General features: G+C 37.3%; 7 protein-coding genes across 13 annotated transcripts; 2 read left to right on the forward strand and 5 right to left on the reverse strand.

Moving 5' to 3' along the window:
* Positions 1-6,446: 6,446 nt before the first annotated feature.
* Positions 6,447-63,727, reverse strand: KDM5B (lysine demethylase 5B). 6 transcript variants are annotated; one of them, XM_060689701.2, is made up of 28 exons: positions 63,107-63,727; positions 51,859-51,936; positions 50,450-50,572; positions 49,585-49,755; positions 46,470-46,526; positions 38,509-38,643; positions 36,950-37,046; positions 36,507-36,616; positions 33,853-34,011; positions 32,250-32,369; positions 30,944-31,102; positions 29,368-29,549; positions 29,011-29,173; positions 27,540-27,659; positions 26,095-26,289; positions 23,496-23,677; positions 22,357-22,481; positions 21,529-21,679; positions 20,390-20,504; positions 19,435-19,790; positions 18,078-18,216; positions 17,445-17,624; positions 15,391-15,549; positions 14,500-14,985; positions 10,687-10,798; positions 9,317-9,444; positions 8,031-8,129; positions 6,447-7,284 (listed from the first exon to the last, which is right to left on the reverse strand). In XM_060689701.2, the coding sequence occupies exons 1-28, from the start codon at positions 63,242-63,244 to the stop codon at positions 7,147-7,149; spliced, it is 4,377 nt and encodes a 1,458-aa protein (XP_060545684.2). In that variant the 5' UTR covers positions 63,245-63,727; the 3' UTR covers positions 6,447-7,146. The 6 variants fall into 6 exon arrangements, with proteins under 6 accessions (XP_060545684.2, XP_034270037.2, XP_087745404.1 ...); XM_034414146.3 differs by having other exon boundaries at positions 7,821-8,129; XM_087889278.1 differs by lacking the exon at positions 63,107-63,727 and adding an exon at positions 62,023-62,827 and having other exon boundaries at positions 7,821-8,129.
* A 13,998-nt stretch (positions 63,728-77,725) lies between these two features.
* Positions 77,726-84,971, reverse strand: LOC117663731 (tubulin alpha-1C chain). The gene is made up of 5 exons (XM_034414149.2): positions 84,410-84,971; positions 81,360-81,582; positions 80,338-80,486; positions 78,753-79,433; positions 77,726-78,224 (listed from the first exon to the last, which is right to left on the reverse strand). The coding sequence occupies exons 1-5, from the start codon at positions 84,410-84,412 to the stop codon at positions 77,931-77,933; spliced, it is 1,350 nt and encodes a 449-aa protein (XP_034270040.1). The 5' UTR covers positions 84,413-84,971; the 3' UTR covers positions 77,726-77,930.
* Positions 84,972-97,234: 12,263 nt separating this feature from the next.
* On the reverse strand, positions 97,235-100,376 carry RABIF (RAB interacting factor). The gene is made up of 2 exons (XM_034414150.3): positions 100,040-100,376; positions 97,235-99,455 (listed from the first exon to the last, which is right to left on the reverse strand). Exons 1-2 carry the CDS (start codon positions 100,187-100,189, stop codon positions 99,210-99,212), a joined length of 396 nt encoding a protein of 131 aa, XP_034270041.1. The 5' UTR covers positions 100,190-100,376; the 3' UTR covers positions 97,235-99,209.
* A 1,280-nt stretch (positions 100,377-101,656) lies between these two features.
* On the reverse strand, positions 101,657-121,018 carry KLHL12 (kelch like family member 12). 2 transcript variants are annotated; one of them, XM_034414151.3, is made up of 12 exons: positions 120,505-121,018; positions 119,413-119,650; positions 117,633-117,786; positions 116,721-116,938; positions 115,732-115,881; positions 113,552-113,666; positions 112,346-112,452; positions 111,059-111,254; positions 108,987-109,145; positions 107,408-107,506; positions 106,497-106,683; positions 101,657-103,332 (listed from the first exon to the last, which is right to left on the reverse strand). In XM_034414151.3, the coding sequence occupies exons 2-12, from the start codon at positions 119,593-119,595 to the stop codon at positions 103,206-103,208; spliced, it is 1,695 nt and encodes a 564-aa protein (XP_034270042.1). In that variant the 5' UTR covers positions 119,596-119,650; positions 120,505-121,018; the 3' UTR covers positions 101,657-103,205. The 2 variants fall into 2 exon arrangements, with proteins under 2 accessions (XP_034270042.1, XP_034270043.1); XM_034414152.3 differs by having other exon boundaries at positions 120,492-121,018.
* A 12,835-nt stretch (positions 121,019-133,853) lies between these two features.
* On the forward strand, positions 133,854-143,935 carry LOC117663978 (uncharacterized). Its single transcript, XM_034414642.2, has 7 exons — positions 133,854-134,103; positions 135,176-135,292; positions 136,080-136,191; positions 136,912-137,040; positions 138,906-139,027; positions 139,939-140,073; positions 142,074-143,935. The coding sequence occupies exons 1-7, from the start codon at positions 134,040-134,042 to the stop codon at positions 142,490-142,492; spliced, it is 1,098 nt and encodes a 365-aa protein (XP_034270533.2). The 5' UTR covers positions 133,854-134,039; the 3' UTR covers positions 142,493-143,935.
* Positions 143,936-145,109: 1,174 nt separating this feature from the next.
* SHISA4 (shisa family member 4) lies at positions 145,110-164,850 on the forward strand. Its single transcript, XM_034414153.3, has 5 exons — positions 145,110-146,923; positions 157,796-157,973; positions 160,182-160,315; positions 161,022-161,195; positions 162,106-164,850. Exons 1-5 carry the CDS (start codon positions 146,866-146,868, stop codon positions 162,150-162,152), a joined length of 591 nt encoding a protein of 196 aa, XP_034270044.1. The 5' UTR covers positions 145,110-146,865; the 3' UTR covers positions 162,153-164,850.
* Positions 164,851-174,988: 10,138 nt separating this feature from the next.
* LMOD1 (leiomodin 1) lies at positions 174,989-205,360 on the reverse strand. Its single transcript, XM_034414154.3, has 3 exons — positions 204,414-205,360; positions 178,990-180,516; positions 174,989-177,975 (listed from the first exon to the last, which is right to left on the reverse strand). Exons 1-3 carry the CDS (start codon positions 204,672-204,674, stop codon positions 177,949-177,951), a joined length of 1,815 nt encoding a protein of 604 aa, XP_034270045.2. The 5' UTR covers positions 204,675-205,360; the 3' UTR covers positions 174,989-177,948.
* Positions 205,361-206,178: the final 818 nt, after the last annotated feature.

Here is a 206,178-nt window from a genome sequence, read left to right on the forward strand (position 1 = left end):
AATTAAGATGCTTGGCACCTGGTTCCATATTTATGATGGGTGCAGTGTCCTGGCATCATGCGATTGTCTTTTGTGACTTTCTGACAAGCAAAGTCAATAGGGAAGCCAGATTCGCTTAACAACCAACTGCAGTGATTCACTTAACAACTGTGGCAAGAAAGGTCATAAAATGAGGCAAAACTCACTTACCAAATGTTTCACTTAGCACCATAATTTTTGATCCCAATGGTGGTCATAAGTCAAGGACTACCTGGAAAAGACATTGCTTATAGTGAAGCTGCTCTTAAGGATCTGTTTGTGAAGTTGCAGACCCATTTAGCCAACCTTTTTTGATTGATCTCGTAGGCTAAGCAGAACTTCCTCTGTGGTTAGAAGTGATCACCTGGGAATGCTGGGCTTGTTGTTGGCAGTAGGCAGAGATTTAAAAGTAATCTTATTCCGAGGACTCCTACTTGATGTCAGGCTAACAATTCCTTAAATCAATTGTCTGAAACTGAAATCTAAGAAGCTTTGTGGGATCCAACTACTTTGGTCTGTAATGAAACTTAAGGCAGCCCACTGAAAATTTTAACCATTTGTTTACAGAAGAATTCTATAACATGAGGTCCTCTCCTGAGATTGATTGTAACTCCCATTGTCCCAATTAACAAGTATTACACTGATTTGATGGAACTATATTTCAACCATGAACAGAGTAGAGTTTAATTGTGTTTTAAATACAGGGAATGTCCTGCTTTGCTTACAAACTGGCCTGAAAACAAACAAAAAACAGGCATGTAACTTTTCAGACAGGTTGGCACCTCAAATGCCCGTTCCAAAGCAGTTATATAAAGTTATACAAAATTGCAGTGCTAATTCCCAAATCCTGTTTTAAAAGCCCATTTCAAAACTTTGTAGTCCGCTGACTAGCAGTAAAACATAGACTCTGGATTGCACATTGCTACAAACCATGGTGTAATTTGTTGGCTTGGGTATTATGTATTCCTACTAATATGATTTCTAAATAATGGTTATGGCTTACAGTACAGGGTAAACTTAAGTTTTTGTATGATAAAGAGGTGTCTGTTTCTTTTTAACCTCTAGTCATTTTGCCACTAAAATCATCATTAGTGATGCTCTTGCTGGTTAGGTCTGACAAAGTAAAAAAAACCCAAGACATTACTACCTGTGGAAATCTTAATATTTTTCCAGAAAGGAAAGCATGAGTTACCAATTTGAATACTGGTCAGTCCTGCCTAAATTGATTATTGTGATTCCCTTTCCTTATGCTATTTGCAGCCTGAGGAATTGCATACATATAAAATCACTCTTCATAAGCAATGAAACTATTTCAGCCCAAATTATCTGCTACTTTTTAAAAAATGCCTTTTCCAGTTTTACCTTTGCCGATCCTAATTAGCGCTTAGCTGTGATAGAACAGATAGGACTACAGTTGAGTTGAAGATAGAAAGATGATGCTGTGTGTTGGGCTGCAGGTTGGCACCTGCCTGTTGCCTATTTCACAAAGTAATGTGGCATATGGAAGATGATGGTGGGAAAATGAATGGGTCTACTCTTACATGCTGTGTGCTTGAAAAATAAAAATAAAAGAGCTACACCTTGTATTCCTTGAGCATCACAGCTTGCTTTCCTTATATAGATGGAGTGTCCCAATGAAACAAACCAAATGTTAAAAAGTTATATTTATGTAGTTACTTACCAAGCACATCTACATTATATCAAAGTAACCAAAATACCTTTACAATCCCCAAGGCATGTCACAACTTTTGAGCATCCTAATGTTTGGAAATTAAAACTTGAAATTTTGACACACCATAGGTCCCAAACATTTTTAGTACCAAAAAGAAGGCTGTAGCCCAGGGCTGTCAAACTCCCGGCCCATGGGCCGGATACCTCACGTGCTGGCCACACCCATGCCCGCTTTAGCGAAGGGGAAAAAACTGATACATGATGTGACACCATCATGACATGACTTTACCACCCCTGCTGTAGCCAAATGCCTGATGACTGACATGGTATAGAAGAAATATTATATAGCAAGAACCATGATGGCGCAGTGGTTAGAATACTGTACCACAGGCTACTTCTGCTGACTGACAGCTGCCAGAAGTTCTGCAGTGCGAGTCTTACCAGTTCAAGGTTGACCCAGCTTTCCATCCTTCTGAGGTTAGTAAAATGAGGACCCAGATTGTTGAGGGCAATATGATGACACTATAAACCCCTTAGAGAGGGCTGTAAAGTACTGTTAAGCAGTATATAAGTCTAAGTCAGTAGATGTATAGATGGCAAATAATTCTCATCAATGAGTAGATTCATTTCAGTTTATTATCTAGCTGCATTTTAAGTAAGCCTCTTGATTTGTCCTGATTTTTTTAAAGTGAAAAATGAGAGCACACCATAAAGGAATGTAAAGTGTATTTGGTGTATGGATACTTAACATTTACCGTGTTTTTCAGACTATAAGACGCACCAGACTATAAGGCACCTGGATTTACAGGAGGGGAAAAAAAGTTTTTGGCCTCCACACATCGCGTTTTCACCTTCCCCGGCCCCCCAGAAGCACTCTGCAGTGCTCCGCATGTCCCATTTTTGCCAAAAATGGGCCTGTTTTTGGCCTGCTTCTGGGGGCCGGGCAAAAACGTGACATGGAGGTTTGGGAGGCCAAAACCAGGCCCATATTCGGTCGATAAGATGCACTGAAATTTTCAGCCACTTTTGGGGGGGAGGGAGTGCATCTTATACTCCGAAAAATATGGTAATTTTTTTGCTGATTTTTTTGAGAATGTAGCAGTCCAGGTCTTTCCTGAAGAAAATAAGATTTCATACACAGAAAAGTAAAAATAGCAATGTCCCTCTCCCTCTCCTCATTCTTCCTTCCAGAAAGGTTTTTTAACAACTCTTTTCCATATTTCAGGAGGATATGATTAAGCACTGAAAGGATTTTATAGTAAAACTAAAATTCTGTTGGGTGATACTTTCAGTTATCTAATTCCATGGGCAAAATGTGCATTTCATTCAAATTCAACCTGTGCCAATGAACAGACAATTACGTACATAATTTATTTTATAACAAGGTTAAAAATATTAAGTATTAGCAAAGACGTTGAATATGGCCTTTAATCAATATTTGCACTGATTCGAGTTTATCAACAGTGGTTGATATTATTAGCATTTCCTTTCCTCTACCTAATCAGCAGTGAGCTATGATAAGAAGAGCTGATAGCACCACAGCTGAGTCAAAGGCAGGATAGAAAACCTTTTACAGCCTAATACAGGGGTGTCAAACTCGCATCGTCATGTTGTCACGTGACGTTATCGCGACTTCCCTTCACTAAAATGGGCGGGCCGCAAGTTTGATACCCCTTGCCTAATACGACAAAACAGTTCCTTTAAATGTATTTCCTCAGAAGAGAGCAGTTTTGTTTTATCAGCATCCTTATAGTCAAAAAAACCTCAAGCAGTTCCTTCAGAATTCTGCAATATTATAGTGTCTCTTTACATATAAACAATTTTTCTCCAGGGAATCAGGGAGACCATTACTCTGTATTATCCTGCCTCAAGTAAGCAAGCATTTCTTTGTAGCAATCACAAAATTAATGTTTTCCTTTATATTGCTGTTCTGGAGGAGCTTGGGAGTATCAAATACTTGGTAAAATGAAATTTTCTAATGTTGATTGTACATTTTGATACTTGTCTTCCTTTGCCAGGACACTTCACCCCCAGGACTAGAAGCAATTTCGTTCCCCTGAGAAAATTAAGCTGTCTTGACATCACACCTTAAAAATAGTATTGCTTGAGAACTAAGGTATTTATAGAATTGAAGAGTGACTACTTTGATTTTCAAAGTGCTGATTCCTCTAAAACAGTGTTTCTCAACCTTAGCAATTCTATGACATGTGGACTTCAAGTCTGGATAGGGAATTCTGGGAGTTGAAGTCTGCACATCTTAGATTTGGCAAGGTTGAGAAACACTGCTCTAAAATATCTAACAGCCACTTTCATAAATACTATCACTTCAAGGTGCATAGAATTTGTGGAAGGAGCAAATCTCAAAATTAGAAATTACAATGTTTTTTTCAAAAATGTCCATGTGGACATGACTGAGATCAGTATTCCTTTGTGGCAATAATCGTAGAGGGATTTTAACCCTTTGTCTTTTCCATTGTTTGATTTTTTTTTAGTATATTCACATATTTATTTTGTCATGTTTATGTAGTGTATATTGGAAGTGGTGTCCCTTTGATAGCGGTATGCAATAAAATTTCATTTTAATGTATGCCGATTAGTGTACATTTAAAGTGAGAATAAAGTTATTCTAAGTCTATATTTCTTGTATTGTTGGAAAGTTCCTGCTCTCAGCAATCTTGTAGCTCGGATTTCTTAAGTGGCAATTATATGCCTGCTTTTTTCCTGAGATGAATGGATCACAGGTGCTACTTGAATACTTTCTATCCCAATTAGGTAGAAGCTGCTTACTTATGGGTCAGTATTGTGATTGTGAAGACACCAGATAATAAGAGGAAGAAAGCAAGCATATTACATGCACAGGGATGTAGAAAAGAACATAATCCAATATAAGAAGGAGAACTTGAGCTCTAAAATGCTGCAAAAGAAGTACAAAGCCCTTAATATAATTAGGAATGACATTTGAGATTTCGTTTCTTAGAAAAGTGCATTCATCTTAGGTTTTGGATTTAACATTTATCATAAATTTGATCCTGTTGTATATATATTTTCTTATATGTTGTTTTAAGAGTTCAAAAATTTGAATCTTGCTTTTTCAAAAAGAAACACTTTTCAACTCGATTATATTGATAACAAATGCACTCATCTACTAGTAAAAATATTTTCTCCCAAATTATAGTCCAATGCTTTCAAAGGATAAACGAATTTAAAATGGGATTTATTTTCACAAGTCGAAATCATGTGAGCCCTTTGTTGTTTCAAAGATCAAAGCTTTTTAGTTATGTGCAAGTATCCATTTTATCTTTGCTCCTTGGTTTTTGCTTAGACATTTTTCTTTTACTTAGTTTTTATATGACCCAACTTCCAATGACTCCTGGAGGGTCACAAAAACATGTATAAAACAATAAAACACAGAAATAAAGGAAATAGATGACAAAAGTAGAAACAAATGCACCTACTCCTTAAAAGTAGCTACACCTATCTTAGCCAAGTGCCTGGGTGAGGAATCAAGTCTTCAAAGCTCTCCATAAAATATCAGTGTGAAAAGTAATGTGAAAAGTCACCCTGCTCTTGGGAAGGAATCCTCATTCCAAAGGACAGATGATGTGACAAAGAAGGCAGGCTTCCAGGTCTGATAGGTGGAATTGTTTAAAAGGAACCTGGAGAACATCAACACTGCTGACTGACACTGTATCCAGACAGATATTAGAAGAGATAGGTGGTCTCACAAGTAATCAGATCATATGCCATATAGCTCTTTATAGGTAGCAAACAGCATCTTCAGTTGCACCCAGAAGCAATGATGTTACAAAGGCATATTGAAGTATGCTTATTATTGCCTGTGCTGCTGCATTCTGGACCAAGTGAAGCTTCTGGATGGTCTTCAAAGACAGCCCCATGTAGAATGCATTATAATAATCAAGTCACAGGATAACCAGGGCACAAGTGGTCATCTGAACAGCATCCTAATTTGAATACAATAAAATTAGTTCACCAGGTGCAAAAGCTTCCCTGGTCACAGCTATAACTTACTAATTAAGTGATATGAGTCCAGGAAGGTCCCCAGATTGTGCATCCAAGATTAAAGATGGAACTTGCTAATATTTAGGTAGCCCAAATCCAACAGCCTTCAAGCACTGAAACAATCTTGAAAGTTTTTTTTCTTCTTCCATTGCATTTATATCCCACCTTTCCTTTGAAAGTTCCCAACCATATATTTAGCAATATCATTTCATGTTATTATCCCTAAAAAAGCCAAAACGTAGATTGGGCTGAGAGTGAATGAATGGCCTAAAGGCACCAAGTAATATAAACATGTAAGGTTTTGAACCTGTGTCATATAACTCTACAATACCTGAATTCTTTATCTTGTTCCTTACATCTCAAATGTTTTTCTTAATGACCAATGCAGCAATTTTTCTTCTTCCACATTATATTCAGATAGAACTACTGATCTAACACAGCCTGTTTCTAAGAATCATTTACCTGATTTTAGGCATATTTGTGTCTACTATAGGTAAGAACCATCATACAATTGTACAAGATTGACCACATATTTGTCACAAGATAACAAACTACCAAGTTTGTCCCATAGGTGACCTACAAGGAGTCTTTTGTCTGATTTTTTAAAAAAATAAGGCTTGCCAGGATGAAAAAGAGTAATTAATCTGAATATGAAGTAGCATAGATCCTTTTAAAAATATTGTGTGAAAAAGTGCCATAAAAGTGGCTGCAATTCAACTTCTGTAAAGACTCGAGTGTTGAATTTTGTAACATAACCATTTGTTTATTCCACAATATAAACTGCAACATTTGATACAAGCTACCAAAAAAGAAAAAGCCAAAATACAGCTGTGGCCATTACTTTACAGAGCTTTCCTGTCTCCTACATCGCTAGTGTCATCAGTGATACTAGAACCTAAACATTTGCTTTCTGTACATTAACCAATGCTAAAAGCACCAACACGCTGTTTGGAATTATAATTCCAGTCACTGAAAGCAGACACAGAAGTTATTGCTCAGATAAATAAATCTAGTCTACAAAATCAAAATGAAGGAAATCTAACATTTTTAAAAATGTTCAAGAGTAAACAGGGATTTCTTCAAAAAGAGAATTATGGGGATGCTTAGTGCACTGCTTTGCACCTAAACAGAGCTGATTTAAGTGTGCTGGTAAATTCCAAAGAGGTAATTGAATGCTATACATGAAAAGGTGCACATCTTGATGCCTTCCAAACTGGCGAAAACCCCCAGACCAAAAGAGTCAGCATTTCAAACCTTAATAACCACAAACAGTTTAAAGAATAAAAATACAAAAGTGTCAAATTGTTTTAAGTCTGAAAAAATGATCCCATGAGGACAGAAGTAGCACCATTTGCAGTGTGGCTCTAAAACCAGCCCAGTGGCTTTATGGAGAAAAATCTCTTTCTCTTCTACAGTCCTGAATGATCATCAAATGATTTACTTTCGATATGGAGAATCCTTTCTGGTACAGCTTGTACAAATATAGTCTTCTTTTTCTGCCATCTCTGGAGAAACACCCACACACACTTGATGAAACCACTGGTTGCAGCAGCCATCACACTGGACCCAGTCCACCTAGACAGAAAAAATCCAGAAAAGTCCTCAATATATAGCATTATTATTATATATGTCTGTTTATACTGTCAAAATTTCAACAATGCAATATATGTCATGCTACCCACTAGGCCTAGTTCTGAATACTATGCCTTATGAAAGAGATAGATAACTAAGATCCTCCAACAGTATAGAAAACGAAATGCTAATTTTCTATAGATATAAAATGAACCACGTGGAAGTATTATTATTTAAGAGACTAAAATCATTTTAATGGTCTTAAAATGTGAGATATAGATTACAGGTGAATGCGAGAAGAAATTTGTTGATGATAAAAGCAGCTTAACAATGAACTAGCTATCAGGATAGCAGGTTTTGCCCTTCAACGAAAATTTGTGAACAGATGGGGCAGTTATTAAAAAATAACTTAACTCTGAATTCCCTTAATTAAGTAGGGCAATGGAATAGATAACCTACAAGAGCCTGTTAATATTATCCTTCTATTATGTCCTGTATTTTTTATTCCATTTACTCCACAAGTTTTTGTTTCAATTTACCTCATCACCTTCAGGCTGTAGACAGTTGTCAGCTGGACAAATGGCATTCTCATCTTCAGAGTCTTCCTGTTCAGAGAATGACATTTCTGAAAAAAGCAACTGACTTTCGCCAGTATGCTGAATGTCAAACAGCCCCTCTCTTTCTAACTTGCTCAGCTCCCTCAAATGAGTCAATTTCATTTTTTTCTTGTTTGGAGCTATTTTTCTTACTCTTGCTCTCATCTCACTGCAGAATTTCTCTCTTTCAAAGCGTCTCTTCAGCTTCTTTTCCATAGAACAAATTCCATCTCTCTTCCCTTGACAATCATTCTACAAGAAACATATTTTAGATTAAGTACTACATAACCATTTCTTATAATTATTTTTTCATGCAGCAATTCTCTGTGTACTATATAAAAAGCATATTTGTAGCAATGTACTTAACTTTGGATAATTATAGAAATAATCTGTACACTGTCTTGTGTAGCTATGCAATGTCTTTTTCTTAGTGCTTATGTAGGCTTGAATAAAAACTAATAAAATTTTAAAAATTTGGAAAAGGGAAAAGGGATAGCATGGATTCTCCTTCTAACCAGTATTTCCACTCTTGCATTGGTATCAAAACCTACAATCTTCTTTCTTTTGGCAAGAAATATACCTTCACTATAGGCAAAGTTTATGTCTCATGGAAAGCCCTGGGGGCCACAAGTGGTGTTTAATTTTTTCCAGTATCGCCTAATAGTGGTCTATCTTGTTCATATCACCAGCCACCCCTTCCGATTTCCCCTCTACCTTCATAGGGCTTGCTGCCGCAGGTATTAGAGAATAGAATATGAAAGGCCAAGTAAGCAATCAAAAACTATTCTCTAACATTGAAGAGGCCAAAATGTGGAACAACGGATTTAAGTCATACGTGAAAGCAGAGTCCACTAAATGTTAGAATAAATTTCCTAACAGAAGTAGAATTTCAGAAATAGAATTGATTTTCCAGAGAAGCTGTAGGTTCCCTTCATTGGATATATTCCAAGAAAGGATAGATAGCCATCTATGAAAGCTCCTTTAATTTTAATCCCTCACTGAACAGGAAAAGACTGGATGGCATCTTCTAAATTCTACAGGAAAACTTGATGGCCCCTTTTCATTATAGCATCTCCACAGAAGGTCAGGAAGCACAATGGTGCTGTTTAGGGGGGATATACAAGAAGAGTGAGATGAATGTCTGGTGGAGTCTTCCTGGTACTTGGTAAGCATGATAAAAAGACAAAAGTCAGAACAGTGTCTGCATTAATTTAGTTAAATCCTCATAAAAATGTTCAGGAACCCATTGCACTCATAATGTCATGCTGAGGAATGAGCTGAGAAATGTACGACTGGTACAGCAGGAAAATCATCATGGACACATTGATGTGTATACACTGATTAGCCCATCTACAATGCTTGTGTCAATTTTTAACATTCTGAAAATGCCCTTGATTACTCCTTTGTAGCAATTAAAATGTTTTTTTCCCAGTACTTACTTTTTCACTTGTTGGTCCTACTGACTTTTCCTTTGTAAATAATATCTCATATAGTTCTTGTATTTCAGGTAGTGATACTTGTAGTAATTGGGCTTCCATCATTAGCTCATTCAATTCTGTACTTATGGCTACAACAAATCCAATATGGATTTTTTTTAATTCTCCAGAGGTGACAAAGGAAATTCATTTTACAAACATTCACCATATATTTGTATAATGATGTACATACACACATACACATACATACATACATTTATATCTTATCCATAAATAAATATTTGATTTATAACCACAAAATGAGAAAGATTCAAACCAATCTGAATTAAAGATTGAATAGAAAAACACAATACAAAAGATGCAAAAATTAAACAATGCTAAGAAACAGTTCCAGACATCCTTCATCAATTATCACTCAGCAGGATCACAAAACAGGCCGTGGCCTATCCAAAAAGAGTCTCGGAGAACTCGTTATGAACAACTCACCACAGCCATCTTGTTTAGGCCAACTTGCCACAGGATAACTTTCCATAGCCAATTCCTCAAGGGAAAACTCACCAGGGGACAAATGGAATGTGATAAATATTATCTGTCACCGTTTCTTCAACATTATTTTCATTTTTGTCCATTTCTGCAAAAGTGGAAGTAATATCAAAGAAACAGTGGCGGATAACATCACATTGAGTTATCCTACAGGGAATTGTCCTGATGCGAGTTGTCTCATGGTAAATTGGCTGTGGCGAGTTGTTCCATGGAGAGTTGGTCATGGCAAGATGGCCACAGTGAGTTGGCCATGGTGAATTATCCCATTCCGGTCCAAAAAGCTAGATTTTCAATGCTTTTCTAAGATAGAGCAGCAAGGCAGCCAAATGGACCTCTGGAGAAACAGTATTCTAGAAGGCGGGAGTGGCAACAGAAAAGGCCTGCCTCTTGAGATCCCACAAGATGTATTGATTGGTTGATTTTAGAACTGAATAAGATTGTCCTGCTCTAAACAACTTTGGACAGTGTACAATACAATTTATCATACAATGCATTTTTAAAACCCATGTGCCATAAAAAAATCCCAACAATTAAAATACAGGCAAATATGAAAGACCCACCAGCTTCTTTAACTGGGGATGCAGCCAGGTTTTCTGACTATTTTTAACACAACCAGGGTGGGGACCAGACATATCTTGGGAGGAATAGTTTTCCAATGGCAGATGCTGTGACAAAGTGTATACTTCCTAGTCTCCATTAGATGGGTTATTTAACTGAGAGGGCCTAGGGCACACCCACCCTATCAGATCTCATAGGATGGTAAGAGACATGAGAGATCCCATATGTATTTAGGATTTTATACTTCAACACCAGGAAGTAAAAATACTTACTATGAAGGGGGATGCAATTTTGTCCTGTAGAAAAAGGTGAATGTAAATGTATTGATCTGTTATTCCACCCATGAGGCAATGAGAAAGATGTGGCACCAATTGTCTGTGAAACCTGATTTTAAAAAAAATAAACACATTTTTCTTGTAATAATCTATAAACATGAATGGCTAATACATTGATATGTATTACTGATTAAATAAGAATTGTCTACTTCATACTTATTACATTACAAAATTACATTTTGTGGGAAAACGTGCAATACAATTTTAAAAGAAAATAATGTATTTACAAGGAAATCAGTAATAGCACATTTCATTAAGAAGCCAGGAATTTAACCAATTTAATTACTGTTTCTAAGTAGTTTGATGTAAAGCATAAAACTAGAATTATTAAATTGGGAAAAGAACAAATCATTGTAAAAATAAGCAATGGGGGGGGAGAGGGAGGAAGGGAGAGAGACTAGATTAACTATATTGTTTAATGCTTGTGTGTGTGTGTGTGACAGAGAGAGAGAGAAAGAGAGAGAGAGGGAGGGAGGGAGGGAGGGAGGGAGGGAGAGAGAAGGGGGGTATTTATTCATATGTGACAAATGTTTTTAAGCTGCTTCAGTTCCAGACTCTAATCAGTAGATAGATATATCTACTTTCATACTATCTGAATTTTTCACTAAATAAGATTAAGCTTCTAAAACAAAGAAACGTAAGAAGGATTATGACTGGTGTAGGTATGAAGAAAATGTCTTCTACACTAAAGTTTGCCCCATCAAAAGATATAGTCCAGAGAAAGCTATAGTAAACAACAATCAAATCCTCAATTAGCAGAACTGAACCATATTCCCCATTATATTGAAAAGTTTGGGCCCAGCCTAAACAGGGATGCAATACAGGTTTATAATTATATGAATGGTGTGGAAAGAGGAGTATCAATTTTTTACACGAATATCAAAACTTGAAATTATTTAATAACTCTATTAATTTTACATTTAGGACAGACCTGAAAAGATTACTTTAGACCAAGCCTGCAGCACAACATATAGCTTATCAAGCAAACTTTTGTAGCCCTCCAGCATTTTTTTTTACAAAGAAATAAATTCACCACCACTGAGATATGCTACTGAGCACCTCCAGGCCTCATTGCTGCCACCAGATCTAATGTTGCTCATCTCCTAATCAGTACAGCTGACTGGCACACCAGTTATTCTTTTGCAGCCTGCAATGATTTTTAATTTATCAATGTGGCCGTTTCCTCTCTAAACAGGAAATAATTAATGAAAACCAGTTACTCAAGGAAGGGAGCAGCATAAATTGCTTCTGCATCTTATGCACAGATAACACCATAGATCACCAGGAAAAACACTAGATAGACTTTGCTCTGGATAAGTCTTTTTCTTATATTATTATTCTTTTCCTTCTTTTTCCAAATTCCCATTCCCTCCCACTCTAAAACAGTCAGCAGATTTGGTCCAAGATTGACTGAGTTTGAGATTGACTGTCTCAAGTAACATCAGAATAACTGACTGAAGAGTACTCTGAAAGTCCAAAGCAAAGGGATTGTTATTATACACAGCTTCATTATAACAACCAAGCAGATCGGAAAGAAAAAAGATCCAAGGAAAAATTACCTATTCACTTCTACATGGGAAGTTTTTTTACAGTGACATCAAGTAGCTGAAATCTGTAGGTAAAACAGATTTTGGCTGTTTTACCTACATATTGTCCAATAATCATGGACAATATGAACTAACTACTTAGTTAATAAATATACTGTATATATGAATCAAGACTGAAATACCTGAAATAGCTTGAAAGCATTGATAGCATTTTATCTGACTAGCAATTGCTCAAAATTTAATACTGTGCAACTAGAATGTTTATTATTGGATCAGGCATGTTCATTCATTTATATGCACACTATATTCCTCCACACACTGTATACTGCACTGTTGAGTTAATGAGGCCTTTATCAATCATCCCAGAAACATCCCAACAAATCATTGGCCACTGTCCATTCTGAAGAAAAGACAGAATCCTCACAGATGTCAGTTCAGCTACTTGTGTTCAGGACCGACACTTCTGGTTAAGGCCTCCAGAAGGTGACATGCAATTGAGTCCAAGCTATGGTTAGACCTCATTGCAAGACAGAGTGAAGCCATATATCCTGAAAGACATTGTTGTGCATCCCATTCTCAAGAGGTCCTTTTTGAACCTTTAAGCAACTATCATCCAGTCTCCAATGTTACCTATCTAGGGAAGGCTGCATTGATAATACGAACTCAGCTTCAGAGGACTCTAGATGAAATGAATAATCTGTCCCATTTTGAGTTTGTTTTCAGGCTGAGTTATGGTAATGAAAAAGCACTGGTCCCTCTTATGGATGACCACTAGAGGACTCAGGATGTGCCCTCCTGGATCTCAAAAGTTTTCAAGGCCATCAACCATATTTCCTTCTGTCCTGGCTTCAGGGATTGTGGGAAGCATCATTTTCCAGTGGTTCTCTTCCTTCCTCCATAGCCAGTTCCACTCAGAATTGGTGGAGGAGAGAGGTCCAAGACCTTGCTTAGTGGGGTGCCTCAGAGTTCTTATCTGTTCCTATTTAAAATCTATATGCAACTGCTACGTGATCTCATCCATTGGTAAGAAGCTAAATATCATCAGTTATGCTGATGATATTCAATTATATATCATAGTCCTAGGCAGGCAGGCAGGCAATGCCATTTAGGTGCTGACCCAGTATCTAGAGGCTGTAAGAGTCTACATGGGGAGAAAATGGATCCAATATAACCCTGTTAAGACAGAATGATTTGGAGTTTTTGCCTTTGTGGATTTGAAGAAATATATTTGAATTCTTGATGGGGTAGCACTCCTATGGACAGAGCTGGTCTACAATTGTGGATTCTCCGAGACTCATGGCTCCTGCTTGAGGGACAAATGAGAGTTGTGAATAGGAAGATTTTGCAAAGATCCATTTTATGCAGCAATTGTCCTCATTGATGAATTGAGCAGCTTTGCTCTAAGTCACTCATGTCTTGATCATTTCTCAGTTCAATTACTGCACTACATTCTGCATGGGGCTGCCCTTGAAAGCCAACTAGAAATTACAACTAGTCTAGAACTCAGTAGTGTTTGCAGCTGCCCCTCACTTTGCCCATTATCATACCACTGTTTGAACTGCACCGACTTCCATTTTCTTTCCAGGTACAATTCAAGGTGCTGCTTATCACAGTTAAAAATCTACGCTGGCATAGTTTCAAGTGAAAATTATCTGCCTGCTCCACTAGACAGGGTGCACACGCTCCAGGTTTCTTCTCTCAAATAGTGTCTTCTAGTGAGACCTAGAAAGCAGATTGTCTTAATAGTAGCTCTTGCCCTTTGGAAAATTCTCCCACATGAAATCTGGCAAGCCCCCTCTCTTTAGCTGTCCAGAAAGCATTATAAAGATGATTTTCCTCCCTGGTGTTGAGATAGGGTGAGGTTGGAGCCTAGCAATTGTGGTTTCTCATGTATTTAAGAATGTTGGTTTAAGAGTGGTGGCAGTTGGCTTTTTTCCAGGATATTCTTAACTATTATTCTTTATGTTCTTATCACTGGTGCTATGAGCTGCCATGAGTTATTAGTTTGGCGGAAGGGAGGGAGGGAGGGAACTGTTATCACTTTTTCCCCTTCAAATCCACATCCCTGCAGGACTCTATACCTAGCTGATCAACTAACAATTTGTAAAATCACTATAAATGTTTATACTCTAAAAAGTAAAATGTAGAAGCATTCATGCTGGTGTTCATATAGCACTTTGCTAGGATATAACTAGAATCTTACCTTATTGGTCTCCTGCAACTGGCCTGCCATGGTTTGCCATTTGCTGTACAATATCCCTGAGTCCACTTTGTCTGCTAAAAGTTTTATATTCCCTGAGGATAACATTTGTTGTGCTCTATGTTGCCAGTTCACGGTTCTCTCTATCATATACCGTAAGGCATCTCCCTCAGGCAGTCTCACCCGAATTCGCTGTAAAGAAGCCAGTAAAGGTAGAATCTTTTCTAAAGGTGGCTTTTCGGATCTATGGCAGTGAGGGCAAAGCCATACCCAAGGTCCCTTCAAATTGCTGGACACTGAAACACAGCTGGTATGGAACATTCCTCTGCACAGCTCACACTGTATCATTGGTGCTGCCGGCTCTCTCTGACAGAGGCAAACTTTGATCTCTACATTCTGTTCATCAGAAAAGATTTTTTCTTCATTTATTGCTCTCAGAGAATGCAGTGCTTCCATTTCTTTTAAACGGGCTTCACCAAGCATGGCCATCTGATAACAAATTACACAAAAATTATTTAGAGACATTTAAAAAATGTCCCTAAAATGTTCAGTTACAATTTGCTAGAACTGTTGAAAAAAAATTATAAGAAAAATGAATTCTGTTGATTTCTCAAATCTTTTTGAAATACAGTTCACTATCCGCCATTTGGATAACTGTTAATGTAATCTTATATGCCGAATGCAAAGCTTTACTTTTCTTCACAGGCTACATTCAAATTAAATGCATAGAAAATCTGATTTTACTTTAGTAACATGAAGAATATACATTAGTATTTGAAGCAAAAAAAGTACTAATGTACTCTGTCTCTGAAAGAATGGAAAAAGAAGCTTCATAAAATAACAAACTTTCTAAGCACATAAATTCATTAAATATATTTCAGAATGTATACATACCGCAGCTGCAGTTTCCTTACACTCAGATAATGCTCTTTCTAAATCACATAAGCTCTCAAGTTTGGTGCTCTTTTTTTTCCCATTTGGAACCGATTCTTTTGTTTTCTTTGTTTTTCTTTTAAATCCTGATGTCCCAATATCACATCTTGGACATAACACCTGGTAAAAATTAAAATTGTCATGTTTTCTTCTTGCGTATCACAGAGCAATGTGTTTTACTAAGCCTACTCTGGCGGAATGAGAGACCATTCAATAATTATATATAATACATACCGTATTTTCCGGCGTATAAGACGACTTTTTAACACATGAAAATCTTCTCAAAAGTCGGGGGTCGTCTTATACGCCGGGTGTAGTTCTCCTGTAACCAGGCAGACCAGCCCGAAAGGCTCTGACGAGCCTTAAATGGCTCTGGCGATCCCAGCTCTGGCGATCCCAGCTGAGTTCCCTGCAACTCAGCTGGGATCGCCAGAAACCACGTGAAAGGAAAAAAGTTTTTTCCCTTTTACTGTGAGGATCCCAGCTCTGACGATCCCAGCTGAGTTCCCTGCAACTCAGCTGGGATTGCCAGAGCCATGTAAAAGGGAAAAAGTTTTCCCCCTCCAGCTTGCTTACCTCAGCTGCTAGTCGCAACGCTTGCCTTGCTTTGCTTGCCTGAATCTATTCAGGCAAGCAAGCAACTCCCTGCCTGCAATCAAGCAAGGAGTTAGTTGTGGACTTCAACTCCCAGAATTCCTCAGCCAGCAAAGCAAAGCTGGCTGAGGAATTCTGGGAGTTGAAGTCTACAAGTCTTAAAGTTGCCAAAGTTGGAGACCCCTGTTCTATTGGGTAAGTTTTTTTCCTCTTTGGGAGCTTTAAAAAAAATAGTCAATTGGGGTTTTTTTAGTTGTTCTTTTTTAGACCTAGCCATTTAAAGTTTAGGAAGTTTTAAATTTAGCTTTCATATAAAAATAAAAATAAAATAAAATAAAATAATATTTGTGCAGCTTTCTGAGATTTAGTGTGTTTCTGTAGTGTTTCACTCCAACTACACAAACACACAAAATCTCACAAAGCTGTATGTGGAATTTTGTGTGTGTAAAGTGTGAAAGTTGGTTTTTTGGACTTTTTGTGGCTGTGTGAGGTTCCTGCTTGTTGCAGGGGCCATTTTGGGTCTAGCACAGCTGCTTTTACATTGTGGGTGAGCCAGTTGATGTTTTTTAATTTTTATTTGGTGTGCATTGGAAGAGGGGCAGTCTTATATGGCGAGTATAGCCCAAACCCTATATTTTAACAGGAAAAGTTGGGGGTCGTCTTATACGCCCAGTCGTCTTATACGCCGGAAAATACGGTATATTATCTATTTCTAAAAGCCTTCATGCAAATTTGAACAAACCCAGATTAAAATGCCAACATGCAATTTAAAGATTGGCAGGTACTTCCAAATTTTACAAAATAATTAATAGAACTAAGCCAGGAAGGGGGGAATGCTTGCCTACAATGCCAGTAACTGAAACCTGGATTGTAGCATGTTTTTTTCCCTTTCTCATATACATCTATGAGCCTTGACAATTGAAAGAGAAATATTCCACAGCATAATCCTTCTCAATCATCAACTAAAGTGCTTTCTTTAGGTTCACCTACATGATCTGCCAGCACAAACACACACAAAAATAAGATGATCTGTTAAAATAACACTCTAATCATGATAAGCACCCTGCCCAAAGTGTGAGACTAAACTCCCTGTACTGCATGGGCAGATAAAAATAGAACAAAACCCGGACCTTGCTTCTACTTTAAATAAGGCTTGAATTTTAAACTGAGAAGTTGCTGGCTTTCTTCTTTGATGACATTTCTAATTCATGTTTAAAAAAAGAGAAAAAGTCCAAGAAGCTATTACATTACAACCTGCAAGGCTTCTAGTTCCATTTTTGGCCAGGGCAAGCCTGAGATCTCAGAAAGAGTGTTCATCTTGTAAATCCCAATCAAGCATTTGACCAAACCTTAATTCTTAATTATCATTTGTTTAATTTCTATGATAGGCCTATATAAATTATCTACTCGGAGTAAATTACCTCCAGAAGAGAATAGGAAGAGTCCTCAGTCAAGAAAGTATTGCTTGCACACTCTTTCCAAACTTGAACTTCAGCTACTAAAGACTCCAGCCTTGGCAGATAGTCCAGATGAACAGGAATAGAGCGGCTTCTTGTGACAAGTTCTACAAGCATATCCAATACAGGCACACGTCCACCAGCCTAATAATGCAGAAATGTTACAAATATTCAGTGAAGATTATAATGAAATTGAAGATACACAAAATGAAACCAGACATTAGATAACAGCAGTCACTTTTGCTTTTATAATGTTTTATATTACTTATCATTGTAAGTAATAATCAACTATATTACTGCTTTTCTAATTTGTTATAGCTATAAAAACAGCCAATTAGAAATATGGATTTTTTAAAATAAAAAATGTGTATCGATATTGCTGCAGAAGCTTTATATTATACATTTTATAACATACATGAAAAGTCTTCTACTTTGTTGTTTTTTTTAGAGGAGTCATTACTCTTTTTAAGGAAACATCATTTACAGTACATATTACTGCAACTGCTTACAATCAAACATCACACAGATCTCAGAAATAAAAGTAAAGTGAAATTAAAGCATGAACATCATTTGTAATTATTAGATTTTTCTTCCTACCTGGAGGCTCTCTACTTCCTGTAGCCAGTCTTTGGCCTTCTTTACAGCATCTTTCAGAGCTATTCCATTTGGAAGATAAGCAGGGATAACATCTATTTCCTTCACTGCTGCTTCAAGACTGCTTAATGACTGTCGTGGCCTTAAAGAAAACACGAAGTTTTGTCATGTATACTGTTATCACTTAAAAACTAGTAAGTCAAAAAATCTCTCCTATAAAGAAGCAACATTCCCCCCAAAATGCCTCAGTATAATAAAAGAACAGGTTCTTGCTAAGATTCAGAAAAGAGTAATTCTAGATACAGATAGAGTCCCAACATGTCATGTTTTTGTTGATATATATAAGAACGTGAATTGTGAGAGTCCTTAGCTACAAACTAATGAAGCACAAGTTTCTCCCTGTAGAATTCGAAGGTTGCTAAAAAGGTTCACTATGATACCATACATTAAAATTTGAATTATACATTTATAGGTTAAAAAAGAGTTAAAACTTGATTGCATTCCTCAGCGTGGCATATTATAGTGTGAACTTCTTATGAAACCATAAAACTATACATATGACTTGCTTTAGTCCCCAAATTCAAACTTTGTGCTATTGTTGGATTGCAGCTCCAATCACTGATTACTGGACATGCTTGTTAGCAATTCAGTTCTGGACATAGTTGGCCTATGGAAGAGCATAGGCAATCTAATATATCAGGTTGTCTTCAACTCTCATCAGCATGGCCAGAGGATACTATTGGAGCTGCTATCCAAAACACCTTAAACTACCAAGTTGACACTATCACAGGGCAATGCATGTGTCTGGCATGATGTGAATGCCTGATGAGCACTTCAACTTTGGCATTCTGGGTAGTTAGCAGGTAAAGAGCAAATGGCGATCAAATAATCACAAGGCACTGCAACCAGTCTTAAATGTGAGCCAGTTGGCAAGCAGATTGCAATCATATGATTGCAGGGTGCTGGGACAGCCAGAGCTGGAAGAACCAGTAGTAACCACCATTGGCTCATCATCATAACTTCAAACTGCCTCTGAATGAATGGTTATGTTGAGGACTATCTGTCCTGTACTATGTAAGACTATTTCCTTTCCTTTATTTTAAACATTATTAACTTACCTACATTCTCAAGGTAATGTTTAAAATAATCAGCAATGAAATTGCTAATGAAATATGAATTATTGGTTACCAAAGAAATATAACTTTTTTGTATTAAAAATACAATTTCATTGTTGCTTTTTTTAAACATTAGCAAAACACATTTTTGTTCATTTTTAGTACAGGCTGAGGAAAAATAATAACTTAATTATTAAAGCAATATGAATTTTAAGAGTTCTGAAACAATAAGATTCATTTTCTACCTGATTTTTATCAGAGTTCTAGCCTTGTCATCCCAGTGTTCGGACACTGTTAAGAGTTCTTGAAGCCTGGCCATTGCCTTCTCAACTGCAGGATGAGGTGCTAGTCCAACACCAGAGTCTATGAGTCTTCTCATATCATCAAGAGTAAGAGAAGTGTGGTCCAAGCAAACATTTTGCACATCTTCCAACCAACGTGCTTGTTCTAAGCGTATTCTTAATTCACCAAGCTGAGGGAGGTCAACATCAAAGTCAAAACTGACTTCTAAAAGTTCTTGTAGTTTTGAAGCACTGGGAATTTCTTCAGAGAGGAGTTTTTCACTGTATTTCTGAAAGTCTTCTACACGATTAAGAAGATCCTAAAATATGAAGCAGTGAGAACAAGTAAAAAAACAAAATTCTCAAACAAGAACTTTTTATAATTATTTTAACAGCATTTTGCATTTGATGACAAATAGATTATTTCTGCAACTAAGTGACAAAAAATCAGAATGCAAGGTATGTTTCTCTCTAAATTGTTTACACTACTAATAGTGTTTAAGAATTTAACAATTCTTCATTAGATTTGCAGTGGAGCACCCTGGCCTGCAGTGGAATGGATTAAACAGGATAAGTCAAGAGAAAATAAAATGCTAAAACATATTTTAAAGAGGTTGTGTAAACACTCTGGCTTCATCATAGATCTCATGTTGGCTGTGGATAGGATCTCACTGAACCTGATGCAATTATCTGTCACTTGGGATTCTCCTAAATGATTCTGATCAATCAGCAAAAAAACCCAACAATGCATGGAATCCCTGTTAGTTCATACAGTTTATGAACTGGTTTATACCAACCAGATCTATAATGATATTTATTTATTTAAATTCCTGAATCTTTGAAAATATAAGAAGGTATATTTATATTTATTATTTGGAGAAAAAGATTCTAGTTTATTCTGCTGATAATTCCAAGTTACCTTCAGTAGTGTTGTTTGGTTAAGGACACATGGTAAAGCATGCAGTTGTCTAACAAATAAGCGGAGTTCATTTACGGTCAACTGATTTTGAGATTTTCCTCCTCCAGACCGGTATCTGCAATTACACAGAAATGTTTTATACCACTAAATGGTACATAAAATGCATTCATCTTATTTCATCTTTATTCAACTAACTTATTAAAAGAATATTTGTTAATATGTAAATATTTTTGTCAAACCAGACAGCCATTAGAATCATCATCGTGTAAATAGATTTTTATGGACCATACTCTCTGTGCTAGCAATCCAATTCTGCTGTCACATCATCATTGATTAGAACAGGAATGCACAATATGTGACACCTGAAAACTTTGCATACAACTCATCATGGTTTGCTTTGAGGACAACACTTAGTTATTTCCACCAAGCTCTCTGCACCAGTTCAGCTAGACCCTGGTGTCCACTAGCCTGAGATCCTAAACCCAAGATTGTGATATAAACCATGCAAATTTAATGTGTAGTTAACATAAATGGCAGATAGAGATGTATAAATTGCATAACTACCCTAATTTTAAGATGGGAATCTGAGAGAAGACTTAGAGCTATATGAGATATGTAAGAAGTAATTCTGAACAGCCTAATTACAGTTGGATAAAAACTAGTAGAAAAACTTTTTTGCCTATTTGAGACATTTTATTCATCTTCTAATGCTAACAAAGTGGCAATGCAAGAAAGAACAATGAATGGGTAGAAAGGAATAAGAAACTGAAAATGTTGTGGATGAATGAAATCCTCAAAAAGAAGGTGAGAAAATTAAAAACAAAAGGTTAATATATGAAGCTATGTATGCATTTAGTGGAAACAAGGATATTTGGAAACACAGAATACTATAGGAAGATATAATGAATGTTGTCAGCAAAATTTATATTAAACAATATTTCCTTTTCTTTTTCTTATACTATGTCTTGATTTCTTTGGTTCACTTACTCCTTTGTGTATTGCATAATGTTACTAACTTTGAAAGGAAACTACACAATAGGTATGCACATAGGCAAGTTTCAGTACCAACAGTAACTGTGACACATATAGTGTTTCCAAACAAACACCACAGGAATATAAAACTACCCACAAAAACATACCTTGTTTGTCTCTTGCCATTGAGAAGTTGCTGTGCAACTGAGGCACATTTCTCTGCATCCTGAGTAACTAACCGGAGATGTCGCAATAAATCGTTGTCTGGAAACTTTCTTATTTCTGATTGTTCAATTAAAGCTTTGAAATTCATGAGACCTTTAGGAGGATAAGATGTCAACTTTTATTATTACATTATTGCACATTATTGCACAGGGCTATATCAGGCATCATCTTTGTACAGTCAATTCTATCCATCCATTTTGAATATTTTGAGAAGGCCTGCTGAGTCTCTCTTCTTGAAAGTTGAAGCAGCAGGCTTTCTCCCTAGTGGAGCCTGGTTTATGGAATGTTATCGCTAGAGGCTCAGAAATGTCTTCACTTCTTACGTTCTTGCAAGGATTTTTAGAAGATTTTAAGCTGGGATTTTAACCAGGATTTTAAATATTTTAACCAACTTATTTACAATGACGCGGGAAAACACCCGAGATTGTAATTTTTTGCATATATATATCTGTGTGTGTGTGTGTGTGTGTGTGTGTGTGTGTGTGTGTATTTTTCGTGCATCTTTATTATTTTATTATTTACATGATTTGTTTTTACTCCATTCTTATACATCATCCAGTTGAAAGTTAACAGATATAGTTAAATTAAAATAAATTTTAAAAAATTAAATTTATGATTGCTTAGTTATTTAGCTATAATCTGATATATGATGCACATTTTCTTGACTAATTTGCTTTAGTTCAACAGGACTCTGGAATAAACATGAATATGATTGGATAAGCAATCTCATAATGTTTAACTACAGTGCAAAAAATACAAAAGATACATACTTTTTTTATTATTAACTTTTGCCTCTAAAGCTTCACTGACATTAGAAGCCCATTCATTGTAAGATTCTGCCCGCAACTTAAGTGCATTCATCATTGGATACAGTTCATCCACTGTATGACGATACCTGGAGGTATTATAGAGTTCAAACAGTTATTTATAAATTCTAAATATTCTGGCTTTAATAAAAAATATGCTGCTGCAATGCATACAACAGCATGAAATACATTGCTATGGTACAGTAATAATTATGTAGCTGTTGCAAAGGGCAGCAAATCTGTTATTCCTTCACCTAGATTTGTTCTACAATGGCATGTTTGCTTGCCTCAGCTATTATAAGCCTATAGGGTTATTAAGGGTCACTAAATTTCTAATGTTATGTCAAATTTACATATTTTAATTTATAAAACTTTCTGATTGGGAAATCATGTGACAAGGTACACAATTCCTGCTTTTGACCTCAGTATCAATTTTGATCCATTTCAGATAAAGTAACAAGTCTTCTGGTGGTCAAAGCTATATTAGGACAGAAACAAGACATATCTGCTGCAGACATACAATGTGTTGAGGGAGTGAATCCTATCGAGTATTTGCCTGTACTGTACTTCCTCTGCCTTTACTCTGTGCCCCCCAATAGCTCCAAGTAAGAAGATCACAGCTGTTTTTACAACAAGAGAAAATTGTAGAGAAACAATCCCTGGGAGAATGGTAAAGGAAAGATTTGTTGTTTCCTTCCACTGATTCTGAAATTTTTTAAGATATTCTTAAAATAAATTACAGCAGTGAATTGGTGGTTCTTCCATTATCATATGTAATTTATAGTAGATTGTACTGTTAAAAAGAGAGGACTTCATGAAACAGAAGAGACAAAACACAGAAAAAATTATGAAAAAAATCACAATACTGTAAATATAACAGTACATTTTTTTCTACTTTTCTACTAACATCAGGTAGTTATTTATTAACTAGGTGGTTAATAAATCTTCCTTTTTCTTTTTAAATTATTACGGTAATTAAGACTGCTATCCAAAGATGCATGTGAGATTTATGTAAGATGCATGTGGGATTTATGCGCATAACATTAAAAAAAAATAAGATATTTAAAATATACTTAGTTGTCATAATGAAGCAATACACTTACCCCATTTTATATTGATATATGGGACATGTACAGAGTTCTTCTACATGATACAAGCATGCCAATAAGTCAGGGTTACAATTACAGTAGACTGCAGACATGTAACAAGTGGTTTTACATTTTATGCACTGTCGTTCATCATCCGGCAACACTTCTAAATTCATTCTTTCTGATTCAGTAACACCCTGCAACAGACAATTCACAGAATAGCCATTATGTCAATAAGGAATGATGTAATCAGAGTTGGAACAGACATTCTCAATCAAATCCACATCTGCATCTACATCACTGCAGAACTTTCATTACAAGATACTCTTTATTATCGCCAACATTAGCAAACACATTAAAAAGGTGTTTTGTTCTGTGGCCCAATAAGTAACATATTGTTTAATAGTTAGCAAAATTGGTTTCCTTAAGTTTTTTTTGATTGTTCAACTCTTGCCTTCTAAATCAATAGTTCTTAATATGAACCATGCCATACTTCTAATTTCTAGTTACCATTTTTCAGTCCACAGTGACTATAAGGAAGGTCATATAAATATATGAGACTCAGAAGCGGGCCATGAGCAAAAATAGGTTTAAAACCCTACTGCAGGTTGTCCTTCACTTACAACCATTTATTGTAAGTGAAGGAAAGACAGGCAAATACAATCATGCTGCATTAGAAGAAAGAAGCCATGATGTACAGTACTTAAGAACTGTTAGGTGTATCCACAGATTCCAATCAGAGACCAACATGAGGAACATGAGGCAAAGTCAAAATTATGGCAGAAAGCAGAGCAGCCACTGATATTCAGTTGGAACTCCAAAACAGAAGGAAGTGTAAAAAATATTGTTGTCAAGGTGACCAGCTAAATAAACCAAAGAGGTCAGGAGGTGGTGTTTGGTAGCCAAGGCTGACTAAGATTTAAACTGACATAGTTAAGACATGAGAATGTGGAAATGAAAACTATCTGATAGGGACTGGTTCAGACTTGTGGTGCCCAAACAACTGCAATTCAAAGCACTGGTGTGGTAAGCAGGAAAAGATAAAGATCTGGAAAAGAAGGGAACTTCAAGCTCAAGTTTAGTTGTTGGGAGACAGTGAAGAAGGGGAAACCTTTTCCCATTGTAAGAGACGGTTGGGCGATCTTGCTTTCAAACCTGAGTGAAGGGACAGAAGAAAGGATTTATGGGAGTGCCTTAGGATGGAGGTGCTGGTGAAAGTGTAAGGCATTGTTATAGGTAATGTAAACCAGTTTGTCATCTGTAGAACAAAGGCACTGTCCTTCTACTGAGTGGAAGGTGCCTGGTGTTGAAGGTGTTATAGTTGGAAGTGATGTCTTAGCATGCTACCCTGGGAACCTATTGAGCCTCTGAATCTTGGTGAAATGGACAAGTCTTGTTAAGGCAAGCTCTCTCTCATCCCAATCCACCTTACAGGGTTTGTTGTAGGAAAGTAGAAGGCAGGAGGGCATGTTTGCCGACTTGAGTTGAACCAAAAAATAAAATATAGGATAAAAATTTAACAACTGCAGTAATAATACTGCCCCATCTCCAATCTCCCATTTTTGAGGAAGATTACTAAGAATAAGATGGGGCGTCAAGTAGAATGGTCTGTAGATAAAGCAGATTTTTAAACCCTTGGCAATCAGAAGTCAGAAGTACGCATGGGATGGAAAGCACAATGGTCACTCTTATGAATGATCTAGGGCAGGATTTAGATGAAGAGTATATGACTATTCATATGCTACTGGATCTTTCAATGGTCTTCCATATCATTAATCACAATGTTCTTCTGTGAGGAAAAAGAATGATGTTGCAAAGGTTCTACAGTTTCTAAATAGACAGTCTGAGGTTGTGGGAAGGAAAGGTCACATTACATCTTTGTTGTAGGATTCTTACTGGTTCCCAGTTTGCTGATTATTTATGAAGCTCTAAAATGAAGTGGGACTTGATTTTCTTCAAGGTTGCTAATTCCAAGTAGAATTAGCCTTTCTAATGCATGAGAATTTAGTTGATAACTTTATACCCAAATTAGTAAATAAATAAATAACTTAAAATAATGCTATCTAAATGGCCAGGCATTGTAAAGTTCTATCAAATAGTTCATACTGCATTTATTTTTATTGATTTATTCAATTTAGATTTTGCCTCTTATTTGTAAAAACAATAAAGGCAGGATTTAAACAAACAAATAAATATAAACACATAAACAACTGAGCAGCTCAGAGTATTAAAAAAACCAAAATGCCACAAAAAGTTAAAACATGTAACAGTAAACAATATGGTGAATTCAGTCAACAACAAACATATCATGCACCAAACAAGGAGCTCCAACCATCTTAGCACAAAGCCTGGGGAGAAGAGCCTGATCTTTAAGGCTCTCTGGAACCCCACCAGGGTCCAAGTATCTGGATCTCTAGGAGAATCTGATTCCAAAGGTTGTCTCTGTCCTCTCACTAGCTGGGATATATTAAATGAATATAATATCCACGGCCTTGGATTGTTTGTCAAAATAATAAAGGCAGAATACAAATAAATAAATAATAAATAAAGCTGCCAGTTTGTTTAGCTTAAAATTATTTCACAATTTAACATGTATATATCCCCCAAAATTTACCAGCTTATGCACAGCCTCCCGTAAAGTCTTTTCATCTTCAATCATAATAGCCATATCTTTTTCAACTGTAGAAGCTACCACGACATCAAGAGTTTCTGCTTTGGCTGCCATTCGACATATCATCTCATCATGAGAAAACACACAATAGCGGTTTAATAAGCGGTAGTGCTCCACACACTGACGACCCAAAGGCAACTAAACAAAAAATGAGAGCAAATATAGTTTCTCTATGTTCTAAGGTAAACAACATGATATCCATTGTTGAAAGTTCTTGACTGAAGAAAATGTTAATTTAATGCAGTTCCATAGACTAAGAATAAAAAGACTAATATTAAACTCTTCTAAGATCATATACGAATAAACAAAATATATTTATTATACAAAGAATGTATTAAAGCTTCAATTTTGAAAATGCAAATGTAAATCAAAACAAACTACAATCGTCCCCAACTATTAAAAAGCTTTATATCTATAGAGTTGCTACTTTAGTGGATCAAGACAATTTCCCTCAGAGTAAGTTTTATATGCACAATAAAGACTGCCTGTAGAATTGCCAGATCATTTTTAAAGTTACCTATGAACAGAACAGAATAGAATAACAGAGTTGAAAGGGACCTTGGAGGTGTTCTAGTCCAAGCCACTGCTTAGGGCAGGAAATCATGTATCAGTGATGGTTAACCTTTTCGGCATGAGTGCCAAAACTGGAGCGCACGCACATGTGCACCAGATCACCATAACTCGGAAGAGAGCAGCTGGCTGGTGCGCATGCACGTGGTGGCCAGCTGCTCTTCTGGGTTCCATCACATGCATGCATGTCGGCCAGCTGCTTTCTTCCAGGTTCCAGCGCACATGCACATGCCAGAACCCTGAAGAGAGCAGCTGGCCGGTACCCATGCCCAGAAAGAGGGCTCCGTGTGCCACCTCTGGCACATGTGCCATAGGTTCGCCATCACGGCCCTATACCATTTCAGACAAATGGTTGTCCAGTTCTTAAAAACCTCCAGTGCTTTGGAGAATAGCTTGACTCCCACTTCTTTGTGGCAACCCCTTAGGTATGGGAACACTGCTATGTCACCCCTAGTCCTTCTTTTCATTAAATTAGACATACCCAATTCCAGCAACCATTCTTTATGTGTTTTAGTCTCTAGTCCCCTAATCATCTTTGTTGCTTTGTTGTTACTTGAGAAAGTGTTCAGTATAAAAACTGATTTCATTAAAAAGAAAATTCTGAATTTACTGAATATTTTTTCTCTGAACTGATTTTTCCAGTAAACTTCATTTTGTATAGTTATTAAATTACCTGTACATTGATTTTACATACACGTAGTCAGCATATTTTTATTTTAAACAAAATTCATATCAGATAAGTATATCCATATCAGAAAAGCTAGCCACAAGCCATTTATATTTTTCTAAATAAACAATTCATTATCTTCACAACATACCCAGTCAACAGTGCAGAAATTAACCGCTTCAGCAAAGTTAAAACCTTGATTAAAGCCACTATGATAGGCTCTTGGAAACGTAATCACAAATTCACCAGCACACTGATTGGTTCGGTAAATCTAGAACAAAATAAATAAAGCCAACACAGGACAAAATATAGTTATCACTTAATAAGTTGTTTTTACTTTTAAGAACACATTAAGAGCTCTTTTTCATAAAAAAGAATATTCAGTTTATCCCAGATGCTGGTGTCAACAGTTGTCAATGAGAATCATCCAACAAACCAAAAGACAGAAAATTCTAATGATTCCAGTTATTCAAAAATACAGGTAGTCCTTGATTTACAACAGTTCATGTGCTGACTGTTCAAATTACATCACTGAAAAAGTGATTTATGACCATTTTTCATACCTACGACCATTGAAGCATCCCCATGGTCAAGTGATCAGAATTCAGATGTTTGGCAACTGACTCATATTTTGACGGTTGCAGTGTCCTGGGATCATGTGATCATCTTTTGTGACCTTCTAACAAGCAAAGTCAATGGGGAAGCCAGACTCACTTAACAACCGTGTTACTAACTTATTAATTGCAATGATTCACTTAAAGGTCGTAAAATGGGGGCAAAATTCACTTAACTGTCTCACTTAGCAACAGAAATTTTAGGCTCAATTGTGGTCGTAAGTCTAGGACTACCTGTAAAGAGTTTATGTGCAATTAGTTATAAGAAATAACAGGAGCTGAATATCTAATCTTTTCTGTACATTGAATAAGAAATTTATTTTCCAAGATAAAAACCAAGAATAAATTATGGATTTGGGATGGCTTGTCAGTTCAGAACATGAGAACAATATGATACAGCATATTACACTATAGTCAGAATAGAGAAATATGTTGCTAATATTTATTAGTTTTCTTATGCTACATGCAGGTTTTAATAGGCATTTATTAATACATAGGAAAACTGTTACATTGGATAGGCTACTGTGTGATACACAATGTGAACTAATTGGGCATAACTTTGATATAAATTAGATCATTTTTTAAATCTTTTCCTTTTTTATATTGTGCACTTAAATCTTTTCTTTTTTATATTGTGCACTTTTCTCTGTTTTTCCTTTCTTTTAAATTCCATTTCCTGCATTTTCTTTTGTTTATCTGTTTAAAAATCTTTAGTACAAATTTATTAAAAGAGAAAAAATAACAGAAGAACTGGCCCTCCAAACCATGCATAATAGTAAGGATCTGCAATTCCTCCATATAGCATTTAACTCATTTGTTCTTTGGGAAATGCTCAGCAAATAAGTCAGTAAAAGTAGTTACATTCCCTGTTCTATCACACCCATTTATAGAAACACCTCAATGCAGGTATGTAAAAATAGGTAAAACATTCCCAAGCGATAAAAAATGCATTAAGATATGTATCCTACATTAGAAGCAGAAGGAAAAAACAAAAGCTCAGTAACATACAGGCACACCATGAGACATTAGTGTGTTGGGATTCATAATTGTAACCAGCTGATGCAAAAGGTCTGGTTGAGATTCAAACAGCTCAGGAGCCAGCTTCTTCATGACATCTTCCAGTTGTTCAGCTGCATATCCTGGGGCTCCATACCATGTTTTAGGTTCCCCCCTACAAATAATGAAAAAAAAAGTTATAGAGCAGTTTTAAATTTAGAATTATATTTACGTATTATAATTAGGAAGACAAACAAGATGTATACCCAAATGAAAGATTAATAGTGCACATTAATGTTAAAAGGGAATACTTAGTCTAACGATCTATATAAGTCAGGGATCTTTAAGTATCATTCTTTACAAGCTCACCAGTGCAAATAGTTAATGGAGTAACTCCAGTGATCTTCAATATGCCAGCAAAATGACGAAAAGCACATTCCCACATACAGCCAGGGCAACTTCATTCCACATATATCTGCAGTTATGTGAGCAAGTACAGACTGTTCCATCACGGGCATATTATTCAAATTCCATCCACTATCAAGATACTCCTAGAAGTAAAGCAAAAAGTAGAATCCAACCAACCACAAACCACAAGCCAACCAAGAGGCAGCAAACTTTTTAATCTGATTGTATTTTTCTAACTTGACAATAAAGAATCACTGATTTATGCTTAAAATTTTATAAAATAACACAGATAACATCCATCAAGATTCAATATGTGAGCAAAACAATGGATAAAGTGATGGATGTCCAAGGATATCAAGGAAAAGGGGATACAGATGAAGGGAATAATCATTTACTTTGACATGCTGAAAAAAATAAAAATCTTGAAATATCTCTGTTTGTTTTCCTCCTTCCCCTAATTTCAAAGCTTTATCAAGCCTGGAAAGAGAAATTTTCTTTTCCTGTGTACTGTGTTGGAGCTCTGTGCTAGATAAAACTTGAAAGTCAGAAGCACCTCAGAGAACTTTGTAGAACACTGAGTTATTTCACTTCTTTTTGAACTACCTGGGGTAGTGAAACCTCACTCTACTTTACTTGCACTGTAATGATGACAATAATATTTTCAGGTCAGCACAGTAAGCAGAGTTGGTTGGATGGGGGAGAAATCGAGAACTACCAGTATTCTTTAGTTTTGGTCTTTAACTAATTTTTTATTTGGAGCTACCTAGCATTTGTTATAAATGGGCAACAATATAAATATTTTAAGTGAAGATGAAATAAGTAGTTGAATGGTTTTAACTTTAATGATTTTTATAGTTTTATTTGTTTTAATAAATACTGCTTTAGTATTTCAAAAGTAATATGAAAATATTGTAAAGTATAAATAAAATAAAGCTGAATTTAAAAATGGTTCAAAAACTTAATATAGTCCAGAACTGGATAACAAAATTGTTATCAATATTGTCCCAACTTTCAATTCTGTTTCCAATCCTGACTGAAAGTGGTATTAACCCTTACAATCCTAAATTCTTTGGATTATTGAAAAGTTTTTAAAGCCTCTCATATGCATTATTTACCTGTATTCTAAAATTGTATTTAGAATGATATTTTTGACTATTTAGACCAAATGAAGTGAAGCAGATGGCTACTAAAAGATCTAGAGGTATGTAGCATTTGGATTCAACCAGGCAAAATTGATTTGGCTTCACTGTTAGCAGCAACTTTTCTGGGCTTGAATAGAAACCCACATGGGTGCAGGAAAATGCTCATCTGAGTTAAAGAAGCAGTAAAAATATGCTCCACATTTTAAGAGGTTTACTTAACATTTTTTCTCTTGTAATATTTTAGTACCAAGATAACTTTTACTTTCTTCCAAGCTTTTCTGGTAGTAAAATAGTAAAAAGATTCAGCCCTAAATCCTAATTTCTTGTTCTCTTTTAAATGTTACACATCTTTCTAGGCAACCTACATTCTGAATTAGTCAAGAAACAAATCTTACCTCTTCTTCTGGTCGGAGTTTAATTTTCCCATCTCTTACAGGAAACCCACTGCCAAATTCTTTTGAGGCAATATCAGCACCATATTCCACTGTCACATCCTCTTCAATTGTACTTACAAGGCGCCAAAATTCTTTCTCCACTAATTCTGTGGGGACCATCTGAATAGAAAGCAGTCAAACATTACCAACAAATAAAATAAAAATGAATGAGAATACACTGGGAGCATAAAAGGAGTCAAATGATATAATATGGAAGTAAGGAAAAAAATATTTAATTTGTAAGGGGTATATTCAGCAGATATTTGTACTTAAAAGTTTAATGATTTGGACAAATCACAAGGAAACAGAACAAATAAAGGAGCCAAATAAATCCTTTCAGTGATTTCATGTTTAATATTGAAATCATACAAGTATATCTCGACTTATAACAGTTCATTTAGTGACTGTTCAAAGTTACAAAGGCACTGGAAAAAGTGACATACAACTACTTTTCATACTTATAACCATTGCAGCAACCCAATGGTCATGTAATTTACCTTCGGATGCTTAACAACTGGTTCATTTTTATGATGGTTGCAGTGTCCCAGGGTCATGTGATCCCCTTTTGCAACTTTGTCCTTCAATAGGTAAGCCAGATTCACTTAACAACCATGTTACTAATTTAATAACTGTAGTGATTCACTTGGCAACTGCAGCAAGAAAAGTTATAAATTGGGGCAAAACTCGTTTAACAAATTTCTCACTTAGCAACATAAGTTTTGGGGGTCAATTGTGATCGTAAATCGAGGACTACCTTTAGTCCTCACCTTAATCACCATTTATTCAGCAATCTTCAAATGTATGAGGCTGCTAAACAAATAGTAGTTGCAGCCAACATTTGAAGTTATGTTCACTGTGGCTCACCAGTCACTTAATAAAAATTTAGGCTTTTCAGCCTGTTGCATTTATGACTACTATGGCAGGTCAAGTGGGGGTCACAGAGTGACATGGGTAAGTAGCAGTAACAGAGTGCAGAGTAATCAAAAGGAAAGACATAGGGGAAAGATAGACAGATGATGGAAGCTGAAGCGGGGTGTGTGTGTGTGTGTGTTCCCCCCAATTACTTGTATAAGGATTATTCTCTATACTATTCATGTTGTCTTGTATTTTTTTTTGTTATGGATTGCACCAATAGAGGCTAAACCAATTTTGTTGTATATATGATGTACAATGACAATAAAGGCTATTGATAAAGTAATATGCCCTACATTCCACGAATATCCCCTATAATGCAATCTAAGTAAACTAAATAAAAATATAAACATACATGCACTGGCATATTAAAATAATCTGATTTGAAGGCATCTGCCATTTCTCCAAACGTACGAAGCGTATAGTCTCGTGCTGCCTGTTCAAAGCCAAATGCTTCTTGTGGTTTATTGCATTCCTGTTGAACATAACAATGAATTAATATTGTATGCACAGTACTGAACAAAATGCAACATATTACTATGAATTACTTGCGGAGAGATGGGCAACAAATAAATTTAATAAATACATAAATAAATTTGCAAACTCCAAAGTTTATAATATGGTCATAGAAGTCAGAGATTGCAATGCTCAAATTAAAAGAAAGGAGTAAAATTATGCATGATATTATGGGGACTATTTTTATTCTCTCCTAGAAGCAATATAACATTCATACATTTATTTAAATAATTAATATGGCAATCCATCTCACTACTGTGACTTGGGGAGGTTAAAAAGAAATTAAAACCACCTCAAAAAATTCAATTAATTAAAAAAAACATTCAGCTACAATAAATCAATATATCATGTCGTAGATGCCTAAGTAGATAATTCCATCTTACAATCAGTAAGAAACAACAACCAATTACTAGTGCATCTATAACACTCTGACCCAAACATACAAGGAAACAATCAAGTCTTACAAAGGCCAAAAGTGTCAGGACCATCAAGATTTCCAGGGAATGCTATTCCATAGAATAGGTGCTATGATAGGCATATTTCTTAGATCCCACTTGAAGGCATAGCTTAATAGAAAGGACCTGGTACATGCCCAAGTTGACACTTCTGGTAAAATAAGCAGAAACAATAGGTGATTCTACAGCATAGAACCAAAAGGCCTGGTTCTATGCTGTACAGGGCTTTGTAGATGACAATCAGCACCTTGAATTGCACCAGCTCACTGGAAGCCAATGGAGTTCACGGAGTAATAATATTATGAGAATACTGTGAAATACTCAAAACTGTCTGTATTGCCACATTCTAAACCAGTTGCAGCTCCTAAATGATCTTCAAGGAAAATTCCCATGTTGCCCACATTACAGTACTCCAAATGGGTAGTGACAAAGGACATGAATAACCATGAATAGGGACTCCCATTCCAGAAACAGACACGATTGGCACAGAAGATGAATCTGTGCAAACTTAACTACACCTGCCATCTGCTACTTGAATAAGAACCATGAGTATAAGAAAAATGCAAATTGCTCACCGACACTGCCTAGGGAGGACTATCCCATTCTAGTTAAGGATGGAAAATCTCCAAATTCAGGAGGTTTTAGGACCTACGGTGATTTGGTCTCACCAGGGTTCAGTCAAAACCTATTCTTCTCCATCGAGGTCACCACAGTCTCTCACACTGGTAAAAGTAGCCTAAAGGCATCATTTGGTCAACCCAGGCAGAGATACCTCACCCAGCAACTTCATGTACCTGCTAACTCAACCTATAGAGCAGGTGCATTCAACTCAATCCCCTTCCCCCAATTGGAATCAATTAAAGTAAAAAGTGAGATACATTATCCAACATAAGGGGCAAATCAAAGAAAAACATATTTTTGTTTCATACAATTGTTTTTTAATAATGATAATTTATCTTTTAGAAAAAAAGCTATAAGCTATATTACCTGAGCTAGACACTGGGGACATCTCCAATCTCCCTTGGGGACATCATGAAGAGGTGGTATCAAGCAAAAAGTATGATAACTATCATCACAGCCATCACATAGGAGCAGACGATCTTCATCGTTTCCACTGCCACATAATAGGCATACATACAAATCCACCTATTAAAATAAATATTTAATATTTATTCTACTGCTCACAATATGAAAACCAGACCAAAATAAATATATAATCATCTCATATTTATATTAGAACATAGCTGTTTTTACTGAACAATATATAGCGGATATAGAAAATCTACACACCCATTACAATGTGTTTCTGGTGATGTAAAAAAATCAGACCAAAATAAATCACTTCAGAATTTTTTTCACTTTTAATATGACATAAAAGCTGTATAATTCAATTGAAAAACAGATTGAAATCTTTTAGGGGGGAAAATAAAAATCTAGAATAATGTGGCTGCATAATTGTGTATACCCTATAAATAGAGATATGGTTGTGTTCAGAATTAACAATCACATTCAAATTGACTGTCGATATTACTCAATATCAATCTGCCATCAATTAAAGTGTCTGATCAAACCCATATAAAGTCCAGCTATTCTAGAAGGATTTTTCTGACATTTACTCAGTTGCCTCTTACAGCAAAAGCCATGGTTTGCAAACAGCTTGCAAAGCATCAAAGGGAACTCATAGTTAGAATGTATCACTCAGAAAAATTTATAAGGCTTTGGATATACCATATAACAGAGTAAAGACAGTCATCAATAAGCAGAGAAGATATGGCATAACAATGACATTACCAAGAACTGGATGTCCCTCCAAAATTGATGAAAAAACAAGAAAACTGGTCTGATAGGCTGCCAAGAGGCCTACAGCAATATTAAAGGAGCTGCAAGTACTGGCTGTGTACTTACATGTGACAACAATCTCCTGTATTCTTCATAAGTCTGGAATGTGGAATAGTGTGGCAAGATGGAAGCCTTTTCTAACAAAGAAAAACATCCAAGCCCGGCTACATTTTGCAAAAACTTAAAAGAAGTCTGACAAAAGCATGTGGGAAAATGTGTTATGAGCTGATGAAGCCAAGTTTGAAATGTTTGGCCATAATTTCAAAAAGTAAGTTTTGTTCAAAAACAACACTGCACATCACCAAAAGTACACTATACCCACAGTGAAGCATGGTGGTGGCAGCATGATGCTTTGGGGATGTTTTTCTTCAGCTGGAACTGAGGCTTTACTCAAGGTGAAGGGAATTATGAACAGTTCCAAATATCAGTCAATTTTGTTAGAAAACTTTCAGGCCACTAAAATGCTAATGATGAAGAGGATTTTCACCTTTCAACACAATTATGACCCAAAGCATACCTCCAAATCAACAAAAGAATGGCTTTAACAGAAGATGATCAAAGTTTTGGAATGGCCCTGCCAGAGCCCAAGCCTAAACCAATTGAAAATCTGTGGGGTGACATGAAGAGAGCTGTGCCTAGAAGATGTCCTCACAATCTGACAGATTTGGAACACTTTTTCAAGGAAGAGTAGAAAAAAATTCCCAAGGCAAGATATGCCATGCTGATAGCTCCTATCCCAAAAGAGAGAATGTGGTCATAAAACCAAAAGATGCTTCAATGAAGTATTAGTTTAAGGGTGTGCATCTTTATGCAACCGCATTATTGTACATTTTTATTATTTTCCCCCAGATCAGGGGTGTCAAACTAGCAGCCGGCGGGCTGGATGCATCACATATAGGCCATGCCCATCCCGGCTTCATGAATCAGAAAAACGTCGCAAAACATCATGTGATGACATGATACCACGAGTTTGACACCCGTGCCCTAGATTTTAGTTTGGTTTTCAATTGAATTGTACAGATTATACAGTATGTTATATTAAAGGTGGAAAAATTCTGAAGTGATGTGAGATTAGACATGGAATATTATAGGGTCCCCTACTTAAGCAAGAGATTAGACTAGGTGATGACCTCCAAGATCCCTTCCAACCCTATTATTCTTTTTTCTACCTTGATCTGGTTTTTTACATCTCAAAAACATGACATTTTAACAGGGCTTTGTAGACATTCTATACCCATTGTATAATATGCAACTGAATAAAAAGAATAGATGGTCCTGTTGCACAGAGAAATGTAAACACACATGAATTAAAAGCCAGAAATGAAGTCTAACAAGCCATAAAAAAATGATATTTTAGTTATTTTATATATCCTATCACTTTAGAAATATAAGCAGCAAAATCTGATTGTAACTACTTGTTTGTTTTTTTATTTCTACCAGTTTTTCTTTTTTAAGAGAACTGAACAGTGATATTAAGGGCTATTTTTCCTTGTTAAATCAAATGTACTTTGAGTATCAAAATACAGCTTCTGAAGTAGATCTCAAAAAATCTGAAAGAATCTGAAAAATATTTTGAGTAACTAAATATCAAATTAAACTAAAAATTTCATTCTAAATAAATGAAGTGGATCAACAGTGGATCAACTTTCTAGAAAAATATGTAACAGATTAGTTTAACAACAAGCTATTAGTGTTGGCACTTTGTTTTTGTATAACTTGAGGAATTATCTTTCAATTATCTACACTAAATGTACACAGTATTTTTATAATTAGCATGAAAAACCCCAAATAAACATACTCACAGAATTAAAATTTTTCTTAGAACGTCCCTTTGATTTTTCTCTATCTGCTTCCCAAAGCCACTGTTTTTTCTCAACACCTTCTCGTTTCGCTAAAGCTTGAGGTTCTTTATCTGATTAAGGTAAAACATTAACACTAGTCTAAGCATTTGGAATAAAAGTAAATCCATTGAAGAAAATTTAGTTGGAAAAACTTATTTTTATTTAATCTATACAAACATACACATTAAAGAAAGGTGATTTTAAAAAGTAAATTGGAGTATAACAAATTCTTTTTATAACAAAGAAGGTCTTCCAATTTTGTAAACAAGAAAATATTCATAAACTTTTAAATGTTATTTAAGTGAAAGACCACACAGGACTTTGGGCAATATACACTGCTAGACCTACTAAAACCCTAAGGGGAAACTATGTAACAACAATGTAATTTTCACTTGTAAGCTTACCATTGTCAGGCTTTATTGGAGTGCTCCCCATTCTGCGCCTTAAATTATGAGTTTTGGTATCTGCAGTTTCTTCAATCTCAGCTTTAATATTAGTAGCCTTGTAAGAAAAAAAATAAGTTTAACATTTTTTCGTTTACTCTTAAATTAACCTTCTGTAAGCTGATTTCATACCAAAAACAGATCTTTCCTATCTACACTTAACGTGTCATTCTTGTGTGAGTTCAGCTTTCATCGTGAATAAGAATTACACTATAATTAAACTACTAAAGACAAGTAAAATTAATGTGAAGAGAAAGGAAGATGGGGAGTCTGGCTTTTTTTCTCAGCTGCTAGCAATTAATGCTTTCTTATGGTAGTAATGTAATAACAATGTTGAAGAATGTTTGCATGGAGCATCCCATGTTCTGATTTAGCATTTAATTTCTAAGTCTAAAACATAAGAAATTACTTAGACAAGGACCTTTATAATAGCCAAGAATTCCATATACTGACACTGCCCATGCATAGGATTTTGAGTACTCTTAAATCAAAATGTTTTAAAACATTTATAATGAAGTGTTCTAAAATCATCTGCATATTGTTAAAATTACAAAATAACAATTCACACAAGTGATAAATCAGGGCTCTAAATACCCAGAATTTTTAGTATAGCTAATTTGGTCATAGATCAAAGCTTTAACTCAAAGCACTACTGAATACCGTAGTAGAAGTCAAATTAAATTGCTTCTAGATTTCAAGGATTTATAAATTTGTTCAACTTCTACTCTGACATAAACATTTCTCAATTAGTTTGCTTTCTTTAAAGCAGACTATAAAAACTAGATCTGCTCTAACAAATTTCTATAAAAACCTTGACTTAATGATAGAGAATTTGGGAGATTCTGACATCTCCCCCAGTAGTCATCCCACTGTAATATACACTGTCTGTTATGAATTTTTTGAATCCTGTTATTTTTCTGTGTACACCACTTTGATTGGAAATAATGACTTAGAAATATTAGTAATAATACTGAATTACCATATGTGATTGTTATAAAACATCTTTTACACAATGGAAAAATTGGATCCACACATTATGCTAAGTCATAATTCTTAAAATATTTTATGTTAAATAACCTATAGTTTACACATTATAAGCCAATATGATGCGCTCACCGAAGCACTGTAAAAACAGCATTCCGTGCTATGAACACAGGCAAAATACTCCAAATCTGGTCTCAGATGGCCACTGATCTGAATCATTATATTCACACTAAGCATTACTGCTAATAGTTTATGGTAAAAGTTAAAAGTACCTGTTTCCACAAAGAAATACTGTACTGTGGGAAGAATATGCTATCTCTAAGAGATGCACTGGAGTTGAGCCATCAATACATTTAATTAAATAACAATAATCTTCTCAAATGTGGTTGAATTAGACCACAACAGCAGCTGTATTTATAACAACTGCAGACATAATTTGGAAACCTAAGACATCATGCTCTTTAATTTCTGGCAATGGATGAAACTTCTATATTATGACCTTCTTATAATGATCACACATACAAAATCAATCTTACCTCTGATCTCATGCGTTTTGCACGACGTGCAGGAGGGCAAGTTTCAGATGGTTGAACGGATTGTCTCTGAGGAATATCATGTGGTTTATATTCTTTTTCCTTTGTACCACTGGTAATATCTGGCTTCTGAAAACACTAAAAAAGCAAGCAAAAGTGAATTATTTATTTGCATTTCATATAAAATTCCCATTGGTATTAAAATTATGTTAAGTTGTTAAAAAAAAACCTATTATTACATGATTATATCAATTGAATTGGGATGCCCCAGTCCTGTGGCTGTAAAACAAACCCAAATAATCATCCCTCCATGATTGTGCAGATATGCTGTGTTTTGTTAAACATAGCCAAACATGACCAAACATCTGCACTTTGGTCTTGTCTGTGCAAAGGACAATGTTCCAGAAGTCTTGTGATTTATTCAGATGCAAATCTGCAAACCTAAACTATCCTGCCATATTCTATTTAGAGATAAAAGACTTTTCTCCTGGCAACTATTCCAAACCAACCATGCTAACTGAGGCCTGTAGAGTCTGGGATTTTTTTCAATTTCTCTGAGAACTGAACTGTCTGACTTTGGAGTAAATTTGCTGGGACATCCATTCCTGGGAAGATTGGCAACTATCCTGAATGTTTTCTGTTTGAGAATAATCTTCCTCACTGTAGAATGATGGACTTTAAATTGTTTGGGAATAGCCTTATAACTCTTCCCAGATTGATGGGCAGGAACAATTGCTTCTCTAAGATCATTGCTGATGTCTTTACTCTTTAGCATTTTATTAACACACACCTCAATGCTGGAGACCAGCAAACTCCAGTCATACTTGCTAATGATCAATTGATTAGCAGTAGCTGGTCTGCTACTTAGTCTCTTCAAATCTATGGAAGCAGTAAGGGTGTAGTTAGTTCTTCACATATTCTCCATTTTGGCTTTCTTTTTGTAAAATAAATGACGACATGATGTCATGTATAGCTGTTCATCTGAGGTTGTATTTACCTACTTTTAAGAACTGCTAAGGACCAGATGATTTTTACTAAGTCCTAGCTAAGAGATAAATAAGTGTGCCCCAAATGTACTCTGAACCCCAGTCAGGGTATCACTGACTTAGCCATTTTTACTCATGGGATATGTTGAGCTTGTCTGACTAAGAAGTTATCCAAAATAGTATAATGAAAAATTTCTGTGTGTATGTGTGTGTGTTTGGCTGCAGTATTGTTTCAAGCAGTAGGGTCATAGAGCATTGTTAGAGAAGACCATTTTTCAAGTATGATAGCACATAAATAGTAATAATCATATTAATGCTTTTTTATTCAATCACATTTTATTACTATATCAATATCCAACCTTTTCTCTAATGAGCTCAAGAAAACATGTTTTCCTTTCTAGTACTTCAATTACCCTGAACTTTAATAAATTGTAAATAATGACTGGCCCAAGATCACCAAATAGCATTTCATAGTTGAATGGAGAATTGAACCAGTTGAACCAGATGTTAAGGTAAACAAGATGTATTGCCAACATTTAGAAAAATGTGAGTAAAATTTAAGGACCAAAAAAAAACCTACATTCTTTACATAACAGAAAGTATATAGTATATCCAATTGTTGACAATTAACAAACATAAAAGCTGATTTTTGAAGTCTCGTGCAAGGCTTCAAACTTTATATAACAATTACATGATCAGATTTTTTATTTGGAATTTTCAACTATGAATTAATTTCAAGCCCCTCTTCCTCCAATACATTTTATTCACAATTGAATGACTGAATCTCAATTATTCTCATTTCAATAACATTGCAGAGTTTCACTCACTCTAAACTAGAAGATACAGAAAGTATTGTTTGGTCAAGACTTTGGTCACAGCTTGGAATGAGCATGCAACCTGGACAGGATCATATCTATGCAAACTGTGTTTGTGGTTCCTGCAGACTTCCTTGGTTTATTGAGGAGCTGCAGAAAGTGAAGTTACACAAGGGACATCTAGATAAACCCAACTACCTCAAGGTAAGAGCCTTTGTGAGGACTTACTTTGTGATGGTAAGAGCATGGTTACTTCTCTGCACTTATTGTGTCTGCAGATAGTCGCCAGCAGCCCTGTATGATGTGACCAGGTTCCTTCTGGACAAACAAGAACTAAAGGAACTCTTGCAGGGCCAATGTGAGGAATGTTTTCAGTATATCTATCAGATAACGTCACCTAACTTCATTTGGAGGTAAATTCCAGTTGGAAAAATCCTTTGGAAATGTCAGGAACACACCAGAGCTTAGTTATCTAGGAAGAGTTTGAGCCAGTTACCCTTAAGAAAATGGGCAAGGTTCTTGAGTCTATGGGGTCTGACCACATGTTTCAGACCTGTGTGCCTCCAAATTAAGGCCTCCAGGAAGGTGGCTGTGATGGAATGGCTTTTGATAAAACATCTTTGGGACATAATTGTGCATTAGATTTTTGCCCACAACAGCCAATGAATCTGGTCAAACAGATGGGGTGAAGGAGGACTCTAGCCAGTATTAACATTTGTTTGAAGGGATAGGGCAATTTCAGTTTCCTGAAACAGGCACTGATGTACCCTACTCATAAGAGTTCCCCACTGTGTCCAACAGTTTTGGGGTAGTGTCTAGTGGGCAGTATCCTCATTGAGACATGATTAGATTGTAAAATGGGTACTAGGTAACTTCAAATGAAAATGATTAAAATCTCACTTAAGGCCAGGGGTGGGTTCCACTTACCTTTACTACCGGTTCACAGTGGGAGCGTGCACGCTTCTATGCATGCACAGAATCTTCTGCGCATGCACAGATCACCCATGATGATGATGTGGCGGGTGGATGGAGCCTCCCACCAGTTTTATTACTGGTTCTATAGAACCGGACTGAACCGGGAGCAACCCACCACTGCTTAAGGCTTTGTTTTAGCACCAACACTAAATTGGGGTTGATTAGTATTGGGAAAGAGACCAGAGGAATATAACGATACTGATTTACCCTAGATGTCCCAACCACTTCTAATAGAGTTGACCTATTATAACTTGCTGGAGTGGTTATTGATGGAAGTCATATATAATGATATTACAATACTGCTCTTCCCGAAAGATCTATTTCTGGAAAGTTACATACAATATGCTGTTTGCACTATAATGGCCTGTCCCATACAGTTCTTAATTGCTATAATTTAAAAATAATAATAAAACTATAAAATTATTGAACTATTGAAACAAGAATTATTGTTCAATTCTTATTATTGAACAATAAGAATTATCTGCAGATGCAGGGCAGTATGTCATTAGTCAACAAATTAGTGTGATCAATCTGAAACAGGTAAGACACTACAGAGTCTAAATCAGTGTCTAGAGACAATAAAAGATTGTATGAGAAACAACATCTTAGTACACTGAAAGGCTCATGTTCTCATTGTATTGGAAGTTTCATGTTCTTATTGCATTTTCAAGCATTGGAAAAAAACATAGCCTGGGCAGAGTGTAACTCCTCCCTGAAAGAATAGATACATAGTTTTATATCAATTCTCTTAACAACAATAAAGACTAAAGACGAATAGAAAAAAAATATTATTGTTGAGTTCAAAGCAATAAGATTAGTGAAAAAATTAAAGTCAAAATTTCAGCCAGTGACTTTGCTTTCAAATATGGAATCTATACATAGGGAATTTGATGTTTAGATTCTGGCTTTCTTTTTCTGCAATTTCAGTGTTAACAGAGAGGATAGCATTCTTCTTCTGAAAAGTTGGACCACTTTGCTCATCTATTATTGTTTACTTAACAGTTACAAGGCACATTGTTGTTGTTAGACTCTCTCTTACACCTTGGAGTGCAGGATATGGATCTAGTCTTTCACTGAAAAGCCCAAAAAATCCACATTGGCAGCTTTTTCTGGATCAAAATAGGCAACAGTTGCTCATATTTCAATAAATTTTAAGTAAATTATGGTGTTTTATGCATAGACCATTAAAATAATTAACCGATATAAAGTACTGCCATTCAGTTACCGAGCAGCACACAAATCAAAACTATTAGTCCTTTATGTCCTCACAGACTGCATATTTATTCCCAACCTTATTTTAAAGCAGTGCTGTTAATGTGAAGAGATGCTAAGTGGACACAAGTGCAGGTTAGAATATATTTTGGTATGTAGCAGCTCCACCTTTACGATCCCATGAATAGGCAATACCTGGACGATGGGATCACATGGTTGTGGCAGCCTTTGCCGTATGACTTCCTGACAATGCAGATGCATCACAAATTGTGTTAGTTCAACTTCATCTACTATTATAGTATGTATCTAGTTTCCTAAACTGTGAAATTTATAACCTGGAAATATACTGACGTTCCATCATAGTAACAAGCATTTTGTTCAAGATGCTTTTATACTATGAAGGTAAGGAATGTCAAATTCTGTTTTTACCAGTGTCAAAGGTATAAATACTGTTCCAAAACAAAGACAAATATATATTTTTAACCCGTTATGTTTCCTTAAAGTCTCTTTCTGTGTACACATCCATGTAAATTTCTGGACAATAAGTAGTAGTAGTAGTATGATATTGCTTTTACTCTGGAGCTTAATGTCAATTAATTCAGGAGTGGGCAACCCCCAGTCTGTGGATTGGCAGTAGTTCACGGCATGCCAGAAACCAGGCCATGGAAACAAGCGAAGCCCCATCTGAAGGATGTAGGCAGCACATGAATCCATGCCCCCTCAGTCCACAGCAAAACTTCTCTCCATGGAATCGGTTCCTGGTGCCCAAAAGGTCTGGAGCCACTGGCTTAATCTAAATCCCCAATACTACCTGGAAATATCTTATCCACACATCAATCAAACCAACCTCCTTAAGTCTTTAGCCCCAGAACAGATGCTGCTATCTGCTGAGACAATATACTATTCCCACAGTATATGCATTATAATGACAGATGCAAAATATCTGCCAAACTAGATTCTTAAAAATGAAGCAAAAACCCTCATTTTTAATGCCTTATTTACAACATTTTTATTTGCTTATAAACATCTTTCTAGTTTCTGACTCTTATGAAAGAAAATTTCTTATTACTATTGACAAACAGCTCTCTCCATAGGCCAGTTAACCACTTTTACTTCATGAATGGGATGATGATACTAATGCTGTTAAAAAAATTTACAGTATTTCACATGGAAGAGGACCCAGAAATTGCGTTTGAGGTACCTTAAAAAGGTACATTACATTCTCTAATATTGTTCCTCTGTCCTGGTCCTATTAGATCTCTCAGCGGCTTTTGATACCATCGACTATGGTATCATGCTGCACCGGTTGGAAGAGTTGGGGATGGGAGGCACCGTACTACAGTGGTTCTCCTCCTTTCTCTCCGACCGGTCGCAGTCTGTGTTGACAGGGGGGCAGAGGTCAACCCCGAGGCCCCTTATATGTGGGGTGCCACAAGGATCGGTCCTCTCGCCCCTTTTGTTCAACATTTATGTAAAGCCGCTGGGCGAGATCATCCATGGTTTCGGGGTGGAGTACCATCAGTAAGCTGACGACACACAGCTGTACATCTCCACCCCAGACCACCCCAACAATGCCCTTGAAGTGATGTCCCGGTGCCTGGAGGCCGTACAGATCTGGATGGGGAGAAACAGGCTCAGGCTCAACCCATCCAAGACCGAGTGGCTGTGGTTCTGACGTCCCGATATAGTCAGCTGGTGCCATCGCTGACTATTGGGAGCGAATCATTGGCCCCCACGGAAGGGGCTCGCAACTTGGGTGTCTTCCTGGATTCATGGCTGTCTTTAGAAGAGCACTTGACGGCCGTGACCGGGAGGATTTTTCATCAGGTTCGCCTGATTCGCAGGTTGAGTCCCTTTCTGGATCGGGACTCGTTACGCACGGTCACTCATGCCCTCGTCACCTCCCGTCTGGACTATTGTAATGCTCTCTACATGGGGCTCCCCTTGAGGAGCACTCGGAGCTCCAACTGGCGCAGTGTGCGGCCGCACGGGTGATGATGGGAGCGATGTGGCGCTCCCATGTAACGCCTCTCCTGTGCGAGCTGCACTGGCTCCCAGTGGTCTTCCGAGTGCGCTTCAAGGTTTTGGTTATCACCTTCAGAGCGCTCCATGGCTTAGGACCTGGTTATTTGTGGGACCGCCTGCTACCACCAATAGCCTCCCACCGACCAGTACGCTCCCATAGAGAGGGGCTCCTCCGGGTGCCGTCGGCCAAACAATGTCGACTGGCGGCCCCCAGGGGGAGAGCCTTCTCTGTGGGGGCACCTACTATCTGGAACGAGCTCCCCCCGGAGATACGGAGGATCCCGGATCTGCGTACCTTCCGTCGCGCGCTTAAGACGTTCCTATTTCATCAAGGTGGCCTGACCTAAATTTTCCTCTTTTAAATGGGAATTTTAAATTTGGTTTTAAATTATTGGTATTTTAAAATGGTTCAGCCAAATTTATTTAATTTGTTTTATCTCTATTTTAAATTTTGTATCTATATGTTTTATTTTATGGCTGTTCACCGCCCTGAGTCCTTCAGGAGTAGAGCAGTATACAAATTTAATTAATAAATAATAAATAATAATAGCACAGACATTTTTATCCATGATATTTTTGCAAATCATTACATTCTAAGAGTATCAGAACAAATGAAATCATGTCTGTCTGTCTATTCTGAGGGAAAAAATATTATAGCAAAGTTCTACAAAATGCAAATGCTCATTTTGCGGAGTTTTAAAAATTTAGTATTAAAGAGAATGAAATGGGAAAACTATTGCCAAGTTAAAAAGGGAAGAAAGATGAGGCAAAGATAGGCACATATATCAACAATGGAAAGTCAGGAACTAGTTAAGAGTACAAATTGGAGTAAAAACTCCATATAGCTCTTCTGACATAAAACAATTAAAATACGAACATGCAACTTCTGATAAACATTTATCACAAGTCAGAACTTGTTCATCTCTTTACATTTCAAGAAAAAAAATATAAATGAACAATCAAACTAAATATAAGCTTCAGCTGAGCAACCTATTCTATCAAGAAAAGGAATTCCCTGAACATCTTTAAAACTACCTTGTTTATAATCTTTCTATTTAAAAAAAATCAGAAATGCTGACAGTTTAACTCAAAAGCATACTTTAAAATTGAGAATATTTGGTGCATTTCATTTTAAACCGCATATTTATTTATTTATTTATTTATTTATTTATTAAATTTATATACCGCCCTATTCCTAAGGGACTCATATAACCTTTCATACTGTTTAAAATCAGTTTTTTTTCTAATATATTTTCAACATTGAGGAAAAAAGAGTCAGAAATGTTTTAATTTGGATATGTGAAAAGTATGACTCAATCTATCCTTTTCTCATTTTAGAATTTAATGTGAGAAAACTAGAGGAAATGCTTAGAATTTTTCAGAGAAAATATCAGAATCCAAGATATGGATGTAATTAGTAAGAGCCATAAGCATTCTTCTATTATAATAGCTGAACATAATTCCTACTGAAATAAGGAAATATATGTTTTAACACCATAAATGTTCTTCTGTATCAAGTAACTTTAGCAGATATGTTTCTTTTCACCAATTCTTCTGTACCAAAGTTTTTTATGTGTATGTATTAAAACGTCATTATACTAGCATTTGCCTATATTATATTGATCAGCAGAATTTGATCTTTTATTTAAGTAGAAATATTTCACCAATATGTGTACATAGACAAAATAAAATAGATTTTATAGATCCAAATCCTTGGATTATATACCATATATATAAACATAAACATTTAAAAAATGTTTTATGATCAAAAGTAGAATTGAACCAAGAACAAGTAAGATTAAAAAAAAACAGTAAGATTCATTTAAATAATGATTTATTTAACAGAATATGCAATTTAAATATTTTGCATAGGAGACGATTCAAAGAGCATCCTAATAGTTTAGAACAAAGATGGGAAGGGATGTCATTCAAAAAGTCATGTCAAACATACCTTTTCCAGAACTGCATCATCCACTAAACACATCAGTTTGGAACAAATGTCTGGTGCCTATTGCAAGAGAGAGCTTGGAGAGTTACAACTTAAAGGAACTGTGACCTTGTAAATGGAGGCCACAAGTAGTCATTTGAAAATCATTCACTTTTAGAATGGCCCTTTAAAAAAATCCTTCAGGTTTTATTTTCAAACACATCTGCAAAAAGTAGAATTTGAGTAACACAGTAACCTGTGTTTAGGCTCTACAGTTTAGGATGAAAATGGAAAATTGTTTATATGTTCCCGTCCCAGTAACTATGACTACAAGAGGTAATGAAGAAAATGTGCACAAGATATCCCTCCCAATTCTATTAGTCTCGATAGCAATAGCTACACACACACACAATGATTACATGAACTGCAGCATTTGCCTAATTAGTCTAATCAGTAGAAATATAGGGAAATGATTAAGACAGAATAATGAAGATCATTTTTCTGGTCCAAAACCAGACATTTTTACTGAGAGAGTCTTTCAATATTAACATTTCTATACTAACCAAAACGTTCACTTTTTTTTTTCCAAAAGACACATATTGCTTAACTGAGAAAGAGTAAATACTGTATGCATGTTTAAATACCTAACTGTAAAACAATGTAAGAAAGATATGAGCTGCTACAGACCTCAACTGGTTAGGATTTACAACTGTGTTTTCCCACAGTGAGACAATGTAATGCAAATTGACTAAATTCAGTCCACTTACAATTTTACCATCACAACAACCAGTTTGATTGGATTCATCTACTGGTAATATGCAAGCACTACTTCTTTTCAATTTAAAACTGCCTTCCATTGGGATGAGAAAGTTGCAATGAAATTGGACTTCAGTTTCCTTGTATAAACAACATGGAAACTGAATGAATCTCATGTCTTATCGCCAATATCATTTTGCAGAGTCCAACCGATATTCTCTTCCCCACTCCCCACCATCTCACTTTTTATTTGGGCTCATAACACAATATCCTTTGGTCTTAAAAGTTCGTCACAACAGTTTAAAAAAACATTAAAATATTTTGCATAATCTTTAATGCAATATATTAATATTTGATTTAGCCCCTAATAATGCAAAGAACAAAGCACAGTTATATTGCCACTAGTTATTACTTTATATCCAAAGTCTTATCTATATGCTCATAAACTATAAAATATAGTGCTATAGAGACCCAGAAAAACTAGTCCTTAGTTCAGAACTATAACACTATGACCATTAGAAAATATTTTGACACACTTATTCATTATGGAAAATGTATTCACATTATACTGTACTCAAATGTGTAATAATGCAAACACAGTATAGGGTTTACTAAGTGACAATTTATTTTGATAAATGTAGGTTTCCATTAAGAAACACCCATTTGTAGTTAAATCAATGATACTGTCTAATTGTAAAAGGGAAGCTAATTATTTCTCTTGCTTTTCTTTCCTTCTTTTATTGAAGAAATATCAGCATATAATTAAAAAAATGATTAAGAAAAAAGGTAAGGAGAAAAAGGCAGGTTCAGCAGAGATGCACTTTACCTCAGTTTTCTAACATTGTATTCATCGTAAGAAATTAGTTATTAAAAGCCCATGCATCTATATAAACCATAATTAAATGAGCGGATTGTGTGTGTATATGCATCTGAAGAGAGACTAACATTAGTCAGGGTTTGTATTCTTTCCATGCATTTTATTAACTATATCAATCTTTTACCGTGTTTCCCCGAAAATAAGACCCTGTTTTGTATTTTTTTGAATCCTGAAATAAGCGCTTTGCCTTATTGCCATGTGCTCAAAAGCCCGATTGGGCTTATTATCAGGGGATGTCTTATTTTGGAGAAAACAGGGTAGGATAAGATCTCAAAATGGTCTCTACGTAAGATAACTTATTCAATTAAAAAATTAAAACAAAATAGGCTACTAATTGTTTAAAGAGCAGATAAAACCAGGCCAGCCATAAATGAAAAAGAAAAGCTTAGCAAAATAAAATGTATTCAAGGTTCTTTCAAAGATTACCAGTAAGAGAGAATCGTAAATGTTTAAATGTTTCTGAAAAATGGGATTACATTAATAAGATGCTATTTTAATACTTTCTAATTTCATCAACTGTAGTTAAGATTTGATATCAGAGTTTAAGGACAACCTTAAGCCCTTGGAAAGGTTATTAAGAAACTAGGTATCTTTCAAATAGACTGATCCCAAACAACTCAGGACTTTGAAGATCAATACTAGCACTTTTAATTCATTCCAGAAATGGATCATAAATAAAACCAATGCTAAATTGGAATGATGTGATCACAATGCTTATCAAATACTCTTGAAAGATGAATTTCATTAATATGAAGTTTCCAAGACAGCCATAGAAAAGGACCATTGTGCTAATATGGTACAGACATAACCAAGCTGGCCATAAAGATTTAGTCTAAAAAAAGTTATCTTGGTTTTGATAGAGAATTTTATGCTTCAACAATTTTATCAGACAACCAAAATCTGGGTCTGAATATGATTATTTCAGAGAAAATCAGACTACTCAATATTCACTTTGTATCTCAGAAGATTGCTTTTACATTTAGCTCTCAGATTTGAGAACAGGAAAAAGGTTTTATGCCTATATAATGAAAATGAAAATACCTAAAACAAGTTAAAAATAATAAGTAAATAGAAAAGTAGCATACTGAAAAAATAGAAATAGAAAAGAAAAGAAATAGAAAAGAAAAGTAGCATACTGAAACACGTGTACTATAGAATACAGGGCAAAGAGTTCTAAAGACAAGCAGCTCCAAGAACACTCTTCCTCCCAACTGTGAGGAAGCAATCAATTCATTCAGTTCTTCTTTTCACAGGATAAAAATACCCTCTATAAAAATCAGTTTCTTGATAAATAATGGTTGTGTTTTGGGATCATGGAAATCTTCAAAGTTTTATAAAAACTTCCCAAACCACACTGAATTATGTATCACTTTGAGAATCCAACAGCCAGCACCAAAATTTCTAAATTAAGGACAAATGTTTTATACTTTAAAGTGCTGTTAGAATGTTTTAGAGCAGAATGGGAAAAAGTTGATTAAAAATCTGGACTAAAAAAGCAGAACTTACCAGAAGGCTAGCTCCAGATTGGAATAAGTTGTAAGGGTAAAGAATGCGTTCATAGTGAGCACGTATATGTGATCCCACTGCTTTGCCAGGAGCAAATCCCATCTTGGTAGCTATTTTAGTCCATTTTCTGTCCTTGCAAACCAAGTCAAATCCACCTTCCTCTGCAACTAGCTATAAAGTAAAAATGTATCATGAAAACAATGATAAAAATACAGCTAATAAATGGCACTTTGTCTAAGTATGTAGTTTTGTGCTTTATCAGAAACCTATAAGTTATCAATAACAAAATAGTAATTTGATGTACTGGAGAAAAACTAAGTTTTAAGTAATCAACATGTTCCACTTAATTCTGGCAAAGGTACAATTCCTTATCATTTTCTAATAGAGAACAAAAACCTGTTCTATAATCCCTAGAAGAGTGATCCCAATCTTCCCAGTTCCATGAACCGGCAGCAGAAACGGCAACAATGGTGTGGGGGAGGGATGATTTTACACACACAACCTAATCCTGTGCAATAGAGCTTTGCACGCTTGCCTGCAATTTTAGCAGGCCAGTTTCCAACAGGCTGCGGACCAGTAGTGGTCCACGGACCTGGGTTGGGGACCCCCTGCCTTAGAATATGTCGATTTTTAAAAAACAAAAAATCAGTAGTCATAAAACCAATTGAAAACTGAAACTGAAAATCCCATATACAGTATAAAATAAAGCCTTGTGTGCACCTTGTCCATGGCAAAAAAAACTGTATGCCCCCAGTCATCCTAAGGTTGACATTATAATCTGAATTTTATTTCTAGAAAATGCATCCTTTCAGTGGCTTTAAGAACCATTTCTAAATTTTGTCAAAAAGTCTAATACATAACTTACCCGGTTAAGCTGGAACAAATCTAGAATTTTTCTTTCTACATGTGGAATTTTCAATGCGCATCCCTGGAGTTCCCAGAATTTTGCTATCTGGTCCAGAAAATTCAGCTTCACCCTAGTCTGAGCCTATTAAAATATAAAGTGGATATATTATACAGAAATCAGCTTTCATTTTGATTGTTTCAATCAATTCTTCAAGTCATTTTGTACTTTGAACAAAAGAAACTGTAAATAAAAGATGGCCTTTGGCTTTTCAAATGGAGAAGTCTTTGTTGCCCACTCTCTAGAATATCATTCTTCAGAGATCATATTCATCCCAACCCTGCTAGCTTTTCAGAAAGCCTTGAAAAAAGATCTGGCTTTGCAACTGAGCCTGGAGCCCTGCTACTGTGGCTGAGCTTGTTTCTTGGGTATACTAAGAGTGAATGTTTGCCACATGTTATTCCCTGGCTGCTATTTTATGTTATTTATTGTTTACCATATTGTTTGTATTGTGTTTTTAATTATTAGCTGCCCAAAATCATGTAATTGAGATGGGCGGCCACACAAATTTAATAAATAAATATTTATTCTCCTATCCATATTTCAGTGCTTAACATAGCAGTAAGAGAAATATTAGATATATTTCTAAACAATCATATGTGATACTTGGACAATCACTTTCTGTTTAAATACAGCTAGTATTCTAATGAAGTACAAAAATATTTATTTTAAAAATCTGTCTCACTGAAATTATCAAAAATAAAATTAGAATCTGATATACTGGGTATACAGTTACAGTCAAATTCAATTTGAAAACCAGGAGGTATGTAAACACTGGATTTTCCAGCCCTTGTACTCAAGCTCATATATTTCTAACTTATTCATTAATGATCTAGGTCAGTGATGACTAACCTTTTTGCCATTGCGGGCCAGGAGCGGGGGGGAGGGGGTCACATGCATGCATGCCCACACCCATAATTCTATGCGCCCCGCCCCCACGACCCCCCCTCCCTCCGCTTCTGGCATGGTGGGCCCGTTTGGCCCGTTTTTCTCTCTCCCCAGGCTTGGGCCATTTCCCGCCTCCAGAGGGCCTCCGGGGGGGAGGCCATTTTCACCCTCCCCAAGCTCCTAGAAAGGCTCTGGAGCCTGGGGAGAGAGAAAAATGGGCCTTCCCCACCACCACCCCGAGTCCCTCTGGAGACAGAAAACAGCTTGTTTCCCTACTTCCGGTGGTCCCACAAGGCCCGAAAATCAGCTGGCCAGCACGCACATGTGCGTCGGAACTGAGCTCGCATGCCCACTGATATGGCTATGCGTGCCACCTGTGGCACGCGTGTCATAGGTTTGCCATCACAGATCTAGGTTCTCTATCTGTATAGTATGATGTATAAATTCATTATTAATGTAATTTATATTTCTGGGGTCATTACCTCCAATTCATTCAGCCTTTGGATTCTTGGAGTAAAATGAAGTTTATCAACATCACATGCAAATGGAGGCTGCCAGTCCTAAAAAAAAAAAAAGAAAAATAGTAAGTTTGATCTGAAACATTTCTTACTGCATTTTCAGATATTTAGAAATTTAACTGAAAAAAGTATAATAGTGGATTACATCTTACAAGCGCTATGGTTGACAAGGGCAATTTGGAAATCACAGCAATGACGATCAAACAAATATATTAGTGCTCACTGCCCTATCTTTGACGCCTTTTATCTACTGGGAACAGGTGAAGTACTAAGAACATTTGTTTTATATTTTAATATTGCCTACAATCGGATAATTAAATGACTTCGTGTTAAAAATTAGTCTATCAGATTAGTTTTAAATATAGTACAAGTAATTTTCCTTGGTTTTTTGGAAAATATGGTATTTCTTCACTTGTTTTAAATCTCAGTTTAAATGCAGCACCAGAAAGTGAACTTGTATAATTAAACCCAAATCGTCTTCAGTGTTTTTGAACACTACCACTATATGAGCTGCAAGCTCCCAGTAGATTTCTGGGTTTCAATGTATTTTAAAGCCCCATACAGCATGGGACCAGGTTACTTGCAAAATTATCTTTCTCTGATGGTTTTGGTCTGTCCTTCCAGATCTAGCAATTGTTGCTAAAACAATCATTATTGCTAAAACAAACTGATGAGTCACTGAAAGCATGCCTTCTTTGTATGGCACCTATCTGAAGAGTTTGAAATATGGACAGTTCCCAGTTTATTGATCTTTCAAAAGGCCATGAAAACCCAGCTCTTCCTCCAGACAATGGAGTTGGGATGTTAGTATGGGGAGCCTGGTAGAAATTTATGTGACTAGTGACTTTCTAGTTTTACAGGTAGTCCTCGACTTATAACTGTCATGGAGCCTTGCCAATTATGGTAGTAAACTGCAATGGTTATAAAGCAGGTCATCATGTGACAAACACAATTTTATGACTTTTTTCTGCAGTGATCAGTCAGCAAATGCTGTGGTCGTTAAATAAGAGTCAGTTTGGTTTAGTGTTAAGGCATCAAGCTAGAAACCAGGAGACTGAGTTCTAGTTCGGTCTTAGGCATGCCTAAGGCTGGGTGACTTTCGGCCAGTCATTCTCTCTTAGTCCAACTCACCCCACACGGTTGTTATTGTGGGAAAAATAGAGGAGGGAGGAATATTTGATATGTTCACCACTTTTAAGTTATTCATAGAAATAGCAAAGGTAGGATAAAAAAAAATCTCTCCCCTTTATTCGCTCACTATCAGTATTTTTTGTCAAAAGCTGAAGTAAATGCCAGTTTTCAGCAAAATTTCATAAATCAGTCATGTGACCACACTGCAAATACCATAAAAAGTCAAGGACTACCTGTATTGAGCCTTGATATAGCTTTATTTGATTTCTTTGTTTTACTGTAATACCTTGTTTTTATTTTGTTACTTGACCAATATTTCTTACACAGATGGATGACAATATTTTTTATTAAAGCAGTATTCCATCCAACTTACAATCAAATTACAATAAAATCAATAAAATATAAAATATAGCAAGCATGATGGAGGGGTCTCATTCTTCCTTGCCAAAGACCTGGGTGAAGAGCCAGTCCTTCACAGCTCTTCTAAATAGCAACAGAGTGGAGACCCTCTGGATCTTGTGGGAGACCTTTTTCCAGGGAGCAGGGCTCAACTGGACTAATAAATAAATAATGAACTTCTTTATATGGCCAAAAAAAAAAAATCACCTATGCACTACTGAAATTTATTCCACATGAATTTTCAAAAGACTGTATTCTCTCAATACAGGTCAATTGTATACAATTAAATAGTTATATTTCAATCCTTATCCCATCAGCATAGTTAAGTGACTGAGAATGAGAGAAAATGATAGGCATATTTTTATGTATTAAGATTCATTGCTGGCAGGGGGTTAGAAACTGAGTCATTCAGATTTTAATCCATACATATTGCTATTTTGATTTTTTTTCATGACAGTTTGCTATTTATACTTATTTAGCATACAACAATTAGCGGAACAACAGAATATGGAATATGCTCCATCACAGTCACAATAACTTTGGATCCCTGCCTTGCTACCACTAGCTAAACTACAAGGCACAGAATACATTGTTACCTCCATATGAGGCTTTACCTTTACAAAGTTGTCTATACAGCACAGGTAATGAGACACTCCTTCTTGAGACCAAAACATAATGCAATTTTTATTTTTTATTTTTTTTATTTTTTTTAATTTGATTTATATGCCGCCCTTCTCCGAAGACTCAGGGCGGCTTACAATGTGCTCAGCAATAGCCTTCATCCTTTTTGTATATTTATACAAAGTCAGCTTATTGCCCCCACAAACTGGGTCCTCATTTCACCTACCTTAGAAAGGATGGAAGGCTGAGTCAACCTTGAGCCTTGGCGAGATTCGAACCCTGCAGTAATTGCAGGCAGCTGGTCTTAAGCAGCTTAATAACAGGGTGCCTTAAACCCTAGTACTACCAAGGCTCTTTTTGCTATTGGTTAGTTGTTTCATAGCTTCTTAAAATTTTAATCATAATTTCAATGACTGAAGGATGCTTTTAGTAGCTTTCTTGTAACAATGGAAAGGCTTCTACACATGTGCAGAAGAGTCTTCCAGTTACTACAGGGATCCCCAATCTCTGATCCGTAGCCTGATGCCAGGCCGCAGCCCATTTGGAACCGGGCTGTGCAAGTGGGCGGTGGGTGTGAGTGCAAAACTATCCCCCCTTGCTGCCACCTCTGCCAGTCCAACGAACAGAAAGCTTGGGGAACACCGAGTTACTAGAACTTCTGGAAAATTCTCAAAGCAAAACAAAGCAACATAGCTATTTTGGTGTTAAAAATGAGAGGGTCACCTTGCTTTACAAAATAGCTTCAAGCCTTCATTGAAGCCAAACACCCCCTTGAAAACCTGCATCGCTCTACAGACAATGTACAGTATAAATATCTATCAAAGCAGATTAAAAAATGCCTCATAGCATAGAATAAGCAATCCAACATCTGCCAGTTATATGATATATGAATATTCTTCAAATCTGTTTCCAGCAAAAATGTGGTCCCAATCTTATAGATTTGGGGAAGAACAAAATGCCAAAAATAAGACTGGAGCTGTACAAAATCAGCATACAAAAAGGAAGAAAAATTAAAATATTGTGTGCCTGCCCATTTTTCCTAGTAATGCCTCCCACAAGACCATTTCCTTCCTTCCCATTTGGATTCATTTTTGGTTTCAGAAGTTGATCTGAAAAGAAAAACACTCAGAAAATATATCAGCAAGGAAGAATTTATGCAATGAATCCTAGTTTTCTCTACCAAGTTCATCTTTCTATTATTGTTATATTAAAAAAAAAAAACCTCCAATGATTGAAAAGCCTATTGTTCCTCCACCATGTTATATGTCCCTTTGAAATATTATTCTCATCTTTTTTCTCTAAGAATATAACCATAAATATGATCTTAGCAAAATAGGATTTTGTAATCTGTTAAGAAAATGTTCCCTGATACAGTATATGGTCAATCTATTATCTACTTCTATGTTTATATCCTATTAATATCTTATTTCTGAAACTTGCACAAAGTAAGGTCTTCAATTTTACAGTCCAACTGCAAACAGTACACATATAGTCCTTGACTTATGACCAGTTGTTATCAATCATTCAAAGTATGACAGATTCCCCCACAAGATACTAATGACCTGGTTCCAAAGTTTTGATGACTGCCTCCCATCACCTAACCACATTTTGAGTGCTCTGCAGCCAGCTGAAATTTATGGCCTTTGCAGCATCCCAAGGTCATATGACTGCATTTTTTGTTTTTGCCAAAAACTGGAGTTTATTTATGTATTTCAGCAAAACCGTTCAACGCAATCAATGGATTTGCTTAGGGACTGGGGGTTTTATGGCAAATAATGCCATAAAATTAGGTCAGTCATATGATGCCCTGCTTTATAACCATTACAACTTATAACCTTAATGGGCAGACTCCATTATGGTTATAAGTCAATAACTCCCTGTACATCTAATGCATTACTTACGTAGGTTACTTTGCTAAAGATTTAAAAACCTTCTGATCAGTTCTTTTCCTGGAAAAACATTTTGCCAACTTTTTAAAATAGTTATTTGTTCTGTATTTATTTCTTTTATTGATCATTCATACAGATCATTAGAGATTGATATAATCAGGATATAGCAGTAACCTTTTTCTGAAAAAAATAGCTTGCTTCACTACTGGTAAATCATTATAAACATTCACTAACTTAAGTATTAAATTATTTGTTGCTTTGCATACAAAAAAACTAACATGGTTCATTATGTAATAATGCTAAATCCAATACAGTACAATATCACAGGTTGTACTGTATTTATTGATTAATATTTATTTTTCTATCCTTGGATTTTAAGGTTTATATGTATACCAAGTTTCTTAATGTATGCAACGCATGACTCCAGGCTGTCCTCACAGCTCTAGATGCCTTCACTAGATGCTCTCTACTTCATAAAATAGGCATGCCTCCACATGTCTTAATTCACAAAAAGCATCAGGTTGGTTTATATCTGTTAAAGGCAATAGTAGAACATGTAATCTTATATTATGAAAGACAATAATATATTTTCCTTCAGGAAATACTGGACTTCCAAACTTTAATATGATGTAGATGAAGCAATACATAAAAACTATGAAGTCTTCTCAGTACTGTAATGGAAAGGCAAGCTAAGAGCATTAATATAATCAGAGATAAAACTTTCAAGAATTGTCAGTCTGCAAAATTATCTTCTACATTGCTGAAAAGAAGGAAAAATACTACCTCTGAATAAATTGTACAGAAAAGTTTACAGATCAGATCCAAACCATCATACAGTCTATATATGGCTTCACCAGAACTGCAAATAGGATATTTGTTTAAAGGACTTTGAATAAATGAGAGACATAATGGTGTAACAATCTCTTTAGCAGGAATTACAGATTTTCTTGAGGAATCAAACAATCAAATCCAGGTCACTGAGAGAAATGGTAGTTAGGAAGGGGATCTGGAATAGAAATGAGAATGGATTTTTAATCAAGTAATAATGGAATGACTGGATCCATAGCCATCCACTGGGAATGAAGGAGAGCAGATTGATGAAAGCAGCATTGTATTGTAAACCCTGCTCCAGGAATAATGGAAACTACAATGCAGATCACCATAGAATCAGATGCTTGCACATATGTGCTAGTCGTTCCTGACTCTAGGGGCCAGTGCTCATCTCCATTTCAAAGCTGAAGACCCAGCGCTGTCCAAAGATGTCTCCATGATCATGTGGCCAGCATGACTAAACGCCACAGGCGCACGGAACACTGATACCTTCCCACCAAAGGTGGTCCCTATTTTTCTACTTGCATTTTTTTCCTGCTTTCGATCTGCTAGGTTGGCAGAAGCTGGAACAAGTAACAGGAGCTCACCCTGTTACGCAGCACTAGGGATTCGAACCGCTGAATTGCTGATCTTTTGATCGACAAGCTCAGCGTCTTAGCCACTGTGCCACCGCGTCCAATCAGATGCTTACCCTGCTTTTAATGATAACACTAGACTATCTTTTACAAGTGTTTTGGTCAGTTTATCTAGATTTATCTAGATTTCATTTCCTTAAAAAGATGGTAAGCAACGTGTTGTCATATCAAGAAACAAAGATTATTCTTTTAAGAATTTTAATATTATAAAGATTAAAATGTTTTAATATTTTAAGACTAATAAAATACAGTGAGGCAAATGATATTGAGACTGATTCAGCTATGAAGCAAGATTCATGTACTTGTCAGCAGATGGGATAGAACCAGGGCAATTCAGATTGCCCTGGTTCAGATCCATTATAGATTATTACATGAATTAGGTGGCATATGCCTGGGTTTATGCACTTCCCTTTTCTTCACACCAAAGAGAAATTTAAAGCTTTAATTACCCTATCAGCAACTATGGTTTCTTGATATTTTTTTCAACCATAATCTAAGAATAATATTTTGTCACTTCATGATTTATAATCTGGACCTGGTGTTTTCAGTGACAACTTCTGGACTTAACTTGCAATAGGAAATTTGCCATCTCTTTCATAGTGAAGAAAATAGATGTAATGATAAATGAAATAAGCTATCACTTCTGAAATTAGGTGTCATGTAAATTCAATGAGAAATAATTGGTTTTTTTAATATTAGGAAATACAAATCTTGACAGTGAGCAATTACGGTAATTCACATTTCATGAGCTATAAAACTGTTCAACAATGTATAGAAAACTATAGCAAAAATGAGCTTGAAGGTGAACTGAGGTAAACAATAATACAATTATGAGAGAAGTAACTCTCAAAACATCAGAGAAAAACATCTGGGTCAGCACATACTAAAATTCACCACCATATTTTCTAAATATTAAGAGGATAAAGGGTAACACATCTAAAGCAACATTTAACACATTAAGTGGTTCACAAAGTGTTTCCCAATTTAATTTATTTCATAAGAATTGTAAAACGTTTCAAGATTGGAAGTGAAGATTCATTTACCACCTGGGCAGAATTCTATAGAAACCATCATCCCTCCCATTTAACTAACTGCTCTTTAATTAGCTGGCATTTATGATGCAGAAGCCAGCAAAAAGCAGTTCTTTAGATGGAGTTCTGGATTAGTAATATAAAGTATGATAGATTTTCCACTTTTGGAAATGGATTTTATGTTAATTATGACTAGACTGTTTAAATTTGATCTATTCATACTCAGAAAAAAACTCTAACTTTTCTATCAATTCTGCTTAAATCAGAAGATCAAATACGGTGCAAATAACTCCACTAAACAGCCTTTACTATTTTTTTTTTTGCCATGTCATCAGAACATAATTGGTTACAGCTAACTAGAATTACTTGATTCCCAAGCTTGCTACAGCTGCTTTAATTCAAGATTTAGATCTTGATTAATCACAATTTGACTAACTGAATAGTACAATGTAGATGAGGAAGTATTCTATTTAAACACAAAAAATAATGTAATAATTTAAATTTCTAATTCTCAGAATATTCACCAAAGACTATGTTAGGAAATTCCGGGAATTGAAAGCCACATATCTAAAAGGCAACATATGGAAACCTGTCCTAAGTAGAAATATGGGAGACAGATATCATGAAAAATCAAGAAACATAGGAAAATAATTTAACAAAGGACTCAATAAAATAGGGTTTGTAATCAATTGTTATAACTGAAAATCTCGTTTCAGGAATATAATTTAGTGCTCTAGTGCACAGACACACAGTTTATGAAGTGCAACATATTTGTTTTGAGATTTTTATTTTGAAAACTTTGTTGTCTAGCATTTTGAAAAATGAATTGCAGTTCTAATAAATATAAATATTAAAATAAAATAGCTCCAAGTATGTCTAAATGTATAATGTTCAATATTTTAATCGCTAAAATAACCTCTAAGTGAACATGAATGATAAAGGTCTAATACTACAAATGAGAACTTCGTTAATTTTAAAAGCAGAAGGTAGAAAAGAATTCCCAGTTTTGAATGATATCTACTTCTTAGCCAGAAAGGGGTATTTTCTGCCAATGAATGTATATACTGTTCATGATAATAAAGGGACCATTTTCCCTGAACATTTTAGATGAGATATTTCTCTAAAAACTTGCATTCTGCAGCAGGTTCAGTGCTTTACATAAGTCCATACTAGTACATAAATATTTATTAAATGTACATATGCTATCCAATATATAAACATTTACTTAAATCAATGTACTTACAATTATTTCAACAAATCTAAAGTTTGTATAATCATACAAATCCTGTGAGAGTTAGGAGCAGCTAACTTTACTGATATCATTAAATAATGTGGCATTTGGGGTTATAGCCTCTAACATCAAGAATTTAAATTGTTACAAAAATTGTTTTCAATAACAAGGTGAGAAACAGAAACTAGATTATTTTAAACAACAAATGGACCAGATTGAAATACTGAGTCATTATCTGGATTCACAAAAATCCATGGGCACATTTTCCACATCATAGGAACATACGCCACCTTGCTGGATAGGTTTTCTTCTTAGTCTGCAGGAAAATTACATTTAATTTATGTCAGCATACTTTACATTTTTCCATTAGCTTATATTATTTAAAAATAACAGTCAAGAAGAGAGATCCACACAAACATTCAGGCCAGATAAACATAATTTTAGACTTTTCCACGCATTATGGAAAATGAAAGCTATTTATGCACATATGGGTAGTGTGCCTCTTCAAAATGATATACTCACTTTCTAGAACAATTGACTGCCAAGTCCAGAAAAAATATGGAGTTTGTTTATTTTAAGTATCAGCAATAAATGCATCAAAGCAGACATGGCTGTGTAATCATGGTACACCTTATATTCCATATACTGATCTATAAATCAGATGTGTTGTCCAATATGACCTCTATTATACACAACTAGGCTTTATTATAAAAGTGGTATTACTTACAAAAAGAGTTTCAATGTGGAACACATGTTCTCTGACAGTGTGAGATAACAAATTCAGAGACCAGGCATGGAAAATAGTATTTTTCTTGAAAAATACCTTAACAAAACAAATTAGTTTTTTCCCCCACAATATGCACCAATTAAATGAAACAATAAGCATCTCACTTATTTTCAGTTCTTTTTCTAAAATAGACTAGATTTTATTTTAAAAACCTGGCCTTAATTGACAAAACTCCCAGGTAACAGTAATTCAACAGCCATTTGGTCATCCCAGTTTTTGAACTGTATCTCACAAACATGTACAAAGCTGCCCCCAAACACCAGAATTTAAAGTGATTGTAAAATATAATAAAGGCTTGCATGACAATCTTAAATATAGAAATTTTGTCTGATTTAATAACAAATTTAAATATGGAAAAAAATAATTTAGAGAATCTACAAAATATATATTTCATATATTTTTTTAAATCAGAAACTGTATAACATGTAAGTGCTATCCCACTGAGTACTACTTCTAAATAAACTATTGAAATAAGTGGATCACTGACTGGAACAAAGATGAGTATTTTTTAATTAGCAGAAGTCCTACATACCACTTTCTCCAGTTATGTTGACAACAGTAATTAAAACTAAAAGTTATTTTCAAATGTATCCAAAACAGAACATAGATAAATTTTAATAGAACTTCTAACAATCAAACGTCTTAGTTTCCAAATTAAATGCTGTTAAGGACCCCTCACTATAATGAATGCTGCCTGAGGCCATTTGGTCTTGTAAATGAAGATATTTTTGGTGGAAGGAATAGGTAACTCTCCTTTTAAGAACCAAACATGTGATTTTTCAGATACTTCCTTCTGATCCATATTTAATCTTTTTCACCAAATTAAAGTAACTATAGTAATAAAGTCACAGCCAGTAACAATAAAAAAATAATTAACAGCTGTTTTACTCAAAACTACCCTCTTGCAGCCTGCTGTAGTGCCTGATAATATTTTTAATGATGGAGACTTATCACCCTTCCCACTATGTATTGCATTCTAAAATGGTGGCCATGTCTGCCTAGGATTCTAAAAGAAAAGATTTCTCCAAACTCCAATGCAATATATTTATTTTCAACTTTAAATTGTGGATACTTTTATTAAAATCAAGCCAGATGGGTCCTGAATGTCCACAGAATTATTTTTATAGGTACAGAAAAGAGGGAAATAAGGAAATCTTCAGCTTTAGCTCAACCACAATGCCAACATGGAGGGCAACACCCAAGCAGCTGTCTCATTTAGGTCTTTACACAATGATTGCTCTAAGTATTTATATTGAAAGCAGTAGTGTAACTCTAAGAATTTGACACAGCTTAAACTTTGTTTGACAAAGTACCTGACTAGGCACAAAACTACTTTCAAAATATCCAACTTTATGAACTGGCTGTCTCTTTATAGCTATACAATTTCTTCTGAGGCTACTGCCTTGTAGAACTCCACATTTGTTTCAAACAAAAAAAAAAAAACCATCTAGCATACATGTTCCATTACTTGCCTGCAAGAAGAAAACATAAATCTAGTCATGCAGGGAAGTTTTTAAAAACCCTTTATGAAGTTGAAAACATGTCTGAAAGCTGCTGCACCCATGATGCCTACCGTTGCTAGTTCTTCTTGGGTAGAAACAAAAGCTTCAACTGCTCTTTAAAAGGCACGGCCCACTAGCGACCCTCGGAGAAGTCATCCAGAGGAGGCCCTTCAAAAACAACCCCGAGATAACTTCTTCCTTTTCATCTAAAAACGCAGCAGCTTAAGAATTGTTTCGTGCGTGAGAACGGGGGGGTGGGGGGCCCAGTGAGAAAGAGAGAGAAGAAACGCTACAAAAGTAAGCTTTGTGTGTGTGTGTGTGTGTGTTGTGTGTGTTGTGCTTCCAAGATCGTCGGTTGGACCTCGCAAAGGAACTTTATTCGGACGGCAGAGGATTGCGAGTGAGCAGAGTTTCTCGAGTGGAGTCGGGGACCGAAGCCAGAGCGATGGGGGAGCTCGCCGGCAGCCATATTTATGGGTCTCCCACGGGGAACCGAGCCTCGAAACCCGCTTTGCTTACAAGGTCGGCCAAGCGACACCCCCCTCTCTCTCTCCTCTCTCAGCCGGGTGGGGTAGGATGGGGGGAGCTGTTCCGGGCTACAAAAACAAGCCCACCTGAAGCACACAAAGCTTTTTAGGACACCGGACCTCCTAGGATGGCCAAGGCGAGGAAGTGGCTCCCCCCCCTCCCGCTCCGTTGTTTCCCTCCTCCCCTCCTCGCTAGCCTCCCCACGCAGGAAAGCCTCGAGCCCCACCGACCCTGAACAGATGGATAGCCGGGAATCCCTCTTAGGGAAGGAAGGGCGCACTTCCACCCCCCCACCCCCCCACGTAGCGACGCGGGCGTGGGACGACGGCAGGAGTGGAAGCTTCGTGCGAGGAGGGAGGAAGGAAGGGGAGTTGGGGGAAAGTTTCGGAGTAGGCACGGAGGGGGACGCCCGGCAAGCGAGTTCAGCGAAAGCCTAGGAGGACGAGAACTACTTGGAGTCCCGGGAGGAGCGCGTCGAAAGGGGTCGAGTGGTCCGGGGGACGAGTTCCCCCCCCCAGCCTATTTTCACGTACGGCTTCCACACACACACACACACACACACACCCCTTTCAATGCCTGGTTGGGATGGGGAGGCAAGAGATCGACCCTCTCCCGCGGTTTACTCACCGGTGGTGGCCGCACCTTGCAGATCCCGGTCCGCTCGGCGATGGGCCGGATCTTGTGGATAAAGCCGAAAGGGTCCGCGAATTCTTCCCAGGTGGGCTCGAAAACAGGGCACTCTGGCGGCGGCAGGAACTCGGCCATGGCCAGCTAGATGGCCGGCAGGACAAGCACCTCCGACTCGGGCAACCGTTCCGAACAATCCCCCAACAGCCAAAGCGTCGCTGAACACCTCTAGAATGGACGATGTGCCTCCGCGCAAAAGGGAGGGAGGAGGAAAAAGAGTCCGCGGATGAGGACGCTCTATGAAAAGTAACACCCCCCCACACACACACACACGCCGCTTTTTTCTTAGGGGCTGGCGTTCGTTCTCGCCACATGGGGTGCCAAGCCCTCCTTCTCCTTCTCACCCCTTTGTTTGTGGGTCGGGATTACGGGCTGCGAGACTCTTCCAAAGCAGTTAACAGAAAATGGGGCTGTACTATGCTCCCACTTGCAGAAGGTCTCTTCCCCCTCCGGCTACTTGGGCTGGAGTTTAGGGCCTATTGGGCCCGAAGGATCGCAGATTGAGGCGAAGAAAAGCTCTCGGCTTCGGTACCGTGGCTTCCACGGCGACGAATTGGAATCGAGGGCCGGGTTTAAAGGCCCAATGACGAGCGGCCCCCCATTGTTCGAACTGGTTCAGTCAAGCCAGTTTCTACTAAATAAATGTAGTTAACTTTAGTTGGTATAAATATATACACCACCAGTCGAGGATGCATGGGACTGTGAAGATTAGGCCCTTGGCTTAAATTGCTGTGACTGAAATTGCTTAAGAAAACGGGTGTGTCTTGCTTGGCCTGGGTGCACAAACTCTTGCAGCCATGTGCACAACGGATTCAGTCCATACTTTACCTGCAGCTTTAATTTATGCCTGTCCTGTTACCTCTTCTCCCCCCCCCCCCAGTAGTTATAAAATTAATCTGAGTAGTTATTTTGGTCTGAATAAGGCCATTTTGTATCTTTGAGCTACTGAGGTTCTCTAGATATAAGAAAACATGACACATGAAAACAAGCCTGCCAAAATCTCATAGTTTTCACTTTAAAAGCAAATTTCTGGTGCACACACCCCTCTGATCATTCAGTCCAAATACAATAATTCATCTGCCTCCTCTCCACCAGCCCTGAGATGAGGAAATGCCATAGACAGCTACATTTGTTTTATTATGCTATTGTTGAACTGATAAGCAATTTTTATCAAGTTTTAAGCTTCAGATGGTCATAAGTAGGACTTTAGTGAAATCTTTTTTGTAAATAAAACTTTTAGTAAAAAGATACATGTCTGATGCAACAGAATGCACACAAAGAGGGATGGGATTGATGTATTTGTAACTCTTTAAAGAAAATTTGGCATTATGAAAAAAGTATTCCAAAAAGGTAGAGTACATGCAACTATCAAGTCTTTTCAAAACTGCTTTCTTTACATTCATACTTTGAACAGTATCACAGTAAGGAACTTAATTTCTTTGTATAGTCTATAGTTGTGTTTCAGAATGGAGATTGAAGTGAGGCCAAAAAAGGTAAACCATATTTTCTTACAATAATTGTAGTTTTTAATCTATCTTTTTATTAATTCACTATAACAACTTGCTTCTGCTTGTATGGCAATGAGGTCTACTGAATTCAGTGATATTTATTTTCAAATAAGATTTGAAAATACTGCATAATGCATGTTCAGTGATTCTGGTAATTGTTTTACTTTGCAGATTTTCTTAATGCCTTACTTGTTGGCCCATGAAATCTACTATAATAAACCAATTTTGTCTTAACCTTGGCTTCTTAAACAATGTACAAAGCAAAATAACATAGATTTAGATTGAAGATTCTAGATTGAAAAGAACGCTGAGATTCTAATATTGAAGGAGAGGCAAATGTGCACATAAAAAAGCTTCAATATTATTTTAAAGGGGAGGAGAGAAAATGTCCTTAGAAAAATGGAACTTTATCACAAAGCAGAACCATTTATTAGTTTTTTTCAGAAGTAAATTGAATACAGCAATTTTATAAAAAGATACTAAAGCTGTGTGTGACTTCTAAAAGAAGGGCAATTTTATTACAGATATATTAAGATTATTTTATTCTGAACAAAAATATCTAAACTTAAGCTTCTTATAAACTTAAGTAATTTCCTCATATAGGCCTACTTGCCATATAAAACTTTGGGATTTGTCTTTGTTCCAGAAACCTATTATGGGATTGTTGCCATGCTCGAGTTCCTCCAACGGAAGATCACTCGAGACCCCTAAGCTAATGAGTTGCACGCAGAGAACGCAAGCACATAGGTCTCTACTCTCTAATCCACCTTCGCCTTTATGATCTATGTTTACATGTGCGGAGCGATCTTTCACAGCTGACAGCCATCTCAATGCCGGCACTTCTTTTTTTAAAGAGCCTCTCTATTCTCTCGGATAGGCCAAAAGCTTGAGGGACGTCATAAGGGGAGGGAGGCTGAGCTGTTTCATTGTCTGCGCCTGGTGCTGTGCAGTGGGGAAGCCTTTTCCAGTGTAAATCACTGCATGGAGGGGGTGTAAACTGGAGCGCTGCTCTTATGTGTGGCTTTCAAGCCCGCATAGAAGAATCGAAGCTCTTCAGTACGGGCCATAGGCAGATCACTGGAGTCTCCAGGACAATGGAAACTAGTGATTGGAGAGGACGATCCGAGTAATTATTAAAAACCGATGCTGCGACTCCAATTTAAAAGGGGTTTACTTTGATCCTCTACTAAGGTGAAAGATATATTTATTTCCTAGTAAATGTGCAAATGTATGTGGAGGATTATAGCTTTAGCATCGGGGACTGTAAACATCCACTTACCTGGAAACAAGGCAACCCCAATTAAATCTCAATCTAATTAATTTATGAGAAGCGATTAATAGGACACACTGTGAAATCTACCCCGTTCCTAGACGGAAAAATTAACCGGAGAGCTGGCGCTTTTTAACATACTTTTCCTTCTGGCGAGGCTTCTCACAATATCAATACAGCTTTGAACACTCCATATTATGCAGGGTGCGCTTAAACCCCGACTAAACTCTCTTTAACCAAGTTTTAGCTCTCCAAAAATGGTTCATGTTTTCACCGTGTCAAGAATTGTCTCTTTCTCCCTACTTCATTCCATCGATGTTTAAGCCTCACTCATTAGCAGAATTCTTCAAGAAGGGTTGGAATTTTGGAATTTTTCCAAAAAGTTTTATAGAAACAGGTTTCTTCCTGTGTTCTCTTCCCCGCCGCTGTTAAATTATATGAAGACTTCTGGCGTTAATGATCGTTAATCGTTTTGCACTTCGGGGGGGGGGGTAAGGGGATGTTTTCTTTATAAACAAAAGTCCAAACCATCTCCCTCAATATCACCCAGCAATCCTTCGAAACTTGACATGCAATCATTTTTAATCCTTACTCTCTGCCCTCCCTAACGACTATGCCTCTGGTTCAGTTTCACACAAAGCTCAGGGATCCCGTACTATTCTACATTGTGCGGGATACTTAAATACAAGATTCCCGACCCTATAACTCAGGAGCCTGGGGCTTTGTCCAAATCACTTTACTAACTAGCGTGGTACGTGGCGTCTAAGCTCTTTTGCTGCTATAATCCCACCCCACCCCACTCTTCTGTTACTGGCAAAATATGGTGAAGGCGGGATGGATGGCGATGGAGGTGATGTCATTTGGGTCCACTCGAAGACGATTAGTAGAACAAAAGGACAATCCTCTCTGATGTCAGATTATCAAAGGGAAGTACAACCTACATAGGATAGAACCAGACCCGTGAACGAAGTCCAAACCCCTCCTTCATCAGCATCTACCAGTGGTCTCCTGTTGTACGAAGGCGGGGATAAAACAGGAGCGCCATAAATATAGGCCATGTATTACCAAGGTGCTGTGACTGATACCGACCCTATCCTCAGGTACTGACCCAACCAAAAAAGGATGGGCCAAAGCACCTTTCATAGAATATAGACCCACCTGTAGGGAAAGAGGGAAAGAGGAGCCTTGCCCTCTAGGACCCGGGGGAGCAGCAGGCGCTGCACGTAGCGCACGTGTATTCGCTCCTGTATTTCTGGCCCAATCTGCTCCTCCCCCGTACGAAGGGAGAAGTCGTCAGTCTTTCGACACAGCCTGGTACCGCCCCCCTTTTTATCCGAAGTTTTTTTTGGGGGGGTGGGTTATTCCAGCCAGTCCCTTTCTGCACCTCAGCTCCTAGCTATGCAATAGTAGGTTTGCCAAAGTAGCAACAGCTGGGGAACCCAGGCCTTTACGGTACTGCGCCCGTCGGAATTCAGGATTGATAATTTGCACATTTTAAGCGCTTGAGGTTTATGCCAATGCTCAGGGCATGGTAGGGTTCCTCCTTTTTGCCCTCTTGCCATACTCGAGAGTTAATGAGTTATGAAAGATGACAGTATACTCCCTTTTAGTGCGTGCTAAAGCCATGCAGCTGATCATCCGGAATAACGACTATAAGGGTTGAAGCAGGGAGTGGTTTTATTCTAGACTGATTAAAAACAGAAAAGGCCCAAGGGTCTAACTGGTAGTGTACAAAAGTGTGGGCACAATCCAATGCACAAATGACAAGTGAATCTCATGGTGTCTTAAAGCTGTGATACAGCCTGAGGAAGTCCGAGTCTCACTTCCAGAGAAGCTATGGAATTCTTTTTTATTTAAAACAACAGCAATCTTCTATCTAGCTGCAACAAATTATCATTTTATATTAGCCCTTTCTAGTACAAAAAGTAATGTATAGACATGACAAGACTCACTAATATAATCATAAGTTGCTAAAATATAAAAATACTCAAAGGTTGGCCACAATTTTTATATTAATATGTGAGCAATTAAAAGTTGCAGAAAATAGCAATAGGAAACTTTCTAATTGTTTTATATTTCAAATAGTTCTCACCATATTCTAAAGGGGGCATAAGAAGAAATAAGCAGGAAATATTACACTCAGACCCTAAAATCTGCAACACCACATTTTACAATACAATATGTGTAATATAATGAGGCTAATATTTGCACATTTATTTAATGGCCTTTGCCCTCTCTGGATTAAGTAAAAAACTATATACCAAGCAGTGTAGATAACAAAACTTTAAAAGACCTGGTAGTTAAAAGATACCGGTAGTTGAATTTTCCGCACATTTTCTATTCCATAGAAAAAAAACGAGTTAATAGTCTTTATTTAAGCCTATCTGGGCGGGCGGAGCTACAAAAGGAGTCCCATTAAGGACAGAAATTCAGATATATTAAAGTAGGCCTAATACCAATGTGGATAAACTATTCTTTGTTTAGAGAACAAAGTGGTGCTTAATGTATTTTTTTAAATAGTCTTCCTAAGCCTGGTACCCTTAAGTTTATATGAAACTGTAGCTGCCATCATTAATGTTCATTGGCAAACGTCTGGGAAAGTTGGTTGACTGAGGTTGGGGAACAGCTCTCACTTTGCAACTTCAATAAACCAAAAGAAAAAGAAAGGTCAATGTCAAAAATTGTTCCTCAAAGAAGCATAATGGCAAAGTATTAAACCAACACAAAACCTTATAATTAAAAACACACTGCCAATACAGGTAGTCCCAGTTTAATGATGGTAATTCTGCAACTTTGTTGCTAAGTGAAGCAGTCTTAAAGTGTGATGTCATGTGACCATGCTGTTTTATGACAGCAGCAATCCCAGTTGCTGTCATTGGGTGAATCACACACAGTCACAGCGCCCTATGGTCACATGATCCACCTTTGTGACCTGCCAGCTTCCCCACTGACTTTGTTGATCAGAAGCCGTATTTGTGTAACATATCAAACCTCAAACTAGTCAAGCACATTGGAATATGTGTTGCTTGAACCCAGGCTGTGTGATTAATTTATGGTTCTGTGTATCATATGACTTCAAAACCTGATTAGCAGAGGTTAAGTTAACAATGGTAAATACTGAAATACAAATTTATTTTTAACAAACCATAGTCTGAATTTGGTATTTCCAAAATTATTCATAAATTGAAATATTCAAGTTGTTTGGGATATAGTTTAAGATAACTTTAACATATTTAACCCTTAATTGCCTTTCAAAAACCTAATTCAGTATAGTAATAATATCTAATCAATAAAGAATTTCAAGTGGACATATTATTGTCTAGTAGACCCTAAACAGAATTTTTTGCTTAGGATATTTCTGGATGGTGTTTTTAGCTGTATGTGCTTCTATGCTTGGAGAATGAATCCTGTTTTATATGCTTTCCAAAACCAACAAAAAATTAATTAATTTAATTTCCAGGATTCTTCTGCAAATGAGAGTCGAAACTGTTCTGTATGTCAGTAAGAAAAAACAATTTGCAGGAGTATGGTTAAACTATAATTATTTTACATTTTGTGGTAATATTTATTATTGTCGTTATTATGGTTGTTGCTGCTGTTGTTATTTTAATTCCTATAGCTACCCATTCAGTCAAGGACTCTGGGCAACTTAAAATTCCAAAAAGTATAAAACAATTAAAATGAAGCATTTAATAAACAATTTAAAAAAACATCCAAAATAAATATGCACAGCAACTGAGATGTGGCCAGTTAACAGTAAAGCCAAGAAATGGGGTCCTTATCATATTCAGGCTTGGGAATGCAACCAGAATTTTAAGACCTCAGGAAAGGCTGACAGGGTTTGGGCCATTCTAATCTCCGAAGGGAGGATATTCCACAGAGCAGGGGCTATTGCAGAAAAGGGCCATCTTTTAATTCCTGCCAGCTGATGCTCATTGGCTGACAGAATCTGCAGCATGGCCAATCTGCTAGATCAGAATGGGTAGAGACTCTTAGAAAAAGGCGGTCCCTCAGGTAACCTGGTTCCAAGCCATATAAGACTTTATATGGTGAACATGTAGCACTTTGAATTGGAATTACATATCAGTAACCAATATAATTCACACCACAGGGCACGGAGACCATCATTCGCCTACTCCAGTCCAGTCCCCTTGAACTACTTCTGCAGTGCAGAGCTTTGAGGGTCCCACTAGATGGTGCTGTACAAGGACATTGTTTCATTACCCAGTTAAAAGTTAGAACATGAAATAGAAAAGCCAGAATAACATAAAACTAATTCCCATTATTCACTTAGAGCATCTTACAGGGTTAGCCGATCAGTGTGTCAATAGAGCAGTAAAGAGGACAAGGTTTGTATTTCTTCAATAATGGCACATGACATTAAAATAAGATAAAAGTCTTACTGGGATTATTGTTTTTATTGTTGTATAATTGGGTTTTTATTCTTTATAAGCCACCCAGATTGACTAAATTTTCAAAATAAAATAAAAGTATGTCACTAATATGGAAATGATAAAAGTAAGTTTAGAGACAGGATGAACTTTACACTTCAAGAATTTATTCATACATTCATTTACTAATACACATACAAACTGCTGCAGCAACTATTTGGGCAACTATTTCTATTACCGTGTTTCCCCAAAAATAAGAACCTGTCTTATATTTTTTTGAACCCTGAAATAAGTGCTGGGCCTTATTGCCATGCGCTCAAAAGTCCGATTGGGCTTATTATCAGGGGATGTCTTATTTTGGGGGAAACAGAGTAGCTATCAATAATATATTTACCCTTGAAAAATGTAACATGGGTTTTCAATGTCTACACATATGCAGCCATAAATTATCTGTATTTTTGTTCTATTCTCTGCTCTAATCATTTTTTCCTTTAATGTAACCTTCATTCCTTTTTAGGGTTAATATGTTACTTTTTTGGAAGATTTTAAAAGTGTGAACTGATTTTTCTGGTCATATGACCCAAATAATTTTCTGTTATCTTTCTAATTTTCACAAAATGCTTATTCTGCTTTGGCAATAAAATGTAAATATATTAAATATTCTTGACATCTTCTATACGTTATACTTCTATAGAAAGCTGTATTAGTTCCTCATATAAATTACCTGCTGTTGGTTTGATAATGATGTGGGAGGGCTGCTTTGTTTTTAGGGGGTTTTGGCCATCAATCTGTTACATAGATTAAGTTTTGTGATATTATCAATAACGTTACCATCTGCTCTAATGCCTTGAAATGCAGTTTTATCTCCTAAAATTGGCAATGGAAGGTAATGATTGTCACCTGCTAATATTTATCAGAAGTCAGAAGTATAGGACCTAGTTGAGAACTTGATAGCTTTAATATTATATACAATTTCACTTGAACTTGAGGAATTAATTTACTTCCTAAACCATTTAAATAGAGAAAAAATATGAGGTAAATATTTAATAGCCTGAAGCCACATTGTAATGTTTTCTATTCACTTTTGTTGAATATAAACCACATTTGGTGGACAAAATCAGCATTGAGATATAGAGTCTCTGGAGAATTGATGCTCATCTATATCAGATGTATAAAGTGGCAGGGAATCAGAGGAGAGTAATACACTCTAGACACCGACTGATTTCGCAGTACACACCAAACTACAAACTATCTAACCATAATTGAGCCTGGTGGATTATGTGAATTCAGTGTAGGTCAGTGGTTCATTGTTAAGTATCATACAAACGCAGTAAAATTAACTAAGTAAACTATCAGTAAACATACTGTGGAAATAGTATGTCCAGGAACTTAGTCAATTTTGCTGTGCTATTATAATATGTGGCAATACCTGTATCAAATGAAAAGGTGGAAGTAATGAACACAGACAAGCCTATTTATAAAACGTATAACTTTCGAAGTATTGATATGATTAACACAAGCCATGACAAAACATAACTCTAAACGAAGGGAAAGATTAAACTCTTAACAAAAGAAGGAATACAGGGATGCAAAATTATTTTGTTAAGGCTTTCTCTTCTGCTTCTTTAAAAATGTCTTTTAATCCCATGAAGACTAACATAAAATAAGTCTCTAAACAACTAATGTCTAGTAAATAAATTCAAACAAAATCCAGAACACAATAAAATCAAGCCAGATATATCTCATTTACTGTACTTTAGTGGTTTGTTATGAGCATATCACAGTCCTCTGAATATTTTGGCCTTACTTTTTGTTGTTGTTACGTCTGCCAGCTCTAGCAAAGAGAACTATATCCTCTATATTCCACTATATCCTCTTTTCTATGTAGCCTGTAGCTGGCTATATTTCTATAGCCTGGATTGTATTTAGAAGCCAAGAAAACATGTCCTTTCCCAAGGTGAATTTTCTTTTATCAGGTCAGTAGTGAATCATACTTATTTAGTTGTTTATATGTGTTTATTGTCTTCCTCTTTGTAGCAGTTTATCGCTTTAATGAAATATTTAAATATTTAAATGCATGAATTTGCAAATAAGAGTGAGCTAAATAAAACAATTGCACTTGAACTGGTATAATTGTATTATGGAGTTTTAAATAATAGCATTGACTGCTGAGTTCTCAGCATTGTCTGCTGAGTTCTCAGGTTTAAGGTTGCCATTGGACAGGAAGATCTTGTGGCATAGGGTAGGGAACAGTAAGATGTTGAATAAGCATTGTAGTCTTCCATTCATTTTCTAACCCTTTATCTTGCAGTGGAGGAAACCATTTCTCTACTATTGGGAAAGTAAAGTTCACCTATTTCTGGAATTTGCTTCCATATGTGGAATGGGAGAAATGCAATCTTATCCTTTAAGCAGCAAATATTTATTTTTACAAATAAGTCAGGTTGGTGAACATACCTAATATTCCTTTATCCTCCTATTTTCCCTATAATAACAATCCTGTGAAGTAGGTTGGGCTGAGAGAGAGAGTTTGGCCCAAAGTCACCCAGTCACATTTCAGGCCTGTATTCAATAAAGGATGGAATTTTAACATTTCTGGCAATATTTTCTCAAAGAGAATACAGTACTTGGGCTTATATGGAAAGTTAATTTCAACTCTCTTTCTGGCCTAAGGGCTATACAAAGGAATGTTCTCTTTAATGCTTGATCAGTATCCTATTTCATGAAAGCAAATATTAGTAGTCCTGTACCAAAAAGCTTCAAATATGCTGTGGTGAGCAGAACTGTTTTTGTGCCCCAAACTTTCCCATAAACTCCAAAGTTGTCTTTAGAAGGATCTGACTGTGGTAATAACTGCTGCAGTACTGTACCACCTTAATGTACTGTATAAGCCAGCTGGATAGAAATCTGCTCATGCAGCAAATACCTTCCAGAAGTATTTAGTGGCTCAGAAATGTAAAGAAGAAGCATATTCAGTTCAAGATTAAAGGAGAATTATCCAGAGCCGCATATATGAAACTTATGCAAGACCTTAAAAGCGTTTGAAATGTTTTTTATGTCTTCTGATCTTAACAGAGCAGCATATACTTAAAATGGGTGGCTTCATGGATTGTAATTATATTTTAAAAATTAATAGTATGTACAGTATATAAAAGTAAAAATATAAACTTCTTTTAAGAACAGTGTGCTCCAAGAGAAGTGATGTTAATGGTAGATGTTTAATCAAAGATTAAACTTGGACTTGCCACAAATGTCAAAGACAGGATCATAATTTCATCGGTAGGTATTCTCCATTGCTACTTTACTTATTTAAAATAAAATTACACAGTGAAAGAATACAGTTCATCTATTTTGGAAAAGTAGCAGAAGAATTAGTGCAAAATTAATTGACTAGATCAAGTCTTAGTCAAGTCTGGAATTTATCTAATAAAATCCATAGGGAAAACAATGTTAATTGCGAGTATTTTTTTTTTCATAGCTGAATTAACATGTATCAGCAAACAATTGTGTGTTTGTTTTGATTTTAACATGATGTACCAATCCAGTCATTCTGGTTTGTAATAATGCATGATATAAATCTGATACTTATATATTATGACATTTCTCAAACCAGCATTGAATAATACTAACACTGAACTGTAGTGTTATTCTCCCATGAGAAGGTGAAATACCATATTTTTCGGAGTATAAGACACACTTTTTTCCCCCATAAAAGAGGGTAAAAATTTGGGTGCATCTTATACACCAAATGTAGCCCCGTTCACCCACTGGCCCCCCCAGAAAATGGGGTGTGCGGAGGCAGCAATAGGCTAAGGCAATCCCTGCAGCCTGAAACAACTGATCTTCGGGAGGCCGATCCAACCGACAATCAGCTGCTTGTGCTAGTCAGGTTGTGCTGAAGCTGAAATTGAAACGGGCTGTTTGCTGCAAAGAGGCAAATTGCTGGGAGGCAGAGGCAGATTTTTTTTTCTTGTTTTCCTCCCAAAAAGATAGGTGCGTTTTATAGTCCGTAGCGTCTTATACTCCAAAAAATACGGTAAACTTCAACCTAGTACGTCTAGATGATTTAGTTCAAGTTGCTTGATAGTGAGATGGGCGACATACAAATTTAACAAACAAACCCAACAACTTCAAGATGTGTGGACTTCAACTCCCAGAATTCCCCAGCCACATCTTGTGTCAAACTCACGGCCCGCGGCCCAGATGCTGGCCATGCCCACCCCCGTTTTAGCAAAGGGGGGGAAAAGTCACAATATGTCACGTGACAAAAACGTGACACGAGTTTGACACCCCTGATTTAGATCATCGGTCCAAGTCAAATTAACCAAAGGCAGTGTTGACTAGAACATGGGGAAATAGATCTCCAACACATAATGAACCAGATTGGAGACAACTGTTAATTGAATCCATTCTGTTCAGTGATTCCCCTGAAACCTTTGTAAATAAGAAGTTGACCTATTTTCAGAAATATTATAAGTGTTTTAGTTGGTTTGTTTTTGCCAAGAACAACTTGTGACTGGAAAGTGACATATTTAAAAAAGATATATCTGCTCTGGGCAATGACAAAGAAAATTGTTAATGCAGATGGCATTTTTTCTCCACACTATCAATCATTGCTAGGTGAAATGTAGGACAAATGTGCACCAATCATCATGAGTATTTTCCTGAATGCAAAAGTGAAATTAAATTTGGGTTACCTCTAATCCTGTTTATTACTTTATGCTATTTTTTTTTTTTAAATGACAAGACTAGCTCAATAAAACAATAATGGCCAGAGTCACGAGACACATCACATGAAATAGCTACCAGTGACAGGAACTTGCAGTTTGTCTAACCAGATTCTCTTTTACAGGCAACTTCCCTTCCCCCAACTGCACTTCAAAGGAAGAGCCATCCATTAATAACAGTGCACAACTTAAACCCAAAGGGCTAATCCCTTTTAAGCACCCCTTTGCAAAATATACTCATTTACAGTTGACATTCATCAGACCTCAGCAGGAAATTAGATGGAGAACAGCATGAAAATATCACATACAAAAAGAATAATAATCAGGTTTAACAGGTTTCTGCAGGACTTTATTTAAATGTGGGTGGAGGAGTGAGAATTTGCTATAATATACCAGTAATGTCTAAAGACAAGATTTCATAGTTCAGTATGGTTAACACGCTATAATAAGCATATTGCTGTAAATCCATTAAGATGAAGGTAATATAAATGCCAGTAAATGCAAAATAAAAAAATATTTTCACCCATTGTAAATTTGTCTCTTTCACAAAAATTCTATTTCATAATGTAGGCAAGACTTTTATTCTTGAAGTCTTCCGAAGCTGAGCATATCTCCTGGTGACTAAATTATCCAACTACAGTATTTATTTTCTTTATAAGAATACAGAAGTTTTTGCTACAGGTAGTCCTTAACCTATGACAATTGTGCCCAAAATTTCTGTTGTTAAGCAAGACAGTGAGTTGTTCCATGTTATGACCCTTCTTGCCATAGTTGTTAAGTGAATCCCATTGACTTTGCTAGTCAGAAGTTGCAAAAGGTGATTGACTCCTGCACACAGCAACTGTCATAAATGACAGAATGTTGATCATGTGACCATGAGGAGGCTGCACTGGTTGTGTGAAAAGGATTACCCGTACTGTCTCCTTCCAGAGTTTTTTAAAAGCTTCTATATTCTATAGTTTTATGTGTTTTATAGTTTAAAGATTTCTTGGTGCATTCCCATCCAAGTACTAACCCTGTTCATTTTTTTTAAGAACAGTCAAGACCGACTAGTAACAGCGACCAGGCTAATAAAGAGGGTGTTAAATGAGTTTGGGGATTACATTCATTCTAAATTATTTGAATGCAGATCCTCATGATGTGGATACCTGCTACATTTTAAAACATTAAGTGATACAGAATCCTCAATCCATTAAATCACCCTTTGGTTGGATCCCTTTTAGACTTTGTAATGTAGTATAGAAATAACGTGAATTGCTAATATAACCTAGGTTGATAGGATATTTCCTGGGGTTTAAGAGATTGGCAAGATAGCTGTCACCCATTTGCCTTACGTAACTGATAACGTAACTGACCTTGTGCTTTATGGCAGACATGTTGTGAATAGATACTTCTCCCAGCAACCATTTGCTGAGAGCATCCAGTTGAAAGCTCTCCAAATTTCTTGTGCACCCATTAGTTGAAAATATTTCTGCCTGCCTAAACTGGCAATATCTGACTGACATCATGGACATCCAACAAACCTATCCATAGACAGATTCTGTCCCCTTGTTAACTAAAGTTATTCAAGGAAAACATGCATGCAAGTTGTATGTTTTGCATAATTTATATAAAAATTGAATTGATTTTTGTTACTGTTGGGTCACTCCAGTGTTTATTCCCAAGAGCAGCCTTTCCACAAACCGGCTGCTTTCCCCCCCCTATCTGGTTCCTAATAGACTGTAGGCAGTGATTTAGGATACTTCACTGCATCTCTGCCTGGCTGTGAAGGTGGAAATATGTAACTGGGTGTCATCTGCATATTAATACCTTAACCTAGAGGTGGAGTGTGTATTTAATAGACATGTAACAAGCAGGAATAGAAAGCTATGAACTATCATTTCTGTGCTTACCATTTAGTATTCAGTCTGAAAGACTGAAAATTAGTTTTGCTTACAACAAATGGAAAACATACAAATAAAACATGATTTACTAGATCATTACTTCTTTCTCTTTAACTCCTGCAATTCAGAAAAGGATTGATATTTCCAGGCCTTGCTTAATACCTGTTACTTTATATCTTCCAATTCTGGAACAAGAAATCTAAGTGGGCTCATCCCAGGAGATGATTGGTATTATCACCATGATCAATTTTTCTATCATTCCAGCTCATTAAGATTAAATATCTTAATTTTAAAAAAACGCACCATGATTCAAAGGTTGCAACTACACCCAAATTATCTTCTTAGAGAATGGCATGAGACTGGATGGGACATAAAATATGTGAAATGGAGCTTATATGTCGGGCAGGAGTGCAGGCAAGGTTTTTGCTGCTGCAGGCTATTGATATATGTAAAAAAAAATGTGCATTTTTGGATTAGAGAAAGTCTGGAAATATATGTTTGAATTATATAACTTTTGATGTAAGTAGTTGTTGACTAAGTTAACAGCACTGTATGATAAAAAAATTGAGAATGTTTAAATTGAACAGATATTAAATGCATGAGAATAAAGATATTTATGTATAAAGATGTATAAAGATTACTTGTGATATTAAGAACATGTTTTTTATGTAAGCAATATTTTATAAAATTTTTATAAAAAAATAGAAAAATTTTACTATATGCAAATACTGAGTGGAAATGTCTGTGTTTAAGAATTTGCTGTAACGAAACCACTCCATATTGATATGCAAGATCATTTTATTTGTATCCCAGCTAAACGTTTAATGCTTGAACCAACAACTGAAAATTTCTTTGGTTATAAGAATTTATTCCAAGCACTTTATCATGGAATGCTAAATGTTTACATTTGAGATGTAAAAATGCATTTTCTTGGTAATACAGGCAAAGTAGCAAATGGCAACAGCCTCACAATATTTAAAGAGTTTTAATACTCTTCACCTTCATCTTCACCATCCAAGGAGTCAGTGCCCACTTCTTCATAATCCTTTTCAAGGGCAGCCAAATCTTCTCGGGCCTCAGAAAATTCTCCTTCCTCCATTCCTTCTCCTACATACCAGTGGACAAAAGCACGCTTGGCATACATCAAATCAAACTTGTGATCCAGGCGGGCCCAAGCCTCTGCAATGGCTGTGGTATTGCTGAGCATGCAGACTGCACGTTGGACTTTGGCCAAGTCACCACCAGGAACTACTGTTGGGGGCTGATAATTAATGCCCACCTATAAAGTTACAGAAATAGACATTGTCAGGCTTTCCTACATCCAAGTAGTATGTGACATTTCTACACTGCAAATCAGAATGTGCTGCATTTACATAGAGAACAGAAATCCTATAAAGGTTGTTCTGTGCTTAAGCACCAGAACTGGATCTGTATAATCTGCCTTTTTCATAGAAAAATTGAAATAATTTTTGCTTTAATAAGCAAATTTCAATTATTGCAAATAATTTTTATTTGCATTTGTCAGAAAATATCCCAACATTATCCCCAAAAGCAATTCTGCCGTTAAAGAAATGGAGTTCAATTTGCATAATCCAGCATGTAGTTTCTATATATCTACGGTAGCATCTTAACTATCAGAACTAGGAGCAAAACCCTTCAGCTATTTGCTCTTAAATATAATCTTAATTGCATTGTAAATCATGATGCTGTTTATATTATTTCAAAGTTTCATGTTTCTACTACATTTATTCAGAAATCTACACATTTAGACAAGATATCATTTTCAATACACATCAGCAATACTTACCTTAAAACCAGTAGGACACCAATCAACAAATTGAATGGTACGCTTTGTCTTGATAGCAGCAATGGCAGCATTGACATCCTTGGGGACAACATCTCCACGGTACAACATACAACAGGCCATGTACTTGCCATGGCGAGGATCACACTTCACCATCTGATTGGATGGCTCAAAACAAGCATTGGTGATCTCAGAGACAGAGAGTTGCTCGTGATAGGCTTTCTCTGCTGAAATAATAGGGGAATATGTGACTAGGGGAAAATGAATTCTGGGATAAGGCACCAGGTTTGTCTGGAATTCTGTCAGATCCACATTTAAGGCACCATCAAATCTGAGAGAGGCAGTGATGGATGAAACAATCTGACCAATGAGGCGGTTGAGATTGGTGTATGTTGGGCGCTCAATGTCTAGATTCCTTCGACAAATATCATAGATGGCTTCATTGTCAACCATGAAGGCACAATCAGAATGTTCAAGAGTAGTGTGCGTAGTTAATATGGAATTGTATGGCTCAACAACAGCAGTTGAAACTTGAGGAGCTGGGTATATGGCAAATTCGAGTTTTGATTTCTTTCCATAGTCAACTGAAAGGCGTTCCATCAGCAGAGAAGTAAAACCTGAACCAGTGCCTCCTCCAAAACTGTGGAAGATCAGGAACCCTTGCAAACCGGTGCACTGGTCTGCCTGAAAGAAGAATATGCATATTACACATTCCAACAGTACACACAAGATTTATGTCCTTTAAGTTTGCCCTTTTCTTTTTTATATCCTATAAAGTAGCAAGAATTTCCTTGCCAAGAAATAAGTTATTGTGATCTGTAAGGAAAGAGGCTTGGCTTAATATCAAAAAGTTATTTAAAATTGTCAGTTTAGACCACTGGCAACATTGGTTTGACCCTTGTCCCCAGGAAGGAGAGGAGAGAAGATAGTATCAGAAGAGAATGAAAGGGAAGTCAAAAAGAAAAAATGAACAGACAAATGAGTAGTTCCAACAACTTTTGGCTCTAGGATTGCTCTGATTTGTATTGAAAGAATATGTTAGCAGTAGAAAAAGTGTTATCCACGGGTACCCCAAATCACAAAAAGGGCCCTTGTTCTCCGAGCTCTCATTTCTCCACCTGGGTCCTATACTGTCTGTTGACTGGATAATGGTGCCCCCAAACAGGCTCAGAGGTCATTGCCATCTTCACCTGATAAGTTCCCCTTGATTGTCATGGTCACATTATAATATATTGTTATATTGATATGACAACAACTGCATCCTGGAGCCCAGCCTTTCTCCCTCCCAGAAGAGAGGAGCTGGGGAAGGGACAGCAGCTTTGTCACCCAATCAATCACTGCTTGCCTAGCCATGTAGGTGTAACTATTACTACAAGTGGGCAGAGAAGCCTCCAAGAATGCCTGTGATAAGCGCCTTTCCATATCACGTGTTATCTTCTTCATTTCAGCCAATGACATTTTTCTTAATATATTGCAGCCCCCAGGCCAATAAAATAATCTGCCTATGGCACAATTTGTGTTTAGATCCAATTTATGCTCAAGGTAAATTTCAGTGTATGTTTGACAGGTTTAAAACATTAGGACATACCAGTTTCCTAATCCGCTCCAATACAAGGTCAATTATTTCTTTCCCCACAGTGTAGTGACCTCTTGCATAATTGTTAGCAGCATCTTCCTTGCCAGAAATCAATTGTTCAGGATGGAAGAGTTGCTTATATATCCCATTCCGCACTTCATCTGCAATAGAATACATACATTATTTACAGTGAAAATCTAGAAGAATTTATTGTTCATATTCTACTTCCTCATTGGTTCCGAGTATCACTGTTTACACCATAACCTGTCAATACCTAAGATAATTCATAAAATTATAAATATAAGAACTAATAAGGTATTAGAAATAATATCCTGCAGAGGTTTGAAGACTGAAAAAAATATTTTTAAAATGGTTTTATTTACCTTTCCAAGCAATTTCCAGTCTTCTGTAAGTAATCCATTTTGTAGTCAATACAGGTTTTAGGTTTGATAAGGAAATACAGATTGTATATTCCAACCATTTATATTTTTATTTTTCCCTTCATATAAATATTGGTTTCTGGTTTCAAAAGTATACATTTTAAACTTAAAAAACTCTCATTTAATTTTAAGACTCTCTTGAATATGATTGGTTTGCTACTTGACATTTCCTGTCTGGGAAATAGATGGGAGATAAGCTTATTGAAAGAGCATATAAATATTCTTATTTCTTAGTTGCAGATTTTAATCTATATCTTAACTGGACACTTAATAGGAACATGATTCATTGTGCCAAGTACTCCAAAAGCTACAAACTAATCATGAGAATACATAGTAGCAGAGGGCAAAGAGAAACACTATCTGATTTTTCAAGTTATGAAATATCAAAGTCTAAATAAAATAAAGCAGATTATAATTTGGAAATAAATACTGTCCTTTCATCCAAATGTATATTAGGGGTAACACACTTCTATAAATTTCCTTTATAAAGTCCAGAAGGTAACATAGAAAACAGGAGGTTTTTACATCTTAGCCTTTCTGTTAAACCACTTCCACATTTCTCCCTTTTACTGCAGACATGTAAGCCATATTTACCTATGACTGCTGGTTCCAAATCCACAAATACAGCACGAGGAACATGCTTTCCTGCCCCCGTCTCGCTGAAGAAGGTGTTGAATGAGTCATCTCCACCACCAATTGTTTTGTCGCTTGGCATTGTGCCATTAGGCTGAATGCCATGTTCCAAGCAGTACAACTCCCAACATGCATTGCCAATTTGCACACCGGCTTGGCCAACATGGATTGAGATGCATTCACGCTATGGAGAGAGAGACAGACAGGAAATTAGTAAGGTTTCCTCTTTCTTCTTTACCATGAACTAAAAGGTAAAGTGCCAGCTAATTCACCAAATGGAAAATAGGTACTGTCAGCTTCTTTTGAATTTAAGGGATAGTCATCTTTTAAGGAGTTATCAATTCCTTGAAACTTTGCATCAATGCTAGAATAAGACTCCACAATTTACTTCATATTCTATGAAAACATATTTAACTTTCACTCTATAAAATAGCCCTTAATTGTTTTGAAACAGTTGGTTATAAATATAGGAATTCACATCCCAGAATTTCTGGCCAGCGTTGCGAAAGCTTCAGGGTGGGAAAAGCTATAATACAGGTAGTCCTTGACTTATGACCCTAATTGAGGCTGGAATTACAGTTGTGGCAGTCAACAAAGCCAGTGACCAATTTTACAACCTTGTTTTCAATCATTGTTAAGTGAACACCAGGATCATTAAGTTAAAGTTTTCTGGTCTTCACCAGAAACTAGCAAAAAAACCCTACAAATATCATGGTCCTGTGACCATGGGATGTGGCAGATGGTCATGAATGTGAGCCAATTGCAAGGACCCCAAAATGTGATCATGTGACCATGCAGGGGTTTTGGGTGTGTGTATGTCAGCCATCAGAATTTTAAAAATGGGTTATAAATAGCTCTGATGAAGTCCATCATAACTTCAAATTAAACAAGGTCTACCTGTAAGTGTAGATACATTTTATGACCTGGACATCACAAATAATCTGGCCAGAAGTATCTGTAGGATCTTAAGTTTTTAGCAAAATGATGAAAGCAGCAATATGCTGCAAGTTTCACCCCCTTTATGTATGTCAGGACAACCTATGTTCTTTTTATCATTTCCTACACCCAGTGCCTCTGGTCAAAGAAAATATATACTTTGTAAAAATAAAAATGTAAAGCCATTTACTTACTCCCTCAAGTCATGGGGAAAAACTATTTCCACCATGTGTAGAGGCCTTGAACAGATACTTAGAGGAGTGCCAGGTGAGTCCAAAGATACCTCTTTATGCCTACTATATCCACCCACCCCTCTTCTTATAGTCATACAGTATTTGTGCAGGAAAAAGAAAGCAGATAGTTTGAATGCTGTAAATGAAACTTACTCATTTGATTTTCTGGTAAAGGGATGCAATTGTTGGGACCAAACATTTGGTGAAAAAATAGGTGGTCTCTATTATTGACAGTTGTTTGGCTGAGGGTTTTCAAAATTCCAATGGAATTTTGTGGAATTTCACTTCCACTTCCAAAAAGTGGAATAGAGCAGTGAAAGTTGCACCCATGTATCTAGCAGTGCACTAGTATTACAGTTAAGCATCTCATGGTCATCAGTTCTTGACTGCATCAAGTCTAGAGGATTATAAATCTGGAATAATTTGTGGCTGTGCACAGGACCCTTTAGTCATCAGTTCATTCTTTGCATAATTGTCATTAAAGGCCATAGCTTAAATACTGTAGATATAAATCCATTTTAATTATGTTCAAAAATGTCTGATAAGAGAAGAATTTTTATTTTAGTTGATTGTTCTAAAGGGTTTAGGATTCTAATTTAAGATTTGTCTTATTTTTTTCACCAGACTTGCAATATGAAGTTATTTTTGGTGAAATCAATGTAACAAAAATAATGGTTACAATCTAACAGAAATATCTTGGAACAATTGTAAGAATTAAGAATCTGAACCTCAATTTAGGAATAAACAAAACAATTAGAATAAAAGGATAAATAACTTAAACAACATGAACTCTGAGCCAGATTGCATTGTGAAAAACAGTTTTACCAGATTTTGTCATAAGAGTGTTGAAATATCAGGAGAGAAAAAACAGAGGCAGCCATCTTATTTAGAACTTTTCCACCATTTTATGTCAATGCACAAAGTTGCATTGTACAAAGTTGAAGGACGAAACTCAAAACGGCCAGAAATGTTCCAGTCGGTTACAACTTTAGAGAGAGAGAGGCCCAAACTCCTACAGAAAAAAACCTGGCTGGTTGAACAGCCATTAAAACTGGCGGGACTTAAAAGAGCCGGGCATGAGGGTGGCTGATCAAAGTTTCTTTCGCATCCCTTCCGGCCCCCCCCCTTTTCTTTTTCAAACAAAGAGAAGTTTTTCTCCAGAGATCAGGTGGGATTAAATCCGCCCGGGTCTCGGCTTCCCCAACTCTTCATTTCTTCTCGATTTCTGGAGATACACGCAGCCCTTGAACACGTAACATCTCAAAAGCTTAATGCAAGAACCTCACCCGAGGAAACTCTTGAGTAAAGCGTAACTCGACCCCACCGCAATCACTACACTCCGAAGCGGCGGCGGCGGCGGCTCTACTGTCGTTCGCTGCCTTCTCACGGAACAGCTGGGCCATTGATATCGGGAAAGGCGCATTCGCGGAAGACGAGCGCGCTTCTTGGGAGGAAAAGGCCCCATCTTTGGGGGAAAGACGTAGGCTCCCCGGCAGGCGACCTCTGCTTCCGGAAAGCCTGAGCCTTCATTCGGACCTCTTCGTTACCCAGCCCCTTTTTTCGAAGCAAAGGCTGCCCAGGCTATCAAGAGGGACCCAAGTTCAGGTCGTGCCCTGCTCTCGCTAGGGATTTGGACGCGGCAATTACGAGGCCTGGAAAGTGGAGCACTCGGGGTTTTCTTTTTTAAAGAAAAGCTTTTGGTAAAGGGGCCCTTTACCCATTACATAACGCCCCACCTGTGGCCGTACGGAGGCTTTACTAACCAAGTCCCTGGAAAAAGGACAAAACGGTCCCAGAGCAAATAAATAAATAAATGAATAAATAAAGCCAAGCGGCCCTTACCATTTCTCCGGCAGGTTACGGCTCTCCGAAGTTATCGGTGCTCTGGCGACAGCAGACGCGCTACGGGTCTGAGCGGCACCGCGAAAACAGCTGCTTCGCTCTCTGGGCAGCCTTTATATAGAGACCCCCAAACGAGCGCTTTTCTCCTTGCAGCGCATTGGGTAGCTCGGCCGTCTCCTCACGCCTCCCCTGGCGCGCTATTGAGTGGGAAGCGAAAGTAGGGAAGCGGCCTTCTCCTCGTCATTGGGTAAGAACTACGAATGTATGCATTCGCGGGCGGCCATAGGGCAATTCGTAATGGGGCAAAGTTAAAATAAAAAATAAAAAAAGTTCCCGCCAAATGCAAGCGGCCGAGGTCGTCTCGCTTCCTTCCCGCGTCTGATCAGCTCGCGTTCCTGCGGGCCAAGTTCGGATCTGCCTGCACTTGTCTGGAAAAGCCAGACGCAGATGCGCCCTGTTGCCGGGGTTAAGTGATTTGCTTCTTTCGGGACTCCCCGTTGATGGCTGCCTGTTTATGTCTCGCAGAGAGAAGGCGGCCTTTCGAGGAGGGTTTTCCTGAATCTGTTGAGTTGGATGAAAAATACAGAGAGCCGAAGTGAAAAACAAAACAAAACCGAAGCCTCAATGAAACTCAATTCTCCATTATTTGGGGGCCGGGGGAGGTGAGCATGGAAGGAGATAGGGGCCTCCTGGTGGGATTAGGGACTAGAAAGAGCCAGAATCCTGATTCTGACTGTCAACGTGGCAACGTCGGAAAGTTTAAACCCAGATCGTAAGAAAACTGCAGTGTTTTCAGGCAGACTGTCTCATTGCCTCTTTTGGGATCTGATCACTGACTCCTTGGGATCTGATGAACATATAACTTGTAACAGAATGCTTTAAAATAGTATATGTCACATTTCCGTGTCTTTGCTTGATGCTAAATTTAAATAAGGTAGCTTGTATTTAAACAGGAACTTTATTAAATTTATGGGGGTTTCTAAAAACAAATCTAGTGACATATTTTCCAATTAGGATATTATGAAAGTATGCATTTATGAGCAGTGGCATAAATGTTGTAAAGTACTATTAGATTCCTGATTTTTTTTGTCATCTTAGATTAACTATCTGGACTTCTGAAGATACTTCTATGCTGGCTTGATAATTAACTATAAAAAGCTGCTCTGTTCAGTGTGCCACACTTCTATTACCTTGGCTGATTTCAAAAAATTAAGCAGGACCAAGGCCAGTTAGGGACCAGTTGGTCGATCAAGAAATCCCAGGTCTAGATTGGGAAATTGAAACATTCTGGGAGAAGACAATGGCAAACCATTTCTGTAGGTTCCCAAGAAAACTGGGAATGTATGTATTACATGAATGTATACATTAAGTCTCCAAAAATAAAGCCCAACTTGAAAGTGACTAGTCTTTTTAGGGTGAAACAATAAAAACAGATGTTTGATGGGACTTTGTATAATCAGTCTCTAATTTTAGTCACCAGTTCTCTGTTCCTCATAAAATTAAACACTTAATTCTACCTGAGTTCAGATGGAATAGTGTTTGGTAATATTTAACTGCCTGAGACTGTTTCTCTTGTTAATAACATTTGTAAAATAGCCTTTCCTGCCTGATTCCCTCCTCATTCTTAGAACTGTAATTGCCAACAAACATAGCTCTACTAGTAAGGGATTGTTAATGTATTAGTCCAATCATATTGTAACAACATCTACATTAGCTTTACAGCATTGATTGTATTTTTCCATTTTCTTTTGAGTTTAGCATTAGCATTAGATGCTCTCATGCTATGTAGCCAGAGGTGGGTTTCAGCAGGTTCTGACCAGTTCTGGAGAACCGGTAGCAGAAATTTTGAGTAGTTTGGAGAACCGGTAGTAAAAATTCTGACTGGCCGCTCCCCCATCTATTCTCTGCCTCCCAAGTCCCAGCTGATTGGGAGGAAATGGGGATTTTTCAGTAACCTTCCCCTGGATTGGGGAGTGAATGGAGATTTTATAGTATCCTTCCCCTGGAGTAGGGTGGGAATGGAGATTTTACAGTATCCTTCCCCTGCCACGCGCACCACGCCACGCCCACAGAACTGGTAGTAAAAATTTTTGAAACCCACCACTGTATGTAGCATATTGGGCAGCAAGGGATCTCCAGTATTTTCAGTTTTGGGTGAGTACTTCAGTATCTTCCCATGTGATATTTGAAGTCTTTAAGTCATCAATTGACATTTTTGGCCATGTATTTTGAGGGAGTCCTCTTGGTCATTTGGCATCAGGAGGGTGGGGATGGGGGGTTCAACTCATTGCCATTTGGGAATTTGATTGTTATCCATACAGAGTATATGATATGCAACTGTCAAGCCCTGGCGAAATCAATTCAGGCAGTTCAAAATATTGCAAGTTTAAGATCTCTACAAGAATTTACTAACTAATGGTCAAGGGCCTTGGTAGTACAGTGGTCTAAAGTACCCTGTTATTAAGACCAGCTGCCTGCAATTACTGCAGGTTTGAATCTCGCCAGGCTCAAGGTTGACTCAGCCTTCCATCCTTTCTAAGGTAGGTAAATTGAGGACCCAGTTGTGGGGGCAATAAGCTGACTTTGTATAAATATAAAAAAGGATGAAGGCTATTGCTTAGCACATTGTAAGCCACCCTGAGTCTCTGGAGAAGGGCGGCATATAAATCAAATTAAAAAAAAAAAAAGGAAATGAGCAGGAAATAAGAAAGGCATTCAAGGTGGGCTGGACTTAGATCTCTTGCAGACATGCATGGGCTTGTGACTTACGAAGTATTTGACCCCTCCCTCGGGCTCAGCTTGGTCATCTACAGCACGGGTGTCAAACTCGCAGCGTCACATTGCTGTCACGTGATGTTTTGTGACTTTTCCCCCCCTTCATGCAGCTGGGGTGGGCGTGGCCTATGTGTGACACATCCAGCCCGTGGGCTGCCAGTTTGACATCCCTGTCCTAGAGCAAGTTGGAGTCTTCTGCCTGCAACAATGTTATGCAATTTGCAGGAGAAACTCTTTGTTACTTCTTTGTTTCAAAGCACTTCTTTGTTAATAATATGGTCAAAATAGTGAATCTTTAGGATTCAGCAAAGCATTTTTGTTGGAAGACATGGAGTGTCTTGTTAATACTTGCTGATACCTTCTAGGTCCCACTGGCTGTTGGGATCACTATAGAACTGAGCAAATGGAATTTAAATTGTAGTTATATAGATGATGACTAAATTTTATTCATCCTCTGGAAAACACCTGTTGCTTTTCCAATGTGGCACTTGACATCCATCTGCATATTCATTTCGTGTGATTACACTACCCAAATAAGCAAACCTTTCTACATTCTCAAGTTGCTGTGATCCAAATATGATTCCTCGTATCTGTGCAGTGGAGTTCACATACATGATCTTTGATTTCTCGGCACTTATCCTGAGGCCAATTCTGATTGCTTCTTCATCTAAGGCAGCTGTCACTCGTCATTTCATCTTGTCTTCTTCAAGTATGGCAATATCATCTATTAAGTTGCTGCAAGTATATATAGATTATATTTTTAAAAATTTTTTAGTAGATATAAAAAAAGGGCCCTGTGTGCTTTGGGAAAAAAAAAGATGTGGCAACTTGAAGAAATGCATTAACATTAATGAAGTGACAATCGCAGCAGCATTTTTCAGCTCGGGCAGAAGCTGGAAAAAATGCAGGCTGTGCTAAATGAATAGCATTAGCATCCTCTAAGGACCTCATGACAGAGCCAGCTCCACAAGCTTCTGTCTTGAGTACGGACCCATAAGATTCCCCTCACTTTGAGTTTATGTAAAAAAAAGAAACAAAATGCTGTAATCAGTGAGATATTTTAGATCACTTTCCACAATTTGGAAGTTTTCAGATGTGTTGGCATGAAAATTCCATTTAACATTGTCAAGGAATTTTGGGAGATATATTGTAGTTCCAACACACATGGAGACTGCTAGGTTAGGAAAAGCTGCATTAAGTTTGGGGTATTTCCAAATCTCTCGGAGCCACATTTTCATTTGAAGTACTGTAGTCCATCAGATTTATACTGGGGCATCAGTCTGTATGAGCTTATTCTCGTGAAGAATTCTGTTCATCTTCTGTCAATACTTTGCAAAAGAACTGAACTGGGTTGGGTATGAACATGACCGATGAGGAAGATTGGAGGGAGGTTTACTCCCTACCTGCTGTAATTACAGTACATGATTTGTTTAGTAACTGGTAAAACAGGCTAATCGAGAGAGATTAGGGATCATTTCACATTCTTGAATAAGTTAGGTAAGGATGAGGAACTTTAAGCACCCACATATTGTATCTGGTCAGTAACATTCTGGGAAAATTATTGTACACAATTTAATATTGGTGTTGGTCATCAAATCCCTAAAAGATTTGAGATCTGACTGTCCAAGGGACAGCCTCTCTCATAAATACAGGCATTAAGTTCTGGTGAGAGATATTTTGAAGATTCCCCACTGTTCGAAGCTTGTCATCCTGTGCATAGGAGAGTGGCTATACCTGTGTTGCTCACAAACTATGGAATATGCTTCCTTGGAAGTTGGGTTTGGCTGCAAATCTCTCAAGTTTTAAATAGCTGTAAAATTGTAGCTCTTTAATTAAACAATCAGTTGTTATATTGTATTTAGTACCGTACACTTATCAGCTCACAGTCAAACACTGAATGAACAATTGGATTTGAGCTGCAAAAATCCAGATGGCCGGTACATATGACTATATGGAGTTTTGCAATCCAGATATAACAGCTCTGATTTTAGTATCAGTATTATTTAGTTTTTACATTTTTATTTTTAAAAAAAAACTAAACACCTTTATGCTTCTTTGAGCAAAAAGCAGGGATATAAATAAATCTCAGTGATAGGCTTTGTGACAATATCTCTCTCATGAATGGCTTTGGGGGCAATTGAATGAAAGACAAAAATGAATTTCAAATGGTAACTTTATATGCTCACTTTTTGTAGGAAGCTGTTGGGTTCTGCTTGATTTTGGGTGTGATATTTGATTTATGTGTAGATTTATCATGGGTAGATAATTACAGGTCTTGTTTTTGGCTATCTAGTTTATTTCATATGCATTAGTGCAAATTGTATTTGCCACACTATGCACATATTAATATATGGTCTGACTTTTGCTCTAGCAATCATGAAGATTCTAAGTGATGCTAGGATAACTTCTAACATGCTGCAATGTGAATTTTATACTTTCATTGGGTTGTATCCAGCTCAGACACAATGACCCTGGGGCAATCTGAATTTGGCTTCTATCAAAATCAGTACTGAATGATTCATTAGGTTTTTTTCATTAAATCTCAGAATAAATAGTATAAAAATCAAATAGGCATATGTGTCAGAATAGTTGGTAGGATTGTGGATGTTTTGATAATTTCTAACAATATATGTTTTGTAATGTGATTGTGAAAGCTAACAATGCTCACTAAATTATTAAAATTTTACATGTAGCGTTCTGGTTTTTATTTCTCAAATAGAAGAATAATATCAAGAAATCGTTTTGGGGTGTTTTCTACAGTCTTACAGGGAAAGAATGGGTGTGTTCACATTTAATTTGTATTTTCAGATTTCTCATATGGGATGTATATTTTGCCATATTTATATAGAGATAGATTTGGAAGGGAGAGGGCTGGTGCCAGAATAATTCTCAATGATCTGTGAAATTACCTGAAAATCGTTAAAGGATGAAGATTGAACATTTGACTCAATTATTCACAAAAATGTTTTTCAGTTCAGGTCTTGATGAGAACCTGACACTTTTAAGGAAAGTATTTGGGTTTTGGAATGAATGCAAGGTTGCAATTCATGTAGAGACCTTGTATGCTACATACTCATTAAGGAGGTGTTCCAACATGTGAAAAGGAGTTCATTTATGAGAAGAGTATTAGAGCTACAATTAGTAACACATATGGTTGGGGCTTTTAAACTCAGAACAGCTGTCTTCCCTGAGGAACTGTTTCATCAGTAGAGAGTTGCAATATTCACTTCCAATAATTGGACTGCTCTGTTTGTGATAAACATTTTAAGAGTTTGTGACAACAAAATAGGAGGCCCAATCTAAGCTACTGAAAAAGTGCAAATATTTATATTAGGAATAATAGTTCTATAATGCATTATCAAGTTGTTTTATGAAGTTTTTTTTAATCCTCTGAAAAAAGAGGATTTAAAGAGAAGTTCCTTTCCCTAACCTAGTAGTTACCTGAAAAAAATTCCTGTTGAAAATCCATAGTAGCAACATATGAGGAAGAAAATGCAAACTGAAGATGGTTCACTAAAAGTAGAGCCAACGACCACAACAGAATCAAGAGCCAGTAAGTAGCTCTTCATAATGCCTCTCCAGACAGGAAATGATAGGAGAGTGTTCCATACAGTTGTTCCTGGTGAGGAGACCTCAAGTTGGACTGGAGCAGCCTCTGATGGGTTTGGAACTCTGGGAGACAAGGGAATTATTATCTTGTTCAAACCACAGTAAGTGACTTCATAAGAACCCTGGCTTTGTACACTTCCTTTTAAAATCAGTTTTGAAAATGGCTTGCTATCTGCCTTTCAACTATTAAGAACCTTTGGATCAATAAATCTGAAAACACCAGGTGGGCTTCCTTCAATCCTTAGCGAAAGAAGTTCCAAATACAAGTTTAAGGATTTAAATGTTTATGGTGTAAAAAAACAAAAGATTAATTAGAGTTTTGAGTTTGAAAAGCTGCAAACGAACTAAGGGTCTAAATTCAGAGGTCTTCAAACTTGGCAGCTTTAAGACTTGTGGACAAGTCTTAAAGCTGCCAAGTTTGAAGACCTCTGGTCTAGATGGATTTGAAATAAGAATTTGCAATTAATTGTAAGAATCCTTCCTGTGTGAAACTGCTTTTGTTTTGAATCCTTAAAAATGGTATGATGGCTCTTTGAAGGTTGGACACTAGAGGGAACTAGAAGGAAGTTAAGATTTTAACTAAAAGAGAAGAACACTTAAATTTGATTTATACTGAATACGAAAAGGAGCAAAATATTTTAACAGTAGACATATTAGATATTTTTGAACAAATGGACCCAGAAGTTAATTTTAAAGTATCTACCTGTATAAATACTGTGTTTAATATATGTTATGAAAGAGGAACACATTTTACTGGACAAGACAAACTGATCTGAAAATGGATTTTAAAATGACAGGCAACAAGAATGATATGGAAAATGTGGCATATTTCACACACAGAAGAAACTGGCAATGTCTTCATAATTAAGAAGTATATACACATAACAAACCAAAAGAATGACCTGGATCGTTTTCCTATTTGGACTTATAAAGAAGTTTGTTAAAGCTTTAACAAGTATTTTGAGGAAAAATGAAATCAAGATTTAGGACATTATTTGAAGAGGCTAAAGATCAAACTTGTTAAAAGTAAAAGGAAAGAAAATATAAATGTGATTTGCTGTATTTGATTACGGTTAAAATAGATATGTTGTTAGGTAAAGGTATCATGCAGAGGTTCAAAACCCATTTCCTTTGTTGTACTGGAGTACAAGTCACAGAATAATAATCTTAAATTGTAGGAAGATAAATTTCAATTTAATGTAAGAATAATACTAACAGCAATTTGACAGTTAACTAATCACTAAAGAAGATAGAGGGTTCCCCTTCACTGAGCATATTTGAAAAGAGACTGGACAGCCACCTATCAAGAACCATTTTCATTTGGATATATCAGCAGGAGATTGCATAGTTTGAATGGGCCCTTCCAATAATGCTGTGATTCTAGGCTGAGCTGAGAGATGGATTCAATACAATACCACCCTTTGATGGCAGATCATATCTCTAGGAAGGTAATTAGCGCTTTAAAATGCTTATCATGCCCAATCTGGTGTCATAGCCATTTGTCTTTCTTTAATCTGTCTAACTCAAAAACTGCAGGCTTTGACTGGGCGATTCAACTTCATGAATAGTAAAAAAAACCTTTAAACCCACTGGGCTGTTCTTGAGAGAGAGACTTAAAGGGATCTGAGCCTAAGTATTTGTTTTCAGATATTCTCAAAGTGTAACTAGCATTCGCACATACTTTTCTTTCTAGAGCAAATTTAGAATGAAGACCAAATAACAACTGTTTATTTTAAAGTATAAAACGGCAGTATTTCTCTTGAATCTAAGTGATTTTCATGTTTCTCCTAAGAGGTTTTATCTTTATTGTAAATTTATAATATATTTTGTTATACATTATGTCAGTAGAAAAGAATGAATCCAATTCCGCTATCCCAAAGGTGCTTTTTCCAAAAGGCAACTGGACTTTGCTGGTTTTTTTCTTTGAAAACATTTCACTTCTCATCCAATAACTTCTTGAATTCTGAATTGAAGAAGCTTCTTGGATGAGAAGTGAAATGTTTCCAAAGAATCCCCCCCCCCCCCCAAAAAAACCAAAAACCTCCAATTGCCTTTTGGAGAAAGCAACTTTGGGACAACCATGACCTGGATGATTGAGAATCTCCATAGATATAATTCCACCATCATATTATTGACTTAGATACAAGCATCTTTTTAACACCTTTCATCCAAGCAAATAAAATTATTCTAATTGTAAAGTACATTTAAAAAAAAAATCTTTTAATTTGTTCAAATTAATTTCTAATTTGTTCATTAGAAAATAACTTTGAGATTTAGGATCTTGCAAGATGACTGTTTTGTTGCAGGAGGAAAGTTCATTTGTTATTCATTATACAATATTTGATTTAATCTGATTGTGCAAGATTCAAATATTTCTACTCCGAAGTATTGTAGAAAAGAACTACATTCACAGGTTAAAGTTCACAATATTTTCCACAATAAAAAAAAATAGGACTGATGTCATTTAATGCTCTCATTTGTAATTGAATTGCTATAGAATATACTGCAAAGATTATGGTCATTAGATGGCAGCATTTTTAGCACTTTTAAAGGAGGATTTTTAAAATTTTTCAGACATTTATTTCTAAAAAAGCTATTATCACAATAGGAAGCTCAGCATGCAGCCCTTTAAAAATGTGAAAATAACAAAAATGAACATAAAAATCATTATCCCTTTTCAAAAGCACTGCACTATCATTTTGTGAATTGTTTTCTTTATAAGAGTGTTTTCTTTTCCCAGAATTTTATTTTTTATTAAAAAAACCTGCAAAGTGTTGAAATACGTCTATTTCTTCCTATAGCCAGTTACAATATCACCCCCATACATTACATAAGAGGTTAATATGTTTGAAGTGTTTACAGGATTTAAGTTTTTTTAAAAACAAAACCACGAATTCTCCAGTTGCCTTGCACTTCCTGATACTGTATCTATCATGGTGCTAGCAAGCAATGTACCTCTCATTTGCATCTGACATATATGACAAAATTCCTCTTACTGCTTCATGTATGCTGCAATTTAGTTTATTCTGTAAATTTGGTTTGCCATGTGGACTGAGATGGTGTATCAGATTAATTCCTCTTCTTTTAAAGTATTAAAATCTATTGCAAAAATCTGAAACCTGTTTTTGTCAAGCAGAAAAATGTGATGTATAGTTGATTTCTGTTTCAAAATTCGGCCCAAGAATCATTTTATAAATAATGGATTTATGTAACATGTTAAAACTTATTTATTCTACTTCTGGTTTAGCATGTTTGGTGAACCTAGTTACTGAGACAACAAAACATGAAAAATATTCCGGAGAAACCGGAAGCATCACGGCGAGACTGGCTGGAAATTAGCAGGCTCCAATGAGCCCGGCGAAAATCCAACCAGACAAACCGCTGTTGGGAGGTCTTTGGACCAGAACCGTCTTGTAGGGACGGTGAAGAAGGAGAGGCGCCTCGGACGACTAAAAGGAACAGGCAAGTTCCTCAGAAGGTCGGAGGCAGCTCTTCGATCTGGTGGCGGCCATTAAATACGACTGCTTTGAAGCTGGGGCAACTAGAATAAGAGTTTGTGTAGGAGCGGTGTTTGGACGGAGTACTGGTACTGGGTGAGTGATTGGCCAACTCACACATAAAAAAGGAAATTTCTTTAAAAAAATATTTTTTTAAAAAAAGATCCCAGCAAGGAAATAAGCGGCTAATTGGCACTTGGGAATTTTAATGGAGGGAAAAGAACAGAGGAAGTATTATCAAAGTATTAAAGCCCAGAAAAGATAATTTTATATTTGGATTTAAAATTGGACTTGGAGAAATTAAATCCAATATAAGAAAAGGAAACCCGAGGGAAAGTATTTTTTAATTTTTGAAAGAATCTTGACAGTTCTGAAGTATGAAGAAAGAACAAAGAGGAGGTTAACATATTAAAGCCCAAGAAAGGAAACTTTACAACTGGATTTAAAACTGAATTTGGAGAAATTAAAAACAAAGGAAAAGCAATTTGAGAGAAAGTATTTTCTATGTGGATTTAAAATACTTTTGTAAACTGGATACTTTGTTGTTCTGAGAAGTGTGGATTGGAGAGAGACATCTGCTGGTGGAAAGAAAGCACAACCACGATTGACCTGAAAATTCAAGGAAATTACAACAGTGACCTTGATCACTCCAGGAGCTGTGAGAAATTTTAAGGAGTATTTGTTTTGTTTTAAGCTGCTTGGTCTCGACTTCTAAAGGAGGTGGATAATAATAAAGCTTTAAGTTGGAGTGGATTGGACAAACATTTGTACTGGATATTATCTAGAAATAAAAAAGAGATTATATGGACTAAAATTTTAATTAAATATAAGTGGAAATACTAATAATCTTTTAAACTAATAATATAGAGTCTTGGATGTGTGAGGAATTAATTGAGATGCTTAAAAACGTGTGTGACTCAATAAAGGGCAATAAAAAGTCAGAAACTTTATTAGAGCACACAAAACAGGAAAAAGAATATAAATGAGAAACAAGAAAATGATATTGAAATAAAAAGAATTGAAGGCAAAATGTTAGATGATTACACTGGGATTTACAGTGGCAAAAAAAGAATGGACGGAATATTTTCCAAGAAAAAAGCAATCTAAGGGAAGAGAAGGAAATGGGGAAAGATTAGATAACAGCAGGGGACGAATTATGTGAGTGAAGTTTGAGAAAGGATTCAGGAGAAAAGATATAATAAATATATATATATAAAAGAAGAAGATAAGAAAAGGGGATGAAAGGAGAAAATCATTAAGAAGTGGAATTTTGGTGAGACCAGGAGAAAATGGCTAAAAGGGGAAGAACGGTGGAAAGGAGGAAGGGAATTAAGATATATATTAGTAGATCTAAGGGAACTGTATTAATAGTAATTGTGAATGTAAAAAGTAAATATGATGAAGTTTATTGTGTATTGTAAAATGGAATAGCAGATGAAATATGAAGTGGTACCCTGTTTCCCCTAAAATAAGACATCCCCTGAAAATAAGCCCAATCGGGCTTTTGAGTGCATGCACTAAAATAAGCCCTCCCTGAAAATAAGCCCTCCCCGAAAATATTTGACTGCATGCGCAGCTGGTCCCCGCCATTTCCTCTGGTTTCCTCCATGTGCCCCAAAATAATAAGACCTCCCTGAAAATAAGGTCAAGCGCTTATTTTGGGGTTCAAAAAATATAAGACAGGGTCTTATTTTTGGGGAAACACGGTAATTAGGTTTAATTATGAAAATAATTGAAATTAAGATACAAAATTGAAATGTAAAAAAAAGTGTGATGAGGATTTTGAAATATTTTGTAAATGAGGAAATAAAATAATTAATTGATGCTATAATAGAGTCAGGAATTAAGGGCGGAGAGTGATATTGCTTATTATGTATTAAGAAGAGATAAGATGTGGAAGATCAATTAAGTTAAAGGGTTTCAATGTAAGAATTGAATAAGATGAAGTTTATTGTTTATAACCAAAAAATATGATGGGGATTATAAGAAATATATTTTATAAAATGGAAAAATAAGATAATTGAAGCAATGCTAAGAAATTAGGATTTGAAGGGCGAATAGTGATACTGTTTATATATTAAGTATTAAGAAGAGATTAAGATAAAATAATAGAGAAAAAAGAATATTATGGCAGAAAACAAAATATGTAAATTGTATCTGGAAAAAACAAAAAAGTTTGGAATAGATTATAAAAATCAATATAGATTATAAAAATCAATATATAATTATGTTGTAAAAGATGTGACCCAGTCAATACTCTGTTCATAAAATATGTACGTAAAAGAAAAATTTAATAAAACTTGTCTAAAAAAACCATGAAAAATATTCCTTGAGGATGCTCTATGTATTAATTTAACTGTAGCAATATTTCAGATAACAGACATGACAAAAATGTTGCTACTGTAGCATTAGGGATTCAACAAAGCCCTTTTTCATTTTTGCAGCGCTAGTATAAGATCTCCCAGCAAGTATCTTCCCATTCGTAGAATACTGGTGCCACCATGTGGTAGATATTTAACATGGAAATGTCACCAGACTCTATGCAGCAAGAAGAAACATTTCATTCTGTCAAATTGTTTCCCAGGGAAACAATGTACTCAAGGGAACAGACTTGGTTAATAGGAGGAGACATTTTTTTGGAAGAGAGCAATGACAGCTGAATTATCCAGCAGAACACAGAAAGTCATCTTTTGAGATCTCTAGCCCCAAATTTTCTTCACTGAATTAGGCTTGCTCTCCAGCTAGCTAATAAAATGACATGCAAGTGTAAAATTAGACACAATACTAGTCTCTTATAGTCATTCACCTATGGAAGCTGTGCACTCCTACTCTGTACATATTTGCTACCTACAGCATTTAGAAATTATGAATGTAGTCTGAAGAATGGGTTATGCAACAAAGCTACTTCTGCAGTGAAACTGAAGTCACTGAAGTTTTGTCAATGTTGTGTACTACTGATCTTTATTTCTGAATGTCCAAACTTTTACACAGATATCCAGAGATGAAAAACCTATACATGTACAATTCACAAACATGAATTGATGTTTGGTTGGAGTGGGAACATTATGGGCAGTAGGATATTTAACAGGAAAAATAAATATGTTTGCTTATACAGCCAGATACTAACAACCTTCAGGCACTGAGATAAAAGTTCATGGCACCTGGAGTAACAATGGATAACTGAGCACCATACTGATTAAACCTTACTGAACACTTCCAAATGAACTCCAGAGGTTTCATGTATTTTTAAAAATAGTGATGGAAACAACTGACCCATGTGGCACCAGCCAGTAGTCTGTTTTTCTCCATCACTAATAAGAAAGCAGTAAGATATTAACTTTCCATAAATAAATACTTGTAACAGAATGACTAACCTGTCTATTCCACAATAATGCAACCTTACTTGCATTACATTTCAGATTGCTCTTACATATGCTTTTTTTAAAATACTAAGACATGCACTTAAAAATTCTACAAATTCCAGAATTCAGTGCAATACATAACGTATAACAACAAAATTCAAGTGATTTCCCCTGGAACTTTAAGAATACTGGGGAGAAGACTGAATCCCGAGAAATTTAAATCAAAGAAAAAACAAACCTCACCTAACAATACTTTCTTTTAAATTGATACAGGGAAACCAAAATCACTGTAGCATTTTAACAGCATTCATGTCATACTTAGCTTGGTTAAGGTTAAGCTACAAACATGCCCTTTCCCTGGGAGTTGTCCATCCTATGAAGGGCATGTAGCTAATAAGCTGACCATCTTTCACACAGCTTATTTTTATTTATTGAAATTCAGAGGCAGCCCAAGTCCAAACAACCCTGGATATTTTACAATTAAAATTAAAAGGAATCATAAAACTGAACAGAAAAGCAGGCATATTGCCAAAAAGTACAATATAACAAAAGGCAACTGATTGGTTCAATATCCACCCTACTCCCAAGCCTGGGAGAACATTCTAAACTTGACATCTAAATGAGCGGTTTGGTACATTATAGAAACCAGAGAACAAAACATGGCCTATTCTCTATTTTCTCCTAGACAGATGAAAAATAAAGGGCCCACATTCAGATAGCATTCTTAACTAGACTAAATGATTCTGCGTGATTGATTGACCATATTATCCCAAGCGACATCAGTAATGAGTTGTGTTACAGTAGCTTTAGAAAAAAGATTAATAATGGAGGTTCTATACAGAAAATGTAAGATTACACCTATTAGAATGAGCCCTTTTTCATTAGCTATTGGTAATTCCAATACATATAATATATAAATTAAAATGCATGATTTCAATTCAATTTAAAAATTCAGTTTCCATTTTCCATTATTACTTCCTGCACTTTGACTATTTTTGTAATTAAGATGACCTGTACCTAACGACTGGCTTTTAATTAACAATGATCATGAAGTGAAAATTCAGATATTTGTAAACATTAGATATCAGTAAACATCAAAATCACAAATGTTTACTCTTTTATCCAGAACAGAGTAGAAAGCCATACATCACAATATGGTACGCTTCCTTCTCTCCCAATAAATCAGAAGCCTTATTCCCTGTTGTATTACACTATTATTTTACAGAGGACAAAATTCAGGATTATCTTTCCTTTTTCACTAAGGAAACTGAATTGCCAATTTGCATGGAATTGTGTGTTTCAAAGTATATGCACATACCAGTAATTGCACATTATTAAATATCAGTCCAAATTTGGTCAGGTTCAAATGGGTTGCAACTCAACAAGCAATATAAGCACTTCCATTGATGCATTTGAAAAGGGTATTTCATTTGTGCCAGTTTGAAGCCTACATATTGAGGCCATGTTTCAAGCCTACAAATTGAGAAACTTGGAAAGTTATTTAGAATGTGGTGTAATCAGGTGCGTAGAAGCCACTTTTGGTCACCTATGAGCATTTCATTCATGAGAAACACGGTCCAAGGCCACATAAAAACTCTTTTTATCATCCAAGCAGTGCCAGCCAATAGGGCCAATTTCACAGTCTGCACAGATCAGGAACTTTACATTTCCAACATCCTTGGTGAAACCAACATTTTCAAAAGAAAACATGTCCTCGACTAGCCAGTGGTCCTGCAAAACATCCCCTTCTAGGTCACCGTTTGTCACCAAAGCGGTCTTCTTCTTCATAGCAGGAAGAAACAGCTGTCAAACAACAAAAGACATTTGTTATTACTGAGCCAATGTAGGGAATTGGTGAGGATATTGGAGATGGATGGGTAGCCTTGGTTCAAGTTTCTACTTAATCACATTTACAGTGTGTCTTTGGGCCAAACTAACCCACGCTACTGCATTACTGAGAGTGAGAAATGAGGAGACCCCAAAGCCAGCTACTTTGGGATACAATTATGAAAGCAGCCATATAACTGGCATAATGGAGAGGGGAGCTCCAGGACGGCATCAAATACAAAGCTGGCAAGCAAAGGTATTCAAGTTGCTGCTAGATTCTAGGTCCTTGATTTAATTTCAGGTATATTTCATTTCCATGACTGCATCCCACTCAGCCATAGACTGGAAGGCCTAGGAGGAAAGGGATCCCTTTCCATTAGGGACCTAATCAAAACAATTTTCCATCCTCAGAAAGGTTAGCTTTGCTTAAATCCACCTGTCCATCAAGGAAGTGGCACCTCCGATTTCACCCGGGGCGGAAAGTTACACGGGGGAGGAGAGCCCTTTGGCTAGCTACTACCACGGACTACAGCACAGGCGGCGGGCCGAATACGCCCTACCTCTCTGCGTGTGAAGGTTGCAGCTCCGGGCAAAAGGACGCGGGAGCCGCAGCGCTGGCAAAGCACGGTTTTACGGTTTCGCCCACTCGCGCACACAAGCTCCTCCGGTCCCAGCGCAGCCGCTTCCATCGCCGAACTGGGCGCCGCCATAGTTACGCAAGCGCAATAGAGCAAGGGAGGGGAGCCTTCACGGCGGCGTTTCTCGACTTCAGCAACTTTAAACTGGGGACTTCAACTCTCCACCCGACTAGGGAATTCTGGGAGTTGAAGTCCACAAGCTTAACGAAGCTGAAGTCAGGAAATCCTGCTCTACCGGATAGGCGGGACCGGGTTACCCTCCCACCCACCACATTTGTGTAAGTGGGTGTGGCTACTGAAACCTGGAGAGGGGAGGAGCGGGGACTGAGCTTTACAGGTGCCTCTGCTGTGCTTGCCGCTGGAGTCCTACCTCAGATTTCAAGTAAACCATCAACGTAACAATCTAGTAATAACATAACAGTGTTGGAAGGGACCTTGGAGGTAATCTAGTCCAACATCGGACGCCGGAAGAAATTAAAAAGTAAAACTAGTGATACCGGCCAGTTTGATTCAATTCCGACAATTGCAGGGCTTCGACTTGAGGTCCCTACTTTACATGTGGCTACAGCTATACGTAGGTTTTAGTACCTATTAGGTGACTTGGGCAGCTCATAGACATAATAAAAAGCGGTCGGTTATTTATTAGAAGTTCACTTTAGCATAGACGCCAATTTCCCATAATTTCCTATGAAAATGCCACCTTCGCTTCGGAAGGAGCAAGCTGCAAATATTGATCCTGAAGTCCGGGTTATCGTAGAAAACGGTTCATTATGCCAATTCAATACGGTTTTACATACTGTAGATGCTAAACATCTTCAAAAAACAAGTGGTTTTAATTCTTAGTATTTTTATCAATGTGTGAATGAACTCATTGCATGACTATTATGGTGTAACCTCCTCTTTTGCTCTTTCAATATGTCATCATATGTCTCATAAAAGTCTCCAAAATTTTATTGTAATTACCAAAAGCAAATTAACAAACTATGCACCCAATTTGAGAGCTCCTATAATATAAACATGAAGTTATGCAGATAACTAATAAAATCCAGGAATTCTATAGATGTAGCTTAGTAGCGGTCTTAAATCTTTTCATGATGCTTAGTCCGAAAACTATTATGAAATTACTTATTTTCTAGTTGTAAAAAGTGTACTTCAATATTAACATTGTTGACTTTTAAGTAATAGCCATAGCAATATTAGTTTAGAGTTAATTTTCACAATAAAATCCCTTCTATATTAATGACGGTGATGAAGGTTTCAGTTATCTTTTTTTAAAAATGGAAATATGATTTAAAGAATGGTATTGTCTCTTAACGAAATAAAATATAAATTCAAAACCCAGAGGCCAGGAAAATTTAAAATCCCTATTATATAATCATAGCTGCATTTGGAAATCTAGGTAAGCCTTCAAAGAGTTATAAATGATACGCTCTTGGGCAACATTACATTTGGCCTTTTTTAAATCAGTGACATCTAGAAACTAACACAGTATTTAGTAAATAGTGCAAGTATAACCAACCTATATGGATATATCAAATATTTGAACCAGCCATCCTTTTATTAAAAAATACATATGAAAGGAATCAAACACTACTGTGATAGGTCAGGGTTTTTAAATCAATGTTATTTGAAAGTGCATAATTAGTCTATTGTATCCTCATCCCCAAAGCAAGGAGTCACCCACACCCAAGAAAATAAATACATTCATCCCTTGATTTCTGATTGGATAACACACACACAAAGCCTCAGTAGTTTCATGAGAGAAAATGCCAAGGTCACACTGAAAGCCACAGCACACAATTGAGGGATGGAGGAGCATTATCCACAGGGTTATGTTTCCACCAGGAAAGTGACTTGTCTTCACATATCTAATACAAGCTGCATTATATATCAGAGGCATATTAAGGAGATAGGGAGCTGGGAATCTTAGGTGCCACCACAGAGGAATGGCTTGAGCAAGTCAACAGTTCCGGCTCACTTTGGAGATGATTATTCAGAAATCCTTAGTGGATATGAAGGAGGTTAGCATTTCTGGCTGAAAGCATAAGAAATACAGAATAACAAAATTGAAATGCAAAAAATGTGTACTGACATTCATTCTGGACATATACACTGCAATCCCTTTATAGGTATCACATTTCAACCTTATTTGCAGTGCAACTTGAAGGTGACCACTGTAACTTTGGGAATCTCTTATGATTTGAAGTAATAACTCGTAGTGCGTGGGCACATCCGGTCCCTAAAAAGTACCTTGGATAGAGGTTTTCTTCAAAAGCATATTTATAAATAACTGCTGCACTCAAGATGCCACAGACATCTTTCATTGTTCTGCTACTGGCCAGAGTTTGTAGTTTAGAAGGCAAATGTAAACATAAACCTGGTTGTTGCTTAAGCACTAGCACATAATTTTTTTCTCTAGTGCATATTGATTCTAGTCTCTGGTATTTTTAAAAAATATTTAAAGATCTAGTGCTGCCTGCTTGCTTGCCTGTTGTTCTTCCCAATAGACATAACTGCATCTCCCAGCAGGTAATTTTCCTCTATGTCTGCCCCTTGCCCCACCTTATGTATTGCATATGTCAAGTTCATATACCGACATACATAATCTTTCATTTTCATAGATCAATTGCTTTCCAGAAGAACATGGACAATCTGGTGCAGAATCTGAAAAAATATCCAAAAAAAGTTTGGTCTGCTCATATGATGTTCATCAGCATATTTGGTATATGAAAATATTCAGGAACAAACTGAACTTTGGATGTGGTCAAAGCTCAATGACTATATGCTGATGATTAGAGACAACTCAGATTTTAGATATTCAGCAGGCAAACATTCTTGCAGCTCTGATGATTCATTTTTTACAGAGTTAGTCTACACAAGCATGCAGTTCATCCATTGTCAAGTCAAAGTGCGTTGGGTTTAGGTTTTTCTTCAAACCAGAATCAGTAGATTTGTTGATAATTTGCAGCATAGTCCAGATATTAAAAGTGACTTAATTCACAGCTACAGAATCAATAATTCCAAGTCAGGCAATGCTTTTTCTGGTAATTGTTCCATGGAAGTGCTCTTTCCCAAGCCTTTCCTAAAGTCACTTCTCCCGTAGCACACAAACACCAGCATCACAACGTTGGGTTCCTAGTGATGTCACCACTTCCCAGTTGTCAATGATAGGATCATAGCATTCAATACTGCTCAGGAGTGAGTTTCCATCATACCTGTATACAATAGAGATTTACAGATGAAACTTTGCTGAGGTCCAGATTCTTGGAGTCAGAATACCTTTGTCAAGAGGAAAATAAAGCTCTTCTAAGAGCTTTTTAAAGGTATTCAGAAATTAGCATAAGGCAAAGCTTGCTATACAGGTAGTCCTCAACCTACAACAGTTCCTTTAGTGACCATTCAAAGTTACAACATCACTGAAAAAAGTGACTTATGACCGTTTTTCATATTTACAACTGTTACAGCATCCCCAAGGTCACGTAATCAAAATTTGGATGCTTGGCGACTGGTTCATATTTATGACAGTTGCAAGGTCCTGGGGTCACGTGACCCCCTTTTGCGACCTTCTGACAAACAAAGTCAATGGGGAAGTCAGATTCACTTAACAACCGTATTACTAACTTAACAACTGCAGTGATTCACTTAACTGTGGCAAGAAAGGTCGTAAAATGAGGCAAAACTCACTTAACAAATGTTTCAGTTAGCAACATAAATTTTGGGCTAAAATTTAAAATCGTGATCATAAGTCGAGGTCTCTTATCTACTTTTACTCATACTATTACTATACAATAGACCAATTTTCATTTTTATAAGAAATTTAGGATAAGGACAAGTGCATTTAAAAAAAAAATTAAAAAATTTAAAAATGTTTTTTTAAAAAACAAACTATTAAACATATAAAAGCAAAATACTACACCATGTGTACACAAAACACATCTATATCAATATAAACAACACTACATAAAAAGAAAAAATGACTTTAGCCACATATCCGTTATCTTATTGACAGTGCATTTTTTTTTAAAGCAAGTATAATGGTAAATGGAGACTTTACTAAATTCTTTGAAATAAAAAAAGGAGTACGGCAGGGATGTCCACTCTCACCCTTACTTTTTATCTTGACATTGGAAAATCTATTGATAAAAATCAGAGTAAACAAAAAGATAAAAGGATTAAAAGTAAAACGAGAGGAATATAAGGCCCAAGCATTTGCGGATGACCTTGTATTCTTCATAGAAGAACCATTAAAAACAGGACCAATATTGATAAAAGAAATAGAGGAATTTGGGAAGGTAGCTGGTTTAAAAATTAATAAATATAAGACCAAAATGTTAACGAAAAATATAACAGGAAAACAAATAGAGGAATTAATTAAAGAATTAGGATTACAGATAGTAAAAAAGGTGAAATGTTTAGGTATATGTTTGATAGCCAGATGTGCAACCATAAAGGAGAATAATAATGTAATTTTAGTTCAACAAATAAAAGAGGATTTAGAAAAATGGGGGAAACTGAAATTATCATTATTAGGGAGAATAGCAGTGATAAAAATGAACGTCCTGCCGAGGCTGCTTTATTTATCTCAGACAATTCCAGTAAAATTGGACAATTTTTTTTTTGTAAATCTGAATAAAATAACCACAAAATTTGTATGGGAAGGAAAAAAGGCAACAATTAAATTAAGTATATTGCAGGACGACAGAGCCAGAGGTGGATTTGGATTACCAGCATGGGAAACATTATAAAGCAACGAGTTTGACATGGATTAGGGAATGGGTGAATTTGAAAAATCAAAGATTGCTAACCTTGGAGGGACACGATTTGATGATGGGGTGGCACGCCTTCTTATGGAACACCAGGAACAAAACACATAGGTATTTTTGCAATCATATATTAAGAGATTTATTAATTCATACATGGCAAGAAATTAAAAGTAAACACTATATGAAAGTTCCTGGATGGCTATCCACAATGGAGGCGATGATACACCCCAATACCCTGGCAATTCAAAAAATGGTAAGATATTATGAAATATTAGATCCCCAGGGAATGCTAAAAACACAAGAGGAACTAGGAGAGCAAGGAATACAGATAGACTGGTGGCCCTACTTACAGATAAAAACAAGATATAAAAAAGATCAAGAGGAAGGTGGAATTGAACTAAAACCAATCAATTGGATAAACTTTTAGAAGCCACAGAGGAAAAATTGATTTCAAAAATTTATAAATATTTATTGGAATTTGATTTAGCAGAAGAATTAGTAAAGGGACAAATGATAGCATGGGCAAGAAACATAGGACATAACATAGAATTGGAGGACTGGGAAAGAGTGTGGGAAAATAATTATATTATAACAAAATCAGTGGTTTATAAAGAGAACCAGTATAAAATGTGGTATAGATGGTATCTGGCCCCTTCGAGATTAGCAAAAATGTATTCGAATTTAAGTCCAACTTGCTGGAAATGCAAACAGGCATAGGGCACCTTTTTCCATGTCTGGCGGCTTTGCCCAAAAATTAGGAAATATTGGGAAAAAATAAGGATTTGGCTAATAGAAATAACATCGGAAAAAATAGAACTCAAACCAGAAATTTTTCTACTAGGGACGATTAAAGAAAATTATAAGAAATAAATAAAGTATTTAATACTATATATAGTCACTGCAGCCAGATTGGCGCTAGCTCAATTTTGGAAAACTGATCTACTGCCAACAGACCAACTGATAATTCAAAAAATCTATAATTGTGTGGAAATGGATAAATTAACATTCGAATTGAAAGATAAGGCAGACTCAAAATATTATATAGCATGGAATAGATGGTATGATTGGATAACTCAGAGAAATGAGGGCAAATGTAAAATTCTGAATGAAGACAAGTGCATTTTATTAATATATAATCTGGCAATGGACCCAGAATGCACTGACATCTTATATACTTCAGTAAGCTGTTGGTTCTGTCGACATGATATAGACATAAAATAGTCTTATTTTTTAATATCTTTGGTTTCAAACCTACATTAGAATTCCCCCAAAGTGGTCCCCTCCAAGGGTTTCACTTCAGGTGAAACCCTGTGATCTAAGTAACTTGGAGCAAGACATACATAAGCAAAGATACAAAGCAGTTCAGCAGTGTGATTGGCCTGTGATATATACCATATTTCAAAGGCACAGCAACCATCAAAGCAGAAATAACTTTAAAGGATTTGAATAGGATGACAGATCATGTATGCACACAGAATCTAATTATACCAAAATAAATGGTATCTGGAGAGGTATAGAATATGTAGCCTATAATTCCATAAAACAAAGCAAGTGTCAGGGGTACCTAAAACATTTAAGGATCATAAATGTTAGTTCCATAGGCACCATCTGCTTACCCAGCTATGGCATAAAGCCTTCCACGGAGTACTGTTGCCCCCACGTAACAGCGGGGTGTTGTCATGCTTGTTACTGTTGTCCAAGAGTCTGTACGAATGTTATAAGCTTCCACAGAGGAGAGATGAGACGTTCCATCAAACCCCCCAACCACATAGATGTGGTCGTTCAGCAAGGCTACTCCAGCTCCTGCAAAGAGAAGTAATGAAATATGATAGCAAAGTAGATGAATGTCTTCTATTAGACATGAGGGGATTATAGGAGACTGCATAGTCTGCTTTCCGTAAGACATGCTAACTTCTATCGTTGTGCATAAAAGTCATTAGCCCAACCCACCTCACAGGATTGTTGTTGTGAAAAAAATAGGAGGCATGAGTATGAAGTTTTGTTTGCTGCCCTGAGCTATATAATAAAAAGCAAAATAAAAATCTAATAACTGCATACGCCTTTATTTTTAACAACTATTTCTTTATTATTCATAATTACTACCGAAAGTTTAAATTAATAGTAAATTAATTTGTGAGGTTATATTGTTTCAGGGTATCAAGGAAGCTCACTTTTAAAATGTCTATTAAACATAATACAGTGAGAAACAATAATTGGTTTATGATGTACAGATTGCTCTAATATGATTTAGAAGAGATTTTGGAAAGAGATGATCAGCTTAGGGAATTCTACTTCCATAGTTGAATGTATTTTTTAAATATTTTCAGGAAGGCTGCTTGAGGAAAATATTTTTGCTTAACAGATACTGTCAACTAAATGTGTCTGACAGGATTTCAGTAAAGTACTGTATATATTTTACAGAAAGATGTAGATTTTTATTTTATCTCTTTCTCTTATTTAGATTTATTCTATCTAGAAAGCATTGAGTTTTTATTCCATAATTCCCTAACCCAATCAGAAACCTCACCTGAGCGTTTAGTAGCCATTGGAGTCACATTTGTCCAATGGCCTGTATGGGGATCATATCGCTCCACAGAATTTAAGATGTTTAGACCATCATACCCACCTAAATGCATACACAAGAAAAAGTAAAATAAATATTTCTGTTTTATATTCAGACTCAGAATGAAGAAAACCCATAAAAAGCAAAAAAAATAAAAACAAAAAACCACACAGATTTGTAACCATATTGATTAGAGGTCCTAATTTACCCACCTATAGTATTTGGATGCTGCAAAAAGAAATTCTACAAATATCAGCCCTAAACACAAAAGGGCCTTCACTCTGGTACGATATCATGCTGTCCTTGAAGGTTGATATAGGAAGATTCCTTGCCTGGAGAGACAATGCCTCTTGACGCTGGAGGCACAGAACTGCAGAGCATATGTCTCCCCAGTGCTTGTACTACAAAGGCTACTTGCAATAGCCTCATCTTACTACTATTAAATAAATATCCAAGGCACACAAGACAATTTTATACCATCCTGTTGTTTTTAGATACCAACCCTGTTACAACATACGTTTTTGGTTCTGTGCGGCAGCATTCAAAATTCCTTGGATGATTACCTGCACTATAAACTAGATTTAACAAACACAAAAAATAACAAAATATTTTGTAATTTGATAATAGTTTTCCACCTATTAACCTTTTATGCTCCTATACCCATTTAATGTTTCAATTCCTTATTTTACAGTCTTGCTCTTTATATATACTTTTAGTTTTTAATTACATATCTTTTATATCTTATAGCTAACAATCATACTCCCCTTCTTTATACTAGTCTGTGACCATAATAAAGATTTGATTTGATTTACAAATGCCAGGCTTGGACAAATACTGTATAGTGAATAGTGTTATATTTTGTTACATAACTATTCTAATTGCCTGGATGTTCTGACAGCTATAGTGCCAATTTACAGTATCTAGGCATACTTGTGGAAGAAAGGTTACTCTAGCTTTAATGGTTTTTTTCATACATAAGGTATCAGAATATATTAGATTTAATGTTCCAAGAAAGATGATGGAGATTCATTTTAATTTCATAAAACCCAATTCAAATAGACTTTAATTTGTTACAAAAAAAATCTTAGAAACATCTCCTTTTCTAGCTGAAATTATGTTACAATGCTGATAAATTTTTAACTATCCAATAGTTTAGAACAGTTTTTTCTTATACAGTGCCTTAGTACTCAACTGCTTTGAAACTCATAACGTTTGGTAGTCAAATGATGTGAAAATGTTGATGTGAAAATTTTTGTCTCGGTACTTTTGTCCTGGAACCAATTAACAACAAGTATCAAAGTACCACTGTATCTCTTAAATGCACAAATATTAAAGAACTGATGCAATCTGACCATTCCTATCTTGCAGTACTCCATTTACAGTTACAATTTTGAGATACAGAAAACTTGTATTAAGGGCTTTCTAGGTAAAAATATTTTCATACTTGATACATTACATACAACAGAAAATCTGTGGATGCTGGAATATGTCTGATTAACATTTTTAATACTAGGACATCCAAATGGGAAGAGGGTTTACATACCAAGGCAATAGATAATATTATTGGCCACAACCAGTCCTGCACCTTCACGAGCTGTCTGCATATCTCCTAACATACTCCACTGATCAATATTTGGATCATATCTTTCCATACTGGTGTGGCGTCTGCTTCCATCAAAGCCTCCAGAAACATAGATCATATCTATAACATAACAAACTGGAGTCAGTTATTTCAAGAGAAAGGTTTTTCTTTATCACAATTTTTCTTAAAAAGTCTTATTAAATTATGTGTATTACTGTTTTACTTTATTTCTAAAGCACCCCACAGTGTATCAAATGAAATATAGAAATTTATAAATAAATACAAGTACAAATGATAAAAGCAAGGGTGAACTACCAAGGGAGTAAATATTATATCAAGAATCTGCATTTTCCATTGGTTTAGAAATCAAGCTAAGAAATTTAGAAATTTCCCTGCCATGTTGAGGATCACATGCAAAAGTAGATGGGGCTGGGATACTTTTTAGAGTTTATGAAATTAGTAATGGGTTACACTGTTCAAACCTCTGTATTAAACCCCCTAAAATTAACCCCCTAAATCAGGAAGACAAAATACTGTACACACAAATGATTGGTTCTATAACTTCAAAAATTTTGTCCTAATATCTTCAGGGTACACAAACTGAAAATTGCGGCAAAAGGCAAAAGGTGTATTTACGACACTTAGATAAACAGACAAAGGTGTATGCATTTTGAAAATGATTTGAAAGAAAATGGTAAAAAAGGCTCAACGTTGATAAAAATACTGAACATGATTTTGAAGTCAAACTATCATTTGTTTCAATTTCTCATTCAAAATGAAATTAGACTTGATCTTTGCATGTGTAACTGAATCATGTAAAAAAATTATGCACAAGTCAAATATAGTATATGCTCCTCCCAACATATGGCAATCAGAGGAATTTATGCAGACATTTTTCCATCCCCCATTTCTGCCATGTATTCATTCTCTTGTGGGAGGTTGGGTTATTACTTTGGTTAATTATTATTGTTGGTCATATTTATTTCCAACTCCTCCAAGAGAAGCTGTATAATAACTCTAGAGAAGCACAAGCATACTGCAGCAACTCTGAACAGCAGAAAAAGGAAATAGATCATCTATACAACATCTTCCACAAAATGAATATTCATGCACCTTCATCACAAAGTGCCTGATCACTCAATCCAATATAGCACAACCAACTCAAGCTGTAAAAAGGATAATGCTGCCATACATCAAAAACATTTCAGAAAGCACCAACATACTATTACAACCACATGGAATCAACATAGCACACAAGCCAACTAAAGCCCTCCAAAACATCCCAAGTAAAGCAAAAGTCCCAGCAGCCTCAGAAGAAAAACAGGAGTCATCTACAACATACAATATAAAGACTGCAGTAGCCAATATGTAGGACAAACAGGCAGAAGACTAGCTAATTAGGGTTCATTGTGAACCCAATGAACCCTAATTAGCAGACAGAAGACATGATGAAAACTCTTTAATTTCACAAGATATGGGCAGACTTAACCATAGTTTCAACTGGGAAACTGTGACAATCCTAGATGAAGCTACGTTAAAAAATGCTAGAGAATTTCTGCAAACCTGGCTTTCAGACAAATTGGCCATCAATAGATACATAGACATAAACATCTAGTACTGTGCAAAAGAAACAATCAACAAGCCAAAGGAAGAAAAAGATCAAAACTCCACACCTGTAAACAACAACCGGATGAACATAGATTAACACCAGGATTAACATCAGACTAACAATCAAGAAGTAAACAATACTCCAATCAAGGAACTTCCAAACAAGCTAACAGTGAATAGCCCAATCAAAGAACTACCAAGACCATTCCCATCAACACTGACAAGGCAAGCCACCAGAACATAAACTGAGAGCAAACCCCAACTCCTTACTAGCATTGATGATGTTACCTAGTTTGGATAACGAAGAATCTGCAAGAAAACCACCAAGCTCAGAGAGCACTAAAGATCCCTTCATTAATACTTATTTCCCACATGTAGATTTTTTTCCAAGAATAATCATTAGTTGGTTGTTTTTCAATACATACCTCCTAGAGTTGTGGCTCCTGCTAGACCCCGTCGAACATTCATTGGAGCCACAGAGTACCAAATGCTATCTTCATCAGAAGTATAATCTAAGCATTCCACAGAGCTCAAACGTGAACGACCATCATAGCCACCTATTACATATATCCGGTCATGCAAGGAAACTGTAGCAACATAGCGTCTTTTGCGGCTGATGCTCTATGTAAGTTAAAAGAAAGAAAACAGAATCAAATTTTTGTATCTAAAAAAGAAATTGGCACTAACTTTCTAGTGCTAGAATACAGGATCAGGGAGAAAGAATGTAAACTGTATCAACATGGACTAATGCAGAAGTCTTCAAACACAGCTTGCTGGAGAATTCTGGGAGTTGAAGTCCACAAGTCTTAAAGCTGCCACGTTTGAAGACCTCTGGACTAATGTGACAGGGTTTATTTATAGGTGTCCAGTTAATCTGCAACAATAATACTCAATTTCCCATGCTTGCCTCTTCAAAATGCAGCACAGTTGTGTTTTTCTCAGCATACGATAAACCTGATCCCTATGGACCATAATGAATTCTGGAGAATTTTAATTCAGAGAGAAAAATGTCTTACAAAAAACAGGAAAATGTCTTCTATGTACTTTGAAAATATAAGAAAGTGATATTTCGTTTTGGAATATTCTTAAATCTTAATTTAGCAATCTTACATACAATATGGTTTTCTCAGTAATCCTTAAATCGTTCTGGAAGCAAATTTTAGAAATGTGAGAAAGTGGTTTGCTTAACACTGTCATTCCATTAACAAATACTGAGATGACAGCTAACAACGGTCTGACCTTGAATCTGTTCCTGTCTGCATCCATCTGTATTACAATCCATTCATGTAGTAGACTACTACTGTGTTACTTCCCTGAGGAGTATAGACAGGAAGAGACAGTTATCTTCTACTATTCACAAATAGGATGTTCCAGTTTTATATCCATTCTTACATGGAGATTTCTAAAAAAAACATATAAAGTTCTCCCTCTGACAGATTTTACCTATTCAAACACTACTGGCGGAAAGCAACTAGAGAAAAAACATTGTGAAATCAGAAGCATTGGGCAAGGAAAACCTAATGCTTCTTTGCAGTAAACTTCTTCATGCCAAATTTTTTTTGCTTTTTTTTAAAAAGGAAAAATGCTCTAGGAATCTTAGATTCCTTACTGAATTATATGCAAATTGCCCCACAATGGACACCTAATATTTTATATATGTAAATAGCATGTTGTTGTTTTAAACATATATGATGAAGCAGATAATTACATACTGGTAGGAAGCTCCATTCTTGTGTTTTGGGGTCATATTTCTCCACCACATCAATAGGAGACTGTTGACTTCCAAAACCCCCAATTACTAAGAGAACTTCATTGGCACCTAAATGAAAGAGACCACCATAATGTTACACATCAGTAAGCTTTACAACTAAAAATGGGATAAAAAATTTAAATAACTTTTAAATAAACTGAAAGACAGTCTGGTATACTACCACAGGAACTGGACTAGAAGTGGGAAGATTTAGGATTTAGCACTTCCCTTAGGCACGAAACCAGATGGATAAATTTGCACTAGTCACTTATCTGTAATCGAGGCCAGGGAAAAGCAAGCTGAAAACCACTCTCACTGCTGCATTATGCCCTGAAAGCTTTGTATGCAAGCTATGTTACAGCAGTATGAAACAAGTGAAGACTGCAACCAAGCAGGATAAATGCAAAGAAAATAACACTCTAAATAAAGAAGAACAAATTCTCTACCATATTCAAATACTTTTTCCTGAAGGAAATACGATGCATTGAAACCAGGAAACTGAGAGTTCTAGTCCCACCTTAGGCATGAAAACTAGCTGGGTGACCTTAGACTAGTCCCCTATTTGTGGTTGTTATTGTGGAGAAAACAGGAGGAGGAAGTAATATTATATATATTTATAAAAATAATAAAGGTGTGACAAAACATCTAAAATTAAAAAAAAGCATAAAGTTCTCAGAGTATTTTATACTAGGGCTGTGCAGCACTTTAGCTGAGTACATAATCATATAATAACTATCTGCAACTGCTTAAAGGAACAGCATCTTTTTCTAGGATATATACCAGTGATGGCGAACCTTTTAGGCACCGAGTGCCCAAACTGTGTGGGCGCGCATGCCCAAACTGAAAGGTCAGCACGCGTGCAATTGCACGCATGCACGGACATGCACAAACATGCACATGCACAAATGTGCGCATGCACGGACATGCACGCAGACATGCATGCATGCGTAGCAGAGACCCAAAGACCAGCTGGCCGGTGGGGCATCCCAACACCGGCAGCGCAGCAATCTTTAATTTATCAAGCCCAGTATCTTTTGCAGCAGTATTAACATAATACTATGAATCTATTAAGCCCTAAACCTGGCAACTGACAAAAAGCAATAAACATAAGAATGGAACATGACATTTCCTTCTTCTTAAATGTTAATTTGAATCTTTTGCCACTTACCTAGACGTGCTCGGGTTCTGGGACCTTGCATTTGGCTCCGGAGTTCAGGTCTTAAATGAAACTTTTTAGCTTCATCTACAAGATCTCTGCACTGTAAACTGCATCGAATAAAAGGCTGGGGAAATATAACAAGACTATATAATTTTTACAATATATACAAGTTTGCAGTACCACAGAGGTTTATTATTCCTACACTTCCTTATGAAAATAATAAAAAGAACATTTGTATTTATATTAAAACAGTATTTTTAAAAGGAATAATTAGACATGTACAGACATATACAAACTTGTGTTGCATTAGCAGAAGGAACCCATTCTAAAGCTAAACAATTACACTACTATAAAATTGCTGAGTTTTAGACTATTTCTTTTACACTAATGAATCATCTGTACCACAAGTATTAATCCTGATGAAACCACTTGGGCGAAAGACATCTTTGAAGGACAGATGCAGTACCAAAAACATAAGAAAAAGTCACTTTTACTCTCAGTGTATTTAAGAGAACCCCTGATTTGTTTTATTTGGTCTGCTTTCAGTTCACTTGAAAAATGATATTGCAAAACTGGGAAAAAAGCAATCAAAATAACTTTCCCAAAGAAATTGTACCTGTGGTTTCTTCAATATGGAGCAAAGGGAAGTAATGCCTGACTAATATAAATTGCACATGGTATGAAAAACATGGAGAGAAAGCTTCCCTCCCCCTCACCCCCACCCCACATGTTAGAACATAGTAGCATTCATTGAAACCTGAACTGATATAAATGTGCTAAATTCAGGAATCCATGGGGGAGGGGATGCTTAACAAAATACGCACTCTGATGTGATTTTAATTCTTTTTGTATTTACATGCTATGCTGTAATATAAATACAAAACCCATAAAATGCTAGGGAATTCCTGGAAGCTTGGTATTCAAATGAGCCATCAACAGACACAGAGATAAACATTTACACACCATTCAGAAAAAGACAACAAAAAAGCTAAGAAGTACCAGAACAAAATACCAGAACAGCTAGTTAGCAGGGGTTTACACCACTTTCTAGCATTGATGATGTCACTTAAATTGGGTAATGAAATGTCTGCAAACAACTAAGCTCAGATAGCACCAAGAACTCCCCAGGTACAAAAAGATAGTTTGCAGTTTGACAAACATTTCTCTATTTTGGCATGTGATTAGGAACGAATGCTTATTAATTGCAGGATTTGCTGGAAACAGATATGCTGATGATTATTGAGATAAACAATTTTAAAAGGGACTGGAAAAGTGATCCTCACTTTTGTCGGATACAATTCCATAAATGTATTGCAGAGAAGCATGGAAGCACAAATGCAGAACCTGCCTGCGATTCATTAAAACAGAAGAGTCTTTTTCCAGGCAGCCACCTGATCTGAAAAGGCATGTAGCTGCTTTAGTAAGTTGCAGGTCAGATGTACATGTGCTCTGAAGCATCTTTTTGGAATGAAATCTGAAGCACTGCACAGCCTTAGATTCTACTGCTCCAATTAGCTCTTCTTATTTTAAGAATCATAGACAACATACTTTAAATACCAGCTGCTACGAAGCAACAGTGGAAGAAGAGTATTACCCTTCTCTCCATGACTTTGAGCACCCTAAATATATCAAATTGATTGGTATTCATTATATTAGATGAACTACTGGCCTGATCCTACATGGTTCATCTTATATTCTTATATTGTGTTTAACTGGCTTCAGATTTTTTAATGGACGCACACCCATAAAGAGACTGAATTTTTATTAGTCTGAAGAGGCCTTTGCAAATGTATTGATCTGTATTCACTGCAGGTGAATTTAAAATCATGAATATTTCTTTCAGTGCTGAAACAAATGCCCTTATATCTGCTACGTTGACATTGACATTTCTCAATGAAGGAAGTACAATGGATTGCAAGCATTTCATGAAAAGCAGAAAATATCCCAAAGTGAATAAATGCTGTAGTGCAATAGTGATACTACTAATAATGAATACTCTCAGATGTAGTATTACTATAAATGGACAAGGTCCTCCCTAACTATGATCATATTATTAAACTGACGCTCTTCTGACAAGTTTAATAGTTGGACATAGTTTGCACTGTAATAACATTTGGAAAAACACAGCTTGCCTACCCTAACTGTATTAAACATTTCTAAAAGATGAGTAATACAGAACCTGGACCAACCTCAGTATCTATGACATCAGTGATATAGCGTGGAGTTAGAAGTGGCATGCGCACATATTGCAAAAGCTCTGGTAAAGAGGCTTCCCGTTCCTTTTTTGAGTGCTTCACCCAATTAATAACTGCTTCAAAGACAGGCTCTTCAGACGCTACCTGTAAGAAAAGAAGCAAAACTCCTCAGACTTCTGCAAAAAGAGTTGGCTATGATTCAAGATAGCTTCCTGGCAGCCCAAACACAGGTTGTACCTCTACTGTGGGAAAATTGCTTAGCAAATTATGATTGCTCAAAAAACCCCAATCATATATTACAAGTATCTGTCTTCCAATGAAAATCTTTAGTTTTGTCTTATGACTGTCACAAATATAAAGTGTGAACATGTGACATGTAGAGATGTCATATGATTAAAGGCAAAGGACTTTAGGGCTTTTTCTGTTTATTTTTTTTAATCCTATCTAAAGGCTGTGGGGCAGTTCTCATTGGCAGCCCCAGAAGAAATAATAATAATAATTTCACAAATTTTCATTTTTTAAATTTTGAAGCATTCAAATAGGACTTTTAGCCAGTTTGCTCTGTTGATTAAGGCATCAAGCTAGAAACCAGGAGATTGTAAATTCTAATCCCCCCTTAGGCATGAAAGTTGGTTGGGTGAGTTTGGGTTGGGGAAAATAGGAGAAGGAAGGAATATGTTCACCACTTTGAGTTATATATAAAAATAATGAAGGTGAGATAAAAATAAATAATAAAAAACAAGATCCTCCCATATTTCCCATTAGAAAAATATATTAACATGAAAAGGAAAGAATGACTAGTGTGCAAACAATCTATCACACTTCATTGAAAAAGCTGCTTTAAATGTATACATTATGTGATTCTCAAAAGAATACAAAAATCCTGTTTATACAGCTTGACAAATATATGATCGGTTTGCATTCATCACATGTCACAATTAAATATTATTTGCTTTAAACTGCAGTAACGGATGACTTCTTACCTGAATTTCATCGCACTTGATGAGTTTTTCCACTTCTTCTTGACTGAGGAGGATAAACTCTTCATGTTGTACTACATCTGGAAAATGCTTCTGACTAAAAACCTCTGCTGCCAGCATTAAATCAACACAATTATGCGTTTCAGCAAAATCTCGAATACCCAAACAGTTAGAAGGATCCAACTGGCTTTCCAGGAATTCACAGCAAGCCTGCTTTACTCCTACAAGAAAATAAAATAATGGTTGGCACTTTGAGTGGTCAAATCATAATTCTGAAAAATTACCTGGGAATCAAATTTAAATTAAAAGTGAAAAGGAGCAATATTTATTTCTATTGAACAGCAACACAAACAAATGTAATGTTATATTGGGTTTCAAGTGTGGTCAAGAAAATTCATATATTTACAAGTTGATGTTGCCATTATGAGTCATAAACACTTCTTTTTATAAGTTCAATAAGCTGTATTTGACATAAACACCACTTCTTAATTCCATCTTACAAAACTACTGATATAAATCTGGTTATGATCAATATTTATAGCTGTGATATTTTTTGACATTTTAAACACTTCTAAAATGAAAAATCACATACTGATTGTACTAGGAGAAGATCATCAATTATTTGAAAACTATTAAATGGCCATTCAAAATATTCAGCATTCAGAACTAAGCAAATGGAAAAAAGCTGGAACTTTGAGAATCAGTCGTAAGTACCACTCATTCAGTGTTATCGCAACTTTGAGAAGTTGCTGAATAAATGGTTGGTAAGCAAGGACTATATATTATTTTAATACATCTTTAATTTACTAACTTTAGTATGTTTGTAAAGTTCTATTCATTTTTGTACTCTGAAGGTGTCTGGACAATGCATCGGATCCTCAATTCCTGCTTTATACAATTTGTTTCTGGCATTACCTTTCAGCTGAAGTAGACAGGCTGCAGGGAGTAACTCCTGAACATTTTCTACTGTCACATGGACAGTTTCTGTATATACAAAATCCAGCAGTATTTCCATAGTTGAGGCTGTTAGCCCTTGGATATCCACATAGGGTTTATCTTTCTCTGAAAGCTTCACATTACAAGTAAAGTAAGTTTAATTACAAGGATTTATATTAATGATCTTTACTGGGTTATGAAAACTAATTTGGAAAACATAAGTATGGGTAAGAGGAAATAAGCACTTATTCAAACTTTTCATGTACTATAAAAATGATTATCATTAAAAGTGCACCCTTGAAAGACTACAACAAAGACATAAATATCTTAGTGCTTTTCCCCAGGAGTTTAAGATATTTCATTCACCATACCAATTAAGAGGAACTTTTCTTTTATATATAAATTACAACAAAATCTTCCTTCTGTAAAAAATAGTTACTAGTCTACAAAATATAATTTATTTAAATAAAATATATTTATTGTTAATATATGTACTATTTCTGGCCTAGGTCACCTATAGACACATTTGGCAAAAGTAATTCGCTAAGTATTAATTTATTACAAGCATGAAATTACAACAAATAAAATTTCAAGAAGTGTAACTGGAGAAATAAGATATAGCATCAAACGAACATTTTGATTCTTTTTAGAAAACAATTTAACTTTCATTCATTTCAATCTTTTTTTAATAGTACTTCAACAGACTTTTGTCTTATAAGTTTAGAATTCATAACCATAGTATAACATAAATACTTTTTTAAATTATTTGCTTATAGATTTCAAATACATGTTAGAATTGTAGTTACCAAAGCATCACATAAGAGTGTAAGTTAAGGATCCTCTAATTCAAATGTATTGCCATCAAATAAATACTAATGTATTATTTGATTATATATGTTATACCATGTTTCCCTGAAAATAAGACACTTATATTTTTTTGAACCCTGAAATAAGCGCTTGGCCTTATTGCCATGCACTCAAAAGCCCGATTGGGCTTATTATCAGGCGATGTCTTATTTTGGGGGAAACAGGGTAGTATACATACAAAAAAGTATATAAAATGTGAAAGAGGGAAAATATTATGCAAAAACAAGATACAAACGAATTAAATTCTCAAATACCCCCAAAAGACCTATTCTCTATAACCCTATAGGAGAAAAGCCAATAAGAAGATATATCATTGTGCAAAATGATGTGGCCTTCCAATCTTTGCTCAAATGAAAGGGCCCAAGTTATGAAAGGGCCCAAGGTTTAATATTGAACTTCATATTAACTTTTATACAAGTTGAAATATGCCCAAATATATATACTGGAAATTAAATTGTAGGGAGAAGAAACATTGTTACCTATCCATTATTGTTCTGTTGTCAATTGTTATGATTATTACACTGTAACAATTTAAAGTTACTGGGCAACATGGAACTTCAGAAAAACATGACTTTAGATAATGTTTGACTTATATATTTTTGCTACCGATTTTAACCTCTGTATAAGAATACCCACACCCAGAGCCCAAACACATACACATTTGTTTAGAAACAAATCCCATTGCCTTACTTCCAGATTACACATAGAACTGCAGCTGTACAATATAATTTTATGCACATGTACTGGGTAAATCTCAAATAATGCAATGAGTCTTATTTCCAGGAAGGTTTATACTTAGATTGCAGTGATATTTTTAACTGTTAAGTCTCTGGCACATGTTACTCGCATGAAAAAAAAAAACCAAAATATATTTGATGTCTATCTTACCTACCTCACTTGTGAACATAGCACAGAAGTAGTCACTGCAAGCAGCTAATACAATACGATGAGCTGGAAAGTCTTTTTGTTCCACACGCAGGGTCACATCACATAGCGTATTACTCTTTCGCAAAGAGTTCATTGCATTAAGAATAGACTTGGCATGTGAATTAGTCATTATATCTTTAGGAGCCATAGTCTTAGCCCAGCCAACAAGAGTGTTGAGAAGGCAGGTTCAGAGTATGAATAACCTGTGAAGAAAAGGGGTTTTTTTTAGGGTGTACGGCTACAACCTATAGTTACACAGCTATAACAAAGTGCTATACACGTGAGTAGTATACTGAGTTTGATCTGTTTTAACTCAAAAAAAAAAAAAAGGTTGGGGATTTTGCACAATTCAAATTTAGTAATGAAAAATATTACTTCAAATTCAAATTTGAAATTTGAAAATATTCATTCAAATTCAAATTTTCAAATTCAAAATGAAAAATAGGCTACTTCAACACACACTTGAAAGTACTTCCGCAAACATGCCCTCTTATAGAATAGGCTTGACTGGAAGTTTTGCAAATGAAAAACAAGGCCATATCCACATTACAAATATAAACTTTTCCGGCTAATTCAACAGGAAATGCATTCACAATTAAAGCTTCCAAATGAACAAGAGCCTGTAGTACAGTGGACTAAAGCACTGTTATTAACATCTGCTGCTTGCAATTACTGCAAGTTCAAATCTCACCAGGCTCAAGGTTGACTCAGCCTTCCATCCTTTCAAAGGTAGGTGAAATGAGGACCCAGATTGTGGGGGCAATTAACTGACTTTGTATAAATATACTAAAGTATGAAGGCTATTGCTTAACGCATTGTAAGCCGCCCTGAGTCTCCGGAGAAGGGCGGCATATAAATTAAAGCAAAAAAACCAAAACCAAAACAAACCTCTGGAAGAACACCAGGGACAGCATGCCCGATTGGGATACAAAGACCCAAATTAACGAAAGGATGCTTCTGTCCCAGCCCAACCATCTCTACGTCAACGAACAGATTTAGTCACCCGCGCAAATAATTTTTGCCAATACTGATCTCACTACCCACCGGAAGACAATACCTTTATTCTCCAACCTGGAACGCTGCGATACAATTGTATATTCATATATAACCGCGGAGAGGGAAGAACGCCTTCCGCAAACCCTAATTGGCACCAATTTTTTGTCGAAAGAGCCCCGCAAACCGGGGCAGAGGATTCACCTGCTCCGTTTCTTACGCTTTGACTTTATCTGCAGAGCCCTGCCGGATACCGGCGAGCTCTTTTAAGCCATGCAGTCAAAGCAGGGTCCCTCTTCTACCGAGCCGAGCAGGGAAAAGAACCGCCGGCGAAACATCTCTCTCCTCCACCATAACAATTTCACGAGGGGAGAAACTCCCACTTCCTCAGCCCCAACACGTCTCCTTCCTCTTTCAACATTAGGCGCGTGCCGATTGCGTCACCGTTCGCGCCGGGGCAGAGACCAAAAAAAAAAAAGAGGCTGATTTCTATTTGAATTCAAGAGCAAAGAACTGCGGCCCGAAGAAGGGAGGGAACAGAGGGAATCTGTTTCGCCTTGGTTGCTAAGCAACGAAACAGCTTCCATTGTCGTCCCACGCCGCCTCCGTTCCGTTCAGTTCAGGGCCTTCCCCGGGGTGGGGGGGGTGGAGGATGGAAGGTGGCTGCTCTTTTTTTCTCTCTTCCTCGGCTTTGAATGTTTTGCTTTGCTTTATCACACTGCTTAAATAGCTCCGGGGGACACAGCAAAGGCGCGCTAAAGAAATGATTGGAATAAAGATTTGGGGTGGGGGGTATATTCGATTCAGTTATTGATTCCCGGTGACTGCCTGGACTAGTAAAAACTATTCTAGTCATATTAGGGCAGGGGTCTCCAACCTTGGCAACTTTGAGACTTGTGGACCTCAACTCCCATAAGTCCTCAGCCAGCTGGCTGAGGACTTATGGGAGTTGAGGTCCACAAGTCTCAAAGTTGCCAAGGTTAGAGACCCCTAGTATAGGACGTATAATATTTTGACATAAACCCATTACGTTTTTCCCTTTGGGGATAAACATTGGGAAGTACAGAAGAACAATCACAAATAACAAACTAAATGCACCGAAAGTGGATGATAACAGAAAAGGACATCTAAGGATCATGCAACTAAATGTCGGGGGTCAGATTTTGTACAGGCTGTAAGCACTTTGCACTGGCACCCTTGCTGAGGCCTCTTCTGTGAAAGCTGGCACACGATGCTTTCTTACTGCTTTAATGCTACACAAATTAAAGCCATTGGGGCCCAGGAACCTTTTTGCTTTGCTTCCCTTTCACTGAGGATTAACTGTGAAGCATCAGGTGCTGCCTGGAAAAGCGTCACTAACTGCTCAGGTGCAGGGAGGCTGAGAGAATATAGGCAGGTGCAGGGCATGTTGGAACTCAGGTGTGGAGCTTAATCATTGTCTTATCTTCTGTGCCTGCAATCTGTCCCTTGGGCTAAGGTCAGATAAGGCTTTAGGGCTCAAAGAGACAGAGGAGCCCGGAGAAGGAATGATGAGAAATATTGTCTGCCTATCTCTCATCCATCTGTGCTTGTGATCCCTCAGTTGGGCTAACAGTAGCAACTGGGCTACATTTTTAACAAAATATTTGTGTGTGGAAGAAGAGATTAAATATTCCCCCTGATGTGAATAAAGTAGGAATTATAGCAAATAAGAAATAATGTGAATAAAATAGGAATCATACAGAGTCAGATATATGGGCTCTGGGGGACCCTCTCTATTCACATTATTATAAGGGGAAGACGTGCTTAGATACATGAACTCTGAGAGAACCTCTCTATTCACATTATTATAAGAGAAGAAAGTGCTTGTTGGAAATTACATTAACAAACAGTTAAACCCCATTAAGTGGTAATATATCTTCTGAGACTTAGATGTCACAAAAGGACCACCATAGGGAAAACATCTGAGTGACCTCACTATGAATGACACAAAGACCTATATGTTACAAAGAGTTACTTAATCCAATAAATTTACCCAAGGACAGTAGTAACTCTCCCATTAGCAACTCCGAGCACTTAAGGAAAAGTTGTGTGGCTAAGATAATTTTATAAACTAAGATTAATGCTTTAAGTAATTAGATGAACTTATTATCCAATGTATGTAACCATATAGGGAAAATCGGATGTATGATCTCATGATTAACCATATATGGAAAATGTATGATCTCACTGAATCCTTTGTCTTAGAAATGTATAAAACCATTGTATCAGAGTTCTCTCCTTGTTCAAAGCTTCATGTACAAAACTGGCTCTGAACCTTGCGCAATAAAACTGTCTCTGGCTGACCTAGGAATGTTGCTTGGTCCTTCCATTCCACAACACCCCAGCCTTATGATCAGGAATAGAGGAATTCCTTGAGTTGCTTCTTTTAAGAAAAATGCATGCTCTATTCTATGTTTGCTTTTGTTGTCCTTGGTAGGAGATGAAAGTGTTTTTTTTCCTGTATGAGTTCTGCCCTTGTGGGGAAGCAGAAGTTTTATAGCAGAATATTCATGTACAAAAAAATGTATTCATTTTATTTATTCAATTCATGCTTATGCTAATATATATTATCTAATACGTACTCAACAAAATAAATAAAAATAAATAAAATACATTATAAGGGATAGCCAAATCCTAGAATCTAGTTATATGCTTTCTACCAGTAAAAGAGTAAAAGATTGAAGTTAGTTAGGTGCTAGGCTTTATTTCTCTCTTTAATATATTTATTTTATACATTAATCTCAACCCTATTTTTTCACTGTCCTCCTTCACTTTCATTGTCTGAGCTTCTGGATCATTACAGTAGTATCGTGAACATAGTGCAGGTTATTTATTTTTTCCCATACAATTTTAAAACATCATTTTGTTCCATTACATTTTCCCTCAATATATATTCATAAATCTATGAGAATGGAATTCTCAGAATCATATATTAGTTACTGATAATATATACTGATAATTTAGTTCTGAGGTCAAAAATGTCAAATATAGAAATGCATATGCTAATTGCATTGCTAGCTTAGTTCTTCCATTGAATCTATGCTATTTGCTCTGGATAAACAATACATTTTTAAACTGAGGGTTTTCTTTTTTTGATAAGGCCTAATAAAACTGGTACACTGTTCTGAATGTTTTTCCCAGCAGATGGCAGAATGGTCTCCTGACTAATATTTGTATGTTTCATTTGGGAGAGACACAGAATTCATAGAAAAGCAACAACATGATCTAACATACACTTTTTGTCTAACATGAAAACAGAAAGAACAAAATAATACATTCAATTGGATTTCCTCTCTCTTTCAGAACATTTCTCTGGAATATTTTCATCTGTTAACTTCTACATAAGCAAATAGTATTAATATTAAAGGGCTAAATGGTTGCAAGCTCTTTAAATATAAACAGATGAGTCTGATGAAGAATCTTATCCATCTAAACTAAATTTAAAAATTGTTTTTCTTTAAAAAAAAGTATCCAAAAAGTTTTGGATTACATTATCTCTTTCCCACCAATAAATTTACAGGTAAGCTATAACCTTCTCTCATTTTCCCTTTTTTATATAGCTGTCAAATTGAGTTCGTTGAAAGATTTATTCATAAATTTCTTTTGCAATAGTTTTTTTTTAATGTTTATGAATACAAAGATGAAAAACTAAAACAAACTAAGGAAGTATAAAAAGTAAAGGAAAAAAAAACAGAAAAATGGAAGGGGTAGAAAAAAACAGAAATAAAATATATAAAAGGTGATTTCCCCCTCCCTCCAGATAAGTAGAAACAATTTGACAAGTATAACTTAATGCCTTCTGTAGTACTTCAATTTTAAAAAAATTCTTCTTCCCATATTTCGTCCCACAAATTTATTTCAAAAAAGCATGGTCTTTGTAAACAATCTCCTTTAATAGAATGTATTATTTAATGTTAGCTTTATGTCTAAATACATATAGATTTTCTCTAATATACTTTTTATTATTATTGATAAATTGCATTGTGAAATAAAGAGAACTATGAATTTTGAATTTTAAAAAAGCGTCTAGTCAAAAGCTTCCAGTGACTATATTTAAATAAGAATTAAACACCACAACTACCCTGTTTTCCCCAAAATAAGACATCACCTGATAATAAGCCTAATCGAGCGCATGGCAATAAGGCCAAGCGCTTATTTGTGGGTTCAAAAAAAATATAAGACAGGGTCTTATTTTCGGGGAAACATGGTAGCAAAATGCTTAGAGAGTGATATAGAGATGGAGAATTAAATTAAGGGGGACATCCAAATACGAAAATGTAGCAATAATTTAAGATTTAGACTGGTTGTATACATGTTCAAATCATGATAGTTGAAAAAAATGTATCCTTGGAAAATTGGGAGTCATAGACTAGCTAAAGTTTGAGAGCCAGTTTGTTGTAGTGGTTAAGGGACCAGACTAGAAACTAGGAGATCCTGAGTTCTAGGCCCACTTTAGGCACAAAAACAGCTGGATAACCTTGAGCCAATCACTCTCTCTCAGTTCTAAGTAGTTGGAAATAGCAAACCACTTCTCAATAGCAAATTTTGCCAAGAAAATTGCAGGGACTTGTCCAGGTAATTGCCAGGAATCAATACTGACTTGAAGGCATGCCAGCGCATACATGAGTGTGACACACATACTAGACAAAGTTGAGGTCACCTTGGAGTTAAATAATGCTGAGGACTGTTCTAATTTGGAAGAAAGAATTTGAAAACCCAGTTCTAGCAAGTTATTGGCCTCAGTTTTTTTTTAAAAATATTGAATATGTATAGACATATAGACGTAACATGGTATGAACTGATGATACATTTCTTTTTGGTATCTACTGAATTTTTCAAAGAATGTTAAAAAGAATTGGCTATCTATTAATCTATGCTGGAGATACAAACATTTAAAGATATGTTAATACATGAGATTTAGTCATATCCTCTGGTTTTTCCATATCCTTAGTACCCTATGAGCTCTTCATCAGAGAAATTAGATTTAAAGACATTAAGGTTAAATATATATCTCCAAAATTTGTAATGTATTAATTATGAAAAAATTTAGACCTATCATGCTTGGAGAGGAAAAAATGTTACATATTCTTAGGATGGTAATTGTGCAACATAAACCAAAGGTTGGCTTGATGAAATGTGTGCACTGTCAACCTTTGAACTGGCTCTTTATGCACAAAATGGATGCATTACTTTTTAATCATAGACAATATTAGTGCTTTTTTCCCTTCTCTTTTGCATACTTTGTATTATGTTTGTTGTTGTATTGAAGCAATCCTTTTTGTTATGAAAATTAATTTGGTGAAACTGTTTAATTTGACCATAATTCTATTAAATATAATTTAAATTTAAATATATGTGTTAGATTGGGCGAATGAAGAGACGGGAAGCCAGGCTCATACAATGAAATAGGTATATTGCTTCACTGTTAGTATCTAACAATATGTTTTCTAAGCTGCTCAGAATAGTACAGTAATGCAGTATTTGAGATCCAACTGAGGAGATTTGAAAAGAGACAATCGTGAGGTAAAATTTATTTAGAAAAACTGGAGGTAATTCAGATTCACAATGAAAGAAGGTCAGTTAAAATATGTAGAGTAAATATATATATATATATCCAAAATGAGAAGAAAAGCTTACCAACTAAAATAACATGATCAAGAAGAACAATGTTAAAGAAGCTGGTAGAACCTAGAAAGCATTTTTCAATTTCAAATTAGCCTAATTTCATTTTTTTTCACTTGTATTTATTCTTGGAGCATTCTTGTTCATCTTTGTTTTAGCCTACATACTTTCCTCCTTAAAAGCCACATTAAAATTTCTATTTAAAAACATTGCATACAGCAATATTTTCAAATGATGGTCCAAAGGCTTCATTTATACAGCCTTCTTTATTTTATAAGAAATAAAAAATCTAAGACTCTAAAAATCCTGGTTGTCATTGCAACTATAATACAATTCCGCAAAGCACCTGAAGGCAGGACAAGAAGCAGTGGATGGAAACTAATCAAGGAGAGAAGCAACCTAGAAATAAGGAAAAATTTCCTTGCAGTTAGAACAATTAATCTGTTATGGCTGACTCACAAAACACCTTTCTGCTTGTAGCGTGACAGTGAAGCAAAGGAGTGGTATGATTTGAATGTGTGGGAAGCTGGGAGGGAGAGAAAGGATTTATGTGAGCCATTTGCAACTTGAGAAAATCTTACAACCCTAAGGTCATGAGCTGAAGACTTTCGAAAGAAGAAGACTATTTTCCCAAAATAAAATGCTTAACCTGGATTGGTGGACAATGAACACTGGCGGCCTGGGGAAAGGAAAAGGGAGTTTCATTATACTGTACTTCGTGCCAAAACCTTAGAATTGGCTTTGCTTCTTCTGTTCCTGTATGGATCTATCAGTAAAGTTTTACTCTTGGTAATAAAAATGTCCCAGGAGTTTCTTTTGCTGTGCATGCCAATAGGATGGTTGACATAATCAGTGGAACAGCTTGCCTTTAGAAGTTGTAGGTGGAAATTTTAAAGAAGAGGTTAGACAACCACTTGTCTGAAATGGTATAGGTCCCCCTCATGAGCAGAGGGACTACAAGATCTCCAAGGCCCCTTGCAACTTGGTTATTTTGTTGTTCTGTTACTTGTTAATTGAACCTCATACAGTATAGAAATACATGGTGGCTCTTTCTTTTATTTGTTTAGCTACTAAAGTAAAAGTATGCCGCCAATCTTTTCAGATCAGGAGAACATAGAAAGCATAGAAAATCAAAATCCACCATATGTCTCTCTCTCTACACGATAAAAACTTATAAGATACAGACATGTATATATTGAGAAACACATATAACATGTGCACTATAAGCAACTGAACATAATATTAATTTTCTTTGTTTAATATAATAATATTAATGTTACAGGCAATTAAATTTTTACAACAAATCTGTCAGCCTTAGACATTTTCAATGAAATCAAATCATATTGATTTTAGTAGAGCTTACTCCCAGTTACAGTAAATGGAAATAAGAGTATCACTGTATTTCTGCTTAAAAGTAAATCCAGTGAATTCAATGAATTTTACTTCCAAGTTATATATACAGAATTGTAATTAAAAACTTATTTATTGTATGATTTTCCTGATTTTTTTCTCAGAAGAAAATCATAATTTCAGGGTTTTTTAAAATCATAATATTGATAGGCAGGATTCCATCTTGAAATATATTGGCATTTATTCAGCTGGTTTCCTGAATCAGCTGGATTTATTTATTTTACTTTTTTGGGGGGGTTGCCTAAAGACCTTTTTTCCTCCGTGTGGTTTGAGTTACATTGCAAAATATAGAGCATCAGAACACTGTGACCCTGACTGCAAGATAATGACACAAACAACCGATCAAGGGGTGGCAGAATCCCAGTTCCTGGAACCCCATGACCTGTTTGAATTCAGAAATTTTGAAAAAAATCTCGATATCTGAAAAAGCCAAGTTGGTTAAAATATTTAGATTGAACATAAAATCATAATAAAAAGTACAGATAGTTCTTGCTTAACGACCATTTATTCAGAGACTGTTCAAAGTTATGATTCCACTGCTGCCTACCTGTTGCCCCAGCTGACCTTCAGCATTTTCTTCTTCCTACTGCTGACAAGGCCTCTTGGTCAAGGCAGCTGCTGACCCTTAGTGAGATTGTGGGAGACCTCCACAAGCCTTGCAAAGCCTATGTGCAGCCTACATAATGGGCTTGTGGGGGTAGCAAGAATAGGTGGGGATAGAGTGCAGGGCAGCCAAAAGGGTAGAGATGGGGGGAGACAGGCAGATGGGAGGAATTAAATCAGAGGCAAATAAGGCAGAGCAAAAGAAGCATGAGGTCCTCACCTAACAGTTTGGTCCTCACCTAACAATTGCTAGTGGGACTACTGGAACTGCTGTTGCTAAGTGGTGTGGTCATGTCATGTTTCACCTGATAGCCACCCCACTTAGTAATGGAAATTCCAGTCTTAATTAGAGTTGTTAACCAAGAACTGTAGTCTAATCTTATATTAGAGGTGCACAATCTGCAGCTGACCCTCTCTCCAGTGCATTCTCTCAATCTCCTCTTTAAAGTTGCCATTAAAATGTAGTTTTAATATGATAGAAGGGGGCAATTATTGAATGTTTGAGGAATAATACTGGTAAATCTAATTAAATAAACAAGAGATTTGGACACTGTCAATAGAAATAGCAATGTTTACTGTATAACAGTACTCGCCTTCATCTTGTCACATCTATGAATGAGGAAGCTTTAAGATATCACCAAGTACACTGTTATAAAGGTAATATTTCCTTCATTATTCTGACACCATCCAAGCACAGCCTCACATTATGTAAATGTATTATGTTTCATCATCATCTGCCTTGAAGGCACAGTGAGGTGGCTAATAATTGGTGTGATCAAGGTGTGTTTGGGAGTTTGGAGAGGACACGGGTATGCCACTTCTCTTCTTGCCACATAGGCTTCAAATCTAACTAAAGCATGTATTCTGTTTGTTTTGTTTAGCAAATGCTTATCTTTCAAGTGAACAAGTTATTCTGATACTCAAAAGAGATAATAACACTGTACAAGATATTCATCTGATTAATCAATAAAAATTATTGTTATTCGTTACACAATAGCCATGTCCATATATCTCACATCCAAATCAGGGGTGAAATGCTACCGGTTCGCTCTGGTTTGGGCAAACCGGTAGTGATAAAAACTACCGGTTTGGGCAAACTGGTATTTAGTCTAAAAAGCTACCGGTTCAGGCGAACCGGTAGTTAAAAAAGCTATAGGTTCCTCTGAACTGGTATTTCTGACGATCAGCTGTGCAGTGGGATTTAGCTTTGCTAGAAAGCAGGAAGTCCTGTTTTCTAGCAAAGCTAAACTGTGCTGCACAGCTGATTCCTCCCCCTCCTGTTCTACTTACCTTCCCAAGCCTCCCTTTGGTGTGTACTAAGCATTCTAAAGCCCACTGCACAGCTGATTGTCAGAAATACCAGTTCAGAGGAACTGGTAGTTTTTTTAAATCCTGCTTTCTAGTGAAGCTAAATCGCGTGCCACAGCTGATCCCCCCCTCACTTCTACTTACCTTCCCAAGCCTCCTTTTGGCATGTACTGCACATGCGTGCATGCGTGCAGCACGCAGGTTTGGTGTGCACTGTGCATGCGCACACAGTGTGCATTTGTCACGCAGCACGCATGCACAGCCAGAGAACCAGTAGCAAACTGGTTCGGATTTCACCACTGATCCATATATCCCAGTAAGTCAGAAGTGGGAAGAATTCTGATTTAATATGAATTTCCCAGATGTAGTGAAACAAAATCCCTTTCCATTATTTGTTTACCATGATGTGTGAATCCAGAATATCAGGCAAGGCTCTCTAACTTAAGTTAAATGCTAAAGAAATTTAGAACTATTACAAAGAAATAATTCATTACATTATATTACAATACATTGGCCTTTTTCACATATAGGGGAATATGCTCATTTCATACAGGCATTGAGTTACGTACAGACGTACGTAGGAATTTGCATGACCGCCGCGGATTGGATGGAATTCGCGGCGGGAAAAAGGCGAGCCACGGCTGCCGCACCAGCAGTTCCTTACGGTGACCAGCTAAATAAATTTACAGGAAAAGTTCTGGAGTCCCGTCTCTTCTTTCCCACGCTTCGAACTTAACACATTGTCTCCTTGTACCCTCTTATCATAGTAAGCTTTGAAAGTAATGCAGAAACCTGACTCAACTCAGCTCCCACTCCAGAAGGAATGCTATGAAGGCCCTTTCACAGCATTTTCTCTAGAGCTGCATGGTTTCTCAATGATGGAAACTCTTGCCTTGTCCAAGCATCCCTATCTGAATCTTTCCTCCTCTCCTTTATTCAAAAGGTGTGGGGTTACAGACAGCTCCCCCAATGAATGGAGCCCAGTTTCCCTACTTATATTTTTTTGGAGGCTAGGACTCTGAAGAAGCTTAAGGTTCTGTGAGTCTCAAGGCACCATTTTCTCCCTTAGAATTCTTGAACACCTTCCAAAGCAGCCCATTTTCCTACTTATTTTTGACAACCGGCTACCACCCAAATAATCTTAAAATGATATAATTTGTGCACCCCTAATTCAATGTGTGCATGGACATAAAAGAACATAAGAAAACATGAAGGAAGAATGTCTGCACATGTTCATATATATTTCAGTCCATTTCTCTATTTCCTCCTAAAACTGGTATCTATAATAAAAAATAATACAAAACTTCTAAGTTTTTAATTTTAATAATCTCTTTCAATTTTTAATGTAGCAGGATCGTGGAAGAGTGCAGCTTTTGTCCATTTTTCAATGTATTATTATGTACCATATTTTTTGCACTATAAGACGCTCCAGACAATAAGACACACCTAGCTTTGGGAGAGGAAAACAAGAAAAAAAAAATCTCCCTCTGCCTCTCAGCAATTTACCTCCTTGCAGCAAACAGCAAACAGCCTGGTCAGCTTCAGCACAGCCTGATTTAGCACGAGCAGCTGATTGGTGGTTGGATCGGTGTCACAGAATACGACCCATCAACTATTCCAGGCTGTGGAGATTGCCGCCGCCCATCGTTAATGGCACCGCCAATTGTCACCGCCACCTATCGCCACCTCTGTGCTCCCCATTTTTTGCCTCCATGCGCCCCGCTTTCAGCCTCCGCACGTCCCGTTTTTGGCTCATTCCAGGCGGCCTATTGCTGCCTAACGCTGCCTATTGCTGCCTAACACCACCTATTGCCACCTAACGGTGCCAATCACTGCCTAACACTGCCAATCACTGCCTCTGCTGATCACCACCACCGTTCAGTGGCTATAGACGGCGGCAGCAATCCCTGATACCTGGAATGGGCCAAAAACAGGATGCGTGGAGGCTGAAAATGGGGCATGCAGAGGCTGAAAATGGGATGCCCAATGGCTGAAAATTGGGCACGCAGAGGCCAAAAATGAGGTGGCAATAAGCAGCGGCGCTGGGTGGTGATGGCGATGAGCGGTGGCAATCCCCGCAGCCTGGAATAACTGATCAACAGTATTGATCCAACCGCCAATCAGCTGCTCGTGCTAAATCAAGCTGTGCTGAAGCTGACTAGGCTGTTTGCTGTTTGCTGCAAGGAGGCAAATTGCTGGGAGGCAGAGGCCGAAGGGTGGAGGCCGGTGGGTGGTTGAGGCTTCGGCAATATTTGCTCTATAAGATGCACAGACATTTCCACCCACTTTTTTGGAGGAGGAAAAGTGTGTCTTATAGTGTAAAAAATACAGTAATCTTCTACTGTTGCGTGCTTTGGAGTTTTGAAAGCCAAGGTGACCCAAGATTTCATGGTCAGCCAAAGAAATCTGTCTGTCAGTCAGTTTATATAACATTACAGAGAATTTGTAGACATTGTGTATGGCTGAGGCCAGAACTCTTCTTGAAATATGATTTTGGCGGGTGTCAGAGTTCTACCACTTCAAAAAATGTGTCAACGCAGCCCTGCCAGTTCCCACTGGAAATACCTTTTTTTAATTTTTGCATTTATACCTTTCCTTTTTTGCCTGCCATTTTACCTGCACATGGATTAGAGAACAAACAAAAGTATATGTTATCATCAAGAGAGTAAAAGAAGTGAAATGGAAATGGGCTGGTCACATAGCAAAAATAACTGATGGAAAGTGGACCAAGGCAATCATAGAATGGATCCCACTTGATAAAAAGCATCCACAAAAGAGACCTAAAACAAGATGGATCGACGACATCAGCAAGTATTGAGGACCCAACTGGCAAAAGAAATCTCAGGACTACATTGGTTGAAACATGTGCAAGGGACCTTCATCCTGCAGTGGATAGACAATGGTTAAAATGATGATGATGACCTTGCCTTTTTATGGAAGTCAAGGTGGTACAGAGATCTCAGAACAACAACTCTGAAGCTCAGTCTGAGAGAGAATGACTGGTTCATAGCCATTCTGAAAACTTTTTGATTCAGTAGAGACCTGTATCTAGCTTTCCTTGTCCAAATTCAGCACTTCGGCCACAACAATATACCTGGTGAAATACCAATGTGAATGTGGAATTGTAGTTCACACCTACTCTACTAAAAGATATTTGTGAAAGTTGATCATCCATGCTCAACAGAAGGACTATGCTTCCTTCTGAATTATCTTCAAATTTATGACATTTAGCAGGAGAACAGAAAAAAGAGGTCACTGAGCCATTCTAGAATTGTGCAAAATGTAAATATACAGTAGATATTTAAACTCTATGTTCAGCCAATATAAATATACAGTTTGCTCTTTTACAGTTTATTTTAGATTATAAAAGCGAACAGTCACTTGATTCATTAAACATTACTCTGAAAAGAACTCAACAATCTTGAGACACTTCCCAAATTTTCCCCCTCCCCTCTTTTTTTTCATAATCCAATCACAGTCAATGTTGTTTTCCCGACAACATGTATTTAGGGAGTTTTTTGGCATTGGCCTTTCTTCATTCTAGTTACCCGTAGATGAGCTGCCCAGGAAGGAAATAGTGGTGAGTATATAGATATTAGAGATGCCGTTACAAAAAAAGCAGACAAAAGAGTACCATTTCCCAAAAATATACTAGGGGAGAAATAGAAATTTTAATGAAAATAGGCAAGAAAACAGAAAAGATAATATGTGAATGATAGACTCTTCAAGAGTTATCTGAATTTTATTTTAGAATACATAACAGGCACTGCCAAGCAGTGAAAAGTTTCTTGGATTGAACAAGTTCAGGAGTAATGCTTGGGTAACAGTAACTATATATGTGGTTATTCAGCTGTTACATGCAAACCACATCGCAAAGCAACTTCCATCACAACAAAGAGTAGCATGTCAGAGATGAAATGGAAGCTTTTCATTGTTTAGAATATTAACTTTCCAGAATAGAGGGTTAGAGTGCCGGAATAAAGTATTTGGCATTGTGCTAAATAGAACTCTGACTGCTGCCAAGAAAATTCTTCCAGATGACATTCAACTGTAATTTGAAGCCAGTATAGATATACTGTTTGACTAATATCAGCAGGCAAAAAAGCCCAGTGAAATGTTTCCTCTGGAGATTATAAAGGATAACATCTCAACTCCCAAAATAAGAATGAATTCAGGATCATCCTTGTGGCTAATGGACCTGTGTTGGGCTAAACCAACACCGTTTTCTCCCAACTTCAGCACAAATTGTCTAATGATGCCTACAGGATTTATCATTCATAACAACAGTTAAATGTTCTCCCAGTAACAGCAAGCCAGCTCTTTATAGCTGAAAATCAATACCTCTTTTCTCCTTTTAGTAAAGCCTGTCAAACAGTGATTCCATTCATGCCATATTATGATGCTAAATAATTTCCATCCTCCATTTATTTAACTCCTATATTTAACTTAACTGACACAAAACTTTTAGTGGATGAAGACATTTCTCAATTCTGTCTGTCAGTAATAATGTGAGACCATATAATTTAAGGGTTACTCTCTAGCAAAACTAATGTTAATACGTTTGATTTGACAAAGTTCTAATTATTTTGTTCGTTTTCTTTGCAGAATCTAACCAAGACTGCAGTTTCAGCAGGGATGGGGAACTTCTCAAATGGGCCTTTTGTTGTGCTTTGTTTACTGATTGCAGGATCTGCTACAAGTAACAAACATAAATTATTATCTTATTGTAATATTATTAAATGTACTTATTAATGTGATACATTACAAATTAATTCTTACATTTATAAAATAGTTGCACTTACTCTTGTTGTTCCACTAATTAAAACTTACTGGAATTCAGGGTTTACTTGGCTTCTTAGATCAGGATAAGACTTGGTTTGCTTAACCATGGTTTGTTAAGTAAGCCACAATTGGCTAAATTCACACATCCTGCAATAACCAGTGCTGGCTAGGGAATTCCACACATCTTAAAGTTGTCAAGGTTGAGAAACAATGATGTATAAGTAGTCCTTTTTAGAATTTTAATGCCCATCAACATCATAAGTCATGATGGTCATAAAATAGGTTAGTCTTCCCAGACTCTGATTTTACAACCTTTTTTTACAGCATTCGTTATGTGAATATAGCCATGAATATAAAGTGGCTGCCATAGTCGTTAAGTGAACATGTGGTTGTTAAACAAACCAATGGTTTACTGTGGATGCAATTTTGCCAAACACTGGAAGTGTGGGGCTCTGCAAATGGCTGTAAATATGGCCATGTTGCCACGCATCTGAAACCCAGTCATGTGACCATGCGATAGGGAGACTGACTGTTGAGATTTCAATTCCGGGTCATAAGTAATTAATATAGCCTTTATTGTCATTGTACATTATGTATACAACTAAATTGGTTTTAGCCTCACTGGTGCAATCCATGTCAAAAAATACAAACAACATAAATAGTATAAAGAATAATCACTGTACAAGTAATTAGGGGGAAAAAAGAAAAAGAAAAACTAGTCATACGTTTCCGCGTGTACGTGGAGTGATTGTGGTTGTGTTTAAGAGTCTGACAGCCCAAGGACAGAAACTATTTTTAAACCTATTTGTTCGGCTGGCTATGCTTCGATGTCTTCTGCCCGATGATAGAAGTAGCCCTAAGGTAGTTCCATTGTAACTTTGAGTGGTCGCTAAGAAACCAGTCATATGTGGAGTCAATACAGAGCATAGGTGGGTTATTGTTCTAACTTAGTATAAAATAATTTCATATGTATTTTATCTTTCCTGCAGAATATTCAACTGAAGAAAAATTGAAGTATAAATTTTGCAAACGTTATGCGGAGATTGTATACCTTACAGGACCGCTGAAGCCTACAACATTCTGGCATGTGGACTGTCATGATCAAGGTTAATAGTTTCTATAGAATTATTCCTGTAGGTCCTCTGGAAAAGATATGGGTAGCTGTTCACTTAAAAAAGGAAATGTTAATTAAATTAATTTCATAATTTAAATAAAAATGCAACACATTTGTAGTGAGGAAAACTATAATGCATGTCAGTGGTGGGTTTCAAAATTTTTTACTACTGGTTCTGTGGGTATGGCTTGGTGGGCATGGCGGGGAAAGGATACTGTAAAATCTTCATTCCCACCCCACTCCAGGGGAAGGATACTGTAAAATCTCCATTCTCTCCCCACTCCAGGGGAAGGTTACTGCAAAATCCTCATTTCCTCCTGATCAACTGGGACTCAGGAGGCAGAGAATAGATGGGGCTGGGGCCAGTCAGAGGTGGTATTTACCGGTTCTCTGAACTACTCAAAATTTCTGCTACCAGTTCTCCAGAACTGGTCAGAACCTGCTGAAACTCACCTCTGATGCATGTGTTCCCTCAAGTCATTGTTTAGATGTTAACAGTCTATTGTAAAGAAGGAAATGTTAACTCCCAAGAAAGATAAAACACATTCATTAGCTATATGTTCTTTTAATTATATCTAGAATATGAATATGTTAAAGTTCTTTGAAAAGGGAAGGATTTTCTAGGGAGCACAAAATCTTCCTGGCTCAAATATTTTAAAAGCCTTGGATTATGTGTCAATTCCAAGAGTTAATTAAACCCAGATGAGATTAGCAAGCCTGCAATACAGAGGATAGTGGATAGTGGGATTGTGATGACAATCTTTATTTTTTCCCCCCAGATTATTTTTCTCTTGGAGACATAGTTGTACAAGGTAAACGTAAACCTCATAATAGGGCTGTAATAGTGAAGGATGAGAATAATGGTCTTCTTGGACATCCCAAAGGTTTGAGGTATTTAGAAGATATAAAATATTGAACATTAGTATTTTGTTTACTAATCCTAAAAATACAATAATACAATAATTTGCCTGCCTGAAAAAGATAGGCCAAAAAGCTTTGGCAAAGAGGCTATAGATATTGCCTGAAAACCTTCTCTGAGGATTCAGAGACATAAAGAATACTGTTGGATATGGTGCCCAATGAAGTCTCTCCAGTCTTCTTTTTCCAGGCTAAACGTGGCTATATTCTGCATAAGATTTCATTTGGAGACCTTCTACTGCCCAAACTAAAAAACTCACAGGATTAATTGGAAATATTATTCTATTCTATTCTATTCTATTCTATTCTATTCTATTCTATTCTATTCTATTCTATTCTATTCTATTCTATTCTATTCTATTCTATTCTATTCTATTCTATTCTCTCTAACCTACTCTACTCTACTCTACTCTACTCTTCTATTCTATTCTTTATATTAAATAATTACATTATTTCTTTTGTCAATGCAGATAACTGCATTTCTAAAGCAACAGCATGGCCCAGAAACAATACACATATAAATAAATATGACTTGTACCACGGTTATATTGCACTTTTTATTTCTTGTATGTAAATATTGGATTTGCATCCTATTCATTACAGTGAACAATTACAGTTAACAATTCTAAAAAAAAAAAGTATGCAACCTTGACTTTTCATTTTAATAATGGATTTCGTATCTCGAATTTTCAGAGAAATATGGAGAAATTCAGGCAATAACAATTTTACCGTTTTTGAGATGGATTGTGAACATGGGTTCAAAGCCTTAGGAAATGTAGTTGTTAAAGGCTCTAGCCTGTCTCCTGATCTGCCTAGCTACAGGTAAGCCTGGTTGTCAAATTTCCTTTTTTTAGTGGTTCTTTTTTTTAATTAAAACATTTTAATGATGATGTGGATGTTATCCATTCGGTTGTGTCTGACTCTTGGTGATTCTATGAGCTATGTCTCTCCACATCTTCTTCCTGTCTTGCTTTTTTAAGATCCAATTTTCACAACCATAGATAGCTAAGGTGAACCCAATAAAGTGGACTAACCTATATTTGGTTTTAATGATACCATTAAAATAATATAACAAGACTTCAATAAAAGATTGGAAAATATAATAAAGTTGCTTCAGAAATTAAAACTCAAAGCCAAACCATAATGATAGCAAACACTATGGAAAATGTATGAGTTGACTCTAGTCTCCAAACTAGATTAGAAAAATAATGTGTAGATATAAAAAAAATAATAACATAAAATATTGGGGTAAAAGTAAAAAATAAATGGCTAACATTTTGAAAAAGAAGTTGGAAATCTATTATTATTGTTTTTATTATTCTTACATCTAATTTTTCCTCCAAGGAATTCAAAGTGGCTGCACAATTCCCTATTTTACCCATATTTATTTTGCCTACTCCTGTAAAATAGATTATGCTGAGAGATAACTCATGAAAATTAAATTCACATATGTTGCTAACCTATTATTTATTTCGCTGTAGTTTCAGAGGTGGGTTTCAGCAGGTTCTGACCAGTTCTGGAGAACCGGTAGTGGAAATTTTGAGTAGTTTGGAGAACCGGTAGTAAAAATTCTGACTGGCCCTGCCCCCATCTATTCTCTGCCTCCCGAGTCCACCAAGCCATGCCACGCCCACCAAGCCACACCCACAGAACCGGTAGTAAAAAAATTTGAAACCCACCCCTGCGTAGTTTGTAAAGTAAACCACAACTGGCTGGGTGTGCATAATACAGTAGGCTGAGTCAAGCTACTATAGTTCATAACACGAACTATAGTAGTTTGAGTCATACAGCACATTTTGCTCCTAAGGCCGGGGACACTTGCAGGGAGAGGTTAACTCAACATTCTGTAGGCAAATCTTATTTCCTACACATATTTCCTACACATCTAATGAAGTCAAAGAACATCCTTGCTGCAGCAGTCACTACCAGGTATCATCTTTAGGAAGGAATGGGCAGGCTCCTAAGTTAGTGTTATCATGAGTCATTTGATATGCGTTCTGTTTCAAAACATGAGTATCTCAGCTTTGTTCAAGATTCTAGCTTTCTTGGTAGTAGAAAGGTTCCTAGTGAAAATGTAGCTATTCTACATCGATCAATCAGTTCCAGAAACTGGTCTCACAATAAGAGATTTGTGGAATGAAAAACAGTAGCACTCTGCACCTTCCTGAATTTAGGCTGGAATTCTAGGGTCAACTTGGATGGAAATCTTTTCAGAATAAGTTTGAGATAGTAGGCTTCTCCGTTTTCATATCTGCAGTACAGCCTTGTCTGTTAGGTAGTGCTAAGCTTACCTTTTCTATCCAAATGCTTTTTGGTACAGCAAAGATACAAAAACATAATCCATGCCTGGTTGCTAAAAGCCTGAAATTAGGCACAAAGTAGCTTCACATATTCTGAAACATTATTTTCTGGTATAGTTTCCGTATACCCAGAAGCCACTCATCTGTAGGCTAAATGTTATGATTCTAATTTATGCCCTTATATTTTAGTGTTTGTGGCTATAATCCATAATTCAGAACCATTATCTGTTTCTTAACTTAATAAACTAGAAAAATAATTTAGCTTAAACTAATAGAAACTACAAGTTAGAATGAATTCTGAATTCTTATTTAAGAAGCAGAACAGATATATTACAATTATGAATAAAATGATCTTAAAAAGTGCATTGTAAACTGATCAATTTCTAGATGCGTCAATGAAACTATATTAGTAAGAGGAAAACTTCGTCCAATCTGGGAAGAGATTGGTCATGTAAAACATACAAATATTGGAGTTTGGGGAGTTGCAAGAGATCCTTATGTAGCACCAGGTAAATCTATTCAGTACTTCTACTTAAATTAAGAATAGGAAGATTATGGAGAAGTGGATCCTTTATTTTGATCAACAAAGATGTTATATACATCAGCTGCTTAAATCCTGTTTGATTGATGTCAGGTAACTGTGTTTTATACCCTGAAAAAATCATTGAACTGGGAAGGTGTAATGTTTCTGTAGTATTTAAAATATTTTTTCTACTTTATTTTGTGTGTAAAGAGATCTATCTACCTTTTTTTGCTTTAGTTAGTTTAACTATAATCTCTTCTCTCTCATTATGTATATAAGCATATAGCATTTATATCAATAATGAGTGGCATATAAATTGAATAAATAAACAAACAATAAACTATTCTAATCTATACATAAACAGATACATTTATAATTACCCATAAAAACAAACAAATACACACACATATGGATGCTGGGAAGACATTGATAGTACACAAAGTGAATATATTTGGCTAATTTGGAACTTGTACTACATATAGCCATTGAAGAGCTATAAAAGAGCTAGTAAATTATGACAAAGAAACAGAATTTACTTTTATAAAATATTTTCAATAATGGAAACAGAAATTTAAAAAGTGACAAAATGCTTTTATGGAGAAACACCCATCTTTCACTTCACTTTAGAAAATCAGTCTAGAATGTTCAGGTGTCAGTCTATGTTCAAATTTGAGAGCTTGGTGGTAATTACTATGCCTGTTTTTATTAGCTAAGCTTCTTTGTTCCAAGATTCTAAGCAATACTTCACATTATTACAAGAGAAATATGCAGATTTTTTAAAAAAATATTATCTCTGCTTTTAGTGAAACATATTAAGTCCTTTTTAGATAAATTATAAATGTAATTCTTGTGCTACAGTCCTAAAAAGATGTAATTAACTAATTACTGTGTGTTTAGATAGCATACCTGTGTGGACTTTTGTATTTGGGAAAAACCGCAATATTCATGCTAAAACGGTCTATGCTTTGAATCAGAATAAAGTGATGAATGAAAAATATGCATCTATCCTGTTGATGAAAAAGAATCACAGTGGTAAGTTTGCGAAGGAGAGCGCTGTGCTCTGCAACCACATTTAAATTGTGTGTTGATTCTTTCAGGCATAATCCTAAATAAAATATGTTACCCAGAAGAATTTAGCCTAAGCATATTTTATTTCTGCTCAGAGCACTTTCTGCCAGCTAACATTAAGATGAGAGAAACATTAGCATTGCTGAAGTTACCTAGTTTGGGTAATGAAACATCTGCAAGAAAACAATGAAGCTCAGAGAGCACCAAGGACCCTTCATTTCAACCCCAAGTTACAAATATTCTTCTTTAAAGATAAAAAAACCAACCAAGTGATATGATGTCCAGGACCACGCCAGATATTTATAACTGACATTACTCTTAAATGAGCAGCAGTTTAGGGTAATTGGTGTTATCAATGGGAAAAATGGATAAGAATTAATATAATTAACAGAATTATGACAATATTACAAGACAAAAAGTTCTAGATATTGTACAGTGTTATAATGGAATCGTACTAAATTCTGTGAATATTTAATTTGTATATAAGATACTGAATATTAGAATAATAGCATTAGTTGATTAATGCCATTAGAAAATATTTTTATACTACTCTACTACTATCAAAAGATAATTTGATAATTTATACTCCTAGTAAATAGGAAAGATTTGGATCTGCCACCTAAAATCTACATAAAGCAAAATTAAGAATGAAAGGGACACTGAATCTGTAATTGCTACCATCAAATGCAGTATTTAATAATAAAAGAAGTACAAGATAGATCTATCATTTTATTCTAGGTGTTTTCAAGAAATAGGGATTTTAACTCCCAAAATTTTCAGAAATGGCCATGCTGTCTGGGAATTCTGGGAGTTTGCCCATACTTTTAGAGGGCAGAGAAGTTTGAGAATCTTGAGTTATAATTGTGGAAATTATTGGAATAAAATAATATTTGGATCTTAATCTGGGTACTAGGGCACTACATATTAATTATAAGAATATTTATTAAGTAATTCAACATTTGAAATATTAAGGAAAATTTTAAACAAAATTTATACAATAGCAAAATTAAAACACATTTTGAATCAAGATAATTTGATTAAATATTTGGGAAGAAAGATCTCTGATGAAATCTGGAGGTAGAGACGAGAAAGAGTCACCTTATAGACAACCTGAAATAGAATGTACAGTCAAATGGTATTAAACCAGCAAAAGTTAGAATCTGTACCATTCAAAACACTGGGGAAAGGATGTGAATTCATTTCTGGAAGTAGACTTATGGAGAATTAAATGCCCTTCCCAAGACATGCACTCTGTGTCTTGGGAGTGAGCCAGGAGTTCCTTTCCTCTCTATCAGATAATTGAAACTCTGAAAGTAGAATTACATTTAAGAGTGGGGACTAATCTGATAGTGCTTGAAGTCTAATCCAGTATAGGGCACATCCTCTTTGTATGAGTTTTGAATTTTTATTAATTTTTTCTATAAAATATTTTATCAAAACGTATCAAGATGTCCATATCAAAAGGTACGGCATATATCTCTCCTCATTAAACGAACTTTCTATCTGTTTCTAATTGAATGCCAAAGCTTTATCCTGGAAGCCTCAGCATTACTCTGATTTAAACAGTACAGACTCTTTATATAATAGTCACAGTTCTAAAAAACATTAATATAAGATTATTAGATTTTATCCCTAGTCATGCAGAACTCATCTAGCATCTAGCATAAATGCTTTCCATTAGTATTTTCTTTTAATAATGCCAGTTCATAATGGATTTTCTGGGTTGGAATCAGAAGCATCTATAGAAAAGGGAAGCAAGAAGTCAAGAAGGTGGGTGTGACTGTTCAAAACCCACTCTTATCTGCATATGGTGCATAGTAAAAAGGGTGTGGGGGTGGGAGTGATTGCATGGTTTCAGGGACAGTCCTGCCTTTTGATCAGTGCTTGGTAGATACTTCTGATTGTAATAAGGCTATTGAATTGTTACAAGAATCTAAAGATCTGACTTCAAATATTTCTTTCAGTATGTGCTGCCTTGGAATCTACGGAACCAACAGGAAGCCCTTTTATCACACTTATTCCTGCATCCACTTTGAATCCTAGACTCCACATCTCTGATCCAAGTACATTTTGTAATGACAAACCTGATGGTAACTATGCTTATCCAGCAAATCCACATAAATATTACAGATGCTCTAATGGGCAGACAGTAGTCATGAACTGTCCAGGAGGCTTGGTCTACAATGCCATCAAGGATTGGCCAAGTGATTTGATTGTGGATGAGTTTTGTAAAGACAAACTTAATGGCAATTACAGTTACCCACCAGATCCACACAAGTACTATGTTTGCTGCGATGGGAACACTGAGCTCAAGGATTGTCCACCAGACCAGATTTTTATTAACTTTGAATGGCAATGCAGTTGGCCACGCAGATTTTTGTAAAAAGAAATATATGGTGGCAATCGTTCCTAGTTACAATTAACCTAAAAATTGTATTTGCTTAATGGATTCATGATTTGTTCAAAAACTCTTTATAATGTGATCACTGACAACTGCATACAGCCAAGAGATATTCCTTTTAATATCTGTAATAAAGTAGCAACTAATTATGCTTATTTAGATATATGCAATATAAATACTACAGATGTGTTAGAAAAGGCATCTAAAGTCTTGCATTAGTAGCTGAAGTGATAACATTGCACTAAATCATTATTAAACTACAGAAAAGCAGACTGATTTGTGGATTTTGTACCAATATCACTACTATTACTACTACAGCATGTATGTTTGCCAAGCAGCTTTATGAACATTCTTTAGAAATATACTGAAACATCCAATGAACATTATGGATTTTCCAAAGGAGAATATATTTAAGTAGGGTCCACATTTTGTAAATCCACCAAAAATATTTGAAAGGGATAAAGATTTTAGGCAGACCAATATATGAAACTATTTATCCATGTAAGTGCTACAAATACATTGGAGCAGAAGTGGGCAATTAACTTTCCCAAGGGCCACATTAAAAACTGGGACTGTTGTGGAGGGCTGCCATCACAATCACTGCCCCTGCCTCCACCCTGTTCCTCTCCCGCTGCCACTACTGCCCTACCCCTGCCCTGACACCTCTGACACTGCAGGCTGGACAGGGACAACAAAAGGGCCAGATGAGGCATGTGAATCATAAAATGCCCAAGTCTGCATTGGAGGGACACACATGTAACAGTAACAAGAGTTGGAAGGGACCTTGGAGGTCACTATTTCTGATAAAATGGCTGTCCAGTCTCTTCTTAAAAGCCTCCAGTCATGGAGCATGTATAGAGTGGCAAGATTTTGAAAGACTTCATTAACTTTGCAAGGCTTTCTATACTTGTTGCTAGTACTGATGAATCTTCAAAGTAAATGGAAAAGCATAATTAACTCTCATGTCTGTTGATCACTCCATCTTCTTTAAATGCAGCAATGACAGCTATTTTTTAATATTGGTACTGTACCATGATACTGTTCTTAGTTTGGAAGTAAGGGAAAGCAATCACTGTTTGGCTTTATACCAGATATGATGCCTAGACTGTCTTTTCTCTTCATATTCCAAAGCAATCTCATGAATGTTATATAGATAAATTTACTGCAGAAAATTAAGATGCCATACGCAGAAGAAATTCTCTAACAAGACCTTGAATTCTGACTCTCTCTTCCCATCTTTTCAACTCAATAATCATGTGGCTACTGATTTCTTGCTCCTGAAAATTCCTGCATCTTCCCCTTATTTATAAAACAGCTTTCTTTGACATGAGAGTATGCACTTCTTCAACTTCCAACTTTATAATGAATTGTAAAATTTATCCTTACAATTGTAATTTTTTAAATAAAAGTGGCAATTGCAACAAAGTTTCCAAAGTTTGTGTGTGCGTTTACCAATCTGTTTGGACTCCAAACTTTCTTGTCCATGCAGCCCCATTTCTGTGGTACATCAGACTGAATGCGGCTGCAAACTTTGCAATCTGCTTGACGGGCAAGGATTTGAATGCAACTCAAAAAAATCTTTTTAGTCTGTAAAAAAACTGACATCCCACCTCACTGCTTCCCAGCAAGATACCCTCAAACATTAAGAAATTTGGCCTTTAAAAAAAAAGTTGCAGGGCGGTGAGGTTGCAGAGCGGTGACACCCCAACCCCCTGCCTTTGCCTTTGTGCAGTTGCCTCCAACTCCACTCTCTGCTTATCACCGCCCCCCTGACAACCCATTCACTCACTTGCCTGCCCACCTGGCTTTCCATCCAGCACACACAGTGAATTATCCCCACAGCAAATTTCCAGTGTTGAGATGTCCTGCAAAGAGGTGGTGGCAGCGAGTTGGCAGAGGGGACTTGGCAGTGGTGAGAAGGCTGCTCCCAGCTGGCTGCATCAAGCTAGCAGTGTTGAATTGTCCCATTCCGTTGACACAAGCACCAGATATTAAGCCAATCATTTTCAAGCAACATTAATGAGCTGAACTTTACAGATAAATAGCATAAGCTTTGGTGCATTAGGTATTCTTTTCAAACGTCTTTCGGATGGGATGCTCCAAGATCAAGACTCAGTTTGCTTTTAGCTCTCCCAAAATCAAATCCTTTCATTCTGCGAAGAAGGATCTGATATTTTTCCACCTGACATGAATTATAAATCATCTCACATCATGTATCTCTCCACCTTTGGCTACTGGTCTTCTTAATGATGCCCTAATCAAAAACTTTGCTTCTGTATGGTGACACAGTGCTTCAGTCATAGCTGAGATATCTATGGAAAATATATATTTTATCCCAGATTTTGCTTTACCATCCCAAGGTACTATACTTTGTAAGTACAGTACAAAAACATTGTAGCATTTATTTTCTGGACCATACTTCAACATATAGTACTCATTTATAAAATACAGGAATATGATACAATGTGATCTCAAAAATCCAAGTAACAAAGTTTTGAAATTTAAACTATAACATCTACAGTCCCCCGCGCATTATTCATTATCTCGCCCAGTAATAACAAGAAGTATTGAAAACAATTTTAACTCTTAAAAGCCTGGTGAAAGAGATGTCTTTAATGATTCTGTAAATAGAGAGAAAGTGCAGGCCATCCACAACTCAGGGAGATATTCCACAGTCTGACAGCAACACAGGTTGTCTCCCACATGTCATCAAAGCAGGTCTCTGCCATGTGCCTCTCTTCACATCTTAATAATCACATGGGTTTGTTATATTTTAAAGACGAAATAGAATAAAAGATAAAAAGAAAAGAGGGCCAAAGTCCATAAAACAAAATGTTTCAGACATGTGGGCCAACATGCAAGAAATGGAGAGGAGGGAAGAATCATAAAGCAAAACCCTTTTTGGTGCCTCAGAAATCATATGTTCTTAAACTTGGAACAGCAAAAGTGAGATTTGGGGAACAGAGGAAGTGCAAAAGAGTCACAAAACAAACGATGCCCAGAGAGGGAGAGGAAAAGCTAATGGAGGGGGGGTGGGGGAATCAAAAGCTAAAAAGTGAAATCTGTGTTCATGCTAAGGGGTGGAAAGAGCGATGATTCAGGGAGAGGGCAAGACAGGTACTAGCGGTTTAGGAACACACTGGCATCCACAATGGCAGGAGAGAAGGTATGCTATTATAGTGCAATTATAAACCTGCAACAATGAAGTGGGATTACAAGTCAGAAAATAAGGCATATGGAGACATGCCCGAACAATTGTGGATGATGAACACATGCTCTGGATACTTGGCTGCTTGGCTTAATTTTGCACTTTGACCTGGCTGGCTGGGCCAGAGCATCACTGACGGCTCCACCCGAAGCATCAAAGGATTTTGAAGCAGCCTTGTGCTCCAGACTTTCAGGGGGAAAAAATCCCACCTTATGTTCACTGACTTGTATAAAAAGTAAGCTTTGGTCTGGATGCAATTATGATAAAATAAGAGTTTTTCTAGTGATAAGAGTGTAAATTTCATGGTTTTTCAATGATTATTTAGGGGTTCAAATGTCCTTCATTCAGAGGCACCAGCTTTTAAGGAACATGGAGATCTTGATTAAGAAAGATTTGGCTCCAATAATGATTTTAAGGCAACCCTGAATGGAGCAAACAACTAGAAAAAGTAGAGACACTTTACTGTGCAAACCCAAGATTGTGATGGCTGAGCTGTCAAATTCTGTCCTTGGAGCTTTCCTTGAAGGGGGTCCTTAAGACACATTTTTCAGTTGTTGAAAGTTTGAAACATTTTTATGTTTTCCCATTTAAAATCGGTTTTCAAAATAGCTGTTACTTCTTGCCGCGTTCCTATTATGAGTTAATGCCATTTAGTGTCCCCGTCCCTCTTGCATACCATTAAGTTTTTGTTATGATCCTTTAGTTTTTAATTGTGACAAAACGTTGTTCAGAGAACTTGGAAGGCAGAGAAACGAAGAGTTAAAGACACTTCCCTCAAATTGTATAGTGAGGAACTGTTGCCTTGCTTTTCCCTTCATTCCACCCCCTCCCCACGCCATGCATCAGTTTGAGACTCTCGGAGAACACAAATACCCATAGTTCATTCCCGCCCCCGCCCCCCGCCTGCCGACTAAACCGGTTTGCGACGAAAATTACGCTCTTCGCTAATCCCGTAACAGGCCCCTCAGCTCCGACAGCCCGGCCCGGCACGCAAGAAGACAGCTCGGTCTAGCCTCCCACCGCGGTTCGCGCTTCCCATCTTGGGAGAAGAGGAGGCGTCCCCTCCCCACCTCGGATCCGGTTTCTCCGCGCCCGCCCCTTCCCGCAGCGTCGGCCGGGCATCTGGAAGCCTTTCAGAAGGACGGCGATGGGGAGCTGGGCCCTGGCGTGGACGGTGCTTTGCAGCCTGGTCGCTGCAACCCTGGGTAAGGCCGGGGGGAGGCCTCCCCGGCGTGGGTCCGAGGCTAGGCTCTCGGCAGGAGGGGAATAGGAGTGAGGCGCAGACCCGCTGCGTGAAGCAAACGCCGGGTCTGCGCCTGGTTAGGGGAGGGTGGGGGTGAGTGATGGTGCTTCTCTGGGCTTTTTCTGGTTGAACCTGCTTTCTGCTTTGGAAAGTATTTTTGTATTCCCTCTTGAAAGTAAAGGAACAAGGGCGCTCCTGAGCATGTGTGAAATGCCCCATCACAGCTAGAAGAATTAGAAGAGGGGAAAAAAAAAACCCCTCATGATTCATCCTTCTCTATATCTGTGATTCAAGAGTGGGACATGCTGTGTTATTTTGCTGCCTTGATGTCCGGTTGATGTTTCATCTAAAGCTACATTGATCTCTCTTGAGCTGGTCTGTATTTTTTTCTGTAGAGGATAAGAGAGCCAGAAGGGGTAGCTGTCTGTGTCCTTTGGATTGAAACCCTCAATTGGAATATCACCCCAAATGGAAACTGGAGGACCAGAAAAATAATCATTAATAAAAAAAAAGGTCATACAAATAAGGGGAAACTTTGGAGTGTATTCCATTGAACATACACAGGAGCTGTGCAAAAGTGTCCACACCATGGACTTTGGGATGGGGAGAAACAGCACTTGACAATTACACACCAGAACTTTGTGACAGTTGGCCCCACTCCTTTGAGCAATGCAGGCTCTTGGAAAGACTTACAAACAGAAATGCCTGCATCTAATCATAGTTGGGTCTATTTCTTTTTCCTGAAATGTTTATGGATGATGATTCCGTGAGAATTATTTTTGTCTGTGGTTAAAGAAGGATGCTAACCCGATAATTATAGCAACCTGTGGGAGTTAAATAACCTGAATTATATGAGATTTAAAAATAAAGAAGCTATTTGTAGAAAGGTGAAATTGTGTCTGGACTGAAGAGCTTGCGGTGACTTAATGTTTAGTGACTGAACATGTTGCTGTCTGCTACTCCCAATACTGCATTGCTGATCCCTGGAAAAGCGGAGTCACCTAACCAGATATAAAGTTGCTCTGATACAACAATTGTACCAATGGTCTTTTTGCTGATATTAGTGTTAACAGTATTATTTTTGCAATGTACAACTTTTGTACTATGGGATTCCAAGTGTTCGGAAAAGACATGTGCGTTTGAAATTATAATCTACCAACATTTATGAAAAGTTAACAAATCAGGGAGATACCATAGAATAGTCTCCAAGTTAATGCTTTCAAAAATATGGATTTGTAGATCTGCATAAAATATCTAAAAGAAATCAGACTAAGTTGTTCTGTGAAAGACCATGAAGTGAAATGCTAGTAATTCTAATCATTTATAAACTGAGTATGTTGATCATCCTTATGTTCATGAACATAACAGGATGGTTTGTTTTCAGGAAGACCAACTCACTAGTTTCTAAGGCACTTTTCTGAATCTAGTGCAGGGGTGTCAAACTCACGGCCCACGGGCCGGATGGATCAAGTGCTAGCCCCACCCCCACCCGGTTTAGCGAAGGGGAAAAAAGTCCCGAAACGTCATGTGACGCTGCCATGATGACACGAGTTTGACACCCCTGATCTAGTGTATTCAAGTGGTGGACTGCAATTTCTTTCATCCTCAGCCAGAATGAACAGAGACGGACCATGTCCTAATCCTAGTATATCATATATCCTGCAAAAAAAAGAAAAAAGAAAAAAAAGAAATTGTGCACAAAACTTCATGAAACACATTTCACGATGAGAAATGTGTTCTCAAGTATTGGTGGTATGGAACATATCTAGTCCTGAAAGTGGTCTGTTCTCAGAGTATTGCTCCATACCTACTTGAGAACATTTAATATAAACCAGTTATCCCCTAATTTTGCTAATTACGCTACTGTGGCTGAAGTTGAATAAATTACTGAAAACAGATTTCTTATTGGTTTAAACAGTTACAACAGACAAAGGCTTATTTTTTTTTCTTATCATAAGAGAAAAATTGTGTTGTGAGAAGAATACTTCATTATTCAAGATATAAGGATAATTCAGATTAAAAAAAAAAGTTCTGGCAACCAGATAGTATAATTGACTTTTATGCAATGTGTCTAGTGATCCCATAGTTTCTTTGTTTTTACCTGATTGGCGAATTCTGACCATTCTGGCGGTTTATGACTTAAGGTATTATGTGGAAATCTAGGTATTGCAACATACTGTGGTTAAAAATTCTGGCTCCTGAGGAATTTGTTTCAGACAATTTTGATTATGATGTAGATTCAGGCTAACATTTTCAACTGTAGAAAGATTTTTAAAAGATACTTTAGACAAAAAAAAATCTTTTAAAAACCCCAGCTGACTTCCGTCCAAGTCTCAGTTAAACCACCATAATAGATTTTTCCCATTTGTTTATAACAGATATTGTACTTCTGTTAACTCTAATAACATTTTATTAGATGATGAATATTTTTTCCTCCCAAATAACTACCTCTGAGTTGTGGTATCATTTTACCTTCCCTAATGAGTAGAATAATGTATTGAAAACAATACATAAGCAAGAGGTCCAAAAAGAGGTCCACACCCCTCATCTTACAAAGCTTTAATACTAAGCTGAATATTGATACTGGGTAGAAGAATTTTTGTGCAATACCCTTCTTTCTCCTTGCTTTTCTTCTTAGTCCAGCTATCTTGTTCATGTGCCTCACACACATCCAGTTTGCATCTCCGTGTAGTTACCTTTCTCTCACTTAATATTCATCCAGTTTCTCCTCTTGCTGAAAGGGCATGCATGTGTGCATACTAAGTGGAAGTTGTTTGTTAAGTGAAAGTTGTTTATATGTGTGAGTTCATGTGGGGAATCATTTAATATTATAAGTTATATAATAAAGTTATAAAGCTGTTTTATAATAAGTTATAAATAAGCCTTCATGGAGGGGAATGTTGCTTCTGACAGCCAAAGATACACACTTTTGTGTGACATACGGAGTAATTTACTGGGTGGGAGAGAGAAATTTCAAGGTTTGGTTTTAGCTGGTGTTCGTAACCCTAAACAATGTAGAAGAGTTTTGTCTTTTCTTTGGAATTTTCCCTTCCTATGGTTCCTTTGAGGATAGGGTTTTTTAAATTTGAGCTTTTGTGTACAAAATGTGTTTAGAACCCTTTTCTTTTTAAATATTTTGATAGTTGGGAATTACACTGATCTTTGTGCAGTAAAGTGCTACTTGCTTGGGTCTTGTTTTATTTTACACCATTTGTAATCATAATAAAAATAGATACAATTAAAATGAAATCTTGACATATTAAAAAAAACTGTAATATCCCTTTTGGCTGTAGAACAGCATCCGAAAGGACAGACTTCTAATCATTAAATGAGGTTTCCATTACTAGAGCCAAAGTGCTTCTTGTCAGCTTCACAGAAAGTTAGAAAATATTAATTCTGTTTTTACCATGGGGGATGGAGGGATGGAGCTGTTGGCCCAAGATTGCTAGCGTTAATTGAGAAGACACATTCAAGGCAGTTCCAAGGTGAATACCATAGTGGAACTTTGGATTCTTTGAATCTGGGATAAATAAGAATTTGCTGTGGATCTTTGAAGGAAAGGAAGTTCCAAAATACTTGAAGATCAGGACATTCCAATAACAAGGAGGAAAAAATTAAGCTATCCATTGAGAAGCTAAAATTAGATAGGAAGGAATGGATTGTAGAATGAAATCGAAATTATGGCTGATGACTGAAGTCCCACTGACTCAGTAATTACTTGATGAAAGGATCTAGCTGGCTTTATTTTTAATGCCTAAAACAATTTATTCAGTTTGAAAGTATTTCGTATCCCATTGTCCAGCAGTTGGATGTACAGCAGTTCTCAATATCCCTTGTTCGTTTTTGGACTCATTATTGGGACAAAAGAAACCTGCTTGTATCTGGAACCTGGTCATTCATTTGTGTGGTGCTGTCCATGGTGCTGACATCTGCAGCTGATCTCTGCATTCTTTCACACAACCTGAGGGTGTTTCTCCAATGAGGCCCTGCTTGTGATGGGATTGCTATATCTGCAAACTATGTTAATGATATTTTATTGGTAGCTAGTTTCTTGGCCTCTTGATAGTGGCTTTATATGCTGAAAAATTGTTGAGAAGAACAGGATATGCAATGTTTCATCACTGTGTCTTGTATAATTCAATTTTAATTCCCAGATAGTGTGTCCAACTAATACAATAGCTAATGGATGTTCTGGCTAGGGATCATAAGAGTTGAGGGTTACAAACTTAGAGAAGTGGAGCTAAAGGGATCTAATCTTATTGTGAGTCTACAAATAGTACTTAACAGTACTTTGACTCCTGTAGTCAAAGCAATAATTGAACTATTTAGCCCAACCTTTCCTAGCTTCATGCATTCTAAATGACTTTAATTTTCTCACGATTTCTAGCAGATATAGGCTTTGGTCATGCTAGAAAAAGTCCTGGACATTTTATTTATTATTGTTGCATTTCTTAACATACTATTATGTTTATAACTTGCCTTTTTTGAGAGTTTAAGGTTTTTGGAAACAATCCTGTGTGTTATGGTTGTCTGAGTTTGTTTCATTGGCTCAAGATCCCCTGTTGAGCTCCATGATTAATTGAGGAATCTGGGTCTCTATAATCAAGTTTTAACATCTTAACAACGTTGGGCATGCTGGCTCAAAATAATTTTACTTGCCAAAGATTGCACATTTGTCAAACTGTTTATTGAGGGTGAATACATCTCTGAAGATTTGAAATGAAAAAGGGAAGTTAAGAAAACTGGACTAGAGATAACCCTTTCCCATCACAAAGAGGGAGGATATAACTCAGTCAGGAATCCAGACCTCTTGCAAATGCCCATTTTCCTCCAGAATAATTGATGAGGAAGAAAAGTTTTTCCCAGTTCTACATACAATAAGGGGCAGTTGCTTTTACCAGAAATTTTAATTATTCAAACTCTGTTATGGGAAAGCCTTTCCCATACTTGGCAATATCCTTGAATAAAATATAAAAAAGTAATTAAATTCAACAATAAATAATTTAAGAAAAACCAATTATGTTTCATGAGTTCATCATCTAAGGTTCAAATGGATATGGATGTATGTGTTATGGTGGCTGAAAGACAAGCAGTTGCCATATAGCACCCTGGGCTTAACAATTGTTGATAAAAAAGATGAAGAAGTCTGGATAGACAGCACAGTGGGAGAAAAAAAAACTGAAGAAAATCAGAAAATACAAATATAATCCTGATGAATATGCATTAACATCTTTCTGCTCCCAGATAGTTGACATTTCAGGAGATTTGGTTTACGTTGCCTTGCCGTTTCATCTCTTCATTGTGTCAGTGGAGGGGAATTCCAGCTGCCTTCTTCCATCTTTTAAAATGACAAAAACACTAATAAGACCACGTTAAAGGACTTGTTTGTTAATTGTTTCTTATAGTCATCCGGTGCCAGGGAAAAAAGAAGGCTGCAGCTTTTCTCTACAGAAAAAGAGAAATGCAACTGTTTCTCTTACAGAAACAGAGAATCAAAGAAAGGAAAGGTAACATAAAACGAAACATCAGTCCTGCTTGTCCTTGTTCAGTGACTGAATGGGGCAATTTTGTGTTTCCTGAGTCTCACTTCTGAATACCAGTCTTTTCATAAACATGATTCATTCCAACAGATCCAGTTTGCAGAACTCTTCTGTATATTCCCGTTAATCCAGTTAATAATCAAGAACCTTACATGGATTAGAGCAGAGGTCTTCAAACTTGGTAGCTTTAAGACTTGTGGACTTCAACTCCCAGAATTCTCCAGCAGCAAAGTCCACAAGTCTTAAAGCTGACAAGACCTCTGGATTAGAGGAAGGGTGTGGTGGGAGGTAGCACCGAATGTGCATATTTGAAAAAAGACACTATGTTTCATATAAACAAGCAAAGAATAGAGGTATTCTTCTTATTTTTAATAAGTGGTGTATAGTAGTGAGTAGTTATCTTACCGTATAAAAGAAATATCTTCATATGTAAGGAAATTGGTTTTAAGATTACGAATCCTGTGCAAGGAGTTTAGAATCATTGTACTAAAATACAGCATATTATATAATGGGTTAAAGTACTGTATTGTCTCAGATTTGCAATATCCAAATTAAAATATCCACTTGATTATGATACTCTCTTGCAACAAATCTATTTACTTAATGGGGTTGTCTGAACAGTAAATTTGGGACAAATGATAAATAATACCAGGCAGTTGAATAAGAGAAAGGGACATTGGGACAATATATGAAGGACACTGAAGAGGATGCACTGAAGTTGGGATCCAGTGAAGGCTTACTGAGTAGTGGAGAGACCAAACTGGCCTACCCAATGAAGAACAGAAAAGAGATAAGGAAAGGCAAAATATTATATACCAATATTTTTCAAAAAAATAGCAGGCAAAGCAGATAACAAGGCAGACCTGGCAATGATTAAGAGCAGGAAACTTGAAGAAAGAGATAGACGGGCAAATTCTGTCCACACAAGACCAAGCCAAATGCATGTAAAGCCAGCATTGAGAAGAAAGCAACAGACAACAAATGCTGCCTCTGCAAAGATGCTGAAGAAACAGTGGACTACCTGTTAGTGGCTACAAGAAGATCACACAGACTGACTACAAACCACAGCATGACAAATCAGTGGTGCATTGGGATATTGGTGCAAGAAATACCATTTGCCTTCAAGCAAGAACTGATGGGACAACAAAGTAGACTAAGTAATAGAAAATGAAGAAGCTAAAGTCCTCAAGCAGACTGACATCTGCCACATAACATACCAGATTTAACAACTGTGATTGTTAAAAAAAACCCAAAAAGGTCTGTATAGTGGACAGCAAAACAGTAGAGAAAGACTGTGAGAAATCACAAAATATAAGAATCTGCAAATAAAAGTAGAATGACTGTGGCAAAAGCAGCTTTACTTGAAACAACTTAGTATTTTTTGGTCCATAAGATGCACCTCCTCCCCAAAAGTGGGTGGAAATGTTTGTGCGTCTTATAGAGTGAATGTTGCCAAAGCCCCACCCACCTCCCACTCCCCACCCTTTGGCCATTTTTGGCCTCCGCACGCCCCATTTTCGGCCTCCGCACGCCCTATTTTCGGCCTCCGCACGCCCTATTTTCGGCCTCCATGCATCTCATTTTTGGCCCATTCCAGGTAGCAGGGATCGCCGCCGCTGCCACCACCACCTATTGCTGCCAATTGCTGCCGCCACCAGCAATCAGTGGTACCAGCAATCGCCAGCGATAGGCGGCAGCAATCCCCGCCACCTGGAACGGGCTGAAAACGGGATTCATGGAGGCCGAAAACAGGGCATGCAGAGGCCAAAAATGGGTTGTGCAGAGGCCAAAAATGGGATGCGTGGAGGCGGCGATAGGCAGCAGAGATCCCAGCAGCCTGGAATAGCTGATTGGTGGTATTCTGGGAGGCCGATCCAACCGCCAGTCAGCTGCTCGTGCTAAATCGGGCTGCGATAACATGCTGAACCTGACCAGGCTGTTTGCTGTATGCTGCAAGGACGCTAGCCAGATGAATACCAATGGATGCTGGGAGGCAGAGGCAGATTTTTTTATTTCTTGTTTTCCTCCCCAAAAGCTAGGAGCATCTTATAGTGCAAAAAATACAGTACATTTTGCAATAACTTTAAAATCATCAATTAATAACGTCTACCTGTCCCAGATTCTTGGGAAGGGTGAAAATGCCAAATCCAGTCTAAACAGCTGGCTGACTGTGTGGGCAACCATAGCAATAATAATAACATATTAATCTTCTATGCTACCCAACCCTCAATAACTCTGGGCAGCTCACAACAATGAAAGATACTATAATTTTATCAATAACAAGTAAAATATGACAAGCATAATAAAGCAGTGGGCCTCACTCTCTTGTCAAAGACATGGGTGAAGGGTCAGAATTGTATACATCCCTTGAGCTTTTGGAAAAGAGGCATAATGTAACTGTAATTAGTAAAATGGTTGCAATGTTTAGAGTGCAGGGTAAGCACTTCCAGTCATCTGAAGACAGCTGGTCATGTTCTATATGTGGAGGTCACATGTTTAAATGAAGGGGATTGAATCATAGGAATGAACTCATCTGATATTCTGGGTGGTAATAAAAAACCATAGCCGTGACCAAACCTAAGCATGCCAGAGAGTACAAGAGTTTCAGTTTTATCTTCCTCTGCTTGGCTAAATTTGACATAACATGATCAACATATGTATATTTTTTATTGACAGCATTTATAAATGCATAGTCAACAGTATTTCTAAGAAATACAGCAAGCTGAGTATGTATCCCTCTTTATTTTAATGATACAAGGTTTCATGTAATTCATTTTGTCTGTAAAGTTTTTTTTAAAGTAACAAATACTACAACTTTAGATAACGATGACAATTTACATATTCACTTACCTGTTACAACAATGATCAAGAACATGTATCTTATATTTGAATATGCCATATGTTGCATGTAGTTCACAATCTGTTTTAATTTTATTAAAAGAAACAATGCATTGGGGCAATAATCTACAAATTTAAGCAGCGTTTTTGTTTCTGTTTATACTGTAATTTTTATAGAACATAGTTGCTGTGATGATCATAACCAATAACCAGTGGTGAAATGTAAAATTTGTTACTACCGGTTCTGTGAGCATGGCTTGGTAGTGGGGGTAATATGACTTTTTTTTTTTTAACTTTTAAAACCATTTTTTCTACAACCTCTTCGGCTTTTTTTTTTAAAGCCTCTGACGATCCCAGCTGACTTGCCTAATCGGCAGAGGCTTTCTTTCTTTCTTTTTAAAGCCTCTGAGATCCCATTTGACTTGCCTGATCAGCAGAGGCTTTCTTTTTTTTTAAAAAAAGCCTCTGACGATCCCAGCTGATTTGCCTGATCGGCAGAGGCTTTTTTTCCTTTTAAAAACATTTTTTCTATAACCTCTTCAGCTGAAGAGGTTATAGAAAAAATGCTTTTAAAAGCCTCTGATAATCCCAGCTGAGCTGCATGATCATCAGAGGCTTTTTTTTTTTTTTACTTTTAAAAGCATTTTTTCGGCCAAAGAGATTATAGAAAAAATGCTTTTAAAAATAAAAAAAAAGCCTCTGATGATTGCGCGGCTCAGCTGGGCAATGGGGTGGGCAGGGATTTTTGCTACCGGGTCTCTGAACCACCCGCCTCCATCGCTACTAGATCAGGCGATCCGGTCCGAACCGGGAGCATTTCACCCCTGCCAATAACCCTTTTCCTTGAAGACAAAATGATGTGGATCAGCCCCCAGAAGATATTGTCTCTTATACTAGCTTTTAATTTCCTTTTGTTTTGTAGAAGGCAAATTCCCAGAAAATAATGAACTATAGGTAACCCTCCACTTACAACTGTTCATTTAGTGACAGTTCAAAGTTACGACAGCACTGAAAAATACAACTTATGACTGTTTTTCAGTTACAACCTTTGCAGCATCCCCATAATTATGTGATCAAATTCAAATACTTGACAACTGGTTCTTATTCATGGCTGTTGCTGTGTCTAAAAGGTTATGTGATCACCTTTTGCAATCTTCTTGCAAGCAAAGTCAATGAGGAAGCCAGATTCACTTAACAACTGGGTTACTAACATCAACTGCAATGATTCACTTAACAACTGTGGCAAGTTAAATTCTAAAATGGGGCAAAATTCACTTAACAAATGTCTCACTTAACAACAGAAATTTGGGGCTCAATTGTGGTCGTAAGTTAAGGACTACCTGTATGTCCTTCTAGTATATTTAAATTGTATAAATATATGTTATAATTTCTGTTATTCTGAGTCATTCTGGTATTTCTAGAAGCTGGCACTTTGTTATATAGCAGCTTCCTACTAAACTTTTTTTATTTTTAAAAAGATCTGAAAAATATTAAGTCTTAGAGTCTTAGAACTTCCAAAGAAAATAACCATTTTCATTATGTTGCTTCTACATTATTGCTTTTATATTTAAAAAGAGAGAGATAGAATGATGTTTATAGCCAGTGGCAGCAATGTGGGATTGTGAATGGTATAACTTATGAGAAAGCCATAAATAGTATAATTAAATTAATTGAATATTTTTTTAAAAAAAATTGGAAAAACATACAGTTCAGTACGCAAATTGTGTGAGATTTCAAGAAAACCAAAATCTTACAAGTTAAGGAGATTTTGGCATTCTTACCTAATATCAGAGAACATCTTACATGATTTTGTAAGATCTAATGATCTCACAAACATTTTTCAAATTTAATTTTAAATGTTGGGATGCCCCTGCTATTGTGAAAGGCCATGTAATGATAGCTTGCAAAATTCTGGAAGGCCTTTGACTATGGGTCCCTGAGGTATTCCTAGAGGCTGATGTGTAGGAAATTTCAGGGTGTTCCCTGTACAATGTTCTTAGAGCAGGGGTGTCAAACTCAAGGCCAGGGGTCTGGATTCAGCCCACGGGGTACTTAGATCTGGCCCGCGGGGCCGCCCTGGAAACAGCAAAGGACCAGCGCACGGTGCTTCTGCCAACAAAAACAGGCTCCCAAGCTCTGTTTTCAGCTGCCGTGGCGTCCTGCAACCCTCTGCCAGTGAAAACTAGGCTCGGGAGGGCCCGCGGCAGCCAAAAACTGAGCTCGGGAGCCTGTTTTCACTGGCAGAGCAGTCAGGACACCGCAGGTGCCCCCGACAGGGGTGACATCGAGCTGGCCATGCCCACCCTGGCCAGACCCATCCCAGTCCCCTGAGGTCAAACACAACCCTGATGTGGCCTTCCATGAAATTGAGTTTGACACCCGTGTCTTAGAGGATTTCTCACTGCTTTCTATTTTCTATGGAATTGATAAAGGGAGTGTCTTCTTTCTCCTTTCAGTCTCAGTCTCAGCTGATGAAGACTGCAAGTGGTACATAGACAGAAATGGCTCCTGGCACCGTGGCATAGACTGCAACTTCCCTTCTTTCTGCTGTGGTGACTGCTACCATCGCTTCTGCTGTTTTGATATCAGGAACCTTCTCACTGAACGGCAGCAGAAGCACTGCATGGCCTTTGGGTAAAAATATGTAATAGCCACAGTAGGTGGTTGAAAGCATCAAGATTGTGATTGAAGACTTGAGTTACCTCTTAAGTGCCAAAAGAAACAGAGCAGAGGGATATAAGCAACCCCTCAGATAGATAGATAGATATACTTGTTCTTATGACTGAGATATACTGTAGCTAGGGGTTCAGTTTGATCAGAGTAGAATGGAGTGGGGAAGACATGCTTCATCCTTTCTCAGGAGGGTGTCCAGTTTTCTGAAGTCAAAATACTTCCTAAATAGCTGTAGTAATAGCAATAGCACTTAGACTTATATACCGCTTCACAGTGCTTTACATTCCTCTCTAAGCGGTTTAGAGTCAGCATATTGCCCCCAACAATTTGGGTCATCATTTTACCCACGTTGGAAGGATGGAAGGATGAGTCAACCTTGAACTGGTGAGATTTGAACTGCCAAATTGCAGTCAGCTGGCAGTCAGCAGAAGTAGTTTGCAGTACTGCACTCTAATCACTGTGCCACTGCAGTAATGGTAATTATGGTTGGAAAGAAAGGCCATGGGGGAAGGGATGAGCTCTCCTTTCTTCCTTGTCCTGATCAAATCCAATTTCCCTTGCAGTTAAATCTGAATGATGGAGTCAGCAACCAAAGTTTTCATGACTCACACGTGGTAGTTGAGCCTTGATTATGAAGCCATGGTTTATAAGCCATGAAGCTTGGTTCACATAACTTGCTAAGCCAGAACCGATATGCTATATGGATTAAGTTGAGAACTGAGACACTAGTTGCACACTTTATAAGAGTTGAAGGTGGAGAGGTTGAAATCGCTAATTGTCATTATCAGAGAACAGCAAAAACTTCCAAAGGCAAGTAAGTAATCATGTGGCGTCTACGTTTCAACTGTTTTTAAAGCAACATGAGACCAATTAAACTGTAGACAAATGTATATAAAGGTCATTGGGTGTTGTTAAGAGAACTTCTAACAGATAATTTTTGATACGTAGATCTACTTGCCTAAACTTTTCAAGCCTTTTTAGGAATGCTGAGTAGGAAGTTTCTAACACATACCTGATATACCTTCACACATTTCCTATAACTAGATCCAAAGTACAGCTAGAAAAGTCTTGTTCAAGAATAAATGGTGGATATTGGATATCATTCCCAAATGAGACCAGGCCTTACAGAGCTCCATAATCCTGAAACGATTTTTTTTTAAAGTTTAATTAGAGCGTCCTTTTTCAAATGCTGAAGCAAGATATTTTCTTCTGCTATCAAGAATTTTCTACTTAGATTGGCCAACTCTCTTGTTGATATCCTTTTGAATGAAGTTGTGATTTTTATTTTCATTTTCAACCATAATGATGATAGCAAGAGTATTGAAAACTATTGAATTTAAGTATAGTAAGTACAGCATTGAAATATTGAAATAATTTGATCTATTCCTTCAATGGTTTCTGAAGCATAAAGTGGAGATTCTTATATTTGTAACTGTGGGACAGTTTAAAACTATTTTAAATAGTTTTTTAAAATTATTTTTAAGATAAGCCCATTTGTTTGTATCTTAATTAAATCTAATCTTCAGTAGGAATGCACAAATGTGTTTAGGAATTCCTCTAAGTGAATTTTGAAGGGGGGTATTGTTTGAGGAATTCATGGTCAAATAAATACTACCAACAAGATTCTCATCTTTCCTCTTCTTCCATCCCTGTATTGGCCCAAACAGGTCACAGAAGGGCTGGGGAAATGGTGCATTTCTTAAAGCAGCTTTGTTAAAGTCCATCTTTGCTTTAAAAGTCCACCTTGATCACAACAATGTGAGAATCAGCCCAGGCACTGGTTCTTTTGTGCATCATTTCCTGGACTGTCCATTTGACAGTGCATGACACCCCGATCCATCCAAGGTCTCAAGAAAGGAAGAAGCCTTCTTCAAATAATATCTGAGTGCTATTGCTACTACATATTTATTTTAAAATATTACATAAATCGGGAGGAGATTCCTTGGTCATCTGCTGTGTTTTTAAAATATATTTGCTATATTTGACAGGTTTTTTTTTTCATTGTTTTTTAACTGGACCCAAGGATGGTGGGCAGTAGAAGGTGGGCAGTAGAAGTGACTGGATTTTTTAGAATTCATCCATCCCTGTCTTGTAGAGGAGTCATTAGTATCTGTTTCAGTAGCAGATTCTGTAGCATGAACATAATTTATCTTTGTCTGTGCTCTGCAGTCCGAGGACCATTGCTGGCATCGCTTCAGCTGTGATTCTCTTTGTGGCCATTGTTGCCACCATTGTCTGCTGCTTCCTGTGCTCCTGCTGCTACTTGTACCAGCGACGGCATCACATGCAGACTCCTTATCAAGGTAGAAAATGCCCTTCTGTTATGACCTACTGGGAGAGATTGGGAGGAAACTGGGAATGCTGGAGAGGGAGTCAGTTGACTGATAATGTCATAAATAGCAACTCAACTCAAGATGGGGAGACATCTGTTTTAATTAATTCTCGCTACAAAGGAAGTTGGGAATTTCCTAGTACAATTCCAGAGCTCCATATTTTACTTCAAAGTAGCATTATCTTATTGAAATCTATGTCATTCTTGTTTTCTTGATTTTGCCAGCTACATTGGGCTTTATACCAAAATCTTCTTTCTCATAGATATAAGACCATACTTCAATTAGTCTTATGCTGCTTAGAGGAACATTCTGATAGGAGAATCTTTTCCAGAGTCAGGCTGCCAGAGAAATGATTGCAGCTGCAATCCAACATATCTCTATTACAAACTAGCAAATTGGGAGGAGAATTATCAATAATGTTTGTGGTGACCTGGATTCAAAGGAGGAAAGGTGATGCACCCCAGAGAAGAGATTATAACTACTGGTATCTCCTGAAATCAAACATGTCTTTTCCTGGAATTGTGTTATAAGGCTGGGAAAAGATGCGGCTTCCAACAGATGTGATGCCCGGTGTCCATGCATGCTCCAAGCCACCTCTTCTCCTTCAAATCCAGATTGCTCCACAGATTTATTATCAACACAGACCATGCACTTAACAAAAGTTTGTCAAATCCAGGTCAAGAGATTCCACTTTCTGGTTATCCTGATCAGCCGCCAGACCCTTATCCCATGGATCCAAAAGCAGGGCCAGCATTTCATCCTGGATATGCCCCTGTGTTTCCCTACCCACCTACAGTTCCAGCACAGTATCCTCTATATCCACCTGGGCCACCATACTACAATCCTTCAGGTAAGAAAAAAGTATAAAGTAATGATAAGCTGGACTTACTTCCTGTGCAGGTATTGTGCAGACATATTCGGTATGAACTCTCAAAATGTCATTCAAGCATGGGCAAGGAATTATAAGAGCTGCAATTCTCCAGAGACATTGTTAAGAAAATGTCACACACAAATGATCCACAATATTCATTGAGTCATAGGCCCAGAACAAATCTTGGTAAGTGTAGTTAGAAGAAATTCTATTAATGCTTGTTTCTGATTAGACAAGGGTGAGCTTTAATTGAGTTTCTTGTGAGAGATTTAATCTCTTCAGCATCTCTTAATTGGTAGGACAAAGATTGATTAAAACTGAGGATGTATTGAAATAACATGAAACATCAGGAAAGGAAAATTAAGGTTAGAGGAACAAGAACAAAGAAAAACATGGAGATAGGTTTGTCCTATAAAACCCAAATGGATATGAGTAAAGCAAGGCAAAATAAGAGGCTTCTCCCCCTAAATACTACAGTAACCTGAAATGTAGCAATGTAACAGAATAAAATATATCGAAATATGACATTTCCACAGGACTTCTATATCAGGGCTGCAAAGGTGATGATCACTAGATGACAACAAAGAGTTCCCTTTGCTATCACCTAGCAGTTATCTGGATTTTTGCAGGCCAAAGTATGGTAACTTTATAATCCTCATATATATATGGAGAACAGCTAACCTTGAATTAGACCCAGTTTCACATTTGGCATTTCTGTAAAAATCTGCTTCAAGTTCAACTTTTTGTATGGCAATTTACTGACTTAAGCCTTCCTACTAGTTTCCTATCCAAGTACTAAAGTCTAACCTTGCTTTATTTTTTCAAGACCAGTAAAGATTGGCAAGGTGCTGCTAAGCTTATTCTAATGGTCAGTTTCTTTCTTCTGCAGCTCCCCCACCATACATCCCACCGCAACCAACCCAGCCTAGCACTTGAGAAGAATCTTGGAGGACTAATTGAAAGAAGACTTTCTCTATGGGCCTGCTAACTCCCTTTTTACAGAACTTGTAAAAGTAGGGGAACTCCTACTGTCCTGAAACTCCAGCCTGTGTTAGTATTTGCCAGTGTTTTTTCTAAACTAGTTACTCTGCATGGTAGGAAGCATTGTGACTTTTAATTCTTTTCTCCACTCAATCCAGATATTGAGAGAAGCACCTTGTCCTCCTCACTTCCTATGTGGTTCAGGAAGTAGCTGATGATTACAAATGCAAGTGCACAAAGCTGGTGCAAGCACCATTTGTGTAATTTGACAGATTTCCCCTCTCTGAAACCAACCTTTTCAGAGGGAGTGGTAGGCAGATTGCCTCCAGGGTTTTGCAAAGACTAAGTGAAACTCTCTTTCCCTAAACTGCCAGGAGCTCAATTTTAGTTCCATTCTTCATAACTTCCAGGTGATGCTTTGTGTCTTAAGGAAGCCCTAAGGCCTAAGATCGATATACATATTGAAAGTCTGAAGATATTTGGTGCTGCTAAAGATCCTTACACTAAGTAGATCTTGATCAGAATCTGGAGGAGAAGCTGTTTGAAAGCCCATAAAGATTCCCAAATAAAGCTGTAAGTGCAATTAATACATAGGAAAAGCAGATGAGCCTAGATAGACTCTTTTAAAGATGAGATGAGGAATAGACAAGAGAAGGCACGTTGTCTTTGGTGCTCCACAGCACAGAATGATAAGAAGTCCAATATCTGAAGATATAGAGATCAAACTGTGGGCATTTCATATACAAGTGAAAGTACAGATTTTCTATGTTTTTCTAGGGAAAAAAAGGGTGATAAAAGTAATTCTTCTCAATTGAGCATAATTCTGATTTTCAAAGGGATTTTTTTAATGATTTCTCTATTGGATTGAAATTTCTCTTGTGCATTCCACACCATTCTAATGAGAGTTAACCTTTCACCATCATATTATAACTTTCAGTATAAACTGCCCTCATAGTAATATGAAATCTCGATATTTGAAAAGATAAAGTAAGCATTTAAATCAGATTATTTTTTTTCTAATGGCAGAGGTTGATTTCACATGTTAACTCCGTTACCCTACTGTAAAGAAATCATACTGCCCATTTCCCAAGGAACAAAAACAACCTGCCAAGACCTGGCATTTCAGATGAGCAGGGGCAGAATTTAAACAGGCTTGAAAATGGTTCTGCAATGCCATTAGGGAGATGCCTTGGTTAAACTACAGATATGGTAGTTGGGTAGCCATTTGGAGGAGTATTGAAATCTTAGTCCATTCTTTCCTGGTTAGTTCCATTTCTATACAAGTCCTTTCCCCCTAACATCCAAATGGGTTGATCTAGAGTTTCCAGCATTCCTGGCTAACACAGCTTTCCCCAATCTGGGCATTCTTCATGGTTTCTTTTTCAAATCCCAGAACTCATCAGCCAACATCCTTCACTTTTGTTTTTATGCAAATGTGAAGACAGGACAATATCATTTAGAATACTTGCTCCTTTTGTTTTTAATCACTGCCCAACAGTAACTGTAAGAATTTCTTTCAAAGTGTTTTCTCACATGGTGAGACCCCTTTCATGTACATAAATACATGTTCTTTCATAATATTCTAACTCAGTTTAGATTCCTTTCTTTTCACTAAGAAAGATTAGTTAAGATTAGCTAGCCCCTTTACTTGTCCTGAATCCAAACTCTCAGATTTGCCTCTGATCAATTAATTGTACTCCTGAGGCATGGGAAATTAAGAAATTAATTAAGAAATGGGTGCCTATTATTTATGCAGTATAGCCTATTTCTCCTGAAAATCCTTGTTTATTGTGGCTCTATCTGCATCTTATTGTGTGCAAAATCTAATATTCTGCCACTGGAATGTTGCCGAGAACACTGGAGTTCTCTGTTTTCTTCCTGACTATGGTCAGTCTGGCCATTCTAGGGCAGTCTCAGAGATTTCCAGAACAGAAAGTCATTTGTGGTGTAGTTTAGAAGCTGTTGCAGAATAGTAGAGTTTTGCACATTCCTGCTGCATTCTTGCTGCATGGCCCAATTTATCAATCTGCCACTACATCTCATTGTTCTTTCCAAACATCAGCAAGATTTAATGTGATAAGGTTGGACAGTCCCACCTATTCCTCCCCACCTGCTAAAGGGATATTAACTTTGTACCTTCCAGTATTGCAAAGGCTGTATTTAAATTATTTGGAGCACACAGAGAAGGGCTAGGAAGCAAAACAAATGCATGATGCTTCAACCAGAGTATAAAGACAATTCCTGTGCAAGAAAATGAAAACGCCACCATGTGCTATGATGCCCACTAACTTCATGGCTTCCAGTAACTGGGAAAACGTGTTAGCCCAGTTGAAGAAGCCATGCATTGGGCATATGCCTTTTGATGTTGCACAGAGCTCTGCAAAACCAAAGTGTTTAGCAATGCTGAAGCAACACAATGTAGACATCTTCTCCATGCGTTTGACCATTTCTGAGTCCTGCAAGAAAATTTTGGAGGAAGGAGTTAATTGAGTCAGTCCTTTTGCTCAAACCACATTCCCACTGTGTGGGAATGGCATGCTGAATTGCGGCAACAGTTGCACCGCTGTCTCTTATTCTAACCAGAATGGCAAACGTTTGCTTTGCAAAATGTTCGTTACAATGTGAATTAAAGTTGTAAATACTGATTAAGTTACTGCTATGTGTGTTTGTGTGTCTTTCTTCTACTTCTGCTGTATAGTTAGCTGATAGGTAGTCCTAGAATAATTTCTTAACAGGAGAAATAAACTTTCCTTTGTCAACAATTAAGAACTTGATAAAGGAAAATGTTAATATTTGATACAGAAAAGAGAAAGCAAGTTCTTTCGTTGCTTCCAATGCATTGAGGAAGGTGTCCACAGGGAAAGGAACAAAGAGCCTTAATGTTTCAAATGAGTATGTTTTACTGATTTTTAAATTTAAAATTTCTCCTTACTTAATTTATATGCCAGATCATCCCATCTGGTATGTCTTAAATACTGAACAATGGTCTGGTTGCCGTAGAAACATGGGTTTCTGTTTGGATCAAGACTGTTGGTGTTCAGAAAAAGTTTTGGCCCAGTCCAAGGTTTTAATGGTTGTTCACTTGCAGAATTTCCAAATATTATTTTCTCTTTCACTCTGGAACAGCCTTCCAAACCCTGGCTTTCTCCAAATGCATTAGACTTCAACTCTCATAATCTGTAGTTGACACTGCAAATGGCCAGAGATGATGGGCTTTGAAGTTAACTAGACTGGTCTTTCTGAAACAAAGCCATCTTCCTTGATGTAACCTATAGTGACCATTGCATTGGAGGCAGGATTGTTTGCCACTTTGAGATATGCAGTATATAAAAAGACAGGATAATTAATAAGAATAACCACAGACAGCAATTGTCATCTCTGCAAGAAACCAATGAAACAGTAGATCACCTAGTTAGCAGACAGACTACAAACAATAGTATGACAAAGTACAAACAATAGGGGCACTGAACAGCTGCAAGAAATACTGTTTGCCTGAAAGCAAGAACTGGTGGGACCACAAAATAGACAAAGTAACAGGAAATGAAGAAGCTAAAGTCCTCTAGGACCGTGATGGCGAACCTATGGCACTCGTGCCCAAAGTGGCACATGGAGCTATGTTGCCTGGCACGTGCAGCATCACCTGTTCCTTTTCTGGGTTTCTAGCGCACATGTGCATGTTACGATCAGCTGGCCTATCCGGCAGTGCCAGAAACCGGAAGAGCTGGTCTTCCGTTTTCCGGCGTGAGCATGCACTCTGGGCAGCTGATCGGCATGTGTGCATGTGCGGCAGTAACTGGAAGACTTGCTGGAAAACCGAAAGTATCTTATCTGGCACATGCATGCCCCCTGGGCAGCTCCTCTTCCTGGTCGCGGCCCTGACAAGTGCGCACAAAGTGCTCCGCCATCACTGCTCTAGGACTTTAGAATTTAAGCTTACAGGTATCTGCCACATAACACCCAGATTTAAGAATTTTGATTTTTAAAAACCCAACAAAGTCTGGACAGTGAAAGTTATAGTACCTGAGAGAGCAGAAACCAATAGAAGAGAGAGCAATAGAAGTAAAAAAAAACCTGGAGAAAATCACAAAATACAAAGACTTGCACAGAAAAGTAAAATGACTGTGGCAAAATAAAGGTAGTACCAATGCAGGTAGTCCTCAACTTACAACAGTTCATTTAGTGACCATTCAAAGTTACAACATCCTTGAAAAAAGTGACCTAGGACCAATTTTCACACAACCGTTGTAGCATCCCTATGGTCACATGATTTATTCTTCAGATGCTTGGTAACTGACTCATATTTATGACGGCTGCAGTGTCCTGAGGGCATGTGATCAGCTTTGGAATCTTCTGACAAGCAAAGTCAATGGGGAAAGCAGATTCACTTAACAATCATGTTACTAATTTAACAACTGCAGTGATCCATTTAACAAACCTGGCAAGAAAAGTTGTAAAATAGGGCAAAGCTCACTTTAAAAAATTCTCACTTAATAACATAAATTTTGGGCTCAATTGTGGTCATAAGTTGAGGACTACCTGTAATATACTAGGTGCCTTAGGTGACATTTCAAAGCTTCTGGAGCACCACTTAACACCACATTGACAAAATCATCATCAGTCAATTGCAAAAAATAGCTTTACTTGGAACAACTTATATCCTGCAATGATACTTTTAACATCATACATCTGACTCTGCCACATTCTTGGGAAGGATTCGATGGGTTGATAAAAATGCCAAATCGAGTTTAAACATCTGGCTGACAGTGTGACCAATCATAATAATCCTCTGACCTCTTTTTCAAACTCTTAACTGATTTATTGAATCACACACTTAGGCAACTACAAGGGGAAGCGTCAAATGATGAAATGTGCACTGAAACTATGCAATGAATACTTTATTCAGCTGTTAAATAGTAATTTCCTGAAAGGAATGCAAATTGCTTTAAGTTGCACAAGTGTTGTTTTTCAAAGATCTCATGTTCATTATATAACTGGACATAAATATCCTACATCCTGGTTAACGGGATATTTTTTCCTCCAAATCAGGCTCTTGAAATATATCATGAGGGGACCTTTTTGATTTTTTTAAAAGCTATTTTTCACAAGTCTTTTCATAACTGGGTGGAACCTTGAATAGGCATTTGCCATATCTATCATCACTTCAGTCTTAGATCATTTTCACTAGATTATTGTCATCTGCTAACAAAAATCACATCTTCACTTTCAGTAACAACTCTTGGCAATTTTCCTTCTCTAGAGGAAGATTCCTCAACAAGACCTAAGTCTTGCAGATTTTCAGAAAAAGAAGTCAAGTTCCCACAGTGTCACAGAGCAAAACAAACAAGTCCAGGTGCAATCAGAGGTATAGCAAACACTTCCAAGGCCTTTGGTGTATAGCATTGAGTGCCAGGCCTGTGCAAAAACTCCTTGGAGTATCTTCATTGCTTCAAGCAGGCCCCCAGCAGTTGAAAGGAGAGCATTTTGTTTGGTAAGTTGCTTTTCATGTTTCTATTTGTTACAGTAAAGTAATAAAACTTGAAATCCTCCTTACCTACCAGTGTGATCATTGTCTCTGGATCTTCAAAAGAGCTATTTATCTGGTCACTGCCTGACACTGGATAACACACTTGCTACAGGTTTTCAGATGGATGCTGAATAACTACCAGTGGGAGATGGCTCAATGGATTTCCTCAAGTGATTCGCAGAATCCTTCCAATTCCAACCCCCGCCCACAAGCAGGAGACCCTACTACACCATTTCTGACAAATGGCAGTCCAATCTCTTCTTGAAAGCCTCCAGTGATGAAGCTCCCACAACTTCTGAAGGCAAGCTGTTCCATTGGCTGATTGTTCTCACTGTCAGAAAGTTTCTCCTTATTTCTAGGTTGAACCTCTCCTTGATCTGTTTCCATCCATTATTCCTTGTCTGGTTTTCTGGTGCCTTGGAAAAAAGCTTGACCCCTTCCTCTCTGTGGCAGCCCCTCAAATATTGGAAGACTGCTATCATGTCTCCCCTGGTCCTTCTCTTCACTAGACTAGCCATGCCCAGTTCCTGTAATCGCTCTTCTTGTTTTGCTCCTCCTCAAGCCATGGTATCTATCCTTCCATGCCTGACAGGATTCAGTGTTGTTGGGAAAGACAACGGACTTCATCCCTGCCTATTTAAAATGTTTCTCAAGAGGCATCTGTTTAACTCCTGTTGCAAAAAGGACATTGTGCTAAATGGCCATTGCCTAAGGGGGTGGGGACATGAGTGATTGAAAGTCATGAACTATTTTGTGCTCCCAGTACAGGTAGTCCTTGACTTACGACCAGGGGTGGGTTCTAGTTACCTTTACCAACAGTTCGCAATGGGATCGAGCACACGCGCGAGCAAACGCCTTGCTTCTGCGCATGTGCAGATCACTGATGATGACATCTGGGGCGATGGCGGGGCCTCCTGCCAGTTTTACTACCAGTTCTTGCGAACTGGTCCAAACCGGGGGCAACCCACCATTGCTTATGACCACAATTGAGCCCCGAATTTCCGTTGCTAAGTGAGACCGTTGCTAAGTGAGGCCGTTGCTGAGACTGTTGCTAAGTGGATTTTGCCCCATTTTATGACCTTTCTGGCTTCTCCATTGACTTGTCAGAAGGTCGCAAAAGGGGATCACATGACCTCAGGACACTGCAACCATCATAAATTTGAATCACTTGCCAAGTCGTCTGAATTCTGATCGCAGGACCATGGGGACGCTGCAACAACGTAATTGTGAAAAACCGTCATAAGTCACTTTTTTCAGTGCCGTTGTCACTTTGAAGGGTCACTAAATGAACAGCTGCAAGTCAGGACTACCAAAGGGCGGTCCTCACAAAACAGCCCCCAGGAAAAAGGCAAGGCCCGTCACTGCCCCATAGCAATCCAAGGCTCAGTCTTGGTGGGAAATACCCACCCGGAGGAGCTGCCCCGACTTCCAATGGTGCCCCACAGTCACGTGGTCCAGAGGGCACGCGCCACAGAAGTGCCCTTCGGCTGCCCTCGGGAGTGAGGGGGCCAGCGGTTCTTGTCCTCGCCAAATCCGCCACCAGATGTTCTCCTCCATGGTCTTCCTGCTGGCGACGTCGCGCCAAAAAGCAGCTGTTCGTCCATGTCGCTCCGGACCTCCTCCGGGATGAAGTGCGACTCGCGCTGCCGACTCCGCACCGTCCCCTCAGGGCGCCTCTGTCGCCTGCCGGTTGGCTCTGGTCCGCCTCCTCGCTCTCTCCCTCCGCACCCGATCCTGCGGGAGAGCTCCAGGCAGCAAAGCGCGTGGCACGACGGCGCAGAGGGCCGAAAGCATTGGGGTCGTTGTGGGAAGAGACGCCCATAGCAGGCCCTTTCTCTAAAGCAGGGGGTCTCCAACCTTGGCCACTTTAAGACTTGTGGACTTCAACTCCCAGAATTCCTCAGCAAGCATTGCTGGCTGAGGAATTCTGGGAGTTGAAGTCCACAAGTCTTAAAGTGGCCAAGGTTGGAGACCCCCGGCTCTAAAGCCTCCCCGCTGTTTCGGCCGCCGCTCTTTCGCCCCCTGGCGGAGGCGACCTTCGGGGAAGCAGAGGCGAGTACTGTAACAGCTCCATAAGCAACGCGTGGTTAGGATCGGTGCGGCTGCTCGCGTATGTAATATAGTTTTCACGGTAACGTTAGAGAAAGGGCCTGCTGCTGTTGCATTCTTCTAAGACAGTGTTTCTCAACCTTGGTAGCTTGAAGATGAGTGGACTTCAACTCCCAGAATCCCCCAGCTGGCTGGGGGATTCTGGGAGTTGAAGTCCACCCATCTTCAAGCTTCCAAGGTTGAGAAACACTGTTCTAAGAGGTTTTGCAGCCTTCCGCTCCAGTCTGCAAGTGGATCTAGGATTTCTGGGGGGTTTCCTATCCAAGTACCAACAAGGCATAACGTAGTTTAAGTTTCGGAATCAGACAAAATTGGGCTGCTGCTGCTGCTGCCCCCATCTTAGCTTTAGCTGAATTTGATGGGGCAGTTTTCAGACTCTCTCTCTCTCTGGTCTTATTGGGGAAGAGTTCTGATTTTCGTGGCGGAGGCAAAGAGTTATATCTCTTAGTGCCTGGTTAAAACTTGCAGCAATGTTATCCCCTTGAGTGACATGTTCTGATTCTTATAATTTTAGATACTGAGCCATACTTTGGATGGGGCCCTCTCTTAGTGTGGGATGTTGGGACTGCAGCAGTTTGTAAATGAGATAAATACATTTGCTTCAGAGGTGGGTTTCAGCAGGTTCTGACCAGTTCTGGAGAACCGGTAGCGGAAATTTTGAGTAGTTCAGAGAACCGGTAGTAAAAATTCTGACTGGCCCCATCCCCATCTTATTCTCTGCCTCCCGAGTCCCAGCTGATTGGAAGGAAATGGGGATTTTGCAGCATCCTTCCCCTGGAAATTGGGGTGGGAATGAAGATTTTACAGTATCCTTCCCCTGCCACGCCCATCAAGCCATGCCATGCCACGCCCATCAAGCCACACCCACAGAACTGGTAGTAAAAAATTTTGAAACCCACCACTGATTTGCTTGCTTGCAATCTGCTTCCTTTCTGTCCGCCAGAATGCAACCTTGCCATTTTCCAATAGCTTGGAAGGGCCCTCCTGACTATTGAGCAAGACACCTCTACTGCCGTTGGGTGCCACTGCCATCAACTCTGGTGACTCAATCTGAACTAGTTGGGGAATGTTGTTATTCTTGACCAGTTGGAGCAGGTAGCAGTGGAATGCAGCCATGTTCTGGAAAATCCAGAGCTATAGTTACTCTGCCACTGCAAAAGAACCTTTAAAGCAGCTTTTAAAATGTTCTAGGTATTACAAAAAAAATTATTCAGATCCAGAAAATGGCACATACAAGAATCAACCATTCCCACCCTCAGCTCCATTCCAGAATGATCTAAAAAGTTCAGTGGGTCTGATTTCCAGGTGTGTGTATAGCATTGCTTTCTTGAAACTACATTAATTCCAAAGAGAGGGCTAAGAGTATCCTAAAGAAATTACAGATCTTAATAATGGCTGGACTATTAAAATATCTTAAAGCCATTAAATCAGTGGTGGGATTCAACCGGTTCTGTCTGGATCGTGCGAACTGGTAGCGGTGACCGCAGGAGGGTCCGCCCACCAGCCTGGACATAATGTGGTATTACTACACAAGCACAGAAAGTCGTGTGCATGCACAGAGGTGGCATATGCAAACGAAGCTAGTGCGCATGTGCACACGCTCCCATTAGCGAACCGGTAGGGAAGGTAAGTGAATCCCACCTCTGCATTAAATGAATTAATCATCTCTGAATAATCATGAGTCTGTGTATTCTTTCTGAAGATACATATTACTGCAATTAAATTTATTGTGATAATGTCTGCTTGCACAGATGAATTTCTCTGCTTCACAGATTTCATGAGGCCCCATAGTCAGAATCTTTCCTTGCTACAAAATGTATTTTTATTGGTTATGTGCCATCAGATACTTTTCAACTTCTAGCGACAGCATAGAGTTTCTCCACAACAATCTGTTGTCAGGTCTCCCAATGGTACACTCCTTTACCTTTACAACTGTTTAAACATCTGGCTTGCACAGATCGCTGATGATGACATCCGGGGCAGTGGGTGGGGCCTCCCGCCAGTTTTACTACCGGTTCTTGCGAACCGGTCCAAACCCACCACTGGTACACTCACTGCTACAATGTCTGTCTGCTTTGCTGCTGATCATCCTTTCCTCCTTCCTTTCCCAGTATTGGAGCCAGAGTACCGGTCTTTGCATAATATGTCCAAAGTAGGATAATTTGAGCCTGGTCATTTATACCTCCAATGAGTTGCTTTGGGTTGATTTATTTGATGATCGATGGTTTTCTTGGCTGTTCATGGTACTCTCCGGGGTCTTCTCCAACAACAAATGCTACAAAATATGGAATCATATGTGCAGTGTCATAGTACTTTCCCCAATGTCTTTATACTCTTTTTCTTCAAAAGTGTGTTTGGAGGAAAAGATGGAATACTTGCAAAAGTATTGCAGGTAGTAGCACTAGGAACTATCCACTTGAAAGCAACATTTGTCTCTTGATAATATGAGGTAAAAATCTTGCCACATGAGGGCATTCTGTCCCAAACTCTTTTTCATTCATTACAGTGCTGAGTTATTACCAAAATTGAAAAACCAGCTAATAGAGAGCAGAGAGCTCTTCCGGTTTAAGGCATAAGCAATTTCAGCATTCCGTCTACAAAGCTCACTTAAAATCCATTGCTTCACTCTTTTTACGTAGATTTTTCTGATCATGATTGCAAGATCCATTGCTTTAACTCTCCCATTCTGTTTCTAATGCTTAGAAAATAAAAACAAAGTGCCCCAAAACTTTGCCTGTCGTCCAATTTCTGCTCTCGTGTCAACTAAGAAAAAGCATTTTATACAGAAATGTTTTGATCACAACAAATTGTTTCTTTAGAACACCTGTTTGGAATGAAGGCCTGGAGTGGGCTTTGTGCCATTTTGGCTTTACTGTTTCATGCTTTCAGGAAAAATTACATTGAACAACCCAGCTTCTTGCCATTACTTCTGGGTAGGTTCTTGGGTTCTTTCAGGGAGGAAGGGAATGAGGGTTGATGAAACAGTATCTACTTACTCTGATGTAAAAGTGGTACAATATGAGACTATAAAAACCAGAAGCCTGTTTTTCAGTCAAGGGTACCAAGTATCGTTATGTATAATTTTTCTATACTTGTTGTTTCAGCCCTGGCTAAACTACTCGGGATTAATGGGCTCTGTGCATCTATATTAAATTATAGCATTCTCTCCAATTGCATTGAAGAAGCCCAAAGTGTCTTTTGGTGCCAGACATTTCAGCTTTACTCAAGATACTTGAATGTAAGGAACTATAAATGTCATGTCATGTCATATGATAAAATGCATTGGAATAACAGACATTCCAGAAGACTTTTCTTTTGATGTAAATTATGTTGGAATTCTACCTGCTGTTTTTAGAGGAAGCCTGGCTGTGAAGAAAGCGGGAACCTCCTCTCCTTGCAGATATAGAGGTATGGAAGGAGCCACAAAGATCACTTTTCCTTCTTTTTCCAGGATTACCAGACTGATCATCAATCTGGACTCTCACCCTTAGTGGATTGGCCAGACTAATTATAAGCATATGCTCACACGCATGCACCAGCAGGCATTCATCAGTAGGTCCACAGCTATCACAGCTATGATCAGGCTATCACAGACCACCCCTTTTCCTATGCTTTATGCTGTGTGTCTCTCACACACGAAAAGGTGGTGAGGCTTCAATAACCTGGGCCCTTTCAGCATAGTTCTTGACTTCTCCCTGCTCCTTTGATAACCCCGATACCCATGGTAAGCAACATGACACAGTGCAGAAAGTGAATAAGAAACAGTAAACCAGACTGCAGCCTGTTATAACCATAAATCAAAAATACTTTCTAAGTTGTGGGAAAATGAAACTTCAGAAGATATGGTATTGTTTTCATACCATCTGTCATTTGTGTATCATGAAAGCATCAGCCTCTCCTGATTATCCATGATAATTATCTATAGAACATTTGCCAAATGTGGTACAAACTTACAAAATCAGGGACATCTGTGACGGCAACAAGTCCGTAGGTATTTCAATAACAAATGTGTATTGGTTGACAATAAACAGACATGCACATGCAGTGACAATGGCAGAGGAGCCACAAGAATGAAAACCAATAAAGAAAAGATGGGGCTGTGAATGGCTAAGGGAGAGCTGTGTCAAACCAGGCGTTGTTTTTCTTCTCCTCCGGGCTGTTCTGGGCAGCTGGAAGGCTTCCCACTCTTGTGGAGTGCAAAGGAATGAAGCTTTGCTTGGGCTACTCCATGCAAAATGCCCAAATATAGACATTTCTCTGGGCTTCAGAGAAATAACTCAGCTGCCTTGGACTCAGTCGGATCTTCAGTTTTTGCAGTGTTGGCCAGCAACCCAGTGATCTGGCAGTGAGGGAGAAGCTACTTCCCTCTGGCACGACGCCCCGCACACTCAGACCACACGGAGGATTTGTGTTTGTATGCAAACAGGAATGTTCCACTCCAGTGGAAGTGGAATAGAATTTCTTAAAATTCTATGCACAGAACAACTTATGACCATCAGTGCTTGTCTCCTGAGGAGATACACCAAAAGTCCCCTATCCTAATCAGTTTGCCCTTGTGATTTGCTCTGTACTGCAATTTCTACAGGGATGTAAGGAATTTTCCTACTTCCATCTTTTCTGTGACAATATCCTCTACAAACACTTACTATACTGTACATACATAAAGTTGCTACTTTTTCATTCTAATGCTAGCATTAACTGTATTGTGGCTAAATTTTGAGCAGCTTTAAATTAAGTAAAAAGGCATCATCAGATCCTGAGTTCAAGGTTATTATACTTTTGTATCTTTTTTTTTAAAGATCTAGGTAATTTATCACAATAAAAGTATATATTAAATTCTATACTCTGGTCAGTAGTTAGAGCAACCTTTTTGTCGTCTCAGGTTTTAGAGCCGAAATGATCCTGGGAATGGAAAATCTAAAATAAGAAATCTGGCTTCAGTGATCAGACCAATCAGAACCATATTACCCATTGTGAAATAGCTATAATTTTAAACAGTTGGGAGACAGGTTGGAAAATGATTCCATTGAAGGGTTTTAGGCACACTTTGTGGAGTCCAGCTCACACATCAATCAAGTTTGTACTTTCTGTACAAACTAGCACATCTGAAGAGTTTCACAGCCTCTGGGCCAGAATGTTTCATTACTCACAATCGGGGGACATTTTGTGAGCTTTATTAATGAAAGTGCAGGCAATGCTATACATCATGCAAAATTCAAGAGAAACAGTTGAAAATGGCAAAAATGTCTGCATTTTGAGATCACGTGCTCAGGTGGTTTGTCTCTTGGTTTTCTTTTTCCCTCCATTATTTTTGCAAATGTGATGAAAATATAAACCTTTCTCTTCAGCAAGCATACCTTTCCCCTATCCTCTGCCTATTAAAAGATAATTGAAGCACACATAACATCTCTTCAGATATTTCACAAATGTGAATAAGAACTGCTTGTCTCTGTTTCTTCATTTGGTCAGAACAAGAAGACCTTTGTCAAGTCATAATCTCCATACATTAGCCTGGTCATTCTGGTTGGAGATGATGGGAAATGGAAACCAACATATCTCGGTAGGTATACCACTTGTGTTTGAAAATACGAAGACATGCAGTTTGGGAGAGGGAGCTGTATTTTTGTTAATAGCTGTGAATTCTTGCTGCTTTCTATCAGGCTGCTGAGATTTCTTCAGTGCTTTCCTTATTTGGAAAGAAGATGAAAAACATGTAATTGCATACACTTGCACACAAGCCTGCATTATCTCAATTCAGATACACTTTGGCATTTTGTGTGAGCCATGAAACATGGCTCCAAGAGAGTTAGATTTATCTGTTCATTTATATATTAATCTCTTAAAGTCACTTAAACGCAAAAATATGTTTTAATTTACAGCCCAAGCCAGAAATTAATTGAATTCAATACTTGGATTTAGATACAGGAAATTATTGAGCCTACCAGGAAGCTAAACTGGTTTGCTGATGGAGTTGCTCTTGCTTCATTACCCTTCATAGAGCAAATAAAATAATAATAAGAAAATAGTCCCTTTACTATTGTTGTCTATTACGTTCTTCTTCAGGTCAAGTATTTGGTGCTCCCTGTCCAGTTCATGCTGTTTGTGGTATCTACTTCATTCAAAGCTGACCCCACAAACCTGATATCCTCTTGAAGTGTTGGGCTACACTGTCATATTTTGCATGACCAATGAATGGGGATGTGTAGCCAGTACGTACAGAAAAGCCAGATGGGGCGGCGGGGGCGGGAGGGGGGGAGATTCTTGAGACTGAAAACAGATTCAACAATTTTCTCAAAATATTGCTGTCATTCCTCTACTATAACAGAAATGGAGGGGACCTTAGAGGTTTCCTAGTCCAACCCCCTGCCCTATCTCATTTCAAACAAGCGGTTGTCCAATCTCTTCTTAAAAACTTCCTGTAATGGAGCACCCACAACTTCTGAGGGCAAGCCATTCCACTGATTAATTGTTCTAATTGTCAGGAAATTTCTCCTTATTTCTAGGTTAGGGTTAATTTCCATCCATTGCTTCCACTGCCATTCTGCCTTCAGGTGCTTTGGAGAATACTCTCAGGATCACTTCATACATTCCATTTGTGGTTTATTTGCCATGTCAAGACTCCTTACTGATGACAGACTTCAGTGTTCTGTCAGCATCCCATGCCCTTCATCAGGACTGATGAGGGTGTATACACCCATGTGATCCAACCGCAATGTGATGCTAAGGAGCCACATATTACCAGAAAGTATTTGACAGCTATTATGCTAAAAATATAATTCATGAAACTGGGATTCATTTGGAGGGAAGGAAGACCGAGTTTGCAAGGAAAGGAAGCTGACACAGAGTAGATGGAGCACATAGCATTCTCAAAGTCCACATAACATGGCATATTGATGGACATTTCCAAAACAATGTTTCTTCCTTGAGAGTGTTTCTTTCCACAAATCAGCATAGTTTAAAAAAGTGTTACAAAAACCTTCTGGTCCCCAAATTTATTCCCATGTCTATAGTAAACAAATGTCTTGAAAGATATTTGATGTGATCTTCTAAGTTATGGCCCACTTGATTAAATAAAGTTCAAACTGATTGTTTGCCCCAAGCCCTAAAGATGCTCCTGAATTTTTCAAATTTGAGTTTCCAAAGTTCAGCTGATTATATATGTGGACTCCTTGCCTTTTTCATTACTTCCCACTGACAGCTAAGCTTGCTCTTTTTCTCTTACATGAATTCTAAAATTAAGTATTGTAAATTCTAAAATGAGTTGGGAAACTGCTGTTTACTTCAGAAGTAGAAGCAGCAGAGCCCCAGACCCAGCAGGAACGCAGTCCATTCAGCTGCCTTTGCTTACAGCTAGATCATGGCACCATGACAAGTCTTTAGGAATCAAATGTGGAGCACATACCCATTTCTTTTCACCAAAGGAGCCATGGCCTGTAAGAACCTGTGTTTGTTTTTTGCTATCCGAGAAATGGAATCCTTGAAATCACAGAGACATTGAACAATGACTTTTGTCTCCACGATTCCTCCCCCACCCTCCTGCTTCAGTATTCAGGCAAAACAAAACATGACATTGCCATTTCAATCGAGCAGCAATGGGTATAAATGTGACATGGCTCCATTTAGAGTCTTCTTGTACCGACAGTATGCTGGACACCTTCTCATGATGCTGCTGCTCCAGTGTAGCTCTTTAGATGTTCCTAGTGGCAAGCGATTGCAACGTTGCTGCTTGGCAAATGATGAGATAAGCAGAGATACCCCAAATTCAGACTTCTTCAAGGTTGATCACATTTGCCCCTTTACTTTCTGAGCTCCCACAAGGAAAAACTAGACAAAAAGCCCAAATATACCATATCTGCAGATCCTTCTTTTCAGGACAAAAACAAGTTTTGTTATTAAAAAGGACTAAAAATAAATATAACTTCTTCCTGATAACAACGCCTTTTGGCAATCCATGTAATTCTTGTATCCAAATTAATCCCACAGAGAACACGGTTCATCTGGGACTAACACAGGGCGGGCTGTTGCTCCGTTGCGTTCTTCTCATGTAAACAGTCACCCGAGAGACAAACACAGTGATTCAGCCTTGGCAATCTCCACTGTCCAAGATTCCGCTCCCTACTATTGAAGTAACTTGGGAACCTCCACCTGCCAAAATAAGACATGAACTTAGTACAAATTCTCAAGTTAGAGGCATCTAATGGAGATCCAAATAGCAACTCAAAGTTACAACAGTTCATCAGACAAACAAGCATGTTAATATCTCCTCTTTCATTCTCTTCCATCATCCCTTTGTGGCTCCCTCCCATCTTAGATAGCTTTATTATTAAAAAGCACATCCTAATTTAGATTAGTCCTAAAATAGCTTTGTCAAAAAGGGGTTGTCTGTTGAGAATAGTGTTTTTAAAGGCAGATGCTGAAACCTAAAAGATCTTGATATCATGTCTCAATTGCTGTCTGTTTTATCTCCAGAAGATAATTGAAGAGATGATCTTAATAAGTGGGTAAACAGAGGTGGTGTTTTAGCTATCCATCTTCCCACAGAATTGCTAAATGGAGGCCGTTTGTGTGTGAAACTCCAACAGGAGATGAAGTGTTTTTTCCGGTGGGAAAAAACCTGATTATGACATGGAGGATATTGCTTCAGCTTTTCAGCTCCAATCCAGGAACCTTTGCAGGCAGTCGCTTTCACGACAAACTATTTTTGTGTTGAATTTTATGTTTACTGACAAAGAAATAAAGGGAGACTAGTATAGATCTATTTCAAGCTATTTAGCTCTCATCAGCTAGCCATACTCTTCTGGGATTTGAATCCAGAAGCTAGCTGATGAGAGCTAAATAGCTTGAAATAGATCTATACTAGTCTCCCTTTATTTCTTTGTCGGTAAACATAAAGTCCAACAGGAGATGTTAGTAAATGCCTAAGGAATGTAGCCCCTGGAGAAATGCTCCAATCATTAGACACAGAAATGTGAGGTGACTATGTGCAAGTAAGCATTAAAATAACTAGCATTATCAATGTGATAGCTTTATTGAACCTAGCAATAACTGTCAAGTGTTGCATCCCAGCATGGTATATATGGCACTATGCATAAAATATGGAGTATAAACCACAAGGTTCAGTCAATGTGTACATTATAGCTTAGTGCTATAATGATGTACCTTTTTCAACTGCTTCTTGTTGGTAGAGCGAATGGCAGCCAGAAGTTGATCTCTGGAATTCTTCTCCTGGGGAGGAAGTGCTTTCTCCACCATCTTCCTCTGAGTGGCCGGAGAAAGGGACAAGCGTAAATTTTCATTAATCAAAGGAGGAGCAGGTGGAGGGGCTAGAGGTGGGGGTGGAGGAGGAGGAGCATCTGGGGTGCCAGATTTCTTAGGAGGAGCTTTAGGGGAAGACCATGGGGAGGTTTTGGGGGATGGTTTTAGAGAAATCTTTGGTGAGCCAGCTGGCAAACATCCTGCCTTTGGCACCTCAAGGAAGTCCTTCTTCTCCAGCTTTTCCTGGGCCTGTTTCTGCTCTTGTAAGCGTTTCTGTCTCTGTTTGTCCATATTCCTGCTTAGCAGGTTTGTGACCGTCATGCGTGGCCCAGCTAATTCAAAATGGTAGCCCAGTTTCAGCAATGTGGTGTTCTCTTTCAGCAACTTGGCTATCTCCATCTCGGTCTTCCCTCCACAAATATGTCTCTGATTGTGAAAGCGCAGCTCCGTCAGAGTGTTGTTCTGCAGCAGCGCACGAAAGATGGCCAGGATCCCTCTGCCTGTGATATGATTGGAATCTAGATTTATACTTGTCAGACTCTTATTGGACTTTAGCATGATGGCAATGGCAAATGCAACATGATCATCAGCACGCGTGTTGGTCAGGGCAAAGACCTTGACCACCGTGTTGAATTCCAAGGCCTCAGCAAAGCGTACCAGGATCTCATTGTTGATGCAGTCAGAATTGTTGACGTTAACTTCTATCATCTCTGGGTCATTATTCTTGATCTTTTCCAAGGGTTCATCAAAGATGCTGGTGGCATCATCCTCCTTGTTCTGGTTTGAAGAACTGTCTGCAGATTTAGAGGGGCTGCTATCAGGAGGCTCTTGGATAATGTCCTCTTGCTCTACAGTTGGGGCTTTTGTTTCTGGAATTCCTTTACTATCCTTCAAGGGTTTCTCTTTGTTGTCAACCTTTGAGCCTGGCTTTGTAGTTGAACTTATTTCTGCTGCTTTGGTGGGTTCTTTTTTATCTTCTCTCTTTGAGACTGGCTTTAAAGCTGATCTTTTTTCTCCTATTTTTTCACATTCTTTTTTATCTTCAGTCTTTCTGTCCCACCCAGTCCCTCTCTTATATTCTGCCGCCCTCTCTTCTCTTCCTTTATCATCTACTGACCTGCTCTTTAGCAGTTTACCCCTTTCTTCCCCTTTCACTTGGCCTGTTACACGTTTATCTGCCGCCGTGGATTTTTCTTTCTCTTTGGAAAACCTTTTTTCATCCTTACCGGTTTTCTCTTTTCCTTGTCCTAGTTTGTTATTGCTGTCTGTTTCATCTTTTCCCTTCTGATTTGCTTTCTGCACCTGTTCTTCTTTTTTCTCTTCCTTTATTGGATCGGGAGTTCTACTTTTTTTCAGATCTCTGCTGTAAGGCTCCTTACGTTTGTCTTCAAGAACCTTTGCCTCTTTCTTCTTCTCTGTTGTCTTTGCTTCCTTGTGAGTGGGGAGAACAACAAAAAAAACTTGGTAAGAAAGAATGATCTTATCAGAGGTGGGTTTCAGCAAGTTCTGACCAGTTCTGGAGAACCGGTAGCAGAAAGTTTGAGTAGTTTGGAGAACCAGTAAATACCACCTCTGACTGGCCCCGCCCCCATCTATTCTTTGCCTCCTGCGTCCCAGCTGATTGGGAGGAAATGGGGATTCTGCAGTAACCTTCCCCTGGAGTGGGAAGGAAACGGAGATTTTACAGTATCCTTCCCCTGGAGTGGGGTGGGAATGGAGATTTTACAGTATCCTCCCCTGCCACGCCCACCAAGCCACACCCACAGAATCCGTAGTAAAAAAATTTGAAACCCACCACTGGATCTTATGCATGTCATCTTGAGTTTACAGAAAAAAGACAAGATATATACGCAGGAATAAACATTTAGTAGAATAAAAACCAGCAACCAGTCAATGAAAACCAGAACTAATATTATTGCCATTTCCAAATATTAGTTAAAGATAGTTATATAGATGCCTAGTTCAAATAAAAACTGCATACAACAATGGTGTTGTTAGCACAGAGTGTCACAGAAGAAGTCTAGAATTGGTAGCTATCAGGCAAACTGTACCAGTTATTGAAATTGGGATGCTTTATGCTGAAGCTCCACTCAGTTATGAATTGGGAGAAAGGTAGAAGTTGGTACAACCTTACAACCATGTTTAGCAATCATTTGGGATTACAACAGCACTTTAAACTTACAACCATGTTTGGAAACCATTTGAAATTACAGCAGCACTTTAAAAAGTGTCTTGTGACCATTCCTCACACTTATAACCATCACAACATCCCCACAGTCACATGATCAAAATTTAGGTGCTTCACAACTGGCATGTCTTTTACAATGGTTGCGGAGTCATGTGACTGCCATTTGTGACCTTCCTGCTGTCTTCTTACAGGCAGATGCAATGAGGGAAGCTGGACTCGCTGAATGATCGCATGATTCACTTAGCTTCAGTGATTCGCTTAACAACCGTAGCAAAAAATGTTGTAAAATTTAGCATGATTTGCCTAATTCCTTGCTTAGCAGCACAACCCAATTGTGTTGCAAGTTGTAAGTCAAGGACTACCTGTATAAATATGATGGATACTAGATGCTAAGATACTGAAGCAAGATATTTGAAAAATGGTCAGGGTCATGGAATGAAACCATATTCTTGCAAGGGGCAAGCTATATGTGATGACTTTTGAACCTGATATGCTGGTGGTAGGTGTTCATAAAGATTACTTTTGTAGGATCCAAGTTATTCTGCTTAACTAGGTTAGTTTCAGTTGAAATGTGTGAGGCCAATCTTTTCTTCAGTGCATTGATGGATTTAATTTAGCATCTCTGAAATGCTGCTCAAATTCATGCTGTGATTTTCCTGAGAGTGCAGAAACAGTGTTTGATTGCTATGATATATTTTGACTACTGTTTCTGGGATGAGCCATATTGTTGGTCGCATTTCACCTTTTATGCTGTAGCTTTTTAGGGTTACTCTCCCTGATACGTTTTCATTATCAAATACTTATCTATGTCATACAATAGTGCACTCCTTTTAATTAATATTCTGGTTGCTTATTTTTAGGAAATGATTTGTTGTTTTAAATAAGAGGCTCATCAATAGAGCCCAGTTTATTTCATTTTCTGCAGGTGTTTTCTTTAAATCTATATTCAGCTGGTATATGTATAATCATATAAGTGTTACTCTTCCTATATCTGCTTGTTTATTGTTTTTGCTGCTCTTCCTCCCTTCAGAAAGTAAGAATTAAAAGGCTTTTATTTTACAATACTATATCGTCAATCACTACTGTGTTATTGATCACATAACTGATTAATCACACAGTTGATCAAACTCATTAGACTTAGCACTCACTAGGCTTTCTGCTGCTTTTCTGAAACCTTTAGAACAGCGTTTCTCAATATTGGTTCTTAGCAATTTGAAGATATTGCTAATAGTTGGACTTCAACTCCCAGAATTCCCCTTGCTGCCTACGGAATTCCAGGAGTCCAGCTCCAGACAACTTAAAGAATTTGACAAGGATGAGAAATGCTGTCCTAAAGGAACTCCAGTGAATCTGCAAGAATTGCAAGACATACAGGCAACCACGGATAATCAAGCAACAGCAGACGATCATGGGCAATAACCCAATACATTGCAGAAATGATACATTTAGAGTTGAAAGGTACTCCTCACCACTTACAAAAAACATACTCTCCAAAATTACAAAATTATTTATGCTGAAAGTCAGTGATTTAGAGAATATTTTGTGGGCATTCCAAGATTAGTCTTGGTATATATTTTCTGCAACAGTAGCTAAATAAATCAATAAGCACAAAACCAGAAACTGAGTATTTCAACTGAGGAAGCCCCTTGGTTCATTTACTGTTAAAATGTAATTTCGCATCTCCCATTTTGGACTCAATATAATTGAGAAAATGCAGCTGTGCAAGCTATGTTCTATTTTGATCCTTAGACCAAGCTACTTGGGCATAAGGTACCCCTTCAAATAAGCATGGGCCAAAATAAATAATTGGCATCAGACAAGAATGTTGTGACTAATCGGCAGCATGTTTTAAAATTGGAAGAATAACATGTGGACCAACAGCTTTAGAGGCTCAAGGGGCATCTGAAGCCTTCTGATCCTACTGCTTTACCTTGTTCATTGATATTGCTGCCTGCACTTTCTGCTTTTTACCATGACAGCCAGAATTGTGAGGAGAAGCACAATTAAACACACAATATGCATCCTTTCTCTGAACACTTTTATAAGTGGAACCCCCTCCCCCCCAAAAAGATCAAATAAATAGACAGAGTAGAAAATGAAATTAGCCAGTTTGGTAAATGGGAATTCAGTCTGCCACTAGAATTACAGACCCAATCTGAGTCAGTCACCAGGATCAGAGGTTTGGTCTTCCGAGCTTTTAGACTTGTGCTGGAGCCCATTCTCATGAGGATGGGCTCCAGCATTATGTCCAAAAGCTCTGAAGACTAGACCAGAGATTTTGTCTTCTGAGGTTCATGAGGATGGGCTCCAGCACAAATCCAAAAGCTCGGTGTCAGCGTTCCAGAAAAACCCAATTCCAATTTAACTCCGAGGCAAGCATTTTCTCAAAGTTCCATTTATTAGAGTAGGTATACTGGCACATCTGGGGAAATCCAAATCTGAGAGTTCTGGGTTTTCTCTCAGTAAATCAAAGCCCCCAAATCCATTCCCTGCAGCCATCAATCCATCACATGCTCCAATCACCATCCGTCCCATCTCCAGACATCATTCCAACTACTCCTTCTCCAGATGCAGGCCTGTCATGACCTTGACCGAAAAGAAGAATGGTATTTTGTCGAACTACATTCCCTCTACTAAATCCCCCCTCCTACTTTCCCACACACAAGAAGGTGGCAGCGTGGAAGCTTCCGGTGCTAATATGGCTTCCAAAGCTGACACTCGGAAGATTAAAGCTCTGGGCGTGGTGATCCTGCAACATTATGCTGGAACATGTATGTTTGCCTTCATTTACTAGAATTACAGCTGTCACTCTTAATATCAGCTGCTTTGGATTACATAATATAGCTTCATTTCATTTGTTTGTAAAATAACACAGGGAAGGTGCCAAGTGCTTCTCAGAATACTTGTTCATCAGTGTATAATATGACTGAAAGTGCAAGTTGAATAACTGAGAATTAAGAAAAATCCCCACAACTCTATAATCTTTTACAAAGACATTTTCCTCACCATTTATTTATTGCATATTGCAGTAGTTCCTAAATTGACACATTTAACCTTTCCCCCAATATTAAATAATTCCTTTACATCCAGATTTTTATACAAGTGTCTCATGGCAGTCCCAAACTGGATCCTTGACTCACAAAGAAGCAATTATACATTGCTCTGTGACCCTCAGGATTTGTCCAAATTAACCCCTTGAGCTTAATTATCTCCTGTTTAAGAACTATAGGCATATTGTATCCATATTCCTGCAAAACTACTGTGCTGCTTAATGAATGTTAAGCAGAAACTAAAACGATGGCAGAGGCAACTGGAAAACAGAGGAATGTTACAACTTGTCAGTGTTGTGTAGATCCAATTAAATTCCATGAACCAGGTGAATCAGGCACATAAATTACACAATAAAGAGAGATACATGAGAAACATTGTTTTGTTAAAAGAATCAGCAAATAAAGTACAAAGATTATGAACTTAAATTATGTTTTGCTATTTCTGCTGAAAATGAGAAAGAACTGTCATAAAACAGTTGTTTAGGATGGATTAAGCCAAATTCTCTGGTCAATAAACTTGTCCTTTGGAGTGGAATCACGATGTATTAAACATAACATCTAGTTCTCCATTCCCATGTAAGAATAGCTTAGCTAAAGTATCAGACTTGAATCCCCAGGCTTATATGGATTTTCATTTTTGGCATTAGCAGGAGTCAGTGATTCTCTACCTTCTGGTTCAAGAAAATCTACAGAAAAGGCCATCTGTTCTAAAGAAGTTGAAATAACAGATCACATGATTCAATAGAGTTTGCCTTAAGCTGTTGTTTATATACCGAAATAAGCAAGTTCCGTTTTTGGAAAACAAGAATCTGTAATTAGTTTGAGATTACTTGGCCTTATTTGCACTGTAAGTATCTAGAGTTGCTCTTCATGGTTAGGAATACAAACAAACAAAATATTCCAGGGAGGACAGTTTTTTTAAAAAAGTTTTTTATTTTTATTTCTCATAAATATACTTAAATGTACAATCTCTTATCCATTGTTAATCATACATATTATCTTTTGACTTTCATATTAGTTCATTCTTCATCCTAAAAAATTAAGGTATATTCGGAGTTGCTCTTCTACCATTCTCTCTCTCTTATTTTACAACAACCTTTCCTCTCTTTCTTCCCTTCCCTTCCTTCTTCTATCCCTTTCTATTTTCTTCTTTCCTTCTCTCCTTCCCCTTCCCTTCCCCCACTCCTTGCCTCTTCCTCCCTTTCTAGCCCTCTCTCCTACTCTTATTTCCCATCCCTCTCTTCCTCCCCCTTTCCCTTTCTTCTATCCCTCTCTCTCCTTTCCTCTCTTCTCCTCTCCTATCCGTACCTCTACTCCTTTCTCCATTCCCACTCCATTGTTGTTTTCATTTTCAATTCAATGTATTTAGGGTGGACAGTTTATGATCTCATTTATCTGAAGTAAAACATCCCAAGGATCACTTAATATTTTTCTCCTCTCTTTGCTGCTGCCATATTTGAAGCTCAAATGCAGCCTTACTAGAATTACACCATCATCCTTTTCTCCCTCTCCTCAATTTGCAGTCCAATCCTCCTTGTTGTTCAAAAAAAAAGAAAAAGGCAGTTACTCTGTTATAGTATTTAGCTCTAGTTTTCTCAATTAACATAGTTTTTTTAATTCACATGATACAGTAGATCATAAAGTTGTGATAGGTTGATTGTTTGTGTCATAATTACACACAGTTTCACCTTGACTAGCCTATTCCATTGTCAGCTAACATTATCATATGGTGCAATGTGAGAATCCAGAAATGTCCTTTTTGTTAATTTAATAATTAAGGTGCAAGGAGTCTTGGCTATTCAAGACCTGTCTTGCCGTCAACATTGCATTGCCCAGAGCAAGGAAAGAAATACGGTAGTTACACTGTATTGATTCAGTATTTTTTAGCCGGGTACTTTGTCTTTTAGATTATACCGTAGCTGATTCTTCCAACTATTGTGCATCAAATTCAGGCAGGATTTATAATAAAGAGATGTTAAATTTTGATAAAAATCAGATTTTAACTAATGCTCTTGCATGACACTGAACAATCAAAATCCAGCCACTGTAATTTTTTTTTATGCTCAGAAAACCTTGGAAGTTTTTGAAGCACATTTTGACTTTAATTTTCTTAAACTTTAAACCTCTTTTCCCATTATTTTAAATTTCTTGCCTATATAATTGGCATGCTTGCAAATAACAACACTACTAGAGTAGGGGGAAAGAACATAAAATTCGACTATAAGATGATCTGAGTTAAAATATGTTAGAACATCTTATTTCATTACCACATCATGCCACTGCCGTATCAATGCTTTTGAGAAGAATAAAATTGATATAAAAATCCCCAAGAAATCTCAAACAGTAAATCAAAACTTACCCATTATGATATAAATGAAAGAAAACCCAGAAAGATAGTCTAGAATTTCTTTGACTTTGACTTTGAGTTTAGGAATAAGATAAATGTAATTAAGATTAATCTAAAAATAAGATTACATTTTGAGAGGACTTTCAACATTATTTTAAATTAATTTACAGAATAGTGATTCTCCTATGAGACTTTCATTATACAAATTACAATTACCGAATGGAGTTAGTTTTCCATTTTTAAGCAGTTTTAGAATACAGCTCCTCTTTGGTCTGCACTTTCCAGTTATTATTTGATTTTTAAACATCTTAGCAAGTATTTGGATTTGTTTTTAATATCTGCATATAATTCCACAATAGTGGGATAGAGAAAGAGATAGGTAGACAGATAAATTTGTGTTGCACATGTAATTTTGACCCCTCAGGAATATGTTCAAACTCAGCTCTTCCAATGAAGCGTTAGTAGGCTGATTGGTGCCATTTAATCTGAATGTATATACTGTGTTTTCCCAAAAATAAGACGCTGTCTTATATTTTTTGGAACCCTGAAATAAGCGCTTGGCCTTATTGCCATGTGCTCAAAAACCCAATTGGGCTTATTATCAGGGGATATCTTATTTTGGGGTAAATAGGGTATTATTAAGGTGTTCTTATTAGGGCTGATTTTGTTTAATTTTTGATGTTTCTCTCTGTTTTAAGAACATCTTTTATAGATTTTTTTAATCTGTTCAGCATCATTAACCATAGCCTGTCGGAGTTAGTAGTATACAAGTTAAATGAATGAATGAACAAATACAACTATTGTTATAAAAAGCTTGATTCCTATGCCATCTAAATACTTAAAAGATTGAAGGCTGCCAATTCTTGTTGCTTTTGAATCTTGTCAATTTATAAACAACCCAGAATTATAACACTAAAGCCTTGTTCATGTTTGCCATCCTATATGTGATGCCATGTTGAGAATGCAGAAAATGCCTTCCAGGTTCACCATGTCTTATAACTCTTGGCACAAACTTTCCATTCTTTGCCCCTGCACTTCCTTTAAAAAGAAGCAGTCCTTTAGGATTAATCACAAATGTTTTGACAAACTAAAATGGAGCTAGTTTCTCCTTAAACATACGAAAGCACTGAAGTACTGTTGGTAATTGCTGGCAAATGCTGAACTTTACTCCACTGCAATGTTCCCTTAAAAGGAAAAGGCAACTTTGGAAATGTCTTGTTTTGGAATCTAAACAATGATGCATTAATCCTGCCTTGATGTTCTTCAAGTGCAGCTACTCTGCTGGATTTGGACCCAGAGAACAAATGATTTAGATATTATTAGCCTATACCAATAAATTTATTCAAAAGAGCTGCAAAACTTTGCAGAAGTTGGAAAAGAATATAAATTATGAATTTGTTTCAAGAACAGTTAACAATCAAAAGTTAATAAATAATACCTGTTTTCTAATAAATGTGAATAAAAACTATGATTGGATTGACACATCATGCTAATCTTGTTTTGTGCAACAATGGTTTATTGAATAAGCATAAATCATACTTTACAAACCACAGTAGCTGGATTCATGCAACCAAACCAAATTAGGACATTCGGGTATAGTGTGATGCTTTAACCTAATCATTGATCCCAACTGATATTGCCACTTGCAAAGGAAACAGAACAGAAAAGAACAGAACAACAGAGTTGGAAGGGACTTTGGAGGTCTTCTAGTCCAACCCCTTGCTCAGGCAGGAAACCCTATACCATTTCAGACAAATCGTTGTCCAATCTCTTCTTAAAAACTTCCAGTGTTGGAGCATTCACAAATAGTTTAGAGAAATATTTTAACTCTTTCCTCCAGCCATTTTTTCCAACATTTTTTCTTCCTCCTGAGGATATTAAAAACAAAGCAAAACACTTCAATGGTACCAATGGATTTAAAACGAAACTCTTCTTGAGGAATTTTACAAAAGATGTTGCTAGGAGAGGTGGTTTTAAAACTTCTGCCTCTTCCCAGAGATTCCTAACCATGCAAACCATGCATTTCATACAGCTTACAATTTTTCTAAAGATTAGGTATATACTGCATGATAAAGAAAGAGAGAGGAAAAAAATACCCATATATAAGAAATGCAGAGTTTAGTCCCACAGGACTGCATAACCTGGCCAGAATCAGTTTATCAGCTCACCAGGAATATTTACAGTATCTCTTGTGCAGCTCCCTTTTGCTTTGAAGGCTCCAGCACAAAAATATGTTCTAATGCAGCAGTTCTCAAACATGTTGGTCTTACAAGCTCTTTATATTCTTAAAAATGATAAGGTAAAGGTAAGGAAAAGTTCCCCTCGCACATATATGCTAGTTGTTCCCAATTTAAGGAGGCGGTGCTCATCTCCGTTTCAAAGCCGAAGAGCCAGTGCTGTCCGAAGATGTCTCCGTGGTCATGTGGCCAGCATGACTAAATGCCAAAGGCGCACGAAATGCTGTTACCTTCCCACCAAAGGTGGTCTCTATTTTTCTACTTGCATTTTTTATGTGCTTTTGAACTGCTAGGTTGGCAGAAGCTGGGACAAGTAACTGGAGCTCACCCCGTTATGTGGCACTAGGAATTTGAACCACTGAACTGCCGACCTTTCGATACACAAGCTCAGCGTCTTAGCCACTGAGCCACCACATCTCTTTAAAAATGATAGAGGGTCCCAAAGAGCTTTTGATTATCTGTGTTGCATTTATCATTCTGTATTGTATTAGAAATTACAACTGAGAAAATTAAAATATTTATCTGGCTCCTCAGACCAAAATCTATGACAGTATATATAGCCTTCAAGCAGTAATCCGCATAAAGAATATCAGCTTTTTCTGTTTGGTGCTTTTCAGATTAAATATTAGCTGAACGGCCTCTGAAAGGCAAAACTGGATTTCAGAAAGCACAGAATACTGGAGTTTATCAACCTGCTCTGTGTAATGCAGTTCTGGGGAAAGCTCTTACAAAGTACCTGCCTGAGGTGACTTACAGAGTCAAGATGGTGATTCTTCTCAACATAACTTCTGTCAAGATGCCATTGTACCTATATTTTCTGGCATTCCTAGCAATATTTTCATTTTAAGCGTACCTATTGGTAACAGAAGCAGGTAGGTGTTTTCTGTTTTGAATATCAGAGACAGTCTCCTTGTATTTTTATTTAGATCACAACTGTCAAATTTGCGCCATCACGTTGCCGTCACGTGATGTATTGTGATGTTTTTTACCTTTGCGGAGCTGGGGTGGGTGTGGCCTGCACATGACGCATCCAGCCCACAGGCTGCCAGTTTGACACTCCTGATCTTGGTGACGTCCAAGACTTATTAGTTATGGGTGGTCCTCAATTTATGACTGTAATCAAGCCTGCACTTTTGGTTGTAAGCTGTGACGGTTATAAAGTAGGTCGCCATTTGACCTTGCCTGACCTTTTTTGCAGCAATCATTAAGTGAATGCTGCCATTGTTAAGCAAATCCATTATTCACTATGAAGTGGGTTTGCCAGAAACGGGAAGTAAACACCAGTTTCCAGCAAAAACATTGTCAACACAGTCACCTGACTGTGGGGTGCTGCAAACTGCCATAAATGCAAGACCAGTTGCTGAATGCCCAAAATGGCAAGGACTTTGGAACTTCAAATCTGGGTTGTAATTAGCTTTTTCAAAGTCTGTTGTAACTTCAAATGGTTGCTAAGCAACCAATTATAAGTTGAAGATTAGCTGTAGTTGTAGATTTGATAGACTTGAATAAAGAAAAATTTCTAATTTTATCATTAAATGGTTAAAAAATACATTTGACAAAGTACGTAAACTGTATAAGCTTGCTGTACATTCAGATTTCCCCTGGAATTCATAAAATGGATCAAGGTATTATATAGGTCACCCACATCTAAAATAAAGGTTAATAGTATGATTCCTCCTACTTTCCCACTATTTAGAGGACCTAGAGAAGGACGTCCACTCTCACCCTTGCTTTTTAATATCTGCATGGAAATCTTGGCCTGTGCTATTGGACAACATAGGGCGTTCTATGGAGTAGTAGTGCATAATTCAGTTGAATACAAATACAAAGGACATTCTTATTTGCAAGTGACATTCTTTTGTCTTTTGTCTTTTGTCTATTTCTAAACCTCACATTACAAGTAGTCCTGTATATAAAATATAGAGAGAGATTTCTTCAGATATCGATAGATGGGAATTATTAAGCTTCACTCTATGGAGAAAGATGAATGTTCTCAAAATGAATATTATTCCTAAATTAATTCACATTTTGAGAAGGTCCCATTCATATATCTGGAAAATATTTTCAGAAAATAAATTCTTTGTTTAGAAAGTTTTGATCCACCTTGGCTTGGATGGTCAGTATTAGGATTTAAATACAGACAATGGGAGACTATATTAACTTCTATAGCAAGTGTGTCAGTGGATCTCAAATTACAACTTACACAACAACAAAAAATATTTAGAATTTCTTGACTCTGTATGCAACAAAAAAAAATAATATTTAGAATTTATTGGACTCCATGAGAAGTCATTTACAAAAGGACTGTAAAAAATAGAGCCCTGATGGCGCAGTGGTTAAAGTGCCGTATTGCAAGCAAACTCTGCCCACAGCCTGACGTTCGATCCTGACAGGGTTCCAGGTTGACTCAGCCTTCCATTCTTCCGAGGTTGATAAAACAAGGACCCACATTGTTGGGGGCAATATGCAAATAATGCTTACATTGTAAACTGCCCGGAGAACACTTCAAAGTGCTATGGGGCGGTATATAAACTTAAATGCTATTGCTGTTGCTATATGCTCTCGTAATAGATCAGCTAGTATCAAATGCAAAAAGGTTATACATATAGTGTCAGCTTTCTACATACTACATACTACCACATGTGCAACATCTAGCAGCTCTCTTGCTTCTTATCTTCTAATAAATACTTATTTTGATACACTGTATTAGCATGCACAGCTGAACATTTAAATATGGTGCAGAATTTGTTGCATTTACATACAAAAAGATGTTCAGCAAAACATGCAACTTTTGTTCCATTTGCACATGGACTCTGGTAGAATAGGGCTGTATATATTACTTTGGATTTGAAACCCAGAGATGCTATGAGGGATGTAAGGGCATCAACAACCAATTAAACCAAACATATAGTTTCCTGGGATTGAGAGCAGTTACTTTATGGAGTTGGAGACAGGAACCCCGCACCTTCACCTGCTCCACACAGTTCAGAGCCTTCAAATTCAAAGTTCTGCACTTTCCTATCACAGAAGGCCCTGATTTACAAGTGCGTGATAAATAGCATGTCCAATTGAGTATACAGCTGGTGATAAAGCTAGACCAGGGGTCAGCAACCTGTGGCTCTGGAGCCGCATGTGGCTCTTTCACCCCTCTGCTGCGGCTTCCTGTCATTCAAAATATGCATCACAACCGCCAATGTGCGACACCTGCCGGCACGCAATTTATTGAGCTTTTCAACCCCTGGTAGGCCAACCATGGATAAATCCAAGAAAAGAAAAGTTTCAGAAGAAAACAGAATGTTTAATTCAACTACATATGCTAGTTTTGTGGGTGCTCAAGAAATAGTCAGCACAGAAAGGGTTTTGTGGCTCCCGGTGTTTTTTTTTCCTGTGGGAAATGGGTCCAAATGGCTCTTTGAGTGTTTAAGTGCAGACCCTGAGCTAAACTTTTGTCCATCTTTTGCGGAGGTATGTGCAATTTATATTATGCGCTCTCTGTCAGCCAAACAGCCCAATTAGATAATTAACAAGATTAGAAAGAAAAATGACAGCTTTATATTACATAGAAGACAGACAGAATGAATATTTAACATCGAACTAGTAGAATGCCTCAATAATTATAACAGAGAAAAAAAGATTAGGGTTTGCCAATAAGGGAGCCAGTCAAATAGTAATACAGGGCTTGGGAAGTTTCTTTGACCTCAGTGAGAAAACACTCGGGTTCACTATTGCACTAAGGCACGATTATTTTTAACTGTAGTGTGATGATTTTGCCTCAACTGGCTAGATTTTTACATCACACTAAATCATAAGCCATGACTTAGAAATTTGATAATGAATGGGTTCTAAATGAATCAAGCCACCTTTTTTATCATTATTGTTTAATAACCCAGGATTTATTGGTTTTATATACCATACAAAGCCAAAACCAACCAAATCACTTAAAGCACTGTGTTCATAATATGGCTGCCTGTGTTATGAAAGAAAAGTGGATGTGAAAGCACAGTGATCTTTGTGAGTATACCACATAGCAGGATAACACGACTGTTCAAATGAAAACGGGAACAGAGACTCTGCCCCTGCAAGTGTAGGCTAAGACCCCAGATGTTAACCTATGTTAACTCTACTTCAGCAGTTATTTAATGATATAGAAATGCCTCACCAGACAATTTTAGAATTGTGATCTAATTAAAAAATGTGGATGACAATTCCTGGTTTAGTAGCACTCAGAAGGTAAATAAGGATGGTCTTGGTTAATATTTGGATGGGATTTCTCCAGGAAATGCCTGAGATGTAGAATAGACAGAAAAATAAAAACAAATAAAAACTTGCAACAACAACAAAAAAAGGAGAGCAAACCATCATCGCGAAGAAAAATCAAGAGTCAATCCTGACTTGAAGGTGACGTTAACTTTTTACTAATAGCAGATTTCAGATCCATATGTTGTTGCTAGCAGTTCAGACTTCTTAGTTCTACATTTTCTTTGGGAAGCTTCCTTTTATGGCCCTTTTTACCAGAGCAAGGCAATTCCCAGGCTGCAGTTGACTCATGTCTTTGGACTTTTCAATCAGACACAGTGGCAACAGCAAGTTAACATTGAGTTCATTGCTTTAACATTGAGATTTTTGAAGTTAATGTTCTAGATCCAACTCTAAGGCAATTCTGGCTTTCTTTTTATCATAAGGAAAAATAAATATGGTCAAGTGAGACCTGCAATGAATTGTCCAAGTATGTCCACACCTTTGAAAAAGGAATGTTCCTGCATGGGAACATACCTATCCAGCTATGCTCTCCTCCACAATGCACCATTTCATCCTTCATCTTCTTCATTTCGTTCTTTCCCAAATGATACTCATCATTCCTTGGCTTCTAATCAAATTTTTTTAGAGAGGATTACTCCCTCACTTTCCACCTCTACTTCAATAGCTAGCAAGCAGCAGTGAACAATATCAACTCTTCTGAACTGCAGCCTACAGTTAGGAGACTGGATCCATCTGGCACAATATCTATTACTTGCTATTCCTGGACCGCATTGTTGTATCTCCCAGCCCCCTACCCCCAAGTTAAAGGACCCTGGATTTCAGTCCTGAGTCCTTAACTGCAGTACTCTGGACTGATTTGTCAGAAGCTTTTACAGTCAACTTAGAAGACTTTTTCCCATGTTTTTTTTTAAATCTACATATGTTCACTTCTGAAATAAAGATATGGTTTGTCTTTGTCACAGAGACTTAAATCCAATTTAAAGGCACTTCCATGTTGTTACTGCTTCTAGTTTTCAACCCCTCAAAAGCAATGTGAAGCTGACCTTCATTTATCCTCACACCCCGACAGTTAACCTAAAGAACCATGTTATGTGAAGAGAAAAAAGAACTCTGAAGAGCAGGGTGAAGTCAGAGTTCCCACCAGTGAAAATACTTCCTGCCCAGAAGGTCTGTGGAGCTATAGTCATTCAAGAGAAAATGCATATAAAGCAACAGAACTAATAGTAAATTGACTTTGCTCCCAAGCCCTCTCAGAAAAAATCAAGACAAATAAAGTCACAGTGGCCAGCAACCTGAAGAGGGAGTGGCCATGATCTCAGTAGACTTTAGGTGGCCAATAAGAGGTGGATGGATCCCTGTCCCTGATTTCAGGGTAGGGTTGCTACCGGTTCGCCCCAATTCGGGTGAACTGGTAGCAGCAGTGGGAGGCTCCGCCCACCCATCACCAAAAACGCTCTGCGCATGTGCAAAACCTTCTGCATGTGTGCAGAAGCGCTGCGTGCTCACAAAGCGAGTGAGCGCACCCTCACACTCCCAATAGCAAACCGGTAGCACTGGGATTTGAATCTCACTATTGCCCTGATTATATAATCCCTAGAACTGAGACCAAGGAATTCTTAGCCCTGTGACAAGTTTTGTAACTGAAGAATACCATTTTCATACTGGAACTAAAAAAATCTAGGTTGTATCCATAGCAGACTGGGGATAAGACAGAGTTGACATCATGAGGACATGTTCCTTAAAAATGATGACTGGATTTACTACATGCTTGATAAGCTGGGAGATAAAGAATATTTATTTATTTTATTTTATTTCCAAAAATTTATATGCCGCCCTTCTCCCTAAGGACTCAGGGCAGCGAACACAGGTTAAAACATACAATAATAAAAGGTAATGTAATTAAAACCCAGTTGAAACAACGACAATAAAATAATAAAACCCAAGGATCAGGTTCAACTCATTTGTTGAAACAGCCAAGTCTTTAAGTCCCGATGGAAGGAGCGGAGATCAGGCGCCATCCGAAGCTCAGTGGGTAATTCATTCCAGAGGACAGGAGCACCTACAGAGAATGCTCTACCCCTGGACGTTGCCAGCCAACTTTGGCCGACGGTACCCTGAGGAGGGCAGCCCTGTGTGAGCGGACAGGACGGTGGGAGGCGGGTAGGAGATGGTCCTACAAATACCCCAGACCTAAGCCATGTAGGGCTTTAAAGGTAAGTACCAGCACCTTGAAGCGGATCCGGAGGACCACTGGTAGCCAGTGCAGCTCGCGTAGGAGAGGTGTTACACGGGAGAAACAGGGAGTTCTCCTAACCACCCGTGCGGCTGCATTCTGGACCAGCTGGAGCCTCCGGGTGCACCTCAAGGGCAGCCCCATGTAGAGAGAGTTGCAGTAATCCAAGCGAGAAGTAACCAGGGCATGAGTGACTGTGCGAAGGGCATCTCGGTCTAGGAAAGGGCGCAACTGGCGCACCAGGCGAACCTGGGCGAAAGCCCTCCTGGTCACGGCCGTAAGATGGTCTTCCAAAGACAGCCAGGAATCCAGGAGGACACCTAAGTTGCGGGCCCTCTCGACAGGAAGAAGCATTCCTCCCCTCATCGAAAGTGATGGGACTTCTAGAGCACGAGACGCTGGCATCCATAGCCATTCAGTCTTGGAGGGGTTGAGTCTTAGCCTGTTCCTACCCATCCAGGCCCGTACCGCCTCCAGGCAGCGGGACATCACGGAAAGGGCATTCCCGGGGTGGCCCGGAGATATATAACTGAGTATCATCAGAATAGCAATACAATTCATTTCTACTTTGTACAAGTCTTGGTCTTTCTTTCTCCAAACATTATTTTAAGCTAGTCCATTAAATAATCACATGGAGGACAGAAAGTGATGTCTATATCTCACTGTACTACTGACTACCCCAAAGCATAGTATTACCATGGGCAAATTACCATGGTATTACCATGGGCATTCTTAGAAATATTTATGAGAACTCACCTGGGAAAGAGTTAAAAAAAAAAAACCAAGCGAGAAACAGTATTTACCTCCCTGGCTTCTCTTTGGCCATATGATGTTCTGGCTGACATCTCAACAAATAGGAATTCAAGTATAGGGGCAGAACAAGAAAGCAGCATTTTATTCTACTGCCTGAATTGCAGCATGGACCTGCATTTGTAGAAGCATGGTGAATGGCTCTATTGCTTACATTATCAACCAATGCACTAGACCAGTGGTTCTCAACCTGTGGGTCGGGACCCCTTTGGGGGTCGAATGACCCTTTCACAGGGGTCACCTAAGACCATCGGAAAACACATATTTTCAAAGGTTTTAGGAATAATTTTATGGTTGGGGGTCACCACAACATGAGGAACTGTATAAAAGGGTCGCAGCATTAGGAAGGTTGAGAACCACTGCACTAGACTAAAATGTGGTTGACTAATTTGTGGTTCAGCATATTTGTGCAAACCCTGATAATTGCATTATTAGTAAACCATGGCTCAATTAACTATGGATTACCATGTTATGCATACAAATCATGTTTTTCATTTACATAATAGATTAAGGCTTTAGTAACTAAGTCATGCTGAGTATCAGCTGAATGACTATATGTTTTTGGAATCTAGGGCACGGGGAAAGGGAAAAGCAGTTGGATGAGAAAGTATGAAACTTTTGTTCTTTCAGTTGCCACAGTCTTCCCCAGGAAATAGCCCCTGGGGTTTTGTTATAGGAAAATGACAGAAACATATAGTTTGGTATGAGGTTTATTTGCAGTTATAGCTTTTTTTATAAGCTGGCAATTTCCCACAATTATAGAATAATACTCACTTGAAACTGGGGAGAGGGTTTTGACCTTTTGGTTATGAGGGGCTTGAGGGTTTTGACCTTTTGGTTATGAGGGGCTTGAGGGTTTTGACCTTTTGGTAGGAACAGAAAATAAAGGTTAACTAATGCCTTCTGAGCTGATTTTTTTGGCTCCTTGAGTGTGAAAGTATCATAGGGACACTCATTTCTATTTTTGGTTGTTTATAAACAGCTTACTGGTCACCTATGGTTGTCTTAACATTCAGAGAAAAAGGTGACATGTTATCTAGTTAGAATACCTCTAAATATAACTTAGTTTTGAGATTCAGGGTAGAACCTACTTCTTTTTCTCTGAACAGTACAAAGCTCATCAGATTCATGACCATATATGCTCCAGAGGTTTTATGGTTTGAACCAATTGATAACAAAAATTTTAAGCTTAGACAAATTAATCTGGCCATAAATCCAAGAGAGATTACTTGAAATAAGGGAGAAAAATATATGCCTGCTCCAATCTATAGAGTCTGCTTTATCTTCTAATTTGACAGCTAGTTGTTTATACTGAAAAAGCTGTCAGTATTAAATCAAAATGTGTTGAAACGTATTAGGGAACCATTAGTTACAGTATATTGCTTGGTAAGTGTATCTCGGCCAGGAGATCCAAGGATTCGCCCTCTTTTTCAGCTGTAGAGCTCATTATGGTCTAGATGTTGCCTTTCAACTCAACCCACTCATTACAATCTTTACTACAGGTAGTCCTCGACTTACGACCACATTTGAGCCCAAAATTTCTCGTTAAGTGAGATATTTGTTAAGTGAATTTTGCCCCATTTTATTACTTTTCTTGCCTCAGTTGTTAAGTGAATCACTGCAGTTGGTATGTTAGTAATCCGGTTGTTAAGCGAATCTGGCTTCCCCATTGACTTTGCTTGTCAGAAAGTCGCAAAAAGTGATCACATGACCTTGCGACACAGCAACGGTAATTAACATGAACCACTTGCCAAGCATCTGAATTTTGATCACATGATCATGGGGATGGTTGTAGCTGTGAAAACGGTCATAAGTCACTTTTTTCAGTACCGTTGTAACTTTGAATGGTCACTAAATGAACTGTTGTAAGACGAGGACTACCTGTACTGGGTCTTTGGTTTAATTTAGAGGTTTAGTTGGTTTGTGTGCTGTGGTGATGCTGTTAGTTGTTTTCTGAGATGTTTTGATGTGTGGTAGTGTTATCCTTTTCATAGCTTGTGTTGGTTGTGCTGTAGAGGCTTAATAATCAGCCACTCAATTCCTTATTTCCAGCAACTGCTATTCAGAGATATAATGTCTTTAAACTTGGCAATGCCATTTAGAACTAATTGTTCTAGTACTAATTGTTGATAGATCTATTATGCCTCTACTAATTTATCTAATTCCACTTTTAAAGCCTAGATTTTGTAGGACAGGTACAGTGTTGACTATTAGCAGAAGGATCAAATTATTTGGCATAAAGAGAAATTAGTATGAATTAAAAACAAGTAGCTGTGCAACAGTTTAGAAGATAGCTACATGCATATTGAATCTCATCTTAAATTTCTGCTTTCCCTGCTGTTAGTAAGGCATAACTTTGACCATGATAGAAGCTCAAATAATCAAGTGCTAATAAAGCTATCTCAGAGGTTATTTCTGCCTCTTTATAACTGGTGTGTATTTGTGTAAGCAACAGCACCTCTGCTACCGTTATGTCCACACAGAATCTATAACTGAATATTCTGATAAATTAGTTGGCTGAAATGTCTTAACCATCTGTGTCAATCTGTAGATCAATAACAGAACACTCTACACTCAATTTTATGCTGAAAATTAAATCCCTTCCACCTCCAAAAAATATAATATAATAAAGGATACTAAGCTATAAGTTTTACATCTAGCTTCCTGCTTCTGGCAAGCTGGCAAGAGCTGGAGGATGAAGTATGCCAGATATCCCCTCCAAAGATTCATTTGGACTATCCAATTAAAGCCAGTATTGCATAGCAGTGCTCCTGTGGCTGCCAAGACAATTGCAGCTGGTGCGCTTATGCTGGTGCATATGCGCACCAGCGTGCCTACCGTCCCTGTCTTAATGTTTTCTTTTATTCGTATCTTTTTCATGTATTTATAATTATGTTTATACTTGTATCTGTCATAAAATACATGCTTGACAAAATAAATAAATAAATAAATAAATAAAATAAAATCTCTATTTGCACAAGGTCTTGTAACTGCAGCAGTAAGAAGCTAAATTTAAGCACAATATCTGCACAAATATCAGATGACTGCATAGGCTTATGTAAGCAAATTGGTAGCATCTTATAGAAAAATGCTCAGCCTTGAGAAAATTATTATAAAAATGGAAGCCAGTATGCTAGAGGTTAAGGGTTGAATTGGTACTGGAAAGATTTAGATTCTAATCCACACTTAGTACAGAAGCTTGATGTGGGTGGTTTGGGGGCCACTCACCTTTTTCTCAGCCCAATCTATTTTACAGGGTAGTTGTCATATTGTCATAGGGAAAAATATGAGGGCAGAGTACAGTGTATGCTCTGTTGAATTCCTGAAGACAAAGTGACAAACAAATAAAGTTACTTATATAGAATGTCAAGTCTCTTAACATTCAATTGCATTGTGCATTCTGGAACGACATAATGAAACATGAGAATGAAAAGGCATCAGTCTTTCTTTATGGAAGAATGTAGACAACTTCTGGGATCAAATGATTTGTTCTCCCCATATGGTGAAGAACTATGTGGTGTCATAACAAACTTGGCCCTTGTAGCCTTCCTACTGCTGCTTTCAGATGTGTTAATCCATCTGCTACTAACAAGCCCGAGGAAAAGAAAAGGAATGAACAGGATATTTTTTCTCTTTCTGTCTAGAGACAGAAAGAGAAGAGAGTCAGCTCAGCAATATCATTTTACTGTAAGATGATCTAAAAGACCAGATTTACTACACTAGAGAGTTTGACCACTGGCCAACTAGCTTTGTTTCCCACAGTTCAGCATTACAGAACAGAACTTCAGAGTAAGTAAGATAGCAATCCCCACTCAAAGAGACACCGAACAGTGTTTTAACATGTAAATGTTAATAGAGCTAATAAAGCTAAGTCTTTATCTTAGCTTGAGAAAGCTATATATTTTGTTACACTCTGACCCATTGTATAATGTTAAAAACAAAATACGTGACATGAAGTAATTTATTTGGATTTGGTTTTTTTTTAATTTGATTTATATGCCGCCCTTCTCCGGAGACTCAGGGCGGCTTACAATGTGCTAAGCAATAGCTTAGAACATTTTGTTAATCAAAAGATGTTCAGAGATGTCCATTTTCTCAATTTGTCAAAGGGTTCTACAGTGCTTCAGTCATTAAGTGGAAGCTAATTGTTGGCCACAATGTCTAAATTAAGATTGGACTACTTGTGTACTTGCACAGTATTTAAAAAGTCTTGCTCCAGATAAAAGGTTTTATTCTGTGAGACAAATATAAATCCTCCATACCATTCAAATTATCTATGAGGAAACCATTTCATATTTTATTTTATTTTATTTAAAATTACTTATTTCTTATTATAGCAATGTTTAGAGCGTGCAGTTATGAACTCCATTAATAAACCCATGTAGAGCCTTTGATTCCCAGGAGTGATTGCAAGATTCACTCCTGTGTCCTTTAATCTACACAGAGAATAATTGTTCACCAATGAATAAAGCAGTCTATTTCAGCTTGGTGCCCCCTAGATGTGTTGGGGGCACCAAATCCTTAATGCTCAGTCACCATGCTAGATAAGATTGAAATAAAGAGAAACATGCCATAAATCTGTGGAAGCCTAAAGTTTTCTGGAGGTCTTTCCTATGCAAGAATCAAAGAGCTTGTGACTCACCAAAGCAAAGACAATTCACTAACCTCTGGGTACTAAAAGCCTAAAGAATATGTTATTATTACCTCTGCTTCTTGAAATGGCAAAATCAAGCCCTTGCTAGCTATAATACATGGCGTACATAACACATAGCATCCATAGCTTCAGTTCATCTTAGCGAATTACAAGTTCTAAAGGGCAAGAGTATGGTCTACTTTGCTTCCTGCTATTTTTGCCAACTTTCAAGTTCAAGATGCTTCCTGTGGACCTCTAGAATGAGCCAGAAACAATGATCTTCAAAAAAGATCATTCTGCTGAAATACCATAATTCTGTTATTATTGTCCTAGCCCTTTTTCCAATCAGCCAGCAAAACAAAATAAACTGGCATGCATATTTTTCAAGTTCCTCCCCTCCCATAAACACTTGAGTTGTTTATTAGCAAGGTTATTAGCAAGAACTGAATTTGAAATTATCTTCCCAGTTCCTGCTAACTAAAGTTGTTACTTTACATTTGCGTAATATACCAAATCATCAGTAAGCCTCTGTCTTTGGTTAAAGAGCTGTGGGAATGGGAAGATGTGTAGTGAAACTGGAAGAAGGCATGATCTCTTTCGCCAAGTATGGTAACTTAGCATATTATCCAAACATGGCAATAAGTCAAAGTAAAATAGAGCTGTAAGAAGACAAGCTTTCCAAAATACATTAACATTCTAGCAGATTTTAGAGAAATAAAGGAAAACATTTTTGCATAATGTATTTCTGATAAATACTGAGATTTTAATATGCATTTGGAAGAAGTCAACCAAATTTTATTCCTTGGATCACACTTAAGGGGGAAAAACCCCCATACCATCTGCAAAGAAGTTATTCTTCCTATCCCTCTGCCAAATTTTACTTGGTGACAGCTGCATCCACTCACCCACTTGCAAGACAAGCTGGCAGAATTTTGCAGGTCTTAGACATCTACATCTGAGACAAAATATACAGCCCACTTTTTCACCATTTGGTGTATGCATCTATTGTTGTGTTCTCATTACATGTTCCCACTTGGTTAACTCGACCATGATTTATTCAGCTAATCTGATTTCATACAGTACTAGCTACACCAGAGGAGTTGCTGCAATAATATTTTCAAGGATTAAATGCACAAATTTGGAGAGTAATCAAAACAGTCATTTCAGGTGCCAGAGACTAGGCAATATCAGTTAGTATGGTGGCAGCTTGCTGGCTATTCCTTGAAATTAAAAGATGAGCCTCTCCTGTTGGGACTAACCTGTTAAGGCTGGGGTCAGTTTGATAGGTATAATAAAGAAGAAAGAATATATATAAACATTATCTTTAACCAATGCACTAACTAATGGTTTAACCAAACCAAGGCTGTGAAATTATCCCAGTTTTCTAAGTTTCCACCAAATCATTAACATGTGGGATGAATTCAAACTATGTTAGATTAACACATGTTGGCAAGTTTGTAGCTCAGAATATATATATTGACAACATACAGGTAGTTCTCAATTTACAGCCACAATTGAACCCAGTATTTATGTTGCTATGTGAGAAATTTGTTAAGTAAGTTTTACACCATTTTACAACTTTTCTTGCCACATTTGTTAAGTGAACCACTGCAGTTGTTAAATTAGAAACATGGTTGTTAAGTGAATCTGGCTTCCCCATTGACTTTGTTTGTCAGAAGGTCACAAAAAATAATTGCATGACTCTGGGGATGCTGCAATTGTCATAAGTGTGAAAAATGGTCCTAAGTCATTTTTTCAGTGTTGTTGTAACTTCGGTCATTAAATGACTACCTGTATTCTGTGCCTCAAACAAACAAACAAAAAAAGCTGCCCTTAGATTTTTGTTTTATGTTTTTTAGCTTGTTCCGTTTGGGCTTGTTTTCCTAATCCACCACATGAAGCCTCTGCTTCATTACGCTTATGGACAGAAACAGCCTTGCTTGTTGCAAGTTAAGGTTCTTTTTTTCCTCCAGGGATCTCTTTAGTACTGGATAGATTCAGCTCCTCCCTATCTACATTTCTACTTAGTGCTGGGCAAGCAAATGTGATTGCTGCTGGCAAGACAAAGTCCACTGATCTAGCCTCACCTCTCAAGGAACATAATGTAAAGCCTGGGTTTGCGTAAAAAGCTAAATAAAAAATGTAATAAACTACTGTATGGTGAATGTTTTGAAAGAATTTAGTCCACTGTGATTTATGTAGTTATCCTAGGTAAACAAAATACAGTTTGGCACATTTATAAACATAGCATAGAGCGAGCTTACCTCCCATCATTCCTTGTCAGGTGGCATGACATATAGGCTGGACTTGAACCAAACACTACTCTAAAATGCATTTGTCTATTGGTATGAACCCAGACCAAGTAACAGCTTATTTTCAGGTGGTCTACAAATGCAGGCTATTTAGTAAGCCATAATTCTATAATAAACAAACATATTGTAGAATCACATGGGTACTTATCTCACGTTTTTTTTCTAGACTTCAAAAAGATTGGAAATGGAATAATCACTCTACCCCATGGTTTTTTAAACAATAGGATTCACATGAAATAGTAAACATCAACAATTAAAACAATTTTGACTTTGCATACTATGCAAACACACCCCTTATAGTGTTTTGGTGTTAGCTGCTATAAAAGGCAAAGAGAGTATAATAGTGGTTGGATTTGTTTAATAATAATTTATTAAATGTCAGAATAGATATTTGGACACTTAGCATGCCCAACATGCTAAACTGTAAACCGTGTCTTTACAAAGCCTAATCATTGAGTTAACTCATGCCACCAATCCATACTGTGATTTGTCTGATTCTGACCTAGAATGTCATATAAACCTACTGGTAGTTTTGTGGTTTTCAAACCATCCTTTAAGGCTTACCATTGTGGCACAGGACTACTCAAGCTTGTTCAATAATTTATCATTAAAGTAAATGATGACTTTCACAAATCCAGCAAATGTGGGGTGACCTTCTACATCTTATCTCTTGCAGTAACTAAGCACTCAGATATCAGCACAGCCACAGAAGCATTAAGACCTGATTCCCAATATTGTAAAGCTAGAACCAGAAACAGTTTTGGGGCTTTAACCCAACCAACAGGGAACAATTTTCACTTCCCTCCGTGAGACAATTATCTCCAAGTTCAAGAAACTAAAAAACTGTTCTGTGAGAGCGTTTACTTATGTTAATAATGTTATATCATTTTGACTTTACACAGTAAATGAACTTAATCATTGTGATTGACTCAATAAACATGATGAAACAAACATGATTTAGTAAGAAGTGTAAATCCATTCACTGTTTTATTCAGCAAAGCTTTAGGAAAATATTTGTGACAATGAAAAGCAATTACACTGATTACACTGATCAAGTTTATGAAAAAAGGATGTGCGTTGCATCTTACTATGAAAAAGCAATCTTTTTCTTTTGACTTTCTGACTGGGTTTAGAAATTGCAAGCCTCCCCCCCTCCAAATGTGGTGTTTTATCTTAGCAAACTGTATAATTCTAGCCATAGTTTACAGCTAGCATTACGCCCCTTATACTAATGCAACTTTCCCCAAAAGCAACTTACATCCGTTGACTGTTCCTTTGGAATAAATTTCTTGGTCTCCTTTTCACGGTGGCTGAGTGTTTCCTCTCGATTGCACTTGCCACTCAATTGCTTGTCAGTTTTATCTCTCTGCTCGAGGCCTACCGGAATGCTCCCATCTGTATCAGATGAATCCAGCTCTTTTTCTAGCTCCTCCATCTCTTCTGGAGACAAAGTGGATAATAAGTTGTCAATATCTGGATCTTCACTGACTTGCCGTCGGTATTTTGCTACTCTAGACATCTTGGCAGGTTGCAAGAGTACACTCTGTATATGTGTATCTATATGTATTTGTGTATATATTAAAAAGCAAACTTAAAAAAACAGTTGGGATTTCTGCAAAACCAGGTTCTTTTTTCTGGTACTGTAGAGGTGTTGAAATGTTATATGTAAGAAACCAAACCCCCTTTACAGCTTGGATTATAATGATTTATGCAGATGTAGAGAAACTGGCCAATGAAAAGTGACAACAGTTCAGCCAAGCAGAGGAAAGCCAATCATACAAGACAGGAGGTGGAGCTGATATCCATCAGAGGAGTTTGAAACTTGAGGACATTCCAGGGAATCTTGAAGTGCTGCATGACCAAATTTAGTCTTGAACTTTTAGGTTTTTAAAGGCAATGAAAGAGAAACTTGCACATTTTCTAAAAAGAAAAGCAAAACAAAATTCCCTAAGCTGCTGGCTCGCTGCATGGATGCAGAAATGAAAACAAAATCTTTAAGTATATCAACTGCTCACAGATCTACAAACAAATGCATCTCCTTGTTGGCATGCAGTGTCTTATTTCACTTCTCTCAATAATATGTACAATAAGAATATGCCTGAAGCTTTCTTAATTTAATGAAAGATTCAGCTTGTTGAAAGCAGCATATCTCCTACTTTTCCATTGAAAATACAGGAGTTTTCAATTTGATATTTCTTTGGAATCTTACACAAAATGAATGATAGAAAATTATAGTTATTATTATGGTACAGCACACTTCCAATGCATAGGTCATTAAAGACGTCCCCAACCCTCATCAACATGCAGTTAAAAGCTAGCTAGAAAGCCCATCAGATTTTCTTTTGAATACATTTGCATAAAGTTGGATTGCCTATCTACAATTGCTAGTAAGTGGAGACCTGAGTATAATAGGATGTATCTTCCATTCTAATCTGGGAGATTTTCAGTAAAAAGTTTAGATCTTTCAGTCCTTCTCTGAAGTATCCTCTGAAGATGTTACATTGCTAGCAAAATATAGGGACAGCAGGGATGGTAGTTTCTGAGTAGTTCTGGAACTATTAGTGGAAAGTTTTTATTCCTCAGCTTTTATTTCAAAAACTCACTAAATGCCACAGTAGCATTATTGAAAATTGTCAGGTTTTAAATTAATTTATTTTCACAAAATGATGGTCCACTAAGACAGGGGTGTCAAGCTCGATTTCATTGAATTGAATCATTCGATTCTCTTTCCCTTTCTCCTTTCCCGTCCCTTCTTGCATGCTCAAATGCAAAAGGGGAAACATTTCTCCTTTTGTTTTGTTTTTAGTTTGTTTTGCTAGGCCTATGCCACTGCAGTGCCCCCCCACCCCGAGCTCCATTTTCTCTGGCAGAGGGCTGCAGGGGACCATCACAGCTGAAAATGGAGCCCGGGAGGGCTGCTTTGCTGTTTCCAGGGTGGCCCTGTGGGCCAGATCTAAGCACCCCGTTGACTGGGCCTTGAGTTTGACAACCCTGCACTAAAGTATTGAACAAGTACTCCATTC

The sequence above is a fragment of the Pantherophis guttatus genome, chromosome 3 (genome assembly GCF_059756535.1).
Source record: "Pantherophis guttatus breed Tessera chromosome 3, ASM5975653v1, whole genome shotgun sequence".
NCBI lineage: Eukaryota > Metazoa > Chordata > Lepidosauria > Squamata > Colubridae > Pantherophis > Pantherophis guttatus.

Bases quoted from the DNA above. Each gene is read 5' to 3' on its own strand.
- LMOD1 (XM_034414154.3), bottom strand. From the start codon at position 204,674: ATGTCTAGAGTAGCAAAATACCGACGGCAAGTCAGTGAAGATCCAGAT. The intron at 180,517-204,413 runs GTAAGTTGCTTT...CCCACTCACAAG, and splicing joins CAAAGGAACAGTCAACGGAT to GAAGCAAAGACAACAGAGAA. The intron at 177,976-178,989 runs GTACATCATTAT...TTATTTTGGCAG, and splicing joins ACAAGAAGCAGTTGAAAAAG to GTGGAGGTTCCCAAGTTACT.
- KLHL12 (XM_034414151.3), bottom strand. From the start codon at position 119,595: ATGGCTCCTAAAGATATAATGACTAATTCACATGCCAAGTCTATTCTT. The intron at 111,255-112,345 runs GTATGTAATTAT...TAACTTACATAG, and splicing joins AAGAATGGAGCTTCCTACCA to AGCATCAGCCGCAAAAGACG. The intron at 103,333-106,496 runs GTAAGCAGATGG...TATTGTATACAG, and splicing joins AGGCTTTATGCCATAGCTGG to GTATGATGGAAACTCACTCC.
- RABIF (XM_034414150.3), bottom strand. From the start codon at position 100,189: ATGGCGGCGCCCAGTTCGGCGATGGAAGCGGCTGCGCTGGGACCGGAG. The intron at 99,456-100,039 runs GTAGGGCGTATT...GTTGTTTGACAG, and splicing joins CAACCTTCACACGCAGAGAG to CTGTTTCTTCCTGCTATGAA.
- LOC117663731 (XM_034414149.2), bottom strand. The intron at 80,487-81,359 runs GTAAATATGGCT...ATTCTATTGCAG, and splicing joins TTTGGAACCAGCAGTCATAG to ATGAAGTGCGGAATGGGATA. The intron at 78,225-78,752 runs GTAAGTATTGCT...GTAACTTTATAG, and splicing joins GGTGTCCTACTGGTTTTAAG to GTGGGCATTAATTATCAGCC.
- KDM5B (XM_034414146.3), bottom strand. From the start codon at position 63,244: ATGGCCGAGTTCCTGCCGCCGCCAGAGTGCCCTGTTTTCGAGCCCACC. The intron at 38,644-46,469 runs GTATGTTTGACA...TTGCTTTTTTAG, and splicing joins ATGATGCAGTTCTGGAAAAG to TGTTTTCAGAAGCCAGATAT. The intron at 23,678-26,094 runs GTAAATTTTGGG...TGTCTGTTGCAG, and splicing joins GGGAGGCTGTGCATAAGCTG to GGTGTTACTGAATCAGAAAG.
- SHISA4 (XM_034414153.3), top strand. From the start codon at position 146,866: ATGGGGAGCTGGGCCCTGGCGTGGACGGTGCTTTGCAGCCTGGTCGCT. The intron at 146,924-157,795 runs GTAAGGCCGGGG...TTCTCCTTTCAG, and splicing joins CCTGGTCGCTGCAACCCTGG to TCTCAGTCTCAGCTGATGAA. The intron at 161,196-162,105 runs GTAAGAAAAAAG...TTTCTTCTGCAG, and splicing joins ACCATACTACAATCCTTCAG to CTCCCCCACCATACATCCCA.
- LOC117663978 (XM_034414642.2), top strand. From the start codon at position 134,040: ATGGGGAACTTCTCAAATGGGCCTTTTGTTGTGCTTTGTTTACTGATT. The intron at 137,041-138,905 runs GTAAGCCTGGTT...ATCAATTTCTAG, and splicing joins CCTGATCTGCCTAGCTACAG to ATGCGTCAATGAAACTATAT. The intron at 139,028-139,938 runs GTAAATCTATTC...CTGTGTGTTTAG, and splicing joins AGATCCTTATGTAGCACCAG to ATAGCATACCTGTGTGGACT.